This window comes from Theobroma cacao, chromosome 1 (genome assembly GCF_000208745.1).
Source record: "Theobroma cacao cultivar B97-61/B2 chromosome 1, Criollo_cocoa_genome_V2, whole genome shotgun sequence".
NCBI classification, from domain to species: domain Eukaryota; kingdom Viridiplantae; phylum Streptophyta; class Magnoliopsida; order Malvales; family Malvaceae; genus Theobroma; species Theobroma cacao.
Genome location: NC_030850.1, coordinates 8129000 through 8355581, shown reverse-complemented (window position 1 = coordinate 8355581; position 226582 = coordinate 8129000). Strand labels below are relative to the sequence as shown.

The 226582-nt window shown below is 33.3% G+C and overlaps 18 protein-coding genes, 1 long non-coding RNA gene and 2 pseudogenes across 44 annotated transcripts; 11 read left to right on the top strand and 10 right to left on the bottom strand.

The window, feature by feature from the left end:
* On the top strand, nucleotides 27243-43381 carry LOC18611988. 3 transcript variants are annotated; one of them, XM_007048531.2, is made up of 21 exons: nucleotides 27243-27539; nucleotides 27641-27703; nucleotides 27830-28002; nucleotides 28102-28192; nucleotides 28272-28349; nucleotides 28434-28493; nucleotides 28616-28720; nucleotides 29096-29206; nucleotides 30055-30096; nucleotides 30263-30376; nucleotides 30453-30640; nucleotides 33232-33521; nucleotides 33596-33717; nucleotides 33873-33915; nucleotides 34013-34104; nucleotides 37077-37125; nucleotides 37790-37860; nucleotides 38023-38142; nucleotides 39141-39241; nucleotides 41548-41593; nucleotides 42843-43381. In XM_007048531.2, exons 1-21 carry the CDS (start codon nucleotides 27393-27395, stop codon nucleotides 42900-42902), a joined length of 2166 nt encoding a protein of 721 aa, XP_007048593.2. In that variant the 5' UTR covers nucleotides 27243-27392; the 3' UTR covers nucleotides 42903-43381. The 3 variants fall into 3 exon arrangements, with proteins under 3 accessions (XP_007048593.2, XP_017985421.1, XP_017985422.1); XM_018129932.1 differs by having other exon boundaries at nucleotides 42852-43364; XM_018129933.1 differs by lacking the exons at nucleotides 41548-41593; nucleotides 42843-43381 and adding an exon at nucleotides 40055-40365.
* On the bottom strand, nucleotides 45124-50077 carry LOC18507128 (annotated as a pseudogene).
* Nucleotides 49737-55197, bottom strand: LOC108661190 (G-type lectin S-receptor-like serine/threonine-protein kinase At1g11300). The gene is made up of 6 exons (XM_018117136.1): nucleotides 55056-55197; nucleotides 52964-53266; nucleotides 52812-52922; nucleotides 51817-52048; nucleotides 51546-51699; nucleotides 49737-49787 (listed from the first exon to the last, which is right to left on the bottom strand). The coding sequence occupies exons 1-6, from the start codon at nucleotides 55195-55197 to the stop codon at nucleotides 49737-49739; spliced, it is 993 nt and encodes a 330-aa protein (XP_017972625.1).
* On the top strand, nucleotides 61194-64629 carry LOC18611986 (probable polyamine transporter At1g31830). 2 transcript variants are annotated; one of them, XM_018114040.1, is made up of 3 exons: nucleotides 61194-61354; nucleotides 61758-61891; nucleotides 62827-64629. In XM_018114040.1, the coding sequence occupies exon 3, from the start codon at nucleotides 62866-62868 to the stop codon at nucleotides 64282-64284; it is 1419 nt and encodes a 472-aa protein (XP_017969529.1). In that variant the 5' UTR covers nucleotides 61194-61354; nucleotides 61758-61891; nucleotides 62827-62865; the 3' UTR covers nucleotides 64285-64629. The 2 variants fall into 2 exon arrangements, with proteins under 2 accessions (XP_017969529.1, XP_017969528.1); XM_018114039.1 differs by lacking the exon at nucleotides 61194-61354 and having other exon boundaries at nucleotides 61751-61891.
* Nucleotides 65500-74848, bottom strand: LOC18611985. Of its 4 annotated transcripts, none has more exons than XM_007048527.2 (13): nucleotides 74523-74679; nucleotides 74174-74441; nucleotides 73268-73593; nucleotides 73009-73101; nucleotides 72828-72918; nucleotides 72100-72193; nucleotides 69195-69292; nucleotides 68900-68969; nucleotides 67545-67648; nucleotides 67150-67266; nucleotides 66863-66939; nucleotides 66647-66691; nucleotides 65500-66542 (listed from the first exon to the last, which is right to left on the bottom strand). In XM_007048527.2, exons 2-13 carry the CDS (start codon nucleotides 74426-74428, stop codon nucleotides 66038-66040), a joined length of 1875 nt encoding a protein of 624 aa, XP_007048589.2. In that variant the 5' UTR covers nucleotides 74429-74441; nucleotides 74523-74679; the 3' UTR covers nucleotides 65500-66037. The 4 variants fall into 4 exon arrangements, with proteins under 4 accessions (XP_007048589.2, XP_007048588.2, XP_017969589.1 ...); XM_007048526.2 differs by having other exon boundaries at nucleotides 65500-66527; nucleotides 74523-74678; XM_018114101.1 differs by having other exon boundaries at nucleotides 66454-66575; nucleotides 74523-74846.
* Nucleotides 79326-92132, top strand: LOC18611984 (probable LRR receptor-like serine/threonine-protein kinase At5g63710). 3 transcript variants are annotated; one of them, XM_007048524.2, is made up of 11 exons: nucleotides 79326-79417; nucleotides 81621-81776; nucleotides 83080-83212; nucleotides 83474-83545; nucleotides 85201-85344; nucleotides 85550-85615; nucleotides 86395-86465; nucleotides 86548-86691; nucleotides 88949-89290; nucleotides 89710-90104; nucleotides 91220-92132. In XM_007048524.2, the coding sequence occupies exons 1-11, from the start codon at nucleotides 79405-79407 to the stop codon at nucleotides 91529-91531; spliced, it is 1848 nt and encodes a 615-aa protein (XP_007048586.2). In that variant the 5' UTR covers nucleotides 79326-79404; the 3' UTR covers nucleotides 91532-92132. The 3 variants fall into 3 exon arrangements, with proteins under 3 accessions (XP_007048586.2, XP_017969705.1, XP_017969704.1); XM_018114215.1 differs by lacking the exon at nucleotides 79326-79417 and adding an exon at nucleotides 80990-81387; XM_018114216.1 differs by lacking the exon at nucleotides 86548-86691.
* Nucleotides 94111-95883, top strand: LOC18611983 (aspartic proteinase nepenthesin-1). The gene has a single exon (XM_007048523.2). It carries the CDS (start codon nucleotides 94426-94428, stop codon nucleotides 95749-95751), a length of 1326 nt encoding a protein of 441 aa, XP_007048585.2. The 5' UTR covers nucleotides 94111-94425; the 3' UTR covers nucleotides 95752-95883.
* LOC18611982 lies at nucleotides 97887-100260 on the bottom strand. Its single transcript, XM_007048522.2, has 2 exons — nucleotides 99800-100260; nucleotides 97887-98378 (listed from the first exon to the last, which is right to left on the bottom strand). The coding sequence occupies exons 1-2, from the start codon at nucleotides 99996-99998 to the stop codon at nucleotides 98059-98061; spliced, it is 519 nt and encodes a 172-aa protein (XP_007048584.2). The 5' UTR covers nucleotides 99999-100260; the 3' UTR covers nucleotides 97887-98058.
* On the top strand, nucleotides 101797-102603 carry LOC18611981. Its single transcript, XR_001927713.1, has 2 exons — nucleotides 101797-102024; nucleotides 102202-102603. It is a non-coding gene; the product is annotated as an uncharacterized LOC18611981 (long non-coding RNA).
* LOC18611980 (protein HESO1) lies at nucleotides 104816-118814 on the top strand. Of its 8 annotated transcripts, none has more exons than XM_018122947.1 (11): nucleotides 104816-105081; nucleotides 105310-105406; nucleotides 106029-106217; nucleotides 108076-108252; nucleotides 110229-110413; nucleotides 113445-113540; nucleotides 114755-114800; nucleotides 116565-116671; nucleotides 116837-116938; nucleotides 117035-117641; nucleotides 117699-118422. In XM_018122947.1, exons 2-11 carry the CDS (start codon nucleotides 105388-105390, stop codon nucleotides 117851-117853), a joined length of 1683 nt encoding a protein of 560 aa, XP_017978436.1. In that variant the 5' UTR covers nucleotides 104816-105081; nucleotides 105310-105387; the 3' UTR covers nucleotides 117854-118422. The 8 variants fall into 8 exon arrangements, with proteins under 8 accessions (XP_017978436.1, XP_017978439.1, XP_017978448.1 ...); XM_018122950.1 differs by having other exon boundaries at nucleotides 117035-117680; nucleotides 117738-118422; XM_018122944.1 differs by adding an exon at nucleotides 118725-118814 and having other exon boundaries at nucleotides 104817-105081; nucleotides 117035-117877.
* On the bottom strand, nucleotides 118840-121877 carry LOC18611979. Its single transcript, XM_018122970.1, has 7 exons — nucleotides 121364-121877; nucleotides 121005-121091; nucleotides 120646-120903; nucleotides 120295-120459; nucleotides 120142-120195; nucleotides 119887-120033; nucleotides 118840-119492 (listed from the first exon to the last, which is right to left on the bottom strand). The coding sequence occupies exons 1-7, from the start codon at nucleotides 121550-121552 to the stop codon at nucleotides 119115-119117; spliced, it is 1278 nt and encodes a 425-aa protein (XP_017978459.1). The 5' UTR covers nucleotides 121553-121877; the 3' UTR covers nucleotides 118840-119114.
* Nucleotides 124002-131486, top strand: LOC18611978 (ultraviolet-B receptor UVR8). 2 transcript variants are annotated; one of them, XM_007048515.2, is made up of 15 exons: nucleotides 124002-124374; nucleotides 124467-124543; nucleotides 124981-125059; nucleotides 125482-125541; nucleotides 125713-125814; nucleotides 125944-126037; nucleotides 127294-127336; nucleotides 127453-127498; nucleotides 127605-127651; nucleotides 127748-127850; nucleotides 129366-129420; nucleotides 129548-129614; nucleotides 129897-129933; nucleotides 130500-130579; nucleotides 131089-131486. In XM_007048515.2, the coding sequence occupies exons 1-15, from the start codon at nucleotides 124113-124115 to the stop codon at nucleotides 131206-131208; spliced, it is 1272 nt and encodes a 423-aa protein (XP_007048577.1). In that variant the 5' UTR covers nucleotides 124002-124112; the 3' UTR covers nucleotides 131209-131486. The 2 variants fall into 2 exon arrangements, with proteins under 2 accessions (XP_007048577.1, XP_017978453.1); XM_018122964.1 differs by having other exon boundaries at nucleotides 127596-127651.
* On the bottom strand, nucleotides 135557-140191 carry LOC18611977 (protein N-lysine methyltransferase METTL21A). The gene is made up of 5 exons (XM_018114397.1): nucleotides 139772-140191; nucleotides 138849-138991; nucleotides 138307-138488; nucleotides 136073-136186; nucleotides 135557-135985 (listed from the first exon to the last, which is right to left on the bottom strand). The coding sequence occupies exons 1-5, from the start codon at nucleotides 139997-139999 to the stop codon at nucleotides 135858-135860; spliced, it is 795 nt and encodes a 264-aa protein (XP_017969886.1). The 5' UTR covers nucleotides 140000-140191; the 3' UTR covers nucleotides 135557-135857.
* LOC18611976 (eukaryotic translation initiation factor 5B) lies at nucleotides 141055-152121 on the bottom strand. The gene is made up of 13 exons (XM_018126798.1): nucleotides 151894-152121; nucleotides 149436-151668; nucleotides 148762-149336; nucleotides 148556-148663; nucleotides 148359-148459; nucleotides 148178-148268; nucleotides 147976-148086; nucleotides 147825-147890; nucleotides 145416-145475; nucleotides 144768-145325; nucleotides 144035-144154; nucleotides 141647-141766; nucleotides 141055-141529 (listed from the first exon to the last, which is right to left on the bottom strand). The coding sequence occupies exons 2-13, from the start codon at nucleotides 151618-151620 to the stop codon at nucleotides 141464-141466; spliced, it is 4161 nt and encodes a 1386-aa protein (XP_017982287.1). The 5' UTR covers nucleotides 151621-151668; nucleotides 151894-152121; the 3' UTR covers nucleotides 141055-141463.
* LOC18611975 (zinc finger CCCH domain-containing protein 48) lies at nucleotides 160588-164643 on the top strand. Of its 2 annotated transcripts, XM_007048507.2 has the most exons (8): nucleotides 160588-160809; nucleotides 161743-162073; nucleotides 162161-162346; nucleotides 162449-162550; nucleotides 162653-162802; nucleotides 162972-163151; nucleotides 164144-164241; nucleotides 164349-164643. In XM_007048507.2, exons 2-8 carry the CDS (start codon nucleotides 161744-161746, stop codon nucleotides 164467-164469), a joined length of 1167 nt encoding a protein of 388 aa, XP_007048569.2. In that variant the 5' UTR covers nucleotides 160588-160809; nucleotide 161743; the 3' UTR covers nucleotides 164470-164643. The 2 variants fall into 2 exon arrangements, with proteins under 2 accessions (XP_007048569.2, XP_017969740.1); XM_018114251.1 differs by having other exon boundaries at nucleotides 160588-162073.
* LOC18611974 lies at nucleotides 165039-168301 on the top strand (annotated as a pseudogene).
* On the top strand, nucleotides 168986-178386 carry LOC18611973 (eukaryotic translation initiation factor 5B). Of its 3 annotated transcripts, XM_018123146.1 has the most exons (14): nucleotides 168986-169158; nucleotides 169373-169509; nucleotides 169837-171628; nucleotides 171714-172288; nucleotides 172395-172502; nucleotides 172598-172698; nucleotides 172786-172876; nucleotides 172969-173079; nucleotides 173163-173228; nucleotides 174633-174692; nucleotides 174787-175344; nucleotides 176051-176170; nucleotides 177641-177760; nucleotides 177855-178386. In XM_018123146.1, exons 2-14 carry the CDS (start codon nucleotides 169420-169422, stop codon nucleotides 177918-177920), a joined length of 3858 nt encoding a protein of 1285 aa, XP_017978635.1. In that variant the 5' UTR covers nucleotides 168986-169158; nucleotides 169373-169419; the 3' UTR covers nucleotides 177921-178386. The 3 variants fall into 3 exon arrangements, with proteins under 3 accessions (XP_017978635.1, XP_007048566.2, XP_007048565.2); XM_007048504.2 differs by having other exon boundaries at nucleotides 169373-171622; XM_007048503.2 differs by having other exon boundaries at nucleotides 169373-171628.
* Nucleotides 178660-188846, top strand: LOC18611972. 7 transcript variants are annotated; one of them, XR_001928471.1, is made up of 12 exons: nucleotides 178661-179234; nucleotides 180024-180144; nucleotides 182329-182414; nucleotides 182512-182926; nucleotides 183055-183155; nucleotides 184557-184623; nucleotides 185900-186127; nucleotides 186943-187392; nucleotides 187636-187708; nucleotides 187942-188197; nucleotides 188297-188385; nucleotides 188463-188846. XR_001928471.1 is itself a non-coding variant. In XM_018123166.1 (11 exons), exons 1-10 carry the CDS (start codon nucleotides 178843-178845, stop codon nucleotides 188187-188189), a joined length of 2181 nt encoding a protein of 726 aa, XP_017978655.1. In that variant the 5' UTR covers nucleotides 178660-178842; the 3' UTR covers nucleotides 188190-188197; nucleotides 188463-188820. The 7 variants fall into 7 exon arrangements, 5 of the variants coding, with proteins under 5 accessions (XP_017978655.1, XP_017978645.1, XP_017978660.1 ...); XM_018123166.1 differs by lacking the exon at nucleotides 188297-188385 and having other exon boundaries at nucleotides 178660-179234; nucleotides 188463-188820; XR_001928470.1 differs by having other exon boundaries at nucleotides 187942-188385; nucleotides 188463-188840.
* Nucleotides 197399-200211, bottom strand: LOC18611969 (uncharacterized protein At1g10890). Its single transcript, XM_007048496.2, has 3 exons — nucleotides 199800-200211; nucleotides 199134-199353; nucleotides 197399-197889 (listed from the first exon to the last, which is right to left on the bottom strand). The coding sequence occupies exons 1-3, from the start codon at nucleotides 200045-200047 to the stop codon at nucleotides 197626-197628; spliced, it is 732 nt and encodes a 243-aa protein (XP_007048558.2). The 5' UTR covers nucleotides 200048-200211; the 3' UTR covers nucleotides 197399-197625.
* LOC18611968 lies at nucleotides 200879-204581 on the bottom strand. Its single transcript, XM_007048495.2, has 4 exons — nucleotides 204469-204581; nucleotides 204131-204239; nucleotides 203232-203309; nucleotides 200879-202999 (listed from the first exon to the last, which is right to left on the bottom strand). Exons 2-4 carry the CDS (start codon nucleotides 204230-204232, stop codon nucleotides 200891-200893), a joined length of 2289 nt encoding a protein of 762 aa, XP_007048557.2. The 5' UTR covers nucleotides 204233-204239; nucleotides 204469-204581; the 3' UTR covers nucleotides 200879-200890.
* LOC18611967 (CBS domain-containing protein CBSCBSPB3) lies at nucleotides 206241-218291 on the bottom strand. The gene is made up of 14 exons (XM_018129980.1): nucleotides 217951-218291; nucleotides 217668-217836; nucleotides 217442-217574; nucleotides 216487-216657; nucleotides 213024-213102; nucleotides 212793-212906; nucleotides 212571-212637; nucleotides 211725-211830; nucleotides 211587-211645; nucleotides 208776-208882; nucleotides 208566-208699; nucleotides 208235-208317; nucleotides 208043-208132; nucleotides 206241-206798 (listed from the first exon to the last, which is right to left on the bottom strand). Exons 1-14 carry the CDS (start codon nucleotides 218064-218066, stop codon nucleotides 206628-206630), a joined length of 1599 nt encoding a protein of 532 aa, XP_017985469.1. The 5' UTR covers nucleotides 218067-218291; the 3' UTR covers nucleotides 206241-206627.

The following is a 226582-nucleotide window of genomic DNA, read 5'->3' as shown; positions in this document are numbered from 1 at the left end:
TATAAATTAACCAAACTAACCGAAACCAAACTAATGCGATTAGTTCGGTTCAGTTTTCAAAAACCGAACTTAACAATTTTTTTATTTTTTTTTTGTATATATTTTTTTTGCTGTATTTTTTTAAAATAAATCAATATTACAAAAATATTAAAAATGACCTTAGAAAATTATAATAAATAAAATGAATACTTATACAATTTATATGATATAAACAACAATAAATAATTTAGGTTTAGGATTTTTTTCATGTAAAATCTTCATAATACCCTTATTTAGGTTTGGTTAGTTCGGTTAGTTTGATTAGAAATTTTTCTAACCGAAACCGAACTGAAATAATTTTATTAACCGAACTATCCTAACCAAACTAACTGAACCAAAAAAATCGAACTCATTTCGATTCAGTTCGATTGTTCGGTTCGGTTTATATTTTCTCATCCCTACTTCTAACCCTCAAACACCTTCTTGGCAATAAAGTCTAGTCAAGGTCTGACTTTTATAGCAAATGTCGCATACTACAATAATAGGTCATGATGTGTCGGCTTTCAAAGCTAATTCATTGCAGTGATATGCAGTGATTTGTAATCAATGCCATGAGTTTTTTGATGTAGAGGATCCATCAGAGTGGCAATTATAAAGCGTATAACTTATGTTATATTTGAATGTTAACATATGAACAGTGAATTCATACTAGCTATTAACATTTTTTAGTTTAATAAGTGAGCTTAAATATTAACATGTCTTCATTTAAGATGTATTTAAAAAAAATCAATTATCTAATTATTAAATGAATAGACTGCAATGGTATAAACTTACTTATAGGATTTTAAAATATTATCATAAATATGTAAAATGATATTTTTAAATTCAATTAATGAAAATTCCTTATATCGCTTTTGTGAATGCATACCATCATTATAATCTATAACTTTATATAAAATGAAGTTTCAAAGGAGTTCCTAAGCATTGACATGTGTTCTTGTCTTGGGACACCATGTGGAGACTTGAAGAGGGGAACTTTTACAAGTTTGGTTCTTTGGCGGGCCGCATGGCTTGGATGGACTATATTGGGGCAAGTTGCATGCGTTGGGTAGGGGGTTTAAGCATGCTCTTAGGTTCGCTTGGGTGTGGTATATGGTTTTGTGTTCGTTCCTCTCTCATGCTTTTTTGTCTTCTGGTAGTAACGGATTTAGGATTTTGCATGAGGGGTGACGAGTAATCATACAAGGTCATAGATCGAGTCAATGATTCGATTCAAAGTAAAAATTAATTACTTTTCAAATAAAATTAAATTATAACATAAAATTTTATTAACAATTTAAATATAAGTTTTCAGATTCACCAATATAAATAGACATATAATATAAAGAAAAATTAATATTAGATTTTCACATTAGGCATTGTAATCTATGCTCGACGTGCTTCCATACAATGAACAATATTGAGTGTTGCAAGTTTTGTGATACTTGCTCCAACTAACTTTTCTGCCACTTTACCGGATTCTACCAATCTCATTTGTCTAGTGCTATTTTACATAATCAATTGTATGAAATATCTACAAAATTAAATTTTAGTTTTTCACAGAAGGAGATAAGGAGTTGGTAATGAACTCGAAAGGTATTTTTACTAGTAATACATGTATTGTATAATAATAATTTTAAAATGTTTCAAAGACTAACACAATGAATTATAAACATGTTTATAAAATTAATATACAAACACAGAAACTTGTGTTCATGTATTTTTTTTTGTTTTTAATCATTATTAAGAAGACAAAAATGACGATTTTGACTGTGTGAAAAAGATTCGACTAGATTTAGCAGTGATTTTCAGAATATGAGACAAAAAGTATTCAATCATAAACATCCATATTCTAGAACAAAAGAATGACCAAAATGTTAAGGTTTTATATGTTAAAAATATGTGAATGTTTGTTCGATTTAAGCTAGAACACACATATCCACCAAAATTTTTTTTCCTCAGTGTGGTATTATAAAAGGAATTTAGGAAAGTAATGAATTCATGAAATGAAAATAACTAAGAATATAAGAGTTTCATTATTTACTTACGTTAGCAGCGGTGTTTTTTCATCATATTGAGTGCACTAGTACTTTATAGCATAGAATTGTAAGGCCAACCCACATTCGTTACATGAATTGTAAAACCATCCATTACTGCAATCAATATAGGTAATTGTTGCACGTATCTTGTATTTGATGTTCTGCAACATACATTTATTGTCAGTATGTTTGTGTTTAACATTTTGTTTCAAAAATCGTTTGTTCAAGTTTGCTTTTACTGGGGTTTTGGTTGGGCCAGTTGCATTAATGGTTGTAATGGTTGATTCTTCAATGTTGTTATTGTTTCCAGTTTGAGTCCATTTTCATGTTTATGATTTACACATTAAATGGTTTTTGTTGATATCTGTGAGTTAAAAGATTTGTGAGCTGATACTTTATATTTGAATTGCTATTTATAGTTATAATATTTATATTATCTTTGTTTAAATGTTGCAGTTTCAAGTGTATCTGAATCGATATATATCTTGGTGATCGAACAGGATGCAAGGTAAAAGGTGTCTATAAGAATAACAAATAATTATAAAAAAATGACAAATACTGAATAATATTACTAATAGTAAATGATATTCTTACTCGTGTATTTTTTCACTGTTGTTGCGGCCAAGACAATAATATGGTTGATCACTTCATCAAGAAGAAGATCTTCATTTATGTCTTCAGCTTTATCAACATATAAAACAACTTTTAGGTTGTTGCCATTGTACATAAAAATACCAAGTATGAGATTTGATGTAAAAATTTATTCACTTATAGGATCAAATGTGTTCATGACTTTTTTTTACTTGAGATTCTTAATGTAAAGGTCACGTTTTTTAATGTTATATGTTTTGTTATGCAAGCGACCTTTGCAATATTGATCATCGATTTTAAAGCCCCAATAAAATTTATGAAGTTTTGAAACATCATTTTACTTGGGGTTAGTGACTATTTGCAGTGTCAACAATGAAAGATGCTATAGAAATTATACTTTAGCAATTTAAGAAATAATTGAATTTGTCGTACCTGTCAAGACAACATTATATAGATCCTTACATTGAGCTAATTAAATGATATAAAAGTAAAATATGATGAAGGGTATGAGGCCAAATCTTCATGAGGCTCTTGGATTTAGGTGTTCCTTGTAAACATCCCAATTATATTTGAGGGAATGACGTTAAAATTAGACTTTTTATCACTTGTTTAAAACTTGTTGATTCGATATAAAGATCCTTCTTTCAATTGATGATGGAATTGCAGCACATCCAGGGTTCTCACCATCAAATGCAACGTATTTCTTTATTGAGTGAAGAATTCAAAATGTTGTTGACTCCATACGTTTTTTATGATAACAAAACATTTCTCATTCATTAATGTCTAGCTTCACTATTTAAGTGTGTAGGATTTAATTTTATACCCCTAAAAAAGTTGTTAATTAAAGACAAGTCAAGGAGTTTGCTAAGTTTAATAAAGAATTAATCAATTAGGCGGGAAAGAGCAAGTAATGAAGAAAAACAAAACTTTAGTAACTGATTATCAAGGGACTTTAATCAGCTAAGGCATGGTTGTTTGATAAGTTGAAGCAAAACAGAAATATGCTAATCGGTTAAGAGGTCTAGTTAATCAGTTAAAACATAAGGTTTTAGTATCTTCAAGCATTAAAAGCAAGTTAGAAAATATAGTTGACTGTTGAAGGAAGCAAAAATTGGAAAAGTTCAAAATTTGAAGATCTTAATCAGTTATGGCTGAAAGAAGTAAAACCTCAATGAGTTAAGGGAAGAGCTATCCAATTAGAGGAAGACTGTCATGTAGAGAAGTGAAAACAAAATGTTTGTAATCAGTTAAAGCTTGCCATAACCAATAAGAGGAAGTCTGCTAAAGACAGAGAACTATTAATCGGTTAGAGCCTCTTGTAATCAGTTATAGCAAATAACACAGCAACAGAACAGTGCAAGATAAAGAAATTGTAATTGGTTAGAGTTTCTTGTAACCGCTTATCCAAAGTCTATCTATTTTTTTGAACTTAAACACTAGAGGACAAAATAATGGCTAGAAATGCATTAGAGTTGTTTCTAATGCCTAGAAATTGTCTTCAATAGAAAAATTAGACTTTTCAAGTATAAAAAGAAGCTTCAACGGTTAAAGAAGACAGATTGGAAGAGAAAAGAGCTACTTTGAGTAAAAAAGTCAAATATTCTTCACCAAAAACACTTGTCTTACATTCCATATCTAGAAAAAGTATTTGAGCTTGATTGTAATTTGTCCAGACTTGTAAAGGTACTTTCAAGTATTAAATGAAGCTCCAACGATTAAAGAAAACAGATTAGAAGAGAAAATAGCTACTTTGAGTAAAAAAGTCAAGTATTCTTCACCAAAAACACTTGTCTTACATTCCAAATCTAGAAAAAGTGTTTGAGCTTGATTGTAATATGTTCAGACTTGTAAAGATACTTAGTTATACTTTTTTTTCTTGAAAAATTAGAGTGTGGTAAGCACTTTAAAGTTAAGGCTTGAGTTAGAAGCTCACCTTATAAAAGCTTGGTGGAAGCTATTAATTCCACTGGTATGGTGAAATTGGGTTGAAAATCCTTGATTGGGAGATCAAGGTAGTGGATATAGGTTAAGGGGAGCAAACAACTATAAATACTCTTGCATTGTCAACTTCTCTTTACCTTTTCTTACTTGGTGTCTTGTAATCCTAGCGAGTTCTAGTCCTTTCATTCATCTAGTTAATTAAAAGCTTTTCAAGCTCTAAAAGGTTGACCAAAAAATTTTCAGTGCTATTCACTCCTTCTAGAACTCTAACTGGACCAACAAATGCTATTATCAATTTGTAACTCCAAGAATGCAAAATGTAGTTTTAACATTAAAATTATTTTTCAACAGTCAACTATACAGAGATAGAAGCAAAATTCTATTTTCTTGATACGTGAAGTAGCTAAATTTTGAAATGAAACAAAAATCTATGTTTTGTTAATATTTAAATAAAGAAAAATCTGTGTTTTGTTAATATCTCATAATTCTGAAAACCAAATGCAAATATAAATCAATTGAAATTAATATAGGTTGGAGGATTTAAAAATACGTATGGCATCAAAAAATTATATGATCCCATACAAAGAAGCAATAATGCATCATAACTTGTTTACCAACCAACCAGGTTGCATTCTGCCTTCTTTATAATATAAACAAAGTTCAAAGTTTGCATGGTAATCACTTACATTCTCTTATCATTGTAATAGTAACTAATAATAGAAAGGAATCTGCTTAAGAATTTTTTATAATAAGTTTAGTTTCGTAGCAAGACAGGGTCAAGTGTTTAAGAAAAAATTAGACCACATAGTAACTTGAAATTATATTTATTAGTATTTTGGATTAGCTATTTAGTTGGCACCAATTAACCTTGATATTTTATAATAGTAGAAAATGAAAAAATTAAATATTTCTTTTTTAACATTTTTATTTAATTATAAGTAATAATTTCAAAGCAATATCAATTTGATTGTTGTTTATACAATTGTAGAATACTCTTTCCTAATTGAGAAACGGCCAAACTGTTTGTAATATATGTCAAGGGAAACTATGTTAAGATATGGTTTATATATACATATATATAATATATATATATATATATATATATATATATATATCATATCTATACAGGGATTGGTTTAAAGTTTATGGAATGGTATCTAATTTTCAAAGAAAACTCTTGTTTAATTATTAAAAAAAGTATGTACCTGTATATTAGTTGCTTGGAAATCAAGGCTGAGGAATGTGTCCGGACGATTCAGAGCAATTGATTCCCATAGGTGCACAATCCTCACTTTGATTGATGTAGCTGGTTGAAAAAATATTAGGTCAGATACGAATTGATTCGCCATTGTTATCCTGTGTTGATAGCAAATAGGTTATGCACTTTAAACTAAATAGATATTCAAGAGTAAAATGTTTATGTTATACTATATGTTTAATTGGTAAATAAGCACGAATTATAGCAATTATAAGACAAAAGTTGAAAATAGAATGAGTTGGAGAAACAAATCTCTATGTAATAATATGGGTTGAAATGCATATAATAAATGATGGTTAGAATGAAACAAGCATTATGTAATAAGTGTCTCCCTTTGCCCCCCAAAATAAAAAGAGGTAGTATGGAACAATATCTAATTTTGAATAAGTTTTGATGAATTTAAATTACAAAAAAATGTTGAACAAATATATCTAGCAGTTAGAAGATGTTGATCCAAACTTAATGCAAATTATGAAATATTTTCTTGTATATTATATTTTTTGTTTGAGCAATACGTTGACCATTCTCATTAGTGGCTAAAATTCGCAATCCTTTTCGAGATATGACTCTAGAGAGAGCAATATATAGTTGACCATGAGTGAAAACAAGTTTAGGTAAATACAAACTAATTTTTTCTAGGGTTTGGCCTTGACTTTTGTTAATAGTCATACCATAGCATAACCTCACTAGGAATTGTTTTCTTGTAAAAATGAATGGCCATTTATGATTTTTCATGGTTAGGAGTATTCACGGTATAAAATTTTTTTTATTTCTTTCAGAATTGGAAATGGTTTCTCCTTTTATGATATTTGGAGCTAATTGTGTGATAATGAGCATAGTAACATTGCTCAAACTAGAATTTTGGCCTTTGTTCTTTAATAACATGATAATAGCTCTCACTTTTAGATGAAGTAGATGATTTGGCATTCCAAAAAATTTAAAAGAGTTTAGGAATTCTGTTGGGTAGACTAGTTGATGATCTGATATTTAATCATTGGCTTGTGAAATTGAGTCACTACTAAAGTATGTTTTTGCCATTCCTGGTTTCTAATCAAGTGCATATGCATTTATTATATCAATTGTTTCTTTATAAAGTGTGACTATAGCTCTTTGTCTGAGATATTCGGGGTCTAAATATTATTTGTCGAATCTATCATAACCTGCAGAGATCATGTCTTGAATGGGGTCATTCATAAGCTGAACTAATAAATCTATTGGTGATGGTATATAATTTGAGTCACTATCATTTTCCATGGACAAAGATTTTGAATTTCCATCACCAAGATTTAGCAACCATTGTGCAAACCTTTCAATTTCTTTCTTGGATTCCTCATCAAGGTTATCCCTTAATAGCCTCAGGTTAGTTTTAAGACAAAAAATCTTACGTTTGTGCCATGATAGTGATTGATTTATTATAGCGTTAATAATATCTGTTTTGTTTCTAGACTCAACAATAGGAAGAATTTGTCCAAAATCACATCCTAATAGAATAATTTTTCCTTTTAAGTGTCTATTTAGTACTTGAATAAAATCATTGTCAAGAAAAACTCCTAAAGTTTTGTCTAAAGCTTCAAAACAATGTCTATGTACCATAGGTGCTTCATCCCACATTATTAAGCTACATGCTTGAACTAGCCTAGCAAGTTGTGTTCCTTTTTTTATTTAACACGTGGAGTACTCATTGATATTGAGAGGTATTTCAAATCTTGAGCGAGCGTTCTGCCACCTAGCAATAATAATGATGTAACACCAAATGAATCAACAACCATAACAATTTTTCCTGTTTTTCTTATTCCATATATAATTGTATTCCATAAGTAAGTCTTGCCTATTCCTCCATTTCCATATACAGAGATCATTTGTCCTCCTTCATTGTCTATTGATTGTTTAACACATTGATAAATTTACATTTGTTCGGGGTTTAAGTTTGAAAGCAATTTTAGGTGTAGTTGGAGATCTATCAAGTTATAATTAATTTCTTCATGTATCAACCTATTTTCTCTATGGTAAAGATTTTGTTGATTAGGAATAGGTAATTTAAATTCAGATAAAGAGCTACAATTTTTCTTGAATAGGTCTTCCAAAGCTATTAGAACATAATTTTTTAGATCATATTCTGGAATTGTGTATTGCATTGATCCATTGCATGTTTTAATCTTTGTTCAATATCTTCTGAAAATAATCTCCAATTACTTTCCCAAAGGGCTAATGGATTTGCTACTTGGCAAAACATGACAATGGTTACAAATAATTGTCTTAGTTGTTGACTCAAAGCCCATTGTGAAGCTTGAATAAATGAATCATGTTGTTCTTGATCATTTCCTAGTAATCTAAGCGCTTTACATGTTTCTTGGAAGGTTTGATAAGTAATGTCATCAATTGTTCTGATATATTTATAGCTAGTTGCTCATTTTACTACATTCAATAACATTTGTAGGAAATACAGTTATCCTACTGTTGGATGTACATAGTTTATTCTACCTATACATCTTTTTTTCTTGCTATTCTTCCATTTTGTTTATTGTTGATGCCAAACATATTCAGTAGGATAGTTTGCATAAAGTAAATGCCTACCATTTTGATCATTTTGATTTGTAACCATCCATTCAATAAAGGTCATTTTATTAATATTTGGTCTATGCATGACACTAGACAAAATTTCATTATCATGGAAGTAAATGTTCTATAGTTCTGATAAATGTGTGAGTAATTTTTGAATTGCTAGTTCTCGATGGTGTATTAGAAAAGCAAAGAATCTCCAACATGCTTCGTATGCTGATAAATATCTATAATCTAAATATATTTTCATTTCATCTATTTGAATAGACATTTTTTGTTCATTTTAATCAATGTTTAAGTTTGAAGTTTCTAGGATAACTTGTGCTTGGTCTGGTCTTTTATTGATGTATTTGAATAAGTATTTAATGGCTCTAGATTGACCACAAATTTCAACATTAATGTAAGCTTGATATTTGACTACCAGATCAACATTATGAAGTACTACATATTTATTATCTAAGTCAATACCATTTTTCATAATGTATTATACGGTATATTTCTTCTCTGATATATTGGGAAACCATTTTTATTAATAATAGTGCTTGTTTGGAAATTTTTTGGAAAGTATTTGGAACAGCGCCTTTGGTCATGCATAGAGAGTTTGGTTGTGATGGGCCACCTGGTCCATAGGCCATAAAATCTACTTTAGCTTGGTATGTTATTAGATCCACGTCTTTGTTTGGCAGTTCAACTGATATTATCTTATCTATTTCTTTTAAGGATGAGAATTTATCATCATGATGCAACCAAAGAAGAATATAGACATGTGGTAATCCTCGTTTTTGGAATTCAATGGTGTAAGTCACTGAATCATATAGAATGAAAACTTTTGTATTATTCCATGAAAAGTATAATTTTATTGTTTCGTTTAAAGTCATAAATATTTGTTATATTTAATTGACATCCCGGCTATAGTGCCGTCAAAGTGTCTATTCTTCATTAAATCTTTCATTAAATAGTAGAGTTTTATTTTAAAGACTCTCATAGTTATATCAGGTCTATCTTCTGGTCTTTGATGTGGAATCAAACTTAGTGTATCTTGAATATATTTCCATTTAGTATTACATGTGAATGTGATGAATAGGTCATGACAACCATAATACCTACAAATTGCCATTGCATCTTGATAATTTTGTAATAAATATCGTAGGCTTCCAGTGTAACTTGCAAGTAATACTATATGTTTTTCTATAGTGGTTGTATTGTTATCACCTATGTAAATGTGTTTTTTAAACTTTTATACAATTTTGATCTTAATTTTTTTTTTATTTTGTATATATAACAATCTTTTCTCTTCTATAACTGTAAATGCGTCAACTATAAATTGTTGAAAAAGCCTATCATCTCTTAACAACGTATTTTTAATAATAGATCGTTGTTGAATTATATAGGCATAATATTCTCGCACAGTTACTTTTTGGCATTTTGATTTTTTTCTTATCGGTGAATGAACATAATTTATAGTAAATGTAAACCCATCTTCACCATAAGAAAAAAGAAGAGGGTATTGCATAGCCATAAAAAAAAGGTGTAGTTCACTTATTTGTTTAAGTCCTTCATTGATATGATCAACTATGATATCTTGATGGCCATCATATTCTCCTAAATCACCAACTATTAGCCCAACAATTTCAAAAGTAGTTGACAATCGATAGTTTGGTTTAAAGTTATTATGGGATCCTAGAAGTCTTAATAAGAAAGGTGTAGAATTTGATATTATTAGTCTATCTTTAGCCATCCTAAAAATTTTAACAATCTAATTATTTTCTTCAAGCATTTTAAATAGACCTTTCATTATAGATCTGTCAACAGATTTGTTGTTCTCATCATTAGAGGAAATGTCTAGTCTATTTGAGATTTCATTTTCAGTATTGTAAACGTATAGTTGAACAAATTTTGGTTTGTTACCAATTGTAGGAAGAAGAGAACCTATGATATGATGAAGATGTCCATTAATTTTAAAAGTGTAAGGGCCTGGTCTATTGTTGATTGAATTATCTATATTACCTTCTAATGATGTAAATTGGAATATACTGTTATACATTCTTATATTATTTTTAAATTTCATTCTTGTTTGATATGTGTTGTTACTAAGGAACCGATCTAGGAAAGAAGGCGTTTATTTAAATGGAGGTATTTTGATAATTCCTTCTTGACAACAAAGACTAAAATTCGAATTTCTAGTTCCCTTTGATATGTTAGTTCTTTCTTTATACAACATATGAGCAAAGTAATAAAGACAAACATAATCGGGTCCTCCGAAGCAAGAAGTTGTGAAGCAATTCCCTAATAAATTGATTAAGAACAGTAGTAAGCATTAGTTAATGATAATATCGAAACAACATTTTAAATAAGTTGATACATTTGTATTAATATTGCTTGACTTATGTAAATGTATAGAAACGATTCTTGCAGATGATAATTAAAGGGGTGACGTATGGTTATCAAATCAATAATGTCTTCTATGTGACCTTCATAATTTTTTTTAAAGAAAAATTCAATCATAAATTGTTTATACGGTTTTACATATTATGGAAAAAAGGAGAAAAAAAATGATGCTGGCATAGTGTAGGGGAATTTTAAGAAAGATAAGTTTACCGTTAAGATCAGCATCGATGACCTTTGATGACCCAGGAGTAGAAAATGCAAAATCAGAAGGTTGATGGATTCTACACAAATGTCAATTATAATTGAAGTATTTTTGTTGGGAAAAATAACTCAAGGCAGATGAATGAGAAGATGTGCAATTAAATTTTCTCTTTCTATAAGGTTTATTTGCTGAACTTGTGATAGCAATAGCTGTAATAAATTCAACTCGAATTGTTTGCAATCCTCCATGAGCTTTTATAGTCGAATGGAGAATTACCTATCTTCCTATAAGCACATAGATACATTAGGTTAAGGGGACATTATTCGTGTTGTTATGTCGGGGAGGAAATTCTCCTTCAATATGGGATGAGTAATTGTCATCTTCAAATATAACAGGATTAGAACTGATATAATTCTTTATCTTGTTTAATCTTTTAGCTTTCATTATTTTGATCCTGTTACATCTATTTTGTTTCCTATGATTATTTTTATCTATAAAGACAAACTTATTATTATGAAAGGAAAATCTAATAGAAAACTTAAAAAATTAATAACATAAAAGGAAACGATACGACCTAGATAAAAAAACAAATAAAGGGAACAAGAACAAAAAAGATGCCAAAATGAGAAGGCGAAGTACGGTTGAACGTTTTACAGTGCTCATTTACTGCTTAATGTGATATTTAATGAAAAAAACAGCAAAACACTACAAAATAAAAAAGCATATACACGTTAGACAAATAGGTGAGGAAACACCATGTGAGTAATGTAATATTTGACAATAAGAACATAAGAGAAAATGTGAACGTTATTTTTTGAATTAAAAAATTGAAAAATATTGAAAAAAGTTCAAGATTGCATAAATTCAATTTAAAAAATTTATACATTTAAAAGCAGTAGATAAACAAAGATGAAATTCAATTTCTTATGCGAAATTGTAAAAGCATAAAAAAAAACTTGTGATAAATCATATTTATATTTTAGACATTAATATATTAGCATATATGAGTTGTTGACTAGATTTTTTTCTTCGATTTTTAGAATCATAAACATCAAAGTCATGGTAAAATTTTTTTTTGTATACATATATTATTAATGTTGGCACTATCATTCTCATGATTAAATGTACAAATAATGCAATGCCATCAGTAATACGTAAATGAAGTGAACCATATTAAATAAACAACTATTTTCATTAAAAAATAGAAGATATAAATTTGAAAAAAAAGAGCATACATCTTTTAACAATCACTTGCATATATAATTTGAAGGAAAAAGCAATCGTAAAATAATGAATAAAAAAATAAAAAATTGAACAATCAATGTCATTGACCATAATTTTTCTTTTTAAAAAATTGTACAAACAATAATTACAGATGATTTGTGAAGTAGAACAAATAAATGTATTAAACAAATTAAATAGAAAGAATGTTATAAAAATATGGTTGACTATACATATCAACTAGTCCTACAAGCGCAGCACTACCAAGATCTTTAAACTTTACACAATCAACCACCTGTTTTGTTTATAAAAAAAGTAAAAAGCAAAAATAATTGTTTGGCTAAAGAAATAAAAAAATCCAAGTAATTCTATTTTCTAATAAAAAACCTATAATGAAAACAATAATAAATGGTATAAATTGTGATTGCAAAAATTATGTAAAGCAAAGCACATAAATGAATAAAAAGAAACATAATAGGAAAGACCATTGACAAAACACAAGAACAGCCTCTGTTAATTTTAAGCAATGTAGTGCTTAAAACTTTGTAGAACCAACAACCTTTTACAGTTCATACAAATGTTAAAAAATAAAAATTATATGCAATTCAAATGTGTAATTATTTTTACAAATATAAAGAAACAATAACAACACTGTCAAAGTAATAAGAAAATAAACACATTTAAGGCCTAAGATTTAAGAGTATTGTATGCACTAATCTCACAAAAATCTTTGCATATTATTACTCTATCAATGATAGATTGCAATTAAATAGTAATAATTAGCTTATGGGTTGAAAGAAGCTATAACTCATACGAAAAACAAGACAAATATGTAAGTATTTAATAGAAATCCAACAGTTAATTTTTAAAAAGCTAAAAGTCAGCAAAGACATACATTTCATAAATTTGTGGTTAGTTTATTTGAGAATGAGAAGATAAAAAAATTAATTCTTTTTTTGAGGGGTTTAAGATTTATAAGTTCATGCGTGTGGTTTAGTTACTTATAGTGATTTTTTTCAAGACAATAATTGTAACGAATTGACTTGTATAAGACATTAATTATAAGAAGAAACAATGAAAACAAAAGATCTAATTAGTTTTGTATTCACATTAGAAAAATAGAACCGAAAGAGAGTATATACAAGTAATCATAAATATTGGAGCAAAAATGAATTGTGGTTTTACCCAAAATCCACATTAACAATCACAACAAAAGGCTATAAAAAAATAACAAATAAAGTGTTCATAAAAAAAATGACACATCAAATCAAGATTTGGTGCTTTCAATCTATTAAAAAAATGTATATTCACTCAAAAGAAATAGGCATTTAAAAAGAAAAAGCAACAATGATTTATAAATAAAATATTTAAATAGTTGCAAATACAATCATAATAATTAAAGAAATAATGGTACACAACTAATGTAAACAGATTAGGCAGATTCACAAGCAAAATATCAATTTGACCACCTAAATTGCATCTGATTAAAAGCAAAGCAACAAAAGTAAAGAAATATGAAATAACGATATAAACCAAACCAAAACATAAATAACAAACAATGGGTTGTCACTTTACAGTTATTTACAGGCAAATCTTGCACTATAAAGCAGAGATTGACGTAGAATATTGCTGAAAAGAACAACACAACATTAGTAAAGAATAAGTATTTCAATTGAATCAGTATTCAGGAATAAAACACATTTGAAGTCGAAAACTAACATTGAAAATATAGAATTGATTGTAATACTACTACAGAACTGCCATTAAAATTGTAAAGGTTGCTTTTATGATTTATCTGTTGATGTTATTAATCATTTATTCACATTGTAATTGATGAAAAAATCAAAATATGCATAAAAGATATGAAATCATCTGACAAATAAACCCAAAAACATTTGATATATCACAAAAAGACAAAAATTATTAAAGAAAACAAAAAGAGTGTTTGAAATCATCTGAGAGCACAAAGAAAGGCGCAATTAGCTCGCATTTGAATATCATAATGAATTTCACAACTCTATGTTTAATGCATGTCATTGACTGAAGAAAGAAATTGCAACCTAATGTAAAAATTAAAGAAACAACAGAGAATGATACATAACTCCTATAAATTTCCAAAACATAAATACAAACATACAAAATAAGAAACTTGTTAAAAACATTGAAAATACAATGAAAGATACTAAAGCATAAAAAGAGTGACAGCTATGACTGAACAACTTTCAATTAGTATAATTAGTGCAATGTTCAAGAAAAGTAATTGAAAATTTTAGGAATAAGTATAAATACTTTGGTCCACATTTAATGGAATAATAATAAAATACTAATAAATCTGACTCAATCTTTTTTTATTCAAACAAAATTATATTATAAATTTGGAGAAAGTGGTGGGTTATGATTCAGTGTAAGTGTCGTGGGCTGCATATAGACAAAAGGCACTTGAATCCTTGTAAGTTGTTACAACTTAAAACCAGACAGGTGGACCTTTTCCAACCATGGAGGAATGGACTATAGTTACTTGCAACGGGCGAATTTAATAACCCAACTACCCAAGGAATCTTAGACAGCTTTCTTTAATCACCTTAGTGGGTTTATTGTTAAGCTTTAATCACAACCAGGCTAATGAAAATGGCTAACATGGTGAAGTCAGGAATTACTTAGAACGAAGCAAGGTAAGTGTTTGCGGTTTGGCAAATAACGAAGATAAACAGAAACAGACCAAAAACAAAAGCACTACAAAATTGTAAATAAAAGATCGAGAGGTAAGAAACAAAAGTAAAGAAACTTGTAAACAACAAAAGAAATTTCTGGAAAGGAAGAGAAGTCCAAGCAAAAGGTGATTAAAACGAGATAGAAAACAGTTGACACATATAGAGGAGATATGAAACGGAAGAACGAATATACGAAAATCATTTCAGGGCACACACGTTAGCACGCTGTACACAAAAGAGCGATTAGATGCAATTCCCAATGAAAGAAAAGAAGCTAACATAACCTATTTGACGTGTTGCACACTTAAACAAACAATAAGCCACACCGCACTCTGCTCAAACCCAACTAAAAACCAATAACGCAACTTTCCACATGGAAGCTTAACAAGACAATAACGTGGCTAAATATGGAGCTAGTTTTGGATCTTTTTTTATATAGGTTATATATATATTAATAATGATTGGCCTAATAATTCGTGGGCTTCAATAACCCCAACAAGGGTCCATTTAATGATGGCCCAAAACGTTTTGGACTTTAAAAGCTCATAAGATCCAATCTTAAAATTGGATTTCAATCTTAAAAAGGCTCAATTTAATTGAACTTATACCTAATTTGGCCCAAAAATAAAAAAATATCAATAAAATAAAGTGAAAAAAAATTAAATCTAACTCAAATTTAAATCGACTCAGAAAAATATGGCATCTAAATTATCCTCATATAACATTGTTGGATTTTCTCTTTTGATTGATAAGTCACATGACCCTTGAATATGTTGAATGACGAATCTTAACCAAATGCATTCACGACTTATCTCATAAATTGGTAAAATTTCCACATGGTTAGAAGACATGGCAACTATAGTTTGTTTTATAAAACGTCATGAAATAGTCATATCTCTTTATGTGAATAAGTAACCAGTCTAAGATCGAGCTTTGTGTGATCAAATAAATATCCTACATCTGCATAACCAATTAAATCTAATTTGGATACATTTGAGTAATATAAGCCCATGTACGTAGTCCCTCGGAGATATCGAAGTTTATGTTTAATTTTATTTCAATATTTTAAAGCTGGAGCATAACTATATCTTACTAATAAATTTACGGTAAAAGATATATCAGGTCGTGTATTGCCAGAAAGATACATTAATACTTCATTGCACTAAGATATGGTACTTCAGGATTAAGAAGTTATTCATCATTCTCTCAAGGTTGAAAAGGATTCTTTTTCACATCTAGTGATTTTACAATCATTGGTGAACTCAATTGATGTGCTTTGTCCATATAGAATTATTTTAACACTTTTGCTAGATAATTTGATTGATGGATAAAAATTTCATTTATCAAGTGCTCAATCTAAATACGTAAATAAAATTGTCTTTCTAAGGTTTTTCAAATTCTTTCTTTAAGTAACTCATGACTTTTAATTGTTACGACCCAATTTTCGGGTCATGATCAACGCATGGGTCCAGTGGACGTAGCCCACTAAGCCAAAACAAGCCTTTTTACGTAATCTTGTTCACTATCCCATCAATTTTTCATCACCATTACTAGACCACCATTTGTAACTTGCAACTAGACGTATTTTCATAATACAACATGGATACCAAAAGTTTACATTTGCATGATCTCAAAATAAGGTTANATACAACATGGATACCAAAGTTACATTTGCATGATCTCAAAATAAGGTTATTCATAGCCATCTCATAATGGCACCATCATTCCAAACTATACATGCATCGTTGGCAAAGTGAATCCTAGCAATTTACAGTTAATGTACATGTACTCATATAAAAGACTTTTGACTGCCAGCGGAGTGACTTTGGTGAAAGTACTGCTATCGAATGCTATGATACCTACCAAGAGTTAATTCAAGTGGACGCCTTAGTCTTAGTCCCAACTATCTACGAATCTGAAAACATGCAATTTAAAAGAGTGAGTATAAACTAAGTGAGTGAACATAAGAAAAGAACAAGCAACGATAAGGAATGTTTTAGAAAACATGATGCATTTACGATAAAACCAAGCAATTTAGTTAACTTTTTGGTTAAAACCCCTCATTTTAAACTTTGAATGTTTAATCCCTTAATGTTACAAGATCCATGATAAACCATGAAGTGAATAGAATGAAAATTTTAACAATGACCAAGCAAGACAAGCAAACAGAGGGTTTTCTCACTGTAGTAAAAAGGCAGTCTTAGCTTGCATATGCTTCGATTTTTTAAGCATATCTCCCACTACAGAAGTCCAATTGACATGATTTTTGGACCATTAGAAAGCTAAGAGGCTGGGCTACAACTTTGATGTTACCACTTTGCCAGTTCTGATTGGAAAGTGGTCAAAATCATTGTCAAAGTAAAAGTACTACACCAGGAGTTTAGAACCTCCCGAGAATTTCTCGTTGCAGCGAGAATGAAATCTTGCTACAGCTAGAATGCTTAGGAAAATTTTCACTGCAGCGAGAACCAGGCCAGTGTAACCCCCCCAACTCGAGAATTTCTTGCTGCAGCGAAAACGAATCTCGCTGTAGCGAAAAACAGAGCAATTTAGTTAGAAGGGGTCTTATTATATCAAAAGCCATTTTCTTGTTGAAAATGAAAAGCAATTTGGGAGCAATTAACAATGCCAACATACAACACTATCACAATTAGTTTCATAAAATTTCTATAACATATATATAAATATATATGTATATACATACATCATCATGCATACCATCCTGCCACACTCAGCTCATGGGCACTCCCTACACGCACAAGGCAATAACATCATCATGTGCACTCCCTACTCGCACATTTCAATATCATCACAAGCACTTCTGCCCACATCATTACCAACATGTGCTCTTTCCACACCACACACGCACGGTTATATTTATTACACGATATTATCTATCTATCAAGGCACAACATATATATATATATATATGTATACCAACGAAATAAAAGAGTACGTGGACTCATCATAGTCACATTTCACAATGCAAAACGTTTCATTAAAAGCTTGTTCCCATATACATTTAAAAAAAAAAAGACAATTAAAACTTTTCAAGTAATTCACTCAAACATGTACACATTTACACTAAAACATTTTAATGCAAGTTCACTCACCGGTATTTGTTGAATCTTAGATCGACTCCAACTTCCACTAATGCTCCGAATGGAGATGTGGGGTCTCGTTGGAACCTATCACACACAATAGCTTCAGAAATCAACTCAATTCACATACCCATAATTCTAAAAGCTATCTTCTAAATCATGTTCTACTAGTTATTTCTAACTAGCTTCCAATTGCCATTAAGCGGCTATTTACTTTCACTATTCTAATTACACTAAAGATGAATAAATAACCTCAACTAGAAAACATTCACAAATCTATCCACTAGCCATTTTCAACAACTTACAAATCACTCTAATTCACTACTCACCTCAGTAGTTTTGTAATTGAATTCCTTTCAAAAAAATTTCAAGCTGTTATAGAATCTCCCTCTTTCTCTCTCTAAAACACCTAGCCAGTGAGAGAAAGCATGAAAGTAAGACTTTTTAAGAGTTTTAAAGTGAGAGAGTGAAAGAGCACAAAAGGCTCTATGAAAAAGTGCACAAAAGCATGAAAATTGGAGTTAACTTGAGAGAAGTTATGGAGGTTTCAAAACAAGCTTCTATGGAGGATGAAAGAAACGTGAGATGAGAGGAAAAAAAAGAAGAAGCTGCTAGAAAATGATATTTATAGCTAAAGCTTATCCAACTCTACTTAAATTATAAAAATGCCCTTAACAAGTTGGCTTTGTCTTCCTCCAATCCTTTGTGCAATCTTTTTACTCTTTTGACACTGAGACAAAGTCCATAATAGTCTAGAAATACTTGGATTCACGAAAACTTAAAAATTTTGACCTGAGATGAAAAATAACCATTTTGCCCCTACCATGGAAATCATCATTATTTCTATTTCCTTCATCATTTTATCCTTATTTTCATCATTCATTTATGCCTTAGGCCTACTTTGGCCTCAATAATATTTGAAAGCATACTTTTAGGGGCTCACTAGGAAAATGACAAAATTACCCCTAGTCTGTGATATCGCATCTACTTCTAGCTACGAGTTTGTAAAGATCAAGGTCTCACATTAATAACTCTTCAGGAGTTTCAATAATGTTCAAGTCATCAACATAAACAACAATTAAGACAAATTCATATCCAAATCTTTTTAGAAAAACACATGGGCATATAAGGTCATTTTTATAGCATTTTTACCACAAACATTTACTAAGACGGTTATACCACATGCGTTCGGATTGCCTTAATCCATGTAAATATTTTTATTTAATTTAATCGAATAAATTTTTTAGGAATTCAAATTGTGTGCTTCAAGCAATTTTAATCCTTTAAGGATTTTCTTATAGATATCGTTATTAAGTGAGTCATATAAATAGGTTGTAACGACATTTATTAGATGCATTTCACGTTTCTCATGTATTATCAGACTAATTAAATATCGAAATGTAATTGTATCCATCACAAGAGAATATGTCTCTTCATAATCAATACCAAGCCTTTGGTTAAAACCTTGTGCGACAAGCCATGTTTTATATCTCACAATTTCATTTTTCTCATTTCTTTTATGTACAAATACCTATTTATATTCTACTAGTTTTACATTATTTGATGTACGAACTATAAGTCCAAAAACTTCATGTTTTGCAAGTGAATTTAGTTCCATCTTGATTACGTCTTTTCACATTGGATAATCATTTATATTTCTACATTCTTCAACAAATGTTGGTTCAAGATTCTCATTTTCATTCATAATGTTGAGCATTACATTATATGCAAAAATATCATCGATGTTTATTTTATTTTGGTTCCATTTTTTTTCCCGTCATGACATAATTTATTGAGATTTCTTTATTTTCATTGAGTTCATGTAGTTAAATTTCTTCTTGAATTATGTCAAGGGTCTCTCATGGAGTTTTTGTTTCTTTTTTCTAATCATCTTAAATATTTGTTTTTTTTTCTTTTTTTGAGGATTTTTATCTTTGGAACCGATTGGTCTTTCACACTTTTGGCATGCTTTAGACTTATTAGCAATAGTAGGTTGTCCTTAAGTGTCATCAATTCTAATTGGAGCGTTTCAATTGATATATGAGATTTAGTTATTCTCTTAAATTAGTAAATAAGTCTGATAATTGATTTTCTATATTTTGTAAATGAATTATTTTTTGAACTTCAAGTTCACATTGATTTGTGCAAGGATCAAAACTAAATAATGATAATTTATTCCGAGAAATTTCCTTTCCCAATTACTTATGTTCTCCTCCTAATGTTGGAAAAACTATTCTATCAAAATGATAATTGACAAACCTTGTCATGAATAAATCTTCTGTCGACATTTCTAGATATTTAATTATGGATAAAGAGTCGTATCCAACATATATTCCTAGCCTCCTGAGGAGATCTATCTTTGTGCGTTGCGTTAGGGTAACCGCGCACCCAAATATTCTTAGATGATAAATATTTAGTTCTTAACCATAAATCAATTGTATAGGAGAGAATTTATGATAACTCATTGGCTTGATGCATATACGTGTTGCTACATGCAAAATGGCATGTCCCCAAGCAGAAATAAAGAGTTTAGATTTCACAAGTAATAGCCTCGCAATTAGTTTGAGTCATTTAATAAATAATTTTACTAGACCATTTTGTGTATGAACATGAACAATAAAATGTTCAACAGTTTTTCCAACAGACATGCAATATTCATTAAAGGGTTGAAATGTAAATGCACCAATATTGTCAAAACAAATTATCTAGATTGCATAATCATAAAAATGTGCTTGCAAGCAAATTATTTGTGTAAGTAATTTTACAAATGTCAAATTACGAGTTGATAATAAGCACACATGTGACTATCTTGTCAATGTATAGATTAAAACCACAAAATATTTAAATGCTCCATATGGTGGATGTATAGGTTCACATATATTGTCTTGAATACATTTCAAAAATGTAAGGGATTTAGTCTCAACTTTAACTGGTGATAGCCTTATAAATAATTTACCTTGAGAGCAAGTAGCACATGAGAATTCATTAGATTGAAAAATCTTTTAGTTCTTCAATAGATAACCATTTGATTTTTTAATAATTTTTCACATTATTACTTATCCAGAATGGTTTAACCGGTCATGCCAAATATTAAAATTATTAGTAAACTTCTAATTTACAAAAACATAAGTTTCAATCATTCTAAATATTTGTGTAGCACGATTTAAAGAACAGAATGGGTAATTTTTGCAATATACACTTCTTACTCGAGATGATAGATGTAATGTGGAGATATTCAATATCTCTTTTATTTGTTGTTTCAATAGGATATCCATTCACATGAATATTTTTAAAACTTATCAAATTTTTTTAAGACTTATTTAGAAACAATGTCTTCTAGATTATAACTCTTGTTCTTCTGGATAGTAAAATATTAACTCTTTCAAAACCTTAAATTAATCATGTACTATCAAATATTGTATTGACATTAACTTCATTTAATTTTAAATGAAAAAAATATTTCTTATTTTTAAAAATAGTGTGTTGTAGCACTGTCTATTAAACATATATCTTCATCATTGATCTTGGGTCTAACGAGAGGAGTATTCATATTTTCTTCGATAAAACTAGATATATAATAAGAATATTACAAGTTAACATAAAAGAACATTATATATTTTAATACATTAATATATCATTTACGTGTAATGAGAACATAAAGAAATGCATTTTCCTAACAGAGTAATATTAAAACTTATTAAAAAACTTATTAGTAAATTTCATTTTTGGACATTTCCATCAGTATCACCAATCATAGTATAGCCAATTAGATGATAAATTCATCTTTCAAGGTAGACAAAAATATTATCAACATCCAGATCTGTCACATCAACTTGGCTATCATTTTTAACAAAATTTATTTCAGTAATTTTTTTCATCTTTCAATGATACTTGATAAAGTTCAACAAAATGTTTCAACGTACGACAGGTATATTGAAATACCCCATACTTTGATATAGTGATAAATAAAGTTGATCGAATGCAAATTGAGGTCAATTAAAATGTCTAAAAGTGATAAAAGACGAAAGGAGTAGTTTAGGATAAAATATTTCGCAAGTGAGAAAATAACAATAAAATAATAATAATTTTATCAGAGGAGAATTTGTGAGATAAAAGGCGATTTGGAAGTCAAGTGAGGCATAATAAGGTATTTTGGGTACCAAGGAGACAAGATAAAATTTTTAGAATAAAATAATATTTTATTAATAAAATAATATTAAAATATTAATATTTAGCCGGATGTCGAAATCAGTCATGAAGAAGGATCATATGGTTGATCCAAGTGGGGGAGAAGATGACAAGCCCGACTCTATAAAAATATTTGTCATGACATACATGTGATGGATAGCATGTTTGCATGCTAGGAGAGTCCCGAAAAATTTACAAAAGTCGGTATTGTACCTAGAGGTACAACAAAGTTGATTTAAACCTCGAACTAGATCAAATAGAGAATTTACGATGAAATTAAGAATTTTAAAGTCCCAGAATGGTTTAATATGGTGATTCGGAGTTTGAGGATCAATTTGGAGTCAAACCGAAATTTTCGCTATCTAGGGGCAAAATGGTCATTTGCCACCTGAGGACAAAATGGAAATTTTTAGAAAAGATTTTTGGCCCCATTTGACTTATTGGAGTAAGATTTGAGGTTTAGAAGTGAAAAATTTTAATTTCGGTATAATTTGGAGAAAAAGGGTAAAATGGTAATTTTGCCATCCGAAATCAAAAATTTAATTTTTGAAAGGATTTTGATCAAATTTAATTATTTGGAGTGTGAAATGAGTATGAGGAGTGCAAATTATGCATTATGGCAAATTTTCAATTTTTGGGGCAAAAATGTAATTTTTGAAAAGTTCGGGGGCAAAAGTGTAATTTTGAAGAATTTGCTCCACCAAAACTTTGGAAAAATCTGGAAATTTCACTTAAGACTTGGATAAGTCAAAGGGAATGCATGGTGGAAAAAGTAGGACAAATGGATGGCTAGAAAAAAAAATGAATTAATAAAATATTTAAAATATGAATAAAATAATATTATTTCATTAAACAATAAAAAAGGCATAAAAAAATCAGCCCACCCATTCTTCTTCTTCAACATTCGGCCAAGCAAGAAACAAGAGAGAGAAAGGAGAAAATAAAACCCTAGCTAAGAAATTTAAAGGGAAAATAGGTGGAAATTCAAAAATCAAGTGAAAAAAGGTAACATTTCTTAAATTTGTCTTGTGCTTTACCTTTCCCATGCATTTTCCATCATTTTTCATGGTTGAATCATGTGATTTGAGGATGATTTGAATTCTGGTCATATGGGTTTAGAGAGAGAAAGTTGTTAGATAAATTTGATTTTGAGCTATGTTAGTGTTTAGTGTTAGTTTAGCATGTTTATGAGTAAAACAACAAGAAAAATATTTATCTTCTCCATGAATTTCCCTAGGCCGAATCTAGCCAATGGTATGTGAGGATGAGGTTGACTTTATTTTAAGAGAATTGGGTGGAAAAATGATGAATTATGAGGTTGGAAATTAAATGGGAATTTTCGGTGCAATAAATTGAAATTTTTACCCACTAGGGGTAAAAGCGTAATTTATAGTCCGGACTGATAAATTGGACCAAATTCACAGTCATTGAGGTATTGTGGATATAATTGGATAATTGAAATTGAAATGGATGGAATTGGAGTCGAATTGGGGATTTTAGGAATTTACACCGTGTATAGGCGAGTTAGGTCGGACACCGCAATTAAGCGATTGTCTAGACATTTCAAATCCTATCTAGTGCATACGCATGGATAAGAGCCTGAAATAATTTATGATAAATTGACACAATTTATTGAATTTTGTGTCATGGATTATGGATAGGTGGTGAGTCAATTGTTTCGGGTAAGAGACTGCACCCGAGGGCGGAAGATAGGAGTATTTCTACTCCTAAAACTGTGAGTAAACTTATTATCGTCTTAATTATCTAGAGTAGTTTTATACAACTGTGTGATTTTATGAAAAATGGGTTTAAATGGTAAATTGCTATGTTTTAAGAGAAATTGTGATTTTATAAAATGATTTTATAAATTTTCTGGAAAATCGAATATTGGTTTTGAAAATAGAGTAATTGGAGACTGCTAGTTTGTGTTGCAAATTTATGGTTTTGAATTGAATGGCTTATGACAATAAATGAGCATGAATGGCTAAACTGATTTTGGTGTTATAATTATTTATACTGTGTATTCAGCCTTGAGAGGCTAGGTTGCGATAAATTGCCATGTCATGCTAGAATGAATTTTATTGATTGGTGGATTATATATTAATTATTTACTGCAGAGGGGGTTCCGTGGACCAGCCTATTAGAGGGGCACGGTAAACTCCATTATATTATTACCTCGAACGGAGAGGCGCGTAGGGTATCTCCTGGGGTAAAGCTTAGGGTTCACTTCACGCCAAACCACCACGTGAAGGGGAACTCAGCCAACGCCAAGGAACGGCTGTATTTTTCTCAAACTAAAAATATATTTTAAGTGTATACAAAATTTTAACAGCCTTGGCGGACTCGGTTGGATGCCCTGCGCAAGGTATCACCGAGTATGAGTTTTGGCACGAGCCAAAGTTTTAAGAAATTCATAAGCCAAGTTGATTACTCGATTTATATGGATTGATTTTATTTGGTTGAAATGAACTGAAAGGTAATGAAATTACGGTATGATGACTTATTTTAATTGTCTCCATTTACTCGGCTTTAGATACTTTAGATGGTATCTGTTTACTCACTGGGATTATAAAATCTCACCCCTTCTTCCTATACATTTTTCAGGCTCAGGACAGTTTGTAGATAGTCGAGTAGGACGAGAACTAAGCTCGGAACTGCATTATAGAAAGTAAGAGTTCACAGTCTTACATCCTCTTGGTCAATTGGAGCCCACGTGTCATTGCAGATCAAAACTTATATTTTGGTTATCTGTATTTCTATTCATACAATTTTTACTTTACTTTCATGTGCGAAAAATTATTTACGAATATTTCTATAAAAATTTATTTTATGAGAAAATAAAATATTTTATTTATTATTTTTGAATAGTACTAGTTGTCAACAATTTGCTTTCAAATGAACGTTTTAGATACTTAATTGTTTTTAAATCATTAAATATATATTTTCTGCTTACCTACTACATTTTTAGCAAGTTTTGAGATTTTTGACGAAAAATTACGAAAATACCCCTGTGAGCCAGAAAATAATATTTTATTGTTCTTATTTGAAAATGACTTATGATTTTTTTGAAATACGAGATTTAATAACTGTTGCTCACCGGGGAGATGCGAAAGTTGATGCTAAGCCTTGCGAGGTTTCAATCGGCATTCGGGGTGAAGAATGTCTGTCGAGGCCTCGCGACGGTTGTCACGGGCCCGATGGGGAGTTCCGAGTCGTGACATATATGACCAATACCTTTCATGCAACATCGATGATAAACATTTTCTTATTCTTTTTATTTTATCTACTTTTGTCTTTATCTTATATCTCTCCACTATTCACCCATTTCTAATAGTTAAATGTGATCTTGTTGTTGAAATAATGATTATTAGGACTACTATATTTGTAATAATTATGACGACTTCTTCTACATCCACGTTCACAACTACGGCCATAGTCATAATTATAAAATGATGTCGCATTCACTTAAGGACATAGAACATAACTAGTTGGATAAGATTTATGATTTTTCATAAGTAGCTCATTATTTTGCTTAGTTACGAGAAGACATGAAATCAGTTCAGAATATTTCTTAAAGCCATTTTCATAGTATTGCTGTTGTAGGAGCACATTTAAAGCGTAAAAAATATCTTCATTAGTAATATTTTCCTCACACAATTTTTTTTGAATGTTTCTTCACACAATTTTAATTGAGAACTAATTATAAATTTTGCTAAGTTATACTCACTTACGAATTTTAAATCTTGCAATTGTAAATGCATCCAATTATAACGAGCTTTTAGAAGAATTATTGTTTTTTGATGATTGTATCTATCTTTTAGACTTTATCAAAGATTAATAAGATCTTTTACTGTGAAATATTCAATTTTTAATATTTCATGGAGATGGTGATGAAAGAAAATCATTACTTTTATCTTATCCTGATTGATTCATTTGCCTCCTTGATTGTGTTTTCAAAACGCATAACATCTAATTGAATTTCAATATCTAGAATCCAAATAAATAATTCTTGCCAGCGATATTAAGAGCCATAAATTCAAGCTTCATAAGATTGACATGGTGAAAGTTATTAATATATAAAAAATATATTGTTATTGACAAGCAAAAATAAAATTTGATTGATAATAAAATTTAAAATAAGAAATTGACTAATCATATATTGAAAATATGAGTAAAGTAATAAAGCGGCAATTGAATTTAAAAGGAAAATTATTTGAAAGAATATAACCTTTTAACTTTGAGATGATGATGAAAATTAAACAATATCAAAATTTAGAAATTAAAATCTCGTGTGGATAATATGTTGAAAAATATAACTTCAAAAGAAAAATATTATAGAGAAGTAAGAGCATCTTTTATTGTTATTTACTTTTTAAATGTGTATACGATCAACTATAATGCTTTTATTTATAGACTTACATAAATGGAAGGGAAATGAATTTATATAAATAAAAAGATGAACTGAGTAAATAAAAATGTATATTGAATAGATTCAGAAAATAAGAATGTATTAACATAAATATATATATTAGATATAAAAAAGTGAATTAGATATAAAAAGATATATTAGATACCATGAAATACGATAGATATGTATGTACATTCACAATGAATATATATTCTTAAAAATTGATTATTAAATTTAAAAATGTGTATTGCTGTTAAAGACGGTGGCTTTTGACAGGATATTATGAAATTAATTTTTTATTAAAATGAAAAATGATTTTTGTAATATTTGTTGATAATAAAAAGTGAAAAAAAAGAACAAAAAAAGTAGGTGAGGGGAAGGCAGGGAGAAGGCGTCGAGAGGAAGAAAAAGTCAGCCCCACTAGCACTGTATTGTATATAGGCTTTTGTAATTATTGTGCTACTGTTTGTTTATATTATTTGTAATATTGTAATAATAATACAAAATGTAAGGTAATTATTATTGGTGAATCTTTGCCAGTTCTCTAATGCCTTAGTTAACACGCACACTCTCTCCCCTCCCTCCCCACCCCCCTTTCCCCCACCCGCACTCATTTCCATTTCTTAATTTTTGATTTATTTTTTTAAAATTTTGGAGATTAAATTAGGGTTTTTGGGCGGAAAATTTTGCATCCCATCGAGATTCGATTTGAGATTTTTGATTATCAATCAGGGAAACCAAAAGAAACAAGAGAAATCAGGCAAAGCATGGAGAACGGTCACGATGGGAAATTGGCTGAAAAATTATCGGGATTGGCCCTCAACGACAAGGACAACAAAGAACCCTCCAACGACGATAGCTTGTTTCAGGTCATGAAAGCTGTTGAGGCCGCTGAAGCCACCATTAAACAACAGGTCTTCTTTCTTTCTTGCTATTTTTAGCTTTTTTTTTTTCCTTATTGATCTTCCTTTTAATACTAATAAATAATTTCTTTTTTTTTTTGGCATCTTGTCAGGCGGAAGAGAACAGTCGATTGAGGTCCGAACTGCAGAAGAAAATTGAGCAACTCGAACAATATGTAGGGAAATTTTAACCTTTTTTTTTCTGCTTTCTTTCTTTCTACTATTTAATCAAGCTCTATATTATCGTTATGCTTTATTTCTGCTCGAATTTATTTGTGTTTTATATTTTAATGGAGACACAGAGAGTGGAAAGTGGCAGTAATCCAAATGCTTCTGCTAACGGAGCTACCAATTCCAGTTTAAATGGCACTTTGAATACACTTCCTGCTGCTGTTGCTGCTTCTGTCAATAACGCTGGCGCTGCTCCTTCTCATTTCTCTTCGCCGTCCACAGCTACCTCTTTTTCACCTACCAGGTTCTGCTTCTTTGCATTGCATTATTCAGCCTAAATAACTTTGACATTGTATAAATAGAAAACATACAATTTTCTGATTCACTTGTTTTAATATGGTAGGTATCAATTAGAAGGAGAATATGATTCTCGATTGCCACAGGGTCTCATGCCAATGCCTCAAGGAAATAGTTCGAATTCTCTATGGAAACAGGTTCATTCATGCCCTTTTGACTATGCCTTGGATTTTTTTTTTTAAACCTGTGGACTAAATAACTCCTATTTTTCTCCAGGATGTTGCCCTCAAGGTTCGGGAACATGAAGAAGAGATTTTGCAGTTGCGCAAACAGCTTGCTGAATTTTCTGTCAAGGTTATGTCTTGCTTCTTTTTTCCTTTCTGTCTTCATTCAGTATGTGTTAATTTTGAATTTCTAATAATTCATGGTTACTTGCAGGAAGCACAAATTCGCAACGAAAAATATGTTCTTGAAAAGCGCATTGCCTATATGCGTCTGGTAGGCACTAGCCTAGCTTTCCTACCATTTGCTCACTGTCTCGTTCTCTTTTTTCTTATTCGACTTCCTTGTTTGGAATGGAAATATAATTAATAAAATCTCTTATGAGTTGTTGCCACCAGGCTTTTGATCAACAACAACAGGACCTTGTTGATGCTGCATCAAAAGCTCTCTCTTATAGGCAAGACATAATTGAGGAAAATATTCGTCTCACATATCAATTACAGGTATATTCATTTCCTAGTGTTATTTATCTTTCACGTTGAGAATTAATAGGTTTTTGTTTTCCTTTTCACATTTCATTGATTCTTGCTCTTTCCGTTTCTATTGGATGCTATGTGCCTGTATTCTATTTGGATATTAGGCGTGTTGTTTCCTTCGTGTTAAAACTTCTGACCATTAATGCTCAAACTATTTCACATGTGAAATTATTTTTTTTCATCACACTCCTTTTCATGCTTGAAAATCTTCTTTGTCATTATGAACTTATTTGGTTTTCGTGCCATATATCGTAGTATTGTATATTGTTGCAATGGCCATGATTACCTCTGTTTTCAAAATTCATTTACATTTCAATGCTCTACATGTGGTTGTTTTTTCAGGCTGCTCAGCAAGAACGAACAACTTTTGTGTCATCTTTGCTTCCTCTTCTGGCAGAGTATTCCCTGCACCCACCGGTACCTGATGCTCAGTCCATTGTAAGCAATGTCAAGGTCAGTAGCTTCCCAATTGTGTCGATGAAATGCTGAATGCTGTTATATTCTTAGAATCTGTTTTTATGCAAAACCCATATCAACTTGCAAGAAAACTGGGTGAACTCTGTTTTCTGTGTATATTGATATGATATTTTTCTTTAATTCAAATGAAAGTGTTATATTCAATCCTATCAATAATATCATAGTACGAGTTACATACTTTAATGCTATTCACTGGGGCAGATGTTCCATGCTTAGATATTGAAATGGTCATCATTGGTATGAGCACCTATCTCTCCATAGAACTAGTGTCACTGATGTCCCTGTTCTATCAAATCTGTGAATCTGATGAGGGTTTGTGTTTGATTGGGTCATCTTGACAGTAGTTAGGCTAATTTTTTATGAATACGATAATATAGAAAGATAAAGGATAGGAGTGTTAGAAATTCTATTCAAAAAATTATCATGTATATATGCATGTCTTAGGAGTTCTATTGGCATTGGAATCAAGAAGACAAATGGGAGATGTTTTTACTTTTCCTACATTCATTTTATATTCTCCTTTTCAAAACTGGCTTTTATGTGTGTGTTCTTTTCATTCTTCTAATTGAAGGGACATTGTAATGATCATACCAAAATTATCATTCTAAAGTTTATTAGCATTACTCTTAGCAAAGTACATCATGTTCCTAGCTTCTATCTGCTTTTAACCTTGACATCTCTGCTGAGAGCTTGTCTTAAAAATGTCATATATTAGATAAGTAAGGACACAAACAGAAGAACGAGAAATTATTTTGAATAAGTCAAATGTATCTGCTTTTTTTCTTGAAATGAGAAGCATGAAAGTTACTACTTGACTTTTGCAGGTTCTATTTAAACATCTGCAGGAGAAGCTTATTATTACTGAGGTATGTTATGTGGAAATGTTATTGTTTATAAAAGCTGGAGATATCTTTCTTTTTCTGTTTTGATAGTTTTGATGTAGCTAGCCTGGGTTAATTATAGTTTGATATATCCCGCATAATATATCATCATCTACTTAATCATGTTGATTATTTCTTTTCCTGGCCTTAGTCAAAGCTAAAGGAGTCACAGTATCAATTGGCACCTTGGCGGATGGATGTCAATCATTCCAATTTTGCCCCACAGTCTCCATCTCATTCCCTTGGTGCAACATTGAGAACTTCAGTATGCTCATAATATCTTCTTTTGATGTGTACTTGTATGCCATATGATTTTCTTAAATTCTTATATTTTCTTTCAGAGCAAAAATGCCCTAGAATTGGTGCCTCAGCAGGCATATTCTCAGGGAAAGACGCAGGTAACTTCTGATGCTCAAACAGACTCCAATTGGGATCTTCCGGATCAGCACCAAGGTGGTTTGGGTGGTGGTATTGCTTCAAAAAATTTGGAACCCGATGATTTGGGGAGGTATTCACCTATAGCAAGCAGGTGAGCCTGGTCAAATGGAGACTGCTACTGTGAACTGAATGTACAAATTACAACCATCTGCATTTGTTGGTGGGTTCTGTTTTCATTGTTTTCTTTTTGTTGCCTTGTGTGCATGAATCATTTGAAAGCTAGATTTTCATGATGAGCCAATATGAACCTTCCATTGTGACATCATACTGCCTCATATGATAATCTGCCAACTTGTTAGCCATATTGGTATACTTTCTCTTCTGCAGTTGCTCTTCTTTTGGAATGCTGTACCATAATGTAACTCCTTGCCTAAAACTTGAGTATAGGATTTGTATCTGGAGAAAATGGAGGAAAAAAATCCTGTGTCCAAAATTTGAGAATTTTTGTTTCTCCTCTCATTTTTTAGATAAAGGAGAAGATATGGTGACCAGAAGTGAAAATAATGAATTGTTTTCTGTTCATAACAAGTACTCTTCTTTCAAGAAGCCGCAGTATAGAGTTTTTGGAAGAGGATGAACTGGATTCAGTGTTTGTAATAATTGTTAGACTTGCTTCTGCAATGCTGTCCTGTGGAAATGTTGTGCTATTATTTTGCTTGCCTAAAACGTAATACTATATAACTTGTATCTGGAGAAAACGAAAAAATAATCTGAACTTCCAAGATTCAATGTTGTCCCCTTCACCCTCCCCAAGACCACGACTCCCATACATTTTAAATCATGAAGAAGATAGTATGACCAGAAATGATAACAATGAATTGTGTTCTGTTCAAGAAGCCCTGTAGAGTTGTTTGAGAACAGAAGATAGTTTCAGTATGGAGTGGATTCATTGCTTGTAATCTCTCTCATTTATATATCTATATATTGGCGAGTTTTATGCTGGTTCCTATGTGCTTTTGGCATAGGGGTATTGGTCAGCATATGAGAGGTTAGAAGGGGAACAAAAAGGAAGGAATCTGGTATGGTAAGGACCTGTAAAGGGTTGCAGTATCTTTTGAGGTGTTGGTTGTGAAAACATGCTACTTTTCACCTTATTCCAGGCCAAAGTCATTTAGCATACTTAGAAATTAAATCTTTGTGTTTTACTTGTATGCTTTAGTTCTACTTTTAGTCTTGTAATGGTAAACTTGTTGGTGCATGTAAAATCTTACATTTCTCCTGTTTAATGATTACGGCTTTTAATCCAATTATGCTCTTCTTAGTGCCACCACGCCCTTAAATAGGAATTTTTTTTATTTACACTATGTTTGATAGGAGGGAAAATAGAGGGAAAGGAAAAAGGTGAGGAAAGAAAATATGGAAGGAGAGGAAGGGAAGTTGTTTTTCCTTGTGTTTGGTATGAAGGATGGAGAATAAAGGGAAAGAAAGAGGTTGGGGCTAAAATGGTAAATATAATGATTAACTTAAGTAGAAAGAGTATTTTCCTCTGATTTTTGGAAGAATTATATTTGTAGGGAAGGGAAAAGGTGCAAATCCTTCCATTTTCTTTTCCCCTTCTTATTTCCCTACTACCAAATGAAGGAAAGGAAGGAAAGAAACACTATTTTCCTTCCACTCCCTTTTCTTCCTTCTTCTTTCCCTCTTACCAAACATAGTCTTAGTTATTTCTTGAATTGTGGAATACATGTCTTTGTATTCTTATAGTTGTCATAGCTCATTTGTCATATTGTTTAACTCTAAGAAGGTATATCAGCTGCATTTCTTGTTCTGATCAACATTCTGATCTCATGAATATCAGTCGATCTTGCTATCTTTGTTGATTATAAATCCAAGATGCCGAGACTTGTCATGCTTAGTTATTTTGTACTAACATTTTTCGCTTTGTTTTTATTTTTATTTGCATATGGATCTTATATTTTTTGGGTACATATCAATAATAGGTCTATCAAAATTATGTTTCACATGTTTGATATTGTTCAACCTAAAATCCTTGGCTTTATTATACTTTTACCTAGTTCCAGTTGTGAATAACCTCCTTGGTTGTTTCATCTGCAAATAACATATCATCCTCAATTGGCCTGTCTTTGAATTAGTCTTGAATATGCCTATTTAGTTCACTCATAATTGAAGTAAAAAGGCTATGACTCTAAAATGGATCTTGATATGAATAACTTGGCAACTTTAGTAGGTCTCACTCTGGAGTTGTTCATTGATAGATGTCCTCAATCATATTAACGTAACTAACAGACATTTCCTATTTTTTTTCTGGGTACTAACCTTAATTTTTTAAGCTTCAATTACTTTTTAGATTGCTAAAAGCTATATGAAGTCTTCCTGCCTTTTGGTACTTTCTATGACTTGAAGGTGAAATAATAGCTTCTGCAGCATATTTTTATATGCAAGAATTCATTCTATAATAAATTTTTCTCAATTTGATTTGTGCTTTATTTTAAATATTACTTGTGAGTATTTTGTCCTATAATGTTGTTTCATATTTTATATAGGAATCTTAATACTTGTTTTTCCTTAGTATTTTTACATACAATCTCGTATAGGTTTTGTTTGATGAAAGATATACAGAATTTTCTGTAAGGACAGATGCTGCGCATTTTTATTTGACAAGGGCATGGCAGTATTCAAATATGGTGAACTTAAAAAAGTGTTGATTTTAATAATTGCCAGGACTTCTACTGCCAATGAGATACCAACACAGCTTGCAGTTTCTCGTGGTGACATGCATACTATGCAATATGGTGAAGAAACTATTAATAAACAAGTTACATTTCGTGACCCTGTCAGCAATAGTGAGATGGATGATCCTGATACTGAGGGACACCAGATTGAAAGAGAAACTCCCTCCAATTGGGGTTCAGGAAACTCTCCTTATGCAACTACACTTGATGATCCCAGTTCCTCGTATCCTCCTTATCTGCCACCAGTTCTTGAAGAGCCCTCATCTTCTTTTTCTGAGGGTAAGATGTTACTGTGCTTTGTTGGTTATAAGCATAACTGTGGACTATCTTAAATTGTGTATTGCTTTGTGCAGCTGCAGAGGATGACCCCCTGCCAGCTATAGAGGGCCTCCAAATTTCAGGTGAAGCTTATCCAGGAAGGGAACTCCAGGCATGTGGATATTCTATTAATGGAACTACCAGCTGTAACTTCGAGGTGCTCTTTTAGGATTTCCCCCCCTCTATTTTAAACATTTAGGATTTTAAGTATAGTTATGTCTAGGATGTATTTGAGGATGCCTTGTATTAGATAGCATTTCTCTTGATGCCAAAGTATGAATATATGATGCTGTAATGTGCTTGCAATGGCAGTGGGTGCGCCACAAGGAAGATGGATCTGTTAATTATATTGATGGTAGTGTCTTTTTCTTCATCTTCTTGAGGTTCTCTAACTTCTCTCTGTCTACCCTGTTTTTCATCAAATATGTTTCTAAAAGATTTTTGAATAACAGGAGCAAAGCAACCAAACTATCTTGTTACTGCTGATGATGTTGATACATACCTTGCTATTGAAGTCCAGCCTCTAGATAACAGAAAACGCAAGGTATCGACTTTACTTAAATGCCATTTCCCATGATTGGTTCCTTGTGCATTCATGTGTAGTTTGTTGTTCTTGCTTTATCTTCTTTGCCTATGAATTTGGTAGAAGGCGAGTCTTGATAATTAGAAGATATCAATTACAAGGTGAGTTTAGGTTGTCAAAAGAGAAAAAAAAAAGGTTTTTGGCAATGAGTCCACTTATTGAAATATTTACCAGGGAAGACATATTTAACAATAGACAAACATGTTGATCCTTGTAATTGCTAGTTTGCATTATTAAGTCTTCATATTTTCTTTTATGTATTTTGTGCATGTGCGTAAGTCATAGCTTCGTATTAGATAATTGCTTCATTCTACTATGTTTTTTTTGGGATAGTGGGTTTGTTTTGATGTAATTTTAGTGATACTTGTTGTGGTAGAATCCCAATTATAATTGATATGGAAGCAAACAACAACAATAAGAAAATAGGAAACAAAAAAAAAAAAACTTGAAAAGCTCTTATGCTGTTTGAATAAATATCTGAACGAACCCCTATCCAACTATTGGTTGAATTGAGCCTTTATGGTGTTATTTTTTTTTCCTAACTGAGCCTTATTGGATGGAAATCACATGGTTCACATATCTTTGCCGTATAAGCATCTTGCTAAACCAGTCATGGTGCATATATAGCACTGTGGCAAAAAAATAAATAATGTTTTCACACAATGAAAATTAATAGTTATAAGAAAATAATATTAAATTATATTTATAATATTATAAATATAACAATAAGTAATTTTTATATTCCACAAATATAGCGAAAATAACAATAAAATAGATTTATTTATTTTAAAAATCAATCATAATATTAGTCTTTTATTTTTTTCCCTAGTATCTTCTATTCCTCCCTTTCTCCTCCTTCCCTTTATCCTTCTTGTTTTTGGATTTGAATTGTATATGGTTGAAAAATGGGTTTGGGTTTGGGGACCAAACTTAGGCTGAAAAATTGCTTCTGGACATGGGGTCAAGGCACTAAGAAAACTGTGCATGATTAAGCGTTTGGCAAGATTTTCAGTGTCAAAAGGTGGTAGATTTGATAGAGGTTACAGATCGGAGCCTTACAATGCAGATCTGGCCATTTTGGATATTGGAAACCGCATATTGTCTTGCTTACAATTTGGTTTCGAGCACTACGTCAAGATTTGGTGCTGTTGGTTGTTGAATCTAGCTTTTGGGTGTTGGTATTGACATCCATACCGACACTGGATAGCTATATTTGATGTTCAGAGATGTCGATTTGGAAATTTGGTGATACCATCTGATCGGAGAAAAGTGAGAATAGAAAAGAAAGGGGAAAAGAAAACATTTCTAGCACATCTTGATTAAATGCCGTGTTACTGTGCCTGTTGTCCAACTAAATGCTACAGCAACATGCCAGCTGTCCATTTAAATGCCTTAGTGTCTTGGGCTTTAACAGTCATCATGATCACCTGGGTCATGTGACTAAATTCCATTCAATTAAGGAGTCAATTGGGAGGAGTAACACAATGAGGGCTTAGCTCAGCTTGATAAATAGATAGGAGTTGGTTTAGATTTTTTGAGTAGTACAGGGGCTTCTCAAGTATTTTAGTTGAAACAAAATCACAAAAAACACGAAACACAATGATTTTATGTGCTTCAACTAGAAAGCCACATCCACACACAGAGACGAGGAGAAATTAACTAGAAAACAAGAAAGATGGAGAGTACAATTGTTGTAGCTCTAAACTCACTAAACCTTAAGCCACAAAATACACCAAAAATGCCCTCTTATGTTTTTATCTTTCTTGCCACTCACTATCACAGAGGACTCTTGAATTTTTCTCTCAAAAGCCACTTATGTAACCAACATTTTTCACGTTACTCATTACATTTAATGAGGCAAGAAACAAAGGCAAATGAAAGCAAGGGGCAAAACAAGGAGAAAAAGAAATGATGGCGTGAGCTAGCTGTAAGTCATTAGCTTGAATGTTAAAGCCACATCTCAACTAATCTCCACCTTGCCTAAAAATTCTAAATTCCTCGAACCTGAACATTGTAGCAAATTTTCTGACATTGGATTGCCTCCCCCACAAATGCCCATCTCGGATGCCAATCAAGCACAACAAACAATAGCCGAGTCCAAGCAAAGCTGAAGCAAAACACCACAAAATCAAAGTTCAATTGAAAACTATTGTAAAAGCAACTACCTGAAAAACACACACACGCAAGAATTCGTAGTGCAACCAATTTAATCATAAGGACTATCTAAAAGAAACTGGAAACTAAGAGCAAGGCCATAATCTCTACTAGGGCAAATGACCAATTGAAAACGTGTACGATTATCAAAGACAACACTGATGTCCTTACGGGGAAACATTAGCGGTTAAGGACCTGAGACTTCAACTTGGGGCTCTCGGTTTTGATTATTGGGAAGGGAGGGGTGTATTATGGGATGGGGGAGGGCTACTTCCTATTGTGCAGCCTGAGATTATATGTACCATGAAAAAAAAAATCCAAAGTCAACACTTCTTAAACTTTGTGCATTTCAAATGTGAATACTGAAATGGAGTTAAAGGGACCATATTGTATTGGCAATTGGATGCTTTATGTGAGACTTGGTTATATCATCACTTGATTTCTATCTTGTAAGAAATCTTTCCATTCTTGTATGTGCATTTTTCGTTCCTTGCCTTATAGGACTTTTCCCCCCACCATTTATCTTGTTCTGAATGCTGGACCCTAAAGTTCCCCATGCTTATATGACGTCAAGAGGTGCTATCTGATTGAAGGGTGATTGGCATCAATAATGTTGAGCACAGTGGTTGTTTGTTGTAAAATTTTCAGTCATTCTATTTTGGGTATATTGCACTCTATAGTTGTCAAATATGCACAAGGCTCCATCTGCTTTGCACTAGGGACAATATCTGCTTGTTATTGCTGCCAAATTTAAAAACTTGTTTTCTTTGTGAATATAGGGAGAGCTGGTGAAGGTATTTGCCAATGAGCACAAGAAGATTACATGTGGTGAGTGGTATTCATACTTCATGTTTCTCTAGCACACCTTTTGTTTGTAATGTTTGGAAGTAAGATTTTTTGCAATCAGAGAAAAATTTAGTAAACTCCAGTTGATTGTAATTGGGTATTTATTATTGTTATGTACTGTACTTTGACTAATAAGGAGAGCTAAATTGACAAAGACAGAAAAGTCAAGCCTTTTGTCAGATTGACAGTTGGTTGATATCAAGATTTACACAGGTCTGGCTCTCTCCCCCATTTCTTTTTTGTCCCATACTTTCCAATACATCCATCATCCCCATTGGCATGTGAGGGATCCATAATTAATGACAAAATCCCACACATATTGATGGTGATAATGAGTGTAATGGAAATTAATGACAAAAAATTGATGGAGGGGATCTCAACTTGTATCCCCACTATATTGGTTTTTTTCTCGTAAGGGAGAAAAGAGCAACAATATCTACTATAGTTAGATAGACTCTTCTAACCAGATTAAGTTCATGTTTGCTTTGTGCTTGAACAATTTCTGTCCCTTTTATTGTTTGGAAATTGTTATAATCGCTGTCATCTCTTGTTACTTGTTTTCTTATTTTCTAGCACCACATATTGAAAATTCATTAGATGTTACATACCTTTTCTCTTTCCCTGTGTTTCCCTTTACTTTTAACAGATTCGGAGATGCAAAGCCATCTAGAGAAGAATCTTTATAGTGGTCATGCTTCATACAAAGTTTCATTCTCGGTATGACTTCTGCGTTTGTATGGTTGTATATACTGCCCCATCGTGTGATAAGGGTTCCATTTGGTTATCTAGTGCTTATCAGAATAATATGTTTAGGCCATTAATGTTTCTTAAAATTGCTAACTCACAGTTAAGAGTACTGTTAACTCATTTATATTACAGACAGGATATCTTGATATATGGGAACCAGCTATGTTGGCCATTAAGAGGGAAGGTTACAGTATCAAGTGTGGTGCACCCAATGGTCTTGTAGTCACTGAAAAGTTCTCTCCAACCACACAGGTATAATTCTTGACTTGCTAATTCTTTTGAGATCCTGTAGGAGTGATGTAGGACAGCTAGGAGGTTTAGACTTTTGGCCATTTTAGATCTAAATTGATAGAAATGCTTGAGGAAAATAGGGAAATTGGATGATGAAAAGAGGGGAGAATAAAATTCCAAAGTTCACATCTAGTGTTCCTTGAATGGATCCCTAAGCTTCACACCTAGTTATCCATTTTTGCACAAGAATCATGCTCTATAGTCTTTTTTTTTTCCTAGAATAGCTCCAATTGATTTTGATGCCCAAAGTGCATGGTGCAGAGAACTCCAGAGACTTTCGTCCTCTGTTGGAGAGAAAAGGAGTTGCTCTGAGCACCATGGACAGGAACATTTCATTTGCGATTCCAATGCACATTAGCACAGACCTCAAAATACCTTCATTGTACACTGTTCCAAAATATGGCTTTTCTTTTTTCCTCTTTATGAAACAAACAAAAAAAAAGAGTATATCTGGCTTTCCCCAGTGCCTCTTCTTAAGTAATTATGTTGAAAGTAAAGCAACCTGACTTAAACAAGTTTTGAGGATATTTCATGAAAGAATGTAGCTCCAGAAGGTTGGGACCTTGTAGGAGACCAAATCTCACGACTGATCATATTGTTTTATTTTAAGGATAGGGATCCAATCATTACGCCAAGCTAAAAATTATAGACTAAGATAAAATTTCTAACTGTGTTATTAATTGATGTTCACTTTATGATGTACAATGTTACATTGAGCTTCCTGTCCATTGAAACAGTGATTCTGTTGTGCAGTTAAAAAATTGCCTCAATATTTTTGTGTCCAAGTATAGCCTTTTGATGGAAATAATTGAATTTAGTTTGTTGATCTTGGCTGCTTTTGATATATTACACTTTCTCCTATGGCACTAGTGATGACGAGCACTTTGCAAATTTACATCCTTGAATTTTTATGTTGGTAGCTTTTTGTTTATTTATTTATTGTTCATTGTTTTCTCTAGGTTAAAGTAACATTCGGAGAGCCTACAGAATTTTTAATTATTGGACCAAATGGTGTTCAGCATTTATTACGAGTAGACAGCAACTCCACAGATATTAGCTGGTAAGTTTGAAGTATCTCCTGTGAATAGATAAAGAATTGCTGATTAAGAAAATAACAGAAAGGTCTGCATACCATAAGCATAGTACATTGGAGAAACACCTCCCAAGGTTTACCATATTATTACTGTTTTACTAATGACAAACAAAGCACTTACATTTTATCCCAAGGGGACACCTTAATGTTTAGAACTTGAGATTCAAGAGTCAAGTCAAAGACCAACTACTTTAATAATTCTGGAAAATATTTGTGTATAGACTTGCACACACTTAGTGTAAACTTTTGATACACAATTCATTAAGGGCTCAGATTGCAGTGATAGGCTCAATGGTATGTTCCAATGTCCCAGTCTTCACTCCTCTGCTGCCTCAAAGTATAAAAGGTTGCAAATGGGTGCTATTCCCCTGGGGGTTCTCTGTCTCTTCCTCCCACCCCTTTGTTTGTCTGTGTGTGCACGTGCATGCAAAATCAAAGCTACAGTTTTTGCAGAATCCTATTTCTGCGAGAGTTAAGTTTACCATTGCTCTCTCTCACTTCTGAGCTCACTGAGTAAAACCCTCAACTTTTCCCTCCAAATGTGTACCGAACGATACTAAATAATCACTGCAACTGATCACTTATTCCATCTATCTCTGTATGTATAATTATGTATATAATTATTTAATGTTGTGGAGAAGCTCTCTGTCATTTCTATCTTGTTCCGTGGAAAAAAAAAAAGAAACTTTGATTAGTAACAGAATCGATGACTATGGCATAGCTTTATTAACTAGCTGTATTGTGGACTAATCCTCAGCTGTCTGCTGTTCTTATGGATAGGTTGAAAGGGGGAGGGGAGGAAGATCATAGTGGAAGAAGGTGAAATTGAAAGGGAGATGATAGTTGGGCAATTTGAAATTAATAGTGAGGTAGAACAGTAGTGGGTAGGTTTTCTTGGAGGCTATGGGAATGGTTAATATCATATTGAGAGGGTAAAAGTATGCAACAGTTTATGGTGTGAACATTGTAATGGAAGGTTTAGTTTATGAGTTCTTGGAGGCTATGCGAATGGCTAATATCATATTGAGAGGGTAAATGTATGCAACAGTTTATGGTGTGAATATTGTAATGGAAGGTTTAATTGATGAGCTGATCAAGGAAAATCTCAAAGGGAGACCATTTATTGGGCTGTGAAAAGCATATTGTGGAATACAATTGGGATTTTGTGGTTGAAATCAGATTGTTAGGTAATGCTGGCTTGGTGATGGCTTAAAAAAGGCTTTATCCAAGGTTAAAATGGAATAAATGAGACCCTTTCTCTAAGGATTATGGAAAAACCAGAGCTGGTTACTGTTCTGAATTATAGAGCAAGAGAAAGAATATAAGAAGTCTAAAATTCACACGTAGTTTTTATGGATGTGATGCCTAAGGTTATTTCCATAAAAAACTTATAATGACAATCTGCTGAAAGTCTTTGAAGCTGGAACTCCGACTAAATATGAGAAAATATTGATGTAATTGGTTTTTTAGCACTCTGAGGGCACAAATATTTATCTTATAAATGTCTAACAATAAACATGCCTTGAATGGAGGCCTAAAAACATATAAAGGTTCAATATATAACTGAAAGAAAGGTAAACTGGCCATATTCAGCCAAAATCTACCAATTTATTTATGCCTTTAAAAGGCAAACAGCACGGAAAAGTAAAGGCAGCTACTTTTATTTATAAAGATAGATTACAAAAGACTCATTTGTGTAGTAATGACTATTCAAGCTCTTATCTCCTGTCCTTCATTGTTAGACATGTGCTGAATTAAAGCTTGGGAAACAAGCTTTGGCACACCTTTGAAAGCCCTTGGGAACCTGCTTCTGGAATGCTTATTCAGATTATAAGATTAAGGTGGGGTCAATGGCCAAAAGTGGTGTGTATTTCTGTTATCGTTGTCAAAATGAAAATCCCCTATGGTGTCTTCTACCTTTCTGGATATTGTTTGGGCTGTGATTCTGCTTCTATTCTAATATAGAATGCCAGTTCTTTGAAATTGGTGCATGCCAACTTGGTGTCTTCTCAATTTAAATTCTAAGTTAGACTTTTGTTTTTTTCAATCTAAACTTCATTTATTCCTGCTTTTCTCTTGCCTGTGTGTTCTATGTCCGTACATTTGTCTCATTTATCTCTTCCAATAGAACATTGTCAAAATTACAACTATTTTATTTTGTTTTTAAAGATTTTTTGCATCTATATTTTAATAAAAAAAATATTGTATTCATTTTTCACCCACAGTGGTTGTGCAGAGGGCTAATTGTTTATATTGACATTTCATTTTTGCAGTTCAAGAGATTTAATTGTGCTCACCTTGAGATTATTCATCATACGGGTATTTACTCTTTCACTTCTATGCAATTTTTTTTCTGTGAAAGACTAGAAGCTTGTGTCTTTTTTTTGCTCACATGCACACGCCCACATTGTAAACAAAAACTAATTAAGAGCTTCAAATTATGTGTGCATGCTGGATCTGTAAATTTACTTTCAGACCTTCAAGTGTGAACATCTCAAGTTTTTATGTACTGGCTTCTGGTTTGATGTTTAAATTTTAGATAAAAGCTTCTGATGTCTTTTTCATATTTAAAGACAGAATAATATTGATAGTTACTTGGGGATCCAAGGATGGTTTTTCGAGTTTGTTCAAAATTTCTATGAGTAGAATTTCTTACATTCTGCTTTTAGTGGCATGCATCTGTTCTTGACAGTGCCTTGTTATTACTATCCTAAATTTCTTGGTCATTGCGTTGGTCATACTCCGTGTCATTCTGGAGTGGTTGACTGTCATTCTGCTCTTAAATTGATGATTTAAAGCATCTTAAGCCCACGCCTGCAAATTGCATTGTTTTGGACCTGTATGTATTATTGTTTTTGCAGGCCAAGGATGATACTTTCCCCCTTTTTTTTTTTTTTGCTCAAATTTGACTAGTAAAATCTTATTTATCATTGATTTTAACTCCCAAAGTAGTCATATGAGGCTTTGACCAAATGGTTAAAATCTTATTTATCATCTTAACACCCAAAGTAGTTGTAAGAGACTTCAAACCCTTGCACTATCTCTCTGATTACATTAACTTAAACTTTTCCAGTTCCATGCTATTTGCAGTTTTGTTGTTGTTTTAACTTTTTTAAATGATGGCGATATATTTTGCAATCCCAGCATGTGTTTGTATTGTGTCTAAATCAAGTTTACTATGTGAATATCTTTTGGTCCCCTGCATGAATTTTAATCTGAGACTTGGCATCTATAATCAGATTTGAGTTTTAATTCTGCTAAGAAGTAATTTTGACCTATCTGTTACACAAATTATAAAGGAATGAGTGGTTTTTCTTTTTGTTTTCACACAGCACATGGGTCATAAGTTTGGTTGTGGTTAAAGATAGGGACCTATTACTTGTGGACTTACTTTTATATTTATTAGCTTTCAATTAAATAATAATAAAAACTGAGTGACTCATTTTTGAGCATTTATGTGCAATACTGTGGGAGCGAAGTTAGTGTTTTGATTGATTTTGTTGGTTAAAGTTTTGTAGTTCTTGCATTATTCTAAACCCTTATGTTTACAAGAGATTTCTCGTACTAGCTATTGCAGGCTGGTGAGAGGAGGAAAGGGAAGAAGAGAGGTTTATTCTTTAACAAGTAAGGTGCATGGTTTGCTTACGGTGCAGCTCAGTAAGAAACCTTGCTATTGAGATTGTTTAGTACATATTTGAGGACCGGGTATCTTGCTTAACTTGTTGAGTAGCTAGCTTTTGTGTTCTAATAATTTTTACAGGCAGCAAATGGCGAGTTGTAATTACAAATTGTATCGATATTTTTGTCCTCGATGCTGTAATATCTTGCTCTTATTTGGCTTTGGTATTGTAAAGAGAATCACAATATCACTAGATATTGGCACGGATTGAGTTGGTATATCAGCTCTGAGGTCATCATATAACATGGTGGTTGGTCAATTTTGTGCTTTAAACCATGTCTGATTCTTTTCTTTTCTTTTCTTTCCCTAGCCAGTTGGGTCTCTTAGGATGGGTGTCTCTCATTTGACGTAAGCCAAGCCAGCTTGAGACGATATGCAATGCACCTCCTTCGATCATGAAATTAAATGAAATCCAAATATTCCTATTTTGTTTCTTACTCTTTTTATGTCCATCTTCTGGTTGTTTATATATATAGTTATTTTTTCTTGTTTTCTTGGAAATGGTACCTAAAACAATGGGAAAAAAATATTTAAATTGGTATCTAATTTACAAACACGGTATCTAAAATATAAAAGCATTTTTTAATTGCACATTGAGGTAGCTACCTCCATTAGATTAAAATGTGGTCAAAATACTTCAACAATTTTTGAATTTATGCATTTTCATCACTTTAGTGTTTCAATTTAAAATTGTAATAATTAATATCTTAATTTTGAAAATTATTTCACTTTAAATTTTTGAACATTTTTTTATTAAAATTGTTTTTTATAGAGTTGGTGTCATTGTTGACATGACACTGCTTATGGTATTAATTGTCATTGTTGATGTGATGTGGACATGACATCGTTTATTACACTTACATGAGATTAACGTGTCCCATTCAAGCACGTCAAATTCTTTACTAATTACTCTAAACTCTTATTTTTGTTTATTTATTGCTTTTGTTTTTTTTTTTCTTTCTCTCTGCTCTCACTTTCTCCCTTAAGGATCAATCACCTATCACCAGTAGTCAATCATCGAACGTTAGTTGACAGTCATTGGACATGTCATGCCATGATCGTGATTGATGATCCTCAATCGGCAATTGGCGACAACATTCGATGCTGGCAGTCGATCTTTAAGGGAGAAGGTGAGAGGAGAGAGAAAAAAAGAAAAAAAAAAAAGAAGAAATAAAAGAAACAAAAGCAATAAATAATCAAAAGTAAGGGGTTAGAGCATTTGAGCATTCGATTCATTGGTTGATGTATAATTTTCTTAATTACAGAATAGAGTTCGAATCTCTCTTCCTCAAATTATATATATATAAAGTAAGGGCTTAGAACAAGTGGTATTGGGTTTGATCTTGTGTGACATGTGGTGCCCTCATTGACATGTCACGTGACATTGTTACATCAACATGTCAAAATGATAGTGTCATGATAGCGTCACGCCAGTAATGACATCACCTTCATGAAAGGGATTAAATGAGTACACCTAAGCCTTGACTCGAAAATTCAATGGAAGAAGCTAAGCCTAAGTCAAAGTGATAGTGCTATGTTAGCGCCACGTTAGCAATGACATTAGCTTTGTGAAGGGTAATTTTAGAAGGAAAATATTAAAAGAGATTAAATTGAAGTAATTTTCAAAATTAAAGATTTGAGAGGAATTAAAGTGAAGAAAATGCATGAGTATAGAGACTGTTAAGGTAAGGAAGGGAAAAGGGAGTTTGTCAGCATCAATCAGTCGGTTCGAGGTAGATTAGAGTTGATCATCTGCCTTGGCCCGATCCGATTGGTTCAAGCTACCTCAAACCGATATGCCTTGAGCCCACCGGATTGGTGATGGTGACGGATCGACCCCCTTTTTCCCTTCTTTCTCTCTCTCTCTCTAGTTGATTTCTTTCTTTCTTGTTATTTTTTTAAAATCTTTTAATTTTTTATGTTTCTTTTTGAAATTTTTACTTCAAAGATAAAAAAATTAAAAAAGAATAAAAAAAAAATTGATGTGAAATTTTGGTAAATTTTTATTGATTATCTTTAAACTCAGTCATTTATTTGATTAATAATGTTAGTAAAATGTACAAATTGATGGTTGAAGCAAAATTGAATTACTCAATTTTGAATTTTACGAAGTATTAAATTGACAATTTAACATTGACTCGTAACATAATAAAAGTTTTGATCATAATATAAAAAAGTGTTTATTATTAAAAAATTATTAACAATGGATCACTGTCACGAGATAATTAGATTTAATTAAAATAAGTGAGATTATTAGATTTAATTAAAATAAGTGAATTTTTAGATAAATATTCATATGAGATTGTTTATAGTTAGCGACCTGATAGTCGACTGATGGAGGCGGTGGCATTGGATGCGGATGAGGCAGTTGATGTGGATGTGTCTTCTCGTAACCTTTTATGATCTGATTCAATGAAGGTCGGCTTAGTAAGTGGTCTGCGTTCGACTGATCCTTTACTTTTCAGCAACACAACAACTTCGGACATGGTTGGCCTCATGGCTGCAGTTGCTTGGGTGCACATCAAAGCTACTTCTATGACTCTTTTCACATCTTCTGCTTCATTTTCATTTGGATCTAAGCTTTCATCCGCTAATTCTAGGTGCATGTTATTCTCGTACAATCTCCATGCCTGTTCAACCATACACCACTAACTAATAATTAATTTACTCTTTTATTATACAAATTAATAGTTGTTTATGAAAAAATTATCTTATGCACTGACAATTGAATTTTTGAACTTTTCAAATGGATTTATATATTAATAAATTATGAAAATATCTTTACTCGTTTAAGTTTTGTCAATAATTTCATACGAGTTTATTAATATTAAAAAAAAAACATTTGTCTCAAAAAAATATCTTTTATGGATATATAAGTTTTTTTGTTATCCATTACTTTAATGATGTGGCAGCATTTTTTTGGACAATTTTACTCTCTTTTTTTTTTCATCTCTAAATCAATCGAAAGCTAAAACTCTCTTAAAATCCAGATTTCATTGCTGAAATGCTCCAAATTGATTGTAGATTTTTTATATTTCAATGCAATACCAACTTGTGACGAGGAACGGTAAACCCATATTTGATTTTTGGGGGGTGATTCAAAGTGAGGCTGAAATGTGGGAAGAGAAAATGAAGGTTGAGTTATTGAGTTGATTTTTTTTATTTATTTATGAGTTTAGAAACCATAAACCCATGTTTGATCTATGTTTTTGAGTTTTAAAGTTGTGAGAAATCGACATTCTTAAGCTTTGAGATTCGAAGGTATTTGATAAAATTCTCTACAAAGCCATTGACACATTGTTACGTTATTTTTTTATACGATGGGTATTTTGAATACTAATAGACTCGCATGAAAGTATGAACAAAACTTAAAAGGATAGAATTAATATATTAAAATTTTAGGTAAACTTGGTTGTAGAATGATCCATAGTTTATGTAAAATGGTAGGGACATGTCAACAAGAAGAAAAAGAGAATTTTGCAAATGAAAAATACAGGGTTGCCTTATTAATTACCTTTTTGAGGAGAAACTCAGCATCAGGATCGGCATTGGTCTCATGACTCCTTTGACCACTTATAATTTCAAGGACAACAATTCCATAGCTATAGATATCAGCCTTTTCTGATAGTTGTCCGTGGATAGCATACTCTGGCGATGTGTATCCCCTATTTCAAAACCATTATTCTTGTTAGCCAAGAGGAGCAAACAACACTAATAAATATGTTAGTTAGAAAGAAAGGAAATTAAAAAGGAAAAGCATGCCTATTAGAATTAAAACTCACAGTGTTCCAGCAAATTTGGTGCTCAAATGACTCTTATCCTCGGGTAAAAGTCTTGCCTATTTTGGGTTGGAGTTCATCATCCAGAAGGATATTGCTAGACTTTATATCACGATGGATGATGCATGCATGGAATTCTTCGTGCAGATACGCAAGGCCTCTAGCAGTGCCTAGAATAATACCATATCTCTGTTTCCAATTCAGAGAGCCTCGTCTTTCACCTGTTTCCATGGAGGGAATTAACAAGAATGACAAATTGAAGCAGCAGAGTCAGTAATGAGAGGGATCAACACAAGTTACCGAATAAGAATTTGTCAAGACTGCTATTTGCCATGTATTCATAGACAAGGAGAAGTTCAAGTCCTTTGCTGCAACATCCAAGAAGACGGATAAGATTCCTATGATGAACATTACTTATCAGCTTCACCTCACGGTCAAAATCTAACTTTGCTCTTCGGGATTGGAGTACAGCTAGTTTCTTGACTGCAACTATTTTCCCATTCTTTAAAACACCCTGCTCACGGTAAAACAAATAATCAATCAACCATCAAGTCTAACAAACACCATAATTTCTTGTTCTCTTATATGTTACCTTGTATACATCACCAAAACCTCCTTCTCCTAATTTATATTCCTCACTAAAGTTCTTAGTAGCAGACATCAAATCTTTGTATTTGTAATTTAATGGGCCTCGCAACTCTGTTGCGCCCAATATGTCACCTGTTACAAATTAAACCAAAGCAATTAGAATTTATATATATTGAAATTTTTAGAGAGATCAATTGAACAATAAAAAAGTAATAGATTAAATACCCAACTAAGACTCATAACATTTGCTATAAATCAAAATTTTTTTATCTCATATTATTCTGATTAATTTAGAATCTGAGCTTCTAAATTTTAAACCGTTAATCTTTCAAACAATTAATTGTTTGGTAAAGCATAGAAGCCAATCAAACAATTTGAAGGAAGAATATCAAAATATCATTGCAATCTGTACAATGTTGGCTGTATCCAAAATCAGAAAGACCTGAGAATTTTTTGGTGAAGCAAGAAACAAAGAGTCGTAAATTTCCAATCAATACGTGCAATTTTGGTTTTGTTTTTAGAGCAAATTCAGTGCATAGCATAATCACCTTAAAGAAGCAATGCTTGAAGCAACGTTTTAATATTACCTCTGAGTGTCCCTCTTTGCCTTGTTGATAGTTTAAACCAAACAAGCAATGCTGTAATAACAAGCAAAAGAAGTGATGCACCTCCAACCACTCCTCCTATTATAATTGCTTTTTTCTTGCTTGAACTACCTGAAAAACAGATCACATATTGTCCCTTTGATTTGCTTTTGTAAGTAAAAATAAAAAGCAAGCAATAAAAATATCTATTAAGCATACAATAGACGAACACAAGGACTCACCGCTCCGCAGGAAAGGCCTAATGTCAATGGTTTGGTTGTCGGCAAAGAAAGGTGAGTCTGAGTACCTTAAGAAACAACCAACATCGACTGCCCTACCATTTGTATTAGGAGGGCATCGCTGAATGTCACTAGTGACCACCTGCATGCACTCTCGGCACCCACTTTCAGTAATGGTTTCAATGCACTGCGCGACGCCATACACGGTTGCACTAATGCCAGTACCGCCTCCGACCACTTCCTTCTTAGTTGCGGCGAAGTAACCGTCAATCCTTGGCGTGGCAGTTTGAAGATCGGCTAGTAGCCCCTGCACCGCTGCTTCAAAAGCACTAGGCTCTGATGCAGACTGATTCCCGCACATCATGGAGTGCCCTTCCTGTGTGGTTTGGTTGTAGAAGTCGTTGCTCTCGTACCTCGTCAAATTAGTGACAATGTGTTCAGTTTTGTACGTCTCGAACAATTACGTACTATTTTCTTTTCTAAAATTTAATGTTTTTATCTTTTTTTTTTTTTACATTCTATGATAAATTTTCATCATGCTACAAGTGATAAAATTAAAAAAAAAATTATTATTCTATATACGGCTGAGTGTTGTTTATGAACTCCACAAATCTAGTTAAAAAGTTGTCACATACCCCATTATAATGTATTTAAAAAAAATATCATTCCCTATACTATTGGTGAAGTTTTAAACTTTATAAATTAAAAAATATTACCACATAACGTTTTATATATAATATTAATTTTTTAATTTTTTAAAAATATATCATAACAAATGTGTAGTAACTCTCTAATCTTATGTGTAAGGTTTAAAAAATTAATTGACGTTATAAAAGATAATTGTTTTCCTTAAAAACTAATAAATTAATATGATAAATAAAATAATATGTGACAATATTGTAATTCGTTTATAAAATTTAAAAACACACCAATTAAGTATAGAATTATAAACCTAAAAAATTTAAGAAAATGAAGGAGCCCAAATATAGACATGGGAGAAAATTATTTTTGGTCCAAAGGCAAGGAAGGAAACTGAAGATTTTACTTTTGAAAACCCAAGATGGCCATGGGCCATGGGCCCTTAGCCCGCTATAACTTTGTCTAGACTCTAAACTGGGTGCCAAACTACCAACACCATGGTATGAACTAAGGGATAATATGTAGTTTTTATGAAACAAATTATGAAAGAGAAGGAGAATAAGTTCTAAGAAAAAAGGGAAAAATTCATTTTAAGTTCCAATTGTAACGAAAAATAGAATAGGCCATGAAGTGGAATGGATCAACAAAATTAAATTATACACTAAACAGGACAACAATTTTCCAGTCAAAGTGATCATGGACAATAATTAGCACATCCCAAAACATGAGTTGCCAGGAATTACCTGAGGAAACAGTCATCATAGATGACACGGGCACCATTTACGGATTCGGGATAGAGCAGCTTCAAAGCAAGCCAAGCAGTCAGCTGAGGAAACGTACTTCCTGCACTGCACCATGGCATAGGCTGGGTCTGAACCCCTTGCCTGTTGAGCTGTGCAAAATATTTGTTGTCGCTGTTCATCAGCTGCTATCTCAGTTGCAGAAAGGTTGAGTTCAGATTGCTGCTGAATTCTCGGAAGTTGGTGACGTTGTATTGGCTGCATCCTGAATTCAGCAGATTGAATTGTCCTTCTGAAGCAGAAGCACTCTCTTCCAAGAACAACCACCATATTATTGTTAGCTAACAAGTTAAGTAGGCGGTTTTGGGTTGCATCTTCTTTATGATTTTGCTTCACTTCTGTAAGTTCACAGTGAACAAGAAAGTTCCCCAAGCTTGAGCTAGCCTACAGGGAAAAAAGATAGGAAGTAATTATCTCCATTGGACCAAGCTTAAACCGGGTAAGCATGGAAACCTAAAATATCAGTTGAAAATTGTTGGATTATTACTAGAATGAAAATTATAGAAAATTATATGAAAATGACAACTGATCTGACACAAGGCCAGCGGTGTTGGACGTAATACTGTATATTGAAACTTATATGAAAATTATATGGAAACCTTTGAAAAATTTGTGATTTAGAATGGGAAAACCATGCCACTCCAAGGAAAATGAATATTGGTATTTATACAAAGAAACAGAGGTGAAAAAGACAACTCATTGCTCCAAAAGTCCAAATCCATTTTTCTTTTCATGTTTATGGCTCACAAGAGTCTAAGTCCTTGATTTGATTATGGGCACAAATAGCCAAAGTCTTCGAGAACCTTCTTTCCGGAGACAAACCAAATTCACCAATTCTTGGTGCTCTGCCCCTTCTAGTTTTTCTCTTCTAATTTCTAACGTAAGACTGTTAGCTCATGACTTTTTTTCCCTCTATGTCATACAAAAAAACATTTTTATTTGTGCTCACTTTTTTTTTCTTTTTACATGTAATTTTAGTTTACACAAAAAATAGTACTTTTCTCGTCATCACATAAATATGTTAAGCTCTTCTTAAAATTCAAGACCTGCATCTTTTTCTATTCGTCTATTTTCATCAATTCGATTTTCTCTTTTTTGTATAAAATTAGAGATTGCCATTTTTTAAAAAAAGAGTTTTCCATTATCTTTACTTAAAGGACGATATAATGATAAAATTATATATTTTCATTTTTTTTTTCTCTTCTTACTGTTCAACTCTATTAAGCAACGGGTATAATGACAAAATATCTTTCATGGACATATAAGTCTTTGTGTTCTCCATTACTTTAATGATGTGGCAGCATTTTTTTTGGACAATTTTACTCTCTTTGTTCATCTCTAAATCAATCAGAAGTTAAAACTCTTTTAAAATCCAGATTTCATTGCTGACATGCTCCAAATTTATTGTAGATTTTTTATATTTCAATGCAGAACCAACTTGTGAAGAGGAACCATAAACCCATGTTTGATTTTTGGGGGGTGATTCAAAGTGAGGCTGAAATGTGGGAAGAGAAAATGAAGGTTGAGTTATTGAGTTGATTTTTCTTATTTACTTATGAGTTTAAAAACCATAAATTCATGTTTGATCTATGTTTTTGAGTTTTAAAGTTTATTGTGAGAACTCGACATTTTTAAGGTGTGAGATTTGAAGGTATTTGATAAAATTCTCTAAAGAGTCATTGACACATTGTTGTGTTAATTTTTTATATAATGAGCATTTTAAATATTTCATATTTACCGTTAATATTGCTTACATGTTTGGGGTGAATTTTCTATTTTGAATATTAATAGACTCGCATTAAAGTATGAACAAAACTTAAAAAGATAGAATTAATATATTATAATTTTAGGTAAACTTGGTTGTAGAATGATCCATAGTTTATGTAAAACGGTAGGGATATGTCAACAAGAAGAAAAAAGAGAATTTTGCAAATGAAGAATAAAGGATTGCCTTACTAATTACCTTTTTGAGGAGAAACTCAGCATCAGGTTCGGCGTTGGTCTCATGACTCCTTTGACCACTTATAATAATTTCAAGGACAACAATTCCATAGCTATAGATATCAGCCTTTTCTGATAGTTGTCCATGGATGGCATACTCTGGTGATGTGTATCCCCTATTTCAAAACCATTATTCTTGTTAGTCAAGAGGAGCAAACAACACTAATAAATATGTTAGTTAGAAAGAAAGGAAATTAAAAAGGAAAAGCATGCTTGTTAGAAACAAAACTCACAGTGTTCCAGCAAATTTGGTGCTCAAATGACTCCTATCCTCTGGTAAAAGTCTTGCTAACCCAAAATCAGCTATTTTGTGTTGGAAATCATCATCCAGAAGGATACTGCTAGACTTTATATCACGATGGATGATGCATACGTAAAATTCTTCGTGCAGAAACGTAAGGCCTCTAGCAGTGCCTAGAATAATATCATATCTCTGTTTCCAATTCAGCGAGCCTCGTCTTTCACCTGTTTCCATGGAGGGAATTGAAAAGAATGACAAATTGAAGTAGCAGAGTAAGTAATGAGAGGGATCAACATAAGTTACCGAATAAGAATTTGTCAAGACTGCTATTTGCCATGTATTCGTAGACAAAGAGAAGTTCAAGTCCTTAGCTACAACATCCAAGAAGTCGGATAAGATTCCTATGATGAACTTTACTTATCTGGTTCACCTCACTTTCAAAATCTAACTTTGCTCTTCGGGATTGGAGTACAGCTAGTTTCTTGACTGCAACTATTTTCCCATTCTTTAAAACACCCTGGTGACGGTGAAAGAAATGATCAATCAGCCATCGAATGCAATAAACACCCTAGTTTCTTAATTTCTATTCTTTACTTGTTCTCTTATACATTGCCTTGTATACATCACCGAAACCTCCTTCTCCTAATTTATGTTCCTCGCTAAAGTTTTTAGTAGCGGTAATCAAATCTTAACTCTAGAAGCTAAGAAATACTTACTCCGCCTGCTCAGTAAACAATTGGCACAACTCGCAGTTTTTATCTCAAGAAACAGGACAACAGTTTTCCAGTCAAAAGTGTTCATGATTTTGGGGGTCTATCACATTAACGTTAATTTTGTCCGATAACTTTTCGTTGGAAATTTTTCTTCCTTCAATGTCGTGCTTGTGACCCTAAAATATCGCGCTGCATGGGATATATTTGGAAAGAAAATTTATCCTATACATCATAGAAAAAAAAGCAGATGCAGAACATGAGATCCCAGCATTACCTGAGGAAACAGCCATCGTAGATGACATTGGCACCATTGGAAGAGCAATGACGGATTCGGGATAGAGCAGCTTCAAAGCAAGCCAAGCAGTCAGCTGAGGAAAGGTACTTCCTGCACTGCACCATGGCATAGGCTGGGTCTGAACCCCTTGCCTTTTGAGCTGTCGCAAAATATTTGCTGTCGCTGTTCATCAGCAGCTCTCTCAGTTGCAGAAAGGTTGAGTTCAGATTGCTGCTGAATTCTCAGAAGTTGGTGACGTTGTATTGGTTGCATCCTGAATTCAGCAGATTGAATTGTCCTTCTGAAGCAGAAGCACTCTCTTCCAAGAACAACTGCCACCATATTATTGTTATTAAACAAGTTATGCAGGCTGTTTTGGGTTGCATCTTCTTTATGATTTTGCTTCACTTTGTAAGGAATTGTGAACAAGAATGCTCCCTCAAGCTTGAGCCAGCCTACAGGGAACAAAGATATATAGGAAGTAATTATCTCCATTTGACCAAGCTTAAACTGGGTAAGTAAGTATGGAAATTAAGCTAAAATATCATTTGAGAATTGTTGGACTGTTTCTAGAATGAAAATAGAGAAATTTATATAAAAATTACAACTGATCTAACACAAGGCCGGTGATGTTGAATAATATAAATGGATGTGTGTGTTTAATTTTTTTTTTACATATATATAATAAAGAAACCGAACACTATGTCTTCTTAACAAACAAACAAACAGGAGAATTTAATAGATTAGGCTTACACACAGCCAGCTTTTGCTTTATAGGCAATTGCATACAAAGAATAGTAAAGGGTGGCTTTGAATTCCATCCACTGATCAGGTCCATTGTAATGGATTATATTTATCTATCGCCACTAGCCAGCTAATAGACTCACAACCAATCAAGCAATGGGGATCACTCAAAACTACAAGTCAACCCTTAGGCAAGATAAAATCCGGCTATACAAGACATTAACATCAATTTTCTAGTACCATGCATAATCTATTTACGTTCTTTATGTTTTTTTCTTCAAATTCTTCAATAAAAAGAAGTTACGTTTGTAACAAGCTGTTGACTCCGTAAAATTAAATGTTGGTGTGAAAGCCATGTCAAGTTAATAAATTTGAACATATAACTTATTTCTGACTCAGACAAAAAAAATATATAACTTATTTCTATCGAAAAATATGAAGAAAAGGACATAAAAGTAGAGAAACCCCGTTTAACTTTTACGTTTTTTGCCTAAGGATCTCTTTCTCAGACTTCAGCCCGGTCCCATAACCGGAATTGACGAAGGCAAAAAAATCAAACGAGTTTCTTTCATGGGCCAATGTTTTAGATAAATGCAACTGACGTGCGCAACTAGCCTGAGTTGAGTTCGTAGGGAAGTGGCTCCGTAGAAATGAGTTGGGTTGCATCCACCCAGGGGCGGAGCCTCCTTATGTGATGGGGGATCCATGGCCCCTCCAAAACTTTTAAAATTTTTTTCATAATATATAAAATTTTAATTTTTTTATATATTCTATTACTGGTTCCTTCAAAATAATATTTTATTTAATAGTTAATATAAATAAAAAATAATAAAATAATTTCACTTAACTTTAAACTTTTTTTAATTTATATTATTATTTTTATTTTTATTTATTTATTTTTATTATTTTTATTCTATTTGTTCATATGTTATAAGTTTATATAAATATTCTTTCTCAAATTTCTACAAACCATTAACTATGTTCTTTTTCTTTCTTTTTTGTTATGTAATATGTGGTAACTACCTTCTACTTCCCATGTTCTTCTTTTTTATGTTACATAAATTTTATTTTTTATAATTTTAATCTTTAAAAATTAATAAATTATTATATAGTTTTCAAATATAAGTTGTAATATTACATTATTACTTAAAATTTCATCAATGTATCATTTTTTTATTAATCCTGATTATGTAAGAGGAAATTAACTTGAATATATTTTTTTATATGTTTTACATTTTATGTTTAGTTAAAATGAAATTCTCTTGAATATATAGTAGTTAAATAATTCTGATTATATAAGAAAATATTATTAATCTTATATATAATTTTTAACTATTTATATTTTACAAATTATAGGTTTATATTTAGTTTCATATTTCTATTATCAATATTTTTGCTATTGATTGAATTTAACATATTAGTTTTCTAAAATTTTTAACTCTTATTTAACTATGTTTGGTCCTCCCAATAAAATTTGGCTAGTTTCGCCCCTGAATCCACCTTTTCTGGGCTGCGTCCCCATTGACATCTTGCTTGATAGAGCGCAAGAGGAAGTAGTCTTCTTCAAAAGAGCAGGATCACAAGAAAGCAGAAGAATGACTTCCCTAAGTGCAAGAACTAGCATTGTGTTTCTTAATGGCATTGTATCAATAGGGGAAAGCAATTTGAATGTTTGAAACACATGGTTGACGATGGCATTGTCTCGTTACAATGGATGATAATTAATAAAGTACCATCATCTTGAATATATGTAAACAATTAATTTAATGAAAATATTAGTGCAATTAAAAAAGTAAATCATGAAAACATTACGTAGATGTCTAATTTTAGTTAATTTATTTTTTAAGTTTTTTTATCAAATAAGAATAAATATGGAACAATTATATACACGCGGAGAATAGTAAAAGTAACTCGAAATAAATAGTAAGATTAATTAGTTAGTTTCACAATTAAGATGTTCAAAAGAATTTGATTTAGTGGCTCAAATATGCAAGTACTTAAAAAGTCTTTCTTTTTTATTTTTCCATGAAGTACAAGTGCTTTCCTTCTTCTCTCATTCTCAAAAAAAAAAAAAACAAAACACATATGACACATTATTAAGTTTTATTGAGTCCACTATATCATTAAACCAAAATATTCACCTACTACCCAATATATGTAGCAAGTTAATCTATTATCCCTGTGATGAATGTGTTCTTATGTAATGGACTTGTTTTCCTCGTGATGAATATATTCTTCCACAATCACTTGGTCTCTTATGATAAACACGTTTTTCCTATGATGTCCCGTAAACACCAACACTCTTAAACACTCTTCCCATGATGTCCCATAAATACTCTCTTAAACACTCTTTCCATGATGTCCATAATAGATGGACAAGTAATTAGGGAAGATGCCCCAAAAGAATGGATTGATAAGGAAGTAATGTTCATAAGAAATGAATGTACAACATGTTTGGCATGGGAATAGCTTAGCTAAGCTATTCCCCCTCTATTCCTACTTGTTATTTACGTCATTGTTTGATTGGCAATTTAACAAGTAATAATAATTAATTTTTACCTATTTTTCAAAATCAGTAAAAAGCTTAACTAAACCCAACCCCCCTTGGTATTAGCTTTTCCATGTATTATGGAATGGTTTTCAAAATCGTTAAAACAAAATTACCCCTCAGACATTTAGAAAATTACAATCCTATCCATATAAAATCATTATTTCTCTCTCTTCCTCCTCTTCCTCCTTCTCTTCCAACCGCATTCTCTTCCACTATTTCCAACTCCGTCAATCGCCACCGCCTTTCTCTCATCCACCTTTCCAATTGCATTGCTCTTTTCCATAATCCAAGTATTTGCTTCTTGTACTCTTGTCTTGTGTTGAAAGTGAAAATGACCCAAGTGTTTCTTGACTCATTGTCAGCATTATGGATTGTGCTTAGTGGTTGTGATTTGGGTTACTTTTGGTGCATATTAAGAGTAGTTTAAGTAAAAATGCCAAATTTAGGTTAGTTATGGTGAACATTTTTCAACTCAAAGTAAGAGAAGAGAGGGAAATTTGATATTTTTTTCAGTTATAGACCCTTTTAAGTTGTCAACTTTGAATAATTTTATCCACAAATCCCAAGTATATTTACAGAATTTTGTAAAAGGTTTTGTTCTTTATTAGAATTATATTGATTGAAAAACTTGGAGCTTTGGCTTATTGTGGCTTTATCATTAACAGTTTATGTAGGTGGTTTTGGACATATGTAGGTAATGATATAATTGAAAGATACCATAAACTATGATATTTTATATAATAGATTTTTCGTTGTATTAGAATCATACAGTAATGCTAACTAGATCACTGGATCTCATATTCAGATAAGATAAAATTCACAAGTAAATATGTATTCATCCTTGGTAGGGATGTTGTAACTTGGCAATCAACCAAACAAATAATAATTACTAAATTTACAATGGAACCAGAATTTGTAGCTTTGGAGTTGATTGGCAATGAGGCTAAATAGTTAAAAAAATCTCTTGATAGATATTCCGTTGAGAATGAAACCAACACTTTCTATGTATATGCATTGTGATTGCCAAGTGGCAATAGCCATTGTAAAAAATAAAACTTTCAATGGTAAGAATAGATACATTCATTTAAAACATAATGTGATAAAGCAATTGTTTAGATATAGAATTATGTCCATTAATTATGTGAAGTCAGAACTGAATTTGGTCAATCTTCTAACTAAACCCCTGGGAAGGAAATTAATTAATGATACATGGAGGAAAATGAAACTTAAGCCAATTGAGAAAAATTAATAATAGTTGCAACCCAACCTATGTGAGTAACAATACCGTGAATTAGGTTCATATAGATAATAACAAGTTATTTGTTGGCAAATTGATACACTATTAAAATTTATTATCCCTCCTATAATATGTAAATAGTGCAAGACTACAATGAATAAAAGGTTGAGTTAAACTCTTAAGGTGTGTTTGGTTTGCAGGAAGGAATATAGTGGAAATGACATAGTTATTCCGTAAGAATAGAATAAAAAATGAATAACTATTACGTAATTTAATTCATAGGAATGGAATAGGACATAAATTATTATGATCAATTATTCTAATATTTAGTTGACAGGAATAGTTTTAGGAATAACTAATGAATAAGAGATATATGACAAAAATACCATTTATTATAATATTTAATTTTTAAATTAAAATATTTACAATTAAAACATTAATTTATCGTTTTATTTTTAAAATATTAAAATATAAAAAAAATTTAATTTTAATTTTATTTTAATTTTTGAGTTTAAAATATTAACTTTTCATAGTGTATAATTAAAACCTAAACCTTTTTATTTTAAATTCATTTTAATTTTTTCTTTTTTATTTTTAAATTTTAAATTCATTTTAATTTAGTGAGAGAAGGAGAAAGGTAGTTTGGTAGAGAGAGAAAGAGATTGTAAAAAATGAATAAAATGTATTTTATATAGTATGATAATTCTTCAAATTAATGAAGGACATTTTTATCCATTAATGTTTTTACTCTATTCTTTGCCTTTTGGAATAGCCAATACCAAGGATGACAATTCCAAGGAATGGTCATTCCTTCCAACCAAATAAATTGTTAAAGAAGAATTAGGAATAGAGGGAACGACTATTCCATTCCCTTCAACTAAACATGTTGTTAATGAATTTCATATCCTTTATAAGTAGTATATTAAATTACAGTATATACTTGATAGAATTACCTATATAAGTGTAGTGGGGCTGCTCCTATGAGAATTGTGACAAATGCTTTAGAGCACTTATGAATAACCAAGCACGCCCATAGCTTATTCACGTAAAATATCACTGAACAGTAAAAATTGTGGGAGTGTAATGTGATTGATGAAAATCATATTTCACATAAAGAATTTATGGTTCATATATGTTATAAAATTCACTAAAATTTTGTGATTTATATTTCATTTTGTTTTAAGCTTAGTTCATAGCTTAAAAAGCACCAATCTCGATACATTACACTCGAGTGAAATTAAACCCAGCAAAACCTTCCTATTATGAAACTTTATGAAATATGTGAAGGATTATTAGACATATAGTGATATCTCTTAAAGTTTCTATCTCACATTGTCTAAGTATAAAAGATATTAGTGCTTTATATAAGCAACCTCATTGTGAACTTGTTGTAAACAAGAAAAAAAAAAAGGGCAAGTATACACATAGGTTAAGTCAAAGTGACATTTTGTACCTTAGTGGTGACTCAGTCATATGTTTGAATCAATTGTTGGTTTGGTTTTTCAGAATATTTTATAACGTTGCAGATTTATTTTATCTTGATTTTCTCCTGATTCTCTCAGTCACTCCTTCCTAATAACAACCTCCACATTTATTCTCTACACACCTCAATTTTCTCTTCTTCCTCTTATCTGTTATAACATTATTTTTATATTGTTACAGAATATTTTATCTTGATTTTCTCTTAATTCTCTCACCTCTCCTCCCATAAACACTAGTCTTTACCTTCATTCTCAACACACCTCAATTTTTTTCTTCATCTTATTTATATTTTCTGCTGCTCTATATCCTTGATAGTTTGTGCAAACTATTCAGGAAATGCTTTGTATCCCTGATAGTTTATGCAAACTATTGAAGAAAATTTTGTTAAATCCTGGGAATAACCGCTTTAATCTTTTATACTGAGTTTCGTACTCCAAAGGGACAAAAATTATTTTTAAGCATAGTGTATCATGCCTCAGACTTGTTTCAGTTTTTTATCTACTGTAACTTGTGTCATTGACGGTTTATGTAAGTGGTAGAATAGCAAATGGGGACATGGTGGAAAAATGAATTGATAGTTTGGTTAAGATTAGTTATGCTCCTTTTCTTTTGGTTACAATCTTTTGGAGTTATGCTAAGGTGTGTAAATTCTGGATTGCTCTTGGTGTCGACAAACTCATCTAAAGATGGGAAATAATTACATTTTTTATCCTTTTATGAATGCAAACTAATGACTTTTAAAAAAAAAGTATATTAATTGAAAAATAATAAGAAACTAAGCAACTATGGTTATCATGATGGACCTCTAAGACGTAAGTCTTATAATTATATTCTAGAATAATTTTGTCCATTTGTAAAATTATGTAAGTAAATTATAATTATTTTTTGTTTTTGGGATAAATATTTGATAAAATATAATTATAATGAATAATTATCTTTTGAGATAAATATGTAGTTAAATTATAATAAAGATAATTTTTTTTATGAAAATAAATGTTAATATAATAAAAGATATTTTTATCTTTTTATTACCTATTCCTTTCTTATTCTAAAGTTATTATTACCAACTAAATATTGTATAAGTCAAAATAGCAATTCTTGTTTTATTCCATAATATAATAACTATTTTATTTTATTATATTTTTATCTTAATTCTATTCTCATAAAATAACTATTTTATTTTATTCTTATCTATTCCGCGAATCAAACGTATTAGTAATGTAATAAATGTGAGAAAATAATGCTACAATGAAAATGTTTACTAAGTTCTTAATAGAGTGTGTTAAGATATATATAAATATTTTAACATAGTGAATACTAATCTCTTCAAAAAGGTGGTTTCAAATTAATAGGAAAGACTATTTATAATGATAAGGAATTTTTCATGATTTAATGAGAACATGACATTTCAAATTAATAGGTAGTAAAATATATAATTCAAGATACATATGTGTTAAGGATACACACGAAAAATCGTAGCTCGAAATTAATAACGAAGTCAAGATTTTAGATTTGAGGGGACGAAAATAAAAAATTTAATATTTGAAAGAATNTAAAAAATAAAGATAAAATTTTAAAATAAAACAAAGAAAAAATATAAATTTTTTAAAATTTTAAGGGCATTAGGGCCCTACTAGCTCCCCTCCCTCCGCCTTTGCCCGAAATAATTCTTTGTGGGTCATACACCAACTTGTATTATGCAAACACGATACAATTTCATGCATTATAAACGCCAACTTTGATGTTAAATCCAAAAGTTTTAAATTTACAAATGAAAATGAGTTTGTATTAATTCCATTAATTCAATAAAAAATTACTATAATGAGATAATAATATTCCATGCCTAAGATATAATTATTCATGAATTACACAAATTAAGTTGGATATCATTTTTATTTTACTTTTTTATTTACCTATTACTTTAGAAGTCGGAAAATAAATAAAAATTAAAGATTAATCTTTGTGATAATATAAAAAATGCATGATTTTTCTTCTGTGTAAAACAATAATTTTGATTGTATATCGCATTTTAATCAAATATCTTGATTAGCATACGATCAAATTGTAGTAAAAAAATTTAAAATTATTTAAAATTAAAATTAATAAAAATATTATAATTATTACTAAAATAAATTAATCAATAATTTCAACTCGAATCTATAAAATTTATACCTAAATTTGACTCAGGATGCGATTTGATTTTTTTAATATTTTTTGGTTTAAAATTTGACAATAAGGACATTTTAGTTATAATCCTCAAAAGAGAGGGTCAAAAGTGAAAATTTTAAAAAATTATTTAAAAAAAAAAAAGGGTAGAAAGCGTAAAGGAGAGAATAATATATATATTTTTAAGCACACACGCCGTTCAGGGAACAGGGATGTGGCCGATGAGCTGACTTTTACAGCGTTAGGTTGTCTCTCTGCTTCCTGTACGGAGCAGCTTCGCCCCACTCTCTCTACATTTATTGGACCCATGTTCATGAACCATATAATTTTCCTCACAACGCGGAAAACGCACTTCTAGCTCAGGTATAATAGTTCCTTGTTCCGGTCTTTCAATTTCTACCAGTTTGTTTTATATATATATATATATATATATATATGTATATTTAATTTGTCAATTTTATGCCCACACATTGTCCATGTGAGAGATATTGTCTTGTTTCTCATATATCATCCAAACCCAGTATTGTCGGCTTCATTTATTGGCATTTGCTTTTGCCATTTGCAGAAAATAACCAAAATTTTGGATAAACAAACCGTTTGGGAAACTAAGGATACAAATAAATAATTAATGTAAAATAAGTTGAAACTAATATCTTAATTAAAGTGCTTTTGTTAATTGGTGTCTCTAGTCCATCAAATTCCACACCCATTTTTTTCCTTTACTTGTTATCTTGAATCTGACTTCGTTCTGATCTTGGTATGGAAGCAATTTCGGAAGTTTCCGGTGACCCTCAAGCTGCGGGTCAACCAGCAGGTGGTTGCTTAACTCCCCAGAATCTGCCTGCTTCAGTTTCACAGACTATTGTTGATAAGCAACCGCAGAGTGGTGAAGAGGATGAGGTAATCTGCCTGCTTGGGCACTGGGCTGGTTTTCAGTGGCTATCAGTTTTCCGGCTATGGTGCTTTCTGTTTTTACTACTTGCTATTATGTTATGTGCTTTTTGATTTCTCAAAACTTGCTATAAAGTGTTAATAAGCAGTAGAAAGCAAAGTTATGATAATTGGTTAAAAATGAGCAAATGGCTAAACATAACAGCAATACCAACATAATTGTTTTGTATAACAAGTAAAATCATGCTTTATCTAAGAAAATAAAAATTTAATTGTTAATCTTCAAATATGTTCCTCCAGCAGTTTTAACTTTTCACCAAAGTGACGGTGAAAGAGTAAAAGCTAAGGTCTTTAAGTGCACACGGCCAAGAGAAGAGAAACATCAGTAGTTTAATTGAGTGGCTGACCTCTCTTTCTCTTTATTAGGGTTTAGAAATCTAATCTTTTCTTTATAAATCTGCATAGTTTTCTCTCAGTCTATGATTTCTTATAATCACTTGGAAGTTGAAAAGTAAGTTATATGTACTTTTGTTGAAAAAGGCAACTCCATGTTTGGGTTGCAATCTATGAGGTTCAAGGGTTATCAGTATCTAACGGTGTGGTCTACATTGATACATAGATATATATTCTTTTAAATTTCATTTGGATCTAATAGTTCATCAAAAGTTCTATTTTTGAAGTTCTTCAGTTTCATATTGCTATATTCAAGTGCACTTTGGTTATCATGTGCAATTTAATTTTATGACCAGTTTATCTGCTTTGAGAATATGCTCTATTTAAGGTTCATTTTGTCTGCTTGCTTGAAAACCATGTTTATGTACTTTTCACCTGTCTTGATGGATGTCATGAAGCATATTTGTTTTAAATTTTGCTCATCTGCTTTTGAAGTAAGGACAAAAATAAACCAAGTTGCTATTTTGCTGAGAACTTGATTATGGATACAGAAATTAAGGCACACAACGGATAGGCTAGTTTCTGGTGCGATGGGGCAGTTTGAAGGCACTGAATACGTTAACATTGGCGAAGTGCCTACTCCCAGGATAGATAACTTTAAGAAAGTATCAGTTTTACCACTTATTTTCCTCATCTTCTATGAGGTTTCTGGAGGTCCATTTGGGGTTGAGGACAGTGTCCAAGCAGCTGGGCCGTTGCTAGCCCTTCTTGGGTTTTTGGTGTTTCCATTCATTTGGAGTGTTCCTGAAGCATTAATTACTGCTGAGATGGGTACCATGTTCCCTGAAAATGGTGGTTATGTTGTTTGGGTTGCTTCTGCATTAGGTCCCTATTGGGGATTTCAGCAAGGCTGGATGAAATGGCTGAGTGGGGTCATTGATAATGCTTTGTATCCTGTTTTGTTTCTTGACTATTTAAAGTCAGGGATCCCTGCTTTAGGAGGTGGCTTACCAAGAATTATAGCTGTGTTAGCTCTGACTCTAGTGCTTACTTACATGAACTATAGGGGTTTAACCATTGTGGGATGGGTTGCTGTTCTTCTTGGGGTTTTCTCAATCCTTCCTTTTGTGGTCATGGGGTTTGTGGCAATTCCGAAATTGAAGCCTTCAAGATGGTTTGTCGCAAATCTGCATGATGTGGATTGGAATTTATATTTGAATACACTCTTTTGGAATCTAAACTATTGGGACTCAATCAGTACACTCGCTGGAGAGGTAGAGAACCCAAAGAAAACTCTCCCAAAAGCCTTGTTTTACGCTTTGATCTTGGTGGTTCTTGGGTATTTCTTTCCTCTTTTGGTTGGTACTGGGGCTCTTCCCCTTGATCGTGAGCTGTGGACTGATGGTTATTTCTCAGACATCGCTAAAATGCTAGGTGGAGTTTGGTTGAGATGGTGGATCCAAGCAGCTGCTGCAATGTCAAATATGGGGATGTTTGTGGCTGAGATGAGTAGTGACTCTTTCCAACTGTTGGGAATGGCTGAACGTGGGATGCTACCAGAGTTCTTTGGCAAGAGGTCTCGATATGGAACTCCTCTAATTGGGATTTTATTCTCAGCTTCTGGTGTTATATTGTTATCATGGATGAGCTTTCAAGAGATTGTAGCTGCAGAGAACTTCTTGTACTGTTTTGGGATGATTTTGGAGTTCATAGCATTTGTAAGGCTAAGGATGAAATATCCAGCAGCATCCCGACCTTACAAAATACCTGTAGGAACAGTTGGGTCTGTTCTTATGTGCATTCCTCCAACCATATTGATTTGTCTTGTTTTGGCTCTTTCTTCTCTCAAAGTGGCAGTGGTTAGCCTTGTTGCTGTTGTGATTGGCCTTGTAATGCAGCCTGCTCTCAAGTATGTTGAGAAAAGAAGATGGCTCAAGTTCTCTATTAGTGCAGACCTTGCTGACCTGCATCTGTCTAGTCATGAAAGCACTGATTCCTCAATAAGATGACAGATCTTCATTAAAGCTCCGGGGGAAAGTTCCTTGGTATTTATGAAAATATTCTTGAACGCTTTGGTATCTTGTTTGCTGTAGCCCACTGCTCGGTTTCATGTGGGAGACAACTATTTATCATCCTTGTTTTTAGAATGATGATAGATGGAAATAACCATTGCATAATTAAAAATAAGCACCAAATTTGTTGCATTTGAAGTCGTGTGAACTAGGTTTTGTTTGTTCATAAACACCACTATCTACGCAACATATTTTGAAATATTTGTAGTTGTTGGATTTAGAGCTGTAATATTTGGTACCAGGCAACCACTAGTTGTACCAGTGTTTGATTCCCAGTCTAAACTTGCTTTATAGTAATTAGTTTAATTGTAAGATTTGGTAGCAGCAAAACCTTAGTTGGACGAGTGTTTGATCCCCAGTCCAACTTGCAATCTTAAATAGTGGTTTGTCTTCAAGGCCAAGAAAAACATGTCCATATTGTTAGCTGCAGATTTTTTTTTATTATTATTATTACATACAAGTAAGTCTAAGTAGATTTGAACCTTAAATTTCAAGTGTTTGAAGAAGAGACAAATAACCATTTGGCTTGCAAAGCTTTGTTTGTCAGCTTGCAGATTTGAACTTCCATTTATTATTATGAGTATGAAATCAATATTCTTATAGAGAATTTACTAGCAATCATCTCTCTCCTATCTAGAAACATTTCTGCAATGAGTTTATTGCACTCATTGTCCTCAAGTTTGGTTGGACTTGGAACTGTAGCCGTCATGTCCAACCAACCATTAAGAACAAATTGCTGTTGGCCTTCTCACATCATCATGAGTGATAAGCTTTTTAGTTTGTGTTTGGTAAGAGGGAAATAGTGTCTTTGTTAGGAGGCAAAGATGAAGAAAGGAAAGGGTGGAAGGAAAACAGTTCTTTCAATTCATTTTCATTTTTCCTGTTTGATAAGAGAAGAGAAAGAAAAATGTATGAAATTGTGTTTCTTTTTCATCCTTCCAAATTCAATCTTTGCAAAAAATGAGAGAAATACTTATTCAACCTAAGTCAATCCTTTTATGTACAATTTTATCCTAGTAAAATGAGGTATCATTGAGTTGGTTTTAGTACTTTCTACAAGATACCCTACCCCAATAGCTTGAGCTAAGAAAAAAAGATTCACTTATTTATACTTTAAAATTGTAATCTTTTTTATTTTTTGGCTCAGCCATAGAATTTTAATCTTAAAAAATACATTAATATCACATAGTCACATGCAGTGCATATAATTTTACAGATAATGCCAACGTTGTTTGAGCAATAGCTGATCATTTTCCTAGCCATGGCAGTCGGACCCATCCCATGAAAATAAACAAAACAAAGAGGTCATGTAATCTCTTCCAAAAACTAACCTGATCTAACACTCTGTAGTCTGTACACAACAATTACAGGAACTACGCCAACAGCCAAAAACACAACGCATGCCCTATCACAGCTTCAACAATCTCTCGGTCTTAGATAAACTTGCATCCTAGAAATACTCTTTTGACGGCAGCAGCTGAGTACCATAGAGCCCAGCACCCGAATTAGCCAAAGGAAATGTAGAGCTTGATGGATTCAGCTGAAATTTCACAATGTACTTTTGGGTGCAACAGGATTTAGACACCTCTCTTACGCTAGTAACTGCAGGAGAAAATTATGTATATGCCAAGACCTCATTAATCCGTATATAGGTGTTGTGTTGCTCTTCCACGCTGCTCCGTTCTACGAATTATCTGAGAATGTCAACTCTGTCAATAACATCCAATGCTTTCTCTTTGTACATGCCAAAACCAACGATGGAAACCCCGGAGGGAAGCCTTTTAGTAGAGGCCTTTTCCTTGCTTTCTCTTGGAGGAGAGTGGCTGGTACTCTTGCTCAGCCGATCATGCTTTCTCAACCTCTTCCTCTCATAGTCAAAATCCGAACTTCTGCTAATACCCCGGATTCGTATTTTCTTAGTTAAATCCTGCAACAACTTCTGTTCTTCTGATGTTAGAGAATTGGTAGACCCATGTTTGGGCTGCTCATTCATCTTCTGTGAAGGTGTAGGTAGGGTTTTGATAGATGTTTTCAAGCCAACAGGGGCACCTGACTTTGATTTGTTGACCAAATGGTGGAGCCACAATAGTTGTTCAAGAATAAAGGTCTCTGTTTTCTCTTTATGAGCATGATGGAGTGTCTCAATCCGAATCACATCAGCTGGCCCAGTGGTAGGCTTCCTGTTGAGCTTCGAACTGTGTTAAAAAGATGTCCAATGTGTTGTTTCACTGTGGCATATTTTGCTAATTTCAACACCCTAAACAAAAAGAGAATGAGGGAAAAAACTATTGTTACTCACCCTGTGTTTGCCCACTCCCCAACCCAACCAAAACCATGATGGGCTCTGTGTAAATGCAACCAAAGCAACAAAGATGATTATTAGAAGGGTACAAGAAATGAAATCATCAAAAAATTGAAAACTAGTTAAAAAAAAGGAAAAGATAAAAGCTTGTTATTTGTGATAAAGCTGGCCATCTTTGAATCCAAAGAGAAGAAAAAAGTATGGCCATCTTACTTGGCTGTGTTAGTGGCTACCGGAACAAGCCACTGCAATGTCTTCTCCATCTCATCTTTGATTTCGTTAACAGTAAGCTGCAGAATTACATATAAACGTATCAGAACAATAATTAACAGACAGAAGAGGATTACTGGGCAGTTCTAATAAAAGCTCTGCTTGGTTGTGCAAGAAACAGCAAAAAACAAATTTCCCTCCTTTTGAGTTTTGGACTTTTACTTTATTTTTGGAAACAAGACGGCATATTCACTTTAAAAAAGAAAATATATTGACAAACCATGGACAACCTCTGCTCTAATATGAAAAGATTGTAATTTTGAGCGTAGAGCCGATTTTACTGAGGGTGGCAAATTCTGGTACAATGCATCCCTTGTATTTGCAGGAACAGAACTAGAACGGGCTACCTGATGGACATAATAAAAACAGAAGGAAGTTTGAAAATGTAAAATTAAAAACGAGAAGCAAAACCAAGAAGACTAAGTTTTAAAATGTCGTGTACATTCATAACATTGGGAGCAGTTCAAATTAAGGATGCTATCAGCATGCTTCAAAATTGTCATATTAAGTAGTTTTCAGCAATATCAATAAAAATAAAAGAAACACGCAAAATGCTTAAGCAGGATGACAGAATCAATGCCACACAGGATAACATGCAAAAGAAAATAAGAGAATACAAACTCACAAGAGTATCAATTTGCATAACTATATTTGCGTAATGCAAAGCAAGGCCAGCAGGTCCCAGTCTTTGATGATTGCTCACAGATCCTTTGGCTGATACTTGATACTCTATAGAATGTCAAATAAATTAAAAACAGTAGATTATTGAAACTTCTCTATATGAAAACAAGTTCTGAACAAACACTTGAGGGTGCAGATAAAAGGAATGAGTGCAAAAGAAAAGTGTCCAAACGGGACACCAATACATTTAGAACATAGGATTTTCAGTTGGAAGATCTGAAGGTTGAATCATGGGTAGGAGGGTATGGATTATAAGATGAGAGAGAATTACCTCCCATTGTGTAGCTTAAAACCAAGGCTTCCATATGGACTCCAAAAAAAAAAAAGTTTATAAGACAAGTAATACCTAGAAAACTGGAGAATTCTGCACATGATTTTATGTCTATAAAGTGTAGAAACGTGAGTGAAGAAACTCTCGATACTTATTGTCATGTCTTTCTAGAGGAGACATATTTGTTAAGGACAGGAGGGAAGGAGAGAGAAGGCAGCATGGTAACAAACTTGTGATATATGATCTTAATACATCAATCTATCTTTCCCACTCCTCGATAGTTTGGTAGCTCCTAATACAAGGCAATACCAACTTTTGCATGTGAAACCCATCAAGACATGAATGCACAATGAAGTAGGAAAACCACTACTGGGAGACATAGTAGGAAGGAATTAAATCATGAAGTACAGACAGACAATTACAAATACATAGAAAACGAACTTCAGATTCTAGAGGAAAGTCACACAAAGAAAATGTGAGGATGAATCAATGAACCAATAAGATGGGCACCACAAAACATAAAAAAGACATGAATTGAGATCAAGAATCCAAAACAATAAAAATGGGGACGTGAACTTCAGAATTCTATAGAGAAATCTCATAAGGAAAATGCATTGAGTTCAAGTGAGATCAGTAAAAATATATCCACCAAAAGTAAAATCTATTCACAACATCAGAGATTTAAGACTAATCTTTAGAACTCACTACTTTGAGGTTTCACCATCAGTGCACAATTTTGAGTAATTGGTTTGTTGTCATAATCTTTCCCAATACCCAATTGAGTCAGATAATACTTCAAAATATAAAAATAAGTATGTGCCATACTTGTACATAAATAGAAGAATATGAAAATAAACTAAAAAAAAACATTGATTATGATGAAAAAAGATAAAAAGGGATCAATAGTAAATAGTATAATAAATAAACGGTCACAAACGAGCCTCTGCCATGACTACAATATTTGATAATTAACAAATAGGAATATTACATAATCAAAATAAGCTAAAGCACATTGGATAAGTTCATACCAGCACTTCCGAAAGCATAGTGGATCTCCAAGATTAAATAATGGACAATATCTACAAGTTTCTCCATGACCTGCAACAGAAAATTACAGGTTGAACAAGTAGCATTGTCAAGTTTTGCTCTCCATCAAGCATTTCATGAGACTAACCAATTAGTAAATAGTCTTGACCCTTTTCTACCTTTCTAAAAAATATTAGTAGAGAGAGAGAGAGAGAGAGAGAGAGAGAGAGAGAGATGGCAAAAATATCAACTATAAGAAAACATATAAAGGCTATATAAAGAGTACTCTGCAACTACCTCTTCCAAACTTCTGGACCAAAGTGACTTCTTCTTAAGATTTCTTACTTGCTTTCTTTGGCTTTTTAGTTCTGCCCTCAAGTTAGCAAGGCTGTCACCTGCATATTGAAGAAAAATGAACAAGTTTAATCTTTAATAGTTAGCAGAGAAATAGGTCCACTCCTGTTCAAGCTTCTCTCAAATTCTACACAGCTTTCATTTTCTTCTACAGGGTCGGGGGAAGTGGGAAGATAAAGAAATATAAAGAGATATATGCACACAAAAAGGTTAGAGAGCCATATGAGTGTTGACATTTTAATTAAGAAAAAAATTCAAAATACCCTAGACTAAAAGTAATTCATGTATTCTTTCTAAAAAGATAAAACTTAAAAATATATATGTGCTATTCTCCCTCAATGGCACAGGCCTTAAATCTGCAACTCATGTGAATATTTCTTTGAGAAATGAAACATGTGGATTAATTGTTGCAAGAACAAATTCCAAATACAAAGATCTATATATTCCTAGAAACAGGTAATGGAGGTGTAACCATTTCCTTCATCTCTCCCTCGACTTCTCCTCTTCCTTTATGCCACTTCTCACATCAGAGAAGTCCCAACAAGAAAGGAAGCTAGACAAAGGAAACTAAGATCGACCCATCTACTACTTCCAGTGACATGTAGTCTTTTTCAATCCTGTCCAAGATTGTGGCATGTCAATAAGGAAACTCCTTTATTTTTCACAAATCTGATCTCAAACATCCTTCTCTTAGCTTGTTCTCATTTTACAAATGACTTTATTTTTTGTTGTCCTTTCTTCTATGACTGCACACTCATTTCAACATATTTATTTCAGCAGCATTCATCTTATGGATTTAGTTGTCTTCTAATTGACAAAAACATAAAGCATATAGCCTATTCAAGGTCATTTCACAAAATTCTCCAACATGTAAGTTCTTACAATCACTTATTATCCCTGTAAAACTTCTTATTTTATCCAATTTGCTAAAATTCTATGAATAACATGCTTTTCAAGGTCTTCTTGCTTATGAGTCTTTCAGACTAAATACAGAATACCGAACTTCTTGATCAGCCCTAAAGGTTAGGTTTCCACTAATGCCCATATATGCATTAGCTACCATCAGAAGCTTTGCCCAACCTAAAATATATACTCGTTTTTTTCCTCGACGAACTATATACTATCTTTAATGAATATCAACACCCAACATACTGTTAAAATTATCTATTCAATCAAAAACTCAACATGTCAATCAATAGGAAAGCCATTTATTTATAGTTTAAAGGGTTTAATATTGAACTTCGATAAAAATCACCTCCAAAGGTTACTGATGAAGGTACATTTGTCCCCATGAAGGTTTGTAGAATTTGAAAGTAACAAAAGTTGGGACCAAGCAGTCTAATGCTAAAATGAGAAGGATAAGGATTCCAACTTCAAGACAATTAATGCCCTCCATCCTGCTCTCAATGCCACAAAATCCAACTAGATATAAACTTGTACATCATTCAAAGAGATTAAGAACAAGTTAATGGTAACTCATGAAGTAAGCAGTAAAATAAAGGAATCTATCATGAATATGCTCAATCACAACTTCTAAATGCTTAGAAGGAAGCTTGAAGAATCTGTTAGTGCCAAGTCCATAGAATTAAATGACATCAAAGTAGAGCTTGTGAAGAAACTCCTTTATGTATTTTCTAAGACATGTACTTCAACGTTACAGATATTGAGAAAGTAACAGAACCATAAACTCTTACGAAGAATTAATTGTATGCCTTCTAGCTTATTGAATCAATCCAAAAAGTTTGGAGGAAGAGACTAAAAGAAAGAGACACATTTCTTTCAAGGCAAACACTCGACGAGGACTTTGATCATTTGATGATCTAATTGATTATAGTAAGGATGATCAAATAGCGGCACGGCTAGGAGATATAGAAGGCCTCTCAATTCATAAATGCAGAGAAATGGAAAGAAAAACTTCAAGAATGACCAAAATTAATCTTGGAGACATCAATCCAAGTGGGAGTCAACCAAGAAATATCAAATGACTATTTTTTTACTAGGCAATAGGGAACTGCCCCCAACTTGCAGGATGAGGGATCCAAACCCGTCACCTGCACTCCTCAAACAGGGAGGACCTAACCAACTCAGCTAGAAGCCATTGGTCAGACCAATTAACTTGGCATGATGCAAAAAGGATTGCCCTTACTTAACTCCTCTTTTGTTTCGGTCAAGAATGCCTTAATCAAAGTCCACTAAAAAGTAGTGTAAGAAGAAAAAAGCAATGATAGCTACATTGTCTAATAATGATCCCATACTCCATGTGAATGACTCAGACAAAGAGCAACAAACCAATCTTTACTTGATGACTTACGAAAATGAATCAAAGGTAAAATCTGCCTCACTCATGTTCCCTTTGATAATTTGAACAATGCTTATAATGGCTTGTATGATGACTCTAAGAGACTTGAGAACATAAACTTGGAAGTATGTAGGTTTCAAAAAGACAGTTGAGTCTATGGCTTGTAAATCAAGTCTTTGCAAAAGGAATATGACAACATGCTTAAGAATATAAATCTATACAAACAGATTCTGAAAGATTGAAAATATTTAGGGATCAAGGAATTGTTTGATATATTTATTTAAGCATTAATTTGGTCATTTACCTTTTCTCACAATACTATTCCAACATTCTAGTTACCAAGTTATTTTAACCATTGTACTTCATTATCACTCAACTTGTTCTAAATGTCTCAGTTATTTTGGTTTTTCTCTTCTGGCCAATAAATATAGGTTAAATATTACTTACATAACAAATCTACTAAGCAACATGGATAGCAACATTCCAAATCAAGAGCGACATATAGAAATTATAAGTAAACATGCATATTAAAGGAGACATAGAAGTCACCTTTCTGAGTGGCAGCTGAATTATCTTCCTCTTGACGCTTACGTAAGTAATCCTGCTCAAACTTGTCCAAAACCAGCAATTCTTGGTATAGTTCCTGCAATACAAAAAGAGATTTTGTTGCTTCTCTTTATAGCTGCTAATCCACAATAAAATAGTAAACTCTCAAATGATTATGCATTACACCAAGAACAATGAACAAAAAGAACCTATGATATGTTTGCTAGCAGTACACCAGGTTTTATAGATAAAACATGTAATGCAGATAACAGGGTTACTCAGGATAGGAAAGATTGAACACAAAGGGGGAACCTCAAATTATGGTCATTATTTGATGTTAGGCCTTTTAGATATTATAGATTAGAATGGTCTCATAAAGTCTAAGTTTTCCAACTGCTTGTGCTCTAGGAAATGGGGGATTATATTTGTTTGAGTTTTTCTGCACTTAAGAGTCTAAGTATTTTAGTAATTTGCAAATTTTCTGTAAATTTCGAGACAGAATTTATTGAATGTTTGTTAGTGTTCTAGTCATTTTGCGTTTTAGTTATAATTTTCAACTTGTTTGAATTTGAGAGTCAACTTTAGAAGTTCTCTATCTTGATGCTCAAGTCCTTCAAGAATATGATAGTTCGAAGTCTCTAAACCTTAAAGAAAAACAAGAGAACTCAAAAGAAATATAAATTTATGTACATGATATATTAGTATTAACCGACGCAAATAATAAAACTCACAGCTGTATAGTGGACTGAAATCATCAACTGCTCTATCACTAATTCTGCTTCTTCCTTCAATTGCTTCTGAGGAGTAAGTTCTCTACTGATTCTGGAAAATGAAATTAACATGTCACTCAAATGAAGCACATTTAACACATTGAAAACAATATTCACTAAACTATAGTGTAGTGTGCATTACTTTTCAAAATAACGTTCCAAGTTGTGCCATTGAGGATCCTTTGAACCATTTCCAAAACGAACCACTTCTCCTGAAAAAATTTTCAACTCTTCCCTGCGAATATTGAGTTAAACAGATTCTTAAAAAATTTGAGCATGAGTTAGTAGATTCTCAAGAACAAGAAGACCATTCTCAAACAAATAAGATACTAAAAGGATAGCCACAACTAGGAAGCTCATTAGTTGAAGCCATTATTGTGGGTAGTTGATACCAAATTTACCTTTTGTCAACTGCAACAATATTTAAGAGTTCATCCATATCTTTAGATATTAGATTTTGCACACCATCTGCAGCAAGTACCACTTCTTTTAAATGTTTTATGCTCCTTCTAGAAAGGGATTGCATAAGATTGGAACCCTTTACGATGGTGTTTGCAACCTCGAAGGATAAAATTGAAAGTTCATGGCCTTTAGTTGCCACTCCAGAAGCAAATCCATTGCTAGGATTTAAACTTGTCATGCTACTCCCTAGAGTATCCAACACCTCCACTGCTTTTCCTAATCCAACTGAACCAGCTTTGCCTAAACGCGAACTCACTTCTGAAACCTGTAATATTAACAGCTCTTTCATTAATAAGGTTCTCAATGAAAAAACGATCAAACTCTTATAATAGCAAAAATAAAGATGAATCTGTGAGAGTTCAAAAGAGTAGAGTTCCTTAAATGAAGTTTGCAGAGTTTCCAACCAATCAGAAACAATTAAATGAAAACTAAAATTGAAAATCAAAGCTGTTGGATTAAAAAGAGCTTGTTAAATAGACTAAATATACAAAAAACCTTAATATGTTATTTAGATGGTCATTTAACGAAAAATTATGATAACTTTTCATTCATTCATCAACTAATGATTGAATTTTGTGTGCAAATACTATTTTCAATTAAACTTTTAAGTATTATTTATCTACTCATTGCATCCTACTGACTATCAGCTTTGAATTTCAAATTTAGTTTTCATTAACCCATTTTCTGTTGGAAACTTCACCTAAGGAACTAACTCTACTTGTAAGTCTTACCCAAAGAGAAAATTTAACAACATTTAAGCTGTCAGCCTAAGCTTGACCTAGTTTAATAATATTTTGAATGAAAGCAAATGGTAAAACTCTTAAAGACCAGACTTTGACAGTTACCTTGGCAACAGCAGCCTGCGTGGACCTAACTGATCTAGATTTCTGGGACATACCCCTCGTAAAACGCGGAATTCCATCGTAGAAATCATCGGCTTCCTCAGTCCTCTTGCCCATGACTTCCCTCACTTGTGGCGGAGTCATCAGGCTATTTTCCACAATAGCCTTGCTTTGGTAATGATTGAGATCACCACCACCACCATTTGCATTTCCAGCTCCATTGCCATTCCCGCCGCTCCTCGAACAAATCCCTCCCATTGCTCTGCTTCTCCTGATTATTCCACTCCCATAAATATAAAAATAAAAATAAACACATAAAAATTCAAAATTAAAAAAAAAAAGGTCATCTTACCAGTATAAACCCAAAGAAGAAGCAGACGATGACGAAGAAAGAAGAATAGGGAGTTGTGAAAGAGCAGAATTCCAAAGAAAGAAGTGAAAGTCCAACCAATCGCCATCGCCCGCCGAATAATTATGTATTTTATAATTTTTTTAATAATTGATACTTTAGAAAAAAAAGAGTATAAATTGTTTTGTTTCTCCAGTCAGGCAACGCTACTGAGACAAAAGGACTCGTCTGCCATAAGGCTACCAGGTTGGACTTTGTGATAACAATGAGAATTTGCTGAATTGGTCAAGTTTTCTCTTTTTCAAACCTTTCTACGCTGACTCACGCCTCACGGCACGGGGCAACGCCATTTGCCCATTGCCCATTGCCTCGGTTAGTCGGCTGCTTCGGCTCGACTACTTTTGATGGGCTTCAGTTTCGCTTTTCGATTCCTTAGTAGGGTTTTTCTATTTATGAAATATATATTATTTTGAATTATATAATAAAAAATTTAGGTGATTTTAGCTTGTACGTAAAGGCGTTTCATAGCATAAGATTTATGTTTTCTTTACAAAGCATAAGATTTTATAAAGAAACGAGTAGTTGAACAATTTTGAGCTGCTTTTAGAATAAATGATTGCAGAGGCCCAACATCAATCCTTCACCTAAAATGATGGAAGACCCGGAAGTATTAGCCCAGGTTTTCATCGTATGACAGTCTCAGTATCGCTACCATGCCTGATTTTCATTGCGCCGGCCATTAAATTCAAGTATAAATAGAAGACATAGTATTTGAAAAAATTATTATTTAAAATTTTCAAATAAATTATTATTTTTATTATATTTAACTAAATTTATATATTTTATTTTAAATTAAATAAATTATTATTTTTAATAATTAATTAACTGTTATTAATTAAGATGTTATTTATTATTTTATATTCATTTAAAATTGACTTTAACAGAGTCATAAAATTTTGAAGCCATGTCTCCAAAATATTTGAAAATTTTTATTTGTTATATACTTTTTTAATGACCTTGGAAAGTTGTATATCTATGAGGTTGTAACTCTCAAAAATTTTGAAAATTTTTATTTATTATATTTTTTTTAATAACCCTTTTAAATAATTTTTTATTTAATAATTAATATAAATAAAAAATAATAAAATATCTCATGAGTCTTACTCAACTTTATTTTAATTTTTAAGTTTCTCCACATCTTTTTTTCTTTTTTCTTTTGTCTTTTTATTTTTACCTTTTTCTCTCCTTTTTTTTTCTCTTTCTTTTGTTTTTTTATTTTTATTTTACTCTTTTTTCTATAACTTATTGCTGAAACATACTTTTGACTTTATTCTCTTATTGTAACTAATCAATAGAGCACACTTTTGACTTTATTGTAATTTACCACTGAAATGCACTTCATTATTCAAAAAAAAATTATGAACTTGTGAGCTTAGACAAAAAATGACAAAACCACTTACTACTATTGTATGAAATTAAGAGGAAGTAAAGTTTTTTTTATTTTCTTATTTCTCTTTATATTATTTAACTATTTATATATTTAATCATGGTATGAAATTCTATATATCTTATTTAACTATTTATATTTTATACATTATAGTTTTATATTTAGTATTTTAAGTTTTAATAGAAATAAAATAAGAATATTAGAGATTGATTATATTAATTTTTTTAAGTTTGATTAAAGTATGAGTAAATTAAAAACAATTGACAAATTTTTTAAAAGAAAAAAATACAAATCATCTAAATATTTCTCCTACAATGGAATCACCAAATCTTAATGTTTCAAAATCAAAACGTCATGACTCAAACCTATTTTTAGGACCAATGATATGGAATCTCTTATCAATTAAAGTGATGAAATTCATCGTACTTATCTTAAACATGAGCTATGTCAACCCATATTTCAAAAGTATCTTTTTATCATATGATGATCATCATCGTCGTTTTCAAGCTTTTTTTTATTCTTTTTTATTTACATGTTACATAAAATTATTGTGAGCATTTTAATCGTTAGATAAGTTCAACATATTAGTTTTAAAAATTTTTAATCTTTATTCCTCTTTATCTTTGATTCCAACAAAAGTTGGCTAACTAAACGTGTAAAGTAAAAAGTACTACATAATCATGTCAACATGTCATTTTATCGTCCACTATAATATATATAAATATGCTACATGAGTGTCATGTGACATAAAATGACAGTTTCATTTTGATTAAACTTGTTCGACTTGACTTTTTTTAGTTTAAAAGCTATTAAGAGGCTCTTATAGAAAAATAATAGTTTTTAAAATTAAGCTAAAACTGTTTGAAAAATTTATTTTTATAAACTTTTTTTTATAAATAAGTTGTTTGGTAAAATAAATTATATTAGCTTTAATCTTGATTAAAATTACCATAAAAGTATTTAATAAATGAGCATATTTTTTAGAGAGTAATGTTGAGATTTTTTTAAATAGATGAGGATATTTTTTAAATAAAAAGAAAAATTCTTTTAAAATGTTGACGTATTTTTAAAAGAAGATAAGAGAAAGCTCATTCTAGAGCTTTTCCATAAACTTTTTTATTTATTTTATTCTTTGAAAAAAGGTTATTTTTTAAAAAAATTTCTCAAAATCTTATTTGATCCAACTTTTACTTTTAAAAAATAAATAAGTTGAAAAAAAGTCGAGTCAAATAGACACTAATAATAATTAATCAATCCTTATTTATAAAGATTTATTTAATTTAAAATAAAAATATAAAAATTTAATTGAACATAATAAAGAATAAAAATTTATAGAAAATTTTTTAAATAATTCAAAAATCTTTTTAAATATTATATCAATTTTTTTTTGGCAGATCATAGTCAACATTAGAAGTTAAATACAAAAACCTCCCCCTCTAAACATCTCAAAACTGCACTTTCCTCATGTCCCTTAAAATCACAACATTTTTGGTTTTTTTCCCTTTGATCCTTAACAAAGTTGGTCAAAAATTAGTTTGCATTTGGTTCCGCATACATTGTTGGGGACTTTTCTGAGATTGGGGAATGGACCGCCGAGAAAGGTTGAGCCTCCTCTAAAAGTTGACCCCAATACGGGTTCAACTTGGGCCCACAAACATCTAAAGGCCCAAATATAAATAGGCTAAGTTTGGTTGGATCCAAAAAAGTACGGCCTTATTGGATTGGTCATTGCTGAAAATGTATTTCTCGGCCATGACTGTTGTAGAGTGTTGTAGGCTGCTCTCAACCACAGTCCCATTCCAAAATCAATTTATAAGTTCATTCTCATAATTTAATACAAATGTGCATATTTTATGCACAATTAGTAAATTAAATATTATCACTTTGTTAATAAATAAATTAAAATTTTGAGTACTCTAAAAAGGAAATACTTATAATTTTTTTTTAAAAAAATTATATATTTTATAAGATGTCACTCTCTGATTACATAATAATACACAAATAGTATACACTGGCAATAAATCAATATAAACCTTTACTAAAATATACTTTGAGAAATTTTTATTTATCGTATCAAACCACAAGATAGATTTGAAAAGAAAATACAGAAATGAGAAAGTATTGGATACTCATTTTTTCCCAGCCACAAAACTCAACCTCTACATAGCATTAGATGCTATTTGCTATGTTCAATACCTTCCCACTACACCATTGAAACCTGGATTCCCTACTTAGATCCTTAGTCCATACAACAGGCCAAAGAAAGAAAGATAGAAAGAAACTTGTCAAATAAATAAAGAAAGAAAGTTATCTACTTTTCATGCAATTAACAGTGTAAGTCAATCAAAGTGCATAAAGGGTCAACATGCTTTAACTAATGCAGAATAAATCCTACAACATGTCTTTGTAGACATAATAAATTAAGATAAAATCCTAAAACATGTTTTTCATGCAATAAAGTAACAAAAAATCCAAATCAATAACTTAATGAAACCCTCAAATTCATTTAAAATCAGAATAATATATATCATAACAAAAAATAAAGAATTAAACAAAAAGAAAGGAAAATTAACAAATAAGCATTCTTCACTGTATTCTATCAAATTATGAGAAAAAACTTTAAGAAATTTGTAGAGCTAAAAGCATTAACATATTTGGCACGAAATGTACTCGAACCTTGTTCTCTCATATGAACAAACGTAAGAAATTTACTATCTTGGATGCATAGTACAAAAGCATACTAGTTCATTATTGAAATTCCTTTTGACTAAGCCATGTGGCCTTTGTCGAATGACGGGAACGCTGGGCAAAATGCGTGGGTCCCTGGCGGCTCAAACCTGGTCAGGGCTTGTCGAGCTGTGCAGGCGGAATAGTGGTCGGGACGTGGGGAACGTTATTGTCATGGAAAACAGGACAATATAATAATGTCCGTGGAAACTTCTGTCCTTCAACACAACTGAGATATTATATGCTACACCGTTCGACTTTTTATCATAATAAAAAATACAAGCAAAGGGAAAGTGGAAATGTGGATGCCAATTATTACTACTTTAATAACATTGTAAAGCAGAGAGACCCATTAATTAGTGGGATTCTCATTCTCATCCCACCTCCTTTCCAATTCCCAAAGCATGGACTCAGACATATTATCTAAATATATTCTAATACTGTGCCATACATATTGGATATCTGTGCCCCTTGGTTGGGGTGGGCTCTTGTCACTTGTCAGAATTTCTTTTATTTATTTATTTATTTATTTATATCGAATCAAATGCTTGGTGGGACCCTGCACTAAAAACATCACTCATTTCACATGATCTTGGTTATTGTTTGTACTCATCGTGTCTTGATATCTATTCGACTTCTTCTTTCTTGTCATCTTGTGCACTTTTTTTTGCCCTTTCTTTCCCATGGTTTCCTGGTTTTGCCGCAGCACCCATGGCTAAATCAGGTATGCTCTTTTATCTTCATCTCCTCTCTTCTCTCTCTCTCTCTCTCTCTTTTGCTTTTAAAGCAGGTACGACTATTTATAATCCCTTAAGATGATGATGATGCATGTAAATATATATCTGGGTCGGATGTCTGAAAACTGATCCTGGTTTTTATCAACTGTGTGATGTATCTTGCTGCTTTCTTCCACTGTTTTATTCGAACATACACATTTTGGCAACCAACCCTTCATGTGTTTAGCTCCAAGTGATTTACTAAAGTTCAAGGGTTCCAAGGGAGAGGAGTACCGAAGTAGGTAAAAAGTTGAGTAAACAGGTTTTTTTGTTTTGGGATAAGCGTTAAGCAAAAGTGAAAGTAGAGTGAAAGACCAGCGCCACGTTTGCTAATATTGGCAGGCGCCGTGTCGCTGTGAATGGTTAGTAGATTCCAGTTTTATCCCCGTAAATTACATGGATAAAAATTAAAGTTCTACGCTTTTGTTCATTTTGTTCGCTAAACTTTAATTCCTTAATATACCAAATGTGATCCCCGTATGTAATGTCAACCAAATAAATGATAAAATAATAATTAATATAATATTATAATGATTTAATCAATTACGTTATTTAAAACTTTCATGTCAAGTTTTATAACTATTTTATTTTCTTAATTTTCTAGTTTTGTTAAAATGAGAAATCTACGAAAATAATGTAAGAAAAAAAAAGAAAAATAAGAAGATAAAATTTTTTTAATAATTTTTATAAATGACATGACTGCTTGAAGGATCACTGTATCATCATTTATTTTAACACAATCTATTAAGATAATTATATTGATATATTTAAAAAGTTTAGTGATCAAATTGAGATAAATTGAAATTTTGGTTAAGAGGGCAAAAAAGTAAAAATGTAGTTACTATCCATGAAATTTACTCGAATTTTATTAATAACTAATCCTAATATTATTAGTCCTGACATATGCAACTTAACTTATATGCTCCCAAAATTTTTAATGAAAAAAATAGAGTAAAATATCCAAGCATGATGTTTGAAAAAAATTTCTGAATTATTCATATAAATTTAAATAAGTTTATATATTTTTAAATGTTTAATAAAATTTTTATTTTTTTTTATTTTGAGTTATATAAGTTATTATGACTAATAATTAATTAATTATCATAAAATATTATTTATTATTTTATGTTTACATTATGTTTGAAATGATACTTACATGAAACTTATATGAAAGGTGAAAATGTAATATATTTATATCATTATGTTATATTATTATCTATTTAGACATGTTAACATGTTACGTTAACATGTTGACGTGTCTTATCAGTTTCATATTGTATTTTTTTATGATAATGTGATTGAATGTTAATAAAAAAATTAAAATTTATTTAAATTTTTATAAATAATTTAAGGAATTTTAAAAAAATATTATACCGAAGATCTATTTATATGTATCATAATATTCCATTTCCCCGTTTGGCATGTTTTGCCATGTAAATTCTCCGGTGTTACATCGTTTGATATTTTCCATATTTTATCTTCTTGCCAATTCTCGTTAACTAAAAAGCCTTTTTAATTTTTCCAAATGGAAACTATACCTTTTGAACGCCACCATTAAACACTAAACTCTTTGCTACCCAGAATGTCCAGCATCCTTTCCCTTCAATGTCATCCTTCTTCTGAAATCAAATTTCATTGAATCAAACTAGAAATGATTTTAAAACCCTAAACCCTAAAATCCCAAAATTTCTAACCCTGGCCAACCATAAACGCTAGGCAGGCATACTTTCAGAAATCTGCGATATGTCTTCTCTAAAGCGATGTACTTGAATCGCTAAGTCACAAGTCACAAGTGTTTTTTGATGTATCCTTTGTACAATGTGAATTGATCCTTACTGTAGCCATGTTTGCCATATAGAGTGAAACGACCTTTATTAGAATAAGGTGACACTAAAAGACGGGGAGAGGAGTTGAGTTGGTAAGCAAGGGAGACTACTCAACTAGTTATTTTAATATAGAATTTTCCTGCTGAAAGTGCATCGTGCCATGACTTTGACATGCCTCTATGTCCACTTGTTTGCAAAAGAGATGTTGGGCTCTATCCTTTGATTTCTGACACTAGTTTTTCCTACATGTGTGACAGAAAGTAACTTATCTTCTTTGTAAGTTGGTCTAAAGTAAAAAATTTCCATTTTCCTGCTCTTTTAAAAGGTGTGCAGAGGTTGCTTGGTCCATCTCCCTTGGAGAATAAAGGAACTTGTAATTTTCAAGCGTTTCCCAAATGGCGTCCTCTAAAGCTTATGACAATCTGGCTCATTGTCCTTTTCGTAAGAATCAGTTATTCATCCGATGAGCCTGATGTTGAGGGTATGGTAACTCTAACTTCAGCCTATTTGGTAATTTGAATTTGTTATGTATGTGATCTCGGTAATGTGGCAGTCTTAAATTTTCCCATATGCCATTCTGTTGAGATCTTTGGCTTGTGTGGCATCCAATGCGTTTTAGTGTGTTTCCTGCTTAAATTAGTATGATTATGCATTTGGTGATAGAAGAAAGTTTTATTGCTATTAGCCTGAATGAAGTCAGTTCTAGAATGAGCTTATATATTACCTATGCACAGAGAAAGGATATGGCAAAGAGTGACAATGATTATTAATCACTACAATTCAGTTTGAATGGTTCCATCGTAACATCATTATTGTCCTTGATATTTTCCCTCTTGATTTGTTTGATCTTCTGATTGACTCCACATTAGTTGTGACTGAAAGTTATGAGTCTTAAGTGACTGAGAACTAGTTGGAATGACCTTGAAATGTTTTGCTTCGATATCAATTAAATAGTAAGCTATTGTAATGAGAAACGGATAAGTCAAATAGTTAGTAATTTGCATAAGTGAGAGAAGAGCAAGAGAGGGTTACAGAAAATTTTGATATCTATTATTTAAAGTATCTGATTGGTACGGCAACATTCCCTATTGATGTAGATTGTTTTTTACCGATAATTTAAACTGTTTGTTAAATTAAAGTGATTTATTATCAAATATTTATTATCTTATGAGTTTTCTACTGGTCGGAAATTGACTATGAAGAAACTCCTACAGTTTGAAATTTATGTATCATAATTAAGCTGGACACAGGCCACTAAAAACCAACACCGGTGATGGATTGAAAACATAAGGGACCAATTCTTGTCACTTAAGAACCATATTTCTCATCGTAGTACCTTTTAGGCTTGATTTTAAAAGAATTACTATTATCTTAAGTTTTTTTCACATTCATATTACACACATAGGGTCACCACTATTTCTTTATTGTTGACCATACACATAAAAGGATTATTTCTATCCTTATTTACGAAGATTCATAGAGAATAAGAACAGTTTTGCCTTAATGAATGCTGTCAACAGCAGCGCAATTACATCCCCATATTTTATTTAACATGTTACAATTTGACCTAATTGCCAATAGTTGTTCCAAGAGCCTTGGTCTGAATTAGTCAACAATCACAGATTTATGGGCATAAGAAAACATTCAAAATTCCAGTTCTCTTTTTTTTTTTTGGCTAATATCAATACAGATTATAGTATCTATTTCTTGCTGCTGCCTATTATTGGCTGTCTAGTTTTTTTTTCATGTTTAATGACTGGGCTTTTATTTCTTCAAATGTTCAGGAGAAGCTTTGATTGGTTTTCTCAAGGTTCTCAATGATTCCAGAGGCCGAATAACTGATTGGAATGATCATTTTACCAGTCCATGCTTTAGCTGGTCTTATATCACCTGTAGGAATGGACATGTCATATCCTTGTAAGTCCATATGTTTTAATGATAATTGAATTATGGTTTCTTTTTATGAAAGACCTTCTTATTTGTCAATGATTGTATTACTCTTACTGAATATATTTGATTGACATTGCTTTAACTCTGATTCCATTCACTCTTTGGTATAATATGGAGTTCTACAACTCACATTAGGATCTCTACCTAGACCCTATTTACATCACCACTTGAGCTAAGACCATTTCTTCATTTTTTTAATTTTATAATAAGCTCTGATATAATTTGCAGGGACCTGGCTTCATATGGATTGTCAGGAACTCTTTCACATTCAATTACCAAACTGAAGTTTCTGGTTAACTTGTAAGTCATCTTGTTGCATGATGGTGCTGACTTCATCAGCACTCATTAAATCTGCTGCATATGAGGAAAAGGTTGATGCAAGTTGGATGGTATTGTATTATACACATACATCTTGGCAATGGAAAGAGAAAAGTGTATAATTCTATATTAATAACACAAAAACACACCACACAACATATACATACTTATATTTACAAACATATCTGTGTTGTGTGTGCGTGTGTGTGTGTGTAGAACACAGATAAGCATCTGTGTGTATGCATATATATGTATACATACTGTGGGTTGTATGTTAGTTATGTGGTTTGGAAATTTAAAATATGAATAATTGGGGGAAGTGTGTATATTACTGTTGGACATGTAGGTTGCATGATAAAGACCTTAAGTAATTGGTAATCTCTTCACATTTTCTGCATGTCAAAGGGTAAAGCTAGCAAGTGGGGCAGGGTTGAGCTGATGAGGGACCATTTGTGAATCCTGCAAATTAAGGGTTAAACCTTTTTTTTCTTCTTGGCTTTGATTTGTAGTAGCTGGGATTTTCCGTAGCAGGTTATCCTTAGTTGCTTGTCTAGTTCTTGACTTTATGATTAGGATGGCATGTTGGAGGATTATTGGTACTGAATCATTTAAGTTTAATTTACCTTTTAAAGCTCTGCAAGTGAGTTGATAGAAGGGAGCTTCCCGATTCAGCAGGTGTAATAAGGATGCGGCAGCAGTGGACCACTTCCTTTTTGTTGCTTACTTTATTAGTAGTAATGTTCCATCAAATATTACTCCTTTTGACAGTCATTGGATTATACTAAATGGTCTTTTGAAGTTCCCGGCCTATTGAAGAGGAATAGAGATTGGGGTATCAGTCATTTGATAAGGGGATGTTATTGCATAGTTGCTCTGGAGCTTGTCGGGGATAGACATCTTAGTGTTTTGCTGTTAAGAACATATAGTTGGAAAGAGTAATCCAAGCTTCTGGCAATGTTTTATCCTTTCTTTTTCTCTTTTTTTTTTTTCCACTTTATACTAAGGTTACTTAATTTGTAGGTTTCTTCTTTCTGTGTGTGTATGTGCCTGTGTGCATGCCTGCTTATTTTAGGCATCTATTGAATATAATTCATTAAAGCTGCAAACCTCTCTTCCTGTGTCTTTTAGTGAAACTTGTTATTTGTGAAGAAAAGTTGCTTGCTTACTAGTTATGCAGTATTAATTATCATTTCAACCTATTATTAACTATATCACAAGAGACATATTTCTGTCTTTTAGTGCTACTTGCATATTAGAAATGGAACATACTTTTTAGTTGGTCAGAATCTTTCATGATTTATATTTCTGATGCAGGATGTCATCGGTTTTCAGTTTTTGAGATGTTATTCAGCTTCATAAGTAATTTGGTACAGTTGGGTAAAAGCCACTTCATGTGTGATTTGGTTTATGTAGACTGAAAGAAACAACAAAATGTTGATGGTATATGCACTTCAATTTGCATGGAAGGTGCTTTTGTTGAGAACTGAACTTTACTAGATGTGCCTTTTAGAGAATGAATTCTTTTATGATATGCTTGTTTCTCATGCCATAATGTAATAACACTTAGTTTAGTGGAAATTTTATTTATTTTTCCATTGTGGTGAATGAGTCTTGAAAACAATAGTCTACCTTTGCAGGGATTTGCAAAACAATGATCTATCTGGTTTGTTGCCTGGTTTCCTTGGTGATATGGTACACCTAGAAACTCTGAATCTTGCAAATAATAAATTCAGTGGTTCTATACCTGCAAATTGGGGTCAACTATCCAATTTAAAGCATTTGTAAGACTGCTATGTTCTTCTTGTCAAATTTTGTTTTTCGTTTTTTTTAACTCTCTCACAAGTAATGTGGAGAATACTAGGTCTATTTTGTCACTTTTATAAATGCTTTTCTCTAGGTTAGACAACTTTTTGAGTAGAAGATTTGCTAATCTTATATGCTAAATTGACTTCAGAAGTCATACTCATGAATCTTTTTATTTGACAGGGACCTTTCATCCAACAATTTAACAGGAAGAATTCCAATGCAATTGTTTTCGGTTCCAACATTCAAGTAAACTTCATAAGAAATTCCATCTCCTTTAAATTTTAGTAACTATTATAGTATAGTGCTATCTTGGCCTCCTAAAATTGGAAAAATTTTCTGGTAAGAAAATAGTAACATTAATCCATAGTGACAGTACTGCTGATTTAGTATATTTAAAATATTTATGTTTCTTAATTTACTAACAAAAATTATACATATTTAACTATACTTTAGTTGTTAGTGTTTTAATAACTGAGATTAACCTGAATTCTTAAAAGCATCTAGACAGCAAATATATTTGAAATTTATTGGTTTCTGCATTGCTTATATCAATGCAAAGTGTCAATCAGATCAGACGTTTTGGTATTTCTTGTGTTGGTTAGTTTTGGTGCTGGGATCAATGGGGATCGGCTTCTCAGGGTGGACCACTTCTCCTGCAAAATCAAACCACTGTGGGTGGGCACCCTGGCTTTCCCTGGCATCTGCACTCTGATGTTTAAGTCAGCATAATGTAGTAGGGTGAAAGTATATGAGAGATAATCTTATGAATATGAGAGAGGATAGAGACCCTGAGGTGGGTGTGACGGGCACCCACATTTCTACGAGGGAGAGATTCCTTGGTGAGGTATATTAATGGGGCTCAGCTTGTCATCTAGTGGAGGTGCAAGAGAGAGATTGATCACCATTCGGATGATCTTTATGTCCCTGGAACCTGCTGGGGACCTGGCCTTAACACTTAGGTTATAGCTTCACATTATATAACTCACAATTGCTACTTGTTCCTATTGACAGTGTTATTTTGTCAGCTTTACAGGAACACATCTTGCTTGCGGCTCAAGCTTGGAGCAACCTTGTGTTTCAACCATTACATTCCCAGGTTTGCTCTAGATCATTTTTTTTTACCTTATCTATTTGATATATGTGTTATATGTGTGCTTGAACTTGTGATGTTTGGGCAGTTTCAACCAACAGGTCCAAAATTAAAATTGTTATAACCTCCTCAAGTTGTGTTGCTCTCATACTTCTATCACTTGGTGCTCTCTTTGTTTACCGGTTTAATCAAGTCCACAAACTTAGGCGTGATGTTTTCGTTGATGTTGCAGGTAATTTTGTTTTATTTTCTCTTTCTTCCCCAAGATATATTTCAGCTTAATCTTAGTTTGCAAGAACAATATACATAAAATATGCCATTGCAACCTAAGAAACTCCAATTTCATGGTCTTTTCCCATTTTCAAAAAGCAGTTACTCTGTTTTTAGGGTTAGTAAGCCATGCAGCAGCTTTTCATTAGAATGGGTGTTTTTCACTTAATATATACTTAGAACATTTGAAGCCTTCATTTAATGAGTTAAAAGTGATAGAAGGAGTACTTAGGTTCCTCATGCCTTTGGTTGTAAAATTCCAAACTTCACAAAACTTAACTAATGGTTAGTACTTGGTGTATGCTAATGCAAACGTACATGTGCTGGATAAAAATTGAACAAAAGAAAAGGTTTGCTGATCTAGAAGATCCTAACATGAATGAAATCACAACCATCATGACCATTATGCAAGAATTGTTGGAAGTTCATAGTTTCAAAGAGTAGTGGGATGTTACTAGCGTGTTTTAGATATCATCAAAACTGCAAAAGCATGGGTTTGTGAGATGAAGAACATATATTCTCTAATCTTGAATATTCATATAAAATATGGAAGGAAATGTGTCATGCCCTAGACCTAACCATCAAGGTCAAACACATTGAGTGATCTACTAATCCTCATAATGTATTTAGACTAGCAGCCGCGCAACTGTTGATCACTCTGTAAGTGTCATCGTGTATGAAGTTAGGTGGAATATTCAGAAAGAGAAAATAAGTAGTTAATACTGCTATTTAAGTTAGTTACTTTTGTTGCTTGATTTTTTCTTTCTAAAAGATGCTAGAAGGTAAAAGGAAATGTTCAAAAGCAAAATCTTGATTGATCAAAAGCTAAATCAACTATTCTAATCAAAACCATTACTTTGTGATAGAGAAGATAAACGAGAAAACTTAAATGCTTTTGTTCCAATACAAAAGCACCTCAAGCTTATGAGTTTCTATCAACTGTTTCCAAGCTCTGCTCAAAGGGGCACTCCCCACCCCTGTTCTGTTCCATGTCCTCTCTTTCAAGAATGGAAACCAAGTTTAGGCTTGACAGAACCTTGCTTACTCTAAGAAGAATCACTGCATATCTTCTTTTGCTCACTCTTAAAATGCCCTTCTTTATACCAACATTTGAGAGACCATGTTCAAACTTCTCCTCAATACATCTCAGTTGAACTGCTCTAGAATTATTTTCTGTAGTCACTATCTCTGCTCACCAATCCTTAGGCCTTAGGATAGGAGAGCAAACATTGCTCCTTGTGTTTTGTGATTACAATCCCAATGTTGTTGCTCTGCCATATTTTCTATTGACTGCAGTACTCTTACCGTGAAGGAATTGTTCCAATCATACGCAATTTCATTGAACCCTTCCCTAGCCCAGTAGAGAATCCGAATGACTTGTTCTTGCCCTTTCCCCATGGGCATTGAACATGGTATAAGTTCAAACTTCATCGTGATTACTCTAACCATCCAAATAAAAAGAGACTTATCTGCTTCTTTTTGAGTGACTGCTGACCGACCTCGTCTGTTGTTTGGTAAGATGCCTCATCACCCTAGTTTTGCTCACAAACTATATCAAAAACATAAATGTGTTTGCATCTGGGGTTAGTTTTGCCCTTCCCTGATTTAGTGGAATTTATAACCTTTCATTTTTTTTTTGTTTTGATTTCCTTTTCACCACCGTGCATGGACCAAATTATCACTCGCATCAGTAGAACTGGACTTCTTCACGCTTATTCTCTGCAATTTCCACAGGGTCACTATTCGCTTCTACTTCCTCTTTCCACCTATATAAGCAATATTTTATCTTGTGGTCAAGTTATACCAGATTTAATACAGATAGTATGGAGACCCGCAAATTCCACCATCTAAATGTGCCTCCTAACTCTCACTTTAGAGACTTGTGCCTCACTGATATTGATCTCCATGCACATTCTTGAGTGATTACCCCCTGTTGCAAGAGCCATCTTTGAATCAATCTTAGATTGATGAAACAGAGAAACAATAAACAGTAATTCTGGTAAATGAATCATTCTATTTAATCCATCTATTATTTTCTATATCATTCCATAATTTTCTTCAGGCATCCCATGGTACAAGTCAAAGTTATTGGGGTAGATATCAAATTTATGCTTGTTATTTCTTGTTGTGCACCTTATAAGAATCCTGCTAAAATCTTTTTTTTTTTTTTTTTAAGTTTCCATGTGAAACAGATTAACACTTTCAATATTTAATTTTAGGTGAAGATGACCACAAAATTTCCTTTAGCCAGCTTAGGCGATTTTCATGGCGTGAGATCCAACTTGCAACTGACAATTTCAGTGAATGCAACATAATTGGACAAGGAGGGTTTGGAAAAGTTTATAAAGGTGTCCTCTCTGACAACACAAAGGTTGCTGTGAAACGCCTTGCAGATTATTATAGTCCTGGTGGAGAAGCTGCATTCCAGAGGGAAGTTCAGCTTATAAGTGTTGCTGTTCATAAGAATCTTCTACGGTTGATTGGATTCTGCACGACATCATCTGAAAAGATTCTTGTTTATCCTTTCATGCAAAATTTAAGTGTGGCATATCAACTGAGAGGTACATGTCCTATAGGATTTGCAGTAACTTTTGCTGCCGTATAATGCATGTTTGTTTTTACTTTATTCTAATTAAGTTTGTGCCTTAAATGGAGAACAAAATTATATTTCATAACATGTCATGGTGTAAAAATGGTGCCTATGATCTTAAAAATAAATATTATACCATGTAAAGGTGAAAAGAAATGCAATTTATAGGAAGTGATGGTGGAAGATGATGTTTAGAATCCTTTAGCCTACCTATTAATATTCTACCATGAAAAAGTAAAAGAAAGGAAGAAGCTAACAAAAATATTGGAGAAGATGTTGAGTCTCTAACTATAGTTTATTTACAGCAACTATTAACTTGGAAATGTCTAGTCATAATTGTGGCAGTCATAGATCATTTTTACAATATTTTACATCTGAAATTTGCTGTAGACTTAAAACCTGGAGAGAAAGGCTTGGACTGGCCAATGAGGAAACATGTAGCTTTTGGTGCTGCCCATGGTTTGGAGTATCTACATGAGCATTGCAATCCTAAGATAATACATCGTGATTTAAAAGCTGCAAACATCCTTCTAGATGAAAATTTTGAAGCTGTTCTTGGAGATTTTGGGCTAGCAAAGCTTGCTGATACTAAGTTGACTCATGTTACCACTCAAGTGCGTGGTACCATGGGTCATATCGCCCCAGAATATTTGTCCACAGGAAAATCTTCCGTAAAAACTGATGTCTTTGGATATGGTGTAATGCTTCTGGAACTGGTTACTGGTCAGCGTGCCATAGATTTTGCTCGTCTAGAAGAGGAAGAGGATGTTCTTCTACTTGATCATGTAAGATTTTTATATTGGTGCACCCTCTCCTAAATCTTTTATGAATGTATGGTCTCTGCAGTATTTGCTATTTTGCATTGTGACCTTTGAAGTCTTGGATTTTTATTTTCAGTTTAGTTTTTATCCTTGTTTCTGTATCTGTTTCATACTTTAGGTATTTCTCTTTTTTTTTTTACCCATAAAACATTTTCTCTGTGAGATTAAATACTTGAAACTCATATTCCTGCCCTTTGATTTGCTAATGAAAAATAAATCAACTAATACTCCTTGTTAGTTTTTTGCTTGAAGAGAATTTTCTTTTTACCTGGGAACTATAAAGTATATTTACTCTCTATAACATAAGTTTAACCTTGTGGAACTAAGTTTGCCGTATGGCATGTAAAACCCTCTAAGCACTTACGGAGAATTGTGTCTGCAACCGTATCTATCCAAGGATATATGGACAAAGATCTATTATATCAAAACAAAACTCTCAGATGCCTTATTCAGCGGTAGGAGCCAAATCTATGTCTTGGCTTATACTTAAAAAATGCCACAAGACTCCTTGCTGCAGGCTGTGGAAAAAATTGTTTAGAACTTGCTCTGAAAACCCTGAATAAGAGCGGGGGAGAAAAATTACGAAATAACTTCTATGAATTTATTGACATCTCCATCTTTTTCATTTTTCAGACTGGTTTCGAGCATAAGTTGCATCATGGTGCCCTTGGTGAAACTGTTAGTATAATGAAGTACGATGTTTTTTTTTTTTTTTCTTATACTTCTTCTTCTTACTTCTTTTAGTGGGTGGGGTGGGGAAGCCTAAATCTTCTAGTTTGGGACTTCCATTGAAGAACTGTTAGATTTGCTAATGTCAAACACCAAGCTCACTTGAGGACTTATAGAACCTAATTTTTTTTCTTGTCATGCCTGCCTTTGCAGCTCCACACTTCTTCTTCTACTTTCTCTTTCATTTCTGTTTTTTTTTTCTTTTTGTGTGTTTTTATTTTGTTTTATTTAAAATCTTTTAGTTGGTGGATGTGTGTATGTGTGCACGCGTGTTTAATATGTCTTAATATATATTATTGATTGTACCTTTCATGAGGATCTTTAGATTGATGGAAATGTGATATTAACAGATCAAAAAGCTGCTGAGAGAAGACAGGATTGATGACATTGTTGATGGAAACTTGAAGATTTATGATCCTAAAGAAGTGAAGACTATTGTACGAGTTGCACTGCTCTGCACACAGAGCTCATTCGAAGATCGCCCAACAATGGCAGAAGTGGTCAAAATGCTGGAAGGAGTAGGAGTGGCAGAGAGATGGGCTGAATGGGAGGAGCTTGAACAAGCAAGGAATCAAGAATTCATGCTTTACTCTCACCAGTTCATTTGGGCTGAAGATTCTAGTGTTGACCAAGAAGCTATACAGTTGTCCAGAGCCAGATAATCCCACACAATCAATTTTGAGCTAAACTCTCAGACCCAAGCAGATTTAGTGCATTGAATCTCAGAAAGAAAAATGAAAACCATAGTATTATCTAAAGTTGTATCGCATAGTATATGGTTTGGTATCTGTTACAATGCCACATTTACTGCTCGTAAAGAGTTATGCTATGTATGTTAAATGTAAATGTCAAGTTGTTGAGGTGTGGATGAGCAGAAAGGCGGCTACCTTGGATCCAATACAAGACAAAAGGGGGCGATCCAGGATTTCGGGCATATCCCTTTCCGACCGTCAAATCAGTACGATGATGCGGAAGAAAGAAACAATGACTAGGACCATCTGTTGATTCCCATCAATACTGGAACAGGTCATGCTAGCCTTTAGGCTAGCCACTGTCAAGGCATATTCTGCTCCTCATTTGTCGGACCAGATGCCTTAATGCCACGAGTGTGGTAGTATTGGTAATGGGCCTCTTGGGCCGTAGGCCTAAAATGCATAATGGTCTTAACTCGAGACTTGAGTAAAATACGCTTCATGGAGGCCCAGTTCATAAAATATGGGCATATTTCTCACACTTTTGAAGATACCAATCTACTTTTGTCCATTTCTTCAATTGGTTATGGAATCTCAACCACCTTTTCTAGCCCAAAAAAATTAAAAATTTTATACTCTTTATATTTCTTATTCATTGTAGTGATGAGATTACATATACAAGTGCAATTATGATCAAATAATTTTCAATAAATGTTCGGTATTATTATTATATCGAGTAAAAAGGGTCGCAAAAATCAAAGAATAAACCAAAGGATTAATATAAATGCTCCTTCATGATGAGACTCTAATTTAAAATTAAAAGATTTTAATTCTTTCTTACCATTAGAATAAGCCATTCTTTCACTTAGTAAAAATGTTAATATTGTAAAATATTTTTATAACAGTAATGACGTAACAAGTTAACATATTAACATAGTAAAAATTTTGTTATGTGGCTTCTCGATTTAACATAGTCAATTTCTTAAAAGTATTTGACATGGCAAGTTGACATAATTCACATCCCTAAGTTTAATGGTAAGAAAGTATTAAAAAAGGAAATGCTCTTATTTTTGTTATATTGAAAAAGTTTTTTTGTTATTTTTAATTTTGTGATATTAAAAGTAATAAAAGAACATATAAATTTTATATAAAAAGTTTTTAAAATTTTAATATAAAATATGTTCAAGTTAATTTTTTTTTAAAAAAATTTCAATTAAATTTAAATGAGGACAAATATTTTTTGAAACAGAAGTAATAACAATATCCATAAAACTTAGCATTAGACCAAGCAAACAAGCACTAGGAATTAACTAATAGTTGTCTTTTTCTTTTCTAACTTCCAATTAACCAATTAATTGTAACACAATTAGTACTTAACTTTCGAACCGTCTACTATGTCAAGTAATCTTCCTTAATTCTATTTTCAAAAGATAAGTCCGTACGACAGTGTTTGATATAAGATAATTTATGTGATTTATTCATCGTGATTAAATTATGTTTAGTAGTAACTTAAGAATTTTATATGATAGTGATTTTAAATCATTGAAAATGATTAGATCACCATTTTGTGGGTGATCTGAATCCTATTTAAAAAGGTGAAAAAGTTTTATCACCGAGGAGTGATTTTTTAAATTATTTTTATAACAAAGGTACCCTCATAATAGTGCACACGAAAACACGTTTCTTTTTAAAATTTTATTTTTTTTAAGAAAATCTTCACGTTTTAATTAATTCAATCACAAAATAACATAAGTAACACGTAAATAATTTTAATCAGATGTTTTAGAAAATTATACTCATTAAAACTTATTCGTAGCTTATGTGATGTTAGCTATTTCAAACCAAACCAAAAAAGAAAACAAAAAAGGGGTGAATAAAGTAAAGGTAAACAATTTATCTCACCTAACTGAATTAGGACCATCGAACCAACTTGATTCCAACAATACGTAAATTAGTAAAAAAGTTAGCCCACCAACCACTGCAACGACAAACCCTTCCAATTCTCTAAACCAGTCATCACAGACACAGACAAGCCACTTAAAATAATACAAAGAGCAATATTTTGATTAGAAACATAAGGTACTCCGCCAGAAGGATTATAATATATAAACGTTAGAAACCACCCTCACCTCCGGTTGGTCCATACATGCACGCACTTTATTTGTCTCCAAGCAGACATTGCAACTATATATAATTAAGATCAAATTTGGAGAAGATTAGGGCAACATTAATTATCGGAAGGAAAATACTAATGTTACGAATGATGTTTGTGTAGTTAAAACCAATAATTAACTTTCACATGTGCAAAAGGGAAGAGGCTTATTCTTCTTGGAATTATAAAATTAATTCTAAGATCAAATCTAAACTCATGATTAATTGTCAAAGTGGTCAGTGAGACAAGGAATATTATTAGTTTTAGGTTATCGTACAGTCCAAAGATAGTTAACCAAACTCCTGAGAGACGAGCTTAAGCAAAGCGTATGTGCTTACAATTGCTTTCTCACAAAAAGATTGCTACATATATGTTTGTTTTCGATTCCCCCAAATATCCCCAACCACCACGAAAAGTCTTTGGCCTCTAGTTTCGCAGCTGCGGTGATATCTCAACCTCCATGTACAAGTTGGCATGTCTCACTTCTCACTTTAGCCTACATCTTCTCCTCTAAGCTCCACTCGACAGTCGTTATCTGTTTTCCCCTACATCTACTCCTCCATTTTTGTTTATCAAGTTACATGCCTTTACTGTGTGTTATTGTTATGTAAAGACCATTTCCACTGTAGAATCCTATATAAGCTTCATCTCACCAACCACCTTCGATTCACATCTGATCACCCAATTCGATTCTTTCCAATTAGATTTACATATGGCTTCACTATATTCTTTGCTATGTGTGGCATTTCTAACCCTAGAAATAGTTGCGTTGTCTGTTTCGCCAGCAGTTTCCACGTCGAGGGGAGCATTAGAGCACCGGAGGCTCCAAAACGGGTTCAGGGTAACGCTCAGGCATGTTGATTCAGGCAAGAACTTAACCAAATGGGAGCGAATCCAGCGCGGGGTAAAGCGTGGGAATCACAGGCTGCAGAGGTTGAATGCTATGGTTTTGGCAGCAACTGATGCATCTGAACTTCAAGCGCCTATTACAGCAGGGAATGGCGAGTTCCTGATGGACTTAGCGATTGGGACGCCACCGGAGAGTTACTCTGCAATATTGGACACGGGGAGTGATTTAATATGGACTCAGTGCAAGCCTTGCTCTCAATGCTTTGATCAACCTACCCCGATCTTCGACCCCAAAAAGTCTTCTAGTTTCTCCAAGTTATCATGCTCCAGCCACCTATGCTCAGCACTACCCCAATCAGCTTGCAGTGATGGATGTGAGTATCTCTATACGTATGGCGACTATTCCTCCACGCAAGGGGTCATGGCAGTCGAAACCTTCACATTCGGCAAGCTTTCTGTTCCAAATATTGGATTCGGGTGCGGAGGAGATAACCAGGGAGATGGGTTTACACAAGGTGCGGGCCTGGTGGGGCTTGGTCGTGGACCCGTGTCGCTAGTCTCGCAGCTAAAACAGGGCAAGTTCTCTTATTGCCTAACGTCCATTGATGACACCAAGAAAAGCACACTTTTGATGGGGTCTATAGCAAGTGTGAATAGAACATTAGGAGCAATCAAGACCACCCCATTGATACATAACCCAACACAGCCATCTTTTTACTATCTTTCACTCAAAGGGATTACCGTTGGAGACACTCGCTTGCCTATCAAGAAATCCACTTTCGCACTCGAAGATGATGGCACTGGCGGCGTAATCATAGACTCTGGCACAACCATTACGTATCTAGAAGAAAGGGCTTTCGACATGGTCAAAAAAGAATTCATCTCCCAAATGAAGCTTTCCGTGGACACTTCGGGTTCAACCGGGCTCGAGCTTTGCTTCACTTTGCCGTCAGGTTCGACGGATGTAGAAGTACCCAAGTTGATATTCCATTTCGAGGGAGCAGATTTAGATTTACCAGGGGAGAATTATATGATTGCTGACTCCAGCTCCGGATTGCTTTGCTTGGCAATGGGAAGTTCTAGTGGCATGTCCATCTTTGGCAACGTTCAACAGCAAAACATGTTGGTGCTTCATGATCTTGAGAAGGCAACGTTGTCGTTCCAACATACACAATGCGACAAGTTATGAATTTAATTACTTCGTGGCCTTCATTTTCGTTTGTGTGTTAATTAATTTGTCATTTTATTTTTTGAATTTAATTGTTATAATTTCATACACGGTAGATCTATGTTTTAAATAAAAAACCAATAGTGTTTCTCTTGACATATTTGCCTATATTAGCCATCAAATCAATTAAGAACCAGATGATAAACGAGTTTGAAAGGAAAACAAAGGAGTCGCTATATTAGGCACATCTTTTGGCATTAATAATTGATAAACACAAGTACGGTAAATGGTGCGCAATTATGATACTGGCCTTTATTACCATTGTAAGCTTAATAAATAAAAAAGCCTCAAGTCATTAATAATTATAACATTATAAGTGAATTCAATTCATGTTTACAAAATTATTACGCCCTATTTGTTCTTTATTCGGAAAATCAGAGAGAGTGAAGGACAAAACCAATATCATATCCGACTTTAGGATAAAAAATTCACATAAAATAATAGTAACAGTACTCTTATATTAGTTATAATCAAAGAAATAAGTAATTTGATAACAAAATGTAAAATTTGAGTCGGAAATTTCACATATTAAAACATTGCCATATAATTTGTTTATGGAATCGGACGACCGATATTAGAATAATCTCCAAGTATGGTATGCATTAATTCTATAATGTCTCCTCAATTCATTCTATATCTGACTGAAGAAAGAAATTAGGGAGTTGAAGCTTAAAGAGATTGTTTTAGCTTTGATTTTTTCTTCTTTCCACTCCAATCTTCTCTCTCCCTATATTTTTCAATCTAAAAATCGAAACTTTGCTCCTTGATTAAGTCAGTGGCTTATCAATTGCTGCCTTGAAAAACTTTTGATGTAACTTAAATTTCATGATTTAATGGCTCCACCATTCAATCAGCTCCTTTTCTCTTGAGTTTTAAGTTATTTCATCTTCTTTTTCAGCTTCCAATTTCTTATGTCAGTTGCTGAGGCAAAAAAAAGGAAAAAAGAAGAAGAAGAAAATGGGTCTTTTTAGTTATTTTGATTTATGGGCTTTCAGTAGAAAATTATAACTTAATTAAGTTAAATTAGTAGCTTAATAATTGTTACTTTGAACAGCTTTTGATGTAATTTGTTTTCCTTTACATGCAAGTTCATGCAGTCCTTGTCATGAGGCTAATGGCAATATAAAAGCTTTTGTTGTCTGTGAAGACATTTAAATCATGGAATGCACTTGTGCTAATAATCACAATCATTGCAATAATACACTACTTTCAACTGTGATTACTACTTCAAAATATATACTCAATCTACTTCCCACCATTTCCACCACAATTTTGCCTGCCATAGTTAGGTTTTTGTCAAGGAAACAAAATAAAAGTACGAGAATATATATATATATATATGTAAAATTTTTTATTGATGTAAAAGAATATCTCTATTCATTATATTTTTAAAATTGTTGTTTTACATAATTTTTTGTTTTATATAAATGTAGAACAATTATAATTGCATTAATGAAGAAAATTTCATTTTCATCTATTTCGATTAAATGGTAGACATGTGCAAAGAAAGAACAATGAGAAGAAGACATAAGTGTGTACCAGGATGGAACGTGACCTACCAAAAACTTTAAGTTAATCATTAATTTTACATATATATATATATATATATATATATATAATTAGGAAAATCTCTCCACTTTGCAAGAGGTGTTAATTTTTTATTTTAAAAGTATAAATCAATAAGTTTTTATATTGGATAGTTTTCTAAAAGTAATTAAAGAAATTAAAACTTCAAAAAAAAAAACAGAAGAAAATACAATAATGAAAATTTTCGTATTTCTTGTTTTTTCTCCCTTATCTTTGTTTTTCTTCTATCAAAAGACTTAAATCTTTTTCACTCTATTTGAAAAATATAGATTTATAGAAAAAATATGTAATACTTAATAATATTTTGATTAAAAAATATTTTTTTTAAAAAGAAAAATAAAGGAGGGAAAAACACACAAAAAAATGGTCAAAACCATTTTTATTTGTATAAAAAGTTCAGAATCTGTACGCATCCGAACATTTGAAACCCAGAATCAATTTAGTCCAACAAACCAACCATTAACCTAACACTAGCCCACCATTGCAATTTGCAAGGCAAGGCCTAATTATAAAGCAATCAACTCCCAAATTGCAGCAGGTTAATCAATTTAGCCAACACAATTTGGCAAGTAGAAGAACTCAAAAGGACCTCTCGCCTTTGAGGCTCAAAAGCCCTTTGGGCTATGCAACATAAAGCCAAAATTTTTCAACATTTTATACAAGTGGAAGAGGAAGAATATCTTATGAAGTATTATGTAGTCTTTTGCTATCTTTCCACCCAAGTTCACGAGCCCGTTTCTTCCACAAGGCTGTAAGCTTAAGCTCCTCTTCTAGCTCTGCTTCAACCCTTTGCCTGCCTTCCTCACAAGTTTCTACTCCTACGTAGCACTTTTCTGCCATTTTCCGGTAGTATGAGGATGCTCTTTTCGTATACTTTCTTTGTGCCTTGGTGCGCTCCAAGGTTTCATTGCTTACAATCTTCTGTAATGCAATCTCCTCTGACAGTAAATCTACGATGTCCTTCTTAAGTGCTTTTACGTCTGGGCTATGTTTACCACAATCTGCATAATGAAGAAAATCATTTGAACAGAAAGAAAGACTAGGATAAAAGGAATGGGATTCGGATACTATCAATCCCTAACGTCTAATACTTCCAGTGAGGCAGTGAGTTTAAGTCTGGATTTCCAACAAGAAAAGTTGAGAATGTGGCTTGTATGAACAGCTATTTTGACTAAAGATCGGGTTTTGAGGTACTATGATGAAGTTCAGTTTTGACCTGTCCTGTTTAAAGGCAACAAACGGAAATGTTCTAGCAAGTGTTCTGGGGTGAAATTTTCCCCGACTTCAAATCTACGAAACCCCGGCCAACGGAGCAAGAATGCTATCACCTAGAAAACTTAAGCTGAGGCAGATGTACTGACCAGAGTATGTGCTCTTGAGTAATCCTGCAAGAATAATGAAGACACATTTTTTTCTTTTTGAAAATTAAATAGCAGCTTTCATTAAACCTGGGGGAATGAAAGGGTTCCCACCGGTAAGGGGGTCTTAGGGAAAATTATTGTCACTCAATTGAAGCGTGAGTTAAATGTTCATCTACATCCCTGGTTTTAAAGATATTTCCTAAATTAAATGCAGTACAGCAGCATTATTTCTTTGTCAAAGATCTAATGCAGCTTAAATCATGTACCTATGAGGCTATTCAAAATTTCTCCTTGGAGATATCAGTCCAAGGGAAAGCCAAGACTAGCTCCAATTGCAAATTTAATAACCAGTCTGCAGTAAGTAAACAGAATACGGCGGCCACCATTACCCTGGCCACATAACCAGAAGAAACAGGGCAATAAACCCAGAATGATAATATTTTCTACAGTATGAAAGTATTTGAACTTAGAGAATTGGCTTTATCAAAAGGATATTTCAACATCAAGGACTCTTAATGTCATGACTTAGAAGCGCCGAGCGGTCCCAATAGCTTGCGGTTAATGATTGTAACCTTGATCTAGGCTTCAGTTTATAATACCAAGCCTAGCCCATAATGCTGCCTAACTTGAAAATAAGCCATTATCTAACTAACCAGGTTAATTGTTATTTATAGCCTAACATGCCATAAAACTGGATAACTGACTGCCTATACTCAATGCCTATTCAACAGACAACAGACTGATATGGTTTCCACTCCATTAATGGCAACAAATTCATCCCATCATTCTGCCAATATTTATGCTTTACAAAAGTAGAATAGCATTTCCGGATGTAGTCACAAGCCTATGGGATAGATTGAAACACGGGAAAGGCATACAAATTCAGAGCATAAAAACAAATCTCACCAAAATAGCAACTCACATAATCAATACCATTTTTTCAAGGACTAGACGTATATAAACCAGAAAAGGAAAACGCTTCACATGAAAATTAATGGCTTGCCATTTCTGAAACGTTTTCAGTTTTCAAACAGTTAGTGGAAGGCAAAACTCTGACTAACCTGGTGGTGATACAGAGTCTGTCTTGGAAGAGCAATCACAAAAACAAGGTGGACAAGACGCCCGAGCTGTTGACTTGTTCTTCAAACCTATGAACAGTGTTGGACCAACAACGTAACCAACCAGACATACACAAACAAAAGCAAAGGCAAACCTTAAAACACCCTTGCACCGAAACTTTCGCTCTGGACTATGAGCCATCTATGTTAATTCCCCTCTTACAACAAAACACAGATTTACTGAGACCATTTCAAGATCTGAGGTCAAAGACTGCAGTCTTAGACTTGAGGAGACATTGGTTCTGTTTTTTGGGAAATTAAAGAAGACCCAGATCCCTATATTAACAGTCTCATAATCTTATAAGAGTTGTAAGTTTGTTTAACTACTTACTTAGTACTTGTGAAAACGAAATTCAGTAACATTAAAACTAAAACTAAAAAATAAATTGAAAATTCTCCGTTCCATTTTGAATTTTCTTTAGTATCCTGTTTATAATTTTATATTACAAGTTTAAAGTGTACATTAAAGAAAAGAAAAAAAAACAGATTTAAAATTTAAACTCTGATTTTTTTTATTAAGAATTTTTCACATTTACAAATCTATCATGATAACAATTTTTTAGACTTAATTTTGTCTAGTTTCTTATTCTAATTGAATGTCTATCATTTCTAATTGATAGACTCTAACTCTAACTCTAACTTATCCTAATAAAAACAATTTTTAATAGATATTAACAAAGAAATATTACTTTGCAACCATACTCCAGTGGTACCACCCCATACAAGTGATAAAGGACAAATGGCATCTCCTCCCCCTAAACCCTTCCAATTCAGAAAAGGTAAACATCATCGCTGAATTGATTTGCAAAATGCAGGGTTGCTGAATTTAGATGGAACGTACTTTTCAAATAAAATTGATTCTTGAAGCATTCCAGTGGTAAATTTAATTTACTTTACCAATTGCAACTTGATTAGGTTCACAAGATTGGTAAATAGCTTACATTTCACCTAATTTAAGGTACATGTTTCAGTTTCATGCACAAGTTTCTTCTTTACGCTTAAGCTTTTTGATTCAAGTTGCACGTTGGTCCAACTGTGTAGCATTTTTCATTGGTTTATTCTCTTCAGCATTTCGGGTGGTTTAAGTCTTAAGGGTCCAACTAGTGACATTAATAGTTAAAAGGTAACCATATAAGATCATATATTTATATATGTCAAATTTTATATATATATAATAATAATAATAAAATAAAAATTGAAAGGTGGCTACTAGCCCTCTCATCACCACCTTCGGTCCGTCTCTGAGTCCAACCAAGACATTTTTTATGATATTAGTCTAGGGGCATGAAACGTAAGAGTTTCATGCAGAGGACCAAGATTTTGGTAATCAATTGTTTAGTCCCTGAATTTCACTTCCATGATAGATTCTCAAAAAAGCTAAATGACTAACTTCAGCAAGTAGCAACCAACTAATACTTGAATGCACGGTTCTCTGGTCATTAGTCCATCTTTGTTACGATCATTTTGTGTATTTGTGTTGATATGGTGTACACGTGCAAACCTTTTAGATGAAGCTACTTAAATGTACATATTGCTTGCTTGTAGGACTAAAACCTTATCCTGATGGCAGAAAAATGTGGAAAACAAAACTACAAATCTTGTAACAAAAAAGTATATATATAAATATAAGACATGTAAGGAGAAATTTTGTGTTTGTTCACTTGGCGTGCAAGAGGCAGATCAAAGCTATGATAGCAGAAAGTGATAAGATACTAGTAGTAACCATTAAGACTCCATGAATGCTATTGAAGATGAAATACTGACTTCTCCAGGTGTGAAACTATGACTTACAAGGGGATTAGTGGGATAGTTTGGCTGCAAATTGGGGTAAAATTAAACTCTTTTTTTTTAGAGGAAAAAAAAAAAAAAGACAAAAGAGTGACAAAGACACAGCACCCAGATGACATGTTAAATTGCATAATTGCTTCGTGAGGGAGTGAAGGAAATTAGGAAACATAGAGCAGCACTAAGGCACAAGCAACCTGTCCAAGTAAATCAACCTACAATTTTTTAAGTCTTCTCTCCCCTCTATATTTCCTTCCAACTCTTCACCTACCATGATGAGTTAGAGTCCCATACTCACTTCTCCAAATTAATGGGGTGGTTTCACTCCCTCCTCTCCCCGTTCAAGAAGCTCTGGGATCGCCTCCATTCAAGCCAGAGAAGGGGTAAATCTTCACTCTGTCTCTCACTCTCTGCCCACAGTTCTGTATCAATGATCAACTCTCTGTTTCTCATGATCATCATGCTTTGATTTTAAATCATGTAATAGCATTTTGCATTGTCTTATATGGAATAGTTTTCAAGCTAATTGAGCCTTCTTTGTTGGCATTGTTCTGCTGCAGGAAGGGGAATATATATCCTTTACAAGGATGTCAAGTCCTGCCCATGTGAGGATGTGCATGTGCTGTGGTCAATACTGGTGCAGTCACAAACCGCTGCTTTGCCATCAAAAAGAAGTGAAGCCTCAATTTCCCCAGAGTAAACCATGACTGTGAATAAGAAAGTTTCCCTTTGCGTACATATGATCATATATGCAATTACACCCTTACACTCCCCTGTTTTCAGTTCATATCAGTTCTGTACTTAGATTTTATATACAGGCAAGCTTAACTTATTTGGCTGGATCAGCTCTTCTTCTTTTTACCATTCTTGCTTTAGTATTGCTCATTGCAGCAAAGTTGAAGAACTTATAATCTTGACAAAGAATGAGAATCTGAATGAAGTTATGACCCATTTGATTTGAATTTGTTTATGCCCAATCCGTCCATTATCCATTTCCATGGATGAGGCTCAACCTTCCATATGTACAATCCAAGATCCAATAAATCTTCGCATATACTAAAAAGAATTTGATTAAGAGAAAAGACAGTGATTAAAACCAAAATTATTGAAATTAGAATGTGAGAGTTGCTTTAGTTTGGATTTTGATTGAGACTTTGTTGTCAACATGTAATGATAAACTTGAAGTGTACGTATGACGGACAAACAAAGTTAAAAAATGGGAGCAGTGATGAAACAAATCAACAAAGATTACTGCCGTAATAAATTAAATCAGATTCGGCATAATATTTTAAAATTTTTTAAATTATTTAAGAAAATTTAAATAAAATTTTATTTTTTATTATATTCAATAAATTCATGTACTTTTATTTTGTATCAAATATACCTTATAACTAAAGTTGACTAATTATTATTTGTTAAAATGTTACTTGTCATTTTATATCCACGCGATATATATGTGGAATGTAAAAATATCACGTGATTGTGTCACATCAATATCTATTACGGCATGTTAACGTGCCACAACAACATCACATAACATAAAATGACAAGTGACATTTTGATTAAGAATAGTTAATTAATCATTAGTCATAAAAATTTATTTAGTGTAAAATAAAATTATAAGAGCATGAGTGAATGTAATAGAAAAATAAAAATTTATTTGAATTATTGTAAATAGTTTAGAAATTTTTTTTAGGTATTATTGTCAGGGGTCGGAATTTAAGTTCAACTTCGTACCACCTTAAACTTTAAAAATAGAATTTAAGTTAGCTTATAAATCATGGACCTTACGACCTTAAACTTTAAAAATAGAATTTAAGTTAGCTTATAAATCATGGGCTCATGTTGGTGGAAGACTCTATTTTTATATTCAAGATCCATCATATTTTTTACTGATATGAGATCCGTGACATTTTACTTTATCTAATTTTGTGAAGATCTGAGTTTATTTTGATATTTTGAAAATAGAGTTTAAGTCAGTCTATAAATCATGGGCACACGTTTTCAATTCCAAAGATATACATGATAGGTGGTAGAAGACTTATGATTATATAATCGAAACTTATCATATCTCTTATTAATGCGAGATCTATAACGTTATACCATTAGATTATTACTACATATTAATAATATACTCATTTTTAAATAGACATGAACAAGATATATACTAACCTAACAATATTAAAAATAACTATTAAACACTTTTTTATAAAATCAATATTAAGTAATATATAAGTTCCTATATGAGTTTCGTATTAAGAGATAAATGTTATTAGCTCAACGATGAAAGTGAAAAAATCTTATATTAAATAATAAAAATTTATAAAATAATAAAAATATTTTAATCAATGTATATTTTCTACAAAATAAGACAAAAAAAGAATTCGGTATCACATCTTTTAAAATTGATTGCATAGTTATTCATTAAACATTTCTCTCTTTCATAAATAATAGTTTTTTGGATAAAATATGTTTATTTTTAAAATTTTGATCAAAATTACACGAAAATTTATTAATTTTCGAAATAGACACTTTACTCTTAAAAAATATTTTCTACTAAACACGTAGATCCAATTGTTAGTCAACCATCAATAATTTTGTCGACTTAAACAATGTGATAAAAGTAAAAAGATGATTTTATTTTTAATTAAGTTTTATTATATAATTTTATTTTTTTATTAATTAAGAAAAAAGCTCCTCATGGGGAGCATAGGAGCTCCCTTGGTGAGCCCCGATCGGGCTCCTTAAGGGAGCACCGGTGCTCCTTTTTGGGAGCCCCAAATCGAGCTTCTTAAGGGTGCACCGGTGCTCCCTTCCCTTGGGAGCACTGATCTAGTGCTCCCTTCCTTTGGGGAGCACCGATCACCGACCGATGTTTTTATTTTTATTTTTATTTTTTAATTTTTATAATATAATAATAATTTTTTAAATTAAAAAAAAATATTTTAATTTTTTTATAATTTTTGTTAAAGGTGTTTGTATTATTGCGGTGGAGTATGATTTCGAAAATTAATAAATTTTTATATAATTTCAATTAACACTTAAAGAAGATCAAGATATTTTATCTTAGTTTTTTTTAGATAAAAAATTACGTAGCTTTAGTTGGCTATATTTTTTTATTCTTTATTTTCAAATAACACAAATTGTGTTATTTTCATTTTTAAAAATTTTTCCTCAGTAGATAATTCATATAAGGAAAGCAGCCAGTCATGTGGTTGTAGGCGAGGCCGAGTACCACATTTTCTTAAACCGGAATAGAGCACCCTTTATCTTGATTTACGTCCTGCGCTTGCTTTTTCAAGCGAGCAGGAAAGGGGTAATCTCTCTCTCTGAAGGAATCATGTTTTTTTTTTCTGGGTTAATTTCTTTAATTGAGATCAATTTCCAACTTAGGGCTGGATTATTCATCGGTTGGACATAAATTTCCAAATTGAAATCGGGTAAAAAGGCTAGATTATCTCTCTCTCTCTCTCTCTCTCTCTCTCACTCGTATCTTTTCATTTGGCCAAATGAAAGCTCTTAATGCCCTTTAATTTCTTCGATATGAATAAAGTTTGATCAGTTTCTACTTGATTTTCGTTTCCTGTAATAATTTTATTCTCATTATATATATATGCCTTGGGAATTCTAGTTCTAACTTTGCTTTTGTTCTTTTTCTGTATCTGTAGGTGTTAATTGTAAATCAAATATTGGTATCTTGTTGGATAAAAGAGGCTATTGATCTCAGGAATATCGACCCTGAAACCATGACATTCAGCGCGAAGGGTGAGTGATCTACTCCTGGCTTTGAATGTGTTGTAACTTTTCTTATCACGCTATACCTAGTTGAAGACTTGTCATGGAACACTATGGGCTTAACATAGTCATCATCTTTGAACTTATGGGAAGAACACTTGAAGATTGCGCAACGTGCATTTAGTTGAAAGACTTGTCTCATACTTTCTCTCTCACCTTTCTGCACCTCTCAATTTTCATCTTCTTGTGTCATGCCTCTGAAATATGTTTTACCTTGTATAACACCACTTAGTGAACTCTTTAGTGAATGCTTTGGGAACTTTTATGAACATTTTGGAGACGTTTATAGAGTTAGGAAGATGAGAACTTGTGAAACAGGAATCTTCTTTGGTAAAGCTTTTAACAGTTAGCAACATCTGACGAAAAACCTTGACTTAAATCATTCCTTTTGATGCTAATGACATTCTAAAGTAAATCTCTATTATGACCAAAACTTAGCTTTTGATTTACTTGAAATAAAATTACATACTGGGACTTTTGGCAGGTTCAAAATTTAACTTCGAGTTCATGATGATTATTTATTGCTCCCATTTGTCATGTTCATAATAATCGACTTTTGTAATTTGTCTGCTGCTTTAAATTTTTATTACAGTATTGCTAAAGAAAGCAAAGAAGCTTGAGGTGCAAGGCTTCGAGAAGAATAAAATTGCTTTGACTTGTGCCTCTAATCTTGATCAATTGCTTAATGAGGTTTACATCAGTCGTTTGCCAAAACAAATTGATTATGATAATCGAACAGATTTGGTTCGTATCTTCAATGCAATGGTGAAGGAAATTTATGGTAACTTTTCTGTTCTGAAGCAAAATTCTCTACTTTCTCTCTTTAGATAAGAATTAAAGGAAAAAGTTGTTAATAATGTCATTGAATTCATTCTTTTCAGAAATGTCTTTTTCTTATTCTCTGGATACAACTTTCTTTTTATTTTTTTTATAGCTTTCTAATTATGGGAGTCTCCACTTACCTCCACTTGGTTGCTGCAATTTATAGCAATCTCTGAAGCATACATTTATTATTTTTTACTTGTTAGTATCATCATGATAGGCTAGAGTTTGTTATGTTTCCTTCTATTTTAAATTTCAAGAGTACATTGACTAGTCTTCCAAGGAGAATTGTTCTTGTTCAATGCCAGAATTCTGTACCTTTTTCCCCATTTAGACATTATACTAGCGCTTGAACATGAAGCTTATTTTTTAGATCTAAAGGTAAAGGTTGACTGTCAGCAATAGTTATGAAACTCAGGCCAAATATCTTCCCATTGATGGCACTAGGTCATTAATCCTAAGTTGTGTTTGGTATTTTAGTAAGAATGTGATTGCTGGTAATATGATTGCTGGGAATGTGATTGTTGGGAAAATAATCTTGTATCATTTGGTATAACATGGGAAAGTGATGATTGTAAAGAATGTGATTGCATTGTAGTGTTTGGTTTAGAAGCACTTTACTGGGAGTGTAGGATAAATTTACAAAATTATCCTTCTGTGTGAAAATATAAAGTTTAATAACCTACGTTCTTTTTTAATGTAAATTTTTAATTTTTTTCAACTTTATTTCTTAAAGTAATAAATAATAGCATGGCAAAAATAACATAATTTTTGAATACTAATTATTTAAATATTAAAATATGTAAAATTATTAAATATTTGTTTTTAGTAAATTAATTAGTTAATTTTAAAGAATTAAATTAATTAATTTAAATTATTTTATAAAAATATTAGTTAATTAGTTAAATTGCCACATAATCCACCACTTTCTTTCTTTCATTTTCTTTTCTCTTTTTTCTTCCTGCACTCATCGTCCTTTGATTGGGCTCTTCTTTTTTTAACTATTTTTTCTCTTCTTCTTTGTTGCTCTCTGGTGATGGGCTCTTCTTCTTTTCTTTCTTTTTACTTCTCTCCTTCCTCCCCGCACTCTGGTGATGGGCTCTTCTTCTTTTCTTTCTTTTTTTCTCTCTTTCCTCCTTGCTCCCATCACCAGATTTAAATGGCGCCTCCCTTTCCTTCCCAGAGAGTTCAGCTCGGGGGGCTTTTTGTCATTTTGATCCACTTTACTATCCCTCAGTCATGGGAAAGTAACATTCCTTCCAATCCAAGAGGGAATCACCTTCCTTCCCATGGTTGCAATCTGATACCCATGTAAAGCTACATTCCTAACAACTTCACATACCAAACAGTGCAAAGTCCTTCCCACCAATTAAAATCCCTATAAAGTGATCCACTCTCCATGTACCAAACATCTCCTAATAGTTAGGCTATACTGAACATAAACTGTTTTCCATTTTCTAGTGCTTTAAAGGATTGCATAACTTACAAATGGATTAGGTTCAATTCCTATTAAGTAATTTTTCGTGGTTTTGAAATTGATAAAAAGTTTGATAATGGGTCAAATCTAGTTTGTTGTCTAAGATCATACTGATTTTGGTTAAAACCAGCATATTTAATAGGTTATACATCACCATCTTGTCATTCAGCCAGCTCACATTGCCAAATGTGGGCACCTCAATCATCACTAAAATTGGCATTCCTTATGCCACATTTTCACAGTTAGAATGCCATCCATTCATCACCCAAAATATATTACTATAGTTTTGGGCCACTTTCATTAGTGATGGCAGTTCATGACTATTTATATTTTCTTTCAGGCAATCCTAATGGTTCTCCTGTTGTGGAGGGATTTGGATCTTTTGTAATGGGCATATTCAGTAGGGAAAGTGATCTAGACTTATCTATCAATTTTAGAGATAGTGCAGCCAAAATGCCTAAAGAGAAGAAAATTCAGACCCTTCACAAGCTGGCACAAAAATTATATTCCATTCAAAGTAATTTCCCAACACTCACTCACCTTGAGTCCTTTTTTATTTCTGACTTATGATTTGAAATATTAGTTATGCTTTATGTTTTTTCTACTGCATAATTGTTTATATTATTATTATTATATATCATGTGCTTGTAGATGTTTGTATGGGTAATTGATTGCATAAGTTTCTGATAAATGATGACACACATTGCCATTTGACCGACACAGAAATGTAACTCTTACCACAAAGCTATTCAATATCAAAAGAAAAAAAAAGAAAGAATTGGCTAGCATGTTTGAAACCAAGGAATGCTTTTAGGAATTTCTTAAAATTGAAGTTTCATTTCATTCTAGTATATGAGTCAATAATAAGGCTAAAAGACTGATAGAATGTTGGAGTAGGGAACGTGGATTCAGAGGAGTTTTTCACTATTGAACTGAAACATAGTGTAACCTTCATTTTCAAAATTGAATAGTGAAAAGTTGGGACCTAAACGAAATGAAAGACCAGATGAGTAACTGCAAGAAAATTGTCAACTTCTCTTTACAGTGAGTATGAAAAAAATAAAAATAAATATATGAGATAATGAAGGTCAACATCCTCCAGTTTATTTCTTTCTGGCCCTTTTTACAAAGAACAAGGAAGGATGCAAATGATGTTGATGTCTGGGCTGCTAGCCATGTCTTTTGAGTTTCTTGCAGAATTACTGCATACATCTGGCACATTTGAAAGTAAGATTGATGCCTAATTTGGCCATGCTGCATTCAAATGGCTTTACTTTCGTGGAACATGTGTATACTAAAGTTGATATTATTGTTGGTTTGAATATGAGAGGAAGTGAGTAAATACTGAGGTGCTGCTAGAAGGGAAGAAAGAAAGTATTTGATTCTCAATCTAGGTTTAACACAACATTTTGTCTCCATGAGTCTTATTTCTCTAGATTTTAATTACTTTTTCTTTTTTAAAATAATAACTAAAAGAATTTAAGTAAAACTGAGTCCTAGGGATAGTTATTGGGCATTTTCTGATGGCATTAGCTGACCTTGGTCCAACTGCTACTGTGGCTTTTGCAAGTGCTAAATTTGCCCTCCTTGTGGCCAGATGGGAAGAAAAGGAGAATGAAGAGAGTTAAAAAAAAAAGAAAAGAAGAAAAGGAAAAAGAAATATAGAAAGTAAAAAAAAAAATTATGATTAAAATTAAATCATCATAACAAGTACAATTTATAAGTTCAATTGAATTAACAAAAAAGAAAGAGGGAAGAAAAGGAAAAAGAATGAGAGATAAAAGAAAAAAAAGAAAAAAGAAAGAGCAAAAATGAGTTTTTTATATAATTAATAGTTAATACAATGATAAAAAGTTGAAATCATAATAGTAATATTATAAATTTAACTAATGATAAACATAAAATATAAAATTTAAATCGCAAAATTTACCGTTTTAGAAATGATCAGAAATAAGATTGGAATTTTAGATTCTTTTTAGGGATAAATCAATATATAGAACACTTCAGTGTTTGTTGAAGTGAATTTTCAATGATCAAACAACATGCATTGGTGTTTTTATTTTCAAAAATAATTTTAATTTAAATTATTTTTCTTTTTAATAATTTTAGATCTAAACAAAATTCAATATAAGTTGTATGAGTTATTAATAACCAGTTTTTGTATATTATATCTTTTAATAACCACTTTAGTATTATATCTTTCTAAAAAATCTACAATGATTTACATTGTATTTTATTCAACCTTCCATTCATATTGAAAACATGTTGTTTCCTTATTCATGCATTTAAATACTGGTAAATGGACATATAATTGCCAACCTCCACTTCTTTGGAAGACAGAAAAATGAGCATTTAGTTTATGATAGTTGTTTTATCCTTATATTAGAGATGAAAATTGTTGGTTTTTGGAATTGAAGATGACCTTGAAAGATGTTTTATGATCTTTATGTCATGTACTTGAACTGTTCTCATTAGTATGCTTTATTGTTCTAGGGGGAGGTCATGTTAGTGGCATTCAGACAATCATGACTGCTAGGGTGCCGATTGTTAAAGTCATTGATCGTGGAACTGGGATTGAATGTGATGTCTCGGTTGAGAATAGGGATGGTATGGTAAAATCCCTGATTATTCGTGCAATTTCTACAATCGATGATAGGTTTCAAAAGCTTAGTCTTTTGGTGAGTCAGTTCAAATTTTTAGCCCCTCCTTTGCAGTTTTCAGCTTCATCTGCAAAGTGGTTGATACTTTTCATTTTTCTTTTTACGATGTCATTGAAAAAAAAAAAATCTTTTGCTGCGCCAGCAATTTATTTCAGTTTTCTTTTATGCATTATTGACTATTTTTGCTGCTTTCAAGAGGAAACAGTTCCTTTATTATTATTATTTTTTGTAATTGTTTCTCTAAAAAATGCCCGGTTCTAGTATGTTATTTTATTTCAATTTGATCTGAATTTAAGAGGTAAATTGCACCTTTTTTTGTCGAATTTTCTGCCAAATGTCAAATTAGTCGCTAAACTTCAAATTGCAATGATATCACCCCCTCTCCATATATTTTTTCCAGGAGAACAAATAAAACTTGGATTGATCAAGCCTGAATACCTTGTCTAAGTATCTCTTTAGAATTTTTTTGAAATTTTTATGATTATCATCATAAACTCTTATGTCAAATACTTTGTGGATTCTTACCACTCCTAGAGATTGTGCCATTTCCTGCCAAATTCTATAGCACAGCAACTGCCAAAAAAGAGGGGTTGGGGGGGCGGGGGGCGGGGGACTTCAGCATATAACACCTTGGATCTGCATCAGTGCAATGCTGATTCATCCAATCAACAATCTTATCCTAGTTCAACAAGAATCCTACTAATCTCACATTCATGAAGATCTGTTTGCTGTGATTTTGCTGATAAAACTATACAAACTAATGTTTTTCTTAACTTTTTCCATGGATTCCCAAGGTACTATTAACTACCGCTCTTTAATGATTTAATAAACTGGCTGCCTTCTCAAAGAGCAAACTAGAGAATAATTTATTTCTCATAATAGGTTAATTGTCAGATAATAATACCAAGCACAACTAACAGTTCTGGTGATCTCAGAACTTTAGATGCTTTTATCTTTAATTTTCATTAGGTGCATCCTTTTAAACCATTCTGTCATAGTACGGAGATTCTATACTTGCTTCAAACTGCTGTATTCTTCCAATTACTCATTCTTTTAATTTCCAGCCCCCAAATTGTTAATGGAAGCAAATAGTGTTCCCATCAACCAGACCTCATCTTTTTTTGATGGAGGAGTTGCTCCATACTTCACAGGATATCCTGCCTGTATCCTCTGTGGTCTTAATGACAGTTTTCCACTGCTCCAATAATTTTGAATGCTGACAATCACTGACTGAACAAGCTGCAAGCTCTCACTTGTACGGAAACATTTAGTCCAGCTTGAAATGCTGCTAATTATCTTATCACTTTCAGTGATTAAGAGACTAGCTTTTTTTTTTTTTTGAATGAAATGTTATCCTATGGGCATCATCTATGGAGAATATAGCATGGTTCATGTGCCCAGAGAAATGGGATGAGCTCCCTTTGATCTAGATCATGAAGGACATTGCATTCACCAATGACTTTTTGCAGTTTCCATGCCTTGGTAGCTTATCTGGGTGGAGAAGTCTGATCCCTTTGATCTTGATCATTAAGGACATTGCATTTACCAATGACTTTGCAGTGTACCATGCCTTAGTAGCTTATCTGGGTGGAGAAGTTTTCTATAAAACTCAACATCTATTTCTCTAAGGAATTTCTCTTCTGCTACTTTGATTTGTTGGTTCTCATATAGGATGACAATTTTACTCTGGCTCTTCTAGCTTTAAATGAATGAGGGAAAAATTAATTATTGTTGTTTCCTTCTTGAATCCTTCTGATTCCTGCCTTTTTCCTTAGGAAACTCTTGGTACTAGTAAGCTTGCTATGTTTTTGATACAATCTTTCCCTTTAATGACAAGGTTAGTCATTGCTGGAAAAGGAATCTTCTATTAGCTGTTGAACCACATCAAGCTTCTTTGCCTGATTAATTTATTATTAGCCTTCGAACCACATCAAGCTTCTTGTTTCAGGTTATATGATCAGATTTCAACTTTTTGACTAGGCCAAACATAGGCCATCCTCTAAATAGTATAAAACTTCCAAGTTCCAAACACGCTGTGTTAAATTAAGAAACTGCTAATATGCACCCAATAGTTAGAAAATCTAAGTACTTTCAAGTTGTAGCTATAACTTCAAATATAGTGACTGCAATAGGACTACTTTTCTCCTCTCTAATCCTGTTGACCCCTTTTTTCAATGTAAAGGATCATGTGAACTGTTTTTAATCTCTCAATGTTAATCGTTGATATCAAGCTGAAGTGAGATCAAAACGAGCATGAAAGGATACATCTCATATCATGTCTGGCCATTTGTGATTATTAATAAGAAAGTGACTAAATATTTGAACAAGAACTGGGTGAGAAAAAGGGATTATTTATTCTGTTAAATTAAAACTGTATGTGCACACTATGAGTCTTAATGATGCACGAAGAATTGTCTATTTGTTAACAATGACTGATGACAGGGTAGCATTTAATTGCTAATTCAAATTACAGGATTGAAACTGCTAAAATTGAATAACTGGCAACTATTTTGGAATATGAGTGAAAATTAAAACAGGAATGTTGCTGTTTCCTTAAAATTTATGTAGTTTGTTGAAGCTTATTAGAATTCCTAGTTACATAGTGTGGGGCACATTTAAATAAACGCTTTGTTGTGACTATAAACTTTCGTATTAGTGTGGAAGAACAACATAATTTTTCGTAATGGAGCATTAAAAATGGGTAAAATAGTGAAAAGAAGATTGTCTTTTGGCATTTGATATGTAGACATAATGCCATGGGCAATTTTCCCATTTGAAGTTTCAAAAGATAAATGTAATGTATGATGCTATTTGTACATGGTAGCATTATGAGAAGTGAGATGTGGCTTTGGGTGAAAAGATTTTCTGAAAAATCACTTCTGAAATTATTGATCATGTGGAGTCTGAGTAACATCTGGGTTAGTTTAATGTTCATTTCCCTTGAACTATTAAATTTATTTCTCTAGGATTTGTAAAATAGAGGAATTATTGAACACATCATAGAGCATGTGGGCAGAAAATTTATAATTTATTCTTTTTCCTTGTGCAGATGAAAGCTTGGGCCAAAGCACATGATATTAACAGTTCCAAAGAACGAACTCTGAACTCTTTATCATTAATTTCATTGGTTGCTTTTCATTTGCAGGTATTCAACCTTTTCAGATTTGCTGTCAATGCACTGTTGTCTTCCTAGTAAACAAAAATTGTCTATCAGATTAAATAATAGAACTTTAAGTCTTTTACTGTCAATGATATAATGATCAAAGGAACATTTCGAGTTTTGCATATCTAAAGTGTCAACAGGCTAAATGCATGGCTATCAATGATTTTACCCCAAAAGGGCAAGCTAGGTGTTAACAGTTGTGTTTCTTGAATCCACATATACATCAAATCCTTTTTCATAACTTCTGAGGGGAAGGGTATGTGGCAAGTGTTAAAAGTTTCTTTTATAACAAAATGAGCTTGGTTTTGGCTCATTTTATTCTCATTGTGGATGTTAATTTTTAGAGACAGAAAGTGTTCTATATCATCTTACCTTCTCTATATCTACTCAAAGACCTGGGACCTTATACTTGACATGGTAACCCAGCCCAGGTTACTTGTTTCCTTGCTTCTTGTCTGTCATATTGTACCTTTTATTTATTGTTCACATGTTGAACCTATTTATTTTAGTTGTTAGTATTGGGCCTGCATGTCAGAAATTGAGTGAAATGATGTTATTCCACATTTTAAGTTTGAGTTTGTTATGGTCTTGTGTCCAAGTTGGGCCTTCGCACATATGACTGGTTGGTTTGAAGTTGAATGTTTGACATGTGAGACTCAGTTTTTATCATGAGCGGTTAGTAATGCAAAGACAAGAGGGTGACTGGTAAATAATGGGAAATCAAAACCCTCCATTTTTGACGGCACCCTGTCTTGCTCACTACTGGTGGGATTTTCCTTGTTTCTTGGTGGGAGGTCAATGTGCTCCCTAGTGCTTCTGGCTTCTAAATTGGTGGCTCAGTCATGAGAATAAAGAATTTATTACAACAAATCAAAACCAAAATCGGTAGATTCGTAGTTTACTTGAATGTAATCAGATGTTTTATCTCAAGCAGAACTTGGGAACTAAAACAAAATGCTGTAGATGTTAGTGTATATAACTAGGCAAACATGGTACTATTTGACAAATTCTTAGTTTTTGCTCCCCATAATGGAACAATATTTGACCATAATGTCTCTCCTCAAGCCAAGGCGCTATATATTGCACCTGGCTTTTTTTTTTTTTTGTTAAAACTAGAAATAAGAATTTGATACTGTATTTCTTTCTAATATATTTCTTTTTTTTTTCTTTTTCCTTATCAATTTTTGGTCTTGCAGACTCGGAATCCTCCTATATTACCCCCATTTTCTGCTTTATTAAAAGGTGATTGCCTGGCAAATTATATATATGAGTATTATCTTACTTCTTAGCTTGTAGGTGCGGTATATAATCCATATCATAGACTAAAATTTCCTTCTCTTTTGGAAGAGAGTATTTTGTTTAGTCAAAAACACTTTGCAATCTTTTATTGTCGGAACCTCTATGTTCTTGTTTTACTAGTGGCAAATTTTGGGCTCTCATATTTTTGCATTATTGTCTTGTTTTTGATGTAACATTGGTTTCAACTTATTCTTCAATAAAAGCAGGGAGTGAACTGGCTGTAAAAGTTCAAACTCTTGAATTAGGAGTACGCTGAAACTAACAGGATAATATGACTATAATATTGTTTGATCATGTGCAGAAAGGTTTATTGCGATTTTTAACATTATTAAGCAGTTAGGATTTTGGTGTTTTGGGAGTGTGGATTTGAAAAAAATTGTTATATCAACCCAATGAAACTAGGTGTTTAATTCTGTTACATCATATGATATATATACAGGCCTAGCATATATTAGCATTCGCACATTTGGTTTTTTGTCCATTCAGTTGGCTTTGTAGTAATCTTTCTTCCCCCCCCTATTCTCTCCTTTTGACATGCACAAAGATAGGTAATTCGTTGTAATGGATATGTCTATGCTATTTAGTTGTTATGGTTAAGCTGTTGCCTCCAAGTTATCAAGAGATAACATATTCGTTAGAATAACAAGAACTTGAATGCAGGAAATAGTTAAAAGTTCTTGAACTATTGAAAAAAAATGCCTAAGTAGAATAGAATATCAAGTAGAATTCACTTGTCAACTCAACTAAATTAGCTATGAGAAATGGTCGAAGCTGGAATTATTCATCTCTTAATCACGTCAAAGAAAGAAAAAGTCTCACCGAAAAAAAGCAAGCTTTACAAAGCAATAAGAGAATGGTGGAAGCCTGGGTGTGGTGTGTTTGATAAACCGTTGAAAATTAAAAATTTCAATGATTTAATTTTTTCAATGCATTGATAATTCATTTTTAGAAACCACTTAATGGAAGATTTTCAATGAAAAATCTTAAGTAGTTAAAAGCTACTTAATGTATTCATCAATTTTATTTAGGAAAATTTTGTTATTTAATTATATTAATTTCTTTCCTTTTAACCATTTATGCTTTTCCTTTTCAACTTTTATCAATTTAAAATACTTAAAAAATCATATCTCTCTTTTACAAAATAATTCAATAAAAAATCTATTCAACATTTAATTTATAGTAGCATACCAAAAAACTTTTATATCATAAATTCAGTACTTAGATTTTTCAAATTTATTAATTCAGTATTTGATTTTTCAGTTTATCAAACAGTAAGTTAGCCAATATGCTGTTATGTACTATGAGTCGATAGTTACTCGTGTTTGCGTCCTAGTCACTGCTTGCTGTTTGGTCAACTGGAATAAGATTCTGAAGTATCTTATAAACCCTTTCCAATTTAAGTATGTAGTTGTTTATAACCTCAATTATTATTTGTGCGTGCTTGCATGTATATACTGGAGGGTGAGATGAATCTTTTTCCACTACTGCCAAAGATATATGTTGTCCTGTACTAGTTGCTGCACTTGTGAATAATTTTCAACACTTATTCTCTTACTATTTAACCTGTTTACTGACATCTCGTTTAGTTTATTTTCCTTTACCACATGCATTATTCTGTCATTATATGTAGCTATAACATTGCAAGTTAATTATATTTGTTGACTTTCTTGTTGCTTTGATTTTTAACTGGCCTTGGCAATGCTCCAGATGGAAGTGATCCTGCAGCTGTAATGAAAATTGTCCAAAATTACTTGAACTATGGTAAAAGGAATACAGAATCCTTGGCTGAGCTTTATGGTACTCTATTGATTAAGGTAAGGGCCATTGTAAGTTAGAAGATTTGCAAGTCAGGATTGAAAGGAAAAGCTTTCTAGTCTGCCACTGATATTATAACGGCATTTGCCCTTCACATGACACAAGATTTTTCCATTTCTCATAATGAATAGTGAGGGATTTAGCATTTCTTGCCACTGCCGCAGCTTGCTTCAGTTGAAAAACTTTGGCAGAAAGGGCTTTGTGTTAGCTTGTGTGAAGGATCTTGGATATCTAAAGCTTGGGGTTCTCGGATTTGCTCTATGAGTGTAGGTCTTTATTATTTTGACTTTGTTTTATGGATATGATGTTCTGTTAGTTCTGTAAATTTGTTGAAATATATAATAACTATTTATTTATGGCAGGTTGAGGATTTCACAGATCAATCTCAAAATGTTGCTAGGGCAGTTGGAACAGAAGGATTTGGAAAAATACGTGGCTGCATCCGCCGTTCACTTCTCTACCTTAAGGCTTTTTCAGATGGCCAGATGCAGGGAACTAAGCTAAAAGAACTTCTGTTCGGTGGAGATACATTGTGCAGTGTTGGGGATAGTGTTGCTTCAAATCTGGATAAAAGTACAACTAAGCTTTCTGTTCCCAATGATTCTAATCAAATAAAGAGGATGAAATTAACAGAAAATCTAGGAGCAAAAAATCAAAGTAAAACTGAGGTTGTTGTTCATTATGGAACTCATCAAACAAAGAAGAGGCATTTTACAGGAGATCTGGATAAATCAGAGGGTGCAAAGCGAGCGAAAGGACCACAGCTTTCGGACAGGATGGTAGGAGTGCAGTTCATGGAAGGTGGTCGGAGAGAATGGAATAATTTTAGTGAAAATAGGGGTCATTTAACCACTCATTTTGCTGCACAAGTTCCTTATCTTAATCCTCTTTCTCATAGCTTAGATAGCTTGAGATGCCATGGTCCAGTCATGCTTCCTTCTTCTGCCCCAAACTTTACAAGTTTTCAAGGGATTGCACCACCTCTTGTTCCCCTGTTGAATTCTCTAGGTCTTAATGTGTCACAAGGGATTGCACCACCTCTTGTTCCCCTGTTGAATTCTCTAGGTCTAAATGTGTCACTTTTTATGAACACACCTGCTCCAATGCCACATATTGGACCAATTCATGCGCAACATGCTCAGCAACAGCAACACACAGTACCATGGAGACCAAGGATGTAGGTTGTGTCCATCACTAGAAATCAAGTAAGTCTCCCTCCAGATGCTAGGTTACATGTAAATGCTTTAGAGACCATTGACTTGCAGGTAAAACTCCAGTTTGTTATAATTTTTAGTAGTCTTTTATTCCTAAATGCTCAAGATATTCTCAGTTTTCTTTTAACGAACAAAACAATTTCTGGTTTTGGACGTTCAAAGTTCTCTTTTAGATTTGTACAAATTTTGTTTGATCTTGCCATTGCCCCCCTAAGCCCCAAACCTTCTTACCTGCCATTTGTTTCACCCATTTTCCTTTATCATTGAAAGATTCGCTGTGCTGACATGATGGTGTTGAGGGTTGAAAACCAAGTGATGTGGAATAAGGGTGTTTTTTTTCTGCTTCTGATATTAGGTCTAAGTGCATGATCTGCTGTACAATTGTTGAAATTATTTACAATTGTTGAAATTATTAACAATTTAATGTAGAATCAGAAACAACAATTTATGTCATGAGGAATTATCTCATGAGGAATCAACAATTGCTCCTGTGTTGAGTGATTGAGACAAAGACCCAGTTATTGGCTACCTTTCAAGTTGAGATCACGTTTTCCTGGGTTAACTCTTGGTTAAAAACTTTTTAATCTCATCTGTTTCAGCAACCTGTATTCAGGCTAGCTTTTGGATTTAGATTTCAAGATTCAAAGTGCATTTTGTGGCAATAGTTTTAAAGTTAGATTTGGATTTGGATCAAATCTATTAAAAATTTTACAAGAATGATGTTTGGATTTAGTTTCTTTATTATTATTTTTTTAATCTGTCAGATTTTGTCATTCTATTTCATGAATTTAGCCAAGTTGAATGGTGATTGATGTGTTGAGCTTGTATTCACTGCCAGATCACTTCACTTCATTGATGAGTTTGGGCTTTCAAACGATGGCTTGAGCTTTGTTTGTTTGATTGAATGTGCAATTAAACTCTAGCCGTGCTCCATACAAGGTAAAGTTTTGAGCTGTTCCAGAACAATTCGGCTTGGTTCACATTCTTACAGTCGTCCAAAAGGAAGCACAAAACCAGCAACAATTCAACATATACTCTCATATGTTCGAACAAAGAATGGCAGGTAGGAATACCTCCCTGTCTCACAACAAATTTTAGGGGGGGACTTAGTAGGGCGACATAACCTGTATTGCTACTAGTTAGAGGGTGAAAACATGATTCACAAGTTTACTACTCTAAACTTAGGGGGCAGGCACTTGGCTTCATGAATATTCTTTTTCATTCATGATTAAGGGCAGTTCGGGCTTCGACCAGGACCACCAAAGTAAAAGTAGCTGCCCCAATTGCCACCCTTTCCAATATGTACATCATAGCAGTCGGATTGCTCAGTGAAAGTGGCAAGGCCTTTAGGAGCCCTGAGATTGTTGGATCCATCAACAATTTGAATATTCTTGAAGTAACTAGCTCTACCAAAACCTTCTTTGGGGAAATGGCCGCTACCCATTTGTGTGGAAGTATGCTGTCCATCAGATTCTGAGTTCACAACCTCTCCTCCCCACTCAATCATGGAAGCACTGTCAGCCAGGTAGGAAAACAGGAAGCCTGGCCAATAACCCAGCACATAGTCATTACCAAATTGCATCCACCAGTTCCCTTCCTTCGGATCCTGCCGCATTTTTCACCAAATTGTGCACAAATTTAAAATCATTTTGGAGGTAAAATTGGTTGGGGATAAAGACATGGAAACATCAGGCATGGATGCAATATCAATTATGAACACAAGTAGTACGTTATATAGGGTAATGCTATTTTGTCAAACAAACTACTTACAAATGAAGTGGAGGTCATAAATAGCAAATTTATGAGCATTTATTTATTGTCAAACTGTCTGCATACTTTCAGCATTTCTTTGTCATATTATGAAGTTTTTCAATGGGTTTTATATGTTTTCCTTTTTCCATTTTTACTTCCTCCAACTGCTTTTTGAAGGTTCTTCTTTTTGGGAAGTTACTTCAATTAAGAAATCGCTTTTTATTGTATAATTGCTTCTTACTTCTTACCTTCCACACAAGTATACTTATATCATATTGGGAACCATGATATTTAGAAAGAGGGTAGATGCTAGCACCCATCGCTATTTCATTGTTGATTTGAATGAAGCCCGAGCAGAGGAGGTTATAGCAACCAGTGGCTTGGTATGCATCACTCTGTTTTAGTAATTGCCCAGGAAAGACAAAAGAAAACAGGGTTAGACAACAGACAGCGGGTAAATAAACTTCATTAAAGGATTCGTGAATAGTAACATGGAGTCTCACAGTCCAATAAGTGAACAGTCTAGTGTTGTTATCTCCGTACAAATCTGGGCTGACCTATTTATTTAGACACAAGACAGAGGCGAACGAGTTAAACATTTGGATCTGAGACCGCTTGTGATTCAAGAAAAAATAGGAAACTGCTGTTTTACTTACCTGCCAACCTGCTTCAATGCTGTTTAGATCTTCGCCAAAAGAACCTCCCAAGATCCAGATTTGGGACAGGCTGAATTCATTAGATTGCTGTATTTTGGGTTCCCAAACGTTCATGGTTCCCTTAGCTCCATAGTACTTATCTCCATCCACGTAAGCTATTGCATGCTAGAGGCCCCAGAACAGAGAGGAAAAAGAACATATATAGCACATATCAATTGAAGATTACCAGTTCAATTCTGTGTGCACATATCAATTGAAGATTACCAGTTCAATTCTGTGTGTGTGTGTGTGTGTGTGTGTGTGTTGGGATTTGATCAAATGCTTATAATGGTGTATGCGTTATAATACTACCTGATGGCCACTTTGACTGATGAGGTCAGGATCTGCAGACCTTGGTTGAGGGACGCTTCTGTGCTTCTTCCTACCAAATGCTTTGATAGAGCTTGCTCTTAACAAATCATCTTCTTTCGTTCTTCTTACAGAAATAGTACCTTGTGGGCACCTTCCATTCAAGTGCCACATCTGGGTAATGGTCCTTGATCCTTTCTTCATCCTTGAAGAAACCTTGTTTTGACCAAAAACACCTTCCGGGTAAAAATTTGGTGTCATCTGTATTAACAGAAATAGAGCACCTTTAGAAGACTATGCAAGAAATCTTTGAAAGTAAACTTCATATGACAATATGGTGTTCTAAAAGAAGAGCAATCCACCTGAATTGTGTGGTTTTGGAGTAGAGGGTGATCAAAAGCTGGTTGATGGGTGATTTTGATGCAGTCGATTATATCCCCGTCTGGACTCTGTTCAAGGCACGCACATGAAGCAGTGGATTAACAAGTAGGAATAATTTAGTAATGTAGTTTATGCCTGAAATTACACTGTGCTAGCAGTTCACACCCATTTAGTCATACTAATTAAGGGCAGGCACAAGCTAGGAAGTGGCATGGAAGAGAAAGCAAATGATCAATAGAAGAAATTAAGAGGAGTCCTCCAACCAACTGAATTCAATTACTTCAACAAAAGAGGTATGATTTAGAGTATACATATACATCGGAGTAACCAGAATTCTGACCTTGATAGATTTGACAGCGGGCTTGTTCAAGAGCTTCAACTGGGTTTGAACCTGCAGATTTTGGGTGGATGGGCTGCTTCTGCCAGCGCTAATGGAAGTCATCTGTATAAAGAAGACCTCCAAGATGCACAACAAGATCAAGAGCCTCCTCTTCCCTCTACTCAGTAAACCCTGCGTCCCCATAGTCATCAGTAGTCAACTCCAGCTTACCCAAACAAAAGAGAAGGCTTTGAGTACTTCCAGGCTCCAGCCAGTAACTAGTTAGAGGTTTGTTTTAGGCAAGACGGAAAGAAATAAAAAGTTTGGAATTGGGATGAGCTTGTTTTTGCTCTAGTTTGTCCTGCGCCACCCTCCACCAACCTTTCACTATTATAAAACAAGCGACGAATCTTGTTGAGAATGAGGGTCCTATTTTTCCCGCTAGAATCCAACCCAACTGCCGACGCCTCTCCCTTTTTGCATCCACCACTAGTAGCGTTTGCTTAAAAAGAAGGGGTGAAATGAGGAAGATAAATTAACAAGAGACCACTATTCTTTTTGTTGTTAGGAACTACAGAAAGAAAAGAGGTACACATGATCGATTTAATAATCTTCTTTTTTACTAAGTCCCTATCTTGGTCTTCCACTACTAATAGTGATCACTGGTGTGCATAAGGCTTGCTTTGTCCTCATTCGAAACCAGACAAAGTTTGGCAAAGTGGCATACACTTGTCCTCTGTATTCCACGTGAATCTACAATTACTATTCCTCTTCTGTCCTTCTAAAATTTAAACCTGCTAATCACCATAGCATTCAGAGTAGACAAAAGATATTGAACTTTTCATAACCCTTGATGATATATCCATTGAATTGTTTAGAATTGCAGGCTGACGAATATCATCTTTGGCCTCATTTATTGAAGATAAGTTCATGCATGTGAGCATTTCGATGCCAGGGTGTGGTTACCTTTATTTTGTAATTTAAAACAAAAACCCTACTCAGTTTAAGACATTTTACTCAGAAAATAACCCCAAGGCAGGCATAGCTTACCGGGTCTGTTTTTTAACCCTGTTCAACCGATGACAAGGGTGTCTCAAGGATCCACGACAAGCCGTACGACACCAACCCCATGACGCGAACAAGCCACTTACCTCAATTATAACCACCGGAATTCCATGCACAAAGTGGAGCCCTTGGTGCGGCCTGTACGCACACAATTTGAAGTGCACTACTAAGTGCTTTTGTTACTGGCTTTAACCCTTCTAACTAATTTTGTTGGCAAGATCATTGGACACTTAACTATACGAAGGTCAACTCAAACATCATTTCTTATCTTTTTTAACATAATTCAAATGTACACTTAAAAAGATCAAAGATGAGATCTTCTGTGAAAGAAAAGGACATTGGATCTAACTCAGGGAGAGATAGTGGTAAAGGTCTAAGGACACTGGTCAGGTAATACTCACAAGCAGCAATCTGCCAGAGAGATAAAAGCAAAAATGGGGCAAAGGCATTTAGTGCTACTTGTCATTATGCCACTGCATGTAGACAAAAGCATTGCACCCGCCCCCGCTTCTTTTCCCTCCTTGTGTTGGATCTTCATATCTTCTGCACTATGCAGATTAAAGGATGACATGCCATATGATACTGTTGTGGATAAAGCAAACTTTGAGAAGCAAAACAACAGGGTGCAGTCACGGTTTTTGTCTTTGGGAAATATGTATATAAAAAAACAATATAATAAGAAGGCATGTCAATTTCAAATAGAAAAGTCATACTGAGTTAACACCCACAAGAAATTATTAAATAAATTAATAGAATTAGTATTTCCATCTACCAACTCATAAGCCATAAAGAAATAATAAATAAATACCAATCATCAATAATTTCAGTGAATGTCCAACTGCCAACTACTGATCATGCTATGGACAGATTTGATTTCTATTTTTAGCTTTTTCTTTAGACTTAAATGATAAGAATTGAGAATTAATGAACAATAATATTCAAATACCTTATCCTTATACATAATGCTAAAATTTTTTATTGGTTAAAATATGGATATAAGTAAATTCCATGTGTCGATTTGAGACGATTACATGGACTATGTATAACTTTTAAATTCATATAAATATTTATTAAAATTTTAAAATATTTAATTTTAATTTTTTTTATATCTAAAAAATTAAATTCTATACTTGACATTGATTCACAATCAATAAACAAGAAAATCAATTGATTTTATCATAATTTGAAAAAGTAATTATAGGAAGGGTTTATATTAGATGTATTATCGATGTATAACATTTATACACTATCACTTAATCTCAAAGTGTCAAAAGTTTAAAATTATTAAAAATAAATATTTTTAAAATTATGATTATTTATTTTTAAAGATTATAAATCTTTAAATTTATTAATTCATAAAATGACAATAAATAAAATTTATATACCAATAATATATCAAATGTAAACTCATAGAATACCAAAATTACTGGAAAGGTCCAAATATGAGGCTTGCTTGAGAACTTAGGAGAAGCCCAAGAAGCGAAGTCGGGCGGGCTACAAACTAGGAAGAATCAATAAGCCGCAATCCAATAGGCCTAAGCCCAAAATAATATTAAATATATAACTGTTCGTCCATCAAACCGACTCTACCAACTTCTCGTTGAGAAAAGGGAAAAGAGTACAACGAGGACGTTGCAACGTTGCAAGCCATCAAACTCATAAGAAGCAAAATTCTTGTCACTGCCAGAACCAACGAGACAACAAGATGTGGAGAAACTCCCTAAGAAAAACCAAATTCATTAGTGGAGAGCTAGAATTCTTGCTTTGGAGAAGAGGTTTAAGTTCGTCAGGCTCGGGCGAGCCCGCCAGGAGATTTGCCGCGGTGTGGGGGAATGGAGATTATGGGCGGTTGGGTGTTGGAACTTTGGACTCTCAATGGAGACCTAAGCCTATCCATTGCTCTTCCTTTCAGGACCAAAGCCTCAAGTCCGTTGCCTGCGGTGGTGCCCATACTCTCTTCTTAACAGGTTCTTTGTTTTTTTTTTTTTGAATTATATCCCGCTCTTTGATCAATTGTGTTTCCGATCACTCACGAATTAATATCTTTCTACTTTGACAGAAAGTGGGAGGGTTTATGCCACTGGTCTCAATGATTTTGGACAGCTAGGTTCCTCGGACTCTATGAATTACACTCCAGTAAGATTATTCCATCTTTTATTCTAGTTTATATGTTTGCGCACTCATAAGAATGATTTTTTCCCCAATGAATTTAGATTGTAGAATCATGTGATTAATTGCTTAACAGAGTAACTCATATGTAGAAAGATAGGGCATTTAGAATTTTGTGATTGTTATTGACTATGAAAAATTGAACTTGAAATGCTGGTCATTTATAAGAAGCAAGACTCTGCAAGAGCTGTTTGCTTAGGTTTGAAATGAAGAACAGAATATGGATTTTGGCTGCCTATGAATTTTTGTTGCAGAATAATACTTGTATAGTATTTATAAAACAAGTGAAATATTGGAATGCACTAGATTTCAAACGTTTCTATGATGCCTGTCAATATAGAACGTAATAGTTGTAACTTGTGAAGGTTTTTTGTTTAATTTATTTACTTGCTTTATTCTTTTAGGAGCCAATTGAAGTTTCAGGACTTCCAAAGGAAATTGTGCAAATTTCTGCTGGTTATCATCACTCTTGTGCTATTACAGGTATTGTGTCCTGCAAACTATTCTAATAGAGTTGCGTGTGTGCACACATATACACATTGATAGGTAGGCACATACCTGCACACTTTATCACCTACTGTTTGCATGAAGATGAGGATTTTGTATCTCATCATTTCTGTATGAAACATCTCATTCTACAAGAATTTACCAAATAATACATAGATGAGATACATTCACATGTGGCTCTCTAGACATACTCATACATAATCCTAACGTGGCATCTTTTGGCAATATTTTTTTTTGTTTTATTCCTCTCTCTGACTGCCCAATTCTTTTTTATTTCTTTTAATTTTTAGTTTTAAAGCATACATGTGTAATTTGCATTGAAAGGTCATTGTGTTATGTTGTTGCTACTGACTTGATCTTCTGAATTATTTTTGTAACAACTTGGATATGATCTGTAGTGGATGGGAAGCTTTACATGTGGGGGAAGAACTCAAGTGGGCAGCTTGGCCTTGGAAAAAGTAACTAAATGTACTCCTTTTTAATTTTTTTTTTTTGGGAATACTTATGTTATTTAAGTTATATTGTTATGTTTGCCTACTTGTCATTCTTTTATTTTCTTGTTTGAAAGCATTGTTGCATAATAAGCATTTTCTCACTTGTTTCCATTGGATGGCATATTATTCTTACAGAGGCTGCAAAAGTGGTTCACGTTCCAACCAAAGTAGAATGCTTGAGTGGGCTTACAATTAAGACAGCAGCTTTGGGTTCAGAGCACACTGTTGCTGTTACTGGTTTGAAACTGGAAAAGCCTCACGACATATAGATTCTATTTTCTAGAATTGCTGTTTTGTAGATGCTTTTGATATTGTATGCATGCTAGGGAGTAAAACTTGTATTTCATTTTCCATGTTCTTCACCAGATGGAGGTGAGGCCTTAAGTTGGGGAGGAGCAGCATCTGGAAGACTTGGTCATGGCCTTGAGCCAAGCATTTTTGGGTTCTTAACAAGCACCAGGTTGCATTTTATGTTTCCATTATTATCGACTGATATAACAAAGCCTTTGACATATTTTTTCTTTTTCTCCTTTTCCATTAATTATTTGAAAAAATGATAAATAAATGTTTCTATAAATGCAGATATGACACGGATAGTATTTGTCTGTTGAAGAAATATTTGAGCTATAATCCTTGTGTCATAAAGATAAACTAGCGTCAGCCATTTTTTTATTTTTAACTAGAATGAAGTTTTTTTATTATTAATTTTATTTTATTTCAACTTTTTATGTTTCCATGATCATTCAATGATATAACAAACTCTTCAACTTATACTTTCCTTCTCCTCTTTTCTTTTAAGTAGCTGTGACTCATGCACAATTATTCCTATAAAGCAGATGAGAATTACGTGCTAATATTTATTGTGTAGTGTAACCAAAATCTGTGTGGATATCTATATGCGTGTTTGTCATGTTTGGCTGGGGGATTGGGGGGGATGGGAGATGCATAAAAGCAAAATACTTATAATTTTTCTTCCTAGCTTGGATTCTCCAGAGTGGTCCAGGTGCATTTTCGTTTGGTTGTACCTTGAACTTCTGTCTATGAATCATGTCTCTTGAAACCTCATTGTAGACCAGTTAGGTATTTTAGAGAAGGGATGGGAAAGGATCCCATTCAGTAGGCATGTTGAAGACAAAAACAGAAATAAATATTGGTGAATGGTTGTTGTTACAAAGGCCTATGCAACCATTTTAGATTGCAAATCACCTGTTTAATCAGTTGGAGATTTGAGTGCTGCTGCTCTTTTCTTGTATATAGACACAGACAAGAACATGTTTTTGTGGGGCTATGACAAACATTTTAAAATTTGAGATGACTTAGTGAAAACATAACAAGGAAAAACACATGGGCTTTTGCAACATTTCAAGTTGCTTGCGTTGTGACCAATGTGTGGAAACTTTGAGTATATGAGAATGAGATGTCTCCAAGGAGTGTTATGTTGTATTGGTATTTGACATGGACACAGCTACATTATTTTTCTTCTGCCTTGATATAGCTTACTGTGTGTTTCTTTGTCCTTTTCTTTCTTTTTTCATTTTTTTTTTTATTTTTTTCCTTTCCCTTCTTTTTTCATGTTTTTGTTTTCTTTTTGCTGTTCTTTTGGAAACTGGATTTTTTTAGGTTTTTTTTAATTCTGTTCTTTTTTCACCTTGAGCTCTCTGTTTTCTCACAGTAATATTTAAAGTATATACATAGATTTATTTATGTTTTTTGCAGTGAATATACACCGAGGCTTATAAAGAAATTAGAGGGTATCAAGGTAATTTGTATTTGTTAACTTTGAACTTTTTATTGTGTAACTATCATTGAGATGGATGTGTCAATTTCTCATCACTAATTATGGTTATTTGGCTTCATTATTGATTCTTGTGTTAGGTTGCAAGAGTTGCAGCTGGGTTGCTGCATTCAGCATGCATTGATGGTAATTTGAAATGATTCCTTTTATGGTTAATCATTTTCTATGACCTCATTACTGGACATATTCCAAACTTTTGTTTTTAGATCTTTAATTTGTCTAGGTATTGCAGAAAATGGGTCTTTATTCATATTTGGCGAGAAAGTGGTAACTAACCTTGTAAGTACTAAAAATGGTGCAAGTTTTAAACATCGCAGTTCATGATTCTGATCTATGGCATCTTGTGTGTGATGATCTCTTAATGGAATATTTTAGGGCTTTGGAGGGGCCAAGAATGCAACAATGCCATCCATGATCAGCGCATTGCCATATTCAGAAGAAGTCGCATGTGGTGGCTACCACACGTGTGTTGTAACGAGTAATTCTCTATCTTCATTATTATATATTTTTGCTTGTTTTTATTTAGGATAAATGACATAAAGGAGATAATAGATTGGACAGGCCCATCAGCTGGTAATAAAAAGGAGTCCTTATTGTATAAAGATGTTCCATGCCTTTTGTACAGCTTCTTCACCAATGCAGTCCTATATTTATATTATCTACACCTAAAATCTTGAAGTCATCTTTCTCACAATCTATCCTTAATTGATGCAACGTTTTACCTTCCTACTAGTTGCTTTGTTTCTTATTCTAACTATTAGGTCAAATTTCCCACCAATCTTAATATTTTCGTTCTAGCTGCAGTTGCTTTTTTGACATGCTGTTTCTCAATTAACCCTCTTTTATTTTTCATACAAGAAAAATTAGCTTTCATTTAGTACCTGAAGAAATTAAGAAAGAAAGCTCTAAGCTTCGCACCAATAGCAATCGTTATCCTATAGGGCTTTATCAAATGATTTTATTATTCCTAACCAATTTGACATTGTGGAAGACAAGAACGATCGCTTGTTATCAATCTTGATGGTTTCAAGGAAAAGATGAAGTTGCATCATGTGTCAAATCTCTCATCATCAAATAAACTATTTTTGAACTTGAGATTGCCTCTACTGCAACATTTCATTGGAAGTTGATTTTTCTCGAACATGGGGAGCGTGATATATGTGGAGGATATACACTACTTAGGTGTTAATGTTATTATTTTTTTATATTTTATGGTCTCAACTGTCATTTTTATATCTAATTATTCTCTTTTACTTTTAAACAGTTTAAGTTACTTGTATAAAATATTGTTGCTTTTTTACTAACTATTGGGGTTAGAGAGTAGTTTGTAAATACTATTTAGTTGGAATAGCATTTGGAGTATTGGAAATTAGTAAGTGTTTTCTCCCTTTGTTTCATCCTTTTACCTCTTCTCTGCCTTCTTTCTCTTTACTTCTTTCTTTTCCCTCTTTCCCTACTCCATATCTCACTCTCGTGCTGCACCAAAAGTAAAACTAATAACCTTCAAACCTGGATCTTGATAGATTGGCTATGGGTTTGAGAGCAAGTTGTCTTAGAGATGTTTTGTTGCCCCTTTTTTAAGGAAGCATCAATATAACTTGGAGGACCGATTTTAATCTTTAAAATGGGATTGGCTTTCCTTGCACTGACCAGAATTACAATTGTATGCTATCCTAGCTTTGTCCATTGTTTTGTAGCTCATTTAAGTGTGTTGTACTAAGAAATGTTTCTATTTTTTTATTTGAGATCTATGTGCCAAATTTATATAATTCAGATGATTTATAAGTGATGTGCGAAGCGTCCTGAAATTTGATATATTTAAAATTTCCCGTAGGGGAAAGAAAATAGCAAAAATTTTAGTGCTGTATTTCCTGTTTTGCTCCTCATCTTCCCATCCTGTCCATTCTTTAGTGAGTAAAAAATTCTTTTGTGCTTGCAATTATGTGTCTAAATCTAATCCGAGTTTTGTTTCTTCTTATCATTTTTCTCATAGGAGGTGGCGAACTTTACACTTGGGGCTCAAATGAGAATGGTTGCCTTGGTATCGGGTATTCCAATTGAGACTTCATTTTGAAACCTTAGCTTGAGAAATTGATTTTTCATCTTTTTGTATTTTACATTTTGAATTGTAGAATTCTGATATCTTTAAAATTGGTCTATCTTTTGTTTCGGCAGTTCTATAGATGTTTTTCATTTACCAGAAAGAGTTCAAGGTCCTTTTCTGAAATCTCCTGTTTGCAAGGTTTGTGCTTCTGTTTGGTTGAACATTGAAACTGTCTTATTGCTATATCAGTTAGATTTGGTCAATCATAATAGAACCAGGGGTAATGTTATTTAAATCGGTTGATGCTGTTGCTCTTCATTCTCAATTGGAAGAAAGGCTGATGAGAGTGAAGCAAAAAGGTGAAAAAAATAGTCACAAAGCAACAACGCTCCAATCTCCCTGTGCTGATACCTGGATCTTATGGTTACATTCTTGCATATGCTTCAAACTTTACGTTTTCTGACAAATGGGCATCCACAGGTCTCTTGTGGTTGGAAGCATACAGCAGCAATTTCAGGTAAGAACTTAATGTGGGATCACAAACTAAATAAATGATACTTTCATGCCCATCTCTCCTTAGAATTATTAATACAGAAACAGAGATAAGCTTCTAACGACTTCAGTTTATATATATATATATATTTATATCTGTTATAATATGTTTGGCATTGGTTAGACATTTCAAAATAAAAAATTTGGAGAAGAATTAGCTCAATATTAATTTCTAGTCACATAGGAACTTCAAAAAAGTCTTAGGCCTTGAATAGGAAACTAACTGGCAAAAAAAATTAATTACATAAGAAGACATAATATAATATTCCAGGACTCAACATCTGCCGTTTCCAGCACTCCTACTAAGAATTTAAAAAAATGCCTCCTCACACTTAAATCTTGAGAAAGCAAAAAATCAATAGAAGGTGCGGCTTTAGCTTAGAGAATCATAAACTAACGACCCAAAAGCAACTTATACAGTATACTTGACCTTAATGTAGTGATTTTTCCATACGGAACAAATGGTTAAATGCTTAAATATTCTCTGCAATTGGTTAGAGTGAGAAATGTGCATTTGGTATTCATGTTCAGATGGCAAGGTCTTTACATGGGGTTGGGGAGGTTCTCATGGAACATTTTCTGAAGATGGGCATTCTTCTGGTGGACAACTGGTTTGCTTCTATCTTCTCTTGTATTATTAACATTCTATTATTACTCATTTTGCATTGATCCAAGAAATATTAGTTAAATCAATTATTCTCATTATTCTTGTTGTGTGATTCTGCATGAAGGCACTAGGGCAACTAAAGCTTCATTGTTCTTAGTTGTGTTATGGTTCTGTAACACATACCAGAAGAATAAGAAAAAGGAGATGTTGCTAATTTTGTTTCCATTTTTGGTTGAGTACCCATGTCGGCATGGGTTGGGATTCGCATCAAATTTGATGCAGCTAGGCAGATGATGCCAGATTTTCCTTTTACCATTTTTTTTCCTGGTGTGACTGAACATAAAAAATTTGATGTAGTTATTTCTGGCAGACAAATATTTATATGATGCATTATGGTTGCCTTGATTGTACAGTTTGTGCAGCTCATCTTTATTTTCTTATTTTTGTTTGTATTACTAGCATTGAGGATTGAATGTAAATGGATGAAATCTTTGCTGAATGCTCTTTGTACAGGGCCATGGAAGTGATGTAGATTACATAAAACCTACAATGGTCCACTTTGGGGAAAATGTTAAAGCATTGCAGATATCATGCGGATTCAATCATACTGGTGCCATACTTGAATACATGTAAGCTTCGGCTTTAGATTTAGCACGTGAGATGTGCTTTTTTATTTATTTTTTGGTGCGTGGACAGATAGGTTGCATTGTTTCTTCTGTCTGCTGATTCTTGTACATTGTAACAGCAATATGTTGGCATTTATCAAGTCAACTATACGTTCCTGTTTATACTTGTCCACTGTAGAAGAATGATACACTTAATGCAGTGGATGGAAATCTTATACTTTCAGCATGTAAAACAGTGTGTATAACATAATATTATAGATTCAATAAAAGATCAAGTTATAGAAAGGATGAGGTTCCCAGCTACGTGGTTGCATTATAGTTGATGGACCGATATGAAATCTCTCTCCAAAGGTGTAACTCCATCATTATGTTGTTCTTTTACTCTAATATTATGTTGCTTAACTTTTTGTTCTTTGTAACCTTCAAAGAGAACCCATTGATACCTAATGGAAGATAATTATTTTAAGTTTCTGACTTTGAAAGAAATCAAGATCACACGCACAAATTTATCTAATATATCTTAAAAATTTATTCTCATCATTCATATATTTTAAAGAGAAGTTGTGTACAAAAGCAAAGAGAGTTGGAAAGTAGGTGATGCAAAAGCCCAAAATAGTAAGGTTTGTCTGGGTGGCGTCATATTCTCAAAAAACAACAAAACTCCCATTTTGTCTTGTTGTATGTTGCTTGCAGCATTGAAGTAGATGTTGGGTTGTTTGACTTTAGGGAAGCAAAGCAACTGCTGCTGGTAGCAGCAGCTTGGGCAGTTCACTGCCAGCACCAGCTAATACAAGTGAATAATGGATGCATAATTTTACCCTAGGTACCATCACCTATAGCAATCGTCTTGTTCACTGGGATGTCTTTAATGTTTTTTTCTTTTTGAAAGTTGATAAATTTATCATTAAAAAAAGAAAAAAAAAAAAAAAAAGGGCACATGGAAGCACAATAGCGAGCTGGGAGTGAATGCATATAAATAGGGGGTGCATGTGGGTTAGGGATTTATAGAGTGAAACTGAAAGGAAGCAAAGGTAAAGAGAGTTGGATGGATGGATCATGGATGCATTGCTAGCTTTTGAGGGGAATGTTGGCTGGCTCGAGGCTTTGGCAAATATAAACGTTTGAAACTCTCAAGAGTCAAGGCTTCGGACCAGGCTTCATTCCTCTCAAAACATATACACGCACTCTATACGTTAATGCTCCTTCCTTGCTGTTGCTAGATTACTTTAGATGGATTGAGAACAAAAAATGCATGCTGTCTGGCTTGAGGTCGTCTAGGTGAATGGTCTTGTTAGTTTTCATGATGGAACTATGAATAATCATAAAATGCATGATTCTGAGCCCAGGGTTTCATTCTCCGAACCAGCCTTTTCAAAAATTACCATCTCGTTTCATATTCTTGCTGAGGCTAGCTGGCTTCTTCTTAGGCGCTATATATTAAATTGTCCATATATCATATTTCAACATTCTGCTTCTCCCTCACCTCCCCCGTGATATGTTTTATTGCTAAGATAATTACATGTTCTTTTTCTTCCTTCTTTTTAATTTCATTTCAGCTCAATGTCTAATATGTTCACTATTTTTTTTATGGAAGTATGTATTTACTTTTCTTTTCTTCTTTTTTTTTTTTGTGTTAAGCATGTTTAAGACGTTAAGTATGTATTTACTTGTTAAGCATGATCGATCGTCTCCCTATATATAGCTTGTTCCATATGTTATTTGAAGTTATGTAGCAATTGGAGCCAAACTTTGGAGCATTAACGTGAAAGTCTGGGATGTTTCTATCACAGAGGCTATCGATTAGACTTTTAACATTTTCCAGTAATATCTCTTGGTTCAAGTTGGCAAAGAAATGCATTCATGGTGAATGATTACTTAAGACTATCCTCAACCCCTTTCAAATCCAACCTTTGTTCGACTTTCCCTATCACCTTAATAAGCAACAAGTTGAATTTCCCATGCGACCAATTGCCTCAAAAGCAATAATGCACAGTTCACCCAATAAGGTTTTGTAAATTGAAACTTACAAATGGAGCCATTTTCTATACATTTAGTTACCATGTTATTGTTTTTGACCTTTACTCAGTTTTTAGAGGCTTGTAACTATAGAAACTAAACCTATATCACGTAATTTAATTAAAACCTTTGAAGGGAAGAAAAGGATGGTTCACGGAGATAAAAAAATAATATCTTATCTTAACTTATCTTATCTTATATATAATGGATCTCACGTATAAACTCTTCTACACTTATATTGATCTTTTGGTATTTTCCAAAAAATATTTTATACTTTTTATGTAATTATATATATATCATTTATGTGACTAAATATATGCAATTTTTTCCTCAAGTTTCTCCCGTCTGTAAACTTTGTTGCTTTTGCATGGAATAACTTAAAATTAGATTCACAAACACCAATTGCTTCCATATTTTTACCTTTAAATGTCCATATTTTCTCCCTTTTTTGTTTCCCTAATCTTTTTGACATTTAAAGCAAATGATAAGGTAAATAGTAATGCATTTCTTCTCTGCTGACTTGCGTTCTTGAAGATACTGAAGAAAGTTTAAATGTATTTAATTTGTTTTTTGAAGTTAATATGCTTAAGTAATAGTTTGTGTTCTAATATATTAGACTTGATCATATCAACGGCCAACCACTATATTGAAAACGAAAATATAGTTATAAGTAGTACCCCTTAACTATTCTTAAAAAGGTTATTAATAATAAGAGGTTTTTTGTGGCTTTAATTACATATGGATTAGTTTAAAAAGGTTATTAAATATTTTAAAAAGTTATTTTATATAGATATTTCTTGTGTGGATTATAAACTACTCAACAAATCCAACATTGAACACGAAATTAAAAGAACGAAGCTAGCTGGCTAGCCATGCTTAGATTTTGATTTGTTAGGTTTAGGAAGGGCCTCTGTAATAATATTTGTGGAAGCGAAAAACGAGGCGAGGCCAGGACGTGTTGTCATCTCTGTTTGTCCAAAATCGAAAGATGCCTTGAGAATTCGTGAATGAAAAAACACTTAACGAGAAGACAACAAGGCAGCAAGTATCTGGGGATATCCTACGTACATGTTATACAATCATCCACCAACACCTGCACACAACAGATGAGACGGGCGGAGAGAGTATAAAAATATGCTGCTTTTCAAGTCGTTGAACAATCACTTACCATCCTTGGGAATGCCCTCCCCTCCCTCACCAATGGCACCTCCCTTCTCCTTTTCCTTTTCCTTGGGTAAAAGCCATCGTAAATATATGGGGTCTGACGTTTCTTGGAATATGAAGCAAGCACAGCACAGATCACGCAACTGTACATTCACGGCTAGCCTCGTATCTTGAAGAAGAAAGCCGGCTCCTTCCTGTAACTAATTCTCATCTTTTTTCATCTTTATTATCTTTTTGGCCAGACCTGTCTCTTGGTATCCGCAACTCATCACCTGTAACTTTCATCGATTCCAGTTAGGGTAGCATTATTTAAAAGCTGCATCCAATTGGTAATCGATGCATCCACATTATACAAGAATTTGATTCATAGTGAAGACAAAGTTTTGGTACTTTTTGAATACCCCTTTTTAGAGCTAAACAAAGACTTTTTCTCTGTTAAACTCATTCTTGTGTGTTTGTGAGTTCCTTTTTTGCTTCGTAAGGATCAGAATAAAGTGTTGGGGAAACACTCAGCCTCATGGATTAGCTAGGCCCCCTGTGTTTTTCCCTCAAATTTTCATTTGTACTGCATATATTGTAAGGGGTCTACAATTTTTCGTAAGGGTCTAGTCTACACATTTCAAACTTGTCCATTTTCCACTGGATGGCCCCTTCAATTTCTTCATCTATAATAAGCAGTGACCATGAAACAATGAAACCCACAGAGTAGTAACTTGTTCCACACTTACATTTACTTTTGTGAGGTTTTCTTATGAACATGACCCCAAGAGCTCTAGCCTTTTAGGGTATTGTTTTTCAACAAACACAATGGAATTCTGGAAAGACCCCAACCCAACTAGCTAGTAGGAATTTAAAGTGTTGAGTTTGCGAGTTGTTTTCTTGAGCATATGAAGAAATTATTGTGGAAAATTTCAGCTAGTGATGTATCAAATCAATGACGTGAAAGGTAACGATACAGTGTTATTAAATGAGTGAAAGGTGATACAAGTGGATGTGGCATAACTATTTTAGTAAACATTTTCTCTTATACGAGACTATAGTCCCTTAGAAATGCTAATGTGGCGGACAAATGTTTTATTAAACATTTTCAAATAAGCTGTCAGAAAACATCAAAACATCATGACAAATTCGCCAATCGTCGTATAGCTTAGAAACTTTCTTCAGGAATCAAAAAATACAGAGTAGAATGATTGAGAAATAAATGGCCGTTTATCTAAATGTATAATAATCAATTAAAAAGGATTACATAAGCAACTTTAAATAAAAGGAAACTACAAAAGATGCCATAGGGCCTAATCCAAAGAAAAATTTTCAACTATCTAACAGCTATAGCCAAGCAGCATTAAGCACATGAGAATACGTTCATTCTCATCTACATCTGAAAGATGGTATCAGGCTATGCAAATATATTCTCTTCGCTGAATGGATATCCAACTATTATCCGCTAACAGTAGGAAGTAAACTTTTTATCTAACCTCATTTCTTCACTAGGATGTACATCACAACCCTGCGACTACAATATTCTGGATGCCACTGTGACTGATCAACACGCCCAACCGCAAAGTCTTTCACTGCAGCTTCTAAAAAGCATTCAAGGACAGTATCTGGACTCGAAGTATCAAGAACACCCAATCAGATTGAGAATTGTATGTGAGCATCTGTGTGTGTGTATGTGAGAGAGAGATCCTCACCATTTCGAAGTTCTCCGGACAAAAATACTGTTGTTTGTGTCCCACATAGATGCAGAAGGGTGTCCAATAAATCCACAACTGCTCCTTCACTATAGATCACATCTGACCCTAGCACTAAAAAGCCAGCATATGAAACTTATCAATAAAGAAAATATTAAATTTGACAAAACATATAGGGTATCCAAATGTTTATGAAAGGAATTTAGCACTGTGACTCAAACATAAATTAAAATTTCAACGTCTCAGCCATTGTCAGTTGGCAATGAAATTCTCTATTTATTTGTTTATGATCCAAAGTGACACATATCTTTGGTTCTTAAAGGTAGTATCAATTAAGTTCCACTTGACCCTTTATAATAATTGGCCAAACCATTCCAACTTTTGGGCCTATCAACCTTGGCTGGCATGCAAAAGCAAGTGAGAACAAGTAACATATGGAACTCTGCCAAACAAAGCACATCTTGATGACTTCACCACAATCCCTTCTGTTATCAAACAAAAAATTCAGTATGAGCTTAATCAGCTAAGTAATACAGCCTTTGGAGGTCCACAGAGAAAAATTCTACAGGAGATTTCCCAAGAAGGCTACTAGTGATGATGAAAAATCAACACAAGATGATGCGCCAGAGATCAGACAACCGGAGGAAGAAAAAGTGTCTCTTCCCAAGGTTCCACCTCCTAATACTGTGTACTAGGTAGGGGTGTTGTTATTCAAACTAGATTAAAACTTCTCCTAAAAAATTAAGTTACCACTACTCCTAAGAAAAAAGCAAAAAAGATACTGTAAAGTAACATTAAAAAGATACAGAGTTTCCATTCATTTTGGTCCATGACCTTTACAAGCGTACAAACTTTTGGCTTATAAAGCCAATTCAAATTCAAAATAACTACTTCAATCCTAAAACTAATTAAAGCTTGCCACTTGTCCCTTGGAATGTACTTGCATGAGATCACTTTGCCACATTAGAAATATTTTGTCTTCCACTATCTTACAATGAGACCCCCTTATCATCAAATTTATCTTTTACAAATTATTCAAGTAAAATATTAAAATGAAGTATCAACAATGCCCCCAAACTTCATTTCAACTGACAAAGGAATTTGGAAAGATGTTTTACTTTATCCTCATTTTAATTAGCCATGATATTATCTAAATAAAATTAGGTTAAGAATTTTGGCCAAATGACAAATCCAATAGCCATGATTTTGTCTAAGTTACACAAATAATAAAGAAAGAGGGTAACAAGCATCTCATGTGATGATAAAAAACAAAAAGGTCGTAAGCTGTCACATAGATCAAATTTCAATGCTTATATAAGTCTACATAGAATTCAGTCAAGAGAATCAAATTTTGTCATGCTTGAATTTGAATTCAGTTAAGAAAACAAAAAAAATTCAGCTAAGTGTCAATCACTTTGTGTTATAACAAATCTAAAGCCATTCGGCTAGTGCATGCCAAGTTTGGTTAGTAATAATCTTTTATTTGTTGCTAAATAACTCCTAAAACAACCAAGCACTAATATTACACATACCTTCTTAAATATTAGGTTAAATTAAAAAAAGTTAACAACCAAATCAATAAAAATTCAAACAGCCACCCAAGTAAAGTGTTTAATTCATGTGCTCCACATAGCCATTCAAACAAATTATTTGGGCAAAAAACAAATGTATTGCCTCACATGTGGGGCAATGAGTCTATCAAGTGGTGTTCTTCATAAGTGTATATACCAATCTTATCACACAGTAGGATTGACCTGAAGTGCTGGGGCCATATTTGATATTACAATGAATTAGAAGTGAGGCCCATAACATTGGATTTTCACAACTTAAGACAAACATACATAGAAAAGAACACAATATTTGTGCCATAAGGGGAGTTTTAGTTTCATATAATTTCATTGCTTGCTTCGTATCTATAAATTTTTTTTGAGAAGTTTGTATCTACAGTTTATAAGATCAATATCATCAGCAATAGTTGGGGTTGAAACAAGTCCAAGTTTACAGGCTTGACGGCATTTGCTCACATGATGAAAGTGGGGATGATAATAAATCCTATACTAGAACTTGGCCACACAAAGTATGTCTGGAATACTCCACTGCCGCCAGCAAATCCATTCTTTTACTCCATAATCATGGAAAAGAACCTCAGCATCCACCTTTTTTGTTATCAAATTAAACAGTTGTCTAACAGCATAAATGCTTGCAATTAGGAAGAAATAAGGGAATCTTATTACCATAATCAGGTGGCGGTTCAATCAAATCATGGTCAGGGTCATCTCCCCAAGTAAGCTCCTTTACAGCAGCAGAACCCCGCACTCCATGTCTTAAGTTGGTTTCAACATTCTTTTTTAACAGCCTCAGTCTATCAGGCAGATCAGTGAGGACAACTTGAGCACCTAGAAGAGCTGCAATGCAACTGGCAACACAAAACAAGAATAAAATACTTCAAGTAAGAAAAGCAATTATATTCAGCAATAGCTTTATAATTAATTTTAAATAGAAACTAAAATTACGACATCCATGTGAAGAATCTGAACACAAATTCAAGGGGACTAAATTTCTGTTGCTATGAGCCAAACAGCATTAGAGATATGTCATGACAGCTAAAATTCTGTCAAGCGAAACAGCATGGAGATATGACTCTTATGAACGAGTTTCACATATTCAGTAGTTTCAATGTTCTCCAGCCACAGCATCTTTGAAAGAGTTCACTAACAGACTAACATATACGAAATAAAATAAACACAAGTTAGGTTGAGGAAGTTATTAAAACTACCCAACCAATCCACAGCCAGAGCCCAATTCGATGACCTTCCTGCCTTGAAGAACAAGCATCCCCAAGTCCACAGCATGCTCCAGAAACTTCCCTAACACAACTCCACTATCCCACATCACTGCTCCAGTTACTCCAGGTTTGCCCTGTAGAAATAGTAATTAAAAGAATTCAAGAAAAAACTGATAATAGTAAGAATGATTTGCCACAATTTTTTGGAAAAAAAAACAATTAAAATGTCCAAATGTCTTCCAGTTTCGTTTTTAACAACTTCGGAAAGGGGAAAGCAAAGTGACAGATTGTTTTATGACATCTATAAATCAGACCACTGCAGCATTCCCTAAAGTAGACATGCAGAGAAAGAGAAATTATTTAAGAAAAACTTGTAAGACAAGCCACCAAGCTAGAAAATCCCAGATCGACCTTTCACTTAATGCATTTCTAACAAACATGGATTCATAAATATTGTATTATATGCTACATTTCAAGCACATTAAACGCCTAATATGGAGTCTCCTTGAACCCATACCAAATTTATCATTTACACACAAACGGAAAGTGTCACGGTAGTCCAACTTTGACACATGAGAGCGTATACAAACTTAGCTGAGTTGAATCATTCCAATGTATGAGCTCAAGTTAAGGTAAGGTACCCTTTTATTGATAATGGCAAGAGTAGTTTAACAGTTTTGAGTATGTGACATACCAATATAACATTTTATTTCTTAAAATCCTTGATGCAAAAGCTAGGGGTTATACAAATTTCCGACAAGCAGCATTGAGCTTTAGCTGCTGAATTCGGCTGCAACCTCACTCGAACCCTTGGAACTATCTTTTTTCAATTTTCTTTATCCCAATTTCTAAAGTTTGAATAAAATAGGTTATATTTATCAAGAAGAAGAAGAATAGAAAAGGGTAGAAACTACCAAGGAAGAAGGAGACTGGAGAATGGAGAGAGAGTGGCCGCAAGCGTCAAGGCGGAGTTGGAGAGAAGACTGGGAAACGAAGGCGTTTTGTTTGGAGAGAGTGGGCTGTTGGATTCCCCAAAGCAGCATCGTCTCCTCCGCAGCACCTGATTCTGTCTCCCATTCCAACACTGTCACCTTCCCCCCGTAACATCCCAACTTCTTCATTTCCACTGTCTCTTCTTCCATCTTTTATCCTGTTACGTATTCTTTTCCACTTCCTTTACACCATGTCTGGGAACCACCAGGGACGGAAACGAGAGGGGAAGGTTGGGATGTGCGTTGTGAGTCTACAAGTGGCAGCTGAGTCGGTCGAATTCGGGCTCGGAATGATTGAAAATTCATGTTGCGTTGGGATCATTAAGGGTTTATTGGGTTAATTTTTTTTTTTTTACCTTATTTCGAATGATTATTTATTGTTTTATTATACTTAACATTATATTTTTACTTGATATTTTATTTTTTAATAACTTTTTTATATATATAGTGAAAGCTTTTTTTATATACAGTGAAAGCAAGATAACTTATTTAAGTTAAATTGTATGATTATATTTTTATATATGATTATGTCATATTATACTATTTTTGAGGTTTATATTATATTTAAGTTAAATTGTAATATACTAATATGTTTAATGATAAATCATTATTTTTTTAATGATAAAAAAAATAGTATCATCTTAAAAAAATTTCTTAATTAGTTAATAAAATTAAAATAAAATTTTTATCTTTTATTAATATAATCAATTCATGTATTTTTATTTTAAATTAAATAAAATTTTTTATATTATATGATAAGTAAATATTATTATATTATCATATCAATATTCCATATCAATATCTATAATATACTTAGTCGTTTTCGATAATAACCTATTTGACTTAAAATAAAATAAAATTAATATAAAAATAATTATTATATATATATATATATAAGATTTTTAGCTCGCAGGTTTGGTGGGAAAACGGCTTTAATTTGATCAAATAAAGACCCTTCATTCATAGACCCCTCTCTTCTAAAAGTCGCATGGGGAAGCAATCACCAAGCCTGTGTCTTAATAACAGGGCACTGAACTGCTGAGGTTTAAGGGAGGACATCATACTTTATAAACCTTGCCTAGTCTTGGCAGAAATGCACAAATGCCAGAATATTGGAAAATGATGTCATACACTGTAAGATTCTTTGAAGAGCTGGGTAATTTCTCATGCAATCAATTCTATGTGTTGTAACTGAAAAACCAACAAAAACAAATGAATGTTTCCTTTATTACTTGTCTCATACATATCAGTCAAAATTTTTTATCAAGGAAAAGCACCAGGTAAGTTTGGGATGTTTGTAGATTTTTTTACAATCTGCTTTGAACTATATGAGTGCTGCAAGATGTAGCACCCCTACACCACTGCAGGTACATAAGGATTGGGGATCGAAAACTTACAATGACCATTCCCTGCACTGCACTTTATATCGGCTTTCCTCATTCAAAACTTTAACTGGGATTTCCCCCCCATTCGTAAAATTGACATCAAAATTGTTTCACTGTAGTATTTTCAGCATAGATCCTTTCTCTCAAGCCAAACCTTGGATATTTACAACTGACGGCCCCTTGGAATCACTGTTTGGAAAAGCAACAGCTTGAATCTATTCAATCATGCTCATGGTATTTTGAAAAGGATCTTCAGTCTTTGAACCAACCTCCACTCCTCAAGGTTCAGATCGTCCTAAAGAATTTGAAAAGTTAATTAGAAAATCTAAAGCCAATAAATCCAACCATAAAAACTAATAATTAGGGTGGGGAAAAAGAACACTGATAATAAGTAGCCCAAAATGTAACTCACCCTATAATTAGCTTTGAGAACATCAATTGACCTCCTAGAAATGTGACTAACAAGCTCATCATCAAGCTCAAAATGCCTCCCATACATTTTCTGCTGCTCCTCAGGATTGGATCCAACTATCTGCAACAAAACAAACAAAAAGAACTCAATAAGACCAAGCTGAGGCAGTTGTCATCTTGGCATAACTGTCTATAAGTCTCAGGACTAGAAAAACCAAAATTGTCTGATCTTCTTTTATCCTATCCTCATGTACCCTACAAGTCTTGAATTTGGGGGGGGGGGGCTCAGAGGATTGATGAAAAAATGTCATTTGAATAAGAAAATTACTTTGAGGGTTTAAAAAAATTCATAACTATCCTGCACATGACTAACAATGAGATTTTTTTTTCTCAAATTCCCAAAGATATTTGGAATTATCTGAGAAGTAGAGTACTGGAGTATTGCTTTAAAGCAAGCAGCATGAGCTGCATGAGGTAACTTTTGAAAGAATAAAAATTCTGGGACAAATGACTGACTTTGGAATGTATTAACCACGATTACGAGCTTGAAAGGCCTTCTAGGCTATGACATATGCTTCATTGAAACTACATTAGCTAACATTTGTTGTTAACATTTTACATCATTTTGTGAATCAGTTGCATCAGCACACAAGAGTCGTTTCAAACTATTGATGTTCACCTTGCAGGGGAGAAAACAAGAAACAAATATTCTAACATTGTAATTATTTTTACTAATGACCACATTTACTGCTAGGATTAGAAATATCTAAGTGTTACAATGTTGTTAGGTTCTTGTGTCTCATATCCATAGAAATAGATGTTACGAGATTATTAAATTAAACTCTATTATCAGTAATAATTAGCCCTTGGCTTTTCAAGTTCTTTGGAAATCTAAGGGTTAGCTTGATTGTGTGTCAAAAAGTGTTACTCTGTAAATTCCCTCTAAGAAAATTAGTTTAATGACAAACTAAAATATGATGCTGTTTCATAACCCTCCCAACAACAGCTGGTGTAAAAGTTAATTGAAAAAAAGTTCATGTTTTTGCACCAAAGCCGACTACAAAGGTTAAATTGATTAAGAGAAACTATTATTGATTTCTCAATAACTTAGATATCTATAGAGTTGTAAAAAGCTAAACCCTAGAAGCATCATGGATCCATAACATGCCAGACGATACTATAAAAGAAGAACAACTAAAAATTCCATGGAGAAGGATTCACCACAATTTATGATGTTCATCGTATTGGTGTGCAACCACAGGAAAGCAGTTCAACTTTTTGAAGTAGTCCAACATCAAAGACATGTTTGTACTGGTGTGTGCTATAAAATGATTCTCAAATTTCAATCAAGAAGGAAAAAGACACACAAGCTTGTTGACTGTGAAAGATTTATATATTGTATGAATTAAACCTAATCTTGATGTGTCAATTATTTAAAAGCTAAAGGAAGAATGGAAACTAGTTGGTCTCCAACTGGTTGAGGCCAGCTCAATTCAAACTCAAGAAGGAGATTTTCCTCCAAACCAGGATGAAATAACTGAGAAAGTTTTAGAAAATAGAAATCTTGAATAAATATTACAATGTTATTAGGATTTTATTGCATCATATCTTTTATAATAAGAGAGGTAAAACCACAGACAGCATCCATTGTTTATACCCAAGGGCATAAAATCTGTTGCATCTTCATGTTCTCATATCCACTCATTAATTGAAGATTAGGAAATCAATTCTATTCATAGTTATCATTATCGTATGATACGCGATACATATCGTACGATACAATACTAGTAGAAAACAATACGTATCTATAACTATATCGTATTTGATCAAGTATCGAAGCACATTATACGATACGCAATATGTATCTTACGATACAGTCAATACAACATTTTATAAGCTTATATTTAATTAATTATTAAAATTTTTAATTTTTTATTATTTTTTTGAGTTGAAACATGAAAAATTATATTTTATGAGTTTCAATTTTTAGATTTTAAACAAAAAAATACTAAAAAAAATCCTTTGAATTTTAACATGATGAATGTTTTGTAATTTTTAATTAATAAATTAATATGATAAAATATATATTTTATTTAAAAATCTATATTATAAAAGAATATGTTGAACATTAAAATTAAAAAAATAATTATCCCTTCCATTTAGGCCCTATAAAATTCATTTCTGTTTAAAAATATAATAATTTTCAATTTTTTTCTTTCTTTTACATATATAAATGTTATTTATAATTAATTTTAAAATTTTTTACTGTATCTTTACGATACTATTCTCAATACTAAAAAATAAAATTTCGATACACGATACATATCTCAATTTAACAACTGTGATTCTATTGAAAGGTAAATAAAATATTAAAAGGCAAATATAATACCTTAATGGCCACTTTCTGGCCTTTCTTGGCAACATCAACAGGTTTATGGTTATTTTCAATTGAAGCTATCCGGCCAATATCAATGAATTCCCTTTGAGGAATACAAATGGGAGTGCCAACCTGCACAAGAAGGATGGTATCAAAAAACCACAAAGCATAAACACAATAGATTAAAAATTAATAATAATATTAATGTAACAACCAAAAGCTCACATCACAAATCATTCTTGAAATTCTGCTTGTTTAGAACAGTAAGTTCATACTCGTATTCACAATTTTGTAGGATATACCTAGGCAAACCATGCAAATATACTTAACGACTAAGAATGGCTTATGAGTCGTGGCTTCCAGGCCCATTAGAAAACATATTACAAGTAGGATCTGGGATCAGATTTTCATGCTATGCCAAGTAGACATCAGATCTACATCCTAAATTGGTCAATTTTTTGGTTATCCCTACAAAAACATTTGCCTAGGGCCAAACCATGTTCTCAGTTGCAACATCAGATCTGTTAGTTATATGCTAGAAGTGCGCAAGCATATCTAACAATTGACTACTTCTTGCTTTTGTAAACACTCTAGCATGAATGTGGGTTCAAGAGTATAAAGATTGTTTAGGCACTTATCCAAAAACTTTCTAAACTTCATGTCAAGATTGGCATTAGATGCCAAACTTGAATTGTGCATACTGATTTTGGAATGTATAAACTGAATGAACTGATAAAAGTTGTACCCTTGCAATGCCCTCAAGGATATCAACCCCCAAGACGATTGGATCCTTTTTGTTGAAAATGCAGTTAGGTAAAATCTTCAGAACACAAGGGAAGACTGCTTCATCCGCTGCTTCCTTCTTCCTCTCCTCTTTCAGACCATCAATATATGCTTTGAATTGGTCAAATAAGTGATAAATAATATCAGCAATGAAAATCCTCACACCCAATTCATCTGCTAGTTCTCGAGCCTCCGGTGTCACCTTGACATCAAAAGCCAATATGGTAGCATACTCGTTTTTCTTCTCAAGCATGACACTGGCCTTCATTACATCTTTTTTGTGTACAGGGCCTATGCCTATGCCACTAACAGGAATATTTACTTCTGGAGTTTTCAGAAATTCCAGCAATGCTTCCAAAGAGCCAAGGGTGGATGCTTGTACATAAACCCCTTCCCCACTTTTGTCGATCCTACTCATGACTGACTGCATATCTTCCCTGACTGCCTCTTTGACATCTTCCAAATCATCATCAGGCCCTACAACATAGAGACCAGTGCCGGCAATAGAATGCTCAAGGTTCTACATAATGATAGAACAGGAGATTAATTGTCAATTCATTTACACAATTATCAGATATACTAGTCAAGCAAACTGCTAAGTTTCAATCACCTGTGCAGCAATCTTGATACCCATTGCTGCCTTGATCTCCTTGTGCTGCATGTATGTTCCCTGCAATTATCCAAAAACAAAAAAGCCATTATGCTGCACTAGTTTACAGATAAGTGGCCAACAAAATGCAGCATACATAGCATCCATCTTATGGGGAGGGTCAGAGGTGGTTCTCAAAAATGAAAGCTATAATGTGATAGCACACTAAAGGTCAATGGAATTAAAATCATTCCAATTTTCTCCATTAAAGCCATTTAGAAAAAGAAAATGATCAAATACAAATAGTTCTTTGATATATGGTAAGAGATAAAGAGATAAGGCCAATTCAAGATCAGAATACTGCAAGAAATTCAGCTAAGCAGGTTAGGATGGAAGCCATTAGCAAAGTCTCCTCTGCCATTGACATAGAACGTCTAGCAGATAATTTCTTGGAGCAGACTAAGCGTCTAAAGCCAAAACTGAAAAGCCCAAAGTCATAAATGGGCATGTTCATAATTTTAATATTTTCCTTGTTAGTTAGGAGTCTACATAGAAATTATAGATATAATAGAATTTCTCATTTATTTAATTTATTTGTATTAGGACTTTGGGATAGTGATGTTTTAATTAGAAATAGAACATTTATTTTACTTAAATCTCTTGTTAACTACTCTAGTTGTACTAGACAACCAGAAGTAGAGTTTTATTAGGATTTGGACCTATAATGCTATAAATAGAACCCTTATGCTTAGCTTTTAGGATCATTGAATAACATTACTGAGTTCTTCTCTCAAACTTGAGTTTAAGTTTCAATATTTGAAACTTGGTTATTAACCTTAAAGGTTTAGTCAGGTGTTAGCCTTTGTTTCCACACTAACTCGCTACGTCAACCATTATGAAGAATGTCTAACCAACATACAGACTTAAGATAACCATACTCCTTCAACAGCTACAACCATTTGTTTCGATCAAATGCCACCTGTATCAGATGTCAAAGACCATTGCCTCATTTCACCAATTGATCTTTCATTTGCTCCAAAACTTTCCCAGACTGTTTTTTTCTCTCTAGAAACTAAAGACTCTAGTCTCAAATCCTCCTACAACACCTTATTCAATGTCTCAGTCCATAATTCATTCTTATACATCCTACTTCCCCCCCTTCCCCCCCCCCCGTTTGCTTCCAGTCACACCCTTATCCCTAAAAGGAGACTCCCATATTACTTTCACAAACATGAATGCACATTGACCCATTGTTCTCAAAATGCACCTTGGCAATAAGGGACAACACAACTCAACCAAACCACCTCACAACCCTTGGGCAAGGCACTATTGATCAAGTTTTTGCTTTTGCACATAATTTTTTCAAGGCAAAAAGCATTTCAGTTCCTCTACCGTTAATTTGCTATATTTACTGGACAAAATGGACAAATACCAACTTGCTTTCGAAGAATTTTAAAGAAAAAAATGGGTAACATGCTCCACGCGTAACTAACTTTCTGTCGAAAAATGAGAGTAAAGAAAACATTGAGTTATGGTGTGTTGATGACTCTATTAATTATAATAATAATGCTTGATCTTAAACATATCAGGCAACATGATGAAGCAAACTCTTTAAAATCTATTAACAAACTATTCTTTAGAATTGCCATATTTCACTGACACAAACACTTTTTTAGTGGCATGCACCTAGGGGATGTAAAGGTATTAGCACCTAAAGTGCCCCTTGAGCTTTTGACAACACTAACCTATCCTTTGAGGTCCCTGAGGAGCTTTTAAACCTCCTTTAAAAGTCGTGAATTCCAACATAGACTGATAAACTGCTCAAAAAGATGTTTTCTGCTTTATCCATCCTTTGAGGTCCCTGAGGAGCTTTTAAACCTCCTTCAGAAGTCCTCAATTCCAACATAGACTGATAAACTGCTCAAAAAGATGATTTCTGCTTTATCTCACCCCACCCCCCTCTTCTACCCCTTATTCAACTTTGTCGAGAACCCAATGTCCCCATCTCTCCTAAACATTCTGTTAACAATTTGGGCCACATTAACAGGAAAAATCCAAAGATTCCTGACTTGCTCCAACATTTATCCACAAAAGATAAAAATTTAAATAATGTAAAACTTATCTCAGCATATTAATGAGTCAATGCACTAACAAATTACAATGTCCTATGAAGCTTGTCTCCTAGTTGTATGGTAATATTCAGTGGTAAAACATGCATATTCAGAGAAACCAAAAGACATTTACTCTTTATTGCAACAGCTTCAAATCATGTGTATAACTTATATTAACATCATTAAATAGCAACACATAATGATTCCAACATAAGAAGTAATTATCACATCTTTAAACATTAATTAGCTGCCACTATAGCCTGCTTTTCCACCACAGAATTTAAAAAGACGTTAGAAATGCGCAACCAGAAAACCATACCTTCACTCGGAGTTCCTTCATTGGGTGGGGTGTCAATAATGCTCTTACAGTGGTAACAATAGGCCCCTGACATAGGAAATAGTATTTGAGAAATTTAGCATCAAGCAATCTCATCAAATCTTCAGCTAAAGGAGAAGCTTAAAGTGCTTGCCTGCAAGCCACAAACAACGATTTGATCTCCTTCATGAAGATTACCATTAACCAACACAACATCAATAGTTGTCCCAAGGCCTTCAATAACCTTCACCTCCAAGACGGTACACTAGCACAAAGTTCAATTTACAAAACGTCACATATCGCACAATAGTGAAATGGTCAACCATTTAAAATAGAAAGGAATAAGAAAAACACACCTGCACTTCATCATTGAATGTAAGTTTTTCAACCATTGTTTTCTGTGCCCATTGGACCAGTAATAATAACAAATCTGGGATGCCTTCTCCACTGCAACATCAACAACTGCAAAACATTACGCCAATGGCCAAAATACAATTACCAAGTAGATTTGGAACTTGTAGTGTATCCATGACTAACGTGATTGCACTTGTAGGTACAATGCTGAAAGTTTCACCCATTTCCCGATTTTTATAGTACAATTCAGTATTCAATCCTTGCTCCTTGAACTGAGTTATAATCTTATAAATCAAAAAAGGAAAACACAAAATTAAGAAATTTCCATCAAAATCAGATAAAACATATTAGATGAACAAAAAATTTTATATGGATTTTACATGTGTAAGTCTCATATTGAATTCATTTTGCACATCTTTAGATTGTTGCTTAAGTGACTTCAAAATTGGTGCATTGCGTAGAACTTTCCAGCCATAAAGTCTGTCAACCTGCAATTTTTTATATAAGAAAAATAAATAAATAAACCATCAAAGAAGGAGAGGAATACAACCGCTAAGCCAAAGTTGAGACTAAAATCCAGCCTGACCTTATTCAATGCAACAATAAACTCAGTGTTCCTCATTTTCAAAAGATTAAGTGATTCTATCGTCTGTGGCTCTAATCCATGCATAATGTCAACAACCAAAATGGCAATATCACATAAACTTGATCCCCTTGACCGAAGATTTGTAAAGGATTCATGACCAGGGGTATCAATGACCAACAAGCCTGGAACCTTCAACTTGGCATCAGCTTTCAGTTCCTTAGTTCTCTCCCGTATGTTCTCAGCAGGAAAATATGTTGCACCAATCTGTTGTGTAATACCACCAGCCTCACCTTCCTGAACATTAGTGCCTCGGATGCAATCCAGAAGCTTTGTTTTACCAGTGTCAACATGGCCCATAATGCAGCAAATTGGGGAACGGAGGTTTTCTTCAGTCTGCTTAGAAGGAGCATCTAATATGGGTGCTTTATTTTTCACACCAGTATTTTTTTTCATATTTTTGTCTTGAGCTTCAACCTCAGGATGACCTTTCTTACTTTCATCATCTTGAGATTTAATTGATCGGGAAGCAGTGGCTTTCTTGGCCTCAACTGTCGGCTTGGTGACTGCAGCAGGGGCTGTGAAACACAATAAAAAAACAAAATAAAAAGTTAACAAAATTAAAGCAAATCTGGAGGCAACAGAATCCAACAAGCAATGACAGTCCTAACCACCACCTGCATTGCGTGAAGCTGATGCAGCACTCTTTCTATCTTTCTGCACCACAGGCTTAGGCTCGGAATCAGCCTCTTCATCATCAAAGGCACCCTTAACATTAAGATTAACATCATCCCAGCTTTTTTCATCCCATTCACCATCATCATCATCCTCTTCTTCCATTCCATTCTCTTCAGCAGCATCTGCAACTACAGATTTCTCTTCTGTGTTATTTGATTCCACCTCATCAACCTTCTCATCTTCCATGGAATTCAATTCCTCCTTGGTCTCCTGCTCTTCTTGCTGTTTTTCCTTCAATTGTACCTTTTCCTCGGGCTTAGTAGAAGCAGCAACATTTGCGTGATGATGAGCTGTTTTAGACTTCTTTGTTTGATATATAGGTCGTTTTGTAGGTGCACCATCTTTGTCTGCACTAGGCAGAGACGAGACTCCTTTGCCACCCAGTATCTGGTTCCTCATGGCCTCAAGGCGACGGGCTTCTTCCTTTTGCTTTCCTGTTAATAGTTTACCTTCCTGCTTCTTCTTTAAGAGCTTCTCCTTTTCCCTTTCTTTTTTCCTACGCCTAGCCTCTTCTGCTTGCCGCTCTAGCTCTTCTTGTCGACGTCGCTCTTCCTCTTCCTTCCTCAACCTCTCCTCTTCTTCCCTTTTCTTCCTCTCTTCCGCTTCTTTTCTCCTAGCGAGTGCCTCTTGCATCTCCCTAACATGCTTTGGCAGTTTCTTGTCAGCAGCTTTACTCTTAGCATCTTTCTTTTTGGCATCAGAGGTCTCAATTTTTGTTTCCTCTTGAATTTCTTCCTTAACATCTGCTGAAGCTGCAGCAGCAGCAGCAGCTGCTGCCTTCTTCTCCTTTCCCTTTTCCTTCTTCTTTTTCTTCTTCTTTGCTGCAGCAGACTCCACACTTTCCTCCTCACCTTCCTTATCACCCGGGGCATCAGCAGGGATAACTGTTTCAGGCTGAACCTGAATTTTCTCCTCTGGGGAAGGAGGTGTGGCAGGTTTTGATACAGGAGGCCCCTCACCAAGTTCTGCAAGAATTTTATCCAAGTCCTCCTCCTCTTGCACAGTCCTTCCGCTCTTATTTTTCTTCTTCTTCTTCTTATTCTTTGAAGTTTCTACAACCTCTTCAGTCTTGTTAGTTTTAGAAACATCAGTTTCAACATTACTAGTTCCTAAGCTTGGTTGTTCAGGTTCAACCACATCTGTAACTTCACTTTGTGGCTCTGTACCATCAGTCAAGATTGCAAAAGCACTACTGCTCTTCTTCTTGGATGATTTTTTTTTCTTACCTGAAAATGCAATCGCCGAAACATCGTCGTAATCATCAACAACAGGGGGCTCAGATATAGAAGCCTCTCCATCATCTTCCTCATCGAGTAATGCTGCACTAAAGGAATTACCACTCTTCTTAGAAGACCTTGAGGACTTCTTTTTCTTATCCGAGAAGGGAAATGAAGGAACATCATCTTCCTCATCTTTCTTCTCATCCTCTTTCTCACCTGCTTCATCATCAAGCTCATCAAGTGCTGCCGCTGCAAACCAACTTCCACCCTTCTTTCCCACCCTGGACTTCTTCTTTTTCCCTGTAAAAGCTTTGGCAAGCACATCATCATCATCATCCTCCTCCTCCTCCTCCTCCTCCTCAACCTTACTCTCTTCCTCAACCATCTCCCCATTATCATCTTCCTTAGAAATTGCATCAAAAGCAGATCGTCCAAACATTCCACCCTTCTTTTCCCCCTTGGACTTCTTCTTTTTCCCTGTAAAAGCTTTGGCAAGCACATCATCATCCTCCTCCTCCTCAACCATCTCCCCATTATCATCTTCATTTGCAATTGCATCAAAAGCCGACCCTCCAAACATTCCACCACTCTTCTTAGAACACTTGGACGACTTCTTTTTCTTATCCGAGAAAGGAAATGGAGTATCTTCTTCCTCATCTTTCTTCTCATCATCTTTCTCACCCGCGTCATCATCTAGCTCATCAAGTGCAGCCGCTGTAAACCAACTTCCACCCTTCTTTGGCCCCTTGGACTTCTTCTTTTTCCCTCTCAAAGCTTTAGCGAGCGCATGATCATCATTCTCCTCCTCCTCCTCCTCAACTTCACCCTCTTCCTTTAGAGAGTCATTAACCACCTCTCCATCATCATCATTAGCAAGAGCATCAAAAGCCGACCCTCCCAACATTGTACCACCCTTCTTGTTACCCTTTTCCGACCCGAATTCGCTACTTCCCTGCGATTTTCGAACAGGATCGCACGTTAGGCAATGGCAATCCAATTCGCAGAAAAATGCGATGCGATCCCAATCAGAAAGAATGTCAAGAACCGATGAAGCTTCTAAGATTCATTATATTAGAAACAATAACAAAAAGAACAAGAAATAGATTCAAAATTCAAAATAAAAGAAATTAGACCAACGCATAGTTGAAGTGGGATAACACAATCTAACAAGTACTACCTTTGTAAGAAATGGATAGGAGCAGAGATTGCTAGCTTGGATTGCAAGAGTTTCCGCTGCAGACGGTGAGAGATAGATATTCCAAGGATTGATAGCGTTGAGGTATCTATATTTTTTTTTTTTGTTCAATTAAACCAACCTCTGCTTAGGGTTTCATGTAGTAGTGTTTGAGTGTTCATCTTTCACTTCTGGCTTGTTTTTTTTATTATTATTACTGCCTGTATATGGGCAATAGAATACAGCGCATTTTTGGACTAGAAATTGGAAAGAAGAATTTTATTTGTGAAAAAAAAAATATTGGAAATTATTTTAAAACATTTCCTCACTTGGTTTTTTTAAGAAAATTGCTAATTATAACTTTTTTTAATTCCATCATTAATTGATTTTCATTTACTTACATAATAAAAATTTAATACCTAAGATGCAAAAAAATAAATATGTGATGCAATTGACAATTGATTAACAATTTTAATTTTTACACATTCCATCTTTTCCATTTTTTAATTATTTAGAAATAAATTTTTTAAATAATTTTTAAAATCCTCTTGTCACACTTTTTGATAAGATTTCATAATTGTTCTCTTTTGATGTTTAAGAAAACGTCATTTTTAAGAGATTTTTCTAAATAATTATTATTTTTAATTATTCAATTGATTAAATATATAAATAAGCTTTCGAATTATACCAAAAAAATTAATTTAGTTCTTATACTTTTATTAAGTTCAAATAAATCCATGAATTCTTATTTTGAGTTAAATAAGTCTTTTTTTATTAAGTCAATAGCCAATAATTTTATATGCCATCTTATTTACCATATAAGATGTTAATGTGTTATTTTGATGACATCAATACGCGTAACAAATTACTAATTAAGAATTAAGTTTTTTTTTATTCATCCAAATATTTAAAAATTATTGGTCGAAATTTGCGAAAAAAATATAATTACTAATTATAATTTTTTCTTATCTGATTACTATCTTTAACAACCCTTTCTAACAAAAAAAAACCTAAATCAACTTTTTCAGTTTGATTGAAACCATTGTTACTCGATTGAAACTTTGTATATAGAAATCCGAGAATACCTAAATACGATTTTGAAAAGAATAAGTCAATAATAGATTTTTTTCTCCATATCTTTCACAGTTTTTGAAAATTCAAAACTATCTAAAAAACGATTTTTAGGAAAAGAATATTAATTGTAGACAAGGAAAATACATTCTGACTATAAAGTATGTTACTATAAAATATATAGGTTTAGGGATTGTAGAGAAATTCCAAAATACCTAGATACAATTTTGAGAAAAGAAAGTCAAAAATAAATTCTCTCTTCACATTTATCACATCACAGTTTTTGAAAAATTCAAGACTATCTAAAAGACTAATTTTTAGAAAAGGAATATGATTTACAGACAGGAAGAGGACACTCAACCTATAAGAGACGTTAGGTTTAGGAAATGTTGAAGATAGTGAATAACTGAATATTTGTTTATGAGCAACAATGGCTTCAATCGAACTGGAAAAGTTAGATTAGGTTTTTTCATTAAGAATAATGACTTCAATTAAGAAAATAGTAATTAATTAATAAATGATGGCAATCAACTTGAAGCAACTAGTTTTTTTTTTATTTTTTATTTCAAATTCCTAACCAATAATTTTTGTACATTTGAATGGGTAAAAGAAAATAATCCAATTCTTCGTCAATAATTTTTTATGTCATACCATCTACCACATGGCATTGATGTCACTAAGATGTAAGCCAATATGCCACGTGACAAAAGACGTGACATCAAAAATTGTTGGTGAAAGTGATTTATTGACATAAAATAAGAATTTAGGAATTTATTTGAATGTAATAAAAAGATATGGGCTAAATTGACTTTTTTGGTATAGTTGAAAGACTTATTTGACTATTTTGCCAATTCAATTTGTTGAATGAAAATTTTATTAAATATTTATATTTTTTATTATTTTATTATCATTTTTTAAATATTTTCACAAATTTAAATATCCACATAAATAAAAATAAATAAACACATGAAAAATGAATTAGGAAAATGTTCTTCAAGTGTGCCTAACTTAAATTTATAAACTTAAAATTGTTTTAAGCTTGGTCAATTATGGGTTGGGTTAAGTTTGGTGGATCAGGGTCGAGCAGCCCACTCCTTTTTCTTCTTTCTTTTTCATTTATTTTTTTCCTTCCTTCCACTCCAATACAACGTAATTTTGAAAGAACTAAATAATTTTTTAATCAAATTCCCAAACTTTTCTTTTAAATCTCAAATAAATCAAAAGTTTAAAACTTATAAATCTAGTCATCATTGACCAAATTTTGTCACAACCAGCTACGGTTTCTTCTTCTCTCTCCCTTTCCTTTTCACCAATTGATTTATTCACAAACACCTTTTTTTTTTCCAAAAACCCAAAAATTGAAATTCAACTTTTAGAAAAAAACCTAAAAAATCTAAAACCCTAATCCTTATTTTTCTTTCTTGTGTATTATGTGATAGTTTTTGTAATTATTGTGTTTTTTTTCCTATGTGACGAGGTTGATTTTTATTTATTTAAATTTGAAACTTTAAAGGGTGTATTTGGTTCGAGAGAATGGCTATTCTTATTACCATTTTAATCTTGCATTTGATTCATGCAATGATCATTCTTCATAATGGCTATTCTAATAAGGGTTAAAATAGGCAACACCGAACCCCCTTGATAATGGCTATTTCGGGTTTGTGGGAATAAGAAAAAATTTTGATTGGACGAAATTGTCTTTTTATAATTTCAAAAATTATTCCCATATAATATAAAAACTTTTCATTTTTCACATTTTTTCTTTCTTTACCCATCTCTTGCCTTTCTGTAAATTCTCTCCACCACCAAAAAGTGACAACAACACCAATTCCAATAGTGGGAAATACTAATTTGAAGCATTTTGACCAGATCCCATAATCGAATTTGGAATTGCATGACTAGATATAGATGTAGAAAATGCCAATTTGGCGCTCTGGTGGCCAGATCCAATCATAGGGAACACCAAATTAATAAGCCACATCTTTGATGGTTGGCCAATTGAGAAGAAAGAAAAAAAAAATACTAAAAGGGAAAAACTAAAAAGACTAAAAATTAATATTTTAGATTTTAAAATTAGATTAATATTTAAAAAAAAGATTAAAAATAAAATAATCATTTTAATGTATTAATTATAAATTATTAATATTTTAAATAAATTATAAAATCATCAATATTTAAAAAATAAAATAAGACAAATAATCATATTTAAGTTTTAAATAACAATTTATTAATCATTTTAATAAGTTATAAAAATAAATATTTTAAATTACAAATTGCATTATTATAAAATAAAAGATATTTTTATCTTATTCATTACCTATTCCTTTGTTATTTCAAACCTATTTTTACTAACAAAACATTAAAATAAGTCATAATATCAATTATTATTCTAGTTCGTTCTACGAATTAAACTATATAACGGTTATTCCTACTACATTCTATTTTTAGAGGATAGCTATTTTATTCCCCTCTATCCCTTTCTTCAAATCAAACATGCTGGAAGATAAGAGAAATTGTGTTTACCTAGGGCACATCATGTGTATATGAGTTGTAATTTTGTGAAAAGAAATAAAAAATAAAACACAAATTGGTTGTCCAAAATAATCTTTGATTTTTTTTTTCAATTTATTACAAATCATATATTTTTTTAAAAATAATTAAAACAAAAAGAAACAATAAAAGAGGGAGGAAAAATAAAAGACAGAAAAATAAAAGAAAAATAACTATAAACCATATCTACCTATAACTAAAAAGAAGCCTCAATGAAACTCCCACATTTGGCCATGTTTTTTTGCCTCTATGAATGCCACGTCTTGGGTGTTTCTAGTTGACGTGTGGTGGTGGAAACAGCTAACAAGGTTTCCATTTTTGGTAATTTCTTTGACGTGTTAGGCTTACATCATGAGGTGGAGTTTGGTTTTTCCTATGACCCAACAAAACATAAATTCAACATATAAATCCAATGTGTTGGTGTCCCCACCATTCTCCAACACTCATTTTCTATAAAGCTCTCACATTTTGTCAAGTTTTTTGCCTCTTTGAATGCGTTTTAGGTGTCTCTAGTTGACGTGCGACAGTAGGAACAGCTAACAAAGCTTCCATCCTCAATAATTTCTTTGCATGTTTTGCATTGATTATGGGTAAAATAGGCTTACATCATGAGGTAGAGTTTGGTTTTCCCCAACAAAGCATCAATTCTCCGTATAAATCCAATGTGCCGATGTCCTCACCATTCTTCAACACTTATTTTCTATATAAAGCAAACACTTTTTATTTCTCACCAAATAAATACTAAATTTTTTTACGTGTTTGGGTCAAAGCTTGGATTCCACGTGGATAAATTTGGTTGGTGTCTTTTTTTCTTTTTTTTACATTTAGAGGGAAAAAAAATATACATGGAATTATGTGCTGGGAAAGAAAAAGCTTTCAACTTGGTTCAAATGTTGGGTTTGGGAAAGAAAAGTTTTCAGCCTTTGGTCATACATTAGTTGGTATGTTACTTTGTCTTGGTTTTTCAATTTTTTACTAGTATGCTATAACTGCGTGTGTGGTTTTATTCCACGTAGTTTTTTTTAGAAGCGTTTTTTTTTTTCGATTATGTAAACTCCATGGTTTAGCTCATCAAGAAATGGTTTTAATCAATTTCCTTTGTATGATTCGATATGTGAGTGGCTAAAATGAGTGCTCTATTTATTTTTGGCCGCTCGATGCAGCACCATCTTTTTCAAGTCTTTCGTATGTTTTGTTCATCGGTTTTGTCAATTTGGATGAGAGTATTTTTGGCTTTTTTAGAGTTTTCTTTCCTCATTTTCTACTTTCAGATGTTTTATCTTATTTTCTTTGCTTAACTCTTCATGCTTTCTTCCATTCTTTATAGGGTTGTTTTTGGTTTCATTTTTCTTCAGTTTGTGGTGGTTTTGCTTTCAAAAGCTCATTCTTTTGCTCGCTTCTATTGTTAATAGATTTTTGTTTCGTGTGTATTTGAAATTGAAATGTGAGTAAATTAGTTTTGTTGTGTTTTGAGTTTGTTGGTTTGTGTTTGGAAACAACAGATTCTTTGTGTGTTTTCAGTTTATTGGTTTATTTTTGGAAACAACAAATTCTAACTGTGCTTCTAGAAATTGGGTTTTCTTTTATTTTTTGGCTTGGAGAATTTGTTGGTTTGTGTTTATCTAAGATCTTGTCTTAGTTTGTAAACAAGAAGAATAAAGATTTATTTGTCTATTCTTTTTTGAGCTTGGGGAGGAAAGGTATGAGAGAAATAGTTTACTCAAATTGTCTTTAAAATCTATGCTAATTCTAACTGATGTATTCACTATTTTAGAAGATCTAAAATATGAAAGTCAGCAAAGATATCTAATTATCTAAGATACTGTCTCAATTTTATAAATCATGGACAGAAATCCAGTCCAAATTCGTTAAAGCTAGTAAAAATATTTATTGTAATATGGAATCAAATTTTTTATTATGTTTTTTGTTTTAAGGTCAGTAAAAATATGTATTGGAATATGGAATCAAATCGTTGACAGTGTTATTTGTCATAAATTATGCTATGAATTATTTAGATGCAGTGGTTTGTTTTCATGTAGCCTTCCTAATTATTAGTTGTCACTTTTTTTTTTATCAGAAAGATACCTCTATATTTTATATTTGATCCAGCCTTTTAAATTTACTTATTATTATCTTATACATTGACGATGAAATTTATATAATTGTGTCAACTGGAGTCCATATTTTTAGTTGAAAAAAAAAGTTTATGATAACAGTTAGAGCTCCATTATTAATATAATTTGCAGATTGATTTTTTTTTTCCATTTTCTTTCTAAGAAAATATATTATCTATAGTAATAATAAAATTTAATTTAATGTTTATTATTTATTTTTAGAGAAGTTAAAGTTCAAATCTTTTAGTTTTCAAAATCTTTACATAAAAAAAATAAAAGTTATTAATTTTTTAAGGATGACAAATTTTGTACCAATTTGTCTATTTAAAATGTTTATTTTAAAAAATCGAAGGTTGGGTGATTTATTTTATTTCATAGGCCAACTCTTCCCACTATTACTACCATTTTGTTAGTGGTGTTGCTTAACATGTTTTACAATTTTGTAATTTTTTTTTTTTGTTTTTCTTAAATTATTTGTTCTTAAATACCCTTTATATGAATATACTTAGAGACTTAGCTGATCTGTAAGCTATGATGTAGAACAGTACTTGGAATAATATTTAAAGGTTTTAGATTAAACTATTGATATAGATGGGGTACAAGATTATTACTTGCGTCAAAATTTACATGAATCAATATTTACATGCAAGCATCTACATTTTAAAGCTTATCAAACATGCCAATAAAAACACATAAGAAGGTTATTTTCTTAACTTATCTTAAGTAAAATTCTTAAAGGTTTTAAAAATCATATGGATCACAAGTAAGAAAGTTTCTTCTAGATTTTAGCAAAGGGGAACACTAGATTTTATTCATTTCAGTATTAAAAAATTAACTAACTATTGGAAAATACTTCACAGAAGCTGCTTTTCCTTTAAATGTTGACTAATTTTGAATCTTGAGTAACATAAAACATGGTAACATGCGTGTGTGATAATTTACAATAGCATATTGCAGGATACCTATATGATGGACATGTCTTAATTTAAGCAAAATGGTTAATGTATTGTGTCACGGTTCATGAAGTGTTCTATTTTGAGTGAAACACTATGCAAACAAAGCAATAACAAACATTATAATCATCTCAAAATAATCAAAAATAGTAAAAATTCAAATATAATATGAAAATTTGTTAATAAAATTGAAACACCAAGAAAATTTCTTTAAAAATTATCAATACTTTTAAATAATTATCTTTGATTTATTATTACTATTAATTATTTATAATCTTTTTAATTTAGAATTATTATTTCTTACTATTATTATCATTATTTATTAGATTTTTCTACTAAATATCCTTGATCTGTAGTGCTACAATTTTGAATATAATAGATGATATCCTTAATATAGGGTGTTATGATACTAAGCATAATACTTGATATTCTTGATTTATAGTAATACAGTTTAAATTATTATGCTTGATATCCTTGATCTGCGATGCTACGTTTTCAAGCTGAATATTTGAAATCCTTGATCTGTGGGGTATTATAGTTCAAAGCATAATAGATGATATCTGTAATACTGTTTAATTATATACTTGTTTTGTAATAATACGTTTCTAGTCATAATACTTGATATCCTTGATCTGAGCTGTTACAATTTCAATTATAATCCTTAATATCCTTGATATGTTGTTATATTTACTTGATATCTACTACTTAATTAATTATTCTTGATTTGTAGTGTTATAATTCCAAATAAAATGTCCAATATCCTTGATCTAAAGTTCTATGGCTTCAAACCCAATATCACTTACTATTAATTTTAAATAATTATTTAATCACAAAGTTTCATGTTTTATTGCACACTATCACTATATTTTTTATATATGCTTAAATGTTTAGAGTACTGACATAACATTAACACGTTACGCAAAACAATGCATCTTTTGTAAAGTTTTGTCAAAGTCTTATATTGACTTTTGTTTACAGGCATTGCTTTTTGAAGCTATAAATCAATATATAAAATTACAAATTGTCATAATATTAATTTACATTTTTTACTATTGATTATAACATTTTGTATATATAATTTTTAGTATATAGACTTGCTTTAATCCTCACCTACAAAAAATTATAAAATAAAAAATATGATAAACACAACTATTACAACATGTATTATTGTATTTGTGGGTAACGCACGGGTCCATTTCTAGTTGTTATTCAAAAATTTCCCTTATATCTGTCACCCAATGATTTTAGTTATAACAATTTTATTGTCTATTTTTTAATATATATTTTTCTCATTTTCCTTTTTTATCTCCTAATACCTCGTTCTCTCTCAATAACTCTTGTCTTCTTTCTCTTAATTTTTCAGGTGCCAACAAAATTTTAAGTGTAAAATACTTAGAACTTTTTAAGTTTAGTCATAATTTCACGAGCATTCATTAGTTTTTAAATTTAACAATTCACAAAAAAAAATCTTATTAGACACATAAATCTAACAGTTAATCAATCGTTAGTATTATTATTAGTTTTATGACGTGTTAATATTTAAAAAAAAGTTTTAACCCTCTATTAATTTTAAAAATTTCTATTATATAAATTATAATTTTTAATTTTAATTTTTTTTGCCAAAAAAATTTCAGACTTTAAGAAGGGAGCACCGAGGGGAGCACGGGGTGCTCCCACCCAATGCTCCCCTCCCCTGGAGAATACCTACGGTAGAGTAATCATCGACGAATGGAAGTGCACTGACCAACCACATAGTTTAAAAGAAAAAAAAGAGAAAAAAGAAAGTGTATTTTAATTTTTTTCATATGTTTTATTAATAGTTTTTGTATTTTTGAGTTTCATAATTTATTTAAAAACTTAATGAATTTACATGAAATTTTGATTAAAATATTTTTTATTAAAAGGTTTAAGTATTTTAATCAAATTTTAAATAATATAATAGAATATATTAAAAATGTATTTAGTATTAAAATATGAAAAAGAAAAGGGGAAAAATCCAAGAAGTCACATGTTACAGTATCACTAATTTTGGTGGGAAACCCCATCCTCTTGTTTATGTGAACTCATCAGTCCTACCAGTAAAACCAATTTCATATATCAATTATCATATAAATCCACCAAATATTCCCAAATCCCATTCGCTCAGCAACAAATCCAAACTCTGTTTCGTGCTTCCTTTTCGCCGGTTCTCGTCTTTGGTTTTGCAAGATCCAGTTTTCGCTCACTCTCAGGTTCGCTTTCTCCTCGTTTCCTTAGAATCAATCGAATAAGATGATGGTGATTATGATCGATTCCGGCTCTTTTTCTCATACCTATCCTTGCTTGCCTGCCATTAGATTTCTAGTGTTTCTTCTCGCCCATTTTTTGGATATTCGGAAGCTTTCTCTATATCTGGAATTACTACGTCGCGGTTATCATCACTTTTCCGATTCTTAGGTTTAGGGTTATTTAAGGATTGCGTATGAGATTGGATTTTCCATTGTGGGATTTTTTTGGAATTTCGAGGACCAGAAAATTGAAAGTCGAGGGCTTTGGTATTGGAGAAGATGGGAAGTCTATAACATGGAATTAATTTTCTTAGTATTTGAAAAAGGAGGTTTAGGCCTTAGGGTTTTTCTTTTAATTGATTAGGTTTTCCGTGAGAACGCTAGACAAAAAAATAAAATGCTGGAAGAATATCTACTCTGCTGTGGTTTATTGATTTTTGGAGATCAACTGCACTCTTCGATTTGCTCCTCGTCAATTTCAAAAAATATCCAGCTTTCTGTAATTAGGGTTTGCAATCTTTGGCTTTTTTAGGATTTAATTAGGGTTATCAATGGCTTCCTGAGCAATTGGATTTTGAGTGGACTTCAAGTCTTTGGTCCTCAGGCATGCATTCTCTATATAGGATATACTTATTTTGTCCTGCAATAGATTGAATGAAATGCACAGAAGACTCTGGATTGTTCAGTGATTTATTCTTTCTAGTCTGGACCTTCTTCAAAGGAGTTGATTTGATATTTTTTGAATCTTCTTCGCAAGATTTAACTAGCCGAAGCTTGTGGATTTTACCTGATTTGAAATTTTTCCTAAGTTCAGATATAATTTGAAGGAATCAAATTGGTATTTGGATCTTCTTTGGAAGAAATTGTAATTGATTTCTATACATCCTTTGTCTATAGCATGGAAATTAAGCAAGCAGCCAGAAGATATGATGATCACAGTGTGCAAGGAATTTATACTCGACATAGAGGAAAAGCTGCCAGCTTGAATGTTTACCGTAGAAATGCCAAGCCATACCAGGCTATCTCAGAAGATCTATCAAGGAAGAGCTCCAATCATGGCCCTAAGAATTCATATGTTATTACTCCAAAGGCCCAGAAGCAAGAGGATAAGGTTTGCAAGTACTGGATTTCAGGTCATTGTGCCAGAGGCAATAAATGCTGGTATTTACATTCTTGGTGTCATGGGGATGGGTTCACGATGTTGGCAAAGCTGGAGGGCCACAAGAAGGTGGTTATTGTCAGGAATTTGGGGTATAATCAGAACGAAGAAAGTTATATAATTTTATCCAATATTTCATGTTTTTCTTTATTACAGGCTGTTCGTGGAATTGCCCTTCCTCTAGGGTCTGAGAAGCTCTATTCTGGCAGTGGTGATGGAACTTTACGGACATGGGACTGCCACTCTGGACAGTGTGCTTGTTTGAGTAATCTTGGTGATGAAGTTGGTTCTATGATTACTGAGGGCCCATGGGTGTTCGTTGGCATGAAAGATGTTATTGAGGTTAGCTTATAGCTGATAATTATCTTTGGTTTGATCTATCTATAATCCTTTCTATGTTGGTGACAAATTCAACTAATTAGAGTCACCTTGATGATCTTGTAGGCGTGGAATACTCAGACGGCACAAGAATTGAGTCTAAAAGGGCCTGTTGGACAAGTGCATTCGATGGTTATTGCTAATAATATGCTTTTTGCTGGGGCACAGGTGATGGCCTGATTCTAATCCATCATTCCTTTGCGGTGTCTTAGATCTTGAATTTCTTTGGTTAAAGATGAGTTGCTCAATTATTCATTTGGGTGGTTGCAGAATGGTTTTATTTTTGCATGGAAAGGCAGTTCTGAGGTGGCGAATCCTTTTCAACTGGTTGCATCCATGGAGGGCCACTCTGGTGCTGTACTATGTTTAACTGTTGGAGAAAAAAAGTTATATTCTGGTTCTGTGGATCACACTATAGGGGTGAGCTGATTTGCTAAAACCTAGTGTTGATTTTACAGCAAACAAATTATCATTGTTTTGGAGCTAAGTGACTCATTGCACAGCTCCATTGGCTATGCAATTCGAGGAATTTATAAATAATTTTGCTTTTGCTGTTTTATTATATTGTATTCTTTTTCCTCTTGATTAGGTTTGGGACACAGATACATTACAATGCATTAAGACTTTGAATGGACATGAGGATGCTGTGACGTCTCTTCTTCACTGTAATGGGTGTTTGTTCTCATGTTCACTGGACTGCAGTATAAAAGTTTGGTTTGCTACAGTAGGAGAAAATTGGGAAGTGATCTATACTCATAAGGAAGAAAATGTATGTTCTTTTGTCACACCTCCTTCTTGTTTTCAGATATGTAATCTAATTGTGTTCAATACTTGACTGTTATGTCTGTATTTACAATCATTGTCAGTGTATTTATTGCTTGAGTTTTATATCTGTGCTTACAATAATGGTTAGTAATGGATGAAGAGTGTCACACTAAATGTGTCCTGCACTCAAAGTATTCTTTAGGAACTAGGAACAAGGAAAACAATCACTTCTCAACTGGGTGATTGAATGTTGTTATATTCAGAATGCTGTACAATTGATAAACTTCTAGGAGAGTCAAGGAACCTAGAAGCACATTATTTATAAACTAAATATCCCAAGGTATCAAAAAACCTTCCGTATTAGCTGGAAAATAATATGCACTTATATTTTTCTCTAGGAAAGAGAGAAAAGGAGAAGAGGTGGGGTGTGGTGAGGTTGCATGTATGGCCATTGTGTAGGCTTAGCTTGGTTAAAATGATGAGTTCTGTATTGTTAGGATTAGTATTTGTCTGAAACTCTGAACTTCTGAAGTGGGCTGTGACCTATGAGGCTGAGAGATGAGCAATTTGCAGCAGATAGGACTCTGGTTGACCCACCAAAACTAAGAACAGAATGAGGATTGAAATACAAACAGCAAGAAGAAGCCAAAAAGTAGTATTATAGATAGTGTTCCTCTTTGATTTCTAAAATGTTGAATGGTTATGGTAGCTCCATAATTTTGCAAGATGGAGGTGCCCCATTGGTAGGCCATATTTTTATCCTATTATGATATTTAAAGAAGTGCACCTGGTTTACTGCTAGAAAATTATGGGGAAAAATGCTTGTATCTTAGGTTGCTTTCATTAATCAATTCAGTTTATAGAGTCTATATATATGCATGGCATGCATTTCTCTGTTATGTTTGTTTAATCTGGGGTTGGCTTTCTTTGCGATAATAGTGATAATGGATTTGTCGTGGAGCATGAGCTTATTATATGAACTGCTTTTGCATGCAGGGTGTGCTTGCACTCTGTGGAATGAATGATGCAGAAACTAAACCAGTTTTGTTCTGCTCCTGCAATGACAACACCGTTCGCCTATATGATTTGCCATCGTGAGTATAATTCTCCATGTTTCGGTTAGGTTTGGTTAAAAGCTTTGTTATCTCCATAAGTTCCTCTTGGATACTGTTAATGAAAATTTATCTTGTGTGTGCCCCAGGTTCACGGAGAGAGGCAGGCTATATTCAAAACGAGAAGTTAGAGTGATTCATAGGGGGCCCTTTCCCCTTTTCTTCACGGGGGATGGAAGTGGGTCGATAACCGTTTGGAAGTGGTTGTAGGAGCCTGGAGGAGGGGGCCCTTGGATGATGATAAGTCATGTATTTATATGGATACGCTGTGCTGCAAATTAGTGGGCGGCTATTCCTATCCTTGAGCAGAAGTCTTGTACTGGCTGTGGCCAATCAAGTCCATTTCATTCATTCAATGGAATAGAATTACCTTGTTTCGTGTCATAGCGGTTTATGTCTTTTTTATGTTTTTTTATATGGTATGTGATATTCTGATTGATTGCCATAAATATTGTAACCTAACAAAAATAAATAAATAAATAAAGATGTATCGCTCTCAAGTCCACTACTTTGTTACAAATCGCAAATACTGGAATGGGATACTAGCAAGGTGCTTGGAGAGAGAATTGAATCGATCAAAATCCCATCCCTATTGATTTTACTTTTTCAAACAAACGAAAAACAGAGCTACAGGAGATATGATGATTTTGTAATGGGCAAGCATTCTATTGGACAAATTAATTTATTCCCATGAAAATAAACAAAATTATGTAAAATTGTAAAAACTAGCCCTCCTTAAATATCAAAACCATCACAAGATTTGACCTCCAAGTGAGAACATGGAAGATGGGAAAGATAAAGATAAGCAAATGGGCGGTTTGATAAATTTGGTTACAAAATTATTAAAATATAATTCATTAAATTAAAAATTTTAATTAACCAAATCAATTGAGCTATATATTATAATTGATTAATTGGTAATTGATTTGTATCGGTTTATTCGGAGTTAAACAAAATTTTCTAGTCTCATATAGGTCTTTATGCACTTGAGCCCAATTTTCTTAATTTATTATTTTTTTGATATAATATCTAAAAAAAACTCTTACACTATTCAAAAAAAAAATTCGAATAAATCATTTTTTTCCTTTATTAAGTTAAATGATGCCTTTGTATTTTTATTTGTGTAAAATAAATTTGAAAAAATTTATATTAAATTACACATTTTTTAAGAAATTTTATATTCATTAAAATTTTAAAACTTTTACGTGCACGTGAATAGAGAGTAGAGTATATATAAATTTGATTTTAGAACAAAAGTAAAAGTCAGAATCATCAGGCTTCATCTCTCAGTAACAACTCAATGCAAGCATGTCCAATGCAACACAGAAAGTGGGAAACATGTCAACACATAAATCTATGTTAAATTGTTAATCCACAATGACAATATGTTGCAAATTTACAAAAATAAATAAATAAATAAATAAATAGATAGACATATTTTATTCTCATAAATTATTTGAGAAAACTATATCGAAGGAAACTAATAAAAAAGAGACACGAATTAAAACAAAATTTAAATTGAATAACGTTTGATAAATAATGATAATTTTTAATAAAAATGTGTCTGTAAATTCAAAATTCAAGCGAATAGTGTTAACTTTTTTACGAATAATCATAAATTTATCTATAAATGGATATTAAAAATCAGAATTAATGCATTCAGAAATATTATTATTATTATTTATCTATCTTACATTCTCAACCATACTTTTTTTCTATATTACTCTAGAAAGAAAATTCTGTCCCTCTGTCTAGAGAGCCATCACTCTTTCTCTCTTTGAAAGCCCTTCACTTCATTGCTTAGAGCAAAAATGGCTCCTATGTATACCTCTCTTCTTTCTTCGAAGTCACTCTACAGCGACGCCAACTCTTTTTCCAAACCCAAGGATCAATCTCGACCAACTTTTGCTCTCCCTCCCAACCATCATTGCTGTTCATGCAGCCAAGTCCACCAAGAACCAAGTAGCAGTGAAGGAATCATCAACATCTGCTCAGTCCGTACTAGGAAATGGACTTTGGATAGCTGGAAATCAAAGAAGATATTGCAGCAACCTCGCTATCCGGATGAGAAGGAGGTGGAGTCAGTGTTGAACACCATTGAGACGTTTACTCCCTTTATATTTGCTGGTGAAGCAAGGAGCTTGGAAGAGAGGCTGGCGGAGGCTGCCATGGGCAAGGCATTCTTGCTGCAGGGTGGCGATTGTGCTGAAAGCTTCAAGGAGTTTAGCGCCAATAACATCCGGGATATTTTCAGGTTGCTGCTCCAGATGGGTGTTGTGCTTACATATGGTGGACAAATGCCAGTGGTTAAGGTTAATTTGATTGATATTCTTTTACTTATTTGTGTGTCGCTTTTAATTTCTTCTCATCATATAATGATTTTGAATCGTGGAGATTGGTCATGCACTTAAGTTTCTATTTATTTTCCTAGTTGATTTGGGAAGGTGGAACTGAATCATTGACAATTTGTGGGGTTGGCTATTAAAGGAGGGAAGAATGGCTAGACAATTTGCTAAGCCAAGATCTGCTGAATTTGAGGAGAAGAATGGAGTGAAGTTGCCAAGTTACAAGGGGGATATCATAAATGCTCATGCTTTTGATAAGTCAAGAAATCCTGACCCGCAGAGGATGATAAGGGCTTATACTCAATCCGCAGCAACTCTGAACCTCCTTAGAGCCTCAGCGAGTGGAGGGTACGCTGCAATGCAGACGGTTGCCCACTGGAATCTTGATTTTGCAAAGAATATTGAGCAGGGAGACAGGTGGCCAAGACTAAACTTGCTATGGAGTTACAATTATACGTCTTTTGATGTATATCAATCTATAAGAAACAACAAAGAAAATTGCTATCATTTGGTTTAAAATTTTGGTATGTTTAAGATATGTGATGCACCGTAAATTTTCAAAGAAAAGGCAGTATGGCTGCCTTTTGAGTTGTCAATAACAGTGCACTGTTTTGATAGTACATTTTTCCAAACATAGGAATTTGAAAGTGTTTTCTCTTGGGGAAATTTGACAGATACCAGGAACTTGCTGACCATGTTGATGAGGCCCTAGGATTCATCGCTGCTGCAGGAGTCACAGTAGACGATCCTATCATGAAAACAACTGAATTCTGGACATCTCATGAGTGCTTGCTTTTGCCTTATGAACAGGCACTAACAGGGCTGGATTCAACTTCTGGCCTGTACTATGACTACTCTGCTCACATGGTTTGCTGTGGGGAGCGAACCCGGCAGCTGGATGGTGCCCATGTAGAGTTTCTGAGAGGAATTGCCAATCCACTAGGCATAAAGGTATCCTCATTGAGGCAATTGAATGACCTTGAACGGTTTTTTTTTTTTTTTTTCGTCGTTGCTTTAGATATAACTGTAATTTGTTATATACCATTGGTTAACATTCTGCCTGGAGAAATTGGAATGACTGAAGGTGAAACTTGTGTTGCAGGTTAGCAATAAGATGGATCCAACTAGTTAAGCTCATTGGAATACTGAATCCTCATAACAAGCCAGGTAGAATAACAATCATCACGAGAATGGGTGCTGAGAACATGAAAGTCAAGCTTCCCCATTTGATCAGGGCAGTCGGCAGGGCAGGCCACATTGTCACTTGGGTCTGCGGTCCAATGCATGGGAACGCTGCTGAGGCACCATGTGGACTCAAAACCCGTGCCTTTGATGCAATTCTCGTAACCGCTTCCCTCTATGTTGCTCACAGCAGTCAATTCATGCAATGTTCAATGTTCGTCCCTGCTAGTTCAATGTAATAAGCATTATTTTGTTTCCGATAGGCTGAGGTGCGAGCATTCCTCGATGTCCATGAGCAAGAAGGCAGTCACCGTGGAGGCATCCATCTAGAAATGACTGGGCAAAACGTGACAGAGAGCGTTGGAGGGTCTCAGACAGTGACTTATGATGACTTAAGCTCATGTTATCGCACACAGTGTGACCCAAGGCTTAATGGTTCTTAGTCTCTGGAGCTGGCTTTCATCATTGCTGAACGACTATGGAGCAAAAGAACTGGGCTTTCCTTGGGCCTTTGAACAGATTCTGAATACCCATATCATCTCCGATTAATAAGAGTGATAATAAAATATGAAAATCCTGATAATGAATTTCCCTAAACAGGATTGTTTTTTTATTATCATTACATATGAAAATCTTGATAATGAAATAAGATTTGTGTAATTACCCATTTCTACAGATGATAAGCATTCCATTTCTTGGTTTATTTGTAAGAGTTATTAGAGACATTACTTTGTATGATCCAAAAGGAGATTTTACTTGTTCCTGCAATAAAATTTATCATGGTATACGTAGGATATTCTAAAACTTTTTGTTTCATTGTTGTCTGTTGATGACTATTATTTAATTACTGATTTTGTTTCATTATTTTTTATATTTTCCAAATATAAATATATTTTAGGTAAAATGTTTTTTTTTTTTCACAAGTAAAATCCCTCTTTTTAATTTCTGATCTAAAAATACTCTCTACTCGTCTCTACTATGTCTCAAATTTCACATAAATAAAAAATAAGATAAGTCTAAAAAATAAAAATATACATCTTTTATTCACTTATCAGATATGTTTTTAATATTGAGAATATAAACTCATAATTTATAAATTTATTTATATTTTATTTTCAAAGTGATATTGTACTTTGCGTTTGGACCGTAACATATTATTATCCGTATCCAGGTAACAATAAAATGAATTGTTTCACTAACACATGAAACCCTAAGCAGAGGTTGGTTTAACTGAACAAAAAATATAAAAACCTCAACCCTATCACAGAAACGTTCCTCAAGTAATCCACTTTCAGTCTATCTCTCACCGTCTGTAGCGGAAACTCTTGCAATCGAAGCTAGCAATCTCTTCTTCTATCCATCTCTTAGAAAGGTAGGAGTTGTAGATTATGATATTCCACTTTCAGTTTACGTTCGTCTCATTTCTTTTCTTTTTTTTTTTTTTAAATTTTGTTATTTTTTTTCTAATGTAACAAATCTTAGAAGTTTCATCGGTTCTTGATATTCTTTCTGATTGGGATCGCATGGCATCTTTCTGCGAATTGGATTGCCATTGCATAACGTGCGATCCTGTTCGAAAATCGCAGGGAAGTAGCAAATTCCGGTGGGAAAGGGTACCAAGAAGGGTGGTACAATGTTTGGAGGGTCGGCGTTCGATGCGCTTGCTAATGATGATGATGGAGAGGTCGTTGATGATTCTCTAAAGGAAGAGGATAACGTTGGGGAGGAGGAGGAGGAGGAGGAGAATGATAAACATGCGCTCGCTAAAGCTTTGAGAGGGAAAAAGAAGAAGTCCAAGGGGGCAAAGAAGGGTGGAAGTTGGTTTACAGCGGCTGCACTTGATGAGCTTGATGACGACACGGGTGAGAAAGATGATGAGAAGAAAGATGAGGAGGAAGATACTCCTTCACTGTCTTTCTCGGGTAAGAAAAAGAAGTCGTCCAAGTCTTCTAAGAAGAGTGGTGGAATGTTTGGAGGGTCTGCTTTTGATGCAATTGCTAATGAAGATGATAATGGGGAGATGGTTGAGGATGAGAGTAAGGTTGAGGAGGAGGAGGAGGAGGAGAATGATGATCATGCGCTCGCTAAAGCTTTGAGAGGGAAAAAGAAGAAGTCCAAGGGGGAAAAGAAGGGTGGAATGTTTGGACGATCTGCTTTTGATTCAATTGCTGATGAAGATGATAATGGGCAGATGGTTGAGGAAGAGAGTAAGGTTGAGGAGGAGGAGGATGTGCTTGCCAAAGCTTTTACAGGGAAAAAGAAGAATTCCAGGGGGGGGAAGAAGGGTGGAAGTTGGTTTGCAGCAGCAGCACTTGATGAGCTTGATGATGAAGCAGGTGAGAAAGAGGATGAGAAGAAAGATGAGGAAGATGATGTTCCTTCATTTTTCTTCTCGGATAAGAAAAAGAAGTCCGCAAGGTCTTCTAAGAAGAGTGGTAATTCCTTTAGTGCAGCATTGCTTGATGAGGAAGATGACGGAGAGGCTTCTGTATCTGAACCTGCTGTTGTTGATGATTTCGACGATGTTTCGGCGATTGCATTTTCAGGTAAGAAAAAAAAATCATCCAAGAAGAAGAGCAATAGTGCTTTTGCAATCTTGACTGATGGGACAGAGCCACAAAGTGAAGTTACAGATATGGTTGAATCTGAACAACCAAGTTTAGGAACTAGTAATGTGGAAGCTGATGATTCTAAAACTAACAACAAGAGTGAAGGGATTGCAGAAACTTCAAAGAATAAGAAGAAGAAGAAGAAGAATAAGAGTGGAAGGACTGCGCAAGAGGAGGATGACTTGGATAAAATTCTTGCAGAACTTGGTGAGGGGCCTACTGTATCGAAACCTGCCGCACCTCCTCCTGCAGAGGAAAATGTTCAGGTTCTGCCTGAAACAGTTATCCCTGCTGATGCCACAGGTGAGAAGGAAGGTGAGGAAGAAGGTGTGGAGTCTGCTGCAGCAAAGAAGAAGAAAAAGAAGAAGGAAAAGGAAAAGGAAAAGAAGGCAGCAGCTGCTGCTGCTGCTACAGCTTCAGCAGATGTTAAGGAAGAAAGTCAAGAGGAAATGAAAATTGAGACCTCTGATACCAAAAAGAAAGATGCTAAGAGTAAAGCTGCTGACAAGAAACTGCCAAAGCACGTTAGGGAGATGCAAGAGGCACTTGCTAGGAGACAAGAAGCAGAAGAGAGGAAGAAAAGGGAAGAAGAGGAGAGGTTGAGGAAGGAAGAGGAAGAGCGACGTCGGCAAGAAGAGCTAGAGCGGCAAGCAGAAGAGGCTAGGCGTAGGAAAAAAGAAAGGGAAAAGGAGAAGCTCTTAAAGAAGAAGCAAGAAGGTAAACTATTAACCGGGAAGCAAAAGGAAGAAGCCCGTCGCCTTGAGGCCATGAGGAATCAGATATTGGGCAATAAAGGAGGCTTGCCTCTGCCTAGTGCAGACAAAGATGGTGCACCTACAAAACGACCTATATATCAATCAAAGAGGTCTAAAACAGCTCATCATCACGCAAATGGTGCTGCCTCTAGTAAGCCTGAGGAAAAGGTACAAGCAAAGGAAAAACAGCAAGAAGAGCAGGAGACCAAGGATGAGGTGGATACCCTGGAAGATGAGAAGGTTGATGAGGTGGAATCAAATAACACAGAAGAGAAATCTGTAGTTGCAGATGCTGCTGAAGATATTGGAATGGAAGAGGAGGATGATGATGATGGTGAATGGGATGAAAAGAGCTGGGATGATGTTAATCTTAATGTTAAGGGTGCCTTTGATGATGAAGAGGCTGATTTTGAGCCTAAGCATGTGGTGCAGAAAGATATAAAGAGTGCTGCACCAGCTTCACGCAATGCAGGTGGTGGTTAGTACTGACATTGCTTGTTGGATTCTGTTGTCTCCAGATTTGCTTTAATTTTGTTAATTTTATTTTTTATTGGGTTTCACAGCCCCTCCTGCAGTTGCCAAGCCAACAGTTGAGACCAAGAAAGCCTCTGCTTACCGATCAATTAAATCTCAAGATGATGAAAGTAAGAAACCTCAACCTGAGGTTGAAGCACCAGACAAAAATATGAAAAAAAATACTGCTGCAAAAAATAAAGCACCCAGATCGGATGCTCCTCCTAAACAGAGTGAAGAAAACCTCCGTTCCCCGATTTGCTGTATTATGGGCCATGTTGACACTGGTAAAACAAAGCTTCTGGATTGCATTCGAGGCACTAATGTTCAGGAAGGTGAGGCTGGTGGCATTACTCAACAGATTGGCGCAACATATTTTCCTGCTGAGAACATACGGGAGAGAACCAGGGAATTGAAAGCTGATGCCAAATTGAAGGTTCCAGGCTTGTTGGTCATTGATACCCCTGGTCATGAATCTTTTACAAATCTTCGGTCAAGGGGATCAGGTTTATGTGATATTGCCATTTTGGTTGTTGACATTATGCATGGATTAGAGCCGCAGACGATAGAATCACTCAATCTTTTGAAAATGAGGAACACTGAGTTTATCGTTGCATTGAATAAGGTCAGGCTAGATCTTAGTCTCAATTTTGGCTTAGCTGTTGTATTCCTCTCCTTCTTTGATGCTTTATTTATTTATTTTGTCTTTTATCTTATATAAAAAATCGCAGGTGGACAGACTCTATGGCTGGAAAGTTCTACGCAATGCACCAATTTTGAAGTCACTTAAGCAACAATCTAAAGATGTGCAAAATGAATTCAATATGAGACTTACACATGTAAAATCCATATAAAATTTTTGTTTGTCTAATATGTTTTATCTGATTTTGGTGGAAATTTCTTAATTTTGTGTTTTCTTTTTTTGATTTATAAGATTGTAACTCAGTTCAAGGAGCAAGGACTGAATACTGAATTGTACTATAAAAATCGGGAAATGGGTGAAACTTTCAGCATTGTACCTACAAGTGCAATCACGTTAGTCATGGATTCTCTGCAAGTTCCAAATCTACTTGGTAATTGTATTTTGGAAATTGGCCTAATGTCTTGCGGTTGATGTTGCAGTGGAGAAGGCATCCCAGATTTGTTATTATTACTGGTCCAATGGGCGCAGAAAACAATGGTTGAAAAACTTACATTCAATGATGAAGTGCAGGTGTGTTGTACTTATTCCTCTCTATTTTAAAATGGTTGACCATTTAAGCATCGTGCAATATGTGACATATTGTAAGTTGAACTTCGTGCCAGTGTACTGTCTTGGAGGTGAAGGTTATTGAAGGCCTTGGGACAACTATCGATGTTGTGTTGGTGAATGGTGTTCTTCATGAAGGAGATCAAATTGTTGTTTCTGGCTTGCAGGCAAGCACTTAAGCTTCTATTTAGCTGAAGATTTGATGAGATTGCTAGAGGCTAAATTTCTCAAATGTTATTTCCTATTTCAGGGGCCTATTGTTACCACTGTAAGAGCATTATTGACACCCCACCCAATGAAGGAACTCCGAGTGAAGGTATGGTTTTTTGGTTGTCATTTCTCATGTCTTTGTAGATTCTAGATTATCTGGTGGGAGAAGCAGGCTATATTGAACCTAATTAATGTTTTACAATAAAAGTAGGAGACAAGATTCATAGGACATTGTAATTTGTTAGTTCATTGATGTATTAATATGTCAATGAATGGGCAACTGTTTTCTTCTAGTCTGATTATCTGATAAGTTTTACATTATTCAAATTTTTATTTTGTGGGGATAAACTTTGGAGTGAGCAGTAATCATCTTTCTGAGAACTTTATCAGTCTATTGTTTGAATCAAGGACTTTTAAAGGTGTAATAGCTCCTCAGGGACCACAATGGATAGGTTGGTGTTGTCAAAGGCACAAGTGGCACTTTAGGTGCTAGGACCTTCACATCCCCAAGTTGCATGGCACAAAAAGTGTTTGTGTGCATGGGATAAGGCAATTCTAAAAACTAGTTAATATGTACATAAAACAATGAAAATTCTACCTACTGTATATGATAAGCTTAAAAATGCATTGTTTTCTTAATAGATTTTGAGGAGGTGCATGGAGTATGTTACCCATTTTTTTTAAACTTCTTCTAAAGCAAGTTGGCATTGATCATTTCTGACTAGTAAATATAGCTAATTAACAGTAGAGAAACTGAAGCATATTTTGCCGTGAAAAAAAGTGTCTTTAGTTGCAAAAATGAACACTTGATCAATAGTGCCTTGCCCAAGTGTTGTGAGGTGCTTTGGTTGAGTTGTGCTGTCCCTTATTGCCATCAATAGTGCCTCTCCAAAGGGTTGTGAGGTGTTTTGGTTGAGTTCTGCTGTCCCCTATTGCTAATGTGCACTTTGATCTGGGTCTACGTGCATTCATAGTTGTGAAGGTAATATGGGAGTCTCCATTCAGGGATAAGGCCGTGACTGGAACCAGGTGGGGGAAGTAGGATGTATAAGAATGAATTTTGGAGTGATATGGGGAATAAGGTATTGTAGATAATTTGAGAGTCTTTAGTTTCTAGAGAGAAAATAACAGTCAGGAAAAGCGATACAGGTGGTGTTTGATCGAAACAAATGGTTTGTTGCGGTTGAGGGGGTATGATTAACTTAAGTCTATAAGTTGGTTAGACATTCTTCATCATGGAAGAGGAGACTTTGTAAAATGGCTTCATCGTGGAAGAGGAGACTTTGTTGTATTTGATGATTTTTTTTTTTCTAAATGGCTTAAATGGAGAAAATTGGAAATAATTTTCAACCCATTGAACTGTAGTGTGATATCACAGAACAGCATTCGTATTTGAGAACCACCCCTCACCCTCCCCATAAAACAAATCCTATGTATGCTGCATTTTGGTGGCCACTAATCTGTAATATAGTGCAACATGATGGCTTTTTTGTTTTTTGGATAATTGCAGGGAACATACATGCAGCACAAGGAGATCAAGGCAGCAATGGGTATCAAGATCGCTGCACAGGTGATTGAAACTTACCAATAGATTTGTTTGACTAGTACATTTGATAATAGTGTAAATGAATTGAAGGTTAATCTCCTGTTCTATCATTATGTAGAACCTTGAGCATGCTATTGCCGGCACTGGTCTCTATGTTGTAGGGCCTGATGATGATTTGGAAGATGTCAAAGAGGCAGTAAGGGAAGATATGCAGTCAGTCATGAGTAGGATTGACAAAAGTGGGGAAGGGGTTTATGTACAAGCATCCACCCTTGGCTCTTTGGAAGCATTGCTGGAATTTCTGAAAACTCCAGAAGTAAATATTCCTGTTAGTGGTATAGGCATAGGCCCTGTACACAAAAAAGATGTAATGAAGGCCAGTGTAATGCTTGAGAAGAAAAACGAGTATGCTACCATATTGGCTTTTGATGTCAAGGTGACACCAGAGGCTCGAGAACTAGCAGATGAACTGGGTGTGAGGATTTTCATTGCTGATATTATTTATCACTTATTTGACCAATTCAAAGCATATATTGATGGTCTGAAAGAGGAGAGGAAGAAGGAAGCAGCTGATGAAGCAGTCTTCCCTTGTGTTCTGAAGATTTTACCTAACTGCATTTTCAACAAGAAGGATCCCATTGTCTTGGGGGTTGATGTCCTTGAAGGCATTGCAAGGGTACAATTTTTATCAGTTCATTCAGTTTCTACTTTCCAAAATAAGTTTGCACAATTCAAGTTTGGCATCCAATACTTATCATGACATGAAGTCTCTATACTCTTGAACCTGCATTCAAGCTAGAGTGTTTAAAAAGCCAAGAAGTTCAATCATTAGATTTGCTTGAATATTTCTAGAAAATGACTGACAGATCTGATGTTGCAATGAGAACGTTATTTAGCCTAGGAAAATGTGTTTGAAGGAATAACGAAAATGTGGACAGATTTTTAGATGTAGATCTGATGTCTTTTTAGCATTGCATGAAAAGCTAGTTCTGGATAACTGACAAATCTGGTTTTGCACTGACAACTATGTTTTTTCTTAGGCAAATGTGTTTGAATGAATAACCAAAATATTGACAAATTTTAGGATGTAGATCTGATGTCTACTTGGCATTGCATGAAAAGCTGGCCCCAGCATCGTGTTTGTAATATGTTTTTTCAATGGGCCTTGAAACCATGACTCAAACCATTCTTAGTTGTTGAAAATACTGTGGTGAGCCTAGGCATATCCTACTAAATTGTGAATTTGACTATGAACTACTGCTCCAAACAAGCAGAAAATTGAGAAAGATTTATTATATGAGCTTTTGGTTGTTTAACTCAATTTTTTTTATCCATAGTGTTAATGCTTGCATCTTTCTGATACTATCTTTCTTGTTGTGCAGGTTGGCACTCCAATTTGTATTCCTCAAAGGGAATTCATTGACATTGGCCGACTTGCTTCAATCGAAAATAACCATAGACCTGTTGAAGTTGCCAAGAAAGGCCAGAAGGTGGCCATTAAGGTTGATTTTTCTTTTGCACTTGCTAAATATTTTATTCACCTTTTAAGTAGAATTGATTTCCTAATCTTCAGTTAGCTCAGTGGATATGAGGATGTGAAAATGTCACCAATTTCATGCCCTTGAATATTAATAATTGATGTTTAACCTCTCACAAAAAATGATGCCATAAAAGCCTAATAACATTTTGATATCTAATTGAGATTTTTATTTGCCAATATTCTTCTCCCAGTTATTTCTCCGTTGCTTTTAGGAAAATGTCATTCTTGAGTTTGAATTGAGCTTGCTTCAATTAGTTCTACCGGCTTGTTTCATCCTTGCTTTAGCTTTGAAATAATTGACATGCTGAGATTTCACACACTATAGAAATCTTTCACATTACATGCATGTGTTTTCTGGCCAAAAGAATAAAAACATGCATGTGTTTCTTCTGCTTTGTTAGAAACCCAAGAACATTTATAGCACAGACCAGTACAAACATGTCTTGATGGTAGACTACTACTTCTGAATGTTTCAACTGCATTCTCATGATTGCATGCGAATACAATGGACATCATAAATTGTGGTGAATCCAACTCCATGGAACTTTCTTCTTTAAAGTTCTTATTTGGTAGCACCTTCTGGCATGTTTCCATGATTGAAAAGTTAAAGGCTAATTGTTATTGATAATAAATGGAAAAGAGTCCAACTTAATAATCTCTTAAGATCTGTTTATATGGATGTTGGAACGCTACATCTTACTATAACTCTTAGATATCTCTTCTGGCAGCAAATGCAAACATTATTTTTTTACTGTTTTCTCCCCTGCATGGTGAACATCAAGAGTTGAAATGACTCTTGTAAGTTGTTGCAACTGATTCATGAAGTCAAAAGAGATATTCCAGTACTAAACAAATGCCAGCTAACATAGTTTCAATGAAACATTTGTGATGCTTACTCGAAATAATATTCCAGTACTAAACTACTGTTTAGATGATTCCAAGTATCTTCGGGTATTTGAAAATAGAAATTTTAATTCTCCGAATTAGTAATGTGAAGGATGATTATGAACATTTTTTTTCTTTTAAATTTTAACCCCCCATAGTTGAGTGTTTTTCAACATGGTTTGCTTTTAATGTGTTGTATGAAATGACAGAATTGCTATAATTTTAAATGTCTTACATCTACAAGTGGTGGTAATATCATATGTCATGGGCACACGTAAATGTAGACCATTGTGAGTCACGAATTGACCAGCCTAATATCCCTGAATGCCTCTTCCTCCCCTCCCGGCCTCCCCTGTCCCCCCTTCCTCTTCTAAAACGTGTAGGGTGCATGTTGGGTACATAGGATGATGGAGAGGATAGGATACAGAAGATAAGAAAGTTTTTGAGTTTCCTTTTTCCCTATACCTCTAACTGATAGACAGTTATGCCAAGATGACAATTGCTTCAGCTAGGTCTTATTCAGTACTTCTCATTTGTCTTTTTGCAGATTGTTGGATCCAATCCTGAGGAGCAGCAGAAAATGTATGGGAGGCATTTTGAGCTTGAGGATGAGCTTGTTAGTCACATTTCGAGGAGGTCAATTGATGTTCTCAAAGCTAATTATAGGGTGAGTTAGTGGGCTACTTATTATCAGTGTTCTTTATCCCTCGCACTTTTTTTTAGTTTTTGTGTTATTGTATAATTATTTTCAAATTCTTTAGGATGATCTGACCCTTGAGGAGTGGAGGTTGGTTCAGAGACTGAAGATTCTTTTCAAAATACCATGAGCATGATATGAATCGACTTGAGCAGTTGCCTTCTAAGCAGTACTTCCAAGGGGTGGTCGGTTGTAAATTTCTGACATTTGGCTTGAGAGAAGAAGTTCAATATCGAAATACCATGCCAATCAAATTTTAAGGTCGATTTTTCACTTTGGGGGGGAAGTTCTCACGTAAAGTTTTGAACAAGGAATCGCTTCATTAAGTGCACTGCTGGGAATGGTCATTGTCCCTTGTAAGCTGTCACTGCAGTGGTGTACGAGTGTTGTATCTTCCAGCACTCAATGGTTCAAAGCAGAGGGTAAAATATGTTGAAATGTCCACGACTTACCTGCTGCTTTCTTTGTTAAAGAAATTTTGTCTTAATACCAATGAGATGAGAAATAAGGCAAACAAACATTCATTTGTTGTAGCTGTTTTCAGTCACAGCATATAAAATGATTGCATCAGAAATGTTTACCCTCTTCTTCTAAGAATCTACTTTGTTTGATAGCAATTTGCATGTTCGAATCCCTTTCTCTTAATATAAGAAAAAAAATGAAAAACGATCATTGTTGCCTGATAACATTTTGCGTGGGGGTTTGAAGGCAGAGGGGCTTATGGGCGACTACAAGACAAGCAAAGATAAGGTCGTAGAGGTAACTCTCACAGCCGCATGTATGTTTGTTGAAAAAGACCAAAGCACCCTTGCAAGGGGGGAGATGGTTGAGCTTGAGCTTGAGCCACCCATTCTTGTTCTTGTCTGTTACTATTAAGGACGATAGGCGAAGTGAGGGAGGAAGGAACTCGTGGCTCCCAGCCAGCCAGCAACGCTGCTTCAAACTTTAAACCAACTTAACTGCTAGTAATGAAAAGAGAAGAGAAGCAACGGGAACAAACAGTGAAGGCTGCTTCTCTCAAACTCAGGCACAAAGCCAGTGCATGAATCAGTATGATCAACAGTTCCATGTGCAAGGCTTCGAGTTTGAGCCATGCAACTCTCTCACTCAGAGCAAAAAGTTGTTCATTTCCAGTGAACAACCCTAATCGTCTGTCCAACAAACATTGCATGGTCTTTTCCAATGTTAGAAACAGAGCCAAGACTTGTTTGTTGACGAACGCGTACGTGAAAAGAGCGAGGGATTTCGGTGGAAAAGAAGAAGAAAAAGGGGAGGAAGCCAACGCACACGGGAAGGAGAAAGTGCACTGCGAAGTGGAAGTGCTTTCTTGGAGAGAGAGGCGAATCAAGGCCGAAATTTTGGTCTCCGCTGACATTGATTCTGTCTGGAATGCTCTCACTGATTATGAGCGTCTTGCCGATTTTATTCCCAATCTTATTTGCAGGTAAGGTAATCCCCTTCCCCTTCCCCTTTCACCATTTTCTTCTTTCTCTGGTACTTTCTTGCTTGCATTTTCTTCGAGTAAAAGAAAATACTGTTTTGATATAAAAGCAAAAAACTTAAGATTTTAACATTTTTTCTTTTTTGAATGACGAAATGTATCATCTACTTACTTTTATAGTCACGCTATGTTTTAGTATGTGTTCATCCTTGGACTATATTGACCATGTAATGAGGTCCCACAAAATCTATGCCAACATTGCAAATTTGTCGATAGGGAATTCAATAACGTCCCTTTTTCCTAATGCATAAATTTTCTTTGAAAGTTTTTTTATCATAATTGAGAAATCCCAACCCCCTCCTTCCCTTTTCTTTAGAGCTAGAATGACAAAGGCTAAAGCTAATAATGAAGAGTGAGCTCACATGTAGATCATAAACGTTTTGTGCTGTGGTTATGTACGATTATGGTTAAATTGATACTGAACTGATGTTTTTGTCTGTTTTTATAAGAGAAATTCTCTCACTTTTAATCTTGTTGGATGTAATAATGCATTGTGAAGACTCCTACATCATCTGCTGATTTAATAGAGTATTGTATATTGTCTTTGGTGAACTAGTCATTGGAGAATGTAGACAAAACTGTTTTTTCTGTTTTCTACTAATCATCAACTCTCCAACCCATTTTCGTTGTGGTTAGTATCACTCTGAATGCAAATCTGCGGTCAACGCTTATCTACTTCCTGTCACTCCCTTCTCTGTTATTTGAATGGAATGAAATTTGTCTGATTGTTAGTGGAAGAATTCCTTGTCCTCATCCTGGACGAATATGGTTGGAGCAGAGAGGTTTGCAAAGGGCATTATATTGGCATATTGAAGCACGTGTAGTCCTTGATCTCCAAGAAATTTCCAATTCGGTAAGCATCTTATGCCCTGTAGTTATGGTGTGGAACTGTGTTATAAATACTAATTATCTTTTAGTCAATCCTAGGATTTTGCTCATGTATATTTCCCTTGCTCTAATACTGATGGAGTGTTGTTTTCCATACCTTGTTTATCATTTTTATTTAAATATGTTTTGTTGTGTAATTCACTGCAATGTCCTGTTTTTCTCAAGTTGGCCCCTCATAGAAAGAAAGATATACACGTGTAAAATTTCCCATTTCCAACAAATGCTGTTAGCTCCATTGGATGTTAGACCAAATCAGTAGAACTACAATCTGCAATCTTTTCGCTATAGATTTTAGTTCACAGTCATAATCATGATTATCTTTAGCTTTAGCTGTTGCAAGAGCAGTTGCCTCTTCCAGCAGCATTACCATCATATCATCATCACTAAAAATTGACTTCGCTGGCACTTGTAAAGATAAATTCTACCTTGTTTCAGTCTATTAGGGAGGCTAACAATTCAAGACAGGTTTAATCTACTAATCTTGTATTTACATTCCTTTCATTTCTTTTACTGTGCGGGCATGGAAATTTTGAATGATTGTTGGAGTGTTGAATGATGTCTAGCTTTAGAAAACTTGACCTTCATGGACCACCATTGAAGGTTGTATTTCCATGCCAGTCACAATCTTGTAGATCCTAAACTAGGACTAGAAGAGGCAAGAAGAGTTTGCCCTTTATGCTGGTCGAGCAACCTGTCGCTGTTATTATTGTAAAGAATGGAGGAAACAAAGAATGAATTCATTTTGAAGACATTTTCGTTAACCTACATAAAGAATTACTTGGTTCTAAATGATAAAATTTTTTAACCTTGTCACGTAGATGCTTCCTTAGTACTCATAACTATTATATGGTATGCATGTAACTTCTTTTTTCAGTCCTTCCCATATCATTGACAAAGATTTTTGGAGGGTTCACATAATTACTAATGAAACTATAAGCCTGAAACTATTGCAATTGCAACTAAGAAATGGAAATGAAGTTTGGGTCGTAGTTGGAGGATGAATATTGTAATTTGGCAAAATAGTTCGATATAACCAATAGCTATCATGTCATAGGGCTTTGCCTGGGTTGGATGTGAATGAGCAGTGAATCATCTCTGTCAAAAATAAAGTAGTTGATGAAACATTTGGAATAAACTAGTTTAATGGAAGGTGATTACTTATGAAGATTCAAAATAAAGGCTCAAAGCATATTTGACATGAATATTAAGGAAGAATAACGTCTCAAAGAGCATTTAATTTCTTAGTTGCTCAACTATTAATTATGACAGGTGCTGTTAATCATCCTACAAGTATTCCAGGACTTTTCCTGTGAACAGCTGACTGCAAGGAATGAATCTTAATTTTGGAAAAAGAATATTGGAGCTCTGCTTGGCTTAGGAGTAAACAGAGGGAGCTTTGTCTTTGCCGTCCTCTTTGTACTAACTTTTGCAACCTCCTTTTTCAAGCTCGAAAATTAACAAGCCTGTACTTCCTTTACCTACCATGGATCCTTGACCACTCCAGATATGATATTTCTATTTGATCCATGAAATATTTCAATCTGCACCTCTTTAAGTCCCAATATCCTTATTTTTGAAAATATTGAATTAACTTTTGACAATATGAGTATGCATGGACTGTGAGTGAATAATCAAGGGGAGAAGGCGCCTAAAGGCAAGCAATGCTAAGCTCTATCTCTAATTTTGGGCAAGGCGAGTTCATTAAGTCACTAATTTGCAGGTTTAGTATGTGGAACTATTTGAAAAAGAAAATAAGATTTTGAACTGAAATTGACTCAGTGGCTTGTGATTTGAATAAATTTCTAACTGTTGTTAACTAAACTTTTATCTTTATTTGCCCAAATTGATTAGTAGAAAGCTCTGACTTTTAATCTTTATAAAGCAGTTTTTCAAAGAAATAAAATTGGGTGAACCTTGAAACTGAAAGAGAAAGTTGGATTTCAAGAAAAGACATGGATGAAGTTTGGGAGCTGTGAAAGCAAAATCATTGAAGAAGATTTTTATTCAGCTTCATTTCTTCGTTGGATTGTTTAGTTGTGTATAATTGAATTTGAGTCATTTCATTTGTCTTTCATTATTTTAATTTTCACATATGCCTGTCTATTCTCTTTAAAACCTACAAGCTTGATAAGTGTTGCTTGTGATTCAGTCCAATGGTCGTGAACTCCATTTTTCCATGGTTGATGGAGATTTTAAGAAGTTTGAAGGGAAATGGTCAGTCAAATCTGGAACAAGGTAGCATCAATGTTTTGTTTTTCATAGCCAACAAGTTCCAGCGTTGCTGATTTTATCATATGAAGTAAAAGTGTATCTTCTCTGACTGCTTTTGCAGGTCTGTCACTACAATTTTATCATATGAAGTTAATGTAATTCCGAGATTTAATTTCCCTGCCATTTTCCTGGAGCGGATTATTAGATCAGATCTTCCTGTGAATCTTGGAGCCTTGGCTTCTCAAGCTGAAAGCAATTATCATGGGAATCAGAAGATGTCAATAGCAAAAGATATGGTTAGAACATCTTCGCCTGTTCCGTCTTCACCTGGAATGGACTTGGATGGTGCACTCTTGGAAAAGGACAAACTACTACCAGTAGACCTAAGAGAAAGTTATGCTAGCTCCAATCTTGGTCCCTTGCTTTCATCTTCAAGTGAGTTGAACTGTAACTGGGGTGTTTTTGGAAAACTGTGCAGAATTAATAGGCCTCGCATGGTGGATGAAGTTCATCTTCGTAGATTTGATGGCCTACTGGTAACTGATTGTTTCTAGACCGTTCTTGTAAGGTCTTCCTGTTCTATGGAAGGCCGCCCTTGTTTTAGCTATTGCTGATCAAATTATTCTGTTTTAGCTGTTGCTGATGAAATGTTTTTGGGCTGAAGGAAAATGGAGGTGTTCATCGCTGTGTTGTTGCTAGCATAACTGTAAAAGCTCCTGTTCGTGAAGTTTGGAATGTTTTAACTGCTTATGAGAGTCTCCCAGAGTAAGTAATGATTGTCTTGTTTCTTGAACTCCAATTTAAGGAGATTAACTGCTATTTTTTGTGCTAAATTGGTTTTTCAATTCCCAAAGCTATAGGCATTGGTTGTTATATTTCAATTCCCAAAGCTATAGGCATTAGTTGTTATCATCTGATAGTTTGGTGGCATCTTTGACATGATCTTTCAAAATTTTACATTCAATAGCTTTGTTAATTAGATTTTGGAACTCCTTTTTGTTGCACTTTACTGCCACTGAAGTTGGGTTTGAGACTCAAATAATTAGAATAACCTAATCCAGAAAAGTTGAAGTGATGTATGACACATTTGGGGAAGTACCTAATTAGGGTTTCTGGTGGGTATGGGTAGAAAATTAGGAATTTTAGGGTTTAGAGTTATGGTAGGGAATCAAATTAGGGTTTAATTCAATTCATATTTTATCTCAAGAAATGGTGGAATTGAGGGAAAAGAAAAGCATGCTGGAAATTCTGGTGGCAGCAGAACTAGAGTAAAGCAGTGATGTATTGTCCTGTTAAGCAAGATTAAAGAAGATTATGGATGCTGTCTTATGCTATGAACAGTAGTTTGAGGCATATTATAGAAGTAGAAAGAGAAAGGAAGAGGAAAAAAAAGAGAGAAAATGCTCAATTAGCCAATAACCCAGCTCTGATCGACAATTTCACTATAATTCAGGTACCAAATGTGTAATTAACCCTTGGAATAAAGAGTTTGAGTACCACATTTTGGCATCTGAATAGGTAAACCCAAAAAGACCATGCTATTATTGTGCCATCATGATGATCTCTCCTAGTATCCCTTAACAATTTAGGAGCTCATGGGAAAGGGAGTAATGGAAAAAGAAAAGAGTCACTAATATTATCAGTATGCTTTTGCTTTTTTCTGGAAGTAAAATAGCTAAAGGATTTGAAAAGCTGTATGATATTCGGTAGTCATTGGCACTTAAACTTGCTCAATAAGGCATACCTACATGAGGGCTGCTTACTTTAATTGAAGTAAGTGAGCATCTTGCAGGACGTGTGGCTTCAGCCACACAGACTAGAATAAAACTATACAAGTGTTAGACTGCACTGGTTTGGAGCTATTGCTTCTCAGTCAAGTAGTGTAAGGAAGAATATATATATATATATATATTTTTGCGCATGCAACCTGTGGTTATTATGGGGTTTTTGTCCTCAATATCAACCTGTAAGTCTGTATTTCACCATCATTCTTGTTTCAAGCATACATAACTTACCAGTTACCACAAATTCTCCACTGCTCCCATATTGATTATGGAACGGAATAAGTTAGATTAAATAAATCTATAGTGTTCAAATATATATGTCTTCGCAATAAAATAGTTCTTCACATTCCTTTTTTTTTCTCATTAAGTTTCATTTTTGCAGGTTTGTTCCAAATTTAGCTATTAGTAAAGTTTTATCACGCGAAAACAACAAAGTTCGCATTCTCCAGGTATAAGTAAGATTTTGTTTCTAATGAATTATTGGCAATTTTCACTTTTAGGGTGCGTAGTGAATTGCCTTTAGATTCTCTTGTTTTTGGTGCAGGAATGATAAAATTTTTTCTCATCTTGTCTTTTATGTCGTCCATATGGATCATGTAATCCAACCCCTCGTCCGAGAATTGTGTAATCATCTCCATATAGGATTGTTAATCCAATTATTTTTCCATACCTTTCCTATAAGGTTGAAGACAATGAAAATAATAGCATTGAATAAAGAAATTACCATATCCAATCCTATGCACCAAATGTGAACTTAAGGATGTTTCCCTACAAAAGACCAACTGAAGTACATAAATTATGTCCTTTAAAGCGATTATCATTCTGAACATGTAGGCAAGGCCACAATGGTCTAAATCATGGAGACCATGGCATCAACTGGTGCCAAGTAACAAAAGGCACGAAAAAGGTTTTGGTAGAAAATAATAACAATGCCACAAAAATCATGATGTTGAACTATTAGTTTTATTGAGATCTTAAAGGACTATATATGTATATCTTAAAATCTTGCCTGTGTTCAGCACCCTTTCTCTGAGCAGTTCTGCTAAGGATTTTGTCCTGGAAGTCTACTTATTCCGGTTGTCTTGTATGGTTTTACTAGCATTCATTATATGCATAGTAGTATGGGTCATGAAATTAAGCTTTATAAAGGTGTTGAAGTATGTACCAGGTTCCAAATATAACTACTAGATAAATATTTATAATTTTAATGCTATTAAATGACAAATGTAGTACACAATATAGATTGATGTTATTTATTAGATAGTTTAACCATGCATTAACATTTGTCATGAACATGATGCAATTAAATGCATCTCAAAATTACATAAAGCAATATTAATCAGTATAGTTTATCACGTGATATCTCAATGGTTAGTATCTTGACACTCCATCTAGGAGGTTTCTGGTCGAACTCCTGGGAATGGAGGGGTGGGGTCTATGGGATGGGAAACAAGTATCTCCCTTGGTGTAGCATAAGACTGTATGGGCCAGAAAACTAGTTAGGTAATTCTGTTTGAATGCAAGTGTTTTAAGTCTGCATGCAAGTGTTTTGAATGCAGAAAATGTGTTTTGATTTTGTCCTTATCTTTTTATCATTTGAATCCCTCCCATGAAGCATAAATTTATAACAAATTTGATGGTGATTGATGATCTATATTAGTTCAACTAAATATAAAGCAAGAGTAGCCTAGCATATTTTATAATGTAATCAGTTCCTTTTTGCAGGAAGGATGCAAGGGTCTATTGTATATGGTTCTTCATGCACGAGTCGTTTTAGATCTACACGAACAACTTGAACAAGAGATCAGTTTTGAGCAGGTTGAAGGGGATTTTGACTCATTTCAGGGAAGATGGCTTCTAGAGCAACTTGGAAGTCATCACACGCTACTGAAGTATTCTGTGGAGTCAAAAATGCACAGAGATTCCCTTCTTTCTGAAGCTATAATGGAAGAGGTATGGAAATTATGCATTCTGCTTTTCTATTTTCACCTACTGTCTTATTCCTATTCTACAGTTAATGTATATATTGAAGTATTGTAAGTGTAAGTGTGTAACTTGAATATAATAAATATTTTTTGTGTAAAGACATCCTTTTTGGTAAATTCTCTTTCCTTTGTGCATGTTTACTTGAACCATGAAAATAGAAATTGGTCCATTCGAGCATCCCAGCAGAATGTTTGAAATGGCAGCCTTTGTTGACCTTCAAAGTTCTTAGACTTCATAAAATTATAAACTACATATAACAAGTTCTACTTACACAGAAAAAGACTACTTTCCACTTTCCAGTTTCCGATGTAGTCATACCTTCGCTTAGCAGATAAGAAATCCAGAATGTATTTGGAAAAGTCATGGATGGATACCTACATAATAATAAGGAGTTTTCTAGAAACTCTTAATACAACTTTAACTGAATATCCATAAAATCCATCCTCACAATATATGTAGATTTTTCCTTTTTTACCTTCCCTACATGTTTGTTTCAGAACCAACCTTAGAAGCCTACAAAGTGTGTTGCGAGATAAATGTTCTTCTGAGAAATAGTCTCCAATCTTGTGCGAATGTATGAAGACAGTATAATAGGCATACTTGTGCTTCCTTGACTACCAGAAAAGGGGGAAAAAAGGTCTAATGGCTTAATGTTTTTGGCTTTTTGTTTTTGTATTTGGAACTTATAAATTTTTTATTTTTTTTATCCTACATTTTTTATTTTCAAATAAGAAAGAATATGTTAAAAAAATATTGACGTTTTAACTCTTCTCACCTTGTAGGTTATATATGAAGATCTACCATCCAATTTATGTTCAATTCGAGATTATGTTGAGAAAAGGGAGGTGGAAACACATGAAAGTCGACAACTTTCAGGGAAAGAAAGTTCTTCCTCCAGCACAAACAATGAAACAGGTTATAGTGATACTGCTGAGCAGGTTTTGGATTCCACTAGTCCTAATTCATGTAGACAAAGACCCAGAGTTCCTGGCCTGCAAAGGGACATTGAAGTCCTTAAAGCTGAGCTCCTGAAATTTATATCTGAACACGGACAGGAAGGATTTATGCCGATGAGAAAGCAACTTCGCTTGCATGGCCGAGTGGATATTGAGAAAGCCATCACACGCATAGGTGGATTTAGAAGGATTGCATCTTTGATGAATCTCTCCCTTGCATACAAACAACGCAAACCAAAGGGCTACTGGGACAACCTTGAGAATCTACAGGATGAGGTGGACTGTTTTGTTACTATCTCAATTGATTGATCATATTGTTTTTCTTTTAACTCAATATTCTAGCCTCATACACATGCAGCAATCAACCAAATGAAATTGGAAAGTATGCATGTTTTGATGAAATGCATTCATTCAGCCTCTTTAAAATATTTGATGGTAGAAGGTTATTGCATTAAAGAATCATAAAATGTACAAGTTGATAATGACAAACTATCTAAATTGGCCAGTGTTACCTTTCAGATTAGCCGATTCCAGAGGAGCTGGGGGATGGACCCATCATTTATGCCCAGTAGAATGTCTTTTGAGCGTGCAGGTAATTCAATTGTGATATTGTTGCTTCTTGTTCAAACTATAGGTTGCTTTCATTTTGTTTTATTATTAGCATCAAATAGTTGGTATGATGTTGTCTTCCATCAACCAGAGCAATTTAACGTAGTGAAAATTATTTTTGCACAGAACAATGTGCAATGCTATTAAAAGAAAACTGTCCCCTTTTAAAAGAAAATTAGTTCTCTTGTTAATTCTGTTTAAATTAAAATGTTACAGGGCGTTATGACATTGCACGTGCATTGGAGAAATGGGGGGGCCTTCATGAAGTTTCTCGTCTACTGTCTCTCAAGGTGAGACACCCCAGCAGACAACCGCAAACTACTCCTAAGGAGAAACAGATTGACAACGTAGCAAGCAGTGATGTAGAGAGTGAAGGAAAGACTCCATCAAATTCTTATGTTTCTCAAAATCCACAAAAGTGGCTCAAAAGGCTACAAGATTTGGACATTGATTGGGTCGACTAAATATATAGGTACTAGTTTCTTTTCTCCATATCTCTTAAAATTTCTCTTTCTCTCTCTCTCTCTCTCTCTTTGTTTTCTTATAATCTTCTCATCATAATATTATAAAGAATGGCTGTTGCGGCTCCTAGCTATGATAATCACCATGGAAAACAAACACAGGGTTGGCAAAGAAAACAAAAATGCCTCCACCACCAAGGTTTGAAAATCGTATAGTCTGCGTTTTACAATTTTAAAATATATTTCTGTTTTCAAGTTGCCATGTTGCTGCTGCAGCAAAGGTTCTAGACAGTTTACTTCTTAAGACATGGCTGAAGGTTCAGATGTGGGACTAATCAAGGTTTCAACTTGTAATACAAGCACGTTTGTTTGGGAAAATTAGTCATTCCAATTACTCAAATCTTTTCAAGGTGGAGGGACTAGTTTGGTTCATTTGAGCTTGAAAGAGCTAATGACCTGCTACACCAAGATCAGAATAGCTGTCTATACCTCTTGGAATAGGTATTAGGAATCACTTCTTATTGGGCAAATTAACATTTCTATGTTCTAGTCTTTCCAGAAATATTAGGCTCTTGGCAAGCAGTACAGCCTACAAAACAACGAGATATAGCAGTGAAAATATTTGTTACATATATTTCATTTACTTTAGTAATATATTTATATGTTATTATTTATCTTAAATTATGTTCATCAGGATAAATAGTTAAAGTTAATTTAAATTTATCGTTTCATAGTATATTATTTTAGGATCATAGATATTAATTGAAGTTATAGTTTATTGATAGACATTAATTGAAGTAGAGAGTTGGGTAAAATTGAGTTTATAAATTGATGTCAGTCTTTGTACGTATTGAAAAGTGTTAATCAAAAAATGCAGAGGCAAAGCTTTTTTCCCCTTTACCTCTTGTAATAGCTTAATAATTAAAAAACAATTAAGGATAAAGGCAAAAATAGTACTTGTGTTGCCCCATTTGTTAAGCTTTGTGATAGGTTTGTAATGTTTAAGATATGATGTCTAAGTTACACTATCTAGGTCCATCATCTAGTGAAATTTAACTCAAAGTCAATTAATATTTTCTATCTACATGGTATATGATGTGACTTAACAATGTAATAACGTAACAAATAACATGAATATTTCCTCTACTCCCTCATCCCTTTTAATAGTTTAGTTTTCTAAAAAAACTCTTCTTCTTCTCTCTCTAATATCGATTTTCAGAAAAAAAAAAAAAAACCTACTCTAATTAAAGGAATGAAGAAGGGGAGGAATTAAAAAAAAAGGTTCTTTTTGTGATTTTGGTGCCGATAAACGACAATAATCAATGATAAAGGTATCGGTTATGGTTTTTTGAATTTTGAGTTTACCGCGTAGCCACATCAATAAGCCAGATCATATACCACATTGGCAAAAAAAGCCCAACTAACATTGGGTCTAATTAATGACAATTATATTTCCTTCAAGGTTAAGGATGTATTAATCTTTAAACCAAAATTTAATGACTTGTAATAAAAAATGAAAGACTTAGTTGAATACAAGGAAAGGCTTTTACGGGTACACTCCAACAAACAACTTTTTGTTTTTTAAATAGAATTTTTTTTTTTGGTTTTCTATAAGACAAAACAACTTACTATTCAATTTCTTGTACTTTTACAAATATTTCCCAAATTATCGTCCATATTGTTTTACTACAAAATAAGTTTGAAAGAATTGATAGCCTTGTTGAACACCTATGAATGCTAAGTAGACTGATTTCATCCGTGCAAACACAATTATAATTTTTTTTGAATTAAATGCAAAACACAATTACAATTAATCATCGAATTTTATTATATTCTCGAGATTTATCGCATATAATTTTTTTGTATACCTATTAAGTGGTGAGAACAAATAAATTATAAAACAAGTGCCATAGATACACACTTTGAAACTTTTTTTTTTTTTGTTTTTGAATCTTATGTTTTAACACAGTGAAAATTTTACATTAATTAATTAATTAATTAATTATTAAATAAGTAATGGACAATCATCTAATCTGATTATGTGATATAAAAACTCCATTTTCAATTTATAAAATAATAATTTTATTTCGTAGCATAGCGATCACCTTTAAACATTTTTTATAAGTATTACATTAATCATAAAAAAATTTATAAATAAAAAATAATATATAAAAAACTAAAATTAATATTAGTAAGTCTGTTATATAAGATTGCTATCTGAATTTTATTTGAACACGTGATTGATAGAATAGTTATTGTACGAATTATATCTAAATTTTATTATAAAATATTATAAATTTATTTAATCGAAGAAGATAATATATGATATACGTCTGTATCAAGACAAAGGAGGACCGTTGGAGAGAAGTGAGACTGTGATGTCCTGTCTGGCTGGCTATTTACGTATCCTCAGTATCTCATGCCTACTAATTCCTAACCTCAATATCATTATCCTATCTCAAAATTCCCACTTCACCGTTACTCATGATTCCACCCGTTGCCTTCCAGTTCCGTACAACCACCCAAGCATTTGCTTCACTTTACTTCCCATCACTCATTATCCTTATACCTTCCTTCCTTGCATTAATTCTTTGTTGTTCCATACCTCTCCAACTACCCTTACTTAATTCTTCCATCACTAGCCCATACTGATTAACCCTCTTCGATCATTTCTCATCTGACTCAGATTTATACAACGCTTACTTGCCTTGATTTGACGAAGGAATACGAATAAAATTAACTTGAGGAAAATGATGAAAAGATAGTATTGTTGATGGGTTAAAATTAATTGTATATGCTTGTTGATTGCCTTAATTTAGTAATGATCAGCAGTACATGGTTCATGCAACGATCAGCTTAGAGTTGTATGGCTTGACAATTTATAAAGTAAACTACAGAACAAACCAAAACAGAGTCCCCTTTCCCTTGTACCGAGGAAAAGAAAGCCCCCGTCCGGCAGGGAGCAAAGACTACTACATGGCACATGCAAGTATACATCTGTGTCTGTGTACATGTGACAAGTTTTGTTGACGAAGACATGTATTTCAACACGAGTGGAAGGACAAAGTGAGAGGAAGATGATGGTGGTGATGGTGATGGTGGTTATGATGGTTGGACTCCTTCTCTATCCGCCACTTTAGATTAAGAAAGTCGTCGGTGGAACATGGCAGCCTTAAAGGCCCCGTGGTGTGGTAGCCGTAGACCTCGTGAGCCTTCTCCAGAAGCCGCCTGAAAAGCGGATGGTAAAGGTAAGATATTGGAATCTCAAACCGCTGAAACTCTCCTTCTTCCTCCAACCCAACCTCGACAGCAAGCCATCCTTTCTTCACCTTCGCCTTCTTGTCCTCCTGCATAGTAGGTAGTTTCAGAGCAAAGTGGGGGTAAGACGAGAGAATCTAGGGCTTTGGTGGTACACAGATGAGGCCCAAAGTAAAGTGATACTACTAGTTTTTATAGGAGTGGTGGGGGATTAAAATAAAAGAGAAAATACAGGTCGTAGTACTTTATACGGAATCATGAAGACGTGGGAGTGGAAGTGGGGTTGGCCTTTGTTCCCTTCATTCCTTTCTGTGCCGTCCCCCCTTTTTATTTCGAGAGGGACTCCGGCTCCTGCTGTGAGGATGGGGACGTGGAACCTCCATGCTTTTCTCTTGAAACATGTGCCTCCCCTCCCCTTTAGCTTTTGTTTTAGGGTGGGTTTTGTTAGATAAGATTTGGTGCAGGGTAACATTAAGTAGGTACTTAATGTATTCAAGCTTGTAGTAGTATTAATCAAAAGCAAAATACATGGATCTTCCTTTGGAAAAGTAAAGTGGAATTTGGGAGGGGGATTCTGGCTGCCTGGCCTGGACCCCCCATACCCAATGCCAGGGCTTCTACCTTCCTAGTGGGAGCGTACGTGATATCCTTCAAATCATAGCCAGCATAAAAGAAAGGTAAAAAACTACTAGTATTCCATGATTTATGTAGGATGTGATAGCAGTGACAGGCTCGAGTTTCCTCGCAGCGGCCGGCTCCGAAGGTGGGATTGCAGGTCGGGGCAATCGTCGGGATTGAATCTACCATAGGACCAACAAAGAGGGAGCTGGTCTCAAAGGGGCTGGGACCTACCCAACCCCACACCAGTGGGAAATCATTGCCGACCAAATCATCTCACTCCCGATCATCTATGTTGGCATGTATTTATAATATATATATATATATATATATATAGATGGATGGTCATGATCATGGTTGTCGCATCAATCCTAAAGTTTTCTCTTTTTAACCCCTTTTTCTTTGTTTAGTTGAAAAACACGAAGCACTTTCCATATTCCCTGACCCTTTCTTTTGTGTTGTGTTACGTATATGAATTAGATTAGTCCTCTATCTTAATTGGCATAATAATTGTTTTTGATTAATGAAATGATGTCTCAGATCAAAAAAGCTTGTACAAATGTGCATAATATGGGTAGATGGGGTGTACCCATTTAGATTACTCAATGCTTGTAAGTTAAAATTTTACTACGTAAGTATACGTATCGAGTAAATAATATAATAGCAAGCAGAGTATCGATCACTTAGAGAATTAATTTAAAATTTTACTAAGTACTAAAATTATAATAATTTTATCTTATCTAAACAATCAAATTCGAATAATTAAATTAATTAACTAATACTAATTAACAATATAATTGAATAAAAATCAAATCAAACAAACTTAGAACTACAATATCTCTCACACTTCATCTAAATCTTATCTCTATTCCTTAACTTATTTTAATAGGTTGAATTACTAACTTAGAGTCTTAAATTATTTATAAAGATCTCCCAACTCATCTTATAAAAATATATATTTTAACAAAAACACTATATTCCTATGTGAATTGAAATTAAAACAGACTCATTAAATTCAGACTCTAATCTGACTACATATAATCTATAAGTATATCTCTATCCTATACGCAAATTAATTAATATGATCATATACTATCTCAATTTTAGTCTACATTAAACTCTCTTTCTCAAGTTTACTTAGGTTTTTAAATCAATTTAATTGATGATCAAGTAATTAAAAAGTATTAAGAACAAATTGGAATAAACAATTCAAATCCCATTAAAAATAAGCAAGAAAGAGATTAAAAATTTAGATTACATGTAAGTTCAATTGCAATCCTAGAAAAAAGAAAATTTAGCCACTTATAATTGCAAAAACAAATAACATCATAATAAATTTAACCATTAAAAGTAACAAGAAAATTAAAAGTCAAGAAAGAAAACAAAATAATAATTGCCGTCTTGATCTCCAAGTTTTAACCTCAACTTCTAGCTTCTTGAATCTCTCAAAAGTTATCTCTAATGTTGTTAAACATATCCTATTTATACTAATAGACTTAACCTAAAATTCCTTAAGTTGACTTAAGGTTTAATTAGGCTTAAAAGTGTAATGAGAGGCCTACAAATCAATTATCAATCTTTACAAATTTTCATTCCCGACATAGTACGTTCAGCTATTTTCTAACATAATTTTCTCTATCCTTGAGACAGAACTGGGCAAAGTGATCCCATAAAAGTTGTAGCTCTGTCTCTTAGTTTTCCAATGGTCTAAGAATCGCATCATTTGGAGTTCTGTAACTCGAGATATGACCAGAATATTGAAGCATATGCAAGCAAACTTTTGAGTTCTTTAACATTTTACTTTTCAAAATTAAGCTCAATCACTTTTTATCTTACAAAAAATATAAAAACTAATAAATAATAAATAAATTAAAAAAATAACATAAAATTAAAATAACTAACTTAAAAGTAACCTAATTATAAAAACATATAAAAATAAATAAATTATAATTAAAAATTGAATACTTAGTTAATATTTAATAATAAAATTAAAATAAAATAATTATATAAAATAAAATTATCAATACTTTACAGCGAAAGTTTATATATTTATATATATATATAATTTTTATCCATTGATTTATAAAATAAAAGAGGCAAAGAGTAAAGCTGTGTAGTGTTGGTACCAGGGGTGGTACTCCACTGCGGAATTAGAGGTCAAAGTTGAATTCTTGTCATCATAAAATTAATAATAAGGGTACGGACGTCCTTTATATTCCCACTACAATTTGGAATAACTAAAAAGGAATGCAAGCAAATTCGCCTCGATTTTCCAATAAAATTCCCATCCAAATAATTACCTGGCCTTTCAAGTGCAAAACAGACAGACAGACATTCTAACCCATTCCATTTATTATTCTTAATCCTAAATTGCCTCCTTCTATGTAAGTTAACCTTTAATCACATGACTTGTGATAAAATAATTTGTCTTATATGATCTTTTAAGCTTAGTACATAAATATTAATCAAGCAACATCTTTTGTGATGTGATAATATACAGCACATGTAATGTCACAAGACATAGGAAATTGATGTACGAAAACATGGTAATTAAATTCAATCATGCAATGATTGTTTGATCCATAGCAACTAGTTATAACTATAATGTTCAATCTTAAAGGTTGGCCAATTTTGTTTCATCTTGATGAAATTTAGTATATGGGGCATGAGGACCATATCATCAAAATCCCAAACTTATCATCGAGTATTTCCTTGTGTGGTTAGCTTGATTGATGAATATCTCATCTTCACAGTCCTTGATTTGTCGACCAGTTGGTATACGTGCTTGCATGGTAAGCTTATTATTATTGTCTTTAAGTTAAAGTAGAAGACAATGACTGACGCATGCAACTGCATGCCAAGATTGCCGCTCAATGCCATCTCTCAGTCGTTAGACAGTTTTCTTTAATTGATAGATATCTTTGGAGTTTGTGAAGGTTGTTTTGAACAGAAATCATTGCAACTAAGTAAGCAAAAAGAAGTGGAGAATTAGGGAGATGTATACTAAGAGCAAGACTGTAATTGGAGGAAGAGGTAGTGCTATAAGGGGCACAACTCTTTTTGTAAACTAAGAGAAAGTTTTGAAGTGAAGTTCTATGTCAAAACGAAGTCCCTCCTAGATGAACCTAGGCATGCACCTTGCTGTTTATTGGCTAGGAGTAAGATGATCATCCATAAGGTGAAAGACCATTTATAGATAATCCTTGCAAGTAACAACTATTAATTAGGTATTTACAAGGGTAATTAATTATTATGAGTTTAAGTTTTATATTCTTTTTTCATTTAAAAATGTATTTGAGACTGTTAACAAAAAAATACCTATTTAATTTTCATTATCAATATTTTTTAGTGTCACGAATTCCACGTCAATAATAAATGAGATGAATTTTAAATTTATAAGTAAAGTTTTTCTTTTATCTAATAGGTATATCTTTTGGATTAAAAATATGAATTTATAACGAGTGGTATCAAAATCTATTTCAATTCTTTATTGATGTGAGAATGAGATGTCAAAATCAAAAAAGACTTGACAAAAAAAAAAAGAACCATTCTCCTCTATAAGTGAAGGAGCTAGCACATTGAGAATTGAAAGTGTGGGCCTACGACACTAATGCTAGTTAGGAGCACACAAGAGACACAATGCAAGGAACATTGAGATGACCAAACTAACCTACTTTTAGAAACAAGATAGATGGAGGTTAAAAGAAAGCCAATTATTTCCAAGGAGTTGGAGATGGCTGTGGCTAAGTTTAGACAATCATGAGTTATGGAACGCCCGTAGCAGTATATCTTTAGTCGTTATCAGATATAAAGGGCAAAGATCGATATCCGAGAGACGTCAAAGGGAATAAATTAGGAATGGAGTTCATAGCCAGTAAGCAAAGATGGTGAGAAAACATTGCAAGGGACCATTCCATACCGCCCTAAGACTAAGTGGCCTTTTCTAAGTCTTCAAGACGACTGACTTATAGCGGCAAATATATTGGATTTGGGCGGTGGTGGCGCACTCCCTCATCTCCCAACAACGTGCATGCTTATCTTCTGTTTTCAACTGGCTTTTTCCGCCACTCATATTCCTTCTCCAGCTCTTGCTTTTTTCCACTCTCTCATCATATATTCTGAGTGCACTTTTTTTGCTTTTCTCTGCTCCGCCAACCATTCTTGTGGTTGCGCATGCCGGGTTGACTATGCTCTAATCTCTTTTCTTTGGCTAACTTCAGGATTCCATGATGATCATTTAATTTATCAGTCCTCCTAGTGCCCGGAACCAACCAGTTGCATATATCGTAACCTCTCCTTCCCTTTCTATATATAATCCTTCTCTTTCGTATCTTTTCCTTCTTTTTTCCTCCACCCTCTTAACCCCTAACTCCCCCAGTCATAATTCATGTCCTACTACAATTCCAGTAGCACAGTCTGTGATGGACTTTTATTTAGACTAATGAAATTCAACAACTACTTGTTTCAATCTCGATAGTCTTTTTATTTTTTTGCTTAATTTTATAGCAAGCTAGAACAACATTTATATATGATCCATGAAATAATTTTCATATTCAAAATCTAACACAAATATTTAATCACGAGAACAACACGTGTACACGGTAAACACATAATTTGTATTTTAGTTACACGTGATATGGTTCAAGATTCGAATCTTTCCTCTCTTCAAACTCTCTCATATGCTAAAAGTAATAATAATAATAATAACTCGATGTATCTCCCTACATGTACAAAATCCACTATTCCCTTATTCAATGCAAAAATGTTTTAAATTGTTTTTTTTCTATGATACGAAATTCAGTGTAAATATACACAGACATATATCATTTTCATATAGATAACAACAAATCTGTTACCCATTAGTCACAAAATGCTCTACAACTTATCACAAAATGCATCATGACAATTGAGAAATTGTCACCAATGCATCACTAAAACCCTAATATAGATGTGATGCAACCCATCCGTCATAAAAGTTTTATTTCTCATCATAAGTAACCTTGCTTTCTTTTCTTCTATCTAGGCAAAGTTTGAGTTGTGATAGGGAACATGGAAAAGATAAAAGCACTATGCATTACTCTTTCATTGTCCGCCTTTGTTTCCTCTACAAATGTCCATGGACCCAGCCTGCTTTGGGAGTATTGGGCGTACAGCCCACCTAGAGTGCAGTTCAATCCGACCAATTGTACAATATTTATAATAATTAATACTTCAATTCTTTAATTTGTAAATATATTTTAAAATTAAAATTAAATCAAAATATACGATTTATTAGTAAATTAATTTATTTGAGTTGGGCCTAAAAATTTGAGCATTATTTTAAGGAAAATTTTCCTTGCAAGTTACTTACTATCACTGTCTATAAATTTTGAATGGGAAAAGAATAAGCTCACACACATGCACATGTGCAATTCTACATAGAAGATAAAGAAAATACGTGCCATTTTCCTTTTCTGGCTAATCAAACAGGGTCATCAAGGTATACAAGTGATGAACCAAAGCATTCAGACTTCATATTGACATTCCTAACAAACAGAAAAGATTTTGTGACCAACAGAATGCATTACAAACCAATTCCAAATGGCACCTTTGGTCTAGACTTGTTCTTACCCAACGTACTCATCTGGTTTGCATGTTCTTCTTCCTCTTCAAGCTTTTTCCTCCGAGCAGCCTCCTCCTTTTGCCTTTGAATCAGCTCCAACTCCCGGTACCTTTCCTCCTCCTTCCTCTGTAGTTCCAGGGCTTCTCTTCTCTGAGCCTCTTCCACCCTCCTCCTGTTCTCTTCTAGCATCTTATCCAGCTCCTCTCTCTCCCTCCGGGCTTGTTCCTGCCAAGTAGTCAATACCATATCAAAAAACTAGAAGGATCAAGATCCAATAAAAAGACAAAGATCAGTTTATAGTGAATAGTTATGCATTGGTAACCACAGCTTTCAAATGCATAGAACATGAACCCTCATCCAACGTATAGTTACACCCTAAATGGGCAGCAAATTAGAATTAACAAGGCAATCAACCTGGGAGCAGTAGTAATTTCCCACTAACTTCATTTTCTCAAATCATACCTTCTTATAAAGGTCATAAATTCTCCCTAAATGCCTTTCTCATGCATAATCTTAGAAAGGCTTAGAACAGAGAGGGAATTTAGAGACCCTGAAAATAAAGGGGCTTCCTAGAAAACCAGCCTTCTTCCCATTTATCGAAAACACAAATATTGTGTAGTCAAAAGCACAAGCAATCTCAAGGTTATCCTTGTATCGAGCTAGGTTTTAAAGCACTCAACTTTGACCCACGTAAAAACACTATATTCCAAAGAATAAATTACTAATATTTATAACAAAAAAAATGCATTTTAATTATTATAGATATAAATATATTAATATCTAATATTTAACAGATTTACACCAAGGCACACCTACTTCTTCCTAATAATGTCAATGTATAAACAGATATAATGTATTACAAATATCAAACACTAGTTCAAATTATGTCATCATCTGACTCTAGCTCTAAGTTTCCATACCTTTCAGCTCTGCAAGCTAGATAATCTTCTATTTTCTCCTCTCCCATGTCCTTTATACTAAATCTAATTGCTTTAAATATCTTATATATTGAAGATACTATATGATCTTTTGCACTAACGCTAACTAGCGATGCTTGCTCGTAGTCACAGCTCTGCCCCAAGATTACTGCTAAAAGAAATGAAAAGAAGAACAGCCTTATACTTTGTGGAAAATCCTAACATTAAACCTAATAAATGAATGGAATAGCTATATCTACAACAGAAGGTCATATAATTTTGTTTCTAGTTAAAAGCTACTGTATTAATCTTCTTTGTTGATTCAAAGTACATGCACTAGTCTTTGTAATAAACACATGTTTTTACTAATTTGCACCTTGCCTTCGGTGCCTTACAGCAAATCCTTGATATCACTGACATTGTAACAAAATACACAACTATTATATCATTTCCTTTTTTTGGTACCGAAAAATACTCTTCTTCACTTGTTCATTCTAGGGGGCAAATACAGATAATAAATACTAGTAATTTGACAAACATTTCAATGCTTACTTGTTTTAGCCTTGCCTCCGCAAGAGCAGCTTCCTTTTCTTTTTCGAGTTGCGTGTTAACATCATCCAACAGCTTCTTACGCCCTTCCACTATCCGCCTCTCTATATCCAACTTAACTTGCTCTGAGTTCAACCTCTCCTCAACATTTTTCTGAATTGCTTCCTCCAATCTCTTCGTGGTCTCTTCCTCTAATAACTTCAGTTCAGCCTCTTGTTGAAGCCTAAAACAGAAACAAAAAGCAACAAAAGGTAAATAAAACCTCTCTTAATATTAAAAAGGAAAATTTAACTTAATTTTGTGAATGGAAATTCGATTTATTTAAGTTTTACATAAAACAAATATATATATATATATAGATATGTATTTATATATATATATAGATATGTATGTATGTATGCATGAATATGCTTAACGTTTTAGCCACTTGCTTCCTTTAATCAACTATGACTCGCGTTTCTAACCTTTTGCTTTAGAACAAATTTTTAACAAGTAAAAAACAAATAGATAATCGAGCCTAAAAGAAATTGTAATTTGAAGAATATACATATTAACAAATTATTCCAGTATAATTGCCATAACTAAAGTAAATACTTTTAACCAAAACAACATTATTTACACAATTACACGAAATGCAATAGAAAAAAGAAAAAGAAATGGAAAGTTTACCTATTATTTTGATGGACGGGAAGAGCTGGGGAGGGAGATTTGGGCAAAGGAGAGAAGGAGGTTCGCCTACGGTGTCTCCTTGGAGTTGGAGAGCGGCTTTTACGGCGTCGATGAGATGGCGAACGGCTTCTACGCCGACGTGGAGAGGTTGAACGGCTTCTCCTGGTATGCTCTCTTCGGCTTCGCCGGCTGTGCCTCGACCGGTACGACGGAGACCGAGATCGAGACCGGGATAAGCTTCTTGGCATTGAACTTAAGAAATTTCCACAACGTATTATGTAAATAAGGACTGAAATTCGGCTAAAACAAGTAACAAGGCAAAATGGATGCTGCTCTCTCCGCCTTGCCTTAGTTCAAAGCACCGATGGGGAAGGGGAAGCCACTCGGCCGACCCTCGCATCCGCTGGCCTCTGAAATTAAAAATAATATGCATGAATAAATATCCACTATCCCTTATTATAAATAAAATATTAATGCTTTTAAAAATTAAAAAAAAAGTAATTTGAACATCTTACACTAATAAATGAGTTAAACACTAAAGTGAATTGAAATTATTTTTTAATAAATCATCAGCACACAACTTGCAAGTTACATTATATTTCAATTAATTTTAATAAATGTCAAAATTTTACTTACAATTTACAAATATATCACAAATTTATGTATTTTCAAGTAAATGAACAAAAATTTAAATTTTAAATTTATTTGAGTATTTAAACTTTAATTTAATCAATATTAAAATGTATCTTAAATCAATATAACACTAACAAAATGCAAAAGTTCATTGTACCAATTTCATATATGATGATTTGTATAATTATAGCAAAATTTCATTTAAATTATAGTGCTTATTAGTATAATTTAATTTAATGCATTTCCCTCTCAGTTTTCTTATTTTCTTTTTTTATTTATTTCTCCCTTTTTTTTACTTTCCTTTCTTTTTTCTAATATTGAATATTTATTATTATATAAATTACTTGTTTATTATTATAACAATGATTGGATTGATTTTACAAAAATTAAGAAAAAAATAAAATGAAAAACTTAAATTAAGACTAATTTATATTTTCCTTCTTTTTCTCAAAAGAATTTCAGTACATGATGTCACCCTGCCGTACTGTTTGGTATCTCAACTTAGGTACCCTAAGTTGCTGCTTTTTACTCATAAACCCTATCTTGACACGCCTTTTATTGGGTAATTTGACTCCACGTTGGCGCTGAAACATCTGCCACCAATGTATTTGCTTCACCTTCCTGTTTTTATGGACATCTTGGCCATTCGCTGGCCATCCAATCCCACCTTTGGAAGGCTTTGATTTCTTTGAATGCTTAAGGTGCTGCATCAATCCTTCCACCAATGCATGAAAATGCCCTCCCTGATGCTTCACTGGCACGTTACTCCCCCTCGCTTTTCTTATTTTATCATGGACTTGATGTCTGTTTCTAGGATGAAAAACCTTGTGCAGATGAGTCCATTTGGATTTGGTGTGAACATCCCTGGAATGATCACCGCTGTCTTTGTGATTAGAACGGTGATGGTGATGAAAAATTAGCCCTAACTTGTTCTTAAACCTCCTCAACCGTCCAAGCCTTCCCTTGGCTTTGTCAGGATCAGAGTTTACCAGACGGATTGCTTTGTGTGTTCTGGTAGGATACGATCTACCTGACTCACCAACATCCCTGTAATCACTGCTACTTGACTCACCAACATCCCTGTAATCACTGCTACTTGATTCTTCATATGCTCCATGAGCAAGTCTCCTGGATACTGAAGATGCACTGTCCCGACTGGGCAAAGAATAAGCCTCACTGTCACTGCTGCCACTGCCAGCAGTAGCAGAATCCTCAGAGTCTTGCTGATGCAATAGAATCTTATTGTGCAAAATTCCCATACCCCCTTCTTTCTGCTTGCATAGAATCTGACGTGCCAGGCCTTTCTTATCACTAATAGGCCTAACTGAAGCCTTGGATCCTGCTGACTGAGATGGTATTGAAGGCCTCAATTTTCCTATCTTCGGTGTCGGTTCTTTCCCCCCATTATTCGTTGGGATCAGATAGGGCATTTTCACAGGCATGGGAGGCCTCTTGGTGATATTATCCTGCTTAATTGGAACCCTTAACCCGTGAACATAGCAGCTTGTAGTGTGACTTTGTTTATGATCACCTGCTTCTACCATGCCATTCACATTCTGATTACCGACCATTTTCTTCAGCCTATCAGTACTCACAATATGCTCAGAAGTTTGACCTAGCTCCTTCTGCTGAATCCTTCTCTTTTTGCTCGTTATATCCTCCAACAAGTCGTTCTCACTTTGACCTAATACCTGATGACTCCCATGTGAGTCATCTTTCTTACCATTTCCTTGATTCTCCAGCTGAATTAGCAGTAACTCATCCTTATCTGAAAAAGGCTCAACACTATGGCTCAGTTCATTCTTTTTAACCAAATGCTCTTTTGCCTGTACCATAGGACACACTGATGTAGGCATATCACACAAACCATGTGGCACAGCACCTTTGGTAGCATCCGCCAACTTAGAACACAAACGCAAAGCTGAAATGTGGGATTCAATGTGCTTGACTACATTATCTACATCTTTGGAGAAATTATTTGCTGCCTCCCCTTTTTTCTCATTCTGTTTAGCAATATTATCTCCAGAAGCTAGAGATCTTGAGGAGCCAGCAACTGAACCGACTATACTGGGCATAGCTTTGAATCTGCCAAGGCTTATCTGCCTCATTGTTTCATTGCTTTTCACTAGCTTCATACAATTTTCATTTCTCTCTAACAAGTTCCTTTCATCCCCACTGGCTTGATAAAAATGGCCAAGAGGATCACGTCGCTGACTTTGATGCCTAGAGTCTCTGCTTAGAAACCTGGCTGTACTCTGCTGCTTCATACTGCTTTGCTTGCTGAACTCACTACATTTCTTTCTATTTTCTGGTTTGTCCAAGGAAAAGCTCAGTCTAGATTGCTGTGAGACAACTTGTTGGGTTGTTAGCTTATTGGAACAATCTTCATCTTTTGGTGATCTAACTGCATGGTGATTTGATTCTTTCATGGAGTTCCGAACTACACCTGGTGCAGCTTTTAATTCATATGGCAAGACAGAAGGCTGAGACTCTGGCACAGCCCTGCATTTTTCTGATTCAGAAGAGCAGGATGTGGCACAGACACCATGTTCTGCTGCTGCTACTATCTGAGACACAAATTAATTGATAACAAATATTACAATCATCAAGAAGGAACTACTTCATTTTCTTGAATTAACAAATCCAAGTCCAACTGAATTATAGAATGCTCATTATATCACAATCAATAGCAGGAGCATCACTGTTCGATCATTTTATTAGTAAACTTTGAAGAAAATGATTGGAAAAAGAGCACCAAATTGTCTGACAGAAGTCCACACGTTGACATGGTCTATATACCTTTTTATGCGTCTCCAAAACCCTCTCTGTAGCACCATCTAGGAGATCCTTTAGTAAGAGCTTTGACCTTTCACCTAACTGCATACCAACAAAGGCCAAGTAAATGTACATAAGACCAATTAAAAGGGATAGTATATCTTCCATATTGCTAAACTTGAGTAAATCCCTATTGCCTGAAAACAATTAAAGACACTCAAAAGGGAATGGAGGGCAATCTAAAACACCTCATTCCTTCAAGAGAGAACTAAGCAGTAAAAATTTTCAGCATTCAACAATTAAATTGAGACATTAAGTTTTTGAAAGCGTAATGCGAAAGTAGCAATTTTCATAATACTAATGTCAAAGATGACAACGAAAAGGGTTAGGCTAGTACATTTGAGCTCAAGAGTAGGTTCCTCCTCAAGCATAAGGTTATAGGTAGCAGCCCTCAGAATTTGAATTCTTGAGTGCTAAACCATGTCAAAGAACTAAATGTCTAAGCTATTATGCAAGATCACACAAATTGGTTTTTAATCTCTGATACTACCAAATAGACACCAGACATGAAACTGACAAACTTTTATTTTACAGCGTGCCATCAACAATCACATGTTTAATATCTGTTATACACTTAATTGCCAAAAGCTGTTGATGGAAATTCGTTGGGCCTTTAATTCCTTTAAAATCAACTTAACTCGAAAAGAAGACAGGCAAGAATGTTTCTGCCTTCATTGTCTACGGCAACTTTCCATAGAATATGTATATATGATGGTTATTAGAAGGGAAATGACACTCAACTGCATGTATCAAGAGTGGAGCACTTGGTTTTGGAGAAAACAAAAGTACCCAAAAAGTTAATATCGCCACCATATCACGCTGTCCATAGAAGCTACTAAGATGAAAAAGGAAAGACTACTTACAACCACATTGCTTTGAACATCCCCACCACACTGCAGAAGTCCATATAATTTTCTTAAAGCTTCAAGATCAGATTGCAAATCCTTCAGTTCCATCTCCTTCATTGAAACTCTGGGAAAGAATCATCAAAATCAATAACAAATTAAAGTCCCATATCCTAATTTTTGTCATATATTGAGGAACCCTTGAGACAGTTTCATTCCATATTCAGAAACTCAGACATCTAGTCTATATAAAATTAGGAAAAATGGCTATAATAAGAAAGCAATGAACAAAAAGGACTAAAGAAGTAACCAGAAATTTCAGTTAACTTTAAATAGGAAAATGGGAATTCACCAACCTTAACAAATTCCTCAGAATATTTTAAAATCTCTTTATAATGGTTACTGCCAAAATGGAAGAGTCAATACAAGAATCTCATAATTCCAGGCAAAACCTGAGTAGAAAGGAAAAGAAAAGAAAAGCACAAGAATCCAACAGATAAAGGAGGAGAGACAATATTGAGGGTATGCCCGAAATGGGAAAAGTGTGAAATTCTAGAGGAGTAAAAATAATAGTAATAATTAATAATAATGAAAGAAGAACTTACAGTGCTATTCAAAGCAAAATAAAGGGATTATGGGTGATAATCTGCAAATTCAAACTGCAAAAGGCAGAGAGAGAGAGAGAAGGGGGGGATAGCGCGCGGACCGACTTTCAAAAAACGGTTTACTTGTTTTGGTTTGCATATTTTATTAATTAATAATCAAAAAGGTTAAATTTCATCCAAATCAATTTAAGTCCGTTAAATTTGAAAATAAATATTTCAGTCTCAAAATAATAAACGAGTTAATTAATATGACTATATACTGGTTTTTAGGGATGAATATATGTTAAAAATCAAAACAACATTATTGACTAATATAATAAGTAAACTTTTTTTAGAAGTAATTTCGATTTTTTTTTCTTCTAAAAGAAGTGATTTCTTGTCAAAATCTTTAAAATTGTTTTTTTTCCTCAACAATTGAGAGTTATTATGGGTAATAATAAATGCATTACTATGAAGCTCTTACTAAAAATAATAATTTTTAAAATTAAGTTAAAGTTATTTGATAAATTTGCTTTTATAAATAAATTATTTGACAAAGCAAATTATATTAGTTTTAATTTTAATTAAAATTATCATAAAAGGTATTTAATAAATAATTTTTTATTAATTACGAATTTTTTTGTTCTAATTTTATTTTTATCAATTTAAAATAAATTTTTTAAAATATAAAAAATATTTTTATATAACATAAAGTTTATTTTTAAAAGAAGGAGAGGAGGGAGTTCATTGAGAAAGGAAGTAATTTTTGAGAGAGTAATGTTAAGATTATTTTTTATAAATGAGGACATTTTCGGAATAAAAAGAAAAACTCTCCCTAAAACTTAACATATTTCTAAAATAAAGAGGAGAAAAGAAAAAAATACTCATCTCTAAAGTTATTTTTGAAATTCTTTTTGTAAATTTTGTTTTTAAAAATAATTATTTTTTTTAAATTTCTTAAAATCTTGTTTATTTTAGCTTTTACTTTCAAAAAATAAATAAACTGAAAAGAAAAAACCAAACCAAACCAAATGGATACTAAATTGATATTTTTGAGCCGGAATATCTATTTTCAAATCTAATAGACTTGAATAGAATTTTGATAAAACCTTGAAGAACTAGATGAAATTTAATCTAATTAAAATATTAACAATAATTGCATTCGAACGTTTGATTCATTAATTGGTATATAATTTTCATGTTTAAAAAGTATAATTAAAATCTCCCTTCTTTTAAAAAAGATATTAACAACGTTTCACACGCATAAAAAAATTAACAATAAAAAGTGTATAAATATTTTAATGCATTTTCTAAAAATTAAAAAAAAAAAAAATATAATATATATATATAATATATATATATATATATATATACTGACTTTAAAATATGGGCTATGAACCACATTTGACCTCAAAATTTACGCTGCTGCATCAAGACATAATATCCTGTCTCAACTTTCATCTCTCAAACAATGTCACCCTCCGAAAAAGGGAGGGGGGGAAACCTGTAGTAAGTCCTCATAGATTATTAAATGTTCAGACGGATGAGCCTAATGAGTAAAAGCAGTGCCTTCATTGACTTATACAACCAAAGTAGTGTTACCAAATGTTTAAATACAATTGTTGTTTATCCTTATGTGGACATGTTGGAGGAATAGATTGTGAGTTACATGTGGAACAAAATTGATTTCTGTGAGTACTGTACTCAAAACAAGTATGAGTATCACACCTGCCACCGGACACCAACAGCAGCTCCAACCGTTTCTCTGCTCATTCTTCTTTTCTCGTCTCCAGCTCAACTGGTGATTTGAACTTACTTCGTATCAAAACTTCCTGTTTCCTTCCTAACCTTCAAATGCTGATAAAAGCCGCTAAATAATCAATGTTATGATTTATAACATTTTCTACTTCTCAGAAAAACTCAGCACAACCTCACGACTTTGAGCGCTTTAAGTAGACAAGCACACTGATGCCAGTTATGACAACCACACCTGCCAATAAGCCAGAGCGCAAAGAGACCCATCCAGTTCTCTTGGAAGTTATACTTGATTGTGATTTTTTCTGCTGATCAGAATCAGCAGAATCCAGATGCAATCTTAAAACCTGGGAGAAAGGAAGAGAGAGTTATACATTCGAATGACACAAGATTTAAATTCACACATTGCAACGAAAATCACAAAATTTCAGTTTAATATCAAATATAATATATGGAAGTAAAGAGAAGGTTTAGCCGCAGCAAGAAAATTAGAAAATAAATATTTTATCTGCTATTTACCTCAAAAATCCTTTTGTTTATCTTCTATTATAAATTTATGCCTTCTAGATCTATTTTCTCCACTATCATCGAAATAAAGCAGACAAACATAATCTATTGATATCAATATAAACTATCAATCATAATCAAAGTAGATATTGTAAATGAATATCTCAGAGTTTAAAGCTAAATCTTTATATATAGACTGAATTTGTTTCTTTTAGGGCCCATAAATTGAACGCATAAAAAAATATATAGAAAAAAAAAACAATTTCAGAAATGATGCCCACTAAGTCATTAAATAGGTTAAGTGGCCGTTGATCCCAAATACCCCAATCCAATACAACAAAATTTGTAGAAATTTGAGAAAATTGGTTAAAGCTAAGAAATAAATGGCCAAGATCTCTCCAAACCTTATTTTATTTTATTTTTTACATAGTTCCAACCTAAAAAACACCCTAAACTCTGCCAATCTGTCATGACTGCTGTGTCAGGAGCAATTCCACATTGATAATGCATCCTCTTTAGGAAGCCAAAGTAGCCAGCAAGAAAGCATAAAAACCACAAAATATTTTAAAATAAAAAATTAGATATTACTGTTCCTAGAACAGTAGTTACGTGAGAGATACTGTTTGAAGAACAGTGCAGAGGATTCAGTTTTAGTATTATTGAATAATATCAGGATCAAGCACTGTCTTTCCCAATTTTGGCTCTTTATTTCTCATATCAACAGTTTTTATCTTTTTCCTATGTCACTCTCCTAAGGGTTTGATCTCGAGCCCAAGTAAAGAACTAAGCAAGAGCCTCCTTAGAAAATCACTCTAGGCCACAGACAACCGAACCTTCAACAAAGTTCCAACATGTGTGAGATCAACTAAAACCAAACTTTCAAGTTCAATAAAGCCAATCTTACATCCTGAAGCTGGGCTCCGTGAACTTGTATTGTTATAGTAAAAAATTATGAAATGTGTTCTACACAAATATTTATTAAAAAGAAAAAGAAAAAGAAACCAACAGCAGCAATAAAATAGGATGGTTAAACAAGAGAGAACAAGTAGTCCAATATAAAGTAACCACACAAACAATTAGTTACCTTCAGTCCTCGTGATCTAGCATGGTTAACAGCAACAATAAGATCACTATCAGTGGTGAGTAAAACCTTATCACCTTCATCGTCTTCATACTAAATTAAAAGTAAAAAATCAATAAATGAGTACAAACAAGAAAGTTAGACAAAACCACAGAAAGTAAAATATAAAAGGAATAAATAAATCCAACAACTCACCAAAAGCTGAGGACGACCATGATCATTACTGGAAGCAATTCTTGGCATAATAGCCGATAAAAGCTCATCTAAATTTTCAGTACCTAAAGAACAAAATATAAATATGTTATTTTCGCATACATGCAACATTATGAAAAAAAAATAGTAGCAAAGCCTGCAAACATGTTTACATCATATTCTGCTATGGAATATTTGTTTCTTTTCAATAGTAAAGTTCTAGATATGCATTAAGAAATCAGTGTACTGGTGCTTATAGGTGTGAAATGACATATATATTAAGAATTTCAGATCAATTTCTTTTGCAAGTATCTTCACCTAAACTGCTACGTACCACAATTGAATCGATGTACACGACCCTTAAGATCCTCAAACTTAAAAGCAAATGAGTTTCCAAGGCCCAGAGAAGGATAAGATGATAGCTTTCCAGCATCTCCACCATCTGATGCCATGATTGCAGACATTTCACTGAAAAGAACATTCTGCAGGGTTGGTTCCAGAGTATAACAGGTTGGGACCATAAGTGAGGCAGAAAGAGTAATACCTCTGTGTGTCATAATCATCTGGCGGCTCTAGAGCAAGGGCAGAGTCCCAGAATTTTTGCATCATTGTGTTTGCCATTTCATTAACAGCTCCAGAGCTATTTTCAACCTTCAAAAAGTTGAAATTTGGGCGGAAAAAAATTAAAAAGGTGAAGGTAAAAACTGTTCGACACCCTTGTATTAGTAAATATAGAAGGCTAAAGAAATTATGAAACATCATTAGCCGAATTTAAATAAATAAAATATTACATAGTATATTTGGTAACTATATTACAAGGCACTTTTCCCTTTTTTTTAAAAAAGTTGTGAATTCATTGATAGGGGGATTTAAAATCCCCATCAAAGAACAAGGGAGGGTTTTAAGCCTTTAGGCCTTTCCATTCAACACACTCTAGGCACTTTCCTTTTAGGGCCATTTGGTCCGTAGCATCTTAGATGCCCTTTGGAAATCAGGTTCCTTCGTCAGAGATTCCTAAGGCAAATTGATGATAATATGTCATATTGTGTTTGGTTAATACACCCTGCATATAGTATTTCCTTATTTGGTAGACCTAGGCATGCAACATTCATAGTGATCATTTCATTAAAATACCCTCCCAAATCCCAATATAATAAGAAGCTTGTATAATTTTCTACAAATAGTCATTATACAATATTAAATTAATAATTTTAACAGGTATACAAGCATTTAACCATAAATTCCACTTGCCAAATAATAAAAAAATTTTAGATGGGGTAGTGAAAGAAAACTCAAATTAGAAAAATAGAAAAAAAAAAGATTTTATGACAAAATTTTGGGTAATATTTGCTTTGAGAATATTAGAAAATAAAAGAAAAAATGAATATTTTATAACAAAATTATGTTTTACATTTATATCAAAAAGTATTTGGGTTTGATTTGAGAAAATAAAATAAAATACTGGAAATTGGCTTTCTTGTAATTTTATCTTACATTTCAAGAGCAATTTGGACCAAAACAATGTTCAAATAGGGGCAATACAGTAAAAAAAATTCGATTCCCTCAGAAAAAAAAAGATAACCTAAGAGGAGGGCGGGTATGAGATTACCCCATAAATGCCCACATTTCTGAAAAATCAAGAATCTTACATACCCAAAATCAAAGATGTCAAACAAACCAAACGACATAATTCTCAGAACCAAAAAGATTCTGAGGTGTAATCTTATATGAAGTGAACCAAATGGCCCCTTAACAGTTTGCTCGTTACTTGTGAATAACATACCCATGTGCAATGGAATGAGTCAGGACCATATCCAACAACTCCATAATTTAACCTATATATAGCCCTATATAGAAGCACGAAATCTGGGAAGGTGCTGAAAAAGCTCATGGCATAAAGTGTTGATGGTCGGTCCTTGGGACTTAAACACAATGAGAAGGTTTGAATAAAAGTAGTTTTCATAACGGTCTCCATCACTTGCAACATTAAGGATTTCAACAACATATAATTTACATGTGAATACTGATTTTCAACTTGGTTTTTTATTGTTTGATGAATTTTTATTTCATATTGTCATCTATATAGTCCATCAATTAACAAAACAAAAATTTTGCACACTTTAACGGTAGAGAATAATGCTAAAAAGAGTCAAGCTGAGCCAAAATTTTCTTGCTCAAGCTCAACTTGCAAAAATTTTAAAGAGATCAAGGCATAGTCCCCATGCTTTTGAAGCTTGAATATACCTGTTCAAGCCCCGCTTGTCAGGTTCATAATCCAGGATCAAGCTCTAACCTAACTCAGCTCTCAGTCCAGGCACAATTAAAATGTTTAAAGCACTATTTTGGCTCATTTTTTATAATAGGCCCCCTACTTCAGGTGGGCTCAAAAGGGAGGGGTAAGAGACCTTCGTGACCACATTCCCACTTTAATGTTTTCAGTCAATCTAAAAGATTGCTACAGTCCTGCTTTGTGGAAGAGTGGGGTGACTTTAGACCAAAACATACAAATTGGCTCTAACCAAAATTGGAAGAGGACCTTTAATCATGATATATAGTATTGGAAGGAAAAAATTTTAACAAAGAAAAATAAAAGAGGATAACAGCAATAACATAGCAGGTTCTAATAGTTGATGGAGAAATTACCCGATAAAACCTTCCTACAATTTCAACTATAGGCCCAAAAATTCAAGATGTGACATGTATTAAAAGTTGCCAAGTAACCGTGCATAGATCCATACTTTTCATTAATCTAACATGACAATTATCATTACCAGTGGACCCTTACATGCTCACATGGTGACTTTTAATTTAATTGCGTCTCGCATCTTGATTTGTCAAGCCTATGGCTAATGTTGTAGGAAGGATCTATCTAATAATTTCCAGTTGATGAGCATGCATCCTATAAATACACCAACATATCAAAACTTTGAATTAGTTGGAATGTGGTTTATGCTCTTCCTCACACATAGGGTTCAAAGAAACTTCCAAGATCAGAGTAAACATAAAACTAGTTTATTAAGACTCTGTTTTGTTGTTTCTTGTGCTAATTCCTTTTCAGAAGTAAAAAAGAAACAAACTTTCTTAATAATTAAAAGTCATAGTTACATTTTTGGGAGAACAAAATGCATGCTTTTACTTTTTATATAGAATAGTTATGTTAGGATTGGTGTAGATTTTAGTTATTGCTTCATTTTTAAATCAATTACAGTTTGCTTCTTAGCGGACTTTGTACGAAGCAAAAGCAAGTAGCAAAAGTAACAGCCAACAATTCCCCCTAATGCCTAACAGGCATGGCCTAAGTATACAATGCATGTACAAAAAATACATCAGAGTTTGATATACATAAAATACATACCATAGAAATCGCTGCATGAGTGATCTGCAAAACATCTACACATGCAGCAACAGTTCCATCTGCCCAACAGCCATCTCCATGCACATCAACATGAAAAAATTGCGATTCTAAAAAAGAACTAAAACAAGGAAAGCTAACCTTTGTCTAGAACAGGAAGATGTAAAAACTTCCCATCATGCATTATATGCAGTGCATCAAGGATTGTTGTTTCTATTGTCGCGCATTCAGGGTTTGGTGTCATCACCTGGATATAAAGAAAAAAACTAGTGTGATTATGACAAGTATCAAAAGTTAGGAACCACAAACAATTTATGCTCAAACGTTGCAGATCACGTCTTGGACCCATTTCTCATGTCAAGAATAGATGATATATATTCAAAACAGAAGTCAGATATCAGCAATACAATTCAGCAAAGTAAGTTAAGGTGCAATGTATAGCCAACTGATCCTTTCGTAAAAATTAAAACTTAACAGAATCAAAAAGTTTTCCTGTTCCATTTTAGTTCAATCATTACTGCATAGTTTATAATAGACTAAGCAACATAAACCAGTGATAACTGTCCACAGTAAAGCTATACGATAACTAGAATTACCAATCCAAAACGCAAACACCACTAAAAACTGGTAATTACAAAACATGCAAATAAATTCTAGAAAGCCACTAATAACATTTATACGTAAAGAAACAATGGATAGCCCATCATATACTTTCCAAACCATTATCAGGATGATACTCCATGATAAAAATCTATTCGTGAAAATTATCAAGCATGATAATACAAATATTCAATGCTCAAGGTATCTGCTAAAGTATTCGTGCATAATAGATAGTTCAAACTCAGTTCTATAATATATTAAAATAAACAAATATAAATTTTTCTACATAATTTTTAAAATTCAATGTTGATATCTCCTGTACATATCAGTGGAGGATGAATGGCAAAGACTATAATGTACATCAAACCAAAAATATCTAGAATGAACCTTTTCCACCAGAGTTAGCTCAGGAGATAGATTTTGTGCCACAACTCGCATAAGGATATCCTTTGAACTGCAGTGCATAGCAGTAAAGCAACCATAAGCAATCACAATATATATCCAAAGAGACCTTTAAAGCCACACCAAATACATACGGTGGTGCAGAATATCTCACAAAAAAATAATAATAAAGTCATGAAAGGTTTCAAGAGTTCAAAAAAAAGTTACGTTAGTATCCCCTGAATTTTGTTCCCCATCACAACAACAACTGAATTAACCCGCAACTCCCTCATCTTTTTGGCAGCAACATAGACAGGATCTGATGATGATACGATTGGAACCCTGAAAAAGGACAAAGTTATAAGAACTGGTAACACAAATGACAAAACCAGCATTGACTATATAAGGAAATTGTATTTGTAAATAACAGGCTATTAGACAGCTGAGACATAAAAATACTTTGAATTTTCAGCAATGATAGTTGACAAGGATGGCTTGAACATCCGCTCCCTCAAAGTTTCAATGAAGGCATATGGAGCTGAAATAAAAAGTAATAAAACAAAATGTTAATCAAGAAGCTACAGGTTTCAATCTTCTCAAAATACCTTAATCATATTGTGAGAGCACTATTCCAGTACGCTTGATCATCAGAAATACAGAAAGGTTACACACGCTTTTGACACTACATATGAACATTTTTCAATATATATAGATATATGGACATATCATTACAAGGAAAACTAGAAGGTTACAGAAGTTTTAATTTGTGTGACTTGAAATATGCCGTCTCTCTCAATCTATAAATTAAAAATACCAGCAATGAAGGTTTTAATAACCATAAAAATTAACAAATAATTTCTTCACACCAAAAAAGTAATTGTATGAATGATATATTACAGGCATGGACACAATCGTCAAGTGCCAATAGGGACACAAGATGTCAAACACAGCATTCCTGACAAGTCAAGACACAGCACCTATACGTAGCTACAGACAAGATGATTGTTGTTGTTTATCCCACCCACCCACCCAAGCCCACCCCCTCAAAAAATAATTTCATTAAGGCCCAATATTGTCCGTTTTACAACAAGATTAGTGCTATTTTTCCCCAAAAACATGAAGCCCATAACTTTTAAAATGATGTCTTAAAGGCTTAAAGCCAATTTCAGTCTGAGAAAAAGAAAAGGGATGAAAAAACCAACAACCTACAATGGCTATTAGCCCCCACCACTCACTGCCATCTTTTCACCAGTAGCACTACTGTCACAGATAAAGGCATGGTGTCGCATTGAATCCATGAGTCTCTCTCCCCACCACTCCTCCCTTACTCCCTCTTCCCCCCTCTCCTCCCTGATTCTTCATCTTCTCCATACTACTTCTTGCATTTAAGGTCACCAAAGACCAATAAATCTTGAAAATCTATAGAAGCCAAGATCACATCATCCTTCACCACCGACAAGATGGGAAAACATTGTTGTATAAGTTCCTTTCTTATCTTCTCCACGACCTCGGTTCCTGTATCAGTCAACACAAGTCAAAACTCATTCCTTTCTCTTTGCCTCTCTCCCTCATGCAAGATTTAACCAAATCATGGTAAAGGATAGTTTTATTTCTGTAAAACCAATTTCATAGCGTATATCATTATCTAGTCTTCTGATGGCCCAGAAACTCATAAAATTTGCTATTCTAAAGCTATTCAACTTCCAACATCACAATTTAGACCCTGGAATCAAGAAGAATAAACGCATCAACATAATAACCAATTGACCAAAATTTAATAAGCAAAGTGAGTCTAGTTGTAGGTCAAGAATCCTACAAGGCAGCTATTCCTCTCCTAATATCGCTTTGCCTCTAGCCAAACTGCTCTAGGTAAAAGAAGTATTTTCCAGTTAGCCAATGCATGACACACTTCCCTCATTGTTAACCTTCAAATTCCTGAGAAGAAATTTTTTTTATTTAATGAAAAAGGTTATAAAATATGGGACCAAATTATGTTTGATGCAACACTACAAAGTGACAGGAATAGTACTCCATGACAATAAAATTCCTAGAATGCCCTGTGGTGGTAGAAGTGTTTAAGCAATTTTATTAGTCATTCAACCTCTACTATCAAATGCACAACTATGTACAATTTATAACACTGTCAATAATTAAAAAGAAAAACTAAAATAACATAACTGAGTTTCAAGTACTTCATTTAAATATGCATATATATATATATAGCACAAAACAAATTGAATATATATATGAATCTATTTTAAAAATACATCCAAGCACCTAGAAATTAAATACAAAAATTATTTGTTTAACCAAAAATTCATCTGTGCTGACAAGCATAAAACATTCACATTAAGAACATAAAGCAAAAATAGATACCTTCAAACACAAATCCTAAATACAATGGTAATCGACAAGATCTATCATCCATCAACATGTAAACCATTTGGTGAATAGTACTTACAAAAGCAAAAGTATTTTTCTTCCTACTCCGGAATAATGTCCATAAATAACTGCCAAAACACCAAGAATAACCCTGTTGTTTTACTTTCAGGCACAAGACCTACTTTTGTCCAAAAGATTAAAAGAGTGAAGGAACTTTTACAACAAAATTAGAGGAAATTTCTAAAATAATTGGAAATAGGAAATAGCCACCCTCTATGTGCGAACCAAGTTCCCCAAATTGGAGGCATTTCAAGTTAGTAGGTACTTGAAATTATTTTGCACTCCAAACAGGAAACTTCGAATGCCAATACAAATTCCAAAAAATTTCATGGAAACTTTCCATTTCAAACACCCTCTAAGAATAGAAAAAGACATTGTTTCTATGAAACTTCAAACTTATATAGTTTACCCAGCAAAACAAAGTCCATAGAGGACTTAAACTAAATGAATCATTATTTTCAATTTTAATAAGATATATTTTTCCATTAGCAAAGATATACTTTTTATGCTTAGCATACCAGAGGAATAAAACTAGATGTACTCCTTGAGAAAAATGAAATTATATGGCTCCTATAAAATTTTAAATAAGAAACTACGGGTGGAAAAAGGTTCCTTAAAATTTTAAGTTTAGATCTGAACGCAGATGTCTAAATTTAACTACAAATCTCAACTTCACAAGAGAGGGAGAGTAAGAGTGAGACACTAAATTGGAGCCTTGTCCACCAAGTAGTGCATTTATGATGCATCACACAACAACTAGTAACTAACTTCTTCTGTTCAAAACAGCATGCAAAGCAAGTTCATATTTGAAGAATAAATTGTGATAGAACAACAATATCAATCAATGTTTTATGGCTGAAAAAGAACCTACAAGGGGGCATACCAACACAATTCCACTATGCACCAAGTAGTAAGGCAAAAATTAGCCCAATAAAAAAATATAAAATAAGCACATAAAAACAGGAAATAATATTTAAAAAGGGCAATTAAAAGAAAAAAAATTTATATCCATGCGCATCTAACACAGATAAAAAGGGCATCACACTAAGCATCAAAATCTAGAAATTTTATCATGTGAAAATGTTGGTTATCTCAATTGAACAAAATGGATCACTTCTATGTGCCAAAAATGCAAACAGAACAAAAAATGCATATCATAATAGTTCATATCAATTATGGTCATTTCCAAGTGCCAACTTTGAGTGAAATAAAAGAACACATAAATTTGGTATAAAATAATGCTAATAATCCATTCCACTGACACAGACATTTATATCATAATAATAGCAAAGAATGAACAAGAATGTTCACACTTAACATGCATTCACAACTATGAAGAAGCATCAGTCAGTGTCTGCATCGATGAGTGATGTTGGTACAACAAAGGCAATTATAAGAGCTTATCAAAGATATGCGTGCAGTGGTATTGATCCATTACAAAGTTATGGTAATTAGCCCACAGGAAAACGTATTAACCAACCAGATAAATTGCTTCCCCATTGGCGTTCAACCCCTTCCACTGCTGCAGCAATTGCACTTCCTTGCTCAGCAGCTTTCTCCATTCGAGAGATAGCATCATAAAGGCATTTTGTGATATCCAGCAAGGCAATGACTTCTCCATTTTCCACAACAGGAAGATGTCTGAATTTTCCTGTCAAAAACACCAGTCAATGAGATCTACTAGACAATGTGTACACTAGCACTTGAAGTTTACAAAACATTATTGCTATTGCAACTAGCCTTAGCTGGGCTCTGGCTTATATTCAGTCATTGCTTCCAGTTCTACAGTTAATTAGGGAAACCCTATAGTAGTTTTGGACAATGGAAAATTCAAAAATGTCCCTGGATATTTAAAAAAATACAGACATACTGATAGTTGAAGGTTATTGTAATAGTAATTAAAATAAACAAAGATACCCTTTTACCAAATTCCAACAGTCACCCCAAGTCAGCCCTCTGCATACAACCTCCACTTCTTCCAACAGTTAAGCCAAAGCCTAATGTTTGATGCTAACAGATGATTCCTTACATAACCTGTGAAACCAGCCTCAACAAGATTCAAAGTTCTCTGTTTTGGTTGGAGCTATAACAAGACCCCGCATAAAATCTAATTTCAACACCAAATCTTGGCCTTGTCTGGTATCTTTCTCACAGCTATAAGCTACCTACAACTTTCAGCATATCAACTCTAGCAGTCATAAAAGAAAGCAAGATTCTTCGAATGCTTATTATCACCATTCAATGTCAACCCTTACATACACATCAAAGCTCCTTCCAAATGCAGTCAAAAAACAAATTCTAATAGTTTTTTTCTGTCCAACCTCGTTTGCATAACCTCCAATTATTTCTAAACAACAAATTTCAAATTAAAAAAAAAAATCAGTTTCAATCAGGTTCTGTCAATTAGACTACATACAAATAACACCCTCAAGTACCTTGAACCATCTTCTGAAGAGCCTCAATGGCTAAAGAGTCTGCGGTAACAAAAATTGGACTGCGTGTCATAATTTTAGATACAACTGTCTGCTCAGGCCTCAACCCTTCTGCTATTACTCTAGTGGCAATGTCCTGGCAATGACATATATACATACATACGTTTAAAATAACAACACGGGACCGATAAAAACACTTGAAAGGGAAAAAAAAAAAAAAGGTAAAAACCTTGTCAGTAATGATCCCAGAGAGCAAGGCATTGGCATCCGTGAGCAACACAGCATCCACACGACGAGCTGCCATCCGCCTACAAGCCTCAGACACAGTGGTCCCCTCCGGGATGGTGAGGGCTTTGGACAACCTAAGCTTCTTCACCGTCCTCTCACCACCAACGGAACTGACCAAAAAAAAAAATGAGCTTCTACGTTATTAAGACACCGTTTGGCAAATTAAAAATTGAAAACACATTTTTCATGTAAATAAATAGGAAACGTAAGAAAAGGAAACGGACGATGGAGAAGTGGGCTTAGCGTTGTCGGAGCTGTGAGACTTCTTAGGAGCGGAGGGTCCTCTTTTGTTAGAATTCCTGCGGGATGCAGGCGGAGGAGGCACCGCTTGGCTGCTCATTTCCTCAACTTTTTCCCCAATTCTCAATCGATCAATAAAAAAAAAAGTTACTAAAAATTTTGAAGAAGAAGAGAAAGAGAGAGGTTATTAGGGTTTACGAATTTGCGTTGAGTGGCCCTCCCTCTTTCACCACTCTCTTTCCCTTCCTGCGTGGCTTTGGTTCAGGCTGATTCAAACTTGAGCCTTCCGTCACAATAATTCCTTTCTGTTGTAATATTTCCTTTTTTTTCTATTTTATCTTTTTTGAAATTTTGTTGGATTGGTTTTTTTTTCTTTGTTTTTATGTTTTAAAAATGAATAAAAAGAAAAAAAATTAAAGATAAATAGTAAAAATATAAAAGCCACAAGTGTCAAGAACTTAAATCTTCTATTAAAACCAAAAAGTGGGAATTTTTTGTCTAAAAATAAAATTTTTGAACAAAAATTAACAATAAAAAATTACTAAGTGGATTAGGGAATATTATATGCAATTTGTATAAGTTTTGAAGAAGCAACAATTATAGTATTTAGTCCAACCTTATAATTATTAACACATCAATTTTTTTTAATTTCAAGTATTTTTATCAATTTTTCATTACCAGCTCATCAAAAATACCCAAGATAGTGGTCACCTAACTTCAAGTGCACTATTCCATTAATTTTTATTCAAAGAAAAAAAATAGTATGATGGTAGAATTCAACCCAATTGAAATAAAATAGCAAATTTCAACATTGAGGCATAATATAGTGAAATTTTTTATATTTATTTGAAATTTTTATGAACTTCATTTAAGCAATTTCATTTAAATTCTTTTAAAATATGTAGGAAATTTTGGAATATGGCGTATGCTCATTTTAGTACATTATGTGACATTTGTCAAATTTTTCATTTTAAAATTTACCTTATTTTTTCATTGAAATTAAAATACAATTTTTATTTTATCAATTTGGAAAAAGAAAAAGATGATAAAAGTTAGTAAATAACGTTGATACAAATTAAAGGATTCAAACCTAACACGTGATAAGTTAATTTTATCTTAATATAGAATACCTCATTATTTTCCTCGAGGTTGAGAAAAAACTTGAAGTTGTTGATGTGGATACCCAAGATTAGACAAATAATCCGTTGTTTGGTTTCCTTCCTAACGAACGTAAGAAAGCCTATAAGAAATTGTTGGCAAACATTTTCTTATAGTCACCAACAAATATCGCATATTATGTGATCCTTTATTGCCCTTCTGTATCAGCTATACCACTACCAAAACATCCATCTCAATCCACACTTTAGAAACATTATATTGTTAACATATAAGAAGACCTCTATGTAAGGCTAATAATTTTGCCTTAAGAGAATCAATAGATCCAAGGTTTTCAAAAAACGCAAAAATAAGTGTATCTATATGATCACACAATACCCCCTCCAGCTGCATTCTTAAAGTTATCCTTTGAACTTCTATCAACATTTAATTTGAATTCACCTGTCAATGGCTTTAGGCAACATAGGCTACCTTTTTGGAATATCAATTCTTCATAACTGTGTTATTTGAATATCTTCTTTCCGTTACCTTGGTTTCAACAAATTACCTTAACGAAGTTACGTTATTAATTTCATAACACCCCACACAATCTGGTTATCATACATTTCAAGATCCCTATGTTTTGCATCATTATATTCTACTCACAAGAATCAACAAATAAATAATGACATTAATATTCAATTATGGCCCTATTGAGCAAAGTCTCCTGAACGTATCCATATCCAAATAACTTGCATAATATTTTGAGAATTAATAATTTAGATTTGAAATAATTTTGCAAACTAATTCCAAACCTATTTAACAACTAGATTATCCCAAAAGACGTGTATAAGGGATTCCTCAGAATTACAGCATAAACATTTAAAGGCCAATTGAATGGCTATAGATTTAATTCTTAACTCCATCGAGATCCAATTATGCGTCATTCTTCATAAAAAAAAAGGATACTAAGAGCGGTATAGTTTGATGCCATATAAACTTACAAAGATGATGTGAAGGGTGATGTTGCCGAATTAATTCCCACAAGCTCTTGGTGGTAAATTAACCGTTTGAAGCGAGATCCCAATAAGCAACATCTTCACTAAAGATATCAATAGGAATTTTCATGATCTCATCTACAACACTTTTTGGTAAGACAACTTTAAGGGGGCGTTTGGTATGCTGTATGTGGGGTACATTCCTTGTATTTTAAATGAACCTATTCACATTGCAGCGTTTGGTTTGTCTAAAACAGATTGTAAAGTGTTCCCATTGTAACGTCATTACAATGGGCAAAGGGTATGTGATTCCCTTCCATCACAAATGCAAAGTAATGCTTTTTTCTTTCCCAAATTCTCTTGCCACAACTCAACCTTTCTCTTCTTCTGCTTACCCTAGCCACTCACCTATGTCCCTTCTCTTTATCATCTTCATCATCATCATCATCTTCTTCTTGCTGTCGGCTCTCACCTGTATCAAATCTACTATTGTTGGCTAGTTGGTCTCTGGTTTATATTCTTAAATCTTGCAGATATCAGATTTTATTGTTTGAAGTTGAGGTCTTATAGATTGTCTATTAGATCTAATACTTCATCACTGATTGAAGTTAGGCTATTAATTTCATGTCTTTGTTCTCTTTTCTGTTTTGGTTTGCTGCTAATGAAGTTTTGATTGGAGAATGCTATTGTTTTGCTTGTGTTGGGTGTTTTGCTATCACTAGAATTTGTACTACCCAAGACTATTGAATCTAATGATCGGTACAAGGAAGAAGGAGAGGAAAGAAGAAAAAGAAAAAACGAACCAGGAGGTTGAAGGAAAAAAAAGAATTAAATTAATTAATTAATTAGTTATTTAAATTAACTAATTTATTTATAAAAACTTTAAATTAAATAATTTAATTTTTTAAAACTTAACTAATTTACTAAAAATAAATATGTTATAATTTCATATGTTTTAATAGTTAAATAATTAATATTCAAATATCATGTTATTTAATCATATTATTATTTATTATTTTAAAAATTAAATTGAAAAGTTAAAAATTTATATTAAAAATAATATAAATTAATTCAACTTTATAGTTTTATATAGGCGAGTAATTTTAAAAATTTACATTACATTCCTAGTAATATATCTCCAAAACAAACACTATAATATAATTTTCTTAGCAATTACATTCTCTACAATCATCCTTTCTCATGTTATACCAAACGTTACAAAATTATCTTCTTAACAATTATATTTTCAATAATCACATATCTAGTAATTACATTATCAGTAATCACATTTCCAACAAAACACTAAACACCACCTAAGTTTTTCCACATCCTAATTAGCATTGTTATACAAATAACAAACTTTAGTCGTAAAATTAAAATAATATGGGAAAGAATTTACCAGTGACCTATCTCCCATACAATAGTCATGCTAGAAAAAAATTCTCCCTTGCCTCCGTGATTGGACAGTTTCCTATCATCTTTTGGAGTTATGGATTTTCGGGTAGACTTGCATAGTTATTCGGATAGCACTATATTTCATTCTCAAAAATCTTGTCCACAGGCTATTACACGTTCTGAAATGCCACCACAGCTAATACTGAAAGCATTGAAGACTTCCATTAAGTTTCGAATGTCCAAGCCACCTTCCGAGCTAGGTTTTGCAAGTTTTAACCATGATGCCTAATGAATCCATTTATTGTTTATGAATCCGTCCCAAAGGAAATTGTTGGAGAAACGCTCTATTTTTTCAATCACAGAAAGCGGTGGTTTCAACACTTGCAGAAGAAAATTTGGCAGGGGATGATAACAGACTCCTTAGAAGAGTAATACAGCCACTCAAAGACAAGATTTATTCTTCCAACTCGTAATACGATCACGTTTTTTTATTGACAAGCAAATCAAATAAAAATACCTTTTTATGACCTTTATATAAGGGAGGACCTAAGCGATTGACGAGAAGAATTTTAAAAGAAAATCTCGTAGTTTGAGCAATTATTTGTCTTTTGGAGCTTGCGGCATTACTAGCTATAATAAAACAACTTTTCTGATGGTTGATTCATTGCCCAGAAATCTGCTCATATTCTTGAAGAAAATTAATAACTTTCTGTAGAGCTAATCGGCTACCATTAGTAAAAATCATAATATTATTAGCAAAAGCTAAATAGCTTATCTACTTGGGACATCCTGAAAAATATCACAGAGTTATAACCATCAAAAAGACTGTTTAAATCTCTTGATAAATATTTTGCAACAAGGATAAATAATAATGGAGAAATAAAATCCCCCCACCTCAACCTTCTCTCTGATTTGAAATACCCCACAAAATGACCATTTTTCAACACTGAAAACCAGCAATTAAAAATGCATTTTCTAATTATTTCCACCCATTGACTATTGAAACCAAATTGCCTCATCATTATAAATAAGTAATCCCATTGCATGCGATTATAGGCTTTCATCATATCAAGCTTAAGAACAACATTACCTACACAAGCTTTATGGTCAATTTTCCCGATCAACTCCTAGGTTAATAAAATGTTGTCACTAATGCATAAACTAATCGGCCTATAATCGCTCCAATGTAAAGCATTTAGTTTTTTGGGGCAATAAAACTATAGTGGTAGATGCTACTCCCAGGTAGAGCCACTCCCCTAAAAAAATCCCTTACTGCCTCAAGAAAGTCATTTGCAATAATATCCCAGCAGTGTTGATAGAAAAAGGAAGAAAAGCCATCCGGTCCAGTCACACTATCTTTATCAATGGAGAATACTGCTTCTTTTACTTCCTGTGTTGTTGGAGCTGCACAAAGGAAGTTATTTTCATTATCTGTAATACAGCTAGGGATCAAAAGAATGGTTGAACCTGGAATTATCACAAGATTCTGCTCGCAAGAGGTGAGCAAAATATTCTACTGCTGAAGCTTGAACCAAAGCTGGATCATCGAGCAAAACGAGCCATTTTACCCTTGCCTTTTGCTGCCAGAAACATTCCTCAATGCCCAAAAGATGATTAAGCTGTGCATATGAGAGTTGCATGTCCTATTAACTGCTGTCAGCTCTTGTTGGAAGATAAGCTCACTCTCTTCTGCTCTCTTTTCTGCTGTCCTTAGGTTACTAAAAATGTCTCCAAAAACATCTTTATTCCACCATTTCAAATGCTTTTTCAACCTCAACTGTTTATGCTAAAAACCCATCATCCCCGTGCCGTTCTAACTTTTTTCATTAATTTTTCTTAAATGGATAAAATTTTAAAAATTACATCTTAATTTGAACAAAATAATAGATTAAATTCTATAATAAAAAATTATAAACACGTTAGATAAAGTACTAAAATGAGCATTTAGCCAACAGATTATACTATATAATTCAGTTCATTTACGAGTGAAATTTCTAAAACTATTTTTTTGAAAATCCTATTTCCAGCACTATATCATAACTATGAAATTTATTTGGTACTAGTTTATTTTAATGTCATATATTACTAAATTAAAATGGCATAGCACTTAAAATTTGAATTATTTAAAAAATTTTAAATAAGTTTTTATTCTTTTATTAGGTACAATCAAATTTTTATAATTTTATTTTAAGTCAAATAGATCTATGTAATTAACGTTAATCAACTGTTATTAGTCAAAATACCACTTGTTATTTTATTTTTACGTGATATTAACATAACATTAATATGGATAATGAAAATGTCATGTCATCATCGTGTCATCATACTACATTAACATTTCACGTTATCATTTACTATAACACATTAGTATACTATATCGATATTACATGATATAAAATGATAAGTGATATTTTCACTAATGACAATTAATTAATCATAAATCATAAAAAATTATTTGATTCAAAATAAACATATAAAGTTTTGATTAAATGTAATATAAAATAAAAAAATTTAAATAATTTTTAAGTATTATTCCAATTAAAATATTTGATTTGATCAAATGCCGTACTCAATTAGAATCCAAAAAAAGCGAATTATGGTGTTGAAATGGTACAATTTTATTAAATGCATTTAAATCAAATTCTTTTTCACAAAGCATCATAATCTAAACCACCTTCAAAGAAAGCTCTTGAATTTCGAGATATGTCATTAAGCTTTTGTTATCCCATATAAATCCAGTAAATGAGTTATGTAGGTAATTTGTATTCTATTTACTCAAATCAATCATTAACCTCTTTGTTTAAATCTTCAACTTCTATCATTTTCTTGTACGAAAGAAATCATTGTCTTCACTTGATTACTTCTTCAATGAGGATACTCATGCTTGATGTGACTTTGGTTTCTTGCATTCACAGCATACAATAGGACCATTTCTACTTCTACATGATTTCACCCTTAAGCATCTTCATCTTTTGAAGTCTTCTTGCAATCTGAGTTCCTATAAGTTCTTCACCAAGAATTCAAAGTTCACGAGAAATTCACAACCGCTAAACCCATATAATAAATTCATAAGTAACCAAATTAAATTCTAAACCCGTAAATCACATGCAAACATGATCTCAAGCAACCCGCCTGAAACCCATTTAAGAAATTCATCAAAAAAGGGGAAAAATCAAAGGCAGAGGCTGAAATCGGTGGTGTATATGACGGTGGGGGTTCAATGTTTTGAACGTGATTTCTACTGGATCTTCAGGTGGTGGGAAGTAAAATGTCATTGGAATGTGAGGTGTGAGTATTTTCTGTGGTAGTCTGGGGTGTAGGATCATATGAAGATCTTTGACAGTCAGATGCTTTTGTTTTTCTTTCCTTTATACTTTTAATGTTTGGATTCTGTCAGATTACATATCTGGAATTTTGAATTAAAAAGAATTGCAAAGCTCAGAGAGAGAGAGATAGATTAAAGGGAGAATATGAGATGAGGTGGAGGAGAATAGTTTAAAAGAAAGCAGAGGAGGAGAGAGGAGAAGTAGTGGGTCAAGCTGTTGGTGATTTTAGCACCGTGACGGCACGGACCTACAACGTGACAAGGGAAGAGGGGTTTTTGGTGAGAAAGGAAAAAAGGAGAGAGAAAAAGGTGAAGAATGTTTGAGAGTTTTCAGTGGTGGAAAAAAAAGGAAGTTGCAGGAGACCGGCGACCACTGTAGAAGGAGAAGGTCGTATAGCTGTACGAGTCTGGGAGATGGAGGGGAGAGAGAGAGAGAGAGATGAGAAAGAAAGGAGTTTTTACATTTTAGGGTCATAATTAGTGACACATCATTCTTTCTTTCTACTTTTTTTTCCCAAAAATGCTACCTCACCTCCACCGCATCAGCTGTCCGCACGGAAGTCATGCCCTCCAATGGTTGATGAAAAACTTGAACTTCTTTTGCTTACTTTTAACATTGTTGCCATGCATTCCACTTAGCATGTAGCTTAATTCCCCTTCTAATCATTGTAGCAAGTGTGGTTAGGATGTAACAATGTTACACATTCCACCTTTCTCTGCCTATCAAGATAGGGGTAGACTCAACCAGGGTAAGGGTTCTCTTTTACGAGTAAAAGCCAGTATAACGAAAGCATTGTATGATAGACTTGAACTAGTTTCTTTCTTTTATGGCAATAGCTAATACAATGAGGATATTGTACATTTGAAGAGATCAGATCTCTTAATAAAAGATGAGATGGATTTTTGATATATAAATGTCTTCTTATATAATTAGGTGGATTTGCATTAAGAGATGAAGTGAATTTTTGATATATTAACATCTACCTCTCATATGTTTTTTAGGTTAGAAATGTGAACTCAACACACTAGTAATTGGCTTAATGTTAAAATTTTAAAAATCGAAAAAATAAAATTTATTTTTTAATAAAATTGAATCAAAATAAACAATGAATATAAAAATCGAATTACATTGAATCGAAATGAACAATGGATCGAAAATCAAATTGCTTCAATCGGTAACAAGTCTTTTACAATATTTTACCCAAATTTAAGATAATATGAATAGATTTAAATTTTAATATGAATAGATATAAATTTTATCATACTCAAATAAATTTAAAAATAACTAAAAACCCTTTTAATATATAAAAATAAAAAAATCTCAATTTGATTAAAATTTTTTTCAATCTAAAATTGAAGTCGAACATCTCAAAAATCATTTAACTTGATAAAAAAAAATCAAACTCACTTTGATCGGACCAATTTTTTTTTTTGGTTCGAACAAAGTCAATTGCATAACTTACCAAAACAAAGTAATGCTTTTTTTTTTATTATTTCCTTTCTTCTTCCTGAATTTAAATTAGAATATGCACCTAAAATTCGTGTTCTAATAAATAAATTCTAAGAAAGGGCTATCAACTCATGAGTGACACGAGCCAATTCATTATTAAATGTTTAAAGTCCAACTAATAAATTATTGCTATACTTATCTTTATCTACACTTGTTTGCAAGTAAAAAATATGGATTCCATCATTAATTAATAAATTTATAATTATCAACTGTTTGCTCTTTATTACATTGAATGTACGTCTATAATTAATCCGACATCAATGGGCGGGAATAACGCCGAACCCCAGTTTGAA

Bases quoted from the DNA above. Each gene is read 5' to 3' on its own strand.
- LOC18611988 (XM_007048531.2), top strand. From the start codon at position 27,393: ATGGAGAACGGTCACGATGGGAAATTGGCTGAAAAATTATCGGGATTG. The intron at 28,350-28,433 runs GTTATGTCTTGC...GGTTACTTGCAG, and splicing joins TTGCTGAATTTTCTGTCAAG to GAAGCACAAATTCGCAACGA. The intron at 41,594-42,842 runs GTATTTACTCTT...TTCTCGTACTAG, and splicing joins TGAGATTATTCATCATACGG to CTATTGCAGGCTGGTGAGAG.
- LOC108661190 (XM_018117136.1), bottom strand. From the start codon at position 55,197: ATGCCATTAAGAAACACAATGCTAGTTCTTGCACTTAGGGAAGTCATT. The intron at 51,700-51,816 runs GTGAGTTTTGTT...GTTTTGAAATAG, and splicing joins ACCAAATTTGCTGGAACACT to GGGATACACATCACCAGAGT. The intron at 49,788-51,545 runs GTAATTAGTAAG...TGCTGAATTCAG, and splicing joins CTGAGTTTCTCCTCAAAAAG to GATGCAGCCAATACAACGTC.
- LOC18611986 (XM_018114039.1), top strand. From the start codon at position 61,751: ATGGAAGCAATTTCGGAAGTTTCCGGTGACCCTCAAGCTGCGGGTCAA. The intron at 61,892-62,826 runs GTAATCTGCCTG...TTATGGATACAG, and splicing joins AGAGTGGTGAAGAGGATGAG to AAATTAAGGCACACAACGGA.
- LOC18611985 (XM_007048527.2), bottom strand. From the start codon at position 74,428: ATGGGAGGGATTTGTTCGAGGAGCGGCGGGAATGGCAATGGAGCTGGA. The intron at 73,594-74,173 runs GTAACTGTCAAA...TTAATATTACAG, and splicing joins CGCAGGCTGCTGTTGCCAAG to GTTTCAGAAGTGAGTTCGCG. The intron at 69,293-72,099 runs GTGACTTCTATG...TTCAATATGCAG, and splicing joins TTCAGCTGCCACTCAGAAAG to GTGACAGCCTTGCTAACTTG.
- LOC18611984 (XM_007048524.2), top strand. The intron at 81,777-83,079 runs GTATGGTAACTC...TCAAATGTTCAG, and splicing joins CGATGAGCCTGATGTTGAGG to GAGAAGCTTTGATTGGTTTT. The intron at 83,546-85,200 runs GTAAGTCATCTT...CTACCTTTGCAG, and splicing joins CTGAAGTTTCTGGTTAACTT to GGATTTGCAAAACAATGATC.
- LOC18611983 (XM_007048523.2), top strand. From the start codon at position 94,426: ATGGCTTCACTATATTCTTTGCTATGTGTGGCATTTCTAACCCTAGAA.
- LOC18611982 (XM_007048522.2), bottom strand. From the start codon at position 99,998: ATGGCTCATAGTCCAGAGCGAAAGTTTCGGTGCAAGGGTGTTTTAAGG. The intron at 98,379-99,799 runs GTTAGTCAGAGT...TTCATTATGCAG, and splicing joins AGACTCTGTATCACCACCAG to ATTGTGGTAAACATAGCCCA.
- LOC18611980 (XM_018122944.1), top strand. The intron at 106,218-108,075 runs GTAACTTTTCTG...ATTTTCTTTCAG, and splicing joins AATGGTGAAGGAAATTTATG to GCAATCCTAATGGTTCTCCT. The intron at 114,801-116,564 runs GTGATTGCCTGG...GCAATGCTCCAG, and splicing joins ATTTTCTGCTTTATTAAAAG to ATGGAAGTGATCCTGCAGCT.
- LOC18611979 (XM_018122970.1), bottom strand. From the start codon at position 121,552: ATGACTATGGGGACGCAGGGTTTACTGAGTAGAGGGAAGAGGAGGCTC. The intron at 121,092-121,363 runs GTCAGAATTCTG...TGCCTTGAACAG, and splicing joins CCGCTGTCAAATCTATCAAG to AGTCCAGACGGGGATATAAT. The intron at 119,493-119,886 runs GTAAGAAGTAAG...AAAATGCGGCAG, and splicing joins TAAGTATACTTGTGTGGAAG to GATCCGAAGGAAGGGAACTG.
- LOC18611978 (XM_018122964.1), top strand. From the start codon at position 124,113: ATGTGGAGAAACTCCCTAAGAAAAACCAAATTCATTAGTGGAGAGCTA. The intron at 125,815-125,943 runs GTTTGAAACTGG...GTTCTTCACCAG, and splicing joins GCACACTGTTGCTGTTACTG to ATGGAGGTGAGGCCTTAAGT. The intron at 129,934-130,499 runs GTAAGAACTTAA...ATTCATGTTCAG, and splicing joins GCATACAGCAGCAATTTCAG to ATGGCAAGGTCTTTACATGG.
- LOC18611977 (XM_018114397.1), bottom strand. From the start codon at position 139,999: ATGGAAGAAGAGACAGTGGAAATGAAGAAGTTGGGATGTTACGGGGGG. The intron at 138,992-139,771 runs GTAGTTTCTACC...CTATTTCTACAG, and splicing joins TCCAGTCTCCTTCTTCCTTG to GGCAAACCTGGAGTAACTGG. The intron at 135,986-136,072 runs GTGAGGATCTCT...CTTCGAGTCCAG, and splicing joins GTCCGGAGAACTTCGAAATG to ATACTGTCCTTGAATGCTTT.
- LOC18611976 (XM_018126798.1), bottom strand. From the start codon at position 151,620: ATGTTGGGAGGGTCGGCTTTTGATGCTCTTGCTAATGATGATGATGGA. The intron at 148,460-148,555 runs GTAAAATCCATA...TTGATTTATAAG, and splicing joins TCAATATGAGACTTACACAT to ATTATAACTCAGTTCAAGGA. The intron at 145,326-145,415 runs GTGATTGAAACT...ATCATTATGTAG, and splicing joins GTATCAAGATTGCTGCACAG to AACCTTGAGCATTCTATTGC.
- LOC18611975 (XM_007048507.2), top strand. From the start codon at position 161,744: ATGGAAATTAAGCAAGCAGCCAGAAGATATGATGATCACAGTGTGCAA. The intron at 162,074-162,160 runs GTGGTTATTGTC...TCTTTATTACAG, and splicing joins AGCTGGAGGGCCACAAGAAG to GCTGTTCGTGGAATTGCCCT. The intron at 162,347-162,448 runs GTTAGCTTATAG...ATGATCTTGTAG, and splicing joins GCATGAAAGATGTTATTGAG to GCGTGGAATACTCAGACGGC.
- LOC18611973 (XM_007048503.2), top strand. From the start codon at position 169,420: ATGTTTGGAGGGTCGGCGTTCGATGCGCTTGCTAATGATGATGATGGA. The intron at 172,289-172,394 runs GTCAGGCTAGAT...AAAAAATCGCAG, and splicing joins TTATCGTTGCATTGAATAAG to GTGGACAGACTCTATGGCTG. The intron at 174,693-174,786 runs GTGATTGAAACT...ATCATTATGTAG, and splicing joins GTATCAAGATCGCTGCACAG to AACCTTGAGCATGCTATTGC.
- LOC18611972 (XM_018123166.1), top strand. From the start codon at position 178,843: ATGATCAACAGTTCCATGTGCAAGGCTTCGAGTTTGAGCCATGCAACT. The intron at 184,624-185,899 runs GTATAAGTAAGA...TCCTTTTTGCAG, and splicing joins ACAAAGTTCGCATTCTCCAG to GAAGGATGCAAGGGTCTATT. The intron at 187,709-187,941 runs GTAATTCAATTG...AAAATGTTACAG, and splicing joins AATGTCTTTTGAGCGTGCAG to GGCGTTATGACATTGCACGT.
- LOC18611969 (XM_007048496.2), bottom strand. From the start codon at position 200,047: ATGCCAAGAAGCTTATCCCGGTCTCGATCTCGGTCTCCGTCGTACCGG. The intron at 199,354-199,799 runs GTAAACTTTCCA...TTTCTGTTTTAG, and splicing joins CCCGTCCATCAAAATAATAG to GCTTCAACAAGAGGCTGAAC. The intron at 197,890-199,133 runs GTAAGCATTGAA...ACTACTTGGCAG, and splicing joins CGGAGGCAAGGCTAAAACAA to GAACAAGCCCGGAGGGAGAG.
- LOC18611968 (XM_007048495.2), bottom strand. From the start codon at position 204,232: ATGAAGGAGATGGAACTGAAGGATTTGCAATCTGATCTTGAAGCTTTA. The intron at 203,310-204,130 runs GTAAGTAGTCTT...GTTGGTATGCAG, and splicing joins ATGTTCAAAGCAATGTGGTT to TTAGGTGAAAGGTCAAAGCT. The intron at 203,000-203,231 runs GTATATAGACCA...TTTGTGTCTCAG, and splicing joins TTTTGGAGACGCATAAAAAG to ATAGTAGCAGCAGCAGAACA.
- LOC18611967 (XM_018129980.1), bottom strand. From the start codon at position 218,066: ATGAGCAGCCAAGCGGTGCCTCCTCCGCCTGCATCCCGCAGGAATTCT. The intron at 208,883-211,586 runs GTATGTATTTTA...AACTTTTTGAAG, and splicing joins CTCATGCAGCGATTTCTATG to GTTGAAAATAGCTCTGGAGC. The intron at 206,799-208,042 runs GTAACTAATTGT...CCTTTCTCCCAG, and splicing joins CTAGATCACGAGGACTGAAG to GTTTTAAGATTGCATCTGGA.